At 46.1% G+C, this 288,358-nt stretch overlaps 1 protein-coding gene across 6 annotated transcripts; it reads left to right on the top strand.

Annotated features, from left to right (window-relative positions):
- The first annotated feature begins 71,351 nt into the window (after positions 1-71,351).
- Positions 71,352-286,951, top strand: SFMBT2 (Scm like with four mbt domains 2). Of its 6 annotated transcripts, XR_012903105.2 has the most exons (22): positions 71,352-71,741; positions 102,136-102,292; positions 121,231-121,325; positions 126,171-126,411; positions 164,280-164,368; positions 168,460-168,706; positions 180,778-180,875; positions 201,935-202,036; positions 204,063-204,210; positions 211,879-211,961; positions 218,511-218,637; positions 231,375-231,488; positions 234,419-234,461; positions 236,424-236,494; positions 238,554-238,693; positions 253,654-253,763; positions 271,145-271,320; positions 272,074-272,246; positions 276,707-276,955; positions 277,122-277,250; positions 280,070-280,627; positions 280,709-286,948. XR_012903105.2 is itself a non-coding variant. In XM_075925987.2 (21 exons), exons 2-21 carry the CDS (start codon positions 102,187-102,189, stop codon positions 280,208-280,210), a joined length of 2,682 nt encoding a protein of 893 aa, XP_075782102.2. In that variant the 5' UTR covers positions 71,352-71,741; positions 102,136-102,186; the 3' UTR covers positions 280,211-286,948. The 6 variants fall into 6 exon arrangements, 5 of the variants coding, with proteins under 5 accessions (XP_075782102.2, XP_075782104.2, XP_075782103.2 ...); XM_075925987.2 differs by having other exon boundaries at positions 280,070-286,948; XM_075925989.2 differs by lacking the exon at positions 71,352-71,741 and adding an exon at positions 91,089-91,166 and having other exon boundaries at positions 280,070-286,948.
- The last annotated feature ends 1,407 nt before the right edge of the window (positions 286,952-288,358 follow it).

Genomic DNA, 288,358 nt, shown 5'->3' with positions numbered 1-288,358 from the left:
ACTCTAATAAGCTCTCATGCAGCAGACAATACCCATCTGTAAATGTCTATTATCCAGGGAAATATTTTTCCTCGGGTTTGTGTGTGTAACAGTGAAAATGACATTTATGAATAAAACTTCCAAGTCTATTTATAATGAACCCCAATCTCGCAGTAGCTCAAACACCACACAAGAGCAAGGAAGAACCAGACCCCGTTTACATTCCTAATCTCTTTCTAAGAGGTGCATTAGTGTGAGGATTTTTGCAGCATGTCTCAACATACACTAACGTTAAGGTGGAATTCGACTTCATTTATAACCCCTCTTTCATAGGCTCATAACTTGGGCACAGTGTGCCTCTGGCCCACGAAAGCTCAGCACCTATTAAACCATCTTGTTAGTCTTTAAAGTGCTACATAGTCCTGTTTTTTGTTTGGAGCCCACGTCTGTAATGCCACAGATAAGTTATTTGGAAGATCAATAAAAAACCGGTCCAGCAGTTTGGAGTTCTGAAAATATAAGCACATGCACACACCGTCTGGAACCCCACGAGAAGAAACTGTATGCTACTCAACCACTGAGCCAAACCTAGTGAATATGGGCTAGTGCAGTGAAGGGAAACCGAGGCTAGCCAGTGGGCCACGTGAGTGGCCCTCCATCTTAGTGGGCCACAAGACTGTCGTAACCAAGACGGTCTCCTGGGACAGGGTAGTTTTGCTCACCGGGCTTGCATATCTAGGATTTGCAGGATGTGCTGACTGCACTGTAGCAGTGCTTGGATTGGATGCAGAGGGAGCACACAGCTCTCACAGTGCATGCCCTTGCTTTAAGTATGTATCACTTTAATAATACTAGTAGGAAACACCTGGTGGATAGAAACCTCCAAAATCTATCCACCCTGTGCATAGGCAATGGTAAACAAAACATCTCACGGGCCACACATAGAACCCTGATGAGCCTCATGTAGCCCTCAGGCTGCAGGTTGCCCACAACAGGGTGTGACAAAGTCCCTTGTTAGCTCCCCATGGGTTCTGCGCTTCTTGATGGTTTCTTTTGTGCCTCAGAGACTCACAGTGACCCCTTTGTTGCCTTGGGACTTCCCCAGCAGCAAGGGTCCCTGCTTACCAAGTCATTGTCATCACAAGCAAGTCCTGAGTCATGGGGGGAGACAAACCCCCTTTTCCTGGCCTTTGGTCTGTTCCCATCTCCCTGGCAGGGTAATCCTCCAAGAGAAAGGGGGTGGGAGTCCAGGCCCGCCCACTCCACTGGACTCCAGCCCAGGGGCCCTACAGGAGGGGTAGCTGGCAGGGCTTTTTGCCCCACCCTAATACAGCTACCTCTCCTCTGGGCCACTTCACCCACCTTTTCCTTCTATTATCTTCCACCTTTTACCTTGGGGTTCCGCACTTCCCTGCTCTACACCTGTGACGGACCGGGCCGTGTCTGGGCACAGCTGAGGGCATCCGCTCAGGGCGAATTGCTCAAATCCGGGGCTCCCTACAGCCCCCCTGACTGGTGACCTCTCCAAATAGGCCACAAACCAGTCTCACAGAGCGCTTCAGCAGCCTGCCTGAAGCCTCACAAGCAAAACCCCTCCGACACCCCAGCAATATCTGTGCCCCAGATGGCCCCGGGCCTCATACACAGGTGGGGGGTCCTAGCACCCAATCCCACCTACCCCGAACAAGTTCTGTCCGGTTCCAAGAAACCAGCCACAGATCCCTGGTCAATTTACCCTCTGGACCTTACCCACAAATCACACTGGGCCAATCCTTTAGAATCTATATCTAAAGGTTTATTATCACAATAAAGAAAGGCATGAGAGTAAGGTTATTAAAGTACAGTACGTTACATGCACCGAATCTCCCAGTTCTCAATGCAGGCTCTAGCAGAGATGTTACAGCTGCTGGTTTAAAAGTTCTTATTGCACATCCTACGATCAGGATGGGTCCACAGGTCTTCCAGGCTCTTCGATCCCTGCAATGCTGCCTCTGGGATGAAGTGCTGAGCTGAGAACAAAATGGCATCGACCACATGGCCTCTTTATACCCCCTTCCTGGCCTCTTCTGGTCTCAGCTGGTCACCTGGTCCTCAGCCTCTCTCTGCTGGCAGCTCTTAGGTCTCCACCCTCATGCTTTAGGTGTGTCTTTGGCCCATCAAGTGCCATTGTTCTACAGGGCTTTGCTACTCAGCCTTTCCATAGCAATGCTTAACCCATTCCAAGAAATATTCAGCTTCCACACAGATTCCTATCCACACACACAGACATTATATATTCACATAAACAGTGTACACAGGATCAACAAACAATAAGCTCCCATTCAATACCCCACATGGCTCCCTTTTATACCAATTTCTGGGGCCAACACCCCCACCTAGGGGTGCAGCAGTAATCTGGCTACTTCTCTCCAATTCAGTAATGTGACAACACCTCTCAAAACTCTCCCCCCTGCTGCCTGGGAGGAAGCCTTTTATAGGGACCCAGAGGCCTTAACTAGCAACAGGTGCTTAATTAACCCCCTCTTGCAGGCTGACTCCTAATTAGGCCTCCATTGTCTGCTCTGATTGCAGAGCTGTGTTCAGGTGAGACTAACTGGGAAACAAGAAAGCATTAACCCACCTCCCAATATAGCTGCCTTCTAGAAGATATTTGTAGTTCACAGGCTGTGGTCTGCCACGAGGGCTAGTCCCTTCATTTATTGTGTGGACAGGCTCTTAATACGTTTAAAAGGCAGAACTGCAGCGGGGTCAGCTCCCGAGCTGGGAACTAACCCTGCCGTGGTGCCCCCACTTATTGACTAATCGATGGAAAATCCATTGACTAATCTATTAGTTGACTAGACTAAATTTAACATCCCTAGCTCACAAACTGGCTTACTGGTGTTCAGCCTGGATCCTTCCCTTCAGCGACTTGTGCTCCTCCCTCTAAGTTCCATGCAGGTTACTACGACCTCAGTTCCATCATCAAAAGTGTGGTACAAAGTACTCAAGCATGATCCTTAACTAGTATCTGCATTACCTGCAGTCAGGTAGCTGTATAAACAGCGTGTTAACACTTTGCACCAGAAACTCTTAAATCTATGCTTTTCAGGGAGTGGGTTGGGGAAGAGTAGTCATGTACACAAGTGTATTTCATGAGGTCATTTGCTTACAGCTGGGGAAGTCACCATAACGCCTGTGCCTTATTTTGTCCAGTGGTAAAACTAAAACAACTTGCCCCAGCTATAGGACTCATCAACCCATGTTTGTAGCTCGAGATGCAAGTTGCCATTTGTCTGGGACCATAACGTAGTACAGCAGTTGTTGAAGCACCACTATTCTGTAGTTGCATCTGCTTTTCTCCTTTCAGAAGGCTACAGGCGACCTTTGCCTAGGTCGCTGTTAATTTAGGGAGGCTAAGGAACCTAATCAGTGAACAGCCCTCTTTCCTGCACAGCTGCAGAGAGAAACAGGTTTACCTAAAGCATGACTGAACCATATCAGATAAACTGCAGCACTACTAAAGCCACATTAATTATGTACACTCTGCTTTGGTTTTACTGAGCTGACTTCTAGCTGAGCAGTAAACAGCTCCACATTCCTCCAATCTAAAAACTGGATCATCTTCACATGAAGAAAGAGCCACCTGTTTCAAGTGCTGAACTGCTGATTCTTGCATCCAGAGATGCAACTATAACTGCATTAATGATTAGAGGATGTGCGTGTTTAGATAATTACGCTGCCTGTCTACTTTGGGAATCTGATTGGCGCAGCTATAATGGATAATTATTCTTCCATAGCTATCCTTATAACACTCCCCCCTCTGGACATGGTTCAGCAATCATCACTTTGCCTTCAAAATGCAGGCGACCTAAAGTGAGCTCAGGAACAAAGTGTACAGAATAGAATGAGCTCCGATCTTATGAAGAGGGGTATTAGATATTCATTTAATGGTTTTGTAACCGCATCAAATATTAGCAGTTACACAATTATTCAACAGTCCTTGGCCATCCCACGCTGCTGCCTCAGATACAGAGGCAGCAGCGTGAGGTGGCAGCAGCCTCTGTCTGTGGGGGAGCCTGAGCTCCCCAGAGATGGAGGCTGCGCAGGCATCCCATGAAGCAGCCTTTGTGGGCGAGAGGGGGCAGGCAGCTCATGGAGAGCTGGCTTTTCAAACCGCCCCCGCCCCCCAGGCACCAGCTCCTGCCTCCCTCCCCGCCTTCCGCTGTATCTGTGGGAGGCAGCTGGGGGGGGAGGGGCAGGCTGCTCTGGGGAGCCAGCATGTGCTGAGAGCTGGCTTAAAAGCCGGCTCCCCACACTTATCGGCTCCTGCTTGTCCCTTCCCCCACCCCTTGCACTGATGCCTGAGAGAGGCAGCAGCACAGAGGGCAAGCAGCTCCATGGGAGCCAATACGTACGGGCAGCCAGCTTCAAAGCCGGCTCCCTGCATGTACCAGCTCCCACCTGCTGCCCTCATCCTCCTGCTGGTGTCCAGGCTTATCAGTTAATTGTGTAATCGACTAAGCGTTGACATTCCAAATCAAGGTGTAGGTTTTATTCACACTGTCTTTTCTGCCAAACAGTGGCCACTTAACCGGGTGATGGCCCATTTGATTTTGCTAACAATTGTCTGAGGTGTCAACTAGCATCCCCCCGCCCCCCCCGGAGAATTGGTTTATGACTGCTCCTCCAGACTTGGAACATGACTTAGTAATACCATACAGAGAAATCTTATAACTTAACATGATGTGTTGCCACACACATTTTACCAGGACAATAATGATCAGCAAATTATGAGTTTTCAAATGATACCTCACAGGGCATATTTCTGTACAGAATTTATCCTGTCAAAGATGTGAACATAAGAGTACAGACTATGATGCCAGGTCCTCAGCAAGACGACAGAGACAGCACTGCTGGAGTGATCTGGTGGATGAGACACAAAGCTGAGGTCCTGATCACTTGCCCTGGAAATTCTCATGATACTTTACTTAAGAGTAGGGGTGTTAGACCTAGTTCCATAGGGGAATTCAAAGTTAGGGAGGCAGACATACTTCTCCAAACAGCCCCTAAAATTTTAATAGAGGATGGGATCTTGTCATGGGATGCTCCACTCGTTGCTGGACTGCCATCTACTCCTAACCACTCTGGGGATTAGCTTCTGAGGCCATACGCCCCTTGGATTAACGCACCGGCACTCTGACTTTGGTCTGCAGCTCCTTTTGCTCCAGGACCTGCAGACAGTTTTTGGCCTTGGAGGTTTTTTGCCTTCCTCTGTAGCATGGGGTACAGATCACAGCTGGAGGATTCTCTGCATCTTGGGGTCTTCAAACTATTTGAAGGCTTCAATATCTGAGATATAGGTGAGAGGATTATTCTAGGAGGGGTGGGTGAGATTCTGTGGCCTGTGCTGTGCAGGAGATCAGACTAGATGATCATAATGGTCCCTGCTGACCTTAAAGTCTATGAGTCCTCTCTATGACTTAGCCTTGTCCAGCTTTGTCATTCAGCAGTCCCTTTTTTGGGGTTCAAGTCCCCAGGCCAGAGGTCTCCAATATTTTTAAGCACAAGATCACTTTTTGAGTTTAGGTTTGTCCAGGATCTACTCCAAACCCAAATACTCCTGCGCTATCCCCTCTCCGAGGCCCTGCTCCACCCCATCCCCAAGGCCCTGCCCTCCTCACTCTGAAGATGGGGTACAGGGGAGGGGGACAGAGTGACATCAGCGCCCCCTGCCTCTGTCTCCCCTACTCTTCACAACAAGCAGGAGGCTCCCAGGGGGCAGCTCTGGGCAGGAGCAGCAGGGCAGCAGGGAGGGGGAGTCAGCTGAAATGCAAGCACTTGATAGCCTCCCAGCCAAACCAGTCAGGATCACCTGTCAGAGGCTCCAAGATCTACCAGTGGATCCCAATCTACTGGTTGGTGACCACTGCCCTAGGCAGGTCTTCCCATTCACTGCTTCAGACCCACTCCCACAGTAGTTGGAAGGGGAAGCCAGGCTGTCCATAGGCATACACAACATACAAAGCTGTATAGAGCACCACGAGATTTGGAGCATCACGTCCAGGACAGGACAGCAAGCAGGTCAGAGCAGGGCCAGGGCATAAAATCATGGCATGGTTTGTCCACCATGGATCTAAAATGCTACCAAATCAGAATAAGACTTCACATCCATTCTGGACTTGTGTAATGACTAGACAAAGTTCTAGCCCGTGAATAACGATGAGCCATACAACATCTAGCTACTAACAAAAAAGAAATTGATGTGTGGTTCTGTTTAACAAATACATCTTTCACGGGAGCATTAAGTAAGAGAACTCAACATCTCACCTGATGAAGTAGGTCTTACCCACGAAAGCTCATCTCTCTCTATATAAAAAAAAGTTTTTCCCTGTGGGATGACAGTGACATCACCATATCACTCTGTGTCCCGCCCACCTCCTCCCTCTCGCAGCTCCAGACTGACCTCGCTGCTTCCCCTCGCCACTTGGAATAGCTATTTTAAACTCCCCTTCTGCCACCCCCACCCCACAGGGCTTTTCAACACCAAGGAACATGGCACAGTAGCCAGCGGGCCCCACATCGCAGCCGTGACAGCCAAGAGGTGGGGAAGAGGGGGTGTGGTGCTTGCGACAGGAGCTAGGAGCCAGGCTCCCGCCTAGGCTTACGTACCAGAAGCAAGCTTTTGGGAGCTCCCCCCACCTGGCTCTTGGGGAGCTGGAGCGTGGTGCCCGACTGCCTGGAGTCCAGCTGCCCGTGCGGAGTCTTGCCCCTCTCCAGCAGCTGCACTTCCCGCAGCTGCTGGAACACCCCAAGCCACCTCGGGAGGCACCGCACCAACCTGTCTGCTCCTTCCCTTCCATTCCCAGTAGGCGGACGGGCAGCCCTGGGCTCTGCAAGCAGGGCTGGAGCAGCGCAGGCAGAACCTCATGGGAAAGTGGTCAGGACAGTGCCTACCCATGCTGCTGCTTTCCCCACCCTCAGCAGGCTGCAGTGCCTCAGAGCAGCATGTGCACACGGCACCACCTGCGCCTCACTGCACTTCATGTGGGGTAGGCAGGCACCCCCACGTTTCCCCGGCCACCGGGGTCAGAGCCAGGCCTGATATGCACTATGGCCAGGAAGGGCGGGGTAGAGGTGGGGGAGGGAAGAGAAGGGACAGGTCCCTGGCTCATGGGGAGGACGGGGAGAAGGGGCCCATGCGGGCGTGGCTGCAGCCCAGACCTCCCCGGTTGGTCGGGAGGAGATCTGGGGTTGCCTACCCTCTGACAGAGAGGGGTTGGTAAGCACAGAGAGCAGAGGATGCAGTAGCAGTCATATATATTTGTCAGTCTCCAAGGTGCCACAGGGCTACTCATTGTTTACAAACAGCAATTTTCCTTTTTTTGGTATTCATACCTTCTCATCAACTGTTTGGAATGGGCCCACAGATAGTTAGCACTGGGCCTCTGCATAGCAATGTGTACATGTTATTTATTTTATATTAAATAAACACACACACCCATATCTGCCAAACTGAAATTTCCACTTTGTGCACCTGACAAAGTGGGTGCCAGCCCACAAAAGGCTATGCTCCAATACATTTTTCATCTTTAAGCGTACGTCTAGACTACATCTGTTTGTTGGAAAAAGCTACGCAAACTGAGGTCCACATTTTGTGTAGCTTTTTCCGATCCTTTTGTCAGAAGAAGCTTTTCCGATATTTGGCCCATCTAGACTGGGCCAAATATTGGGGAAAAAAAAACCCTCTTTCAAAAGTCCCCTTCCTTGTGTAACGAGGAATACAGGGGCTTCCAAAAGAGCACATTTGCTCTTCCGCTTTTGTTTGCAGAAGAGCAACTCCTTGGACTTGGAGTTGAACCTCCCCGTCCCAGTCTAGTCATGCCCTAAGATGCCACAAAACTCCCCATTATTTTTGCTGGCACAGACTTAAAACAAGACTCCCCTCTGAAACTTGCCAAAAAGCTTCCTTTGTTATACAAACATTTTCAAAGGCACCTTAAACACTATGGTTCTAAGCGTGTGAACACCGCTGCTCGATGCTGTTCTCCGAACACACTTTCAGAATCTACTGCCAGCACCTCTATGCTGCACCTCTATCAGGGCAATGCACCTTGCTGTGAATGACCAGCAGAAAGTATTCTGACCCACAGGTGCCCAATACACCACACTTGTTCTTGACTTGTATCCTATTGACAACGCAGCTAAATGCCAGGCTGCAACTACAGATGGTCCCAAACAATCCTTGACACTAACTATTCAGCCACTTCCCCAATTAGAGTAGATACAGGGTGTTCCATTTGGATAGATGTGCTCCATTTCGGTTGACCACTTTTAGTTTATCCACCTGCTTCTTTATGTACCCGAAGCGACTCGCCTCTCTTCCCTGGGAATCCTTCCCAGGTTGTTGCCATTAGCAAACTGGCAAGTTCAAAAGAAATTTCACGCTATTTGTTCTTTGCTGCTAATAGGCCAGAGGGATGTAACAGTTGATCTAAAGTGCAGGATTTGTGAAAAGCGTTCATAAAAGCACCCCACACTAAAGAGTTTTAGTGAAAGCTCTAACTGTAACAGATTTGAACCTAGGCAAGCATCTCCCTACACAGTTTACAAAAACCAACAGGGTGAATTGTGAGTTTATTTTCATTGTCCAAATGCAGCCAAATACAGACAGTAAAAAAAGAAATTTTCCAGCTTGAATAATTCAATGAAGTTAGTAACCCAGGTAAGGAATTTCCTAGGTTTTAATAAAATTATTTTTATCCTGAAAACCTCAGGGCCAGAGTAACTTTCCATGGGTCGGGCTCCAAACATATTTGTGGTCCACTATGGGGGCAAAGCAAAATGGCGCTGGGAGGCCAGTTCTTGGAGCAAGGGGCTGACCAGGGCACAGGGGCATGGCACAGTGGGGGCTACCCCATTTTGCCCAGTGCAAGAACACGGTTTACAAACCGGCAGCTCTGTGCTGCCAGTGTGCCCCTTCTCCATGCCACGCAACCCCCACCCAGGCCCCCCATAAATGCACGGTGCTCTGAACTGTGACGCCCCCACCCTGAGCCCCACCACAATTGCCCAATACCCCACACAGCCACCCCCACCACTGCCTAGCCTCCCAAAATACACAAACCTCCCCCACTGCTCAGCATCTCCCACTCACTCATATCCCAGCATCACCCCCACAAAGCCACTTCCCCACATGCTACTCCTGGCCCAGCCCTGCTGAGCCAGCACACAGCAAGGAGCCCCCTCCACCATCACAGTGTGGGGGAGGGGAAGGAGGCAAAAGCTCCGGAGCACAGAGCAACCCCATCCCCTGGAGCCCCACTCAACCCTTCCGGCCTGGTGCTGATGGTGCCTGCAGTGGAAAAGACATTTCCTTGCATGGGCTGGTGGGAGGACGCAGCTTCCAACTTCCCCAGTTCGTTGCTTCTGCAGAACCACAGAGAGGGGCAGGTCCCCCACCCTGGGAGCTTGAGAGGAACAGCTCTGCCAGCGCCAGGGTCAAAGAGGAACCCCCAGACAGCAGTGAAGCAGGGTGGGGGAGAGGTCTGGGGGTGAGGGGAAGCTGGCAGAAGGTGCCAGGAGCATTGAGAAGGCCTGGACAGTGGAGAGGAACAAGCGGTGTGGGGATGGGGAGGAGCCAGATGCTCCGGGCAAGTGGAGAGGGCCGGGCCAAGTTGGGCCCTGGGCCATGACACCATTGTAAAACTGGTACTGGGAAAATTTTAAGGTTGCAACCATCCTGCCCTGACTTTGAAACTAGTCTCTTCAAAAGGTTGAGAGAGACAAATATGCCTCAGAAAGTTTGGACGCTTCTCCAGATCTCACTTTCCCATCTCCACCACGGTTCCCACAATAACTGGCTTAAGAGGTCTCATTCTATCCCTGGCTGGCTGCCTAACTCTGGGCAAGCCGTTTAACAGCCCCAGGCCTCAGGGTATCCATCCCAAATGACGGATGACAATGCAAACCTGCCTCATGAGGACATATGAAGTTTGGTTAGACAAGTGAAATATTAGAGTACAGTAGACTTCCGATAATCCGGAACCTTTGGGACCGATTATCAGATATGCCAGACTATCAGGAGGTACTATAAGATGGTTTTATATATATATATATATATATATATATATACACACACACACACACAGAGAGAGAGAGAGTATATAACGTGATTTTAACCCTTTTTATTGTAGCACAAGCACTATCCAGCGTCACACAATGCCAGTGGCAGATTTTGCTCGGTTCAGCTGCTTCCACTGCTGCCTTGTGACTCATTTTTTGCCGAAGCTCACTCACTAGACTCTTGCCATATTAATGGCAGACTATCAGGAGTGCCGTACAATTGGATGCCGGACTATTGGGCTTCGTCTAGACTGTCAAGTTTTTCCACAAAAGTGGCCACTTTCGCGGAAAAACTTGCCAGCTGTCTACACTGGCTGCTTGAATTTGCACAAGAACACTGATGATCTAATGTAAGATTGTCAGTGTTCTTGCGTAAATGCTATGATGCTCCCGCTCAGGGATAAGCCCTCTTGCACAAATGCTTTTGCGCAAGAGGGCCAATGTAAACAAGTAAAAACTGTTTTGCGCAAAAAAGCCCTGATGGCGAAAATGGCGATCAGGGCTTTTTTATGCAAAAACGTGTCTAGATTGGCACGGACACTTTTCTGCAAAAAGTGCTTTTGCGCAAAAGCATCCGTGCCAATCTAGACGCTCTTTTCCACAAATGCTTTTAACGGAAAAACTTTTCCGTTAAAAACATTTGCGGAAAGTTATGCCAATCTAGGCACAGCCTTGGAATTTTACTGTAATACTATATAACCATTCACTGAGCCTCATTGTACCCCAAGGAAGCATTCACATAGCTCTTTTACAAATAAGGAAACTGAGGCACTGAAAGCTCAAAGGACTTATCTAAGGAAGTCTGTGGCAGAGTCACGAGAAGAACCCAGAAGATTTCCTGCTCTACTCACAGGCACGTAGATATACAGGCAGTCCCCGGGTTACATGGATCCGACTTACATCGGATCCCTACTTACAAACGGGGTGAGGCAACCCCGCACTAGCTGCTTCCCCCCAGCAGACCAGGGAGTCGCGAAGCGGCTTTTCTCAGCAGACACCTCAGCTTGAGAATAAAGGACTGAGGGAAGTGAGGTGTGGGAGAATAAAACTGAGCTCTGGAGAAATGTTTGGCTAGAGTTTCCCCTACAATCTGTACCAGTTCCGACTTACATACAAATTCAACTTAATCATAGAATCATAGAATAATAGGACTGGAAGGGACCTCAAGAGGTCATCGAGTCCAGCCCCCCGCCCTCAAGGCAGGACCAAGCTCCACCTACACCATCCCTGACAGATGTCTATCTAACCTGTTCTTAAATATCTCCAGAGAGGGAGATTCCACCACCTCCCTTGGCAATTTATTCCAATATTTGACCACCCTGACACTTAGGAATTTTTTCCTAATGTCCAATCTAAACCTCCCCTGCTGCACTTTAAGCCCATTACTCCTTGTCCTGTCCTCAGAAACCAAGAGGAACAAATTTTCTCCTTCCTCCTTGTGACACCCTTTTAGATATTTGAAAACTGCTATCATGTCCCCCCTTAATCTTCTTTTTTCCAAACTAAACAAGCCCAGTTCATGAAGCCTGGCTTCATAGGTCATGTTCTCTAGACCTTTAATCATTCTTGTCGCTCTTCTCTGTACCCTTTCCAATTTCTCCACATCTTTCTTGAAATGTGGCGCCCAGAACTGGACACAGTACTCCAGCTGAGGCCTAACTAGTGCAGAGTAGAGCGGCAGAATGACTTCACGAGTTTTGCTTACAACACACCTGTTGATACAACCTAGAATCATATTTGCTTTTTTTGCAACAGCATCACACTGATGACTCATATTCAACTTGTGGTCCACTATGACCCCTAGATCCCTTTCCGCCATGCTCCTTCCTAGACAGTCGCTTCCCATCTTGTATGTATGGAACTGATTGTTCCTTCCTAAGTGGAGCACTTTGCATTTCTCTTTATTAAACCTCATCCTCTTTACCTCTGACCATTTCTCTAACTTGCTAAGGTCATTTTGAATTATGTCCCTATCCTCCAAAGAAGTCGCAACCCCACCCAGTTTAGTATCATCTGCAAACTTAATAAGCGTACTCTCTATCCCAATATCTACATCATGGATGAAGATATTGAACAGTACGGGTCCCAAAACAGACCCTTGAGGAACTCCACTTGTTATCCCTTTCCAGAAGGATTTAGAACCGTTAACAACAACTCTCTGACTACGGTTATCCAGCCAATTATTCACCCACCTTATCGTGGCCCTATCTAAGTTATATTTGCCTAGTTTATCAATAAGAATATCATGCGAGACCGTATCAAATGCCTTACTAAAGTCTAGGTATATGACATCCACCGCTTCTCCCTTATCCACAAGGCTCGTTATCTTATCAAAGAAAGCTATCAGATTAGTTTGGCATGACTTGTTCTTCACAAACCCATGCTGGCTATTCCCTATCACTTTATTACCTTCCAAGTGTTTGCATATGATTTCCTTAATTACCTGCTCCATTATCTTCCCTGGGACAGACGTTAAACTGACCGGTCTATAGTTTCCTGGGTTGTTCTTATTCCCCTTTTTATAGATGGGCACAATATTTGCCCTTTTCCAGTCTTCTGGAATCTCCCCTGTCTGCCATGATTTTTCAAAGATCATAGCTAAAGGCTCAGATACCTCCTCTATCAGCTCCTTGAGTATCCTGGGATGCATTTCATCAGGACCTGGTGACTTGCTGACATCTAACTTTCCTAAGTGACTTTTAACTTGTTCTTTGTGTATCCTATCTTCTAAACTTACCCTCTCTCTGCTTGTATTCACTACGTTAAGAACAAACCTACAGTCCCTATCTTGTACGTAACCCGGGGACTGCCTGTATTTCAAGATATTTGGAGGATAGGCACTACAGACTGCAAGTTTGTCTCCTATTTGCCTCACTCATCCCAGCATAGCTCCTAAGACTACACTATCCACTTCAATATTTTTACTTCCCTCTTCCCCACCCCTTTCAACTACTCTGTAGTTTGTGTAAACCAGTGGTGCGGAACCTAAGGCCCAGCGGCCAGATACGGCCCCTCTGAAGGCCAGGTCTCCCCCCACACCCAGCATTGGGAAGCCTGCGCTGGTGTCCCAGCCCCCATGCAATTCCCCATGGGGCTGGAGCACACAAAAACCTACTAGCCTGGGTGCCCCAAGACTCAGGTGTGCAAGGGGAATGTGGGAAGTGTCTGTCATTCAGGGACCACGTCAGTGAGGGTTTGTGTGTGTGTGTGGGGGGGGGGGTTCTGGCTTCTCACTTGTGTGTAGCCCCCAACTGTGGGTCAGCAACAGCCCCTGACCCAAAAAAGGTTCCTCACCTCTGTCCTAAACGAATGTTATATTCGGTGGTTTCTCAGAGTCAGATGTGCTCAGAAAGCTTCTCTACAACTGGAGCTGGCACTGTCTGGATACATTTGATGAAAGAAGTTTGGTTCTCAGATTTTAGAGAGGTTTCAGGTGCCAAGTTCTCCCCCACCCCGTGGTGTTAGATTACTGTAATTTGTAAAGGCCATACTCAAGGTCAGGACTTTATTATGCTGGGCATCCTATCACATTGTAACAAAGGGCCCCTATGCCAAAGAGATTACACTGTAAATAGCTAAACCAGAGGGGAACCAGAAGCACAGAAAGGTGGAGTGACTTAGCAAATGATTCTGGTCTGATTCCTATTCCACTGGCCTTATTCAGACCACCCCCTCACTCTTGTTCATTAGCACCTTCCACCAATAAGCCATCAGTCATATTAATCATGTGCCTCAAAATAAACCTAGCTCACTTGAAAGTTAAATAGCATATACAGTGCACTGAATTCTGGCCTCATCCGCCACTAATACCAGGCTCTTGTTTCGCCATTGTTCGCAATAATTTCCACTTCGTAACCTCTATTCTGGGGTTTTAAATCTCCAGTCGTTTTGCGGCTTAAGTCATCTTTGGTATCAGAGCAAATGTGGAAAACATACAATTCCAGTGAAGAACACTATTTGCTGCCAGTCCATTCTGTTCTGTTTGTTTTATCTTCTCATTAGTCTAAACCAACAATAAATTGCCTTTTCCTCACCATTAGAGTTTTATAAATGATTACTCGTTCACTGTAGCACAGCCAATCTTAACAGAGTAGATCCATGATGCTGTGTTTAATTGAGAACAAATTAAGAGCTAAGGGTTTGTCTACACTTCTAAAATTAAAAAGCAGCCACGGCAGCACTTTAAAGTGAAAGTGAGATCACAGCAAGAGTCCTGGGAGAGAGCTCTCCCAGCGCTTTACGTAAACCATCTCTGCAAGGGGAGTAGCTAACAGCACTTGGAGCCTGTTTACACTGGTGCTTTGCAGCACTAACTTGCTGCGTTCTGGGTGCAGATGTGTGTTTTTCACATACCCGGAGCCAGAAAGTTGCAGTGACGTAAAATGGCAGCATAGATTTAGCCTAAGGCTAAGTTCAGATGTCAGGTACTTTAATCCTCCATGCTATAGATTTAACATGTATTTACCCAGGGACTATTTCAGCCACCTTAACAATGTACGTATTATGAATTTGTGTGTGGAGTTTTTAAAAAAATGAAGCTGAGGGGAAAAAAACCCAGTGCAAACAAAACAGGAAATTCCATCTTTAGGCTCCCAAATCAAATCTATTGTATAGGGCATGGGTGGGCAAGTGGCGGTTTTCCAGGATTAGCGCTGGGTGGGCCACTGCCACTATATTTACTAGCGGCTTGTCCAGGTCAGGTCTTTGTTTAAACCTCTATTCAAGGTGTCAAACTTGTAAATGAAACCAAGTTCTGAAGCTTCCCTTTCAAGCTGGCTTTTGAAATTGCTTTGAAATAATACAGACATTTTTAGATCCATTAGGGAGTGCCCAGGCAAGTTGAAATGCTCCCCAACAGATTTCTAGGTTACCATTTTGAATATCTGATTTGTGTCCATGAATCCTTTGTTGAGGAGACTGTCCAGTTTGGCTGGTACACATGGCAAAGGGGCATTGCTGGCACTTGATGGCGTAGATCACATTGGTGGATGTGAGGTTAGATGAACCTCTGATGTAGTGGCTTATGTGGCTAGGTCCTGTGTTGATGTCACTTGTTGTCGATGTGTGGACAGAGTTAGCACCAGAGTTGATCGCGGGGTGGGTTGCTGGAGGAGTTTGATGGAGGTGTGCTGTATGGTTGCTGGAAAGAATTGGTTTGAGGTTAGTGGGTTGTCTGTAGGGGAGGACTGGCCTGTCCCTGAAGGTCTAGGAGAGTGAGGGGTTATTTCCCAGGATAGGTTGTAGATTGTTAATGATCCACGGGGGGGAGGAGGGGTTAAGTTGGGGGCTATAGGTGATGACCAGTGGTGTTCTGTTTTCTTTATTGGGCCTGTCTTGAAGAATCTGATGCCTGGGTACTCATCTGACTCTGTCGATCTGTTTTTTCACTTCTCTGGGTGGGTATTTCAGTTGTACGGATGCCTGATAGGGATAAACACCTATAGGATCTCTGTCTGTGGGATTGGAGCAAATCCGGTTGTATCTTAGAGCCTGGCTGAAAACAATTGACTGTGAAGTGTGTCTGGGATAGAAACTAGAGGCATGCAGGTAAGTGTAACAGTTGGTAGGTTTCTGGTATAGGTGGTAGAAATGTGGCTGTTGTGTAATTGTATTGTAGTGTCAAGGAAGTGGCTCTCTTGTGTGAACTGGTCTAGGCTGAGGTTGAAGGTGGGGTGGAAGTTGTTGAAATCCCTGTGGAATTCCTAAAGGGTCCCCTTCCTGTGGGTCCATATGATGAAAATGTCATTGATGCAGCTCAAGTAAAGGCGCTGGGGGACGAGAGCTGAGGAAACATCGTTCAAGGTCAGCCATAAAGATATTGGCATATTGTGGGGCCATGCAGGTGCCCAGCACTTTGCCGCTGACTTGAAGATATAAATTATCCCCAAATTGGAAACAGTTATGGGTGAGGACAAAGTCACAGAGCTCTGTAACCAGGTGTGCAGTGATTCGTGTTCCTGACAACCTGTAATCCATCATCGTATGGAATGTTGGTGTAAAGAGTTTCTACATCCCTGGTGACCAGGATGGTGTCTTCAGGAAGATTACTGATATCTGCAGTTTCCTCAGAAAATTGGTGGTGTCTCGAAGATAGCTAGGAGTGCTGGTAGCATAGGGTCTGAGGGGAGAGTCAATATAACCACATACTCCTGCTGTAAGAGTGCCAGTGCCTGAGATGATGGATCATCTGGGATTTCTAGTTTTGTGAATTTGGGGTAGCAGATAGAAAACTCCTGGTTGGGGATGGGCGGGGGGGAAGGGAAGGGGAGTGTGTGTGTGTGTGTGTGTGTGTAGGTGTAGATTTCATGGAGGTTAGGTTAGGTCCAGTCCATAAAAGGCTATTAGCCAGGGGATAAAATGGTGTCCTTGGCCTCTGTTTGTCAGAGGCTGGAGAGGGATGACAGGAGACACATCGCTTGATCACTGTCTTCGGTCCACCCTCTCTGGGGCACCTGGTGCTGGCCACTGTTGGCAGACAGGATACTGGGCTAGATGGACCTTTGGTCTGACCCAGTACGGCCGTTCTAAAAAAATCTAAATTTGGTTCAGAGTTGTAGCAGGAAGTTTCACGAGCAGGTGATTTAGGAGTTTTTTGTATTCTTAATGGGATCAGAGGAGAGAAGCCTGCAGAATCTGGTGTTGGTAAGTTATCTGGCAGCCTCCTGTTCGTAATCTGTTCTGTTCATGATGCCAGCAGCACCCCCTTTGTCTGCCTCTTTGATGATAATGTTAGAACTGTTTTTGAAGCGGTGTACAGCATTGCATTCTGCATGGCTGAGTTTGTGTGTTACATGTTGTTGTTTGCTGATAATGTCAGACCATGCACATTTGCAGAAGCAATCGATGTAGAAGTCAAGACTCTAGTTACAGCCATCAGGAGGGGTGGGATAGCTGTGTAAGTCTGTAACTAAAACTTAAAAAAACAGTCCTGCAGCACCTCAGAGTAACAAAAAATGTAGATGGTATCATGAGCTTTCATAGGCACAACCCACTTCTTCAGATGAATGGAATTAAGGAGTCCAGGGTCTAAATAAATAGCAGAAAAAGAGGGAATAGGGAGGAAAAGAGAAAGGCGGGGGGAAATGGAGAAAAAAAATATTGTCAATTAGTGTCCATGCTTAGTCTCTAAGGTGCTGCAGGACTATTCGCTGTTTAAGGGGTGTTCTTGAACAAACAGACAGACGAATACACTCTCTCAAATATATAGTAGATTATATGTAATTTACCACTATGCAATTGGGTACAGGATGCTACTTTCTCAGTGGTAATTACACAAGGTGTAAAGCTTAGGGATTTGACGGGGGTGGTGGTGGTGTATGTGTTGATTTGCTCTGGAGTTGTAGCAGGAAGTTTCATGAGCAGGTGGTTTAGGGGGTTTGAGAAAGGTCTTTGGGCAATATCCTGATGAAGATAAAAAGACTGGGCTTTGGCTACACGTGCCATTAACATGTTTTAATATTACAGTAAAACTCCAATTGTCCGGCATCCAGTGGTCTGGCACTCCCGATAGTCCGGCACCAACTGGAACCCAGAAGTGCTCCGGCCAGCCAGACAATTGGAGCTTCTCCGCACTGCTTCCCCAAGTCCGTTGCTGCCATTGCTGAAACTGACCAGCAGCTGACTTGGGAAGCGGCGCGGAGCAAAGCAGGTGGGGTGCTGCCCGGCTGGTCCCACAGTGCTGCCCCTTGCATAAGAATATAACATAAGAACATAAGAAATGGCCGACAGTGGCCAGCACCAGGTGCCCCAGAGAGGGTGGACCGAAGACAATGATCAAGAGATTTGTCTCCTGCCATCCTTCTCCAGTCTCTGACAGACAGATGACAGGGACACCAATTCTATCCCCTGGCTAATAGCCTTTTATGGACCTAACCTCCATGAAATTATCTAGCTTCCCTTTAAACTCTGTTATAGTCCTAGCCTTCACAGCCTCCTCTGGCAAGGAGTTCCACAGGTTGACTACACGCTGTGTGAAGAAGAACTTTCTTTTATTAGTTTTAAACCTCTGCTCAGTGCCCGGCAGCACCCCAGCTGCTCTGCTCCGTGCCACTTCCTCAAGTCCGCCGCTGCTGAAACTGACGAGCAGCAGACTTGGGGAAGCCGCAGGCAGAGCAGCTGGGGTGCTGCCGGGTTGGTCCCGTAGCACTGCACAGGTGAGGGGCAGCGTTGCAGGACCAACTCGGCAGCACCCCAGCTGCTCTGCCCTGCCGCTTCCCCAAGTTGCCTCTGCCACTTGCAGCCCCTGTCACCGGTGGCTGCGCGGGGCTTCCCCCGCCTCCCTGCAAAACAGCAGAGGGTTCGCCCCACGCGCGCCTTTCCCTGCTGACTTTCCCCCCTCCCCCCAAGACCCGTCACGGCCCCCCTGCTGGAGTACCTCCTGACACTCCAGCATATTTGATAATCCGGCACCCCCTGAGTCCCAAAACTGCCGGATTATTGGAAGTTTACTATATTTGTCTTAGGGAGGCACACAGTTTTAGCATTCCCAACAGCACTGCTCAACCCAAGACCATTAGAAGACAGAGGCAAAAGTAACTTAATTTTTTCCACCACCCTGACACTCCAATATGTACTATAGAAGATTGTGGAGGCCTTTGAACACTGAAATTTTAGGTGTGTTAAAGGGATCGTATGTAAAGTAACAACTATTAGGAATAAACACAAAGGATTTTACCTTCAATTAAGTTTTCTTAACTTCCACGCCCATCACACATCTTTTACAACACATCTTTGCAAAAGGGCAAATGAAAATAGCTTTTAAAGACACTTTAAATGTGGGCAACCCAAAAAGTTGCAGCTCTGCTTTTTAGTCAAAGTCTCTCCTGGACTTCATACACAGATGAGGAACTGATTCTCATCACTGTCCAACCAGAAGAGTGAGAGGCATTATAAAAATAGACTGGCCTTTTATCTTTACTCCGCCTGTGTTAGCAGCAATCCAAAATAGTCACATGCCACAAACCATGGAAGGAAACAAATATCCACTATCAGTCTCCCTTTCAAAAAGCATGCTCATTCTTACCTAGGTAGAGCCTGGCATCTCACAGCCTAACACAGAAGTCTTCCCAAAATATAGAAAGCCAACATTACAAACATTTATAGTAGTTTGAAAAAAAAACCATAAACACCAAAACTCTATTTGTACATTCCAAACATGCAAACACAAGACATGGAATGGGGAGAACACGGGAGTTGGGCACAATAATATATCTTTCCTGTACCAAAAACATGGGGGCAGGAAGCTGCCCTAGAACACATATCAGGAACATGTTAACATGTGACCTTTGCTAAATTTTTAAAACACTTCACTGAAAGCAGGCTTAGGAGGATTTGACTTCCCCCCCCAGTAAATATTGATTTCACCATATTCATATAAACCAACAATATCCCTTGCTGATCATTAACATTCGCAAGGAGGCAAAGCAAGAAAAATACTGCTAGAGAACTTAAAGTGTGACTTAAGGTTATTTAAATGATATATTTTGACATGTGGACTATTGACCATTCCTCTTACAAAGCTTTAACTTTAAAAAAATCTTAGCATCTGCTGCCACAGTTTACTTGAGACTTCCAGCATGTGCCACATGCAACCCTTTAAAGTTAAACAGCAAGGAAGAGGGTTTTTTAAAATCTTTAATTCAAAGAGATCTGTTTACAACTGGTTAGGTCTAAACTACAGGCAGTCCCGGGTTACGTACAAGATAGGGACTGTAGGTTTGTTCTTAAGTTGAATTTGTATGCAAGTCGGAACTGGTACATATTGTAGGGGAAACTCTAGCCAAACATTTCTCCAGAGCTCAGTTTTATTCTCCCACACCTCACTTCCCTCAGTCCTTTATTCTCAAGCTGAGGTGTCTGCTGAGAAAAGCCGCTTCGCGTCTCCCTGGTCAGCTGGGGGGGGGGCGCTAGCTTTGCGTCTCCCTGGTCTGCTGGGGGGAGGGGGGCGCTAGCTTCGTGTCTCCCTGGTCTGCTGGGGGGAGGGGGGCGCTAGCTTCGCGTCTCCCTGGTCTGCTGGGGGGAAGCAGCTAGTGCGGGGTTGCCTCACCCCGTTTGTAAGTAGGGATCCGATGTAAGTCGGATCCATGTAACCCAGGGACTGCCTGTACTCTCTTTTATCGGAAAGAGCTACGCAAATTGTGCTCTGCAATTTGTATCGATTTTTCCCATCACTTTTCTGCCTTTTTGCCCCACCTAGAGGTATACAGGGTGCAGCAAAGGGGGGCAGATGCCCCCGTCTAGAGGTTTAGCCCCATAGAACGAGGTATACAGGGCTCCCCGAAAGAGTGTTTGCTCTTCCACAAAAAAGCGGAAGAACAAATGCATTCCTTGGATATGGCGGAGTTTTTTTTAGATGTACCCTCTCTCCTACAGAGACAGTTGCTAGAGTTAAGGGTCATGGAACCTCATAGAATCATAGAACTGGAAGAGACCTCAGAAGGTCATCAAGTCCTGCCCCCTGCTCTAGGCAGGACCAATTCCAACTAAATCAACCCGGCCAGGGCTTTGTCAAGCCGAGACTTAAACACCTCTAGGGATGGAGACTCCACTACTTCCCTAGGTAACCCATTCCAGTGCTTCACCACCCTCCTAGGGAAATAGTTTTTCCTAATATCCAACCTGGACCTCTCCCACCACAACTTGAGCCCATTGCTCCATGTTCTGCCATCTGTCACTACTGAGAACAGCCTCTCTCCATCCTCTTTGGAACCTCCCTTCAGGAAGTTGAAGGCTGCTATCAAATCCCCCCTCACTCTTCGCTTCTGCAGACTAAACAGACCCAAGTCCCTCAGCCTCTCCTCATAAGTCATATGTTCCAGCCCCCTAATCATTTTGGTTGCCCTCCGCTGGACCCTCTCCAATGCGTCCACATCCTTTTTGTAGTGGGGGGCCCAGAACTGGACACAATACTCCAGATGCGGCCTCACCAAAGCCGAATAAAGGGGAATGATGACATCTCTGGATCTGCTGGCAATGCTCCTCTTAATGCAACCTAATATGCCATTAGCCTTCTTGGCTACAAGGGCACACTGTTGACTCATATCTAGCTTCTCATCCACTGTAACCCCCAGGTCCTTTTCTGCAGAACTACTACTTAACCGGTTGGTCCCCAGCTTGTAACAATGCTTGGGATTCTTCCGTCCCAAGTGCAGGACTCTACACTTGTCCTTGTTGAACCTCATCAGATTTCTTGTGGCCCAATCCTCCAATTTGTCTAAGTCATTCTGTACCCTATCTCTGCCCTTAAGCATATCTACCTCTCCCCCCAGCTTACTGTCATCCACACACTTGCTGAGGGTGCAATCCATCCCCTCATCCAGATCATTAATAAAGATATTGAACAAAACCGGTCCTAGAACCGAACCTTGGGGCACTCCGCTAGAAACCGACCGCCATCCTGAATTTGAGGTGCTGGGGCTGTTGCCACACTCCCTGGGTTAGGGTTACCAGATGGCTTCAAAAAAAAAAAAAAAACAGACACACTTGATCTCAGATGGGGGGAGAGGGGCTGGCTGGGAGGAGGGGTATTTTCTCAATTTGTTTCCCAGACAGAACCCTCAAATAGCGGACTGCCCGGTTCAAAACTAGACACCTGGCAACCCGCTCCCTGGTTTCAGGAAAACAACAAATGGTCTGGTAGCACTTCATAGACTAAGGAAACATGTAGATGGTATCATGAGCTTTTGTGGGCACAGCCCACTTCTTCAGATAACGAGAAACTACATGTTTGTTAGTCTATCAAGTGCTACCAAACCATTTGTTGTTTTTTTCTGTAGCAGACTAACTCGCGATCCCCTGAAGCTCCTGGTTTGAAGTGGTTTCCGTAGGGTTTGCAGTTTGGTTCAAGGATTCTCAGCAGGGGCGGATATAGGGCAGGGCGAGTGGGGCGGCTGCCCCAGGCCCCGTGCTTCAAGAAGCCCCACGCATGTGCCATGTCAAAGGGGGGCCCCCGCGAAATTGTGCTGCCCTGGACCCCGCAAAATCGTCATTTCCCCCTGATTCTCAGCACCCGCAGGGGGGCTGATAGACTTGCCGGCCTGAGGGCAGAGTGAGGAGGAAGAAGGGGTGGGGCTGAGGGCAGCCTGCCCTCAGTGCAGTACAAAGCGCACTGTGTGGTCCCCACCCTCCAGACTGCCCTCAGAGCCACCGGGAGCGGGCTATGCAGAACTCCGCCAGCAATTTAAATGGCCCAGTGCTCCAGCCACTCATCACTGCCCCTCCTGTTAAATCTCTAGGCCCAGGGGCACCGGCCCCCTTTGCTGCGCCTGCCCCCTGTGCGCCTTGTTCCGGTACCCTGCCTGTGACTGTACATGCCCGACACCCCCTGCGAAGTGTGCACCCCAAACCGGAGAACAGCCAGGCTGGGCGCTGCAGGAAGGACCGAGGCGCTGGCTTCTCCGCTCCCAGCCCACGTGCAGCCGGCTCGGGGCGGGGACTCACCCATCAGCGTGCTGAGCGCCGCCGTGGCCAGCAGGGCTTGGACCAGCACCCCGAGCCGGCCCAGCAGCGCCCCGCGGTCGCAGCCGTGCGGCTGCAGTTTCATGGGCAGCGCTGGGCTCGCGGCGGGGGGAGGCATCCCAACTCCACGCAGCCCCTGCCCGCGGGCGGAGGTAGCTTGCCCAGGACCGGGCTCCATGGGCGGACACGCCCTGCCCCTCCCCGCTGCAGCTGCGGGAGAGGTAGCCCGCCCGGGAGGAGGGGGCCGGTTCTGTTGGGGAGGGGGCTCTGGGTGGGGAAGAGGGCCAGGATGGGGGAAGGGCAGGCCATTCTGGAGCAGGGCAGCTGGGGGAGGAGGGATAATCTGGAGCGAGTCAGGTTGGGGAGGGGTGGCCATTCTAGAGCTAGGGGAAGGACAGGGCCAAACTAGGTAATCTGGTCGTTTTGGGGGCAGGAGCTGGGGCTGTATAATGGCCCCTCTACCAGGCTGGTGCATGATGAAGGGAGACACCCTCCCACACCCCAGTGATACCCCTGCGTGTCTCTCAGTTGTGTCATCTGGAACCCTACTGGGGACAACTGCACCCTATTTATATTAAAGAAAGCTCTTAAACAGAGAGAAAATTCCTTAACTTCACACCACACACAGCAAATTTGCCTTTAGGTAGATGGAGAAAAGAAGGGGGCTTGTTCTCCGGTCCTGTCTACTACCCAGCACCGGGGTTAGGATGTTGCTACGGGCAAGACAGTTCTGGCATAATTAAGCTACCGAATGGGGGCAGCAAACGGGAGGCAGGACCTTACTATACCAGGTTCCTGCTACCTCCTGGGGGCCGGAAAGGGGGTGGGGAGCTTAGACTTTTCTATACCCTAATAAGCACAGGAAATTATTGGCAGGTGCCACAAATTACAGTCAATGAGTTGGCTCTGTGTCTAAACTGGTGCAGGGTGGGATGCCAGGGACAAAATGTAATCTACTCTGATTTCAATTAAACTAAACACTTCACATAGATCCCATTTACATCCTCTTCACCACCCTGGCTTTCCAAAACCATGCGACTGGCTTTAAAATTGTGATAAAACATATGCGTGGGTTTTGTTTTATTTGTCTTTGGGTTTCTACAGGGTTCACTAAGGTTACATTGAGCTTTTCTCAATGGGATACAGATGTATGGGGATTTTTTTAAAGGAAAGCTGATAATGAACTGCTCATCCAGATCCAAATCCATATACAGTCAACAGTACACCGATCAAACTGTCTGATTTGAGAAATGCTGTGCAAAATAAAATCTGACCTGAAAAGAGCCTAGTATTAAATGAGGAGGCTAATACTCCCTCCAGTCATTAAAAAGGAGTTATCTTGTCAGATTTCATTCTAATATTGGTTCTAACACTCATCCAAGTGGGAAATATAGTTTGTGGTATTTCAGCTTCAGAATCTAACTGGCACTTTTGACGAATTCATGAAATTGACCCCCTTTTGCACTTAAAAATCACAGGACTCCCGGAGCTGTCGCTTCCAGAAAAAATTACCACTATTGCAGGATTCACAAGGAAATCACAGGAGTTGGCAGTCAGTTCAGTCCAATCCAATTCAGTCCAATCCATGCTGCCAGAGTGATTTTTGTTTTAACTGTCCTGTTGGACAGAGGTCATTAATACAGTATAAGGGAAAACTAAATCTAAGATGTTAGAATTAGGACTTTTTTTTTCTTTTTCTGTACCAGTTTCTCTTTGCTGAGAGCAGCTCCTGATGTTCCTTTGAAGAATTCAGAGCTAGGAGCAATGCTGCTGATTCTGCACGGGGGCCCTGTGCCTTTAAAATATGTCCACAAGCTGTACTCTTCAAAGAGAAACCAGCTCTCAGACACAAGTTGTCTGCTAGGCCTACCAAAAGTTCTGCTGTTTCCTACTGACAGGTATTTTGGCAGAGTGCATTCACATCTGTCGGCTTTTGCAGTGGCAATGTACCCTCACAGCATCAGCTTGCCTCGGCCAAACATGTACAGCCCTGTGAGCAGGCAACCCAGGGTCCCCTCGCCATCATCTGGCACGCTGCCCCTGGGAAATGTTTGCAGTGGATTGTGGGGCTGCTGCTGTGTATTATGGGAGACCACTCTCCAAGAACTGTAGGAGTTTGGGGTCAAATGCCCACAAATCCCAGTTCCAGCCCGTAATCTGCTCTTTTGCCATCCTCCGCCATCCAAACCTTAGCAATTGTTTGTATTGCGATAGCTGAGCTAGGTGCACCCATCATAGACCAGGCCCCCAGCGTGTAAGGCATTGCACAATCAGGACGAAAAGGATAGAGCTGACTATTTAAGTGTAAGACAAGACAATAGATGGGCAGGGCTGGCAACAGACTTTGCTGGGCCCTGAGCAATGGGGGGGATTGGCTCTGCCCCCCGCAGAAAGGGGTAGGCCCTTGGGCAAAAGGGGCGGGGCTAAGAGCAGGCAGCCGTCAGCGCCGCCCGAACTGTGCCATACCTCCCCCAGCCATCAGGGCTCCGGCAGCGATTTAAAGGATCAGAGCCCCGGGCCCTTTTAAATCGCCCGGCCCTGTGGCAACGGCCCCATTTTCTTCCCCCTGTTGGTGGCCCTGCAGACAGGAGGACATGGAAACTACAAGTCAATAGTGCTCAGCATCATCAGCAGGCATCTCAGCACAGCTTCTGCCTACCCATTGTCACAGGTCATCAGAGGTCTCTTGCTCATGTGAAGGACAGGGCCTGCGGTCTATACATAGCCTCAGAGTCCTCGAGCCTCCAAGGCTTTTCATTAGGCTAGGAAGTGTGGCCGAGGGGTTAGAGCGCATGACCGAGTGACAGGATTCCTATTTGCTTTCAATTTCCTTTCCTGTTTGTTTCTTTTAAACATCTGTGCTTAATAATGTCAGCAGCACCATCCTCTCCATTGCTCAAACTGTGTTCTGGGGGTATGTCTCACACTTCCCTTTCCTTCACCCAACACACCCAGGCTATCTCCAAAGCCTGCTCCTTCATCCATCACTATATATATTAGGTCTCTTCTCTTTCCATCCCACCCTTTAGTACCCTCACTCAGACATATCCCAACTGAGCCACTGCAGTAGCCTCCTGACTAGCTGCCCTGCCCATGCAGAAACAAGCAACCAAGATCATCTTCCTTGCTCGCCATGTTGAATATAACAACATGTAATAGAGTACTGCTACCTAGCTTGTACACAGTAGCTTTTCATCAGGAGATCTCACAGCACTTTACAAAAGAAGTTTGTAAGTCCCCACTTCACAGGTGGAAAAACTGAGGCACAGAGAGGGGACGTGACTTGCCCAATGTTAGCCAGCAGGCTCGAGCTAGAAATAAAACTTAGGTCTCCTGACTTGCACCCCACACTCTATCCACTATACCATGCTGTCTCCATATGTTGCCACCTCTTTGAATTTCTCTTCTTCCTCCCCTTCCTCCACTAATTCAGATTCAAGCTGCCCTGTAATGGCTCAAGAGCATGAGTATTAATCTCAGGGCAGGCTGTTAAGAACTGGTTGTGAGCACTATCCTGAGATCTCACCAACCGATTATCAAGTATAAATTGCTCAGGCACTAAAACAACCTTAAGTCAGAGAGTCCCCTGTATTTTCTGTCTTGCCACCGACAACAGTCTCCCTTTATGACCGATGGTTCCTTATTCCAAGTATCACAACAGTATTCTGGAATAGTAATAGAAATGTAGCCGTGTTAGTCTGGTGTAGCTGAAGCAAAATACAAGACTATGTAGCACTTTAAAGACTAACAAGATGGTTTATTAGATGATGAGCTTTCGTGGGCCAGACCCACTTCCTCAGATCAAATAGTGGAAGAAAATAGTCACAACCATATATACCAAAGGATACAATAAAAAAAAAAAAGAACACATATGAAAAGGACAAATCAAATTTCAGAACAGAAGGAGGATGCGGGGGATGGTGGGAAGGTAAATGTCTGTGGGCTAATGATATTAGAGGTGATAATTGGGGAAGCTATCTTTGTAATGGGTAAGATAACTAAAGTGTTTGTTGAGACCCACGCGTAAAGTGTCGAATTTTAGCATGAATGACAGTTCAGAGGATTCCCTTTCAAGTGCAGATTTAAAAGGTCTTTGAAGCAGGATGCAGGTAATTAAGTCGTTGAGACAATGTCCTTTCTGGTTGAAATGGCAAGAAACTGTTTTTTCTTTGTGATCCTGTCTAATATTTGTTTTGTGGGCATTGATCCTTTGGCGAAGTGTCTGAAACCTTTGTCCAATGTACATAGCAGACGGACACTTTCGGCACATGATAGCATAAATTATATTTCTGGATGCGCAGGAATATGTATTCTTGATCTTATAACTCACTTGGTTAGGTCCAATAATGGTATCAGCAGAGTGAATATGTGGACAAAGCTGGCAACGGGTTGTGACTATTTTCTTCCACTATTTGATCTGAGGAAGTGGGTCTGGCCCACGAAAGCTCATCATCTAATAAACCATCTTGTTAGTCTTTAAAGTGCTACATAGTCCTGTATTCTGGTTACTCTCAGTCCCAAAAGACTGACCCTAGAGCCATTGCTCATCAGATCTCACACCAAAGACAGCTTGTAGCCAAGCCTATAATAAACTATCTGAAGATTTATTATATAGGAAAAGAAAACAAGTTTACAATGTGAAAGCAGGATAACACCCACAGGAGTTCCAATCTTCAATTTCAAAAAGTTATAGAAGCTTCTATAACAAATAAGCTCTATCTGTCCTTTAGCCTAAGCACTGATAATCTTTGCCTTACGCCTAGTCCTCCCCGCTCCAAGCAACATAAAAGATACAATTCTTCCTTGTTAGGGGATTTTTTATTTCTTTTCCAATTTCTGTTTTGAGATGCAGACTCAGCAGATGGGAGGGATTCAGTTGCAGGATTTGTCTTCTTGGGGAGGGGAGAGTAAACCACAAGGTCGTTTATCATCTTTAATGTTGCACTCTAGTGTTAATGGGCCCTCCTTGCCGGGCAGGATGTAACACCTTCCGTTGGAAACCAGCAGGTCACACTGTGTAATGTCTCTCCTATTTGGTGAGTTACGCAGTTGCGAGGCTTACAATGCAAATGCTCAGATATTGCCTTCTGATGTGGGAGACAGATGCTGTGAGCGAGATTCGTGCTGACACCCACTCACAAGCACACAATAAAGTTTAACGCTAAACACATCCTGTAGTTCTCATACTTTTTTTCCTAACAGTGCTAACACCCAGACTGATTTCTGTGATGTACTTCACTAAGGCCTGGGAACGTGAGCCCGAACCGGGCTGTCAGCGGCACACGACTTTCCTGTCATTGCCTCCAAAATTCTACCCCTCTCGATCCACCCTTGTCTAGCCTTGCTTTATGTTCCTTTCCCACAGTGTTGCCAACGTGGGGAGCCCATATGTCGCTTTCTCGCATGATCTTCATGATTCCAGAGATGACCCAGGCCTGCTGACAGCGGGGTAGGGCACAATCCTAGGACAGTTTGAGTCATGCCACCTCCAGGCAGCCCCCCACCATCCCAGAGTGCTAGGGTGCTTCCATGCAGCTCCCAGCTGTTCCTCCTGTGTCCGCCTCTCCCTGCCCAGTGCAGCTCAGAGCACCCCACAGGGAGGAGTCCTGGCTGAACCATGTGACTGACCAATCAGGGGAGGGGCATATGACATCACATGCATATGCCCCGCCCCCACACACTCATTTTACCTCTGTCCGCAACACACCAACAAGTAGGAGCATTGCCAGCCAATGGGAACTGATTATTCTGCATTATTCAGCGTGGGTGAGCCCACATCTGGAGTATTGCATCCAGTTCTGCCCCCTCCCCATTATAGAAAGGACATGGACACATTGGAGGACAAAAAAAAATGATTAGGGGGCTGAATCACATGACTTATGAGGAGAGGCTGAGGGATTTGGGCTTATTTAGTCTACAGAAGGGAAGTGAGGGGGGATTTGATGGCAGCCTTCAACTTTATGAAGGGGGGTTCCAAAGAGGCTGTTTTCAGTGGGGACAGATGGCAGAACGAGGAGCAATGGTCTCAAGTTACAGTGGGAGAGGTCTAGGTAGGATATTAGGAAAAACTATTTCACCAGGAGGGTGGGGAAGCACTGGAATGGGTGACCTAGGGAGGAGGTGGAATCTCCATCCCTAGAGGTTTTTACATCCTGGCTTGACAAAGTCCTGGCTGGGATGATTTAGTTGAGATTGGCCCTGCTTTTAGCAGGGGATTGGACTCGATGACCTCCTGAGGTCTCTTCCATCAATATGATTCTATGGTTTTAAAGCCCCACTCTGCATTGAAGTCTTTCCTGGAGATGCACATGGGCACGGATGCCTAGGGAGGACTCAGTTGACAAATAACTAATATCAGTAAAAAGTGATTTTTGTAGCAAGTTCACCTCAGTTGTCAAGAGGGGGCCAAGCTCCACTTGGGGCACTTGCGTATGTGTTGTACCTTTTCCTTCAAGGCTACGTCTACACTGGCATGATTTTCCAAAAATGCTTTTAACGGAAAAGTTTTCCATTAAAAGAATTTTCGGAAAAGCGCGTCTAGATTGGCAGGATGCTTTTCCGCAAAAGGCCTTTTTGTGGAAAAACATCAGTGGCCAATCTAGATTTTCGCGATCGGGGCTTTTTTGCGGAAAACAGTACTGTGCTGTCTACACTGGCCCTTTTGCGCAAAAATCTTTTGGAAAAAGACTTTTGCCCGAACAGGAGCAGCATAGTATTTCCGGAAAAGCACTGACGATCTTACATGATCATCAGTGCTTTTGCGGAAATTCAAGCGGGCAGTGTAGACAGCTGGCAAGTTTTTCCGCAAAATCAGATTATTTTGCAGAAAAACTTGCCAGTCTAGACACAGCCCCTAGTGTTTGTCCATCAGTCTGTCTTTACAGTGGGAACTCTTGAATAAGGATGGTGGCGTTTTAGCTTGGAAAACATTTAGCCCATTGCAGGGGTTTCCAAAAGCAAATGACAAATGATCTCCACCACACGCCTCACTGGAGTGAACGGGCTCCTGGAGGAATGAGTCCCAAGTTAGCGGGATACCATTTTCTGCCAGGCTGAATGAAGAGGGCAGCAGCTGAGCTGTCTGCATTGTGAGGGCAATTTCGCTTGCAACAGACAAAGAGAAAGATGTAAAAGTGACCAGCAAAAGGTTGGTATCTGTCCTGGGAGTGATCAGGAATTAGGGTTTGTAGTGCCTACGGTCTGTAGCCAAGATTAGGGTCCCATTATGCTTGGTGCAGGATACGTAGTAGCAGACCATCCCTACCCAGGGAATTGATGGTCTAAGGCCTTGATCCTGTCAGGAACCAGGGCCTGCTGCCTAGCCCGCCACCAGCTATTTGACCTGCTGCTGAACCCCTAAGTGACTGGTGTTCTGGTTCCTGAGAGATCCTGCAAATATGAATGCTTATATTTTCTGTCCCTGCTGAGACCAATTAGAATTAGGATTATCCCGCACCTCTGAAAATCTGGCCACTTATTTAATATCCTGAATATGTTGCTTTAGGCACCCATAGTTAAAAGTAATGCTCCTAGAAAGAAGTACTGCAGAAAAGGATCTAGGGGTCATAGTGGACCACAAGCTAAACAGGAGTCAACAGTATGACACTGTTGCAAAGAAGCCAACATGATTCTGGGATACATTAACAGGAATGTTGTGAGCAAGACATGAGAAGTCATTCTTCCACTCTACTCTGCGCTGATTAGGCCTCAACTGGAGTATTGTGTCCAGTTCTGGGCACCACATTTCAAGAAAGACATGGAGAAATTAGAGAGGGTCCAGAGAAGAACAACAAAAATGATTAAAGGTCTAGAAAATATGAGCTATGGGGGAAGGCTGACAGAAATAGGCTTGTTTAGTTTGGAAAAGCGAAGACAAAGGGGACATGATAGTAGTGTTCAGGTATCTAAAAGGATGGCACAGAGAGGAGGGAGGAAAATTGTTCTCCTTGACCTCTGATGATAGGACAAGAAGCAATGGGCTTACACTGCAACAAGAGAGGTTAAGGTTGGACATAAGGAAAAACTTCCTAACTGTCAGGGTGTTTAAGCACTGAAATAAATTGCCTAGGGAGGCTGTTGAATCTCCAGCACTGGAGATAATTAAGAACAGGTAAGACAGACATCTAACAGGGATGATCTAGATCAGTGTTTCTCAACCAGTAGTACGAGTACCCTTAGGGGTACTCGAGAGAAGTCAGGAGGGTACATCAACACAACTGAAATTTTACAGTGCTTTATTATTTTTGTACTTTTTACCCCCCAAAATTTCATCGCCTGCCCTGCTACGATTAAGTTGTTTAAACAACTGTGTTGCAATGGTAGAAAAAAATGTTGTGTGTCTCAAAGCTATAGGTACTGGGGGTACTTATAGTTTTTGTTTGTTTGTTTGGGGTTTTTTTGAAAAAGGGGTACTTTATAAAAAAAGGTTGAGGAACACTGATCTAGACGGTACTTGGTCCTGCTGTGAGGGCAGGGGACTGGACTTGACCTCTCGAGATCCCTTCCAGTTCTAGTGGACTATGAGTCTATGATTCTATGTGCCTCAGTTTCCCCACCAGGCATGTGGGGGGGCATGATACACACTGACCTTGCACATGCATTTGAAGGACCTGGGCAATGCCAGGTAAGTCTTCTATTTTTCCTATATGCACTTATCCTGTGTTCCATGCAATGGCTCATCCAATCATTACTGCATGGATCCAATCCTACATCCTCGCTCACACCCCCAGCAGGAACGTTGTCTGAGTAGCAGCAGGGAAAAGAATAATACTCAGCACTAGGGTTGCATCTACACAGCACCTGAAACTCGAAATAAGATCCACAATTTGTGCTATGCAAATTGCATAGCTTATTTTGAGTCTATTTCGAAATAGAATATTTCGAGCCATCCCTTACTCCTGGTAGAATGAGGTTTACAGGGATGGCAAAATAGTGCATCCGCCATATTTCGAAAGACGCGGGGTAGCTATTTTGGTATCCTGAAATAGCATTGCAGTGTAGACATGCCCTAAGATAGGGCCAAAGGTTTAGACTTTCCTGGATCTGATCTCAAATAGCAGCAGTAGTTGTTGGAGGCATGCATGCATAAGAATGTAAGAGAATAAGAACGGCCACACGGGGTCATACTAAAGGTCCATCTAGCCTAGTATCCTGTCTGCCGACAGTGGCCAATACCAGATGCCCCAAAGGGAGGGAACACAACAGGTAATCTTCATGTGATCTCTCCCCTGTCACCCATGCAAAATAAAGGCAGGGTACTGTGACTGAGCAATGAGTTCTCAGTGATCCTGTCCCATGATATATTTTGCTGTTCTGACCCCAGGTTAGTTTTCTTCCAAAACTTCCGTACCTATCTTTCCCAACAAAGGGTTTCTCCATATTCTTGGAGTCTAATAAGCAGCAAGTCTAATAAACAGCAAGCAATTTCAAAATCCACCACTTTTGTAAATCATTCTTAGAGCACTTAGAAAGCTACAGTGGCCACAGGTAGTTAATGACAACTCCCTACGCATTGCCTCTTTTCACACAGCAGATTGCACTAATACGGCCTGACTTTCCTGCTGACATCTCACGCCTTCGTTCAGACCAACCGTCCGGGTTACCTGCTCGCTAGCTCATAGTTCAAAACAATCACATCAGAGACCGGTGTTCCACAGGATTTCCTCAGTTCAAGGCACATAATTCTGAGAATTTTTTTGGTTCTGTCAGACAGGATATTTGTAGCCTCACTGGGGGCTTTAAATTTACAATCACCATCCCTATCACAAAAGCCAAGAAAGCTCCCTTAGTGAAGCATATGGTTTTTTGGGGTTTTTTGGAACAGACTAACATCCTCCCTTTTTCATCCATTTAAAAGCCCTCAGTACTTATTGTTTATTATCTCTTAGTTGTTTTATGGTTGAGTCTAGGGACCCCAGTCATGGACAAAAGATTTTTCTTCATGCAGCACACAATGAATCTGTGGAACTCTTTGCCAGAGGATGTTGTGAATGCTAGGTCATTAACAGGGCTCAAAAAAAGAACTCTAAATGCTGCTTGTGGGTTCAAAAAAGAACAAGATAAATATATGGAGGTTAGGTTATTTTGGAATAACTATGCTGGAAATATCCCCTAACTAGACAAGCCCTAGGTAGAGATTTCTCATTGTGTTTATGAATATATGAAGATCACCGAGTTTGTGTCTATTTAGCTAATAATAGAGCTGGCTGCAAATTTTCAAAGTTAGCAATTTTGGTTAATTTCTTTTGTGAAATTTCAAATATTGTCCAATAATCAATGAGAAATGTTTATAAAGTTTCACTATGTTTTTTCATCTCCTGAGCTGGAACAACTGCATCCACACTTTGGAGAAGTTGCTTTCAGATTCATGGTTTGGGTCTGTCTCTGCAAAAATCAAAACAGTATATCAAAATTTCATCAAACTTGAGAGAAGTTTGGAAATGGTTCGGAACTTCATAGCTCAGCTTTGTTGCTATCAGCTATTGGAGGAGAAGCCTCTGTTGGGGGGCAAATAACATTAGTGAAACAGTATTATGGATTTTATATAATTAGTACTCTAGACTTTTTCCTTTTAAGCTCTGCGTTCAAATCCTGTCTTAAAACACTAGTGGCTCATTAAGCACTCCCCACCCCAAACAGACATTGGTGCATATCATAAAAACCACTGTTTCGTTCTCTGTTGAGAACAAAGACCAGAAGTAGAATAATTCCAGATGAGGACTGAACTGTACTGCCAGCACTTAGCTGTCAACACTGCCCCTCCTCCTTCAGTTTCATGAAGCTCAGACTCACAAGTCACACACACACACAAAGAATAAAGGAAAAGCCAAAGAAGTGCAGTCTGGCACTTCTGAACCACTAGCTAATACAAGGTTCCCTGAATCCTTGGGAATCTATGTAGGTTCCTGGCTCTTTGATGAGTCTCATCACACCCCTGTTGAACACTGTTCGATGCCACTGTAAGTATTTATGGAAAAGGGTAATTAGAAAATGGCAATGACACAGCTGGGAAATGGTACCCATGATCAAAGTGCGTGTCATCTGAACAAGAGAGGAGACTGATTTTTTTTCTATGTTCTGCCTCTTGTTGGGAGTCTGGAAATAAAATGCTAGTGACATGAAGAATTCTACTGCTATTCTATTCTATTGCTATTCTATTCTATTGCTATTCTATCCTATTGCTCCTAACACTCTCTTCCCTTGGAGTATGTAAATGGCTTCACAACCAGTCCTTGATGTTCTATAAACGCTAGGGCTCTGATCTCTTTTAGATCCTTCAATGGTTTTTTCTTATAGCTACAGCAGACAAGCCAGTTGGATTCAAACTATGAGGAGACAAGCCCTCCAATGTATCTCCTGGGATACTTTCAAGCAGCAACATTACTCAGTGTGAATGGCAAGGCCTTTCTCAAGGTCACACTCAGGCTTGATTTAGGGCCGGGGCCGGGGCCGGGGCCGGGGCCGGGGCCAGGCCTTCCCCCACTCCCACCCTTACCCCCACCCCCACCCTCCTTTTAAAGATCTCTCAGGATTTTTATAAGGGTGGGGGAAGCTTGTCAGCTGTTTCCCCTCTCAGCTGCTCTGTATCAAGAGTCAGCTGCTTCTAAGGCAAGGCTGCTTTCCTCCTTTTTGCTATCCCCTTCCTGTGACCTGCTCTCCTTTTTAATCCTACTTCTTCCAGCTGGCACAAACTCTGCTCATGTGTCAGTTTGGCCAGGACTGAGCCCAGAGGAGCTCATTAGTCATCTCCTGATCGGCTTGGTTTAGTTTTCTGGTCGTTGTGGATCTAATTTCAAGATTTCTTTCAGCCAGTTCCAAGGAACAGAACCCTCTGTTTATAGAATCATAGAAATGTAGGACTGCAGGGGGCCTCAAGAGGTCATTTAGTTCATTCCCCTGCACTGAGGTAGCACCAAATATTATCTAAACCAGGGATGGGCAACGAACCACACACAGCTCACGAGGGTTAGCCCCTAGCGGGCCGCTGATGCTTTATTTACTCCATATGGCAGCTTGAAGCTCCTATTTGCCGCAGATCACCCTTCCTGGCCAATGGGAGCTGCAGGAAGTGATGTGGACTAAATAACCGCACAGAACGCTGAAAGCCAGGATGGGTGTCTGTAAACAAACTTTATTGAACCGCAAGAAACTTGGCCACACCCATGATAAGTGGACATTCGGCTAACTAAAGTCATGCTGGACCACAAATGTTGCCAGACCAGAGAGTGCCAGACTAGAGAAGTTCAACCCATAGTACAGCACTTTGCTTTCCTCTCAAAATCTTTGTCAAATCCCAGCCCCTAGACATGATGCTGAGCTGTTGCTTTCATCTGTTCAATGCCTAAAATGACTTTTATGCAGAGCTTTCAAAACCTGAGGGATTTCGGAATGATCATTTGCATTCCTCACAAGATCCAGTTGTGATTCATAGATCACTCATTTTGATGTGACACTAATTGTGTAAACTGGGGCTTCTTTGGATCCAGGGCCGTACCTTGTAGTACCATTCACTTCCCAAGCAAAAGCACGTCATCCTTAGTAGCGTCTTTTTTGAGGTCTCTGTTAGCGACAAGTAACCCATCCATCACATTGAGATAAAACAATTCTTCTGCAGTTCCTTTGGTTTTGACAGCCCATCAGCTTTTCTGTGCTGAGTCCCTTTGCAGAACTAAATAGCATAGCAATGAGCTGAAAGTAGCAACACCCATGTTCCATACGAGCCGCAGCCAATGGTGGAATTCCACATTTCGCTCCAAAAATGGAAAGTAATAGGCAATGATCCATCAGCAAGGCAAAATATTTACCTTACAAATAGGTGTGGAACCTCCAAATTCTGAAGATAATTCTGAGAGCATCTTACTCTATTTGCACATTGTTCTTCCAAGGAGAAGTGGGTGTTCATGAAGGTAATTATGTTCTTCATACTTTTAGGAGTGGAGTGACCCACTCCATATCGGGAGGCATCACAAGCCAATTGCAATGGTAGCAAAGCATATAAAAACTTAGACTGACATCAGCAGTTTCTTTGCTACTTTAAATGCACATTCACACTCTTAAGTCCCTTTCCGTTTTTTTATTTATTTGCAACAGTTCACGTAAAGATGCCAATATTATTGCCAGATTAGGCAGAAAAAATACCATAGTAGTGAAGCACTCCTGGCTATGTTTACACTGCGGGGGTTTTTTCAGCAGAAGATATGAAAATTGCACTCTCATTTGCATATCTTCTGCTGATCCTTTTTACGGAAAAGGGATTTGGGGCCATTTGTTGGAGGAAAACCCTTTTGCGTAAGAGCCTGTAAACCTCATTTTTTGAGGAATAAGTGATCTTGTGCAAAAGGTTTTTTTTCCAACAAATGGCCCCACTTACACAGGGCTTTTTAGCGGCAAAACCTCTTCCACAAAAAGGATCGGCAGAGGATACGCAAATGAGAGCACAATTTGCATATCTTCTGCTGAAAAAAACTGGCAGTGTAGATGTAGCCAGAATGAACATAACTGTGATACATTTTCTAGCAGGGCACTTCAAGAGCCACCTTCTTTTTCTCTGGTACTTTTCTTAAGCTTGTGGCATCCATTACATGTTCAGCTGAAGGTGTGAGCAACTCACATTTGTCTCCAATTTGTCTCCATCTCCTTTCTGTCTATGGGCTTTCAAAGACTGCATCCAAATTTTGAAGATGATTCTCTTGATACTTTCCTGTAACAAGTAGGTTGTCCAAATAATACCAGAGTTGTTGACTTGAGTCCCACGACTTGAACTCAAGTCCGACTTAAGTCACCTACGTGACTCAACTTGAGACTCAGCTTGTGTTCGTTGTTTGTGACTTGAGACTTGCTAATTTTGTTAAATCAACTTGGTGAAAAAATTGTCCGAAAATGCCGATACTGATGGCTTGTACAAAAGTGACTTGACATTTTTTAAATTGAGACTTGAGACTCGACTTGGGACTTGACTCGAAAGTGACTTTAGGGACTCGAAACTCGATTTGAGACTTGAACTGTAGTAACTTGAGACTCGACTTGGACTTGACAATGACAACTTGAAGACAACACTGAATAATACTAAACCTCATTCAGTTCCTTCAGAATCTCATCCATGGCTTTTTGGAACAAGGCAGGTGCTGATGTGAAAGGCAACCTGTTGTAACAAAATAAGCGATGTTGTGTGTTGATTGTGAGATGTCAGATCATTCTCCACTTGGAGGTATGTATTGGGCAAATGCAATTTACTGAAACCATGAGCACCACTAATGGTAGCAAACAAATCTTCAGTATGAGGTAGTGGTTACCAATCTGCATGTAAAACTGGATTCAATGTTACTTTGACATCTCCATGAATTTGGACTAAGTCATCCTTTTTTTTTATCATTAATGGGTATAGCCCACTCCCTGTCTGAATCAGGAACAGGATTCCAGTGTTCATATGGTCCAAATCAGCTTATACCAGAGTGTTAACGCATAAGGCACAATTCTGGACTTGGAATATTTTGGTTAGCTGTCAGATTTACCAGTGAGCTTCTTTGACACATTGCTCATCTGTCCAATGGCTGTTTCAAAAACTTTGAAGTGTCTGTCTAGTATTTCCTGAAGATTTTGAGGACAGAAACAGCCATCTGCTGCATTGGCTTTGTTGTTCTTGTACCAAAAGACAAGCCTACACAAAAGTAAGGCTTTGCACCGGGAGAAGGGAGTGCTCAAACATTTAAAGGGACAGGATATCACCGTAAACATGAAGGCTGCTTTGAGGCCTTCTTGGAAGTTGAGTCCCTGGGGCTAGATTTTCAAAAGTGCTCAGCTGTCACAGTGACACATGTGGCAAGATTGTCAAGATTTTAGCACCCAACAAAATAATCTCTTTTGAAAATCTAGCTGCTAATTTTGGTGCCTAAATAGAAGATGAGCTTTGCCAAAAATTGAATGTCCACCCACAGTGAACAGATATGTAGCTCCTTTAGATGAACTGCTTTTTCAGAACATGTTTAATTCAAGGACAAATTCAGTGCTGTCTTAAACACTGAGCTAATCATACTTCATTCCTACTCTATGTCAGAATTGATCTGTTAGTCTCTCGGTGAAACAAAATATCCATTTAACAGTTTTACACTGATAGCACTGGCATTCAGGTGAACTAAATAACTCCAGAGCTTAGCTGACTGACCAGTGCCTAATCCTAAATTGTATTTCTCTGTTCAGCTATCAAGAACTGAAATGTTTTAATGAAAAGACCATGGGACTTGTCATCAGCTGTTTATGGAATATAACTCCCTGGGATGCTACGTTTCTTTCATGACTCATAAATTTAAGAGTTTCACGCCCTGAAATGGTAGAGGAGAAATAATTTGAATTAGCAGGAGCAGCAACAGCTGCTATGTTTGAGGCTGACAAACTTTTCCCATTCTAAGCCCCTGTTTTTGCTTGTCCCAAATTGGTGGAAATCTTCCACATTTGGTGTCTGACTAGACATGTTTTTAAAGTGTGAGCAAAGCTAACTCAGTCATCTCTTAGTTGGAGGAGGATGGTGGAAAAACGTTTCCCATTACGAAAACATTCTCCCTTTTGTTTTATGTTTCCAAAAGCTCAGGATGTGACCTTTCTCCAGAAGTCTGCTAGACTGGAGCTCTCCCTTGCAGAATACATACAGCTGGTGAATGTTCTGCTTGAGTCTAGTCAGAAATTTCTTCAGGATAGCATTACTTTTGTTCTCCTGGGTTTTTTGCTTAAAACGCACTCATACACATAGACCAGTGAATTCCATTACAATGCTACTTTAAGAGAATGTAGTTAATATGTACAAGATGTCAGAGTTGTGGTGGTATGGCTTTTGACCAATTAAAGCTGTGCAACCTTGTAGTGGGGCGGAGGGATCACCCCCAACCTGAAGTCAGAGGAACCCCTCCGGCAGCCATTTTGGGCTGAGACTGACCCCTTCCTGTCACCTGACTGGAAGCCAGGGGGCGTGGCCAGGGCTATAAAAGCTCAGCCTTCTGGCTCAGCTGGGGCCCAGCCTCTGGAGGAGCCAGAGGGTCTGCTCAGTGCTTCCTGCCTGGGAGGCCGAGCCTTGTCCGGGACCTCAAGTCTGGCCTAGCCTGGAGGAGCGGTCTGAACTCTTGACCCAGCCCGAACCCAAGGAGGGGCTGGAGCCACCAGAATTGCAATGACCTGAGGCGTGGCCTGGACCCCCAACGGCATCGGACCCAGAGGACCAGACTAAGGGGACACATGGGTCAAAGGGCTGGTAACGGGGGAGAGAGTATTTTGCCTGTAGGTTATAAGTTGAGTGCCAGAGACTCTGATCCTGAAAATGTTATGAATGTGGTTAAATTTACCATAGTGAGTGGTACTGATGACATCAATGGGTCTGCTCGTGGCAGTACGTTTAAGCCTGGGTGTAAGAGTTAGCAGAATCAAGGTTGTCAGTTGTGACTGAAAGTTGTGACCATCTGAAGATGCTTCTGTGGCCTTTGTGAAACAGGTGAAATCTTGATGCCCTCCTCACCAAAGCCACCACTCTGTCTAGCACTGGCTGTCCTGCATGATTAGGAGCTGCATGAGAGCTGCCTCGCAGATTAAAATTTAGGTGTTTTAATCCTAGACCATTAGAGTAAATAGGAGCTTTGCCATTGACTTCAAGGCAACCATGTCCAAGTCCTGGCGTAGGACCCATGTTGCTCTTTGGCATCTGTGAAGCACCTACTACACTTCTGAGCACAGCAAAATAATATGAGGCCCAGGAGTGACTGGAGATAACATAAGAACATAAGAATGGCCGTACTGGGTCAGACCAAAGGTCCTTCTAGCCCAGCATCCTGTTTGCCGACAGTGGCCAGCACCAGGTGCCCCAGAGAGGGTGGACCGAAGACAATGATCAAGCGATTTGTCTCCTGCCATCTCTCTCCAGCCTCTGACAAACAGAGGCCAAGGACACCATTTTATCCCCTGGCTAATAGCCTTTTATGGACCTAACCCCCATGAAATTATCTAGCATCTCTTTAAACTCTATTATAGTCCCAGCCTTCACAGCCTCCTCTGGCAAGGAGTTCCACAGATTGACTACACACTGTGTGAAGAAGAACTTTCTTTTATTAGTTTTAAACCTGGTACGCATGGGCGGTGAATCTCAGTGATGAGTCTTCCATTAAAGGAAAACCTAGCTCTTCCTCCAACATTGAGCTTTCACAGGTAAGCACTGAAAAGTCAGGCAATGCTGCATGGTCCATGGACCTGAACCACATCATTTAGATAGGCCGTGCTGTTTACTTGTATGATTATTTATGGTAACTGCAGTGACCCCCGGAGGCCCTGGTTGAAATCAGGATCCCATTGTGCTAGTTGCTGTATGGACACCACGTAAGAGACAGTTCCTGAAACTAAGAGATTGCAATCTGAATGGACAACCTGCGCAAAGGGAAAGAGAAGCACAGAGATGCAGGGCGATTTACCTGAAGTCACGCAACAGGTTAAGGGTAGAGTTTGGACTAGATCACAGGTTTGCTGAATGTGGTGCTCTAGCCACTGGACTACCCTGCCTCTCCCACTGTGAACATAACATAAGAATGGCCATACTGGGTCAGATCAAAGGTCCAGCTAGTCTAATATCCTGTCTTCTGACAGTTGCCAATACCAGATGCCTCAGAGAGAGGGAATGAACAGAACAGGGAATCATCACATGATCCCTCCCCTCTCACCCATTCCCAGCTTCTGACAAACAGAGGCTAGGGACCCCATTCCTACCTATTCTGTCTAATAAGCAGGGCTCGCCAAACCACATGGCGAGTAGATTGTATAATTTGTTGAGCCCTGCTAATAAGTATCGATGGACCTAACCTTCATGAATTTATCTAGTCCTTTTTTGAACTTTGTTAAAGTCCTCGTCTTCACAACATCTTCTGGCAAGGAGTTCCATGGGTTGACTGTGTGTTGTATGAGGAACTACTTCTTTTTGTTTCTTTTAAACTTGCTACCTATTAGTTTCATTGGGTGACCCCTAGTTCTTGTGTCATGGGAACAAGTAAATAGTTTTTTCCTTATTTCCTTTCTCCACATCAGCCGTGTTATGAACTATGTGAAATGCTGACTTTAGCACACAGGTCACAAAGCATCCTCAATATTTTTTGTAATGGGGAAGAATCTTTTTCACTCTTCTCTCATTCAAAACTAAGTTGACTGTTACTGTTAAGAACAGAGGCATGTAGATTAGACTACCCGGCATAGGAAAATGAAGCGGCTATTTAAATAATCGCCGCTTCATTTAAATTTACATGGCTGCTGCGCTGAGCCGATCAGCTGTTTGTTGGCTCAGCGCAATAGTCTGGATGCGCGGGGGTCGACATTAAAGGCATTTGTCAACCACCCAGGTATGCCTCCTAGGATGACTTCTTTGTTTCCGTCTTCACCAAGAAGTCTGGAGGTGTGCCTAACGTAGTGAATACAAGCAGAGAGAGGGTAAGTTTAGAAGATAGGATACACAAAGAACAAGTTAAAAATCACTTAGGAAAGTTAGATGTCAGCAAGTCACCAGGTCCTGATGAAATGCATCCCAGGATACTTAAGGAGCTGATAGAGGAGGTATCTGAACCTTTAGCTATGATCTTTGAAAAATCATGGAAGACAGGGGAGATTCCAGAAGACTGGAAAAGGGCAAATATTGTGCCCATCTATAAAAAGGGGAATAAGAACAACCCAGGAAACTACAGACCGGTCAGTTTAACATCTGTCCCAGGGAAGATAATGGAGCAGGTAATTAAGGAAATCATATGCAAACACTTGGAAGGTCATAAAGTGATAGGGAATAGCCAGCATGGGTTTGTGAAGAACAAATCATGCCTAACTCATCTGATAGCTTTCTTTGATAGGATAACGAGCCTTGTGGATAAGGGAGAAGCGGTGGATGTCATATACCTAGACTTTAGTAAGGCATTTGATACGGTCTCGCATGATATTCTTATTGATAAACTAGGCAAATATAACTTAGATAGGGCCACGATAAGGTGGGTGCATAATTGGCTGGATAACCGCAGTCAGAGAGTTGTTGTTAACGGTGCTAAATCCTGCTGGAAAGGGATAACAAGTGGAGTTCCGCAAGGGTCTGTTTTGGGACCCATACTGTTCAATATCTTCATCAATGACGTAGATATTGGGATAGAGAGTACGCTTATTAAGTTTGCAGATGATACCAAACTGGGTGGGGTTGCAACTTCTTTGGAGGATAGGGACATAATTCAAAATGACCTTAGCAAGTTAGAGAAATGGTCAGAGGTAAACAGGATGAAGTTTAATAAAGAGAAATGCAAAGTGCTCCACTTAGGAAGGAACAATCAGTTCCATACATACAAGATGGGAAGCGACTGTCTAGGAAGGAGCATGGCGGAAAGGGATCTAGGGGTCATAGTGGACCACAAGTTGAATATGAGTCAACAGTGTGATGCTGTTGCAAAAAAAGCAAATATGATTCTAGGTTGTATCAACAGGTGTGTTGTAAGCAAAACTCGTGAAGTCATTCTGCCACTCTACTCTGCACTAGTTAGGCCTCAGCTGGAGTACTGTGTCCAGTTCTGGGTGCCACATTTCAAGAAAGATGTGGAGAAATTGGAAAGGGTACAGAGAAGAGCGACAAGAATGATTAAAGGTCTAGAGAACGTGACCTATGAAGCCAGGCTTCATGAACTGGGCTTGATAAGTTTGGAAAAAAGAAGATTAAGGGGGGACATGATAGCGGTTTTCAAATATCTAAAAGGGTGTCACAAGGAGGAAGGAGAAAATTTGTTCCTCTTGGTTTCTGAGGACAGGACAAGGAGTAATGGGCTTAAAGTGCAGCAGGGGAGGTTTAGATTGGACATTAGGAAAAAATTCCTAACTGTCAGGGTGGTCAAATATTGGAATAAATTGCCAAGGGAGGTGGTGGAATCTCCCTCTCTGGAGATATTTAAGAACAGGTTAGATAGACATCTGTCAGGGATGGTGTAGACGGAGCGTGGTCCTGCCTTGAGGGCGGGGGGCTGGACTCCATGACCTCTGGAGGTCCCTTCCAGTCCTATAATTCTATGATTCTATGATTCTGTGATCGGCTCAGCACGGCAGCCATGTAAATTTAAATGAAGCGGCGATTATTTAAATCGCCGCTTCATTTTCCTATGCCGGGTAGTCTAATCTACATGCCTCTATCACCAGAGGCATGTAGTCTAGACGTACCCATAGGCTTTGTCTACACTCCAGGGTTATTGCGCAAGAAGCTTTTTGTGGGAGAGATTTTCCGCAAAAACGTCTTGCGTAAAAGCGTGTCCACACTTCAAAAGCGCATTGCAGAAGCGATGTGCTTTTGCGCAAAAGAGCGTCCATACTGCATGGACGCTCTTGCACAAGAAAGTTCTGATTGCCAGTCACAGAATGGCCATCAGAGCACCTGTGCTTTTTCTGATAGGCTCTTTTTGCACAAGAAACCCCTGCGGAGTGTCCACACATGCCTTTTTGCACAAGCGCTGTAGTGCAAAAAGGAGTTATTCCTCGTGGGGAGAGGAATAACTCTACCAGTAAAAGCCCTGTGTCCTGTTGATTTACTGTATTTTTTGTGTGAAAAAACATGCTTGAGGTGTGGACTCGCTGCCGGTTTTTGTGCAAAAACAGCGGTTTCGTGCAAAAATGTTGTAGTGTAGCCATAGCCATAGTGCCTAGAGATGTACATAGCTTCCTAGAATAGCTAGATCATCCAGGCTACCTGGGCTGGATAAAATCCTGTAATGCACAGCATCTTTCCCCCCTCAATGTAAGAGAAGAAAAATCTCTCCCTAAACAAAAAGGAGTATTTATTTGTACAATCTGAGAGGCCTGCACTGAACACAAATAGGGGCTTTGTTTTTCTGGGCAGTGAAGGAAGTTGTAACTTGCAATGCTCCTTAATGCTCCAGCAGGTCCTCCGGGGAACTGTGTGCAAAGACAACCACATGGTAGGTGAACAAGTTTGTATCCATGCTCACAAGATCCCAGCAAATGGGGTCGCGCTTTGCCAATTTGTGGCAAACATGCATTGATTTTTCTGATGTGCTGTTCAGTCTGTGGGGAGCTGAGCTGAGATAAATAGTCATTCGGTTTAGGGATTGACTTGGCATGTGGAGCCGGGGGAGGGGGTGCGGGGGGCTGAAGAGCAACAAAACTGCAGGTAAAAGGGGGCTCTTTGCAGAACAAATCATGCAGAAGTGCAATTAAGCGAACAGACACGTACATTCAATGCCTTTTTATAAACCCCGAAAGTAGGATTTACCCTGGGGTTTTCCTGCCATTTACCCAGAAGGAAAACATAATGTGCTTCTCACCAGCAAGAAGGTGTAGAAAATTGGCATTCATCAGCCTGATTTACAAGTCTTGAGTAGATACGTGTGTCTGAAGCTAGCTTTGCACTTAAAAGCCTCATAGCTATGTCAGTTAGGGGAGTGATTTTTTTCAACATATCAGCAAAATCACTAATGTAGTTACCATTGTGTTGGCAGAAAAAAAAAGGGCTTTTGCTGAGAGAGATGATTTCACCCACCAAACAGCAATAAGCATCACCATCAGACGTGCTTGTGTGGGTATGGATTAGGCAGGGGAGTATTTTGGTGATCAGTAGAGCTAAGTGAAAATTTTCTTTTCAAAACATTTTTTTTCAATGGGAAATGTCTTTTCTTTTCTCCCTGCAATGCAAAAATGTTCCACCAATATTCATGTCTTTCAAACATTTTTTTCTTTAAACTAGGAAACAAACCCAAACCCAACATGGACGGATCCTTCTCTCTCATCTCTGTGTCTCTCTTTTTCTATTTTGCCATGTGAAAAGAGGCGAACTTGAAAAAAAAAAATAATAACTAGGGGAATCAAAAACAGAGAGAAGAATCCATTTTTGGTTATTTGGGGGTTAGAGGGTTAATTTCAAAAAATGAAATAATTCCCAGGAAATCGAGGACATTTTTTTGTTTGCTTTACATTTCTAATGGGAAAACCAGCTGACATTTTCCCATAATCTCTAGTTCTGACATGAAAAAGAAGTAGAGGAAACAGAGGAGGCAAGTGTCTTCAAGTTGTCAGGACAGAGATTGGGGAACTTGGTCATTTTCTGTCTAATGTTTCTATAAAGGGCCCAGTTAGTTCCTGGAGTGTTCAAGGGCCACCTACAAGTTCAAGTACTGCAAATAATTTCTGTGCAATTTCTTCCACTGCCTTAACTAGTCTGTGGATTTTCTGTAGTGCTTGAGGGGATGATGGATGGATGCTGATCAAAGTCTTGGCTAACACACCAGAGACTGAACTGGAGACCCAAAGCTTGAGCTAAAGAGCTTCTTAGCTGGGGCTGCAGCAGACTCTTTCCTTTGGACTGAGCATGGAGAAGGACCCGGCAGGTCACACATGCATATCACCTTGACACCCTTGAGCCTGCCCCATATTCTCCCCATTGGAGAACTAGGGTTGCCAGATGGTTTCCCCAAAAATACTGGACACGTGCTAAAAAGGGTGTTGAGAAAAAAAACCCACCACAACTATGCTTAACACTGAATGGGAACTTTATTATAAACAATCAACAGACTACATCAGATATTTTGACTACATGAACCTCTCAGCATTGATCCCAGCCCCGCCTCCCCAGCCACTCCCCCTACCCCCGCCAGGCTTCTGTCAGGCGCTAATCTGGAAAAGCAGAAAATACCGGACATTGCACATGTCCAGTATTTTCTGATTTTTTTTACTGGACAGAGGGCGCAAAAACCGGACTGTCCGGTTGAATATTGGACACATGGCAACCCTAGAGAACCTTGCTTCATGGAGAGGGAGAGAGGGTGACATGGAGGCAGTTAACCTTCCTCCATTATGTGCAGGAGTGGGGGAACGTATTTGGAGGGGACTCTGTGTGACTCCTGGGGCACCATTCCCCACTGCCCTAGTGCTGTAAGGGCTCGTGGGGCTGTGCAAGAGGTGACAGCACAAAGAAACCCAGAACTGTACTTTATAGCCCTGTAATGGGACAAAACAAACCTAGGATCTGATCCCTCCTGAAACAGGGGGTTCGGCCTGTGGACCTGAAGGCAAACAAATTTTGAGAAGTAACGCTGGAATCATGTTTATAGTGGGAGTGCTGAACGCTGCTGAACAAAACTGTAACACCTGTGTGTGATGGAAACCACCTCAAAGAGGAGGTGCTACTACCCCCCAGCACCTCTACTTCCACATCCCCGAGTTGGGATGTCTGGATTTGGTACTCTGATTCAGCCATTAGGTGTTGACTGGAGCTGTGAGCTTTGATCCTGTTGTGGATGAAGCCTTTTTGTGTAACTTGCCCCGAGCTAGTAAGAAACTCTCAGTCGGGAAAGCTCAGAACGGCTCAGGACGGTGCCCTACAGGACTGACAAATGGTGCGGTGACAGCTGGAGTGTGTCACAGAACGGGTGTGGTTTCAGAAATGTTTTGAAAGAGGAAACTGAGGAAAAGTAGAATAATAAAATCCTAGGGCTGGAAGAGACCTCAGGAGGTCATCGAGTCCAGCCCCCTGCCCACTTGTAACCCACCTGCCCTGTGTGTTAGGTCCCCGTCTGTGCGTGCTTGAGAGGCAGCAGGTCTGTGGTAACTGCTTCAGATCTCGACTCTTTTGTTCAAGCAGAAGCAGCTTATATTTTCAGCTCTATAGGGCCCTCGTCAAGTACCCAGTGTGGGTCTGTCCACCAAGATGGCGGTGGTCACACAAGTATGACTTGGGTGGCTAGGCCAAGAAGAAAGGGTGATGTGAAAGGAGTGATGTCCGAAGGAAGCAGAGCACAAGGAACAGAACATGTGTAGGAACAGAAAGGTGAGCTCTGAAAAGGAGGAATGTAAACTTTGTTTCAGCTTGTGCCGGCACACCCAAGAATGTTGTGCTTTGGGTCATCTCTCATAGGGCCTGTTGTTGTGTCTCACTAAATAAATATCTCACAGCATTTGGCTCTTGTGAGTTTTAGGAAATTTTCCATTTCTTGGGAAGGAATTTCTTTGATATGAGTTATTAAATGCATTAATTTATTTACCCCAAAAAATCTGTTCCCTGCCTGGGCCAATTCCCATATTCCCTCTATGCCCCCATCCGTTACTTTTAGTGCTCAGTGTAAATGCAGACTCTTTCAGTGATGTCTCTTTTACAGCACACAATAAAATTAATGTATTGCTCATTTCCCCCCTCTTATCTTTCATTTGCCCCAGCTTCTGATACTGGCTGCTTAAAGTGGACATTAGCCCTCAGTTTCCAATGCATCACCCTAGCACAATTCATGATAACACTTAACTGAGAGACCACTTTTCCTCTTGATGCCCTGGATCTTCCATCACATTTATTCTTTTATTTCATTACACTCTGCGTTCACCCAGTGATCACGATGCATTCGAGGAAGTTCACCATATCCAGAGACCTTTATTCCCATACAGTAAAAAAACAAAACAAAAAAAAAAGCCTAATCTGTAGATAACTCAGCTAGTTTCAAACAGGACTATAGGCAGGGCTACATTTAAAATGATGCATCAGTGCAACTGTGCCACTGTAGTAAACATAAGAATGGCCATACTGGGTCAAACCAAAGGTCCATCCAGCCTAGTACCCTGTCTGCCAACAATGGCTAATGCCAAGTGTCCCAGAGGGAGTGAATCAAACAGTTAATGATCAAGCGATCTCTCCCCTGCCATCCATCTCCACCCTCTGACAAATGGAGGCTAGGAACACCATTCCTTACCCATACTGGCTAATAGCCATTAATGGACTTAACCTCCATGAATTTCTCTAGTTCTCTTTCAAACCCTGTTATAGTCCTAGCCTTCACAACCTCCTCAGGCAAGGAGTTCCACAGATTGACTATGCACTCTGTGAAGAAGAACTTCCTTTTATTTGTTTTAAACCTGCTGCCCATTAGTTTCATTTGATGGCCCCTAGTTCTTATATTATGGGAACAAGTAAATAACTTTTCCTTATTCACTTTCTCCACACCACCCATGATTTTATAGACCTCTATCATATCCCCCCTTAGTTGCCTCTTTTCCAAGAGGAGGCACAAAGATCACCTTTAAAAATCCCGGCCCTGGCTGTTCGGAAAGGAGGCAAAGGGTGCTCAAGTGAAGACGCTCTTATGCCAACAGACGAGCCTTCTCCCATTGGCATAGTTAATCCTTCTCCCTGAGAAGCAGTAGCTATGTTGACAAGAGAAGCTTTCCCAGTGATATAGCCAGAGGAGACAACAGCCATGCTGGGCCCCTGGGCAAGTGGGGGATGGGCGCTGCACTCCAGGAAGGGGCGGGGCCTCAAGTAGAAGGGGCGGGATTGTTCTAAATCTTCATATCTATCTTATTGTCTTTAAAATACAACTTATAGAGTTTCTTCAAGTCCATTAGTCCCCTCCCATTGACTGTAAAGATGCATTAAGCAGGTTAGCCACTGGATCGTTTTAATGCTACATAGCGAAAATGAGGATGTGATAGTGGAGGCAGTGTGGTCTAATGGCTAGACTGGGATTTCAGGAGACCTGGGCTCTATTCCTAGCTTTGCCAATAACCCACTGAGGTGACCCTGGGGGAGTTCATTCATCTCTCTTTCTCCAACTGTAAAATGGGGATGATGTGACTGGCCCATCTTCTAAAGAGATCTACTGTGGAAAGTGCAATATGAGATTAATTATTGGCACAAAGATCACCTTTAAAAATCCCAGCCCCGGCTGTTCTGAAAGGAGGCAAAGGGTGCTCATCAGACCAAAACTCCCATTAGATCCTTTGAAAATCATTCTCTGCATGTACAAATTATTTTATATTATCTCATTATGGCTGGCTACTTTTTTTTTCCTGCCATGTCTGCATTGACTGGCTTTTTGCCGTCTTTCATATTGTATTGTTTAGAGCTGGTCAGAGAAATTTTGAAGGAATCACATTCTGTCAGAATATGCATGTCAGTCAAAATTGAAATGCTTTGTGAAGCAGGATCAATTTTGCTAGAATTATGGTTTGGAAAAACACGGGTGGGGAAAATGCAAGTTCCAACCATGCTGAAATGCCTGTTTCCACATTTTAGAAATGACAGCTTTTGAGATTTAAATTTTTTAATTTTTGTATTATAGGGTATATACACACACACACACACACACACAAAAAAGACCCTGAAATTGACAAAACTGTTTTGGTTGTTGTCAAAATGAAACATTTCAAATGACCCCACATTCATTTTTTCCCTTCGATTTTCCTTTGCAGAGAATTTTGCCATTTTTGATTTTTTCCCCCGACCTATTTGAAATGAAGCCAAGTTTTGAAATCTGGAAGTCATTTGTAAAATGGTACTCCCACCTTCCACATGGCTGTAGTATTTTTTTCTAGTCAGGAGAGGCAGGATAAACCATTAGAAACTGGATCTTATTCCTGTTAAAGTTATTATCAGAACTTCCATGGGACCAGGACTGGGCCAACACGGCTAGCAGAATTTGGCTCTCCCTCCCATGCCCCAAAGTATTCGCCCTTTATGGCCTACATTCTGCCTATGTGCTATGGTGTTGTGAATGAGAATTGCATGCACCGATTCATAGACTCCAAAGAATGGGGCCCATTGTTATCACTGCTCTAAACTCCTGCATAACTTTTCCTTAAATCATAGAATACTAGACCTGGCAGAACCCTGTCCTCATGGCAGAACCAAGCACCATCTAGATCATCACAGAGAGATGTCTGTCTAACCTGCTGTTAAATATCTCCAGTGCTGGGGTTTCCACAACCGCCATATGCAATTTTTTCCAGTGCTTAACCACCCTGACAGTTAGGAAAGTTTTCCTAATGTCCAACCAAAACCTCCCTTGCTGCCATTTAAGCCCATTGCTTTTTGTCCCATCATCAGAGGTCAAAGAGAACAATTTTTCTCCCTCCTCCTTATAATGCCCTTTTAGGTACTTGAAAGCTGGTATCATGTCCCCTCTTGGTCTTCTCTTTTTCATACTAAACAAACACAGATATTTCAGTCTTCCATCATAGGCCATGTTTTCTAGACCTTTAATCATTTTTTGTTGCTCTTCTCTGGACCCTCTCCAATTTCTCCACATCTTTCTTGAAATGTGATGCCCAGAACTAGACACAATACTTCAACTGAGGCCTAATAAATGCATTAATTCCTGTTTGAACTAGAGCAAATCTAACAGAAAAACATCCAGCCTTCATTTGAACATTTCTGAGAGCTGAACTGAGACCCCCAGTGAAGCTGCACTGGTGGGCATATCTACATTGCCACCCTAGTTCGGGATTTAAATATCCTGGGCTTCATTTGCATCTTGCCGGGCGCCGACATTTTTAAATCCCCCTTAGTGCGGACTCCGTGCCCGCGACTACACGCGGCACAGAGTAGGTAGTTCGAATTAGGCTCTCTAATTCAAACTACCGTTACTCCTCGTGGAACAAGGTGTACCAGTAGTTCGAATTAGAGAGCCTAATTTGAACTACCTACTCCGTGCCACGTGTAGCCACGGGCACGGAGTCCGCACTAAGGGGGATTTAAAAATGGCGGCGCCCGGCAAGCTGCAAATGAAGCCCAGGATATTTAAATCCCGGGCTTCATTTGCAACTTCGAATGTCTACATTAGCCACCCTAGTTCGAACTAGGGTGGCAGTGTAGACATACCCTAGGACTGCAGCTCACTATTAACATGTGACCATGAGGGAGAGGGGCACTGTGGGGCGTGTGCAGCCCCTTATCTCAGCAGGGACCACACCAGGGAGAAGGTGAAGGGGCCAGGCAGGTGTAACAGACAGTTTCCATCCACATCCTTCTCCTCAGCAGCCTGCTGAATGCCTTGGGCTTGTCACTTGGCAGCCTGCCCCTGTCACTCAGCCAGCACCCTGACATGTCTCCAGGCACCTGCTACCCAGCAACAAGGAAAGGGCTGTGAGGCAGCCGGGGCTGGGAAGAGCCAGGTGCTTAGTTTAGGCCCAAAAGTTACCTACGATGTCCTAAACGTGTTGTCCAGGGAGACACAGCTACACCACCAGCCCTAGGTCCATGGAGGGGCTGTGGGGCTTCTATTCCATGGGCTTCCATCCCAGGTGTGATGGCTCAGAGTGGGAACAACCGTGAACCTTCCAGCTGCCTCAAGCTGCCACCACTGGGGGCTGGCCCCTTCTCCCCACCCACCCGCCAGCAGCTCCACTTTGCCCTCTGTGGGCATTGGGCTCTTCCAGCCCGGGGCAGAAGCTATCCTTGGTCACCTTCCAACAAATGCATCGTTTGTGAGGGCAACGCTCCCTCAAGTTCACCGCCAGGGGCTGTGTCATGGCCCACAGCTTGGGAACCCCTGGCTTAGTACATCAACGCTTAGTGTTCCTAGGGCTGTCCCCTGAAAAGAGGCATCTCTGTGGGCTAAGTTCATTTTCATGCCTAGGGGACAGGGTGGCTGACAACTTCTGCGGGCCTCTGGGCAAAGTGGAGGGGGAGGGCCTGTCTCCGTGCCCCCAGAAGGGGCGGGGGCTCAGGTGGAAAGGCAGAAGGGCTGGGGCCATCACAAACTCAAAGAGGGCCTCCTGGCTTGTCAGACGGACAGAAGCCCAGGGGAAGGGCAGGGACTGATTTTTATTTTGTTTTGTTTGGACAGTGCTTAGCACAACGGGTCCTGATCCATGACTGGGACTGCTAAGCACCACGACAGTACAATCAATGGCCGCCTGTACGTAGGGCCAGAGCCTTTGTGTTTCTCAGGGCTACCTAACTTAGCGCTGGATTAAAGAACTGTAGGCCTGTGCGCTATGGAAACGGCACGCCCGGCACTTAAATTTGGCCCTGCCGCTTCCCCTTCAGGACAGAGAGGCAGCCAGGCTAAATCTGGGTGGTGCTGTGACCTTGTGTGCCAGCTCACAGCCCAGTGGGAGAGACTCAACGAGATGACCACTGGACCCAGGCTGAGGGCTTTGGCTTTGTGCCACCCTGTCCCAGCCCACTCGCCCACCCCAGATGTGCCCTCCAGACCCACGGCTTCAGCTGAGGCCGGAGCCAGAGCCTGTGCCCCACTACTGTGAAGCTATCAATCCCCACTATGGGGCTCCACTGTCATTTCTTCACCCAGGGATTTCCCTACACCCCCCCATGGGGGTGTATGCCCTCCCTGAATTTCCTCAACACCCCCCCAGTTTTGTGAACTATGGTGCCATACAGCCCACCTTCACCGTCACAGTCTCACCCCTCATCAGCCCTGACATTCCCCCTTGTAAATTCGAACACCCCTCCTAATTTCAATTCCTGGGGAGGCTACTGCCTTCACCCCAACCCCAACCTTCTCCCCCTGTTATTTTCAGTAAAAAGTCAGGACAGATCAGGGCTCCCATGAATGTGTGTTTATCGCCTGCAAGCTGTCTGGGGCGTCTACTAAAATTAACAGTGACAAAATCACCATCCGTGATGCTTTGCAGGAAAGGGGTCTGCTGCTAATGAAGCAAACTGTCAATCTCGAACTTTGCAGGAGCCTTATGTACTGCAGGGTCTGTTTGCCCATCTGTGCAAACCTGCCAATGGGCAACCTTGCACTGTCATGATAATGTGTCAGTGACATTACACTTGTCAGTCTACTAGGAGCTATAACATTAGCTCCCATCCTCAATACTTTCAACTTCTCACTTTCCAACAGCAAATGCTTATCCTGGGGGGGAGGGAGGGAAGGGACAGAGGCTTGTTTACATCTCTTCCCAAGTACCACTGGCTTTTCAGCCTGCTTTGCTCTCTGTTTATTCTAATGTCATAAGCTGTCTCCAGGGAGTCCTGGCTAAGCAGAATATTTAACAGCAACACAATCAATTAATATTACACCATCAGGTATGACTTATTTACGGAAATGCTCCTTGAAGTGCTTTCCACCAAGTACTTTACTTTTGACAGTATCTGCAAATGTTCCTCAGAGGCGCATTACACGGAACAGATGCACATTAAGACGTCAGTGAAGAGGATCTGTCAGGAGACTTCAACCTTCACCGTGTAAAACCATCTTGAGTTTTACAGCCTTAAACCAGTCTGCAACCTTGGAATGCAAATTGAAGTGGAGGCGTTAAGCAAAGAGAAAGCTGCCGCCCCCAGGAGGAACCCCCCTCTGCATTCATTGGGCAGCCAGATCTTGATTGAAAAACCAGCCCTGATTTGAAATATCGTGCCAGGGATTGACGGTTTTATAGGAGGAGGGATACTTGATACTTGTAACAAGCGCTGGACGAAAAGCGTGCGAGGGTTTTTTGTTATTTTTTTCCCCTCACAAAAAATGTCCCACCTGTCCTACAATATTACATTTACTATTGGTCTGGATTCTAGCTCAAATCATGCAGTCTGATTTTCCTAACAGAAGGAATAATCTATTCTGGGGCCTTTGTGCAAGGGTCATTGTGGGGTCTAGAGAAAGAGCAACAATAAATATGCTGGACATAACTCTTCGTCCCATTGGGTCCATGTTTTCCCAAAGAGGGGGCTGTGTCCCATACGGAGAGCACAAGCGCCTGCCACTGTGGAGTACTAGGGGTGTGTGTGCCCGGACAGACCCCTCTACAGAGTCCCAGTGTTCCCTTCTTTTTAAAACAATGAGCTGATGTGACAAAGTCAGGTCAGATGGCTGCTTTCTAGGAGTATGTCTACACTAGCCCCCTAGTTCGAACTAGGGAGGCTATGTAGGCATTCAAAGTTGCAAATGAAGCCCGGGATTTAAATATCTTCAAATGCCTACATTAGCCTCCCTAGTTCAAACTAGGGGGCTAGCGTAGACATACCCTCGAAGTGTTCATAGAATACTAGAACAGGAAGGGACCTTGAGAGGTCAAGTCCAGTCCTCTGCCTTCATGGCAGGACCAAGCATGGTCTATATCATCCCTGATAGATGTCTGTCTAACCTGCTCTTATATAACTCCAGTGATGGAGATTCCACAACCTCCCTAGGCAATTTATTCCAATGTTTAACCACCCTGAAGGTTAGGAATTTTTCCCTAATCTCCAACCTAAACCTCTGCAATTTAAGCCCATTGCTTCTTATCCTATCATCAGAGGCCAAGGAGAACAAAATTTTCCCCCTCCTCCCCGTGACACCTTTTAGATACCTGAAAACTGCTATCATGTCCCCTCTCAGTCTTCTCTTTTCCAAATGAAAGAAACCCAATTCCTTCAGCCTTTCCTCATAGCTCATGTCTTCTAGACCTTTCATCATGTTTGTTGCTCTTCTCTTGACTTTCTCCAGTTTCTCCACAACTTTTTTGAAATGTGGTGCCCAGAACTGGTCATAATACTCCAATTGAGGCCTAATTAGCACAGAGTAGAGCAGAAGAATGACTTCTCGTGTCTTGCTCACAACACTCTTGTTAATGCATCCCTTGTCATGGCCAGAGTCATTCATGTTGCAGTCATGGAGAAGTGAGCTAATGAGAGTTTTAGCTGTGTGGATGGATAGAAAAGGCCATATTTTAGAGTTGTTATGCAGAGAGAATTGAGCAGGTAGTTGGATGCGGCACAAGTATAACAATGTCAGCCTGAATTTGCAGAGAGCCTGAAACAATAGCTTGGAGGCATTAATTGCCTAAGTCATTCCAAACAGTGTTATATCCTATAGCAAACCTTAATCTTTAAATGTCAACATTAGTAACTATTCACCCATCTGGGTAAGAAAGCAGAGGAGGTATCATGTTGGGAACATCTACGTTGGCTTTTAGGATGAAATTTACTCTTTCGCAGGGGGCCAAAACTAAGACTAGGCTTCACTCAAGTGTTATAGGGGGATTTATGTGAGACTGAAGTGGTGCATAGGACCCCTGTATGGGGAAGAATTTCACCCTGGTATTAGCTTCTGGGCAGTATTTCAGGACTGTCAGATTTGGGGCGATGCATTTTCACCTTTTGGATAACTTCCTTTCCCATCCTCCAGCTACGTGTGGTGGTAGCTAAATTTTTTTGCCTTAATTTTTATTTTTGGATTGTGACTTTGTGGCAGGTGTAGTAGCTGAAGTTGTAGGCATGATTTATGACCCAATATGAATTTAAAATATGCCACATACCTCTTACTTGACCAAATCTTTATTGCTGCTCTATAAACCTCAGCTCAGCATGGCCTTGGACTTACCCAAACATGCCCTTGACATGTTTATTGAGAGTCAGTAAACTGAACAAAAATATGCATGTAATGTTAAAGGTAGGGACTTTTAAAGGAGAAAGATGTTTTGTGGTGAAGGCATTTGCATGGCTCACAAAAGATCTGGGGTCAATATCTAGTCCTGCTACAAATTTCCTGTGTAATCACAGACAAATACAGCAACTCCCCAACTTATGAACACACTGACTTACGACCATCTGTACTTATGACCAACCTCCCATTAACCCCATTATAATATTTTTGAGTTGAGAACCATGTATGCCAAGTTTTTCGAACAGCGCAGGCAACGCGTTTAAATGTATTTCCGACTTATGACTAAATCGAGTTACGACCAGGTGTTCAGAATGTAACCCATTTGTAAGTTGGGGACTGCCTGTAAGGGTATGTCTACACTACAGCGCTAATTCGAACTAACTTAGTTCGAATTAGTTAATTCGAACTAAGCTAATTTGAACTAACGCAACCAGACTAAAAAACTAGTTGGAATTAGCGTTTTGCTAATTTGAACTAGCATGTCCACACACAGTGGACCCTGAACCGGGGTTAAGGATGGCCGGAAGCAGTGCCGGCAGGGCATCAGAGGAGGACTTAGAGCGTGGAGCTGCTGTCTCAGACTAGCCGAGGGCTGTGCTTAAAGGGACCCAACCCCCACCCCGGACAGACAGTTCTCAGAGGTGCCCCACTTGCAAAGCAGTCCTGGCTTGGATTGCCCGGAGTACCCATACTGGGCACATCACAGCACTCGGCCATCAGACCGGCTGCACTTGACACAGGCTGCCATCTGGGGAGAGGGGGCAATTGGGGGCTGCAGGAGAGGTTCCACCCCCAGAAGCCCACAGAGCCAGCCCAGTCCTCCCCAACGGGGGCTCGTACCCCATTCCTCCCTCACCTCCTTCCACTTACCCCTCCCTAGCCCCCCTTCCTGATGTACAAAATAAAGGACACGTGTGTTCAAAAATAGAATCTCTCTTTATTGAACAAAAGTGGGGGAGACTGGGAAAAGGAGGTGGGAGAGGGGAAGAGAGAGGGTGGGAGAGGGGAGGGCAACTACAATGATGAGGGGTTTGGAACAGGTCGCATATGAAGAGAGGCTAAAGAGACTGGGACTTTTCAGCTTAGAAAAGACGAGATGGAGGGGGGATATGATAGAGGTCTATAAAAGCATGAGTGGGGTGGAGAGGGTGCATACAGAAAAGTTCTTCATTAGTTCCCATAATAGAAGGACTAGAGGACACCAAAGGAAAGGAATGGGTAGCAGGCTTCAAACTAATAACAGAAAGTTCTTCTTCACAAAGCAAAAAGTCAACCTGTGGAACTCCTTGCTGCAGGAGGCTATGAGGGCTAGAACTAGAACAGAGTTTAAAGGGAAGTGAGATAAAGTCGTGGAGGTTGGGTCCATGGAGTGGTATTAGCCAGGGGGTAGAAATGGTGTCCCTGCCCGAAGTTTGTGGAACGCTGGAGAGGGATGGCATGAGACAAATGGCTTGGCCATTGTCTTCGGTCCATCCCCTCCAGGGTACCTAGGGTTGGCCGCTGTCGGCAGACAGGTTACTGGGCTAAATGGACCTTTGGTCTGACCCAGTACGGCCATTCTAAGCTCAGGGCTCAGGGTCAGGGGTCTCAGTGGACCACCTTGATTTTCATGCAAACCTGCTCCTGGGTGGCCAGGCTGGCAGCTATCCTGCCCTAGACGGCCACTTTCCTGTGCCTAGTGTGGAAGTCATGGATGAGGTCGACGATGTCTGCACTAGACCAGGCGGGCGCCCGCCTCTTGCAGACCTGGGCAGGCTCCCGGGAGCCGCCAGCCTGGTCCCAGGAAGAGGCGGAGGTCTGGGTGGCAGCGGGTGGCTGGCTTGTGCCGTGCCAGGTGCAGGGTCTGCTTGCTGGGTGCTGGCAGGCTTGCACCTGGCACGGGCACCGTAGCCAGCCCATGCCCCTTTATGGGCTCCGGGGCTGGGAGGGGGGCAGAAGAGTTTCCCTGTTGGTGCCCAGAGTGGCCACGAGGGAAAGCTGGGGAGGGCTAGCCTCCCACTAGTTCGAATTAAGTGGCTACACAGCCCTTATTTCGAACTAGTTAATTCGAACTAGGCGTTAGTCCTCATGGAATGAGGTTTTCCTAGTTCGAATTAAGCGCTCCGCTAGTTCGAATTAAGTTCGAACTAACGGTTCGCGTGTGTAGCGCCTATCAAAGTTAATTCGAACTAACGTCTGTTAGTTCGAATTAACTCTGTAGTGTAGACATACCCTTAGCTCCCATGGTATTTTCCTAGCAAAAACCCAGCTTCAATTAGGTCCCTGTAACCTCAAAACTAAAAACTTTTAAAAGATGCTTTGTGATCTGAATTATGTTGGGAAATCAATTGGAAACGTGCACATAGTGATTATTAGTAACTCTAAGGGTGCATTTAACGGTGATATATATTCTAGGAATGGATTGTGCTGTACACAACTCAGTGATTTCTTTTGGACAAGGCTGTCTGAAACTGACCGTCGTGATTGTGGAAAGGCAAGAATTGGGAACGTGGAGTATGTTTAGGTGTAACATTACCACTGTGGTTAGTAATACACATTTTTGAAGCTACTTCAATGTCTTTCAAGCTGGCAAGTCCCATCTCTGCTCACCCACAAGAATAAGGCTTGAGCCTGCTTTTTTAGAAGACAACACCAATGTTGCTGTTGGCAGCAAGTGGAAGGGCTGGACTGTTAGTGCCCTTAGGGAAGCTAAGATCACACTGCACTTTATCTACCTGTAATGTGATGGCAGCCCTTTGCTCAGTATGTTCGAGGGGTGGAGGAAGGGGCAGCTGTGTTTGAGTGTGCTCCACATTCCCTGTGTAGCTAAGCCAGGCAGCGGAACAAGGGGTTAATGCACACTGTGATTCCACGGGAATCCTCCAGAGAGATCTTCAGGACACTTTTCCTGCAGGTATTTGCCAGTCCTCTGCTGAAGGCTCCTTGGCAGACAAGCTTTGTTCCTTCTTCCATTGTATAGAGATGTAAGTGAGGGACTAGTCCCTTCCCTCCCCCTTGCTGCCTCTATCAGAGGCAGCAAGGTGTGGGAACAGGAGTGTAACAGGGCAGCTGCCCTGTACTGGCCCTTTAAGAGCCAAATCCCAGCCTGGAGCAGGCCCGGGGAGTTCAGCCCAGCTGGGCGGTGTTGGCCAATTAAGGCCCAGCTGGGAGCCATAAAAGGGAAGGGCTGCTTCAGAGAAGGCAGTGTGAGCCTGGCTGCTGAGGGAGCAGGATGCTCTCTGGAGCTAGGGCAGGGCTAGAGAGTCAGGCTGGGCCAGGGTGCTCGGACAGCCAGCCAGCCAGCCAACCGGCCGGCCGGCCGGCCTGCGGCAAGGCCTGCTGGAGAGACACCAAACCCCCGGAAGGGGGGCTCAGAGCAAGTGACTTGGGCACTGCCGGAAGGCAGTGTGGCGAAGAGAACGACGTGACCGGAGGAGTCCAGAGGGGAAACGCCACGTGAGCGGAGGCCCAGGCGGGTGGAATGGACTGATTCTGGGGACAGACGATGGACCCCTGCTATGGTGGTGAGTGACCCCCCTCACAAGGAGCCAGTGCTGGGGGGAGCCAGCTTAAAAGCTGGTTCCCCCCAGCACTGTCTCTATGGGGGGCAGGGGAGACAGAAGGATTGAGGGGACCAGGCGCGAGCCGGGAATCAGCTGTCCCAGCTCCCGCCGGGCCTTCCCCCACTGTGCACCAGCCTTTTAAATGTATTAAGAGCCTGCTGGCTTTTACTGAGAAACAGATGTCCCAGCTCATGCCGGGTTCCCCACCCTGCTCTTCAGCTTTTTAAATGTATTACGAGCCTGCTGGCTTGTAATACATTTAAAAGGTAGAGCCACAGCAAGGTTAGCTCTCAGGGCCAGGAGCTAACCCCACTGCGGCTCCCCCGCTTATCAACTAGTCCATGGAAATTCCATCAATTAGTTGATTAAACTAAATTTAACAGGGATGGTACTTGGTCCTGCTGTGAAGGCAGGGGACTGGACTCGATGACCTCTCAAGGTCCCTTCCAGCTCTATGAGATGGTGTATCTACCATTGTAGAAACCTTTCCTGCATCACTCAGCCACCACTTGGGCAGGGACCAAAGTGGAAGACAGGTGAGCAGCAGAGGGATCTGAAGCCACTTGCACGCAGGAGATGCACCCTTGATTCCTTCGGGAGTGAGATCAGCTTCAGTGACTCAGCCTTATGGGAAATGGGGACAGAATTTATAATATTGTCCCTAGTCACTTGGTATGATCCCCTTCAAAGCCACTTAGGCCCTTTGACACGTCTTGAATGCCTAACCCTGCCTTAGGCCAAACTCCCCATGTTCTGGGTGTTCGCCGAGATATGTGCTTGTGAAGGGGCATTGGCAGAGTGACCGGTATGTACCGAGAGGTGAATTTTACTATAATGGTTCGGTGCTGTGCATAAGCGGACAGTCAGGCTTCTTCTGTTCATGGTTGCTTGAGCTTCTGCAGAGGTGGCCTTCAGGGGATCCTGCTTCACATCAGTGGAGCGCCTCCCCCAGCTAAGGAAGCAACCAAGGCAGAGCCAGGAGGACGTACTTGGAGAGATGCTCCAATCCTGGGACTGCAAAAAGAGAACTCAGGGCGTGAAGGAAGTCCCCGAAGGACGAATTTAAAACAGAAAGACAGGCCACAAAGGAGAGCAAAGATCACCTTATCAAGGGCCAAAAGCCGATGATACAAGTGATGCAGGAGCAAACAGAGATGCTGAAGTCAAACACTCCAGGCAGAATATAGGTGGTCTCCCGCCGCCTCCCACCCTCACAGCTAATACAGAATAGCTTTTCATGCCCTCCCTAAACACCTCCCACATTCCTTGCCACGGGCTAGAATGTCTCAATATCCCATTCACTCCATCCCCTGAGACAGCTTCCAAAAATGATAGCTGAACTTACACACAGCTATAAGAGCCTACACTACCCTTCCCACTAAGCCTTTTGCGTCTGTTGCTCATTAGTATGTAATACGAACAAACTCTGTGAAAGAGAACCAATCTTTGCTTGTCTCCTGCATGTGATTGTTGCTGCTGTTAGTAACACAATAGGGTATGTCTTCACTTGTAGCCTCTTTCAAATGAAGACATACAAAATTGCAAATGAAGCCAGGATTTAACTATCCCACGCTTCATTTGCATATTCACGTTATGGCGCTATTTCGAAATAGTGCTTAAGATGTGGTTATTTTGAGAGAGAACCCTTCTCTCGAAATAACTCTTATTCCTCATACAATGGAATCTATCCACTAGGCAAGGTTGTCTCTCATAATTTAGACTGTTTCCTAATAGTGAAAAGGATTTTTGCTATAAAGGGACTTCTTTTTCTTGACCAGGGAGGTACAATGCCTTAAAATGCTGCACATGATACATCTACTTGTCAGGTCAAACCAATCCAAAAATACCAAAAAATGGGCTTTATTTTCAAATGTGTTCTCAAAAAATTTGTTCTTTATTTATTAACCCAACAACTTTTTTAACTTGATAGAATCCTAATAAAGAAACTGTTTATATATCCTCCCTTTTGATCCCTTGCCCTGGGATAGTTTATCAGTTCTGAGCTCATTACAGCCTTAAATATGTTACCTATTACATTTAATAGCATATCGTGGGCTCATCCACTAGTAACTCATAAGCATTCTTACTAAAAGTGCTTAGCAACCTGGCACTGGAGCAATGCAAATGTCAGCCTCTTCGCAGGAAAACAAAAATCAATTATACTTTTAAGGGCAGACAGAGATTAAGCTGCATACAATGCACATTTACAGTATTGTGGAAGCCAAAGCCTTTAGGTACAATTAGTGGCATTTTATTTTTAATACAGCAGGAGCCATTAAAACAATGGAAAGTAAATCCACATGCCTGTTTCATAGGCTCCTTTAGAGAGATTCCATAAACTGCTTTATTTGATTCTTTAGCAGATCAAAAGAATTAAATATAAGCAACCAGGTTATGATTATTATTTGGGGATGGGGGAATAGGAGTCCAAACTGTTGGAAGAGTTACAGTTAAGGGTAAGGAGAGAAATGTAAAAGAATTATTTTTCAAGGCTTTCATTAAATTGGTATAGGGGGGTTATACTTTTCCCTCCAGATTTTTGACTAGATCCTTGAAAAAGAACAAAGAGAGACTGCCCCGGAAAACCAGACTCAAGTCCATTGCTAGGAGAGAGCTTTCAGAATTCAGTGTGGGGTAAGAACTCTTAGGGTATGTCTACACTGCAAAGTTAATTCGAAATAACAGCCGTTATTTCAAATTAACTTTAATAGCGTCTATACATGCAAACCGCTATTTCGAAATTAATTAGAAATAGTGGAGCACTTAATTTGAATTTGGTAAACCTCATTCTACGAGAAGTAAAGCCAAATTTGAAATAGCTATTTCAAATTAAGTGCTGTGTAGACACTTAATTCAAAATAAGGGGCCTCCAGCCCTTCCCAGGGAGCCCTGGTGGCCCCTCTGGGCACAACCAGGAAAACTTACTCTCCTCTCCTCCAGCCCCGGAGCCATTAAAGGGGTAGACCCTGGCCACAGTGCCTGTGCCAGCTCCAAGCCTGCCAGCCCGGAGCCAGCAGTGGCCACTGGGGCACCTGACTCAGTGGCCCCAAAACATGAGCCAGCAAGCCACTGGCAGCCAGCACTCCACTGCTCCCCAGGAGTAGACTGCCAACTCACAGGAGCCTGACAGGGGCTGGAGAAAGCAGGCGCCTTCCTGGTCCAGGGTAGAGATCATCGACCTTATTCAGGTTTGGGGGGGATGCCCCCAACGTCCACGATCTCCACACTAGAAGGAGGAATGCGGCCGTCTATGGCAGGATAGCTGCCAGCCTGGCCACCAAAGGCCACATGTGAACCCAGAAGCAGGTTTGCATGAAAATCAAGTTGGTCCGGCGAGACCCCCAACCCAGGGCCCTGAGCTTCCCCTCCCCCTTCTTCCCCTTGCTTCCTCCCCCTTCCAGCTCCCTCCTCGCAGGTTTCCCCCTCCCCTCTGCCTTCCCCTCTCCCACCTCCTTTTCCAAGTCTCCCCAGAGGTTCATCTCCCCCCCCCCAGTTTTAGTCAATAAACCCAGTTTCTGGTTTTGAACATACGTGTCTTTTGTTTGACATCAGGAAGGGGGGCTAGGGAGGGGTAAGTGGAAGGACGTGAGGGAGGAATGGAGTACAAGCCCCCGGTGGGAAGGACCGTGGTGGCTCTGCGAGTTCCTCGGGGTGGACGCTCTCCTGCAGGGCCTCCTGGATCCTGACAGCCCCCCGATGGACCCCCCCAGATGTCAGCCTTCAGCAAGTGCAGCTGGGCTGATGGCAATGACCCCACGAGATGCACTGGCATGCCCAGGGGCAGCTCTGGATCCATGTAGCTGAGTGCTGTGGTGTTCCGAGTGCGGGCACTCAGGGCACTCCAAGACAGGACTGCTTTGCTGTCCCTCATTGAGGTAGACAAACAAGTGGGGAACCCTGAATACTGCCTGTCTGGGGTGGGAGTAGGGTCACTTTAAGCACGGAGCTCAGTTAGCCTCAGGCAGCAGCCCCACACACTAAGTCCTAATCTGATGCCCTGCCGGCACTGGTTCTGGCCAGTCTTAACTTCAGTCCAGGGTCCACTCAGTGTGGATGCGCTATTTCGAAATTAAGTTAACTCAAATTAACATTGTAATGTAGACGTACCCTCTGAGAGCAATGCGCCACTTTGTAGACACCCCACACAATGCTTATTATTTGTAAGGCTGAAGTCAGGGTCTTTTTGTGCTAGGTGCTGTCCAACATGTAAAAAGACGCCATCCTTGCCCAGAAGAGCTTATAATCCAAATAGATGTGAGAGATGAAGGGGAAAGAGGAAGGGGACATGACTTGCCAAACTTCACATAGTAGTTCAGCTAGTGGAGGAGGAAGTAGTACTATGGTTTTCTCAGCCTTGTTCTGGTGCTCTAACAACTAGACAATGTTGTCTTCTTTTCATAGGGGATCCAGAAGAAAACATAAAATTATCACAAATAAAGGTTTCAGGCGACACCAAGATTGGGGCCATGGTAAATACTGTAATGAAAAAGTCAGGTCCCTGATTCTAAGCAATATGGATCACTTCTTAATAAACCAGGCACAAGCCAATGGTATGTATTTTAATACTGCTAAATGTATATGTATGCATCTAGCCACAAAGAATGTAGGTCATCCATAGCAAATAGCGGACTTTATCATGAGAAGCAGTGACTCAGAAAAAGATTTTGCGGTCATGGTGGATAATCAGTTGAAGGTGGATTCCCAGTGTGATCCTATGTCCGAAAGAGCTAATGGAACTTGGGATGTATAAACAGGGAAATCACAAGTGGGAGCAGAGACTTTGTTTTACGTCTGTATTTAGAACCAGCCGTTGAAATACTACATCCAGTTCTGGTGTCCACAATTCAAGAAGGACGTGATGTATTGGCCAGAGTTTGCAGAATTCTCTCTGGCTAATGGATTTGGAGCCTGTGCTAGAAGGAAGTGCTCAATATGATGCAAGAATGCACAGAAATGTGATACAGCCTGTTACCTGTGGGAGGGGGAATCTTGGCATGCGGGGGGAGGGCGGGAGAATGTATGTCCTTCTGGATCCACCCATTTTCCACATGCTCCCTGCATTTCCTGTCAAGTGGCAAGCTCCCATGCAGGCCTGGGAGCGTTACTTGCACAGCTTTCTCTGCCATTCACACGCACTAGGGACACGCACCTTACCAATTCCTAGGGCTCAAGGTGCAACCCTGTTAATTTAAACAGCCACCCGAACCCAGTTCCTAGGGCTCAGGGCATAACTTCCTGTGGGTCTGTGGGATCTTTTACCACTCAAAGAGCCTTGCACAGTAATATCCTTATTTTCTGTGTATTGGCAATTACCAAGCAAACAAAATACAAATGCTAAGCACACAATGTCCTGCTTACCAAGCCTGAGGAAGGCAGGCAGACTTCCCCTGTTGCCCAGGTAAGGTCAGTCTTTCTGGATCCTACCTGCTGCACGTCACAGTCGGTCGTGCACAGGAATTCTGGTAGCTTTGTTCTTAGGCTGGGTCTTGGAGATGAGTTCTTCTTCCAGGTCTCTCCTTTCCTTTCCTTTCCTTTCCTTTCCTTTCCTTTCCTTTCCTTTCCTTTCCTTTCCTGCTGGTTTCCTTCTTGGGCCCCAGTTTATATAATGAAACTTGAGTCCTGCTTAGCTATTCCTTAACCAATTATTTTAGTATAATTTTACTAACCAACCATAACAGACTTAACAGAATTACCTAACCAGTCATACCCAGCCACCTTAATTGATTTACATCTAGCAAAACTAATTATTCAGCAGATAGAAACAATTTAAAACCAGACAGAGATCACACAGAGAAACAATAGGAAAGTGAGGACCATAATCATAGTATGAGGAGTCCACAACCTCAACTATTGATAAACAGTTTCTTGCCAAATGAAATGCTGTTAAACTCAGTTTTCTTTACCCATCTTGAGATCTGTTTCTTTATCTGGTGACAGTGGGTGCCATTAGGATGGGGTCTCCTTCTTAACAGCCAGGTGTGACACTATTTTAATGCAATTTAGATGGAATGTGAGTAGGTGGACTTCAAGCTTTACAGCTATTGGCTGCTGCTCTTCAATCTGGCTGCAGAGTAAGGCTTAAGGCCTTCCAGTATGGTTACAGGCCTTTGAATATAATATGGCTATAGAAAAACCATATTGTTACAGGAGGGAGGAAACTGTTGTGAATATGGGTGGCCTGGCTGCCCCGGGCTTTAGGAAAGAAGGGATGGGACTTAGTAAGGGCAAGATCCTAGGGTGGAATGTGGATGGGGTCACAGCCTGGGTTTTAGCCTCCGCTGGCTCCTTTTACCTGCCATCCATAGGTATGGAGGTAGCTGAATCTCTTTTCTACATGGATGGAGCCCAGCAAGAAACCTCTGCACGTGGTTCTCAGGAACATGATTGGTTCATAAATAAGGATTTGGCCTCCTACAGAATAGAATTTTCATTATAATAATCAATTGTAACCCCTAGCTCTTATGTAGCCCTTGTTATTGTAGATCTCAGAGTTGTACAAAGAAGACCAGTGTTATCCCCATGCTACAGATGGGGTGGGAGGAAATGAAGCCCAGAGAAGTAAAGTGACTTGCCCACGGTCACTCAGCAGGTCAGTGGCAAAGCTGAGAGTAGAAATCTTGTCTCCTCAGTTCCAGTGCAGTGCTCTAGCCTATGTATTTGTTCTCCTACTGTGAATTTATGGACTTCTAAAGCATATATGTTGTTACGTATCTTTGTCACTTCTTTAGATTACACCCGAAGCACCTATCTTCAAAGAAAGCCGGACATTGCACAGAATCCAACTGAGTTGACTGAAAATGCCATGTGATAATGAGGTTTCTCTCCAATAGATGGTGCTGTGAATCAAGCCTTTAAACATCCCACTGTTACATGCTCTGCAATTTAACTTCTTGCCATCGTTATGGTTACTTTAGGTTAATAACAATGAAGAGGATATCATTTAAAAATGAGTGCCTGGATCTTCAGCAACTTAGTAGCTTTTCCTTATACAGCCAATTGACTTCTGCCCCTTTGGCCATTCATGCTCACTGACTAACAAACTGGAGCATGTTACATACCTTGGCTGCTTACAACTTTTTGCCAATGTGACCTGCTGTCTATGTTTTGAGTTACATCCTTTTAAAGCAGGTATACATTTAGCTCCTTACAGATAGTTTGGTCCTGATCCTATAGCATTTTTGGGCAACACTGCAGAAGCTGGCCCTTTAAGGCTACATCTTATGTGATAGATACCATAATGTAAAGCAGAGGATCTGACAATTTGCTTATGGTTATGTACATATGTATAATTATGTACAAATATAGCCTAAATTCAGCAATGTATTTTTAGCTTGTGCCTAAAATGTCCTTGTGCATTCAACATGAGTAGCCCCTTAGACTTAAGTGGAACTTGTTCATATATTTAAAGTACCTAGAATTGCGGCTGTTATCAGTATATACGCCAATATAATACATCCCTGATCTGCGCAATGATAGTATCTTCCTAACCTAGGGGAAGAAAGATAACTTATAACCATAAGTAAGCTTTCTTGATCTCTTCTCCAGAGTGATGGTTAATTTCATAGAGAATCAGCCATTGTGTATTTTCTGTATATATTTTCCTTCTGTTTTCCTCCGAAACAGAAACTGTTGAAAATGACAGCATGGAGAATTGGATTATTTGGTAATCTAAGATAATGGGCACTGCTAGAGTCGCTGGGAAGCTACTATCTCACTGCAGTAAAATAGCAGTGGTTAGATTAGGATTAGGAACTGACATAGTGAAAGGTACAAAGGGCAGCTAGTTGCCCAATTCCCCTTTAAAATCAATGGAAATGAGGCACCAACCTCCTCTTTGTACCTTTGAAAATCTCCTCCTCTATACATGTATTTGCATTTAACTACTCAACATTAATTTGGGACGTGAAACATTTCTTCCCAGTTTGAAACTCAAGGTCAGACATTTGGCCAACATCATACATGAGGATTTACCAACATTAGGGGCAGTAAAGCAAAACTAAATTTCCTTCCATTGCCCTGCAGCTGAATTTCTTGATGTATAAATTGTAATGCTTCCTTTCTGGAAATTAGCATCATTGTGATTTGTTTTCAGTAATGGTTAAGTCCATGGCAATGCTGGTTTAATATCTATTTTTTAAAAATATTATAATGACAGCATTCTGCGTATTCTGAGTTCATTTTTTATTGCTCCTTTAAAATACCATGAAGCCTTTCAAAGATGACCCCCTGGAAAGATATTGTCACTAAACTAGCTTATATACTAAGGGTTTGATACAAAATCCATTAAAGCCAATGGGAACCTTTTCACTGACATCTGTGAACCTGGGATCTGTGTCTGGACCCTTTTGTCAGTATCTGAACTTACAAAGGCAATAGCCACTCTGAGATGTTCCAGAGGATTTTTTTTTGTATTCTTGGCTAGCTTCCAAAGAGCTAAGGTAAATTGTAAAATCTTTGGGACAAATAACATGGATGCTTTTCTTTATGTCTATATGTAGAGGGCCAACCCACCTCACCATAACTCAATAGAAGATAAAACAGTAAGGCTACGTCTACACTGGCCGCCTATTACGGAATAGGGATGCAAATGTAGAACTTTGGAAGAGGCAAATGCGCGGGGGATTTAAATATCCCCCGCGGCATTTGCATTTTCATGGCCGCCGCTTTTTTCCGGCTTGGAGATAAGCCGGAGAAAAGCGTCCAGACTGGCACGATCCTCCGGAATAAAGCCCTATTCCGGAGATCTCTTATTCCTACTTGCAAGGATCTCTTATTCCTACTTGTAGCCTTGCAAGTAGGAATAAGAGATCCTCCGGAATAGGGCTTTATTCCGGAGGATCGCGCCAGTCTGGACGCTTTTCTCCGGCTTATCTCCAAGCCGGAAAAAAGTGGCGGCCATGAAAATGCAAATGCTACGGGGGATATTTAAATCCCCCGCGCATTTGCCTCTTCCAAAGTTCTACATTTGCATCCCTATTCCGTAATAGGCAGCCAGTGTAGACACAGCCTAAGGGTATGTCTACACTTGCATCCTAGTTTGAACTAGGGATGCAAATGCAGGCATTCAAAATAGTCAATGAAACGGGGATTTAAATATCCCACGCTTCATTAGCATGATCGTGCCGGCACGTTACTCTGAACGCCAGCTGTTTTGAAAGTGAAAGTGCGCGCCCTGACGCGTTAGTTCGAACCAAACCCTTAGTTTGAACTAACGTTACTCCTCAAAAAATGAGGAGTAACATGGTTTGAACTAATGCGTCCTGGCATGCACTTTCACGTTCAAAACAGCTGGCATTTGGAGCAATGCGCCAGCGAGATCATGCTAATGAAATGTGGGATCTTTAAATCCCCGCTTCATTGACTATTTCGAATGCCTGCATTTGCATCCCTAGTTCAAACTAGGGTGCAAGTGTAGACGTACCCTAATTGAATAACAAAAGACTGCAGGGTAAGATCAAGAGTAAAGAGGGAGTTCCAAGGCGCTGGGAAGCATACAAGATCCCTGTCAACAGGGCAAGTGTGAAGAAAAGAACATATAAAAGCATCTGTGTATTACATAGAGAAACTATCTGCTACATTCAAGGTACAAATCATTGCTACTTCCCCACCTTGAAATATTATGGTATACCAGGATTCATTATGTACACTTCCTTACAGGGTGTATTTCTCTCCATTGATGTTTTCTTGGCATCCTCATGCCATTCATAATGAGGAAAACTGCAAAGACTTGAGCTCTTGAGTTGAACAAAAAAGGGGGAATTTTGTGATTTCTTTTCAAAATGTCTACTCCCCCACCACACAGAATTTTGAAAATCTGAAATGTCATAAGTCTGATCATCTTGAGCAGCTTTATAGATACTTGAAAAACAGAGGTGAAGAACCATGAACAATTCATTCACACTGTCCTTGTATCTTTTTAATTTTAATGGTTTGTCAAAAACCTTGGGAAATTGCTGCTGCCTTATTTGCATTTGCATCTACTTGTTCTCACAATTTTTCTCCTCTGGCTTGAGAAAAGAAGATTGCTAGTGGTCAGGCACCTGATACCATTAGAAAGATGTTGTCACTAACCTACCTTATATACTATCTTTACGTATTTGATAACTGCTGATCTGTTACTCCTCTTGTTCAGTGAAGGTAAGAGAAGTTGTGATGGGCTTAATCTGCAGCAAGAGAGGTCTAGGGTGGATGTTAGGAAAAATGTTCTAATCCTCTGGGCCGTGTCCAGACTCAGGGGTTTTTTCGGGAAAAGTAGCCTTTTCCCGAAAAAACTTCCCCTGCGTCCAGACTCAAGCCACGTTCTTTCGAAATTATTTCGAAAGAACGCGGCTTTTCTTTCGATGGCGGTAAACCTCGTTTCACGAGGAAGAACGCCTTCTTTCGAAAGTTCTTCTTTCGAAAGAAGGCGTTCTACAATGTAAAGAGGCCGTCTTCGAAAGAGAGCATCCAGACTCGCTGGGTGCTCTCTTTCGAAAAAGCGGATTTCCTCTATCGAAAGATCCGCCTGCAGTCTAGACGCGATCTTTCGAAAGAGGCTCTTTCGAAAGATGCTTTCGAAAGAGCCTCTTTCGAAAGAAGCCTGCAGTCTAGACATAGCCCTGAAGAGTTAAGCTCTGGAAAAGTTTACCAATAGCCTTGAGAAATCCCCATCACTGGAAGTAGGGTAAGATAAGGTGTCCCTAGCTTCTGTTTGTCAGAGGGTGAAAATGGATGGCAGGAGAGAGATGGCTTGATCATTACCTGTTCTGTTCATTCCCTCTGGGGCACCTGGTATTGGCCACCGTCGGCAGACAGGATACTGGGCTGGATGGACCTTTGGTCTGACCCAGTAGAGCCATTCTTATGTTCTTATGAAGTTTTTATGAATAGTTTAGAAATGTAGATAAACATCTTTAGGGATAGTGTAGGTGTGCTGTGTTCTGGCTCATGGCAAAGGAGCTAGATTTCTTGACTAATGCTAAAGAGATGCCTCAGTAGGGTGCTGATGTAGCAATATAAACATTACATCACCAGGTATAGATCAGTCATAAAAACGGCCACAAGTCAGACCAAAAATCCATCTAGTCTACTGTCCTGTCTGCTGACAGTGGCCAATGCCAGGTGCAGCAGGAGGAATGAACAGAACAGTAATGATCAGGTGAGCCATCCTCTGCTGTCCAGCTTCTGAAAAACAGAGACTAGGGTCACCATCCCTGTGCATCCTTTCTAATAGCCATTGATGAACCTATCTTCCAATCCGCATCCCCAGGGCACACTAGGGATACTAGCAATATTCATGCTCCATTGCAAGATTTTCCCCCTAATATGATTAATGATACAAACGTGTGCAGAGTGGGCAAGCTCCCTTCTCCACAGCCAGTGCCCGGGTTAGCTAGGCATCTAGGAGGGATAATGTAGAAGGTGCTTGGTTTGCCATAGGGAAGTGGACTGGACTTGTTCACTCCTCAAGGCCCTTCCAGTTCTAGCGATCTGTGATTCATGCTGGTGGCAAAGCCTTCACAAGAGCCAGCACGGAGGCGCTCACATCAAGAACAGGTGGCATGCCCTGGGGCGGTCAGTCCCGCTGCTTTTCCAGGCCAGTTCAGCGCGGTGGAGATGGGAGCGAGCGGAGAGCAGGGCGAGCACTAGCAGTCCAGGGCTGCCGCTTTGCGCTTTGGTGTTCTCCGTCCCCTCGCAGCCCGCGGGCTGGGCGAAGCAGGAGAACAGCGGCTCAAACCGCAGGCCCGGGGTGTGGTCACTGGTGAGTTTAGGCGGATCCTTCCTGGCTGTAAGACACCGATCGGTACAGCCCGGAAGCAGCTGGCGTTGTTTTGCTGACAAGCCCCGTTGTCATTTGGAGGGGAAGCCATGTGATGAGCGAGGGGGCGGCTGCTGGGAACCGGGTATAACATTCTGGCGCAGACGCCAGATGACTCGGCCGCCACCTTTTGCTTTTCCTCTCGGCGTGTGCAGCGCCAGACACCCTGGCGGCGAGAAGTTCGTGACTTGTTGAATGCGCAAGGCAATTTCCCGCCCCTCTCGCCGGGGGTCTGATAAACGCTGTTCCTCCAGCCAGCACTAAGCCGTCGGCACTAGGGTGCGGGGGGTCTCAGCACAGCAAGGAGACCAGCTCTCAGGGCTCGTGGGATGTGAGAGGGTCTCGCTCCGCTTCTGAAGAGCGAGCCGCTTCCAAAACGAATCAAACCACCGCTTCGGTGTATGTTCTGCCCTCCCAGGGATAAATCGCAGCTTCCTATTGCACTTTTTGCCTATACCCCAAGGGAACTCGATGCGGCCGTCTGCACTTCTCCGCTGTCTTCCTTCAGACTCCTAGATCTCATTGTGCAACGCTGGGGAAGTCCAGCCGGTGGGCGCACAACGCCTCTTGGTTTCCTCCGAATGGTCGGGATCCGTCCACCCCCCAAAGCGGTGCTGCTCCAGAATCCCCGGCCACTCTTTCCCCCCTACCCACCTGATGACCCATCTCGTAGTGAAGAATCAACGAAGTTAAACGAGACGGGCCAAAAGGGGTCGCCAGGGCAGTTGAGGAACGGCGCGCGGCTTTTCTTTCCATCCCCACTTTGGGGGCTGCAGACGTTGTTACCCTCCCCACCCCCCTTCCCTAAATCCTGCCCCCTTCCCTCTTCCAAGCGAGGCTTAATGACCGCTCGGTGCGATTGATGCGCCGCGGAACCGACTCAGGGAAAGTCCACTCCTGGTTGCAACACAACGTTCCAAAGTGCACAGGAGTGAAAGTGGTGCGCGCGGAGAGGGGGCTGGCCGCCGCCTGTCGCCTTCTCTAAGGAAGGTTTCGGTACTCATCGCCTGCTGTTTTTGCAACGGGTAATACATAGGCTCACGCCAAAGCGAGGGAGACACGTGGATCCGCGGCGATCTGATTAAAGCCCTGCTCCCCCCCATGTCCCCTTGTGAAGCTGGGCACGCAGCAAGCATCTATCTTGGTGCAAGTCGCATTGCGAGGAGTAGTGGAACTTCCCTAAAAAAAACGGGGCAAGGATGGGAAAAGAAGCGGCAGGGGAAGAGAGATCTAGTTAATTTGCTGTCATGACAGTGCCCTGCACACAATCCATCCTGCGCAGCACAGCCCACTCCAGTGGCAGACAAGTGTGCAATAATCTGAACTAAGCAGGACACAGCAGGGGGGGAGGGCGGAGTAGGAAAAGCTAGTTAATTTCTTCACGTGTCAATTGCCCCTCGTGTAGAGTTTCTCTTAGCCTAGCCCCCACCCCGGCTAATTAAGCTTCCTACGTACCAATATTACAGCCATGGCGGGGTAGGGGGATTGCAACGAACTACAATTGGCCAAGAACATTTTGCAACTGCTGGAAAAGGTCATTGAAGGAGTTGGCTGCAAAAATATAATCTAAAAAGAGTGGCAGGCATGCGCAGTGCGAGGATGCCATATTGGAATGAGTCTGTAGTAAGTGAGCGAGCGAGAGAGGGAGACGGATCGCCGCTTCCTAACTGAGCTGAAGGGTCTTTGCCATTTTAGACGCTGGGGGCGGGGGGCGAAAACTTCACCCAGGTAAGAGAGTGCGCCAGGCGTTTTTTCTGAAGTGCCCGGAGCCTTGATCTGCTAAGGCGACCGTGTTTTCACCGCTGGGGTGGACAGGGGAGCTTTTTCAGGTTTATTAAAAGGCGGGGGGTGGAAGCTTGGACAGTGGGGGGGGGGGGGGGGGAGGGAAGCGGGTGTGTTTTTCTTCCAAATGCAAGCGAGCAAGTTGTTGCGAAGTGGCCGACTCTGCGTATCTCTTGCAGCGCTTGCACGTACAGCTCTGTAGACTCGCTTCTAGATACCTGTACTCGGGGTGGCTTTTTAAAAATAGTGCGATTGCTTTTCTTTTGCAAGGCGTCTGAGAGTTGTCATGGGCAGGGGTTTGCAATACATGTGCCATTAATCGCATGCAGGTTTTCTTTTGGAGGCGGGAGGTTGCGGGTGATTTTTCCCACTCTTGGACCGTGCCATGTTTTAGATACAGGCACACCTTTTCACTCTTTTTAAAGTAATATCCTGTCATTTCGTGCTTTCCTGTTATAAGCTCATGTGACCTCCTTTCGAATTTACTAGACTGCTGTTTCTCTTGAGAGAGTTATTTTGTGTGTAGTGGGTGTGTTTAAATCTGCAGAAAATTGAAAGTGTTTTTTAAAAGCTTGAAAGACGACGTTGTGCCAAATTTCCCAGCCCTGATCCATACGTAGTTATTTTTTTACAGAGCTAGAGAACTGCGGTAAATGAATATTTATAGAGCTTGTCAGTTTCAACATGGCGGGTTAAGGTGCCTTTAAAAACTGAAAATATTTTGAGATTGGGGGGAAAAATAAGACTTGGAGTGTCGCATGTTTGGTTCAACTCTGTTTTGTTGTCCATGGAGGTGCTTTGGCGAATTACCTGGGAAATAAAAGAGATGGGGTCATGCCCCGGGGTTTTTTGTGTGTGTCCACTGAAGACTTAGTGGTGTGAAAAGTACATCACAGTGTGATGTATACAAGGCAAAGCAACCAAAGTGTGTACTTATGTGACAGAGAGAGTCACGGGAGGAACCTTCAAAAGGGGGACCTGGCACCAAACGATGTTGCTTTAAATGCCAAAACCGCAGACGTGCCTTGAAAAATAAATGCGGGGAGACACAACAATTATTTATTTTGACAATAAAACTAGGCGAGTCCGAGGGTGAGACATTCATTCTTTCGGAGCTCCTGGCATCTCTGCTGCCAAGCCTTCTCTGATCAGTTGGATGCAGTGAACCGGCGAGGTGCCTTTTCTGTTGTTTTTGATACAAAAAAAAGAGAGGGGGGAAGCTCTCTTCAATCTAGACGCGTGGGTATTCGTGCCGCAAAACATGCGGTTTCATTTTATGTCATGAGAGAACGAGGCACGTTGCAAAAAAATAAAAATAAAAATCCATGTTGCCAGAAGAACCTTTAAAAAGCGAGGATCAAAACGTGAACCTGCTGTCTGCAGAGCATGCCAATAAGCGACTTCGGAGGAAGGAGTTGTCCGTTTACTCTTTCCTAGTCCCGAATTTGAAATGCCTTTTTCAGGAGAGGAGGAGGCAGGTTGAAATACCAGAGAGACTTCCTTGGTTCAGTCCCGGGAACGTGGCTTGGGTGGCTGTCGGATGGTGTGACCCTGGTGCCCAGATGTGAACTTTTTTTCAACCCACACCCTCTGCGGCGTGTTGAGGCCACTGGGGATCAGGGGAAGGGGGACCACTAGGAGCCACCTCCCTCTGAGTAGGGAACATCTTTTTTCAGAAAGGAGGCGCGTGTGTGGGGAGGAGAGATCTGGGGGGCTAATTTTGCTTGGGGATGCGATTTGCAAACCACCCTGCTTGGGAGCCGGAGAGCGCCGGGTTTAATCGGACCCTGTGTGCGACGCCAATAGAGGTCGCCTCTTACAACCGCGTCCACACGCGTTGTGCTGCTCTGGCAGCCGGAAGGTGCCAGTCGCGCCGCTGGGGACTTGGCAAAGAGGGGGGCTTCCATCCCCGCCGGACTGGCGAGCTCCTGCAAACTTCAGTGGCGCGGCGCGGCGGGCAGCGGTCAAACCCGGCAGCCTTGGCTTCGCGCTGCGAGTGTTGCGGACCGCGGGAAACGCGCCCGCCCCGCTGCGAGTGGGATGGTGGGGACGGAGATCGAGGCATTACACACCCCTCCCAGCCCGATGCTGCGGCTTTGGCGGTCTCTGGCTTCCCCACGCCGCGTTGCATCCGTGGGGCACCCGCCTGGGAGCGGCCCCAGCTGACAGCTCGGCAGAAAAGCAACTTCGCCCGCCTGGAGTGTGTGTGTGAGTCTGTGTGTGTGTGTGTGTGTGTGGTGTGCGTGTGTGTGTGTGTGTGTGAGTCTGTGTGTGTGTGTATGTGTGTGTCTGTGTGTGGAGTGCGTGTGTGTATGTGTGTGAGTCTGTGTGTGTGTGTGTGTGTCTGTGTGTGGTGTGCGTGTGTGTATGTGTGTGAGTCTCTGTGTGTGTGCATGTGTGTGTGTGTGTGTGTCTGTGTGGAGGAGAGATCGGGGCACAGAGAAGGCAGCTACGTACCTGTCATGGCACTGCAAGACTATGCTGTGCCCTAGAAACAGCTGGCAACAGGCCCAGCTCCTGCGTTGGGTGGGGGTAGAGAGTGCACAGGGCAGTGCCCCTGCCCAAACACTAGTTCTGCACTCCCATTGGCTGGGAATCAGCTGCTTCTGGGGCACAATATGGTCTGTGGTGCCAGGAGAAGCAGGAAGCTGTCTAAGCACCCCCATTGTTCACTTGGGAACCACTCAAGGTAAGCCCCTCCTGCCCCAGCCCTGACCCCCCGCAGTAGATGGTAACTGTAAAACATGTTGTCAGGGGCATGTTTTCTTGATCTAGTCTGAGTGTTGTTTGACAGTCTCACGAATTTCTTCTTGGCAGGTACCCTGTGGCATGGATAGACCCAGAGACACAGGGACTACTTGCTAAGATAAAATTCCCATTGAGTTGTTTGGGAGTTTAGTCAAAATAGAGGGCTTCACTATGGCATCATGGTGTGATAGGATATTCGATCCTTTCCACATGAACACACATACACCCCACTCAACCCCCTATTGCGAGTTTGTTTCCTCCCAGGCCTTTCAGTTTTCTAGCTTTGGATGTGAAGTTTATTAGGTCTGTGTCCATCATGCCCTACTATGACAGAGAGTTGTGCTTCTATTTCTCCCCTCCTGCCCCTTGTCAGGGTCTTGGCACACCACACCACAAATGTCGGTATGGAGATTGTCAGGCTGCAGGTGGCTTTTCAGGAGGTTTACTGCAAAGAGTAGCAAAATGAAATGTAGAGCCGAAACAAAGGCAAAGTAATGGTGGCACTAGCAAGCATTAATGTAAAGCTGATCTCCCTTCACCCAAAGAAGGCAGAACACTGATCCCAACTGCATTCAGTAGCAAAGAGGAAAGATAAATAGATTATAGGGTGACTTTTTTAAGCAGCTGTGGACATCTGTGTAATGTGATGGTTATTAACTAGCCCATTTTTATGGCGCAGAAGCTACCATAAGGTGAACAAATAGAAGGAAGTCGCATTTTTGTCCTATCTTGGTACCGTAATTGTCACATCTGCATTAGGCAAAGAGAGCTTGAATATAAAGATAGAAAAGATAGAAAATATGGCAAAAATATAGATAGGAAAGATAGAAAATATGGTAAAAGACCAGCTTGGCTTAACAAGGAGATCTTGCATGATCTCAAAATAAAAAAGGAGTCCTATAAAAAATGGAAACTAGGACAAATAACAAAGGATGAATATAGGCAAGCAACACGGGAATGTAGGGGCAAGATTAGAAAGGCAAAGGCACAAAATGAGATCAAACTAGCTACAGGCATAAAGGGAAACAAGAAGACCTTTTATAAATACATTAGAAGCAAGAGGAAGACCAAGGACAGGGTAGGCCCACTGCTCAGTGAGGAGGGAGAAGCAGTAACAGGAAACTTGGAAATGGCGGAGATGCTCAATGACTTCTTTGTTTCGGTCTTCACCGAGAAGTCTGGAGGTCTGCCTAATGTAGTGAATACAAGCAGAGAGAGGGTAAGTTTAGAAGATAGGATACACAAAGAACAAGTTAAAAATCACTTAGGAAAGTTAGATGTCAGCAAGTCACCAGGTCCTGATGAAATTCATCCCAGGATACTCAAGGAGCTGATAGAGGCGGTATCTGAGCCTTTAGCTATGATCTTTGAAAAATCATGGCAGACAGGGGAGATTCCAGAACACTGGAAAAGGGCAAATATTGTGCCCATCTATAAAAAGGGAAATAAGAACAACCCAGGAAACTACAGACCGGTCAGTTTAACGTCTGTCCCAGGGAAGATAATGGAGCAGGTAATTAAGGAAATCATATGCAAACACTTGGAAGGTAATACAGTGATAGGGAATAACCAGCATGGGTTTGTGAAGAACAAGTCATGCCAAACTAATCTGATAGCTTTCTTTGATAGGATAACGAGCCTTGTGAATAAGGGAGAAGCAGTGGATGTCATATACCTAGACTTTAGTAAGGCATTTGATACGGTCTCGTATGATATTCTTCTTGATAAACTAGGCAAATATAACTTAGATAGGGCCACGATAAGGTGGGTGCATAATTGGCTGGATAACCGTAGTCAGAGAGTTGTTGTTAACAGTGCTAAATCCTGCTGGAAAGGGATAACAAGTGGAGTTCCGCAAGGGTCTGTTTTGGGACCCATACTGTTCAATATCTTCATCAATGACATAGATATTGGGATAGAGAGTACGCTTATTAAGTTTGCAGATGATACCAAACTGGGTGGGGTTGCAACTTCTTTGGAGGATAGGGACATAATTCAAAATGACCTTAGCAAGTTAGAGAAATGGTCAGAGGTAAACAGGATGAAGTTTAATAAAGAGAAATGCAAAGTGCTCCACTTAGGAAGGAACAATCAGTTCCATACATACAAGATGGGAAGCGACTGTCTAGGAAGGAGCATGGCGGAAAGGGATCTAGAGGTCATAGTGGACCACAAGTTGAATATGAGTCAACAGTGTGATGCTGTTGCAAAAAAAGCAAATATGATTCTAGGTTGTATCAACAGGTGTGTTGTAAGCAAAACTCGTGAAGTCATTCTGCCGCTCTACTCTGCACTAGTTAGGCCTCAGCTGGAGTACTGTGTCCAGTTCTGGGCCCCACATTTCAAGAAAGAAGTGGAGAAATTGGAAAGGGTACAGAGAAGAGCGACAAGAATGATTAAAGGTCTAGAGAACATGACCTATGAAGCCAGGCTTCATGAACTGGGCTTGTTTAGTTTGGAAAAAAGAAGACTAAGGGGGGACATGATAGCGGTTTTCAAATATCTAAAAGGGTGTCACAAGGAGGAAGGAGAAAATGTGTTCCTCTTGGTTTCTGAGGACAGGACAAGGAGTAATGGGCTTAAAGTGCAGCAAGGGAGGTTTAGATTGGACATTAGGAAAAAATTCCTAACTGTCAGGGTGGTCAAATATTGGAATAAATTGCCAAGGGAGGTGGTGGAATCTCCCTCTCTGGAGATATTTAAGAACAGGTTAGATAGACATCTGTCAGGGATGGTGTAGACGGAGCTCGGTCCTGCCTTGAGGGCGGGGGGCTGGACTCGATGACCTCTTGAGGTCCCTTCCAGTCCTATGATTCTATGATTCTATAATAATGATAGAGATGCAGCCGTGTTAGTCTGGTTGAGCTGAAACAAAAGACAGAACTATGTAGCACTTTAAAGACTAACAAGATGGTTTAATAGGTGATGAGCTTTTGTGGGCCAGACCCACTTCCTCAGATCAATATGTGGAAGAAAATCGGCACAATATGGTTGTGCTGATTTTCTTCCACATATTGATCTGAGGAATGGGTCTGGCCCACGAAAGCTCATCACTTAATAAACCATCTTGTTAGTTTTTAAAGTGCTACATAGTTCTGTCTTTTGAATATAATAAGTTAGAGAAACCTTCCCTGTTTCAGGTGAATGATTTGGGATCCTCCTCCAACAAACAGGGATGGAGTTAGTTATAAGTCAGAGATGCCAAGAGTTGGCTGTCCTTAAAAGTGCAATTTATAGCTTCCAAGAGTGAGATTCAAGGCCAAAGAATGAGACTTCCCAGGTGGTGTTTTAGGTCATTGCTTAAGACAGAGATTCTCCTCTTTGTTCTTTGGTAACATCCAATAGCCCAGGTTTTTAATCCCACTAGCATTTACTAGTTTGTCGTAAAATGAACACTGCTTAATATTGCATATGAAACACTTAAATATCCTGATTCATACTAAAGTTTAAGGCACGTGAGAATTCGTAATTCAATGCAAATCAGTGGATTTTAATAAAAACAATTATTTGCTAGTTAGAACAAAAAATCTGGATGTTTGGAAGTCCCTGAGGAATAAGCATTAATAACTTCTGGTTGAGTGAGTGGACAGGACAAGTGAAATATTAAAAAATAAACTTTATATATAAACCTAACAAAAAAAGAAAAATGTGTTTTATCAATATAAAAATGTTTGTTTTGCATATCACCTTGTCATAGTGATCATCCATTTGAGAAATAACTTACAGTACTACTATTTGATTTGTGTATTCTTGCTCATATTACACTTACAGCTCATTAAAATAAATGCAAACTATATTAATTAAAATAACATAATTAAAATAAATCAACCAAATATATCCAATGAATGTAAAAAATAAAATAATTATGTTAAATATAATGAATTAGAAGCTAACAAAGCATAGATAAAAGATTCAAAGTCCACATTTTTTTAAATATCTAATTTGATGTCACATTTTATTCATATGGTTTGCTATATTGCCAAGTGGTCCCTTTGCTGTTTTTATAACTTCTTTTGGTGGCTAAGACTTGAAACACGGATTTGCCAGCTTCAGCTGGATATTAGAGAGCAGTGTTCTGTCTAGTCCGAGGCTTGGTCTGAATGGTGTCTTATTTTTTTTAACAAGACTGAATGTTCTCTTCTCCTGCATTTGAGCTGAGTAAAACTAAGCCAAGCCTGGCAACCCTCGAGTAAGGGGAATGTAAGAAGACCACTAGGGCTTTTGATGCTGGTCAGACATGCTCGCACAACAGAGTTCATCCTGTATTGCTCAGTAGTGTTATCCATGTCAGTCTGCAAGGCTGTCTCTTACCATACCTACCTGATTTCTGCATCAGCTGGTAATTCACAAACACCTGTTATAACTATCCCAGGAAGAGAGAGTCTATTGGCAGCTATCAGCACATGTACAAAGTGCTCAGCCTATTCCAAAGTACGGATTCCCTACTGTCAAAGTTCACAAATGCTGCCGCTTTTAACCTTTCATCATGCCAAGGGCACCTCAATGGCTGTGCAAAAGAACTTCTATTTTGCAAGAGGACTAGTATCCCCTCTTCCAACTTCTCCACAACCTGTTTTGCGATCAGCTTTACACACAATGCTTTTCTCTCTCAGCACCTAAGTAAAAATGTTTAAAATCTTTAGATATTTACTCTAAATGCATGAGGTACATTTAGGAATGTGTGTAAGAGTGAGATTGCATGCTAATGAGTGAATCTCATTCCCAATGAGTGAGACTTGACATGTCTGAAGAGACTTTCTTTATTGATCATGTACCCTGTATTGAAGGAGGTGGAGTGAATGTTCTAACAAATCTAATCTTTCTTATGCTAATCAGAGTGTAGGTCTAATAACTTTTATGATAAGATGGATTCTCAGTGTGAACACTTAGTAAATGAAATTAGAAAATGCATTTCAATAGATTGGAACACGTGGTGTCTAGAGGCAAATTTGTCATAAACAAGAAAATATTCATTTAATGTTTTGTAGTGGGTACATTTGATACTAGAGTAAATAAACCACCGATGAACATACTTATTACTAAGAATACATTTATAAATGATAGATGTTATAAACATATTGCACGCATGAATGGAATGTGTTATAGGTGAATGCAAGAACATCTGTAGAAGGCATTATAAATGGTTATATAGGCAGGCTGTGGTTGTAAGCAACTATTGATCTGTTAGACTAACAGCTTTTTATTACAATATCATTTATTAAACCTTTAAAGTACTCTTACTTAAAATTGTACCAATAGTATGTATGACTGCTGTACTATAAATAATAATAAAATCATAGGACAATAGTATTTCATGTCACTTTACAAGCCTTTATTGACTGTATATTGTGTTAGCACCTGCAAAAGGATAGAGAGTAGTGATATCTGTGTGTTTTGTATGAAAATAAAATGCCTGCAGAGATGGGGGAGGAAGAAAGTAATAACAACCCATTGTTATCTAATCAGATGTAATTGAGTCTAGGAAGAGTTCTGCATCATAGCAGATCAATGTTGCTAACTACTGAAAGGACAGAGATTTCACGAGTTTGTGGGGGACTGAGCTGTATCTTTTACATTCAGTCACTTCCTATAGAGGAAAATGCAAATTAGGAGGATTCTTTTGTTCACATATCTATTTCCAGAGGAATCATATAATATTTTTCTTCTTTAAAGCTTGATGCAAAGTACCTAAAAGGATGTTACAAAGAGGAGGGATAAAAATTGTTCTCCTTGACCTCTGATGATAGGTCAAGAAGCAATGGGCTTAAATTGCAGCAAGGGATATTTAGGTTGGACATTAAGAAAAACTTCCTAACTGTCAGGGGGGTTAAACACTGCAATAAATTGCTTAGGGAGGTTGTGGAATCTCCATCAGTGGAGATCTTTAAGAGCACGATAGATAAACATCTCTCAAGGATGACCTAGAAGGCATTTAGTCCTGCAATGAATGCAGGGGATTGGACTTGATGACCTCTGGAGGTCCCTTCCAGTTCTAGTATTCTGTGATTCTATGAAAAGAGGAGGCATTAACGATGACACAGTAATCTCATTTTACCCACGCTGCATCAGTACTAAGCACTAGGTCCAATACCACTGAAAGGATAATATCAATCTAAAGCTAAGATATTCCTTATTTTAGCCTCCCATCTCCTTCCTTCATTTGGTGACACTGCAGGCTCTTCAGACCCTGGGCAGTTTTCATTCTGCGGCTTGCATAGTGTTAAGTGCAGCGTTGGCACTCAAAGTAATGTTTTAGACATCCTGGTCCTTGTCTTCATGATCATCATCATCATCAACAACCATTGGCTCAGCGCCCGTTGGTGTCCGATGCCTCCCTCACAATTTCCTTCCATCTTTCCCTGTCCAGTGTGGAGTGGTTTAGTTTCTGTAGATGAGCTCCGCACCAATCTACTTCTCTGGGGGGTCTGCCTCTCCTATTTGGACCATCCATTATGCCAGATACCAGAGTCTTAACTTTTCGCTCATTGTTCATTCTGCAGATGTGCCTGAATAGCTGTCACTTTATTGTATAACCTTCTGCAGTAGGTTCTCTTTTGGCTGTATCTTCCTATATAATTCCTCGTTGATGACCTTCTGCATCCATCCTATTCTCAGGATCTTTCAATAACAGCTCCTCTCGAATGCCAATATCCTTCTCTTCTAATCTTTTCTTTTATCACCCATGTCTCACTTGTTCCTAGTTAATGGAATACCTTTGGGCACTTGGATAAAATGTTCACAGGCTACATGAGTATCTAGGTAATCAAAACTCTCATTAGTATTATATCTTTCAGTTGGTCAGCCTGAAACTATGCTGGGTACCTCCGTAAGCAGAAAGCAATCATGATCTTTGCCCTGAAAGCTTACAAACTAACATTACACACAGTGTTTTGAGAAGGAAGCTGTAGCAGAGAGGGAGGGATCGAGGATGGAAAATAAGTAACATAACTAGAATGATGTGGTTAGTTAGTGCAGATGAGTGAATGACATGATATACAGGTTGTCCTTCCAAAAACTGGCACTTTCTGCTCCGGCAACATCCGTCATCCATCAGGACCAATGCTCCTGGGATGCTCCTGGACCAGAGAGCCTGGGAGCCTAAGGGCAGGAGGGCCAGCTGGACCAGGGCAATAGGGTCGGCAGCCTGGCTGGAGACAGCTCAAGGCTGGGACTGGAGCCCTGCGGCAGCCTCCAGCAACCTGTGGAAGTGCAGGGCCAGGCCAGAGTCTGCCGGCAGCACAGGCTGGTGCTTGTCTGGAGTCCCGCAGCAGCATGGGGCTGGAGTCCCCCAGCAGCTTTGTGGAGTATGGGGCCAGGACACTGCAGCAGCCCCTGGGAGCATGGGGCTGGAGTTGAGCAACCTGGTAGCCTTTGCTGCCCAGGAAGCCAGCAGCAGCTAGGCAAGCAGCCCAGCCAGGTTGGGAGTGGGGGAGCATGAGGCAGGATGCCTGCTGGGGCAACCTGCGGGCAGCAGGTGATGGGTTTGGGAGCAGGAGACCTCTCCTGGTCTGGCAAATTCTCTTGTTTGGGACAGTCAGGTCCCGATGGTTAATTTCATGTAGGTGTCACAGCAGAAGTGAATGTTAATCAGGAATTGAAATTAGAGAGGGTCTTTATACCAGCTGAGGAAGGCAGGTGCAGACTGGTGTTCAAAAATATTAGTAAGAGAGGCAGATGAATGAGACATTGAGGCTGGCATTGCCGGTGTGGCAGTGCATTGGGGAGGACGTGAGAAATGACAAAGGCAGGGTTTGAAGAGGAGGATAAGCATCTGCAACTTGATGTAGTGGAGAAGGAGGGAGATGGGGAGGGATTCAAACAGTGGAGATTGTCAAAAATGACAGACAGGGAAGGTGATCTCAAAAGCTGTGTTCTCGATGAAGGGAAGAGATGGGGATGCGTGTGTCAGAGCCATTTTTAAAAATACAGTGTTTGTTATTCGTGTTACCCTTTAAAACAAAAACTGACACTGATGTAGCTAGGGCCTAAATGCTGCATCTTACTGATATTGGCAACTTCTGTAGTACATGATCCATTGCTGTGATGTATTGTAGCATTTCTCAGGGTAAAATTCTGTACATTATTATTTAATTATTTTAAATATCTCCCTCAAGTTTCTGCACTTAAGACTGTGTGTTGACTCTTAGCACTTTACTCAACTTGGGCAATGCAAATAGTCTAGTCAATTTCACTTTTCGCTGCAGAAGATTTGTCGTCAATTTCATTTTCCAGGTCCTATGTATTACTGGTTGAATGTTATAGGTGTTTGGGTGGCAGACCGTAGAGCTGGAGTGAGGCATAAGATGATTAAACAACTAGTTAGAGCTCTGTGTGGCCTAAGTCTCTTCTCTGCCCCAATTACTTACTATTATTTTTATTGTGTGTGTGTGTGTGTGTGAACAAATATTTCTGCTTAAAGCCCCAAATGGGCTAGCGCTGGTTCAGACATCCCCTGCAGGAGAATGTAGACATGCAAACAAAAGACTCTTTCACTGATATCTAAAACAGTCACAAATATTTCTTTTGCCAAACCCAGATTTAGGATGTAAACAAAATATCCCTTCAAGGACCATTCTGAAGAGTGCATTTATACTTATCCCCTATTTGTATTAATAAAAATGAAATCTATTCAATTAAACAGTAAAAAAAGATATTAGACTGAATTTGAAGCCACTAAGGCTGTGTCCAGACTCAGGGGTTTTTTCGGGAAAAGTAGCCTTTTTCCGAAAAAACTTCACCTGCGTCTAGACTGCAGCCGCGTTCTTTCAAAATTAAATCGAAAGAACGCGGCTTTTCTTTCGACGGCGGTAAACCTCATTGCACGAGGAAGAACGCCTTCTTTCGAAAGTGCTTCTTTCGAAAGAAGGCGTTCTTGAATGTAAATAGGGCTTCTTCGAAAGAGAGCATCCAGACTCACTGGGTGCTTTCTTTCGAAAAAGCGGCTTGCTCTTTCGAAAGTTCCGCGTGCAGTCTAGACGCTCTCTTTCGAAAGAGGCTCTTTCGAAAGTATCTTTCGAAAGAGCCTCTTTCGAAAGAGGCTTGCAGTCTAGACATAGCCTAAGAATGAGCCAAGAGCCCCATCCTTGCAGTCCTTACTCAGACAGTAATCTTTTGTCACATGATTAATCCCAATAGTATCAATGGAGCGACTGGCATAGGGAAGGAAAAAGAACATGAGTAAAAGTTGTAAGATCTAGTTCAACCACATGTTATTGGTTTTAATAGCGTATATTTACTCAGCAGGGAAGAAGAATTTCCTGCAGTGGAAATCACTGGGTAAAATTCTCTGGCTTGGTTAATGCAGGAGGTCAGACAAGACCATCTTGACTCTTCTAGGCTGTGAATCCAGCTTCAGTTTGTTTCAGTGCAAAAAGACTAGCAATAATTTCCCTCAAAGCATTAAAATATCCCAGACAATAACCCGTGTAGATGAAAGTGCTATTTAATTTTTTTCATCCAGGAAAGTGTTTTGATGAGTTAACAATTTAATTCTTAATTGAAGGGGACAGCATTTGGGAATGCTGCTTCCTGAATGTCGGCCAGGCAGATGCTAGTGTTGAGTCCACAATATGTGAGTATGCAGGGTATGATGCCACATTAATTTTGCATGATCTGGAGTAGTTTGGCTGTTCCAATATTACATCTTTAGAGGCCATTTGCAGAATGAAATGGAATCCAATTTGTTTTCTGTGAGAGGAAAGGGGTGGAACTAAAATGTACAGTAAATATCGATTCTGAATAGCCAGCATGTACACCACAAACTACACTTGCTTTTAGAAATGCTTTTTTACTTGCCTTTGTATTGTTTGGAGGCATAGTAGCAAATAACGGCAACTATGACAAGGGACAAGATCTTGATGCTTCTTCCCATGTATAGTCCCTTGCAGACAATGGGACTATTCACAAATGTAAAGTTAGGAGAAGTGTCTAAGAGTTGTGGGAGCAGAGAAATGCTGATCAGCTGGAAAGAGTAAAATCAACTGAATGGGCACTGCCAAGACCCAGAATGTGATCTTCCTAAAAAATATTAACGATCTAGAATCCAGGAAACATCTGCCATTAATTTACTTCTCTTTTTGGAAAGCCTCTCTGATTACAGAGAAATTCAACAATATAAAAGCCAAAATTAATTATCCTGATCAATAGAAGTTTTGGCTGATTAAGCAGTTCTGGTTGGTCTCTGTATTAGAGGCACAAAACCAGCGTTTTGTGTTCCCTTTGGTGATGCCTAGCATTTAACTAATCAGCCCTGTTCAGAGGGTATGGTTGACTTCAGTCAATGTGACTGATGCCAAATAAGATGTTTTGGGTCTGATAAACAGCTGTGTGTGTTACATTAACAAGGCTTTTTCATTGATGTTTTTCAACTCCATTCAAAACACTAGTGTGGATTCGAAGCACCCATGTGATCCTGTTGCTATAACTCTTGTGTTCCTTTACCTCATGAAGAAAATCCTGTGGTTTTTTTCCCTCTGTATTTGTTTGCTTCCTGTACTGCTTAAATTACAAGATCTTTGGAGCCTGATAGTGCTTTTCTTCCTGAGGAAGAAAAATACTATAGTGCATTAAGCACCGGATAATCCCACCCCGTTCAGCAAAACCCTTAGGGCTAGATTCTCACAAGGGGGAGGTAGGGCACCTCTGTGCTAGGGATGTTAAAGTTTAACTGGGAAGCCATATGCCTGACCAGCATGCTAACTGGTTCACTGGAGCCCCACCCCACAGCAGCCCAGCCAACAGCACTCTGGCGGTGGTGGGCAGTGGGGCCAAACATCGGGGCTAGAGCAGCCCCTGCTGGAGATGGTTAACTGGTTAAACGATTTCTTTAACTATTCTGGGTGTTTTTCTGCGAACAAGTGGGGTTCCGCAGCAGTGAGTCTCGGAGCCCGCAGTTACAGACTTGGGCTGATGCGGTGGTAATGAAAAGAATGTGTAGACTTTCAGGCCCAGGCCTAGGGCAGGGGATCTCAAACGTCATTGTTGTGTGACCCCCTGCTGACAGCCACAATTATTACATCACCTCAGGATGGGGACTGAAGCCTGAGCCCTCTTGAAACCTGCCACCCTGGTTGGAGGGGCGAAAGCCTGAGCCAGACTGTCTCAGGACGCTGGTCTGTAACCCGAGTGGAAACCCTCAGGCTTTAGCTTGGGCCCCTGGTGGTAGGTCCTGGGCCCTAGCACGTCTAAGCCAGCCTGGCAACCCAATTAAAATGGGGTCCCAGAACAGGTAGCCTAGGGGAATGGCCTCCAAAGCTGAGCTGCAGCCCGAGCCCAAATGTCTACTTGGCTGTTTTTAGCACCCTACTGTGCGCCTGCGTCTGTAGCGCCAGGCTCTGAGACTCACCACGGCCGGATCCTGGGTGCTGTGTGGACATGTGCCTATATCCAAAATTTAGATCCCCAGCAATCCTGCGCAACTGCTGCCTAACCCTGTAAGTGCCTAAATCCCCTTGGCACTCAATTCCACTCTGAAATCTTGCTCAGTCTCTCCTGCTGAAGCTGCTCTACTTGGTATAAATACATTTTAATTGGAGCCAGGACAGTAGCCTAGGTACCCCCGGGTGGGTGGATTAGCTACCAGGCTGTAGAGTCATTATTTTGCTAATCCAGGGAATTTTACATATTCATAGGCGATAAACCATTTTAACAGGAGTGACTGGAAGTGACCCTCCTGTGGATCCTATGTAGCCCAGGAGTTAGGCCACTCTCCTAGGAGTTAGGAAAGCTGGGGTCAAGCGTCTGCTCTAAATCAGGAAGAGTAGGAATTTGAACTAGGGTCTCCGAAATTGTAGGTGAATGTGCCAAGCACTGGGCTACTAAGTGGAAATGGGGTACGCAGCCCTTCTTCCTCCCCGCTGTTTTGTGAGCAAAGATTGATCTGGCTTGGGCACCTAACTCCAGGAGAGGGTTTGTGGCTGTGAATCCTCAGCAGAGATAGACACTTAACTTAGGGCTAGAGTTCCTGCCAAGGAGTGGGGTTGGGATGGCCTTACTGGGAGGAGCCAGTCCAACTCTGGGGCAGAGTGGGGCGCAGGTGCAGATAACCCCCGACCCCCATTTCTGTCCCAGTTCCCCCACTCAGTACACTGCCCTGCCAGCCCCGGTGCTCTGGGTAGTTTGGTCAAGGGGCAGGGAACGGGGAGTTTAGATATGGGGTGGAAGGTCCCCACTGCACTTTCAAAGTCGTTCCTTGCCCTTAATAAAATCTTGCAGCGTGTTCACTGTTGCAAGGAAACAGTCGCCGGATATAAGCGAGAACAGTTGTGGAAGGGCTCTGCTTGCAGAACCTTTGACAGAAATGCTGAAGAGATATTTAAGAGCAGGTTAGATAAACATCTGTCAAGGAGGATCTAAACCAGTGGTTCTCAACCTTTTTTATACCAGGGATCGGCAAACCCATTCACAAGCATTTGGCAGACTGGTAACATGTTATCTGCATATTCAGTATGCAAATATGAAAATGCAAAGAAAATGTTACTGGTCCGCCAAAAACCCCAGCCCCCAGTACCCAATATTGGCCCCTTCCCCAAAAACCCCCAGTGCCAACCCTGCCCCCAAAGGCCCCCCCACTAATAACTCCACCCCCAGTGCTCCGTTTCAGTCCCCCACTTCTTAGAACCCCCCATCACAAGCCCCCCCAGCTCTAGCCCTGCTCCTGAAGCCCCCAGTTCCTGCCCCACCCCCCCAATGTAGCCCTGTGCTGCCTCTCAGCTGCCAGCTGAGCGCTGCCACCTGGGTCGTGGCTGCTGTAAAGCTGCCATGCCGGGCTTTGCGCAACCCTCCCACAGCACAGCAAAGCGTTCTTCCGAGGCTGGGAAGAGACTCCGTCCCTGCTTGGAGCTGGTTGGCTGAGAGGCAGGGCAGGACAAGCCTCTCCCAACAGCCACGGCGGGAGAGGAGTACCCCAGCCCCGGCCCCCAGAGCCACCACGGCCTGGCAACAAGCAGTCTGCAGTTTGGCAGTGGGCCATAGCCCGGTGGTTACCGCTGATCTAGATGGTGCTTGGTCCTGCCGTGAGGGCAGGGGATTGAACTTGATGGCCTCTGGAGGTCCCTTCCACTTCTAGGATTCTAGGTGGGGAGGATGTTTGATAAGACTTTCCTTTTATATATACATGGTTGCTGCATTGGGGTTAAAAGAAGGATCACGCCCAGATTCTGGGTATGTCTACACTGCACTCTAAGCCCAGGTGTGTGGGACTTGGGCTTGCTGACTTGGTGCTTGAGCATCTTTACTGCATTTTAAACCCGCACTTACAATCGCTGGACCCCGGGCTCACAGCTGTACTAACGTGTCCATATTGGGCAGACTGAGGTCTGTGGCCGATCTACAGCAAGACTCAAACTCTGAGCTACCCTCCGACCTGGGATCTGGGTGCTTGCTGACCCAAGTTGGTCTGATTTGTTTGTGCACAGAGGTGGGGCTTAACCCTGAATCAGAATCTGGGCTCAGTGTGCAGTGGAGACATTCACTTGGAAACTGCAAAGGGAACACTGGTCCCTTTACACAAGCCGGTGGAGGGGGAAGTTAGGTATTATTATGGTATCTTGCTGAGGCTTTTGGTTTAATCAAGTTGATTCCCAGAGGCAAGCATCTGTAACTGGAGTGTGGCATTGATTCTTTCTGAGCCATGCTGCTGGACTCCTGTCTCTAGCTCTGTGACAGACCAGGCCGGGTCTGGGCACTGCTGAGGGCGTCCGCTCAGGGCGAATTGCTCAAACTCAGGGTCCTTACAGCCCCTGATTGGAGACCGGTCATGAATAGGCCACAAACCAGTCACACCGAGTGCTTCAGCTGCCAGTCCGGCCAGCAGGAAGCCTCACAAGCAAAACTCCTCTGACACCCCAGTTCTCCCTGTGCCACAATCAGCCCCGGGCCTGCACACAGATGAGGGGTTGTAGAACCTAATCTCACGTACCCCGAACGGGTCTTTCTGGTCCCAAAGAACCAGCCACAAATCCCCAATCAATTTACACTTTGGATCTTACCCACAAGAGCACGGTTGGCCAGTCCTTTAGAATCTAAAATCTAAACTTTTATTAATAAAAGAAAGAAAAGCATGAGAGAAAGGTTGTTAAGGAGAAGACATTACATGTATTGATCACCAAGTCCTGGATGCAGGCTCTCAGCAGAGATGTTATAAACTGCTATCTAAAAAGTCTCTGGTATACATCCTGTGTCAGGATGGGCCAGCGATTCTTCCCGGCTCGCTGTTCCTCGCAAGGCTGCATCTGGAATCAGGAGCAGAATTGAAGACAAGATGGAGTTTGCCTCATGGCATATGATTCTGAGATGCATTAATAGGTGTGTTGTGAGTCAGGAATGAGAAGTCATTCTTCTGCTCTACTCTGCGCTAGTTAGGCCTCAGTTCGGGTATGTCTACACTAGCCCCCTGGTTCGAACTAGGGAGGCTAATGTAGGCGTTCGAAGTTGCAAATGAAGCCCGGGATTTAAATATCCCAGGCTTTATTTGCATCTTCCCGTCCGGGCGCCATTTTTAAATCTCCTTAGTCCGAACTAACTGCCTGCGGCTACACGCGGCAGTCCAACGTTAACTCGAGCTAAGTCCTTAGTTCAAGTTAACATTTGATTGCAGCATGTAGCCGTGGGCAATTAGTTCGGACTAAGGGGATTTAAAAATGACGCACGGATGGGAAGATGCAAATAAAGCCCGGGATATTTAAATCCCGGGCTTCATTTGCAACTTCGAACGCCTACATTAGCCTCCCTAGTTCGAACCAGGGGGCTAGTGTAGACATACCCTTGGAGTATAGTATCCAGTTCTGGGCACCGCATTTCAAGAAGGATGTGGAGAAATTGGAAAGGGTTCAGAGAACAGCACCAAGAATGATTAAAGGTCTAGAGAACATGACCTATGAAGGAAGGCTGAAAGAATTGGATTTGTTTAGTTTAGAAAAGAGAAGATTGAGGGGGGGACATGATAGCAGTTTTCAGGTATCTAAAAGGGTGTCATAAGGAGGAGGGAGAAAACTTGTTCATCTTGGCCTCTGAGGATAGAACAAGAAGCAATGGGCTTAAACTGCAGCAAGGGAGGTTTAGGTTGGACATTAGGAAAAAGTTCCTAACTGTCAGGGTAGTCAAACACTGGAATAAATTGCCCAGGGAGGTTGTGGAATCCCCATCTCTGGAGATATTTAAGATTAGGTTAGATAAATGTCTATCAGGGATCATCTAGACAGTATTTAGGCCTTCCATGGGGGCAGGGGACTGGACTTGATGACCTCTTGAGGTCCCTTCCAGTCCTAATATTCTATGATTTTATTATTTTATATCCATCCCTGGTATCTTCCAAGCTGGAGCAGGTCACATCGCCACGTGAGCAACCCCTGTGTCCCATGTCAGCAGCCATGATATTGGCTGGTTTGCACGTTCCAGACGCTTTCCTCAGGTGTGCATTGGGCACCTTGAGAGCCATTTTTCCTGGAGCCTCACTAATTAGCATAGTCACTTCCTAATAGCAGGCAGTTCAGGCTCACTGCTCTGTCTTAGGCAGAGAACGCTCGCATTATCAGCACAGAGTCCATACTCATAACTCCATATACAGATATCACACACGGGGCCGAACTAAGGGGTGGGCTAGCCAGGCAGCTGCCCAGGGTGCCAACCTATGGGGGGCGCCCGCTCCCGGCAGGCTGTAGCAGCTGCTCGGGGTGGGGCTGTGTTAACCCCCGCAGCGTCGGCCAGTAGCGTCCTTCCCCCCACGGCCGCAGGGCCCTGCACAGCCAGGCACAGCCCGCCCCGGGTGGCCCCAGGCTGCGCGCCATCGGCAGTGGACTGGCTGACTCGGCAGCGTACATGCCATGCATCCGCCCACGTGCCCCTGATCACACAAATACATAGAATCAGTAGAACATAAGCTTTCATTTGACACCTCGTACGGCCCCCTTTGTACAGACTTTGGGGCAAACACTCCCCCGTGGGCGCAGCAACGATCTGGCTGCTCCCTTTAAACTCCAGTAACGTGACAAGCTCTCCTAAAAATTCCCTCCCATGCAGGAGGCTCCGGCAGGCTTGTTCCTAGTCGAAGTCTGCCCCTGTCATGTAATCCTTGGGCTCTAAAGCTGGTACAGCTGGGGCTGAGCCTCTGCCCACTGTGAACGGGCCAACTTATCCTGTGACACTACCCAAGAGTGTTCAGAGCCGTTCCTGTCCTGCTGTCAAACCCCAGTATTCTCCATCTCATCACAGCCACCAGGGAGGTTTAATTTATACAACTTGTACTCTTTTTGGGACATAAAATCTTTCAGGGTAACTACTTTGCACTCCCATCCCTTTCCCTTTGTTGATGCTGAATGGCTTCATAAAAATGGGGGAGAATACCATTATCCCCATGCTACAGATGAGGAAACTGAGGCACACAGTGGTACAGTCAGGATTTAAACCCTATTCCACAAGTGTGCTTAGACTGCTCAACCACAGCTGTCCCCATCGTGCCTATGGCTAAAAAACCCTGCCGTGTGTAGTATGGAGTCCCTCCAGGCTAGTGGAATAGAGGAGTGAGGTCAGTGGTAGCTGTGATGTCACAGAAAGATGTATTCTAGAGTGGCAGCAGAGCGAGTCAGCTGGCGTGACCTGACCAGCTCTACAAAGGTATATAAAAAGGTATGTCTGCAGGTCCTACTCTGCTGGATGGCCTGGTCTGCCTCGTTAACCCTTCGACGGCTGCCACACTTTATTTCCCAGTTCAGTGTTTGGCCAACTAGCCCAGTGTCGTTTTCTTTATCGCTTTGCGAACAGGGGTAGCTAACAGGGTGAGGGTGTTTCGAAAGGAAGTTGTAAGGGTGCAAGGCATACTTGCCATTCTTTTAAACTTTTGAACTATACTAAAACCAAAACGACCTGATTTAAATAAAAACCCTATCAATAACCTAATTAGCTGCAGGAACAAATGCAGGCAGAAGCCCAGCAGCAGAGTGGGGGCTATCCTGTTTATTGCACCCAATGTAGCATATATGATTACTTGCCCTATGGACGGGTGGTGTATGTGTGCATTCGGTGTAAGGAGCTCGTGGCCCTCAGAGACCATGTACGGGCCTTGGAAGCCAGGGTGGCTGAATTGGAGGAGCTAAGGGAGGCTGAAAGGTACATAGATGAGCCTTTCCAGGACATTGTAGAATTGTCCCACGTCCCATCAGACAGTCCCTGTGCTGTTAAGGAGGAAGAAAGGCTCAGGGAAGGAGAACAGTCAACTGGAGCAGAGGGAAATGACCCCATAATTGGGATCCTCCTTCCAGAGGATGTTATGGTATCCTCTTGCACTGAGGATACATCTCCGGGGGAGGGAACTCCAGTCGTTAGGAAAAGCCAGGTATTAGTAATGGGGGATTCGATCATTAGAAACATAGAGAGTTGGGTTTGCAATGAGTGGGAGAACCGTATGGTGACTTCCCTGCCTGGTCCGAAGGCTGCGGCTCTCTCGACATCTAGATAGACTTATGTGTAGTGCTGGGGAGGAGCTGGTGGTCATGGTACATGTAGGTACCAATGACATAGGGAAGAGTAGGAGAGAGGTTCTGGAGGCCAAATTTAGGCTGCTAGGAAGGAGATTGAAATCCAAGATCTCTTTGGTAGCGTTCTTTGAAATGCTTCCAGTTCCACGTGCAGGGTCAGGTAGGCAGGCAGAGCTTCAGAGTTTCAATGCATGGATGAAATGATGGTGTAGAGAGGAGGGATTTAGATTTATTAGGAACTGGGGACACTTTTGGGAGAGGGGTAACCTATAAAGGAAGGATGGACTCCACCTAAACCAAAGTGGAACCAGACTGCTGGCACTTAACATTAAAAAGATTGTAGAGCAGTTTTTAAACTAAGGGCTGGGGAAAAGCTGATGAGTGCGGAGGAGCACATGGATCAGACAGACACATCTCTAAGGGGAGGGTCTATTAATAGAGATGTTCTATGTTCTAGTCAGGAGGAGAGGATGGAAGTATGGGTCGGAGCAGATGAGACAATCAAATAAAAAGTCTAATACATCAGGAAATGGCAGACAGATAAATAGTGACAAATTTTTAAAGTGCTTATACACAAATGCTAGAAGTCTAAATAATAAAATGCGTGAACTAGAGTGCCTAGTTTTAAAGGAGGATATTGATATAATAGGCATCACAGAAACTTGATGGAATGAGGACAATCAATGAGACATAGTCATACTAGGGTACAAAATATATTGGAAGGATAGAACAATATATAGGTGGGGGAGTGGCACTATAAGTGAAAATGTAGAATCAAATGAAGTAAAAATCGTAAATGAGCCAAAATGTTCCACAGAAACTCTATGGATAGTAATTCCATGCTCCAGTAATGAGAATATAGCAGTAGAGATATATTATTGACCACCTGATCAGGACAGTGATAGTGACTATAAAATGCTAAAGGAGATTAGAGAGGCTATCAAAATAAAAAACTCAATAATAGTGGAGGATTTCAACTATCCCCATATTGACTGGGTACACGTCACCTCAGGACGGGATGCAGAGATAAAATTTCTTGATACCTTAAATGACTGCTTCTTGGAGCAGCTCGTTCTGGAACCCACAAGGGCAGAGGCAATTCTTGATTTAGTCCTAAGTGGAGTGCAGGATCTGGTTCAAGAGGTAAATATAATTGGACTGCTTGTAAATAGTGACCATAATGTAATAAAATTTGCCTCCCTCTGGGGCACCTCATATTAGCCACTGGTGGCAGACAGGATACTGGGCTGGATGGACTGTTGGTCTGACCTAGTATGGCTGTTCTTATGTTCTTATGTTCTTTGAAATGAAGCTTTGTCACAGGGACTTCAGAATATTTAAAGGCAGTCAAGCTTACATGTAAATGTTGCAAACTATACATCGCAGCATAAGATATGGGCTTAGACCTGAATTACATCCATCTTCCCCAATGAAGTTTGGTGGATCCAATTTTGTTTTCTGCATGGTAGGTGGTACCATTTCCCTCCCTGCTCCCAAAAAACATTCTGGGATTAAAAATCCAAGCATTTGAACCTCAAATTACTTGGCTCGCACATTTGAGGCAAAGATGGGTGTAGCAAGGAGAGTTGAAAAGGTGGCCTTATGTTGCCTTTGCGCTCCCTGTAATGTATGTACCATTTTCTCTACCCCTCAACTCAGAGAACAGCCATTAGGCTGTGTGCTCTGTCCAGGCCTCTGATCCATCCCCGATTCACTCTCTACCTCTCCAGGCATGTCCCCCATCAGCCCTCTATGCCAGGAGCAAAGCTGGCTTAGAATTTCAACATTGGCTGGGGTCCCCCCTGCACTAAGATTTTATTGGGGATGCTGGTTCTATCCCCTCTATGGTCCCTTTCTGTTGCTAGGGTAACCAGGTTCTTGTGAAGTCACTGTGTACGGGGCCTCGCAAGCTGCCCCAGGCCCATTTAAGGGGTACAGTGGGGTGACAACGTCCCACAGGGACGATTCTTGCAGGAAGCTTGCCATGCTGTAGGGCTCTTTCTGTGACCTCAGCCCTGCATTTCTGAGGTAAATACTTTTCAAGGATCAAGGGCGGGGGTCACCAAAGGTCTGAGGGGGACCTGGTGTGAGAGAAGTTGTGTTGGGGATATTTGAGAGGAAAATCCTACTCTATACGGATTATAAAAAAGCTGGAGCTGACAAGAGAGGAGGAATTTAAAATGGCTGAACACTAGAGGTTGTTCTGTTTGATGCAGAGAGACAATATCGATAGAGATCACAACGCAGGAAGTTACAGACAGAAGTGCAGTGGTGGGTCTTCATTAGGAAGAAACAACCAAGAATTTTTTTATTAGATTTCTTTTGGTGCCTGTGAATGGGATTAGCTGCCAAAGTAATCATGGGTGGGTGTTTGCTAGTAAGGGAAGCATCTCATTGACTCAGAACTGTAGAAGAATCAGTATTGCTAACAGCACTGTCCAAAAATGAGGCATGAGACCCTCCAAAATCACCAGATTGGCTTAAAAATTTGAGTTTTAAAAAATCTGTTGTATGTTTTCTTTTCTTTCCCTTCTGGGATTTGAATTTTTATAGGGTTCCGGAATCACATTTTCTCTGCAACTTTTCTTTTTCTTTAAATGAAAGCTGAGATTTTCACTTATTCACTTTGGTCCAGGAGCTGGGGCATGCATCATAAAGCCAAGGATTGCGAGAGCTGGGAACGCTGACAGATCTGGGGATGGTCAGACTCTAATTAAATCCTGTGGGTCTGACCATGTCTTTCACTTGTGGGTTTCTGCCTCCCCATGGGGCAGGGGACAGCTAGTCACCTCCACCGCAGTATTCCTTATTTCCTAAACCACAGGTCCCACAGTGGGCCCTCTAAGTGGGGAGATGGAACAGGCTAGCTCAGCAGCTATTAGCAGTTTCATTACCTATCTGATGCAGACCCCACTCCTTGGAGGGGAATCTCCCTTTTAATTGAATCTCTGGTAATGGCAGGACCATATTAATACAAGACGGATTTTGCAAGCATTTGGGGATCCTGACAGTGCATGTCACTTTGCAGGATCAGGGCTTTAAATTGTAAACTCCTTCAGGGCAGGGCTCCTGGTTTTTTATCTCTTTCGTCCAGGATCTTGTGAGCTGGAAAAATAGCAAGTGTTAATCTGCTATATATTTTAGAGAGTTTGTCTATCTGTTTGATCAGGGACTCCTCCTAAACGGTAAGAGCGAGGACCGCCAAATTCAGTATACAGTTTCCTTTTATCATAACTTGAAACAAGGGTTTGGTTGTGCCAGGAAAAAGGGATGTGCCTGCAATGGGATGGCTTCTCATAAAAACAAACAGAAATACGACAGGCTCACTAAAACACGTAGAGTTCTCAAAATTTGCTTAACGGAGAGAATGTAGAAAGAGACTGAACCAAGATGAGCCAGAAAAATAGGACGAACCTGAAATAGGATTGCTTAGAACATGAGAACATAAGAACGGCCATACTGGGTCAAACTCAGACCAAAGGTCCATCCAGCTCAGTATCCTGTCTGCTGACAGTGGCCAATACTAGATGCCCCAAAAGGAGGGAACACAACAGGTAATCCTCACGTGATCCCTCCCCTGTCATCCATTTCCAGACAAACAGAGGCTAGGGACACCATTCCTACCCCTCCTGGCTAATAGCCATTGATGGATCTAACCTCCGTGAATCTATCTAGCTCTTTTTTGCTTCTAAATAAACCTTACAGAAAAGAGATCAAGCGGAGAAATTTGGAGCAGTGCTTTGACAGCTAAATCAATGCTTAAGGTTTGAAAAAGAGAAGAAAATGTTATTGGAAACCAAATTGACTATAACCCTTTTTTGTTAAAACATAGCAAATGGTAAGAGTTTATCAGGATGAAGAAACAAAATACACTTGATGGAGTTCCTGAATTATGGACCAGAGCAACGTCAGGCAAATCTGCGAGTAAACTAATAACAACAGCAATCATAGTGAGGCTGTTTGGGCCGTATATAGGCACTGGACTAGGGCAATCTGAATTCTGACCCACGGTGTGACATCGGGCAAGTTTCTGTGCCTATTTTACCCATTTAAGCCTTTCGTAGGTATATCTATGCAGCAAAACCTGTGGCTGTCCCGTGCCTCTCACTTTGGGCTTGCGGGGCTCGGTCTGCAAGACTGTTTCATTGCTTGTAGACTTCTGAGTTGCAGCCTCAACTCTGGGAGCCTAGACACTCAGCCCAAGTCAGCTAGCATGGCCCATCCACAGTTGTCTAATTACTAGGGATGTAAGAGTGTAACTGTTTAAACAGGTAATCGATACTGGTTGCCCAAATAGTTACACGTAGCTCCTGGTCTGGCTCCCGGGGAGCCAGCTGCCACCCCATGCTGCTGTCTCTGCTTCAAAGGGTGTGTCTATACGGCACCGTTTTTCAGGATTAATGTCTGTTATTCTGGAAGAACCGTCCACACAGCAATTGCGTTATTTCGACAGAAAGTCGAAATAACAGATGGCTTTTTCTGACGGCGGTAAAGCTCATTACTCCAGGAATAAGTCCCTTTCTGAAAAAGCTATTTCGGAAGAGGGAGTGTGTAGATGTTCCACTGCTGCTATGTTGGAATAGCTTCTCATCCGGGCCATTCTAAAGTTATTCCTCCCTAGTGCCTCCTGGGGCTCTAAGTCGAGATAGTGCATCCACATTAGAGTGTCCACACTACAGGGATGTGCTAATGTGGATGTGCTATTTCGAAATAAGCTTTTCTGGAAAATATCTTCCAGAAAAGTTTATTCCGAAAGAAACTTGCAGTGTAGATGTACCCAGCGGCAGCAGCACAGGGTGGCAGGCAGGAGCTCGTACATGTGGGGAGCCGGTTTAAAAGCCAGTTTCTGGCACGCATTGGCTCCCGGGGAGCTGGCTGCCTCCCCGCTTGTAACCATGTAACTGCTGAAATGTTCAGTGGTTACATGGTTAGCCATTAATATGCATATTAACATACCTATTAGTTACTGTGTAGGCAATACCTGGTTTGTCTTATCTGTCTAGACTGTAGAGCGTTAGGGAAGGTACTATGCTTTTTTTTTAGTACCATTATATAGAGTGCATTGAATCGTTGCTCTTGATTGGAGCCGGTAGGTCAGTGGTGGGCAACCTGCGGCCCTTCATTCTGTGTGTGGTCCACAAGACATTTTGCTTACCATTGCTCACGTGCCGGGTTGTCAGATTCCACTAGTTTCTATCCATGTCATTTTCTTTCCTACCGGTATGACTAGAGTGACATGCATGTAAAGCCAGGGCACGTGAAGGGAGGTGAATGCTGATTGCACACAACAATGACTGTGAGAACCATGTGCTCCTCTGCATCCAGTCAAAGTGCTGCTAAGGTTCAATCGGTACATTCTGCGATTTCTCGGCATGCAAGCACAATTAGCAAAACTACCCTATCCTGGGAGACTGCTGTGGTTACGATAATTGTGCAGCCCACTGAGATGAAGGGGAACCACTCATGTGGCCCACTCGCTAGCCTAGGTTGCTTATCTCACCTCTACATGCTACTGTGATACAACATTTTTCTCTGAGGCTGCTGATTAATAAATAATAATCAGATGGCTTTCACTGAAAGCCAGTTATGTCAACCCATATGCTCTGAGCAATACCTGTGCATCTTTGGTTTGCTGACGAGGAAGTTTTACCAAGTCTGGGCTTATTTTCAGATGATACCGGGAAAATAATTAAATAATTATTTTGTAACCATTCCCAACAAGAGAATATTGGACGGAGACTATTACCAGGTCATACTTTACAAGAATTTTCTTGCAAGTGCATGCACCATATCTTTTGTTTCTTTTAAACAGTGTTCCTTAGTAATATAAAAATACGGAAGGCATGTGCTTAAACCACAACCCTGTGAATTTCCCTTGACTATTTATACGTGTTAACCTGATAATCATGAAGCAAAAATGCTGTGTCCAGCTCTCCGGAATTTAGGAAAGTTCAGGTCCAGATTCAGACATTGCTGCCTGTGCTTGTTTACTTTGCCTCTGTTAATTTCACTTCTCTTGGATGATGAAAATGCACTAGTTAGTTTCATGGAAGTTACATTTCTTATTTCTTGAACCTTCTCCAAAGCGCATGAAATGGAAAGTCTCCCACTCATTTCAGTGGGCATTGGACCAGATTTCTTATGGTCACTGCTGCAGTATTTGGGTTGCAACTGCAGTTTAAACCCAGCTCAAGACTGTTTTCGCTGACATGTTGTTTAAAAAAGATTAGTGAAAACATTTCTCTTCTGCTGCTTTGTTCAAAATCTCTTTTATAAATAAGCTTCAGCCCCAATTCTGCAATCCTATCCATTGGGACAGAACTCTGTTGCCTTGAAACTTCATTAACAACATCCCTTTTAAAATAAATGGTTATTTACTATGTGCCAGTACAAACACTACCCCTGTCCGAGCAGACATATTCAACTTCTCATTAGCTCATATCTTTGTCCTGTCAAAATAATGGGAGCTGCTCAAGATTTAACAATGCTACTGAGTAACTTATCTTTCTGCTTCGTATTTATATTGTTACCCTTGAGTTCTATTTCACATGACTGATGTGGCATATTTAAATTGATCTCTTTTACAATCCCAGATTACCTTCCCTTCTTGTCAGGTTAGGGTGAATATAAAAAATGTCTGAACATACCAAGGGAAAAAGAAAAGCTATAGCTACCATTTTCCCCTCCCCTGGAAATAAAGTTCATCCCAAAAGCTGATACTTAAACCACTTTATTATTAATGATATTTACGGAAATAATCCAACGCTTCTCTGCTGAAGGCTGAGTGGGGTTTTTTTTTTACTTCCGATGGACTGACTGCTCCTGGTTTCATAGATAATTGAAAGATAATGCACACTGGGGATGGCAGATATACACATTCCGAGGTTAGCTGAGTTTGAAATAGTCATGGTATATAATGCAGCGCATTCATTAACAAAGTTGCATGTCAGGACAAATAAAGATGAAGTGGAGCAATGATCATTATTTATATAGTGCCTGAAGTGTACTAGGCGCTTTCTAGACAAAGCGGACAACAAGGACATTTCCCTGAAGGGTTTACAATCTATTATTATTTGCTGTTTGCCTTCCAGGGATGCCCAAAAATTCAGATCAGGATCAAAGCCCCATTCTGCGGGGCTCCGTACACACTTATAATTCGGAGAGTCCTCAGCTGTAGGGCATGCCTCCAGGCATAGGTGACTGCTCCCCCTATGCTCCTTCCAAAATTCTGATTGCCAAATGGGGTGCTCAATCATGCCCCCTCCCTGTTCCTCTGCATGGCCTTCCCTGCATCCCCTGCCCTCACAGGCACCAGTCACCTATGCTTCTAGGGAGGCATGGAGGAACGTCCAGAGAGATCCCCTCATTGGCTCCTGCCTTGCCCCCCTCACTCCTGTTTGTATCCTCCGTGCTGGGGTTGCCAGGTGTCCGGTATTCTACTGGACAGTCCGTTTTTTGCGCCCTCTATCTGGTAAAAAAATTCAGAAAATACCAGACGTGTGCAATGTCCTGTATTTTCTGTTTTTCTGGCTGGGTGCCGGACGGAAGCCTGGTGGGAGCATGGGGGTAGCTGGGAGGTGGGGCCGTGATCGGCGCTGGGAGCCTGTGGTTGCGTGCAGACGCCGGGCTGGGGGAGTGGCTGGGAGTCCCAGCCACTTCCCGCACCCCCGCCAGGCTTTTGCATGCTACCACAGGCTCCCAGCGCCGATCACGGCCCCACCTCCCAGCTTCCCCCATGCTCCCACCAGGCTTCCGTCCGGCACCCAGCCAGAAAAACAGAAAATACAGGACATTGCACATGTCTGGTATTTTCCCCAGGAGTCCCAGCCACTCTCCCCGCCCCTGCCAGGCTTCTGCACGCAACCAGAGGGAGTCCCAGGCTAGGAGGTGGGGCCATGATCGGCTCTGGGAGCCTCTGGTTGTGTGCAGATGCCGGGCGGGGGCAGGGGGAGTGGCTGCGGGGCGGGGCGCAATCAGCGCTGGGAGCCCTCAGCTGATTGCGTCGGAGGAAGAGTGACGCTTTGGGGAGGAGGAGAAGCCCCGTCCCTGCTCCTAAGCGCTGCTCAAGCACGTTGCGGCGCCGTAGTCCAGGAGAGAAGCCCACAGGTGCTTTGTCGTTGCGTTAGGCGCCTCTCAGCCAAAACTGACTGGGGTGGAATTTCTGCTTCTTTCCACTGGGACACCCAAAGACCTGGTTATGGGGGAGTCACCTTCCTACCCATGGTCGCCCCCCCCCCCCCGCCCTGCCATTGTGTTGCCCCGGGGTCTGCCTCTCTCTGCTTTGGGTAGCAGGCGGCTGCTTTGCAGAGCAGGCTCTGCTGCCTCCCCCTTTGTTCCCAGCTTGGTGGCTCTTGGTAGTCGCCACACAGGATGTGTGTTCGGTGTGGGTGTGGGTTTTTTTTTGTGCTCGACAAATTTTTAGCCGTGTGTTCGGTATTTTTTGGGAGACCATCTGGCAACCCTACTCCCCACTTCTGTATGTGCGCCGTTGAAAGAACAGTAGGTTCTTTTGGCTTGGACTGTCTAATAAATGTGTAGAAGTGGATTATGTGCATGGCCCTCCAAAGTTTGGGGCCTGCTGCTGTAGTTAGACAGCATCTGCCACAAACAGCTTGCTGTCTCAGTCAGGAGTCAGGAATCATTTTGGGGGTAATGTCCGCTGACCCACAGAAAAATCAGCTGTGGGCCACACACGTGAGAAACCATAAAAAACAAACAAAAACAAACAAAACAGACAAAACAAACCCTCACTGACGTGGGTCCTGACTGAGAAGGAGAAAGACACGTCCCACATGCCTCTTGCACACCAGTGGCTAGCAGTCCAGGCTAGTACATTTTGGCTGTGTCTAGACTACATGCCTCTGTCGGCAGAGGCATGTAGATTTGTTTGTTCAGCAAAGGCAAATGAAGCCGCGATTTAAATGATCGCGGCTTCATTTACATTTACACGGCTGCCGCGCTGAGCCGACAAACAGCTGATCAGCTGTTTGTCGGCTCGCCGCTAGTCTGGACGTTCCCCCTGTCGACATCAAAGCCCTTTGTCGGCAGCCCCGTTATTCCTCGTGGAATGAGGTTTACCGGGGCTGCCGACAAAGGGCTTTGATGTCGACAGGGGGAACGTCCAGACTAGCGGCGAGCCGACAAACAGCTGATCAGCTGTTTGTCGGCTCAGCACGGCAGCCATGTAAATGTAAATGAAGCCGCGATCATTTAAATCGCGGCTTCATTTACCTTTGCTGAACAAACAAATCTACATGCCTCTGCCGACAGAGGCATGTAGTTTAGACGTACCCTGAGTGTGCTTCATCCCCGCAGTGTGCAGCTTGCGTTCCAGCAGTCTCTCCAATGCTGGGAGGGAGACCTGAGCCTTGGGGGCTGGATCCAGGCAAGCCAGGAGCCACATTCGGCCCCTGGAGGTTCCCCACCCCTGATCTAAGTACTGGGCTGTACCTGTAAGGCACAGCCCTGAGCAGAGGGTGATGTGTAAGAGGCATCATCCTTGGTAGGCTCCGTGACTCAGAGAAGCCCCTCTGTGTCACAAAATCCTTCCCTGTGTTCTGCTTGCTGTAGTGATTTATCACAGGCCTCGTGGCTGAGCTCCGCTGGATGGTGCATTGTGAGGAGACAGAGCCATGGGTCAGCCTCATGGGGCAGTTGGGTTTAAAAGCACCCACGTGTCCGGATTTACAGCTCATTACTCTCACATGTACAGAAGAACTTCAGGAACACATTAGATACATTGTACTACCTTCTAGAGAAGGTACTGTACTAAGTCCAATTCCTAATTCAGCCATAGGTGCCCTATATTACTTTGAACCAGTCCCCAATAGACTGAGGAAAAGCCCTTTGAAATCCATGGAAGAATTCAATTTATTTCAATGGATTTTGATGTTAGTTTCTCCTACTCATCTGTAAATAGAGAAATATTATCATCCCCACCTCAACGGATAAATTCATTAATGCTCAGGTATTGTAAAGATAAAAGCCACAGACGTACATCGACGAACTACAATAATCAAAATGCAGGATGACTCAAAAGAGTATCTGTCAGAAGAGCTGGGGAAATGTGTTTACTTGGTCAAAATAGGCTGCTCATTCATTCTATTCTGATGTCCCTGCAGGAAATTCTGTGACACAATGAATTAGGAAAGGAAGAAATCGTACTGCGAGCAATGGAAACTAGGATGTCTTTGATTTCCGCCATGCAAGAGACTCAACATCTATCCCAGGAGAAGGGTCAAAGTCCAGCCAATGGGAACAGAGAACAGTTTGATTCAGGTGAGCTCTTGTTCTCCCAGTCAGTTTCACATTTACGTACATAAAGGATTTTCTCATGCAAGTTGGAATTTTTTAAAATTCAACATTTGGGAAAAATTGGCAAAACTTTTGACAAAATGTGAAATGTTTTTCCTTTTGTAGTTAAATCCTTTGAAAATCTGGGGGGGAAGAAAAGCAAAATTTTAAAAATATGTTCAGAAGTTTTCCCTTTATTTGGATCCGCTGGATCGATCAACGTTTTTTAGATTTTTCTATGTCCTGTGTATTCATTGAGAATTTTTTTCCCCATGAAAAACATGCCTGGTACTGTATTTTTTAAATATGGTGCTAATGGGCACATCTCCACCGCACATGCTTCTCTCCTTGGGAAGAGAAGAGAATAAACATGGGGCCAATAGGTAATCATGTTGCTTAATGCATTGCTAGAAAGGGCTCAGACTAGATTGATGAGTACAGCCTAAGGATTTGCAGATAAAGTTAAGATTTTGTCATGGTTATTTTTTTAGGAAAAGTTAGGGACAAGTCTTGGGCAACAACAAAAATTTGCAGAAGCCTCTGACCTGTCCCTGGCCTCTACTAAAAATAATTGTGAGAAGATAGGGCTGATGCGGGGATGAGAAGTCATTCTTCCACTCTACTCTGCGCTGGTTAGGCCTCAGTTGGAGTATTGTGTCCGGTTCTGGGCACTGCATTTCAAGAAAGATGTGGAGAAATTGGAGAGGGTCCAGAGAAGAGCACCAAGAATGATTAAAGGACTAGAGAACATGACCTATGAGGGAAGGCTGAAAGAACTGGGTTTGTTTAGTTTAGAAAAGAGAAGATTGAGGGGGGACATGATAGCAGTTTTCAGGTATCGAAAAGGGTGTCATAAGCAGGAGGGAGAAAACTTGTTCATCTTGGCCTCTGAGGATAGAACAAGAAGCAATGGGCTTAAACTGCAGCAAGGGAGGTTTAGGTTGGACATTAGGAAAAAGTTCCTAACTGTCAGGGTGGTCAAACACTGGAATAAATTGCCCAGGGAGGTTGTGGAATCTCCATCTCTGGAGATAGTTAAGAGTAGGTTAGATAAATGTCTATCAGGGATTGTCTAGACCAGTGGTTCTCAATGTGGGCCATACGGCTCCCCAGGGGGCCACGCCTTACATCTAGGGGACCACATGGAAAAAAACGGAACATTAGGGGTCCACAGTAAGTTTCTCAGGGGGCCACCCAAACTTAACTGCCAGACGTATGATGATGAGGCTCAGAAGGGGGTCTTGAGCAAAAAAAGGTTGCGAAACACTGGTCTAGACAGTACTTGGTCCTGCCAGGAGGGCAGGGGACTGGACTCGATGACCTCTCGAGGTCCCTTCTAGTCCTAGTATTCTATGATTCTATGAGAACCTGAGACCTGCCACTGGAGGGGTGGGAGTGGGGGCACCAGCTGCTATGGCTGTCTATTCCAGGCGACCCTCTGTTGCCTTTGGCAGCTTGGTGATCCGAGGTCCTGCCTCAGCTGGGGACTGCATGGTCCCCTCACTGCTGCTGGGAGCTCTGGGGCTAGCGGCTGCGAGGGGCCCTTACGTCCACAGCGCCTGGAAGCTCGGTGTCCCTCCATAGCAACTAAGAGCTGTGGGGCCCCTGCTGTCTGCGGTGGCTTGGAGCTTCAGCTCACCTGCCCCCCAGCCTGGGGGGAGGGCTTGGAGCTCCAGGACCCCGTGCTGGTTTACAGCTCCAGACCTGCTGCCCTGGAGCTGAAGCAGAAAATGCCACGGCGGTTTCTGGAAGTCACAGAATCCATGACTTTTCTGACCCGTGTGACGTACTCTTAGCCTGACTTACGGAGAATTAAACTGAGTGTGTATCTTTCATAAAGCTTGGCAAAGTGAGCTCGGACTCCGTGACTACAGCTTCAGGGACAGGGACGAATGCATCTCAGCTGTATGCAGACCACCAGCTTGCGGCCTGTGGACCATGTCAGTCCCACCTAACTACCAGCGTCCCGGTAGCTTCCACTGAGAACCTTGAGGCTTCTTGTCACGGGCGTTGGGTGCCAAGAATCTGCAGATCTGTCTGCCGTTGTTTAATGGTTCCGTACTCCCCTTGCGCTCTTGGAGAATAAAATGACCATTCCCCATGGCTGCTCTTGGAGATGGGGAACCTTTTTTGGGTTGGTGGGTCTGGGAGGGTGGAGGGTGCAGGAGCAGGCTGAGGGTGGGAGGTCTAGGCAGGAGGGGGTGAAAGGAGCATGGTGGCGGTGGGAGTCTGGGTAGGAAGGGATGCAGGAGCAGGCTGGGGGTGGGAGGGCTAGGTGGGAGGTAGGTTGCAAGAGTGGGCTGGGAGATCTGGGCAGGAGGGGGCGCTTACCTGGCGCAGCTCCCCGGGGACGCACATGGCTCTGAGATCCCTGTCACTCCCAGGCACTGCTTCCTGCTGCTCCCATTGGCTGTGATTATAGCCAATCAGAGTGTTGGGGGAAAAGCCTCTAGGCAGCACTTTGCTGCACTGCCGTTTCCCTGGAAAGGGGAGTGGCAGCACGCAAAGTCGCTTCCTTCCCCCACCAGGTGGAGCCCGTGAGTTGGGTTCGGCCGCAGCTAGTCTGACTCCAGCCTGTGATACCCAGGGCTCCCTCTCCCCACAGCAGGGAGCTGGTGCTCCATCCCCATGGAGTAGGGGCAGATTCAGTCCCCGGGCCTTAGGTTTCGCACCACAGCTGTACACTGTAAGAATTATAGGAGGGTTTTCTGACAGGCTTAGCATTGGCCTAAATCTTTTTTCATTGAAGCCAAAGGACATTTAACCATTGATCCCATACATAAGAACGTAAGAATGGCCGTACTGGGTCAGACCAAAAGTCCATCTAGCCCAGTATTCTGTCTTCCAACAATGGCCAATGCCAGATGCTCCAGAAAAATTGAACAGAACAGGTAATCTTTACATGATCCCTCTCCTATCACCCATTTCCAGCCTATGGCAAACAGAAACACCATTTTTACCAATCCTGGCTAATAGCCATTGATGGACCTAACCTCCATGAATTTATCTAGTTCTTTTTTGAACCCTGTTAAAGTCCTGGTCTTCACAACATCCTCTGGCAAGGAGTTCCACAGGTTGATTGTGCATTGCACGAAGAAAAAAAGTCAGTGATTAAAATCCCATTGGCTTTGAGAATAGGCCAGTGGTGAATGCTTTTAAAATCCCCTTTGGCATGTTTTCAGGACTAATTGGTTCTCTTCTTTCAGACCGCTGTTGGTGTTCTGTTGTTCACCTTCCCAATAAAGCTCTTGAAGGGAAGAATGGACAGCTATGCATTATATTTGAAAGGAACTCAAACAGAATTGCCAATCAGAGCTTTATATTTTTAATCTCACCTGAAAAAAACCGTGAAAGCCTTTTTTTTCTACAGCCATCCTGTGTTTAAAAGTGAAAGCCTCACTGTTTTCTCAGCATTGATGTTGCAGTGGGTGGGTGACTTCACTAGATTTTGAACTCATCCAGCTCACACATCTTTGCATATCATCTCCAACACATCTGGCTTCTACTACAAAGCTTGCTTCAAAGATAAGCTCATGGAGAGTTTCAGTCTGCCAGGGGCTACTCCCCTCCACTGCCTCTAGTAGAGGGTATACAGCACCCTGGAGAATAAGATTCTACAGGCGTGATGCTGTGAGCTCCGGGCATGGCACAGCACCTTGCAGGCGGTTCTGGGTATCTGGCAGGATTGGGCCCCTGAATTCTTGGAGGGCTACTAAACAGTTTCAAACTGCTTTGCCTTGAGTTTCAAATTCAACCTGTTGCTCCCCTCCAGTGGTTTATTTGGTCCTTCCTTTGCCTCTTTTCAGGCTGTCCCTGATCTCATTCACAGCACCCTAGGAATTCTGTCACTCAAGATTTCTGCCTCCTGACCATCAACCATTTGCTTACTTCAGTCATTTTTCTACTTCTGTCAGCAGCAGGATTTTCCCCTTCTCTTAAAAAGCTGATAATGAGGCCCTTGCTTTGGGGGGGCTTTTTTGGTATTTCACCTCCTTAGCTTTCATGGCAGGAAAAGAATCCAAGGCCCCAGTAAATGGGCAGTGACATCTGAACTGAATAGATTTGTCACCCAGGGGTCTTTCTGCTTCCTGCCTCTTTTCCATGACCCAGAAAATCTCATCTGATACCTTGTAAAGGGAAGAGAATTAATGGTTCATCATGAAGGGCGCCAGGCCATTAGCCCCAGAAACAGACGTTCTCGGCTTATTCACAGAACATAGGTTGCGGCAGCACAAGCATTGTCCGTTGGGTAGCACACCCAGTCCTTAGAAACTGTGAGTCCTGTCTCCATGTATAGAGTCTGGCTCTGTAACTCACTCTCATGTTTATCACTCTGGTGGTCTCCAGTTTTGGCTAAGTTAGTGGTGGTTGCGTACGTGGCGGCTTGTTTGAGATCTGAAGTGCTGCAGGCCTCAGCGATTTGGGATGTGCTTCTGCTCAGAAGAGATTTATATTCCCACACTTCAGTACGTGTTATGTGTCTCCCTGCTTCCGATGCCCACTCTGCAGAGGATATGGGTCTTAGGGTATGGCTACACTACAACGTTAGTTCAAACTAACTTTCATAGGCGCTACACTAGCGCTCCGTTAGTTCTAATTTAATTCGAACTAACGGAGCGCTTAGTTCGAACTAGGAAAACCTCATTTTACGAGGATTAAGCCTAGTTCGAACTAGCTAGTTCGAATTAAGGGGTGTGTAGCCCCTTAATTCGAACTAGTGGGAGGCTAGCCCTCCCCAGGTTTCCCTTGTGGCCACTCTGGCCAACACCAGGGAAATTCTTCTGCCCCCCTCCCGGCCCCGGAGCCCTTAAAGGGTCACGGGCTGGCTACAGTGCCTGTGCCAGATGCAAGCCTGCCAGCACCCAGCCAGCAGACTCTGCACCTGGCACGGCTCGAGCCACCCACCCGATGTCCGCCAGCCCTCCCCCTCTTCCCGGGACCAGGCTGGCGGCTCCCGGGAGCTTGCCCGGGACCGCAAGAGGCGGGCACACGCCTGGGCTAGTGCAGACATCATGGACCTCATCCACAATCTCCACACTAGGCACAGGAAAGTGGCCGTCTAGGGCAGGAGAGCTGCCAGCCTGGCCACCCAGGAGCAGGTGTGCAAGAGAATCAAGGGGGTCCACTAAGACCCCCGACCCTGAGCCCTGAGCTTACAATGGCTGTCCTGGGTCAGACCAAAGGTCCATCTAGCCCAGTAGCCTGTCTGCCGACAGCGGCCAACCCTAGGGACCCTGGAGGGGATGGACCGAAGACAGTGACCAAGCCATTTGTCTCGTGCCATCCCTCTCCAGCCTTCCACAGACCTTGGGCAGGGACACCACTCCTACTCCCTGGCTAATACCACTCCATGGACCCAGCCTCCATGACTTGATCTCACTTCCCTTTCAACTCTGTTCTAGTTGTAGCCTTCACAGCCTCCTGCAGCAAGGAGTTCCACAGGTTGACTCTTTGCTTTGTGAAGAAGAACTTTCTGTTACTAGTTTGAAGCCTGCTACCCATTCCTTTCCTTTGGTGTCCTCTAGTCCTTCTTTATGGGAACTAATGAAGAACTTTTCTTTATGCACCCTCTCCACCCCACTCATTCTTTTAGAGACCTCTATCCTGTCCCCCCTCCGTCTCCTCTTTTCTAAGCTGTCTTTTCTAAGCAGTCTCCCCCAGTTTTGTTCAATAAAGACAGATTCCATTTTGGAAGACACGTTATCTTTATTTTGTACATCAAGAAGAGGGGCTAGGGAAGGGTAAGTGGAAGGAGGTGAGGGAGGAATGGGGCACGAGCCCCCAATGGGGAGGACTGAGCTGGCTCTGCGGGCTTCTGGGGGTGGAAGCTCTCCTGCAGCCCCCCAATTGCTCCCTCTCCCCAGATGGCAGCCTGCGGCAAGTGCAGCCGGTCTGATGGCCGAGTGCTGTGATGTGCCCAGGGGAGTCCGGGCACTCCAAGCCAGGACTGCTTTGCAAGCGGGGCACCTAGAGAACTGTCTGGCCGGGGTGGGGGTCGGGACCCTTTAAGCACAGCCCTTGGCTAGCCTGAGACAGCAGTTCCACGCTCTAAGTCCTCCTCTGATGCCCTGCTGGCACTGCTTCCGGCCATCCTTAACCCCGGTTCAGGGTCCACTTAATGTCTGGATCCGTTAGTTCGAATTAGCTTAGTTCGAATTAACTAATTCTAACTAAGTTAGGTCGAATTAACGTTGTAGTGTAGACGTACCCTGAGAGACTTAAGCTTTTGAGACTTAAGCCTTTGAGCTCCCTGGTGTGGCCTTTGGTCACTGTGCCCCATCCTCACTCTGCAGGGGGAGAAGGGACTGCATAGAACACTCTTTCTAGGATTGCAGTTATGAAGGAGGCTTCTGTGGACACCTGACTCCCAAATAGCAGTCGGTTGATATAAATAATATATTTTGATCACTATGAATTGTGCCAGATCTGGGGTGGACACTGAGTGGGGTTGGCTCCTTGTGATGGCAGCAGTCACTCCAGCATGCTCTCTTCTGGGGCATGTGGGGGTGGCTATGCCTTCCCCTTGGTCCTCTCTTCCTGTTGTCCACCTCTGTCTGGGCATGTCTAAACTACATGGCTCTGTCGACGGAGCCATGTAGATTTGTTTGTTTGGCAAAGGGAAATGAAGCCGCGATTTAAATAATTGCGGCTTCATTTAAATTTAAATGGCTGCTGCGCTGAGCCGACAAACAGCTGATTAGCTGTTTGTCGGCTCAGCGCGCTAGTCTGCACGCTCCCGTGCTGCCGACATGAAAGCCCTTTATCGACCTCCCCGGTAAACCTCATCCTACGAGGCATAACGGGGAGGTCGATAAAGGGCTTTCAGGTCGGCGCGGGAGCGTCCAGAGTAGCGCGCTGAGCCGACAAACAGCTGATTAGCTGTTTGTCGGGTCAGCGTGGCAGCCATTTAAATTTAAATGAAGCCGCGATTATTTAAATCGTGGCTTCATTTCCCTTTGCCGATCAGCCTAATCTACATGGCTCCATCGATGGAGCCATGTAGTTTAGACACACCCTCTATGACCTAGCCCTCCGGCCCAGTCATTTAAAAGTTCAGTTGAATTCTGGCTATAAATGGTTGGGCCCCAAGCTGTCCACTTTAAAGTTCCTTCACTTGGCTTCCCCAAGGCTAGCAGCAAAGTCCTTCCGATTCACCATGGGAGTGACTAAAAAAAAATCACTCTTCTCTCCAGAGTATCAGGTCCTAGGGTTTCTCCCTGGCCCTTCAGGAGAGCTCAAAATGATTAACAAAATCAAGCCCTTAATTAGTATTGCTAACGAGGCAGGGGGTTGGGGTGTGAGGTCTGGGAGGGAGTTTGGCTGCAGGAGAGGACATAAGGCTGGGACAGAGAGCTGGGTCACCAGAGGGGGTTTGGGCTCTGAGAAGTAGTTTGGGTCTGGGAGGGGCTCAGGTCTAGGGTAGGGATTTGGGGTGTTGGAGAAGGCTCCAGCCAGGCGGTGCTTACCTTGGGTGGCTCCCCAACGTGGCCAGCATGTCCAGCAGTGACTTCTAGGTTCAAAGGCAGCCAGGTGGCTGTGTGTGCTGCTCCTGCCTACAGGCACTGCTCCAGCAGCTGCTATTGGCTGCAGTTCCCCATTCCCGGCCAATGGGAATGCAGAGTTAGAGTACAGGGTTAGGGCAGCGCGAGGAGAAAAAAATTGTTTCTGTGCTCGTTTTGTTTCAATTAACAGTATTTTTTCCTATGAACAGTAAAGTTTCAGAGCTATGTTAGGTCAATGTTTGTACACTTTTGAAAAAACCATAAAGTTTTGCTTAGCATTATGAACCACCTCCATTTCCGCGGTGTTTGTAACTCTGAGGTTGTACTGTAGCTATTAACAGTTTGCTGCCAAACAGGGAGGATCCATCTAGTTGGGTTCCACAGGGGTCAGTCCTGGGTCTGGTACTGTTTGATATTTTCATTAACAATTTGGATAATGGAGAAAAGAGTTTATGAAATTTGTGGAGGATACCACGCTGGTAACAGGCATTTCAGAAGGCAGGATTAAAATTCGAAGCAACCTTGACAAATCGAAGAATTAGTCTGAAATCAACAAGATGAAATTCAGTAAAGACAAGTGCAAAGTACTGCCCTTAAGAAGGACTAATCAAGTATGCAACAACAAAATGGGGAATGACTGGCTAGTCAGGAATATTGCAGAGAAGGTTATAATGCATACCAAACTGAATATGAGCCAATGATACAATGGAGTTGTAAAAAAGCTAATAAGCTGGGATGTATAAACTGGAGTGTCGCATGTCAAAACACAGTCAGTAATTATTCTAGTCTGCTTGACACTGCTGAGGTCTCAGCTGTATTACTGAATGTGTCTAGACTACACCTCTCTGTCGACAGAGACATGTAGATTAGGCATGTCGAAAATGCAAATGAAGCCAGGATTTAAATATCCAGCTCTTCATTTGCATAAACATGGCTGCCGCTTTTTTTCGAAATGGAGCTTTTTTGAAAAAAAATGGCAGTCTAGACGTGGAGCTTTCGAAAAATAAACCCTTTTTCGAAAGATCCTGTAAACTTCATTTTATGAGGGATAAGGGATCTTTCGAAAAAGGTTTATTTTTCGAAAGATCTGCATCTAGACTGCTGTTTTTTTCTGAAAAAGCTCTGTTTCAGAAAAAAGCGGAAGCCATGTTTATGCAAATGAAGTGCGGGATATTTAAATCTCAGCTTCATTTGCACTTTCGATGTGCTTAATCTACATCTCTCTGTTGACAGAGAGGTGTAGTCTACACGTACCCACTGTGTTCAGTTAAGGGCACGACACATTAAGAAAGATGTGGGCTAATTGGAGAAAAGCAATAAAAGAGCAATACAAATGATAAAAGATCTGATCTGTACGGAAGGGTGAAGAACATAAGTACTGCCGTACTGGGTCAGACCAAAAGTCCACCTAGACCAGTATCCTGTCTGCCGACAGTGGCCAACGCCAGTCCCTTCAGAGGTATTGAATAAAGCAGGGAATCATCAAGTGGTCGATCCCTTGCCACTCATCCCTAGCTTCTGGCAAACAGAGGCCAAGGACACTTGAGAGCATGGTTTTGCATGCCTGCCCGTTGATGGACCTGTCCTCCATGAACTTATCACGTTCTTTTTTGAACCTACTTATCATCTTGGCCTTTACAACATCCTCTGGCAAAGAGGTCCACAGGTTGGTGGTGTGTTGTCTGAAGAAAGTACTTCCTTTTGTTTGTTTTAAACCTGATCCCTGTTAGTTTCATTTGGTGGCCCCTAGTTCTAATGTGATGAGGAGTAAATAACACTTCCTTATTCACTTTCTCCATACCAGTCATGATTTTATAGATGTCTATCATATGCTTAGTTTAAAAACTGGGCATGTTAGTCTTCAGAAAAGAAAAGTGAGGGGGGACCTGAAAAGCCTTCAAATTAAGGGCTGCTATAAAGAGGATGATGCTCAGTTATTTTCCATGTTCACTGCAGGTAGGACAAGAAGTAATGGGTCTAATCTGAAGGAGGGAAAAATCAGATCAGATATCAAGAAAACTTTCTAACTCTGAAGATGGTTAAGCACTGAAGTTGTTCGCCAAGAGTAGGTGTGGAATCCCCAGAACTGGAGGTTGTAAGAACAGATTGGACAAACACTGATGAAGGATGGTGTAGGTTCATTTGTACAGCCTCAGTGGGAGAATGGACTAGATGATTGCTCAGGCTCTACATTTGTATGATTCTTCTCTGTTGGATCCTTTCCTGTGGAGCAAGCAGGCTTTACGATAAGTATTTCCAATCCTCCTGCAGTCACTGACCCTGCTTTTAGCTGAGTCTGTTGTGACAACACTCCAGAAAGGAGAGGAAAAACAGTCTTGTTTTGCTCTCGTTCTCTGCCCTTGCCTCAGTCTCTCTTGGGGAGAAACAGGCCTCGCATTTTGAGAAACACTGGCGCAGACATCAGAGAAATCAGCTTTCAGTGATGAGCTGCCAAGAGTTTAAGAAGCAGCTCTCACTATGTCCTCTTGTTTTGCCCCTGAGAAATCCCGCATGCTCAGAGGGAGGAAGGCTCTGGGGACAGGAGTTCATTGCTATCCCTGCTTGCGCTAAAGGGATTTCCCAGAACTGCAACCATGGGGAAGGCAGCACAGCTTGTTAAGTACACATTGCTGGGAAAGTTTACAGTGTGCTGTTAGCAAGGGGGCAGTGATTTAGCTGCCCTTCCCATTTTACTAAACGGGAGGTGTTGGCAGTGATTGATGAAGGGGCTAGATGGGACCGGAGGTAGAGCAGAGAGAGGTAGAGAAGAGTCAAGTGGTGAGCGCTGGGCAGGTGAATATACCTAATACATTTGCATTGTGGAGCTGCTCTTGGACTCAACAGAAGTTTTATTTCTCAGCTTGTGGCTGTTGTGAAGTTCCAAACACCCATACTGAGCTGGGTCAGGCTGATTGAAGTGTCGAGCAACCGTGGGCCCTGTTGTTGTGGTTGTACACATCATCGCTAATCAGTGAATTGTGTGGGATTCTGACGCACTGTTTTCAACTGTGGCGATGTGAACTGATGACAGGGGGTCATGATCACGCTGCCCTTCCTGTATTGCTCATGCGGAGGTTACGGTCATGGTGGGGTCAGGAAGATCCTGGCTAGTTGGGACCAGGCATGTTAAATATTGGTTAATTGAATAGTTGGTTAGCCTCGTGAATTCTTATTGGTTACTTGACTATTCTATAGTCCCTGGCTGGCAGCCAGTGTGCTCTGGCCCCACTCCGGAGGAGCCTCCTGCCACCCTGCACTGCTGCCTCTGTATCAGAGGCAGCAGTGTGGGATGCCAGGCGGGAGCCAGTTTATACACCAGCTCCCCTCATTGACTGACTGCCTGTTTCCCAGCGCTGTTGCTTCTGATGCAGAGGCAGCAGCGTGGGGTGGTAGCAGTCCCAGTCCAGTATGGGTGGGGGGCTGCTGAGCTTCCAGACTCAGTGTGAGCTGGAACTGAGCCAGGCAGCATGCCCGCTTGTCTCCTAATACCCTTTAAATGCAGAGCCGCAGCAGCGGTAGGTCCCAGACCTGGCACGAGCCAGGACTGACTGGACTGCTGGCCGGCCTACTAAAAAAGTTTACTGGCGGGTGGGGCAGGGGAGGGAAATGCGTGCAGTCTATGGCATTAACCTTTAAGCTTTTGCTTATCGATTAATCAGTTAATTGACTACACTATTGCAGTCCTAGTTGGGACTGGAATAGAGGGGAGGAATGTAGCAAGGAGTCCTGATATAGAACCACTGTTCTTAAGTATGTACACAGAAAGCCTATGCAATGCACAGAAATATCACCTGCCCTGCCTTGTTCTTGTAAGGATAGGTAGGAGATTACAGGAAGGGAGGTACTAAATGATATGTGTGTTAAATTCTCTAAGCTGAACTAGTGATTTCCAGAAACCTGAACAGTCAGTTTCAGCTCAGTGCTTCTGGAGATAATCAAAGTGCTGTCTCTTCTCACCAGTCAATCTGGCTTCTGAGTGCTCACTGGATATCATACCCAAAATCATCACAAACGATTAAGTTCAGATCACTTTACAGATGAGGAACCGGGTTATCTGTCTAACTAAAGTACGCACATGGCTCCGATCATCATAGGGTCTGAATGCCTCATTACCTTTAATGCATCTGTCCTCGCGACACCCTTGTGACGTACTGCTAGCCCATGCTACAGATGAGGAACTGAGGCCCAGTGACTTTTCCAAGGTCACACAAGAAGTCTGGCAGAGGAGGGGCTTGAAGCAAGGTCTCTCAGTTCCTAAACTAGTGCCTGAAAGGCTGGCACATCCTTCCCTCAGTTTTCTGTTTTCGGATTGGAACTCCAGACAAAGCTTTTAAGTCTGAGCAGAATACAGAGAGCTACAAAGGGATCTCACAAAACGGGGTGTCTGGCAACAAAATGGGCAGATGAAATTTCATGTTGATAAATGAAAGGTAAAGCATATTGGAAATAGGAATTTAAAATACTGTTTAATCTGTCAATGGGATAAACGTAATGTTTAAACAGTTAATTGATTAAATGGGGGGTGGGTGGGAGGGTTGTTCCAGTCCAATTGGGCTAGGGCATCCTACCACCACCATAGGCTGGGGCTGCTCTGGGTGGGCTGGAGAATTCTCTGCCTGCTCAGGACCTCACATGGCTGGAGCAGCCCCCTGCCTGCGTCGAGTGGGGGGCTGCTCCAGCCCCCGCTAGTTAACCATAACCGGTAAGTGCTGGTTAACTGGTTAACTGTTCACATTCCTAATTGGAAAACATAAACCTAACTATACTTATAAGATGATGGGGGTCTGAATTAGCTGCTACCACTCAAGAGAGAGATCTTGGAGTCATTGTAGGTAGCTCTCTGAAAACACCCACTCAATGTTCAGCGACAGTCAAAAAAGAGAACAGAATGTTGGGAATCGTTAAAAGGGGATAGAAAACAAGACAGGAAATATCATGTTGCCTGTGTATAAATCCATGGCACACCCCATCTTGAATTCAGTGCATAGATATTGGTTGCCCCATCTCAAAAAAGCTATATTAGATTGGAAAGGTTTAGAAAAGGGCCACAAAAGCGATTGGGTGTGTGGAACAGCTTCCATATGAAGAGAGAGCAATACAACTGGGACTTTTCAGCCTGGAAAAGAGAAGACTAACGGGGTGTGTCTAGACTACAGGGTTTTGTCAACAAAAGTTACCTTTTGTCAACAGAACTATACCTGCGTCTACACTACTGCTGCGTTCTGTCGACAGTAAGTCAACAGAATGCGGCAGTTTTGTCGACGGCGGTAAACCTCGTTTTACAAGGAATAACGCCTTTTTTCGAAAGCACTCTTGAAAAAAGGTGCTCTTGCCTGCAAACTGTACTTTTTCGAAGGAGAGCATCTACACTCTCTTTCAAAAAAACGGCTTGCTTTTTCGACAGAACTAGTTGTAGTCTAGATGCTCTTTTTCGACAGTATCTGTCGACAAAGCCTCTGTCGAAAAAGGCGTGCAGTCTAGACATAGCCGGGGAGGATGTGACTGAGAGCTATACAATCGTGGGCAGGGATCGGGCCCTAGTCTCTGTTTGCCAGAGGCTGGGAGCGAGCAGCAGGGGATGGATTGCTGGACGATTGTCTGTTTTGTTCATTCCATCTGGGGCTCCTGCCCCAACTGCTGTCAGAAGGCAAGACACTGAGGCCATGATAAATGGATTCCCTGATGGTATTTTACAGACAGCTAACAATCACAGCCTGATAAAGTCTGTGGAGAAATCAGCCTAGTGCTGTGTCGGAATGAAATGGAACAACCAGGAGTGAAGGCCTAAGGGCTCTGCAGCAGGACGGATGCTGCGGAGGCTCTCCATCTCCATGGGGTGGGCTATACAAACCCAGTCTGGCTCCCAAGGGGCATAAAAGACAATACTGAGCACAGTTAGCCCCCCCAGTTTCTGGGCCAGCTAAGCCTGCTCCAGCTGGAGGAGCAGGTGAAATGAAGGGCAGGAGCCCAGGCTGCAGGAGGGAGAAATCCTTCTGTGGGAAGCCAGTCAGAAGACTACGCCTGAGAGAGGACCATGGAGCAGGCGCGGCCCACAGTCAGAGCCTTCCCTGGCCTTGAGAACCAGCAGCGCCCTGCCCCTTTGGCACCTTTTGTTTTCTAAAGCAATGGGTTGTTTGGATTATAGGGGCTGAGCCCCAAACTGAAGGGATCTACAGGTAGGAAGTGGCCCAGGACAGCAGATTCTGACTATATCTTCACCTCTCCACTAGTAAAGGCCTGGTAAATCGAATACGGAGGGCGCCACCCTTGGTGCTGGTACTCCTATTCTTTGCGAGGAGTATGGGAAGCCCATGGGCGTGTGTCTCCCATTGACTTCCCTCTGTGAGGACAGCGCCGAAGCTCGTCTTATAGTACGTTGACTCCAGTTACATTTTTTATGTAGCTGGAATTACGTACTTTACGCCGACCTTCCCCCCATAGTGTGGACCTGGTCTTAGACTCTCCAGGGAGGACTTCGCTGGTGTTGCTTCCCACAGGACTCTGGGCTTGGATCTGGTGGCAAAGAAGGACCTGGGTTTCTCTACCACAGCTCCACTAGAGCTGTTGCCCCTATTTACATGAAGGCCAGAAGATTCTTGGCTTAGGGTCAAGAACCAAGACCCTCTACTACCCTGATAGAGGCAAGTGGTCAGAGTTCTAGCTCAATAAGGGTACGTCTATACACCAACATTATTTCAAAATAACTTAGTCTGCGTCTACAGAGCAGGCATTTATTTTGACATCATGTTGAAATACTGTCAAGCTGGAGGACTTCTTACTCCTACTCCTGTAACCCACATTGTATGAGGAGTAAGGGAAGTCGGAGGACGAGTGCTCTATTTCGAAATAAGTGCTGTATAGATGCTCCCAGTTTCGAAATAAGCTATTTTGAAATAAGCTATGCAATTGATGTAGCTCAATTTGCATAGGTTATTTCAAGTTAAGCCCTGCTGTGCAGATATACCTTAATTTCTAGGTTGCCTGGTCCTCCCAGCAGCTATCCAACTCACACCCTTTTTCATTTTTGGTTTTTTAAAAGACTTTTTTGTGTGTTTCACTGTGCTGCACCCATCTCACCACAGAATGCAAACAGAGCCTGATTAGTTCAATCTAGGGAGGTCTAGGTTATGGGAGAGCTGGGTTAAATTCCTGGCTCTGTCACCAGCATGTGTGACCTTGAGCACTGTAGATTTATAGCCCAGCTTGCCCTGCATCAAATGTTTGTGTAGACATGACCATAGGGCTTATTTCGAAATAACGCGCCTACACACAAAATACGTTTCAAAATAGCTTTTTGCTATTTCAAAATAGCATGTCCACATTGAGTGGACGCTGAATCGCATTTAAGGTCGGTCGGAACCAGGTCCAGCAGGGCATCAGGTCAGGAGTTACTTTGTGTGGCTGCTGCCTGAGGCTATCTGAGGCCTGTGCTTAAAGGGACCCCGCCTGGACAGCCAGTTCTCAGGTTTCCCTGCTTGCTTGCCCACCTCGATGAGAGACAGCAAAGCATTTTGTTTCTGCTTGCTCTGGTTGCCCTCACTCGGGACACCATAGCACTTGGCAACATGGAGCTAAAGCTGCCCCATGGCACTCTGGTGCTTCTCTTGGATGCGTTGCTGTGAGCCGGGCTGAACTTTCTGCAGGCTACCATCTGGGAGTCCATTGGGGGGGCTGTCAGTGTCCAGGAGGCCCTGTGGGAGAGCTTCCACCCTGGTCTGCCCCACTGGGGTCTTTGTGCCTCATTCCTCCCTCACATCCTTCCACTTACCCCTCTCTAACTCCCCTTCCTGATATCAAATAAAATACATGTATTTTCATGAACACAAACTCTATTTATTTAACAAAACTCGGGGGGGGGGGGAGCGGAATGAAACTCTGGTGAGACTGGGGAAAGGAGGCGGGAGAGGGGAGGAGAAAGAGTGGGAGAGGGGAGAGGGAAACCTGGGAGGAGGGAGCTGGAAGGGGGAAGAAAGGGGAAGAAGGGGGAGGGCAAGCTCAGGGCTCAGGGTTGGGAGTCTTGCTGGACCAACTTGATTTTCATGCAAACCTTCTCCTGGTCTCGCATGAGGACTTTGGTGGCCAGGCTGGCAGCTATCCTGCCATAGATGGCCGCATTCCTCCGTTTAGTGTGGATATCATGGACGTTGGGGGCATCCCCCCCCAAACCTGAATAAGGTCCATGATCTCCACCCTGGACTAGGAAAGCGCCCGCCTTCTCCGGGCCCTGGCAGGCTCCTGGGAGCTGGCAGACTGCTCCTGGGGAGTGATAGAGGGCTGGCTGCCAGTGGCTTGCCGGCTCATGTTTTGGAGCCACTGCGTCAGGGGCAGTGACTGCTGGCTCTGGGCTAGCAGGCTTGGAGCTGGCACAGGCACTGTGGCCAGAGTCTACCCCTTTAAGGGCTCCGGGGTGTGGGGAGAGAGAGGAGTGTTCTTGGTTGAGGCTGGAGTGGCCACCAGGGCACCCTGGGAAGGCTGGAGGCCCCCTATTTAGAAATAAGTGTGTACACAGCACTTATTTCAAAATAGCTATTTCGAATTTGGCGTTATTCCTCGTAGAATGAGGTTTACCAAATTCGAAATAAGCGCTCCGCTATTTTGAATTAATTTTGAAATAGCGGTTCAGCTGTGTAGACGCTAGTAAAGTTATTTCGAAATAACTTTGCTGTGTAGACATACCCATAGATCTTAAGGCTAGTAGAGACCAATGGCACCATCCCAGCCTGACTTCCTACATTGTACAGGTGATGTGGTGGAATTTCACCTGGTCATCTCTGCCTCCAGCCCATCACATGTGTTGTGTCTATAATATCTCTTTTAGACATCCAGTTTTGAGTGATGGAGATTCCCTGTGTTCTTGGATAAGTTGTTCCAATGCTCCGTTAACCTCCAGTGTGGAAAAAAAGTGTGCACTTTACTTTTTTGTCTGAATTTGTCTAGCTTCTGGCCATTCGTGCCTCTTCTGCTAGATTGAAGGGCCACCTGCAATCAGAAATCTCTTCGGCTGGGGTAGCTACACCAGGTTAAAGCAGTGCAGGTGAGGGGAAAAATCAGTCTCTTGGTCTTCAGAATCCAACATTTTCTTCTTCACACAGCATGTAGTCAACCTGTGGAACTCCTTGCCAGAGGAGGCTGTGAAGGCTAGGACTATAATAGAGTTTAAAGAGAAGCTAGATAATTTCATGGAGGTTAGGTCCATAAAAGGCTATTAGCCAGGGGATAAAATGGTGTCCTTGGCCTTTGTTTGTCAGAGGCTGGAGAGGGATGGCAGGAGACAAATCGCTTGATCATTGTCTTCGGTTCACCCTCTCTGGGGCACCTGGTGCTGGCCACTGTCAGCAGACAGGATATTGGGCTAGATGGACCTTTGGTCTGACCCAGTACGGCCGTTCTTATGTTCTAACATTGAAAAGAAGCGCTAGTGTGTTTGACAGCAAGGAGAGCTGTAGTTTGTTCTCAGAGCCCCTTTCCCATGCAGGCTATGTTTAGAAAACCCAGCTCTGCTGTCATTTTGTTTTCCCCCCAAACCAGTCTCTGGCTACATTGGCAGCAAATGTAAGCTATTCCTTTTCCTTTTAATAATGAGAGAGTCGTGTTACATGATCTAACTTGTGAGTCTTGAAAATGGGAGACCTGTACAAAAATTGCAATAAATTAACTGCTGTTTTCTTCATAAAACCATCTGGGAAGGTTTCTTGCCTTGGGTCAGGTTAATTTCATCATTAGCATCCTGATGAATGCTTTGGTCAGAAAGGGTCTCTCAGAGTTTGCCTGATAAATGCATATTGCTGGGCCTCACTATTAGACTGTAAATATTTGCTCTGAGTTGTTCATCCAAGATTGTCTGGGAACATTATTTTAAAGTAAAATAAAAGCGATCCTATTTGGCTGACTTTCTGTAAGTGAAAGAAGAGTTGTTTGTATTTCAGCAGCACTTGGAGACCTTAGTGCCTTCGTGCTAGGTGCTGTGCAGACATAGCAAAAACTGTAAATAATTATGGATCTTTCGCTGTGGGAGGAAGTATAGTCTGGGGTTAATTTACAGAGCTCTGAGAGTCAGAAGATCTAGGTTCTTTTCTTAAATCTGCCAATGATTTTCTGTGTGATCTCAGGCTAGACACAAAAAATGGTCTGTGCCTCAGTTTCCCCATCTGTAACATGGCAGTGGCATTACATCTCTCACAGGGTCTTTTGAGAATCAATTCATTGTTCATACAGGGTATGTCTAGACTGCATCCCTCTGTCGGCAGAGGGATGCCGATTAGGCAGGTTGACGTTGCAAATGAGGCAGGGATTTAAATATCCTGTGCCTATTTGCATAAAAATGGCCACCATGTTTTGCCGACTCAGCACTTTGTCTGCAAAAAGTGGCAGTCTAGAGGGGGAACTGTCGAGAAAGCAAGCCTTTTTCGACAGATCTTGTAAACGTCCTTGCAGGAGGCATAAGGGATCTGTCGAAAAAGACTTGCTTTTTCGACAGATCCCCCTCTAGACTGCTGCTTTTTGCGGACAAAGTACTGAGTTGGCAAAACGCGGCAGCCATTTTCATGCAAATTAATCACGGGATATTTAAATCCCTGCCTCATTTGCAATGTCGACCTGCCTAATCTGCATCCCTCTGCCGACAGAGGGATGCAGTCTAGACATACCCACAGCGTTTTGAGGTCTTCACAGGGAAGTTGTTATAGAAAAGCAGAAAAATATAAGTAGTTCTAATGGGAAACAACACCTAGATTCCATCGTCTGTCTCTTCCCAGCCACAGCAGGACTCCTGCTTTCAAAGTTCAGCTTCCTACTAATTAAATTAAATAAAAGAGGCTATTCTCCAAGCTGTTAGCCTTATAAGGCATACTATACACAGTTGAGTAGGTCTGATTCCATCCAGCAAAAGGCAGTGTTGCACATTGGCACTATTCACAATAGAGGGGCAGACCATAAGGTGATGTAAATCTCTATTCCTCTGTTGGTTTGAGTGGCAGTACCGTAACTTACAGCAGCTAAGGATCTGGCTTAGGTTGCTTTGGAACACAGACTTTATTATTAGTTTGCCACATTTATCCACTGTACCGCACAATGTGTATTCAGGATGACTGGTGAATGAGAAGTGAAAAGTCAAAGTGAAATAGTGAGTGCTCTCTTGCACTGTAGTGTACAATGGGTTCTGTTCAGATACCCAACGGACTACAAAAGCAGAGCCCTTGAATCACTGGAGGCAGAACTGTTAATACAAACACACCACATAATGTCCTGGAAACGCAGTACAATCCAAGGAATCCAAGCTAAGCACAACTATTAAACCTGTTTTTTTTAATCCGTGTGTGGAGGTTTTACTGTCTGCCAATTTCCCGCTCTTGGCTGACACCATTTATTGCCTGCAGTAGACACGTTGTAATTTTATATTGCTTTTTTTTTTCTTTTCACCAGACGACGGTTCCAGCGCGGAGGAAACCGACTTTAACTGGGATGAGTACTTGGAAGAAACGGGAGCAAGTGCTGCTCCCCACACCTCGTTCAGACACGTACGTAGTTTGCCTTGAGAAAGTTCTGTCCCCTTCCCTCTTTGCATTCTGATTGGAGAGGATCATCCTGGAAAATGTAAAGACATGGCTGACGGCTCTTGGGGAAACAATACCAAACTTTTCTCTCTGCTTCTCAGATTTCTTCCTCCCAATCCAAAATGCTGGAATCTTTTCCTTCTCCTTCTAAAATCCTCTTCCTTTTCCTGCTCAATGCTTGTTCTCATGCCTTTCTTTGGGTCCACTTGTTTCTCACTCTACTTCACATTCAAGTTCTCATCCTTATGTCTTCTCCAGGCTCCATACAGCTTTCCTCTGGCCTACATTCAGCTCTCATTTCCTCCTTCCCCCCCATCCTGCATCGTTTGCTTCTCCTGTCTCCTCGCTCCCTGTCCTTTCTTCCATGCCACCCCACCACGCAAAAACTGAGCTCAGATTGTTCTCTCAAAATCCTCCTTAAAACAGGCTTCTTCTGAGAAGCCTGCCAGTGCTGAATTGCCTGGGTAACATGCAATGCCTCTTTTCAGTGCCAAAATAAGTGTCACCTTCATTTCAGAGAAACTCTCTGGGAGTGGAGATGACCTCTTGGGACGCCTGAAGCCATACCATTGACATAGGCCTGGGGGCAGGATACCTTCCCTCCTGTGAAGTGGGTTTGTTCACCCAACAGAATTCCGGAAGTATTGAGGTAAAAAACCCACCGGCTGCAGCTCTGACTCCCTGCCTTTCTTGGCTTGTGGAAGGGTGTTGAGACTCGCCACTGAGTGGGATTGTTGGCACTTCCTTTGAGAAAGGAAATCGATTGCTGGCCCAGAGCACATCATAATGCATCCAGTGCTTAAGAAACCATCGCTTGATGTGACCAACCACTCGGGCTGCTGCTACCCTTTAGCTAACCTCTAGTTCCTTAAGCAAACTAACTGGGAAGCTCCAGGCATCCTAGATGCTGCCAATATCCAGGAGCCCTCCCACGCAGGCTGCAGGTCAGGATGTGGAACAGAGGGATGGTCTCTTCTTGGCTATGGATAAGGCTGAATGCTCATGTTCTTTATTGCTAGACTTTGCCATAGACTCTTAGTCGACTATAAAATTGGGCCATCCCACCTCACAGTCATGGTGGGCTTGCTCGGAGGTGAGTTCAGCTGCCCCTCCTGGGCCATTCCCTGAGCTGTGAGGGTATCTGTTCCTCTATGTCTGGAGCATTCACCTATGGAGCCCCACAGCATTCCTGTCTCACCCCATCCCATTGAACACAGATGGAACCAGTGCTGCTACTACATCTTCTCCTTAGATACATACTGCACCATCTCCCAGCTCCCTGTACAGGGCCCTGGAAGAGGCTGGCTGTTGGATGAATCTGATCCCTTGAAACAATGAATCAATTTTGGAGGGGAGAAACATGCTCTTTGGAGAATTGTCAGTGTGCGTGTCTACTTGGCCTCTGAAAACTCGAAGAGTCATGGTTTCAAAATGCTCCCAATTCCACCTACATGATGCACAGAAATTGTGGCCCCACCAATCCAATTCCAACTTTGCCTCAGTGATCCACGCTCTCCAACTGCTTGGCTGGATTATGATCATTCTCCATCCAAGATGTGAAACTATAGTTGGTTCAGAGCACAACAGCTCTCTGAATGAGCATCTCACTCATTCCCACACTGTGCTTGGTACACTGGCTCCAGCTGGTGTTTTCAAGCCCCGTCTTCAGAGCCGTCTGCGGCACTGACTTGAGCGACCTAGGGGCCCTGCCTCGTCCTTCGCAATTGCAACTCCCTGTGATGTTATTGTATTCTGCTATGAACACGCAAAATATTGTTGCCAATCACGGTTATGTGTTTGCACCAAGTCTGGTACAAAGTGAGCCACGTGAAGTGTCTATAGACAGCTGACAATTTGCTAATTCTGTTTATGCTGCTCAGATGCATGAATCATCTTTGTATTTGAAGTTGTGGGTGTTGGCTCTGTACTTGTATTTCAAATGTTTGCTTCTGGGAGATAATCAACAGGCTTCACCCACCTATTGTGAAAGGATGGCCAGTCTAGTGAATAGCAGTACTTCACTGACAACGGACCTTTAGTGGTGCCAATCCACATGTGAGGAACTTTGCTGTGAACGTTCAGTCCAGCAGGTAAGCCATGGCAGCTAAGGACGGAGTTGTGCATGAACAGGAGAGACTTGCTTATGTGACAAACTCCACCTTGGGAGGTACTTTCACACAGCAAGAACAATGGAACTCCCGCCACATGAGCACGGTTATAAAAAGAGCCCTAGAAGTTCCTCCGTTTGTCTTCACTCCGGCCCAGAAGGCCTGGTGACCCATCCTGACAAAGTATGTATTCCAGAGACTTATAAGAAAGCAGATTATTCCATCTCTGCTAGAAGTCTGCATGAGGAACTTTGTAATTGATATATGCAGTTCGTTTCCTTTAACAATTTTAGTTTCAATGGCTTGCTTTCTTTTATGAATAGACCTTTAGATTTTAGATTCCAAAGGATTGGCGCTGTGTGCTCTTTTGGATAAGATCTGAGGTGTAAATTGACCTAGGAATGTGGCTGGTCCTTTGGGATCGGAAGAACCTGTTCAGATTTGGTGGGATTGGTTTGCATAACCTCTCACCTGTGTAAGGAGTGGTGCTGGCTGTGGTAGAGGAGAAGCTGGAGTGTCTAGGGGATTGATTGCTTGTGTGATTTTTTGCTGGCCAGTGTGGCAAATGAAAGTGCTCTGTGTGACTGGTTGATGACTTATAGAGGAGGACCGCCAGTCCCAGGCTGTAAGTAGCTGTGTCTTTAAGCAATTTGCCCTGATTTGATCTTCTCAGCAGTGCTCCCGAAGCCTGTTATATGACAGTGGCCTATTTGTGCTAGGATCCACAGAACCAGGTCAGTTAACTGTCGATCAGAACCCCACGCTCTTCAAAATTTGAATGTGGGGAAGAGTTTGGTTGGTTAAAGAGCAGTTGCAGCGAGTCAGCAATGATATGAGGGTCTTAGTAAAAGATCCCTGGAAGATTAGTGCTTTAAAAAAGGAATTACCTTTAAGAAGAAAACTCCCAATCAAGAACTGAGATCTTTGTTGCGGACGAGATACTGCAGAAGCAATTAGAGTGCGGGAGACATTGAAGAAACTTCATCTTGAGTATGAACTGAGACTTACTGAGGCTTCCAAGCAAGATGGAGCAAGTTGCCGAATTTAAACTCCAGATTGAGAAAGAAAGGGAAGAACAGAAGTCTGTATTCCCCTGGAAGTCCACTTGATAACAGTGCTGGTATGTGGTCTGATAGTAATAGGGCAGATATGTTTAATGAGGGTAATGTCATAACCCAGCCCTAAAGCAAGCGTGAATGTAACTCTTCACATGAAGTGGGTGGGTGTGACAGTGCAGTTGTCTGTGTGAGATCAATTTTACCCCAGTGCTACCACCTTTTATGTGAATGCTGTTCCTGTGGGATCAGATGAAGGCTAGGTATGGGAGCAGTAATGGAAAATTCATGGAGAGTGTAAGAGCCAATGATAAAAGCAGTTGAGGGCAAATTACAGCCTCTAACATCACTCTTGTTCAAGCAGATCTTGTCAGAGAGGAAGATTACCTACAAAATCAGTGTGAGAATATTGTAATTGTAACATAAGAACTAGGGGTCACCAAATGAATTTAATACGTAGCAGGTTTAAAACAAACAAAAGGAAGTTTTTCTTCACACAGCACACAGTCAACCTGTGGAACTCCTTGCCAGAGGATGTTGTGAAGACCAGGACTTTAACAAGATTCAAAAAAGAACTCGATACATTCATAGAGGTTATGTCAATCCATGGCTATTAGCCAGGATGGGTAGGAATGGTGTCCCCACCCTCTTTTTGTCAGAGACTGGAAATGGATGACAGGAGAGGGATCACCTGATGATTACCTGTTCTGCTCGCTCCCTCTGGGGCATCAGCATTGGCCACAGTCGGAAGATAGGATACTGGGCTTGATGGACCTTTGGGCTGACCCAGTATGGCCATTTTTATGTTCTAATGAGTTTACTGCGAGTGGGCCTTTAGCTAGGATTCACCTTGGATGCAATGGTGCTAAACATGAAGCTATAGCTGGCGTAAGGAAATTATTGCCTCTGGGTATCTTTGGATTGGGAATGATACTAAAGCTTTGTTCAGTCAAGTTACTGTCCCGAATGAAGTGTAGGAAAGAAATAATCCTAAACCTTTGCCTACAGGGGCAATGACTTTCCCAGGAAAGGTTTCTCTAGATGTTTGCCTAAGGAGGCTGTTTGCCTGGGCAGGAAAGCCGTGTGTCTGGGAATGAGGTTTCTGAATGCCTGCTTAATGTCTAGGAAGTGAATCTGGAATGCAATCGAGCACAGAAAGAACTCCATGACCAGGAAAATGTTTCTCTGAAGCAGATTGAAGTTGATGGTCAGTTTGAAACCCTAATTGTTTGTGTGGCTGGAGAATTGCTGGGTAGTGAAGCTTGTGAAAGTGACCCTGAACAAGATGAAAATGCCTTGTTTAAGGTAGCTCAGGAAGATCAGCCACTGTGTGTGGACACTAACAGTTTATTTCCTAAGAGTGGCAATTTGTCTGTGAAGGAGGCTATCTCAGTTTCCTGGCGTGGGTCTGAAATCAGTCATGGGCACTGGAACAAAGGAGAGAATGTCTCCAGTTGCTTGTCTGTGTTGAGCAGCAGAAGTGTGTCTGTGGCGAAAACGTTTCTTTCCAATTCTTTGTGTGCGAAAGGTGCGCCTCAGCCTGTGTAGAGGATAATGCAGCTCATAAGACTGCTAGCTGTGGGAGAGCGTGCCTTATTTTCTTTCTGTTATTTGGAAAAAATAATCCCTGTTTCTAATTTTGCAAGGTTGAAATCAGCCTTCAGAGCAGTTTCCAGCCAGGGATGAAGTTGGAAGTGGCCAACAAGAACAGTCCGGACACCTACTGGGTGGCTACAATCATTACAACTTGTGGGCAGCTCTTATTGCTACGTTATTGTGGCTATGGAGAGGATCGCAGGGCAGATTTCTGGTGTGATGTGATGACAGCCGACCTTCATCCAGTGGGCTGGTGTACACAGAATAACAAGGTGCTGATGCCTCCAGATGGTGAGTTCTGTGTTTTCTGGCGGGGTCATGGTCTAGTAAAGGGTTGGATTCCAAGCCTGCAATTAACCTGATCCAGGTCCTCAACTGTTGTTAACCTATGCACCTCTACTGAAGTCACTTTATACTGAGCGAGATGTTGGCCCCTAGGCTTCACTGTTGGATCCTGCTTGCCAAGAACTTGTGGGATCAGATCTTTGGAAAGGGATTGTTCAACCAATTGTAATAATAATAAATATAACAGTTTTGTAGGTGAAAGTGTGAGGAAGGGAATTTGTCCCTATATCACAAAACCACTGTACCCTGTTGGGAAAAATGTGCTTTGTACTTCTAGCAAGTACAAATTCTGATCTCACTTACACTCAGCCTGCATGGGGACTGCAGTAACTGAGGTCAGAATTTGGCCCTCATTCTACAAAACCTTTCAGGCCCTTTGTCGCCATGTTACAATCCTGACAGGCTTTGCGTTGGAAAGATCAGAAATCTTTCAGGGCAATGGGAACATTGAGTGAGTAAGGACAGCAAAATCTGGGCTTTCTCCATTAAGACCAGGTCTACGCTACGTGAGAAAGTCGACCTAAGATACTCAGTTCCAGTTACAAGAATAGGGTAGCTGGAGTTGTACTTATTGAATTTTTGCTGAGGAATTTCTTCTGGGAGAAACTCTCCCATTGACTCCCCTTACTCCTTGCGACCCTGTGGAGTGCTAGGGTTGATGGAGGCACCATCAGTGGTCGATTTATCCGGTCCTTACTAGACCCCCTAAATCGAACCCTGGAAAATCAATCTCTGGAGCATCAATCTTAGGGTAAGTGTAGACCTGGCCTAAGAGGTTACTCCACCTCCCTGGCTGTGGAGATCGCAAGATTCTGACCCATGATGGCTGTGATTTGTCTGTGCAGGTGAGACATTTGACTCAGTGGAACTCCATATTCCCTGCTTGTGGAGAACAGTATATGTGAACAGTGGTCCAAGGCAACAGTATTGTAAGGAAAGTAGTAAGCATGGCCAGTGGCTCTATGACATAGGTTGGCCATGCTCTTTCATGGAGAGTGCATAGTGTTCTGCAACAGCCCGTAGGCTATAGTTGCTTCCATGGAAACAGCTACCCATCTACTCTAGTTGGACAGAATACGTTGTTCTCACCACCCATCCATTTATGTTCACTGCACCATTCCAGTTCACTCAGTCATTGTGGGATGAAGGTTCCTATTTATAATGGCTACTCAGAAAGCTGATGCCTTATTTGCGGGTTGGGCATTTATTATGAGTGAGATATGGCATCCAATTGACCTGCAGCATCTCTTCAATGAGAGCTCTGCACTCTTGGGGTATGTCTACACTAGAGTATGTCTACACTACCCCGCTAGTTCGAACTAGCGGGGTAATGTAGGCATACCGCACTTGCAAATGAAGCCCGGGATTTGAATTTCCCGGGCTTCATTTGCATAAGCGGGACGCCGCCATTTTTAAAACCCCGCTTGTTTGAACCCCGTGCAGCACGGCTACACGGGGCACGAACTAGGTAGTTTGAACTAGGCTTCCTAGTTCGAACTACCGTTACTCCTCTACCCCTACAGAGTTAGTTCGAACTAATGGATGTTAGTTCGAACTAACTTTCATAGGCACTACACTAGCACTCCGCTAGTTCGAACTTAATTCGAATTAGCGGAGCGCTTAGTTCGAACTAGGTAATCCTCATTTTACGAGGATTAAGCCTAGTTCGAACTAGCTAGTTCGAATTAAGGGGTGTGTAGTCCCTTAATTCGAACTAGTGGGAGGGTAGCCCTCCCCAGGTTTCCCTGGTGGCCCCTCTGGCCAACACCAGGGAAACTCTATTGCCCCCCTCCCGGCCCCGGCCCCCTTAAAGGGGCACGGGCTGGCTACGGTGCCCATGCCAGGTGCAAGCCTGCCAGCACCCAGCCAGCAGACCCTGCACCTGGCACGGCTCGAGACAGCCACCCGATGCCCCCCAGCCCTCCTCCTCTTCCCGGGACCAGGCTGGCGGCTCCCGGGAGCTTGCCCGGGACCGCAAGAGGCGGGCACCCGCCTGGGCTAGTGCGGACATCGTGGACTTTGTTCACGATCTCCGCACTAGGCACAGGAAAGTGGCCGTCTAGGGCAGGAGAGCTGCCAGCCTGGCCACCCAGGAGCAGATGTGCATGAAAATCAAGGTGGTCCACTGAGACCCCCGACCCTGAGCCCTGAGCTTACAATGGCCATCCTGGGTCAGACCAAATGTCCATCTAGCCCAGTAGCCTGTCTTCCAACAGCGGCCAACCCTGGGGACCTTGGAGGGGATGGACCAAAGACAGTGACCAAGCCATTTGTCTCGTGCCATCCCACTCCAGCCTTCCACAAACCTTGGGCAGGGACACCGCTCCTACCCCCTGGCTATTAGCACTCCATGGACCCAACCTCCATGACTTGATCTCACGTCCCTTTAAGCTCTGTTCCAGTTCTAGCCTTCACATCCTCCTGCAGCAAGGAGTTCCACAGGTTGACTCTTTGCTTTGTGAAGGAGAACTTTCTGTTACTAGTTTGAAGCCTGCTACCCATTCCTTTCCTTTGGTGTCCTCTAGTCCTTCTTTATGGGAACTAATGAAGAACTTTTCTGTATGCACCCTCTCCACCCCATTCCTGCTTTTAGAGACCTCTATCCTGTCCCCCCTCCGTCTCCTCTTTTCTAAGCTGAAAAGTCCCAGTCTCTTTAGCCTCTCTTCATATGGGACCTGTTCCCAACCCCTGATCATTGTAGTTGCCCTCCCCTCTCCCACCCTCTCTCTTCCCCTCTCTCACCTCCTTTTCCCAGTCTCCCCCAGTTTTGTTCAATAAAGAGAGATTCCATTTTTGAACACAATTGTCCTTTATTTTGTACATCAAGAAGAGGGGCTAGGGAAGGGTAAGTGGAAGGAGGTGAGGGAGGAATGGGGTACGAGCCCCCGATGGGGAGGACTGGGCTGGCTCTGCAGGCTTCTGGGGGTGGAAGCTCTCCTGCAGCCCCCCAATTGCCCCCTCTCCCCAGATGGCAGCCTGTGGCAAGTGCAGCCGGTCTGATGGCCGAGTGCTGTGATGTGCCCAGGGTGGGCACTCTGGGCACTCCAAGCCAGCACTGGTTTGCAAGCGGGGCACCCCTGAGAACTGTCTGTCCGGGGTGGGGGTCCGGTCCCTTTAAGCGCAGCCCTCAGCTAGCCTGAGACAGCATCTCCACGCTCTAAGTCCTCTTCTGATGCCCTGCCGGCACTGCTTCCAGCCATCCTTAAGCCCGATTCAGGGTCCACTTAATGTGGACATGCTAGTTCGAATTAGCAAAACGCTAATTCGAACTAGTTTTTAGTTCTAGACGCGTTAGTTCGAATTAGCTTAGTTCGAATTAACTAATTCGAACTAAGTTAGTTCAAATTAGCGCTGTAGTGTAGACATACCCTTGAGCTCAGGATGAATTTGGCCTATTTCCTAGCACATTCAGAGGGCTGATCTGATTTGTAGCCCTCTTTGGACCCAATCTGACCTGACTGTGCCCCTTGAATAAAAAAAGAATTGATTGATAAAAACAAAAATAGAGCTCAATACTGGAACACAAATGTGATTGAAAGGTTTGTTAGCCAAGCAGTAATCAATCAGGCTGACTTGAAAGGAGCGAGATTTTTATTGGTCTCCTAATTTTTTATGTGGCTTTAAAAAAACCCCTCCTTTTTATTATGTGGCTTATAATCAATGTTGCAAGAATATATACAGTGCTGAAATGTAAATCATGAAATGCCACGGTTAAGGGGTAAGAGGATTTATCGACTGCTATAATAGAAAATAATGATTGTTTTATAACTGCAGGCACTTGCTCTTCAAGGAAGCATTAGCATCTATTTCTGGTCTTGGCTAGTTTCGCATGCACTGCTTAACTTGGGTGGCCAAATTCTGTGCTGATGTGGATACCCATGGATATAAAGAAGATGTCTGTGGATTCACAGGTCTCTAGTCATGTACCCCCTTTATACTTTCTGCAGGGCCAGGAAATGATTGAGGTTGTTTAGGGTGTAAATCAGGGCAGGTGCTGAATTCAGGCTGCTTGCTTGATAAAGTGCAATGAAAACTTTTGTTTCCATTGAATAAACAAACTTTAATGCACAGATGCTGAATAGCAACGTTGCAAAGTCTTATTTCCTTGGAATTTAGAAATGTAAATATTTTAGAGGAACTGGGCATTAGTAACTTAGGGTTAGCTGTACAATGGGACGTGGCTATTTTGCAGTGCTACGGGATTCAACACCTAACTCTTACATGTCCTGCTGCCCCGGCTCTCTATAAGAACAGGATTCTGCAAAGTCAGCAAGTAGCCAGGAGATAACGCTAAGGAGAGGGGTGGGCTTAGGACCTATATTCTCAAAGGTTCTTAGGTGCCAGAAGAGATGTAGAGACAGTCCCAGAACACCCAGTAAGCTGGACGTCAGGACACTGAGTTGGGAGGTGCAAGACTGGGAGCAAGTTCCTGCTTCAAATAAGTCATGGTGAGGATGCAAACCTGGGTCTCCCATGTGATTCTCCTCACCGTGAGGCTATTGGGGAGAATCACACTCACATCAACCATTCAGCCACCCAAAACCCCAGCTCTGTGCAGCCCCAGTTGTCTTGAGCATGACATTTACAAATTCCTTGTCAGATCAGGCTTTGGGAGTGATCTGAGTGGAGAATGTCCAATCGGTCAGGACTGAAGATTGAACTAGGGGGCTGAGCAGCTCCTCAAGAGCAGGACATGGGCAGGTTTGCACACATCCACTGGCAGAAACGTAGGCACCTCAGGCACCTTATTGGTGGAAATTTAGGCATCTAGGGACTTTAGGTGCTAGCAAATGAGAGCGTGGCTGAGGACCTAGGGTCATTTAGATTAGTTAGGTAGGCACCTAAGAAAAAGAGGCATGGTGCCTTTGTGGAGCTAGCCTTCAGGAGCCTAAGTCTTGTTAAAAGTGGTTGGACTGTAGGCTGCTAAGTGTCTAAGTCACTTAGGACTCAGGCTCCTAAATCACTTTAGTGTTTTGAAATTTTACCCGTTATCTATTGGGTTAAGTCCTGGGGCCATTACCTTTTATTTTTTTTAACTCCACCCTGATCTTAGAAGAACATAAAAGGCCAAGTTTTTCGAAGAGCTCAGTTCCCATTTAGGCACCTTAATGAAGTGGCCAGGATTTTTAAAAAAATAGGCAGCTCCTTCTTCGTCCCATCGAGAACACTGGGAGCTGCTGGGTGCAGAGCACTTTTGAAGATCTGACCAATAGTGTGTGCATAATTTTATGCATGTATTCCTGGGCCAAATCGTGCTTCTGCTTTAGCGCTTTGCTGGACCAGTGAGAGCATCTTCCTTACTTCATCAGTCTCCTATATAAGTGAGTGGGAGCTTTGGTTGGGTAAAGGCTGTAAGATAAGCCCATGTATTTGGTACAAGAGAAATTGCTGTTTTATATGATGTCCCTACAAATATTTTGTATTGTTAGCATCACACTCTGTTTCACCCTTGTGCCTTTACAAAAATTAAATAAAACTCCATATTTAATGAGAACAGCCATTATTTTAAGGGCCCATTCTGCACTCCTGGATCCTGCTACTTACGAAATGCAGGACCGGGCTGGCACTGGGAAGAGAAATGCAAACAGCAGGGCTGTGACCCAGCTATTTGCCATTAAGATTTGATTTCATTCAGCAGTCGATGGACTCTATTTAGTAAGCAAATCTGCAAAGATACACTTGTTAAACTGGCTGAACGACCGCACCGGGACTGCATTGTGTTCTGCTTACCAGATAGAACTGATCAGCGCACATCTCGCATGTAAAAGTAATGCCACCGCACAGCACCACAAAAGGCAAGAGGAGATTATGAATTCCATTAGAGGGGAAGAGAACGGGTTTGTTCAGCTTAGCAAATCAATAGGGCTTGATTTAATCTGCGGCACAGACAGTGCTTCCAAGGGGCAGCTGCCAAATAATGATGGTTTATGATCCCAATATAAGGAAGTAGTTTAATTTACCGACTGTTACATTATTACAGATTGGAGGTGTTAACTTTGCATCATAGTGCCCGGGAGTGTAATGTCAAGTCATGTTATGTCCTGCAGCGACATTACGAGGTGATGCGCTGGAACAGATTGTGTGGCAGAATGCCCCAGTTGGCAATAAAATGAGGTGACTTATGAACGGGAGGTTTGCACGTGTGCCTGACGTGTGCTGACTCGACTGGTTTTAGCACGCTCCCTGGAGCAATGGGGACGTAGCCGCAGGTGCAGTGACTTGGGCTAGCCATCCAAATGTGGGCTCAGGTGTTCTAGCAGGCTTGTGGTCTCTCCTGTATGCCCCATCCACAATGCTCTTTTTGGTGTGCAGGCTGGAGCAGAGCTAATGCGTTTCTATCTGCTTGGGTTGGGAGGCACGTACGTGTCCAGCTGCCATGTAGACAGAACCTGAGTGTCCCTTCTACCCTCCCTACTCCTTCCTGCAGAAAATCAAAGGAGTAAAATTATAGTTACTTCCACTCCTGCCATTAATTATATTTTTCTCATTACAAATTGGTGTGTAATTTGAATTGCAAACTCAACTATCCTGGCAGAATGGCTCTGTTTACCATTCAAATCAAAATGAAAATGAATTTAAATTAATTAATGTATAACTCATTTGAATGAACCGATGTTTATTCATGAACTTGTGGAAGAAAGTGTGAAGATGTCCTTATGGTCTATAGTTACAGTACTGATCGGCTCTAAAGTCCCATCCTGGGACAGATTGTTTGTTATTGCAATTGAACCACGGGTTTAAACGAATGCAGTTGAATGCAAGTAAATGTCACTGCTTGTGGTTTTTACCCCTCTGCAGAAAGCCTGAGGAAATATGATTTGCATAGGGAACAATTGAATGCCAATTGTAAACAATAGATTTTGACTTTAGTGGAGTTAGACCATACATGGGTGGCACAGAGCCTAATCCTCAAGTCATGGGCAGCACAGTCTGTTGGGTTGTTCTGCAGCTGCACTTCCAGTCTCCAGCTTGGACTGAGGCCAAACCTCTGCTGCGATTACATGCTAGCAGCTGTGTGTGGGCCAGAGTGTGGATCTGCTTGGGCAGCAGATGGTCCTTGGGCTGCGAGTTTGAGGCCCCCCGGTGTAAGTTTGGGCTCAAGCCTGAGTCAGAGCCTCGGCTTCCATTGCAGTGTAAACTTACCTCAAACCTCCATTTCACTTTGGCCTATGTGGAACTCCTCTTCCCTTCCTGGATGGCTCATGGGCCACCGTCCTTTCCGCTGCAGAGCTACCATGGGTTTTCCAAGAGCCTAAGGTGAATTTATGCCCTGCAATGTAATAGTTGAGAGCATATCCTGGAATGTTTTCTGTAAAGTGACCAAAGAATTTGTGGCTTGCTGAACTTTCATTATGAAGTCTTGACTCGTGAAAAGAAAACAGGCCTCATCTCTCTCCTAGCCAGTGATCTCTGTGTGCTGTTTTCCTCCCTTGAGGACAACAGTTGGGTTCCTGAGCACATTTATCGTCATTTAGAAGCAACTTGCGCAGAACTTGACAAAGTGTCGTGGCTGCATCGTGTATCATGAAACGTGCAGAGAGCAGCAACGTCTTTTGACTGAAACCTGTTTTTTGTACAGATTGCAGATTTATAGATGAGCCAACAGAGCAGTCTCCCCTCTGGCATTATCTTAATGCATTCTGGGATGCCTTGAAGACACTGGAGGACGAGATTATTGTGTACACTTGTAATTGCCAGTGTAGTTTTGCCTTACCATTATTGCCAGTAACTTAAGGAGGGCTGGAGTCTCCTTCCCTGGTGTAAATCCATGAAATGAGCTTGATTCTGTTCTCGGTTACAGCTGTGTACATTGGAAGTAACACCAGTGAAATCAGGACTTTTAGAGGCATACACGAGGAGAACCAGGCCTGTATTCTGATATTGCAAGATGTTGATATAGGGTTGCAAAACCTGAGAAATAATCTCCCCCCCCCCCATTATAGTACATGTTGTACCTCCAAAATCCAGGACACTCTGGTCCGGCAACATCTGTGGTCTGGCAGGACCCTGGATGCTCCTAGAGGAACAGCTGAGCAGGACATCAGTTGGCAGCCCACCTGGGAGCAGCGTTGAACTGGGGCCAGAAGCCTCCAGCAGTTCCCTGCGGCTTCCCCAGCTGTGTGGGGCTGCATGGGGACAGGGACAGAGCCCTGCAGCTTTCCCTGGCTGCCCAGAGCCAAGGCTGGGGTTGTGCGAGGACGGGGCCAGAGCCCTGCAACTTCCCCTAGCTGTGCAGGGCCAGAGCCCCGCGGCTTCTTCAGGCTGCGCGGGGATGCGAATGGAGCCCCCTGGCCTCCCCCGGCTGTGTGAGGCCAGGGCCGGAGCCCTGCGGTTTCCCCCGGGCTGCACAAGGACGGGTCTGGAACCCAGTGGCTTTCCCCAGCTGCTTGGGACCAGGGCTGGGGCTGCATGGGGTTTGGGGGCAGAGCCCTAGCCCCGTGGCTGCTCCCGGCTGCACAGGACTGGCGTCCCACTGCAGGAGCCGGGCCTGTGCCACCCAGGGAGCCATCTGTAATTGAGCAAGCAGCACTGCCAGGTTGAGGCCGGGGGAGAGCGAGGGAAGGTTGCCTGCTGGGGCAGCCTGCCAGCACTAGATGACAGGCTTGGGGGCCATCATCAGGAGACCTCCCCTGGTCTGGCAAATTCTCTTGTTTGGGACCAGTTAGGTCCCGATGATGCCGGACCGGAGAGGTCCAACCTGTAGAATCAGTGTGATCATGTTAACACAGATGCTTGTGCTTCTGAGTAGGTTCAGCAAGCAGACTTTTCTGGCAAGACCCACTGGTGTGGGTAGAGCTAAAACTCAAAGGGCCGATCCTGAATGGTGCTGAGCCTCCTCAAACCCCAAATACTTCAGCGGGGGGACAGCAGTGCAGTGAAGCCCTGATCTGGAGACTTTTCCCCTGCCAGTCCCATAGTGGCAGGGACAGTGCCTCAGAGTGATGGGAGGGTGGAGCCAGATAAATGCTCCACCCCATCCCTCTCACACCAACACTATATACCCTCCCTCTCTGCACCCCCACCCCCAGTGTACTCCTGCATGCTTCCTCCGAGACCCGGATCCCATTCCCCAGCATGCTCTTGCACTCTGCCCTCCTCCCACCGCCACCACCAGTGCCAATGGCCTGGAAAATTCCATAATCCGGCATAGCCGATTTCCCAAGGCTGCTGGATTAAAGAGGTTCGAGTGTATTGTATCTTGATGTGTACGGGAAGGATCATTGGCAGAGGCATATGTTGCATACCATCGTTTCTCCTTAGCAGCACCACATTCTAGTCAGTCATTATGGAGCGGCACGTGCCTGACTGTTGTCTGTACAGTGGGTTGGGGGATGGCCGGCTATGTAGCTGCCTCCTTGCCCATGTCAGTGAGATTAGTTCTACTCCTCAGGAAGAACCATGTGACCCTCTGAAATGAATGATTTCCTTGGTGGATTGCAGTGGTTCTGAGCCACCAAGCTCATTTCTCAGAAAGCATAATCCTGGATGTTTTAAACCACAAGCAAGCTCCCCTCCTAACCTGTAAGACATCCCCAAAGGAAATTAAACTTTAACTGTGTTTGCAAGTTCATGTTGATGATCTATAGAGATCAAGTGTTTAGGGAATTCTGCTCTTGGTTATGCTGGACTGGAATAATTTAATTGAGGCAACTTTGGATTTATGCTGGGATAATGGAAAGCAGAATTTGCCCCAGTTTTGCACGTGAATTCTTGTGCAAAGGTGCAATTACTTGCTGAGGTTGAGGGTCTAGATTCTTTTGGTGGTGCAAATCAACAGAGATTAAGGAAATCAATTCCAGTTTACACCAGCTGTTACCTGGGCCCTTGAACTGTAAAATGAAACACTTATTTTGGCAAATCACAGCACTCAGTACTGGGGCTAGTGTGAAAGAATTACACATCCTTTTATCTTCCCTTTTATCTTCCTAAATCCTTGTTGGCTTATCCTATTAAAGCTGATTTTAGATTCCCCTAATGTTAATAGATTCTAGGATTGCTTCTTTTAAACTCTGTAAATGGCTTTCTTAGTAAAATGTATTTAGATGTGGTCTTAGAGTTGATGTCAGCTGAGTATTAATTATGCAGGAATGATGTTAACATAACAGCTAGTCAGCAAATAAACACCAATTAAATATTCTATTAGCAGAGTAGGCAGCCTTATGCATTGGCACAGAATGATTAGCAGATTACTCTTAACGACCTTTTAAAAGGTAGCACTTTTCCCCTAAATGTGGTGCACTTGAAGTGAAGGAAAAAACCCCACTTTGCTGGAAAACACTGGGCTGAAAGTCACTGCAGTGTGAATTGTTTCAGTTGTTTATGGCCCCAGTGGTGCCATTCAGCAACTAGGGATTGCTGGAGCACATCACATGCCAGCTACTTGCCCATCCCAATTCCCAACATGTGTGCAGGGGGCACTCCAAAGGGACCTTTTACGTTGGAAGACACCAAATTTACATCCATTGTGTGGCACTGTGATATTGCTGATGTTGCATTGAAGGGCCTGGTCTAACATGGATACTATTACAATTATTTAGGATAGACTTAAGAACATAAGAATGGCCATACTGGGACAGACCAACGGTCCATCTAGCTAGTATCCTGTCTTTCAACAGTGTCCAATGCCAGATTCCCCAGAGGGAGTGAACAGAACAGGTGATCATCAGGTGATCCCACCCGTCACCCATTTCCAGCCTCTGACAAACAGAGACACGGGACACCTTCCTACCCATTCTGGCTAATAAGTATTGATGGACCTAACCTTCATGAATCTATCTAGTTCTTTTTTGAACCCTATTAAAGTCCTGTCTTCATAACATCCTCTGGCAAGGAGTTCCACAGGTTGATTGTGCACTGTGTGAAGAAATACTTCCTTTTGTTTGTTTTAAATCAGCGAGGGTATGTCTACACTACAGCACTAATTCGAACTAACTTAATTCGAATTAGTTAATTCGAACTAAGCTAATTCGAACTAGTGCATCTAGACCTAAAAACTAGTTCGAATTAGCATTTTGCTAATTCGAACTAGCATGTCCACATTGAGTGGACCCTGAACCGAGGTTAAGGATGGCCAGAAGCAGTGCCGGCAGGGCATCAGATTAGGACTTAGAGCGTGGAGCTGCTGTCTCAGCCTAGCCGAGGGCTGTACTTAAAGGGACCCGACCCCCACCCCGGACAGACAGTTCTCAGGGGTTCCCCGCTCGCTTGTCTAACTCGATAAGGGACAGCAAAGCAGTCCTGGCTTGGAGTTCCCTGAATGCCCACACTCAGCACATCACAGCACTCGGCCATCAGCTCGGCTGCACTTGCCGCAGGCTGCCATCCGGGGGGGGGAGGGTCAATCGGGGGGCTGCAGACAGCTTCCACCCCAAGGAGCCCGCAGAGCCACCCCAGTCCTCCCCGTCGGGGGCTCATACCCCATTCCTCCCTCACCTCCTTCTACTTACCCCTCCCTAGCCCCCCTTCCTGATGTAAAAAATAAAGGACACGTGTTCAAAAATAGAAACTCTCTTTATTTAACAAAACTGAGGTGGGTGGGATTAACCTCTGGGGAGACTGGGAAAAGGAGGTGGGAGAGGGGAAGAGAGGGTGGGAGAGGGGAAGGGGAAACCTGGGAGGAGGGAGCTGGAAGGGGGAAGCCAGGGGAAGAAGGAGGAGGGGAAGTATCAAACTATGGTACGCCATATCTTCAGTACTGTGTACAGATGTGGTCTCCTTACCCCAGAAAAGATGTTTTGGCCTTGGAAAAGGTTCAGAAAAGGGAAACTAAAATGATCAGGGGTTTGGAGCAGGTCCCATATGAAGAGAGGCTAAAGAGACAGGGACTTTTCAGCTTAGAAAAGATGAGACTGAGGGGGGATATGATAGAGGTGTATAAAATCATGAGTGGTGTGGCGAGGGTGCATAAAGAAAAGTTCTTCATTAGTTCCCATAATAGAAGGACTAAAGGACACCAAATGAAATGAATGGGTAGCAGGCTTCAAACTAATAACAGAAAGTTCTTCTTCACAAAGCAAAGAGTCAACCTGTGGAACTCCTTGCCGCAGGAGGCTGTGAAGGCTAGAACTATAACTGAGTTTAAAGAGAAGTTAGATAAAGTCATGGAGGTTGGGTCCATGGAGTGCTGTTAGCCAGGGGGTAGAAATGGTGTCCCTGGCCTCTGTTTGTGGAAGGCTGGAGATGGATGGCACGAGACAAATGGCTTGGTCATTGTCTTCGGTCCATCTCCTCCAGGGTACCTAGTGTGGGCCGCTGTCGGCAGACAGGCTACTGGGCTAGATGGACCTTTGGTCTGACCCAGTACAGCTGTTCTTATGTTTTTATGTTCTAAGCTCAGGGCTCAGTGTCAGGGGTCTCACTGGACCACCTTGATTTTCATGCAAACCTGCTCCTGGTCGTGGATGAGGTCCACGATGTCCGCACAAGACCAGGCGGGCGCTCGCCTCTTGCGGCCCTGGGCAGGCTCTTGGGAGCCGCCAGCCTGGTCCTGGGAAGAGGCGGAGGGCTGGGTGGCAGCGGGTGGTTGGCTCGTGCCGTGCCAGGTGCAGGGTCTGCTGGCTGGGTGCTGGCAGGCTTGCACCTGGCATGGGCACCGTAGCCAGACTGTGCCCCTTTAAGGGCTCCGGGGCCGGGAGGGGGGCAGACAAGTTTTCCTGGTGGTGCCCAGAGTGGCCACCAGGGCAAGCTGGGGAGGGCTAGCCTCCCACTAGTTCGAATTAAGTGGCTACACAGCCCTTAATTCGAACTAGTTAATTCGAACTAGGCGTTAGTCCTCGTAGAATGAGGTTTACCTAGTTCGAATTAAGTGCTCCGCTAGTTCAAATTAAGTTCGAACTAGCGGTTTGTATGTGTAGTGCCTATGAAAGTTAATTCGAACTAACTTCTGTTAGTTCGAATTAACTTTGTAGTGTAGACATACCCCTACTTATTCATTTAATTTGGTGACCTCCTAGGGTATGTCTACACTACCCTCCTAGTTCGAACTAGGAGGGTAATGTAGGCATACCGCACTTGCAAATGAAGCCCGGGATTTGAATTTCTCGGGCTTCATTTGCATAAACCGGGCGCCGCCATTTTTAAATCCCGGCTCATTCGAACCCCGTGCCGCGCGGCTACACGCGGCACGGACTAGGTAGTTCGGACTAGGCTTCCTAGTCCGAACTACCGTTACTCCTCGTGGAGTACTCCTCCTTCTTTATATCTGTCATGATTTTATTTTTGTAATTGTTTAAACTGCTTGACACGACCCCTAATATGGACACAGTTATACCTATGTAGTTAAAACAGTCTGTCTTCTGTAGGTACAGAAGGCCACAGTGTAAATGAGAAGCAGACACAGTGTGATAACCTGACAAGCATCAAGCCTCATATAAATAGCCTGGAGGAAGACAAAAAAATTGTGGTATATGACAAGTTATTAATATATAATGGTTGGATCCAATAGCGTGCACCTTTGAAAAAGATTTAATGAATAAATATTTCATGCCCACATGGTGCTTTTTCAGCAGAGCATGATTTAGGTAAAAAGCAATAAGCAAAGAACCTCCTTCAGGGTTTGTTTAGGATCTTAAATTAAACTAATTTAATCAACTTTTTCAGTCAAGCTTGATATTAGTTCATTTCTGTACACAGTGCTGTATTCTGATCTGGTTCTTTCTTTTCCCCCCTTGTTTGGAAGATTTCGGTAAAATTATTCATTTAATACAGTATAGTATGAGTCACTGTTTGATGAGACAGGTAACATGGGTCAGATTTTCCCTTCCCATACCACTCATGCTACGTCTACACTGGCAGCTTCTTGCGGAAGAACAGTTGTTCTTCCGCAAAAACTTGCTGGCTGTCTACACTGTATGAGCGTTCTTCCAGAAGTACATTTACAGTATAGCGTTGTAAAACAGGGCTTCTTCCAGAAGAGTTATTCCTCTCCCCATGAGGAATAAGCCCTCTTGTGCAAGAGCTCTTCCACAAGAGGGCAGTATAGACAGGCAACATGAATTTCTTGCACAAGAAGCCCCTATGGTTAAAATGGCCATCAAAGCTTTCTTGCAGAAGAGAGTATCTACACTGGCATGGATGCTCTTGCGCAAAAGCACATGGCAGTGTAGACGCTCTCTTGTGGAAGAGTTTTTGCACAAGAACTCTTCCGCAAAAGGGTTCTTGCACAAGAAGCTGCCAGTGTAGACGTAGAGTCTACCACAAGTTGGGCTAACCTCAAGACCATCTTTCCTCTGTTCATTTGTTAGGCTAATATTTATGGTATGTTGCTTTCAAAAGATTCTTAGGGAACTACAGATCATAGCGACACATTTCTCCGTTGTTCATCCACACTAAAGTTTCTCTTTTAAAAAAATAGTGTGTATATATTGTTTGTTGGGTGGTGTTTGACAGGAGGAAAGTCCCCTGCAACTGAATTGAATATGTTAATATCTGGGAATAGCACAGTTACTAAGAGTGGCCAGAAATGGACTTGTTGAAATTCCCAAGTCCTGTTGACTAAAGAACATCACTCAACAGAGAGTCCTTGACAAGACTCTAAGCTACGTCTACACTGGCAGCTTCTTGCTCAAGAACTCTTTTGTGGAAGAGTTCTTGTGCAAAAACTCTTCCAGAAGAGAGTGTCTACACTGGCATGTGCTTTTGCACAAGAGATGTGCTTTTGCGCAAGAGCATCCATGCCAGTGTAGACGCTCTCTTGCGCAAGAAAGCTCTGATGGCCATTTTAACCATAGGGCTTTCTTGTGCAAGAAATTCATGTTGCCTGTCTACACTGGCCTCTTGCACAAGAACAGTTGTGCAGAAGGGCTTATTCCTAAGTGGGAGCATCAGAGTTTCTGGCGCAAGAAGCCCTGATTTCATTTATTAGAACGTCAGTTTACTTGCGCAAGAACATGTGGCCAGTGTAGACAGGCAGCAAGTTTTTGCGCAAGAGCGGCCGCTTTTGCACAAGATCGCGCCAGTGTAGACACAGCCTAACTGTTTTCCAGGATGGAGTAACAGGGTTTAAAGTTAGCGGTTGAGACCCTGAAGTTTCAGCGTATGTTTCCAACAATGCTAGTCACAGTGAAGGGGATACTGGCAGTGGAATTAGTATGACTAGACAGTTTGTTCCCTAAATGAAAGATACAAGTTATATTATCTGCTGTATATTTTAGAGAGTTTGTCTTTCAAGAACTCCTTCTAAATGGTAAGAGCTAGGACCAGTAAATTCGGCATACAGTTTTCTCTTATCATAACTTAAAGCAAAGTAAGGGTTTGGTTGTATCAGGAAAATGGGATTGCGTCTCATAAAACCAAACAGAAAAGGTACAGAATCATCAGGCAGGTGAAAGGGGCTGTCTGGGGGCACCCCCCTCCATCTGGGACAGTCCCATTCCTGAAGCTTTCCCCCCCCCCCCAGGTGTTCTCCTCCCACATTCAGACTGGAGCATTGCTGTCTGATCCCTTCATCACTGTCAGGGAGTGAGGGGAAAGTGCACATAATCGAGTTAAGATTAGAGGATTGGGCCAAAAGAATCTGATGAGGTTCAACAAGGACAAGTGTAGAGTCTTGCACTTGGGATGGAAGAATCAAGGCTGGGGACCGACTGGCTAAATAGCAGTTCTGCAGAAAAGGACCTGGGGGTTACAGTGGATGAGAAGCTGGATATGAGTCAACAGTGTGCCCTTGTAGCCAAGAAGGCTAACGGCATATTAGGGTGCATTAGGAGGAGCATTGCCAGCAGATCCAGAGAAGTGATTATTCCCCTTTATTTGGCTCTGGTGAGGCCACATTTGGAGTATTGTGTCCAGTTCTGGGGCCCCCCACTATAGAAAGGATGTGGACGCACTGGAGAGGGTCCCGCGGTGGGCGACCAAAATGATTAGGGGGCTGGAGAGCATGACCTATGAGGAGAGATTAAGGGATTAAGACCTATGAGGAGAGATTAAGGAATTTGGGTTTGTTTAGTCTGCAGAATAGAAGAGTGAGGGGGGATTTGATAGCAGCCTTCAACTTCCTGAAGGGAGGTTCCAAAGAGGACTGAGAGAGGCTGTTCACAGTAGTGATGGATAGTAGAATAAGGAGCATTGGTCTCAAGTTACAGTGAGAGAGGTCTAGGTTGGATATTAGGAAAAACTATTTCACTAGAAGGGTGGTGAAGCACTGGAATGGATTACCTAGGGAGGTGGTGGATCTGCATCCCTAGTGGTTTTTAAGTCTCGGCTTGACAAAGCCCTGGCTGGGTTGATTTAGTTGGGATTGGTCCTGCCTTGGACAGGGGGCTGGACTTGATGACCTCCTGAGGTGTCTTCCAGCTCTATGATTCTATGACTTCTGTGACCCAAGCAACGCCAGGTAAATGTTCCAGTAGGAACATATGATAAGAATGCCTACTTCCAAACACGCAGAAGCTCTGTCCCTCCACATCAGGCATTCCTCTGTAGCAAGCAAGAGGGTCAGAGTCTCTTGCTCGCATGCCTGTCCCAACCCTGCCCCTCACTGACCTCTCCCTTACACATGCATGTCCAGTCTCTTCAACCCCACTGATTATTTATGTCTCCACAAGCTGCACTGAGCTGCCAAAGAGGGGTGACTAACCACTCTTGTGACTTCCCTTTGCTTCCCCTCTGAAGTCATTTTTCTGCGGGGAAGCAAAGAAATCTGTAGAGAACATGAATTCTGTGCTTGTGCAATGCATGGAATCCCCCCAGGAATATTATTTAGGTGCCTAGATATGTATTTGGGAGCTGAGCTTTAGACAGCTGTTTTTTCAACACATTGGTCTAGGTCTGTTTGTTTAAGTTGCCCTTTGACATCCTCCATGTATTCAGAGCAAAACAATAGTAAATAACAGGTAATGATGACAGTAATACCTTGCTCTTATATAGCACTTTTCATCTGGAGATCTCAAAATGAATACTGCATGTAGATGTGGTTGCCTCATCTCAAAAAGATATATTGGTATTGGAAAAGGTTCAGAAAAGGGCAACAAAAATGATTAGGGGTTTGGAATGGGTCCCATATAAAGAGAGATTAAAATGACTTGGACTTTTCAGCTTAGAAAAGAGGAGACTGGGGGGGGGGGGATATGATAGAGGTCTATAAAATAATGACTGGTGTGGAAAAAGTGAATAAGGAAAAGTTATTTACTTATTCCCACAATATAAGAACAAAAGGAAGTTTTCTTCACTCAGTGCACAGTCAACTTGTGGAACTCCTTGTCTGAGGATGTGGCGAAGGTTAGGACTTTAACAGAGTTCAAAAAAGAGCTAGATAGATTCATGGAGGTTAGATCCATCAATGGCTATTAGCCAGGATGAGTAGGAATGATGTCTCTAGCCTCTGTTTGTCAGGAAATGGGTGACAGGAGAGGGATCACATGAGGATTACATGTTGTGCTCCTTCCCTCTGGGGCATCTGGTATTGGCCACTGTTGGCAGATGGACCATTGGTCTGACCCAGTATGGCCATTCTTATGTTTTTATATTCTTATGTAAAGTGCTTTACAAAGAAGAATCAGTATCATTATCCATCTTCTAGAAATGGGGAAACTGAGGCAGAAAGGAGGCCTAAATTCGCTGAGCAGTTTTGTGGCAAAGTTGGGAATACAAGCCAGGTTTCAGGTTGTGTGTGGAAAATGTATTCTGTAGGCATGGAGCTGAGCTGTACATTTGGGGTCCCCAGGCGTACCTGAACTCTTCCAAAGTCTGGGAGTGATTTTTGATCCTGGGATTTATAGCTTAAGCCCATTTCTAGTGTCAAGAGCGGAAAATAAACATTGAGCTAGCACAAAAGGTGACTTGACAGGCTATATCTTTGGTGATATGATGATGATTGAGAATGTGTACCCTGCAAGTAGAATATAAGGTGTCTCCTGGGACCTGGCTGTGCCCTCAGTTTCAGAGAGGATGTGTGATAAATGGTCATAAGGCCTTCCAAGTTCTGATTTGTGTTGCTTACATCACACGGCCATGAGACACTAAAATGATTTAAAAGGGACTTGATCATTAGATACCAGGCTGTAGAATTCAGGTTAATCACAGACTATACTCCAAAATGAGGTTTTTCACATATTTCTAATTTTACAGAGGGTCAAGAAAAGGTAATGAAACCAGGCTTATTAGTTATTTGCTTAATGATGATGTGGAGAAGCCATAGTTTAGGATTAGATCATGGAATAGGAAGTAAAAGTTCAGCTCCTGGCTCTACTAGTGACTTACTGCATTAACTCTGTGAGGGAGCTAGTTTATATCATCTCTCTTTTACAGATGGGGAAACTGAGTCATGGAGCAGTTGAAACTTAATTTTTTCCAAAGAGTTTCCTCTAATTATGGGTTCCTCAGTTTTGGGGTGCCCAGTCTGAGGGTGCATCTACACTGTACCATTATTTCGATGATAATAATTAGCGTTATTTTGAAATAACAATGTGAGTGTCTACACAGCTATTCCATTATTTCGAAATAAATTTACTGAGCAGTTTAGTGGCAAAGTTGGGAATACAAACCAGGTCTCAGGTTATGTGTGGAAAACGTATTTTGTAGGCATGGAGCTGAGCTGTAAATTTGGGGTCCCCAGGCGTACCTGAATTCTTCCACAGTTTGGGAGTGATTTTTTTATCCCAATTATTTTGTAATTTCGAAATACCAGATGGCTTATTTTGAAATCTGTAAATCTCATTCTATGAAGAATAATGCATATTCCGAAATAGCTATTTTGAAATAAGGTGTGTGTAGATGCTCCACTGCTATTTTGAAATAGCTCCTCACAAGGGCCATTCTAAGGTATTCCTCCCCAGTGCCACCTGGGACTCTAAACTGAGATAGTGTGTCTACATTAGGGGATCCTGCCTTGGACTAATTTTGAGGCTTCCCTGCAGTGTACACATGCTATTTCAAAATAAGGTATTTTGGAATAACTATTCTGGAATAGCTTGTTTTTAAATAAGCGTGCAGGGTAGATGTACCCTGAGACACCAAGGAGGAAATTTTCAGAAACCAGAGCTGTGGGTGCTTTTATAACCCCTTGTGAGTGCATTACAAGTTCTGCCAGGGTATAAGTTGTTACAGCCCCCACCTACAGAGTTTTGAGTATAAGCCATTGCAATTTCTGGCTTTAACTCAGGAGATCCCATCTTCAGTCACTGACATGTCAGCCAGGAGGTTAAGCATCACATTTGCATCTCTGAAAGTTATGCTCTCGGTGTCTCAGATGAGGTACCTGAAGATCATGTGTGCTTTCATCTGGAGTGACTCGTGCCTTGGGTCACATAAGTCGGTAGCAGAACCAGAATCCTCTGCATTGAGTTGTGGTCCCGCTGTCATTCAAACCGGAATTTATGCAGGGAAGTCCTCTGGCCAGTGTCCTTCAGAAGGTCAGATTAATAGATCACAGCTGTCCCTTCTGGCTTTATAAGCGTGAAACTAGACTTGATGAACAAGTCAATGGCAAAACTCTTTCAATTCGGTGAAGCCATGATTTCACCATGTGACTGTAGATTTTACTATACTGTAACTACATTTACTTCACTGCATCCATGCGAGGTTCACACAGGTTGTAGCCAAGAGCAGAATCTGGCACTTGGGATTTTGTTTGAGCATGACAGGTTTCTTTCTCTTTTAGAGTGTGTGTGTTTGTGTGTATGTATGTGTACACTTGTACCACAATATCATCACATACACCCTAAACAGAAAACTCAGCTTGTATTTTTCATGGAGCAGCCTTATGTCTGCAAATACAAGAGAACAGGTAATCAACTAGAATATGACAGTATGTTCATGCCTTTGGAAGATCTTTTGTGTCACTGAGGAAAATGCCAAGAGGCAGCTCTCCTGAGTGCCCCAGGGCAGTATAATGGAGCTGTTGCTGTTATTTAATGTTACCTAATCTGTATGATGATGATTAAATATTGTCTGCCAAATGATGTTGTTGTAGCACCAGGCCCATGCTTCAGGCTCTTTCTTTCTCCTACAGATGAAATGAACATTGATGCACTGAGGGCAGGGCCAGATAGACAGTATCTTCTATAAAAGTCCAACACGGCCAGTGCATTAGGTGCTTCCTTTGGCAAGTGCTCTGAGGTTTTGAGGGCTCTCTGCTGACCGGTAGGGAGAGGCCGGTCATTTTCAGCAGGGACTTTCCTCTCTATTGATCATAACCAACCTACTTAAAATTGCAAGCCCGTCCCCAAACCAAAAAGGGGCTCAATGGTGTGCAAAATACATCAGTGTGATGAAGAGTCCTGTGGTTGTAGCACATAAAAGTTGGGTGAGTTTGTAAACACTGGAATTGGAAAAGGCTCATTAGGGGATCCTGCCCATGTCCCTGCAATTGCTACATTGTTCCCTACAGTATATTTTACCTGGGTTTTACCCATCTGATTTTAAAAGTTTCACTTAATGTAGCTTTTGCTGTCTCCCCTGGTGGAGACCAGTTTAAGTCTGATGACAGGCAGGCAATTGAAACAGGAAGGGGTGCTCTCACAGCAACAGGCAGAGAGGGGAGGGAGTTTTGGGGGAATGTTCTCCTGCAAGCTAGGGAGAACATCTGGAGGTCCTCCTCTAACTTTAGCTTCCCTGATTATTGCTTTCCTCTTTAACCTCGGAGGATGAGGACTGAGGTCTGGTGGATAGGCCAAGCATCAGTGGATCAGAGCTTTGTTCTCATGCTCAGCTTGCCCACTTGCAATCCACGCATGACGATTTCCACCTTGGGGATGCACAGTTGGAGCGATGGAGAAGTGATGCTGGGGAACATGCCCCAGTTAAGAATTCCTGTGCTGCTTTTCATACATCTGAGATGGAAAAACAATGAGCACTTTCCTATTGGTCATAACCAACATACTTTAAAAGTGCACACCTGGCTCGAAACTAGGAAATGGCTCAGTGGTATCAAAAATATATCCAGGGGATGGGGAGTTCTGTGGCAGTAGCACATAAAGGCAATCCTGGCTCTGTTGTACAAGGCACTGGACATACACATACACATAATAAGAGACTGTGATTGCCCAGAAGAGCTCACAGTTCTGACAGAGAAAGGGTGGATAAAACAAAGGATTATTAGCCGTGGGTAGGGCTGGCCTTACGATGAGGTGAACTGAGGTGGTCGCCTCAGGTGCCAGACTGTGTGGGGGTGCCACTAGGACCCAGAGTTTAGAAAATTGTGTCTGCTGCTGGTGCATATGTATTCTCCCAGCTCTAGATGTGCAGAGGTGGTGGAGTGCGGTGCTGGAGGAAGGAGGCCACAAGAGACATAACAGGCAGGCAGGAGAAAAGAGGACATGGGGGTGTCATTTGAGCTCCCCGCCTCAGGTGCCAAAATGTTGTGGGCCGGTCCGGGCCCTGGGATGAGGCCTGGTGAACTCATATCTTTCCAGGCCTAATTTAGGCCTTTATCCTTCTCCTTAGAACCAAAGGCATCATTGATGTGGCAGAGGTTTGGTCATAGCATCTTCCCTGTAGGCACTGACTAGCAGGCCTCAAAATGGCAGCTCCTTTAGGCCAGGGGTGGGCATGAGGCTTCCAGTGAGCTGGATCTACCCCACCAAGCCACTGGATCTGGCCTGGGGCCTCCTCTCCGGAACCCTTAGGCAGAGAACAGCTCACACTTTAACAAGGGGAGACATGATAGCGGTTTTCAGGTATCTAAAAGGGTGTCATAAGGAGGAGGGAGAAAACTTGTTCATCTTGGCCTCTGAGGATAGAACAAGAAGCAATGGGCTTAAAGTGCAGCAAGGGAGGTTTAGGTTGGACATTAGGAAAAAGTTCCTAGCTGTCAGGGTAGTCAAACACAGGAATAAATTGCCCAGGGAGGTTGTGGAATCCCCAGCTCTGGAGATATTTAAGAGTAGGTTAGATAAATGTCTATCAGGGATGGTCTAGACAGTATTTGGTCCTGCCATGAGGACAGGGGACTGGACTCGATGGCCTCTCGAGGTCCCTTCCAGTCCTAGTATTCTATGATTCTATGATAAGCCACCTGTTCTCCGTTCTGGATGACTGGGAAGGGAGGCGGGAGATGTCTCATGCTGCTCCTGACCCCAGCAAAATCTCTTAGCTCCCATTGGCCAATCTCTCAGTTTCCAGCCAGTAAGAGCTGAGAATTTTTGCAGGGGTCGGGAACAGCCTCCTCGACCCCCTTCTTCTCCCTCTCAGGCCTGGAGCAGAGCCATATGGAGCAGCCTGCAACAGACAGTCTGCCTCAGGTTTCTGCTGGTAAGTGCCTCCCAGCCAGAGCCTGCCTCTGGCACACCAGTCTTTCCCTTCCCCAACCCTCTGCCCCCCCCCCCACATACCCTTTGCCCCCTCCTGCACCCATACTCCCTCCCAGATCTGGCATCCCAGTCTCCTGCCCCAGATCACAATCCCCTCCTACCCTAGGTCACATCCTAAAATCCTGCATCCCAGTCCCCTGCCCTAGGTCACAACTGCCTCCTTCACCCAAACTCCCTCCCAGACCTCATTCTCCCTCCTGTACCACACTCCTTTGAGCTCCCTTCTGCACCCAACCTCCATCCCAGACCCCGGAATTCCTCCATTAATATCCTGGTAGAGTGTGGCCCTCAACCACTTTCCAAAATTTTGGAGTAGCCCCCCCACCCCAGTCAAAAATTATTGCCACAGTGGCCAGGGGTGCCCAGAATTGTGCAGCACCTTGCTACCCACTGCTCTTGTCATGAGGAACCTTCGCCTTGTCTGCTGTGCGTCAGCTCCCCAACAGCACCAGCCTCTTGCAACACAAGCATTGTTCTCCAGGCCTCTGCAGGCCTGGCTCTCTCTTTACAGGTTAGTGATATGCACTTATCCAGCCTGAGTCCTCCATGCATCTCCCGGGTATGCCCAGCTTCTGACAGAACTCCCTCCGCTCCCAAACGTGCACCTGGAGAACACTGCTCTGCTTTACACCCAGCACACGCCAGTTTAGGGACAGAGATGTAAGTCATAGCAAGCAAAAAGATTGGACAGAAAGGGTTACATATAAAATAAAATTGCAGCATGCACACCAAAGCCTAAACTTAAAATGGACAGGACATTGTTGTGTCCAACAGAGCAGAAATTCACCCTAAGCCTGTCCAGTGTATTACAGCCAGGCCTAGCTGTCATCTTCTGTTCATGGAGTAAGCCATCTGTTGGCTTACTCTGGGGTGAAAGATGAGGGTTGAAGCTCTGTGCCCCCAAACCTGTTGTCTTTGCTTGCAAACAGGGGACTCCCTGCTGCTTGTGGTGTTCTGTCTGCAGTCTCCCCTGGAGACTTTGCAATCGCTTGATTCGCATTTTGCTCAGACTGTAAATAGGCTTTCATTGGGAAGTATACAATGCTCAGTTTACAGGAGGACAGACTAATAGACATCTCGTCACTGAACGAAACCTGTTTCACACCTTTTGGTGACCAGCTACGAGCCACAGGTCATAAGAACATAATTTTCAGTATAGATCCAGACCTCTTTGCACATTCTGCGTCCATACATTGTCAGTGATTGAGGCCCAGTGACATTGGCTGTCAGTAAAGTCTCACATGACTGTCTTTGGCAACTAATATGTGCATACCAGACCCTGGGGATCCTTATGCACCCCTGTGACCTCTGCAGTTGGGAAAGTCACAGTGACTCCAGAGGCATTGTGCCTACACTTGTCTGCTCTGAGCTTCTCTGTATTCTCTGTACTATGACAGTCCAATCTAGCCACTACCTTTTATTTCAGTAAAATAGAGCAGTAGGTCACGGCTGTTTAAATCTTCTGGTTTCAACACTTCAGGTGTTTCACTTCAGTAATTCTTCAGCTGTCCAGCACCGCTGGCTACTGGGTGAAGTTGTACAGGCTCAGGGAAGGGACTGTGATAGATGTAAACAGAGCAGATGAATGTGTGCCCGTATTTTAGCTACATGATTTGATTGCAATGTAGATATAAGATAGCTTAGACAAAGCCCAGCTGAGTCCCATTGTGGAATTCTTCTTCTCTGCATGTGGTAGAAGCTCCTGCACTGAGTTCCTGAAGCCCCTGGTTCAATTCTGCCTGTGGGCGTTACACAGGAACAGTCATAGGAGACCTGTGCTACTCCCTCATTTTAGTGAGCTTGGCTAGCTCGATAGCGCATCAAACTTTTAATCTGAGGGCTCAGGGTTTAAATCCCGAGGGGGTCAGTCAAGGCAGCCTTTCTCTCTCTACTTCATGCCCTGAGGCTCTTTCAAGAAAGCCTTCTCTCTTTTGTATTTTATTTATTTACTTTCGATGAGGAAGTAGGATATGGACTTGAATGGAGGGGACATAATTTGATTCCAAACCATAGTTGGAAGGCAGACCACTTATTGTTGCTTGTGCTTCAGGAATTTCCGGGATGACTGGGATGGTTCCCACTCAGTCAATCAAGGCCTAGAGATACATGGGATTACAGCAGTACCAGGAATTTCCAAGCACAATTTCTATTCAAAACCTCCTGGATGTAAATAGAAAGCCATAGCAATAGCTGCTGAATAAGAGCCTGTGAGTTGAAAAGCTAGAGGAGCCAACAGTTGAGAAAGCAAACACTGCAGCGATATCGGACCATGACCTTTGTACAAGATGTTCCTTGTTAGATGAAGTGAGACCCTCTTGAGCATGCCACAGTGGTAGAGCATAGAGTTAATGGAGTAAATGTGCCACCAAGAGATGCATTTACACTGTGGAGAGACTCAATTAAGAATCAGAAGTGGTTGAACACTCAGAATCTCTAGCAGTCTTACAATCAAAATCACAATATTACTGAAGACAGGAGGAAGAGAAGTCTGAATTAAAGGGTGTTAAGAAAAAGGGTCTCTTGCAGACAATGGGCTAGATTCTCTTTTGTGATCCAGCTTCTTTGAGATTCAGTTTTGGCGTGGACAGAGAATTTGGCCAGATAGTTATTTGCCAGCTCTTGTGGTAAGACTGAGGGTAATATTGAAAGCATCTGAGAATTGTTAAGGTTGGAACAAGATGTGTCTGTTAATATAATTGCACATTATCACAATTACAGGGGACAGAATAAAATCTAACTGCCCAAAGGGGCTCTGTTACTAATTTATATAGTGTCCAAAATGTGTCGTTATAGTGGACCACAAGCTAAATGTGAGTCAACAGTGTGATGCTGTTGCAAAAAAAGCAAACATGATTCTGGGATGCATTAGTAGGTGTGTTGTGAGCAAGTCACGAGAAGTCACTCTTCCACTCTACTCTGCGCTGGTTAGACCTCAGTTGGAGTATTGTGTCCAGTTCTGGGCACTGCATTTGAAGAAAGATGTGGAGAAATTGGAGAGGGTCCAGAGAAGAGCAACAAGAATGATTAAAGGTCTAGAGAACATGACCTATGAGGGAAGGCTGAAAGAACTGGGTTTGTTTAGTTTAGAAAAGGGAAAATTGGGGGGGGGACATGATAGCAATTTTCAGGTATCTAAAAGGGTGTCATAAGGAGGAGGGAGAAAACTTGTCCATCTTGGCCTCTGATGATAGAAGAAGAAGCAATGGGCTTAAACTGCAGCAAGGGATGTTTAGGAAAAAGTTCCTAACTGTCAGGGTGGCTAAACACTGGAATAAATTGCCCAGGGAGGTTGTGGAATCTCCATCTCTGGAGATATTTAAGAGTAGGTTAGATAAATGTCTATCAGGGTTGGTCTAGACAGTACTTTGTCCTGCCATGAGGGCAGGGGACTGGACTCGATGGCCTCTTGAGGTCCCTTCCAGTCCTAGTATTCTATGATTCTATGATCTGTAGTGTGGTAGTGTCATGATTATGAGGGTTAGCAAGCAGTCTGAGGATTAAGGGGTTAACTACACCTAGCCAGGTGGCGTGACCAATAGGAATGTAGGTGGGACTTTTCAAACTGGGACAAAGCAATTTGGGTTTTTTTCCTTTCTCCTTTTGTCTCTCTGAGAGTTCTCTGCAGCTACAGAGAGGGACAAGCATGTCTCTCTCTCTCTCCAAGACACCATTCTTCATGTTCTGTAAGGGTATGTCTACACTACAAAGTTAGTTCGAACTAACGGACGTTAGTTCGAACTAACTTTAATAGGTGCTACACTAGCGCTCCGCTAGTTCGAATTTGAATCGAACTAGCAGAGCGCTTAGTTCGAACTAGGAAAACCTCATTTTACGAGGACTAACGCCTAGTTCGAACTAGCTAGTTCGAACTAAGGGCAGTGTAGCCCTTTAGTTCGAACTAGTGGGAGGCTAGCCCTCCCCAGGTTTCCCTGGTGGCCACTCTGGCCAACACCAGGGAAACTCTATGCCCCCCTCCCGGCCCCGGACCCCTTAAAGGGGCACGGGCTGGCTACGGTGCCCGTGCCAGGTGCAAGCCTGCCAGCACCCAGCTAGCAGACCCTGCACCTGGCACGGCACAGAGCCACCCACCCGATGCCCCCCAGCCCACCCCCTCTTGCCGGGACCAGGCTGGCGGCTCCCGGGAGCTTGCCCTGGACCGCAAGAGGCGGGCACCTTCCTGGGCTAGTGCGGACATCGTGGACCTTGTCCACGATCTCCGCACTAGGCACAGGAAAGTGGCCGTCTAGGGCAGGAGAGCTGCCAGCCTGGCCACCCAGGACCAGGTGTGCATGAAAATCAAGGGGGTCCACTGAGACCCCCGACACTGAGCCCTGAGCTTACAATGGCCGTACTGGGTCAGACCAAAGGTCCATCTAGCCCAGTAGCCTGTCTGCCGACAGAGGCCAACCCTAGGGACCCTGGAGGGGATGGACCGAAGACAATGACCAAGCCATTTGTCTCGTGCCATCCCTCTCCAGCCTTCCACAAACTTTGGGCAGGGACACCACTCCTACCCTCTGGCTAATAGGACTCCATGGACCCAACCTCCATCACTTTATCTCACTTCCCTTTAAACTCTGTTCTAGTTGTAGCCTTCACAGCCTCCTGCAGCAAGGAGTTCCACAGGTTAACTATTTGCTTTGTCAAGAAGAACAACTTTCTCTTACTACTTTGAAGCCTGATACCCATTCCTTTCCTTTGGTGTCCTCTAGTCCTTCTTTATGGGAACTCAGGAAGAACTTTTCTGAATGCACCCTCTCCACCCAACCCCTGCTTTTAGAGACCTCTATCCTGTCCCCCCTCCGTCTCCTCTTTTCTAAGCTGAACAGTCCCAGTCTCTGTAGCCTCTCTTCATCTGGGACCTGTTCCCAACCCCTGATCATGTTAGTTGCCCTCCCCTCTCCCAGCCTTTCTCTTCCCCTCTCCCACCTCCTTTTCCCAGTCTCCCCCAGTTTTTTTTCAATAAAGACAGAGTCAATGTTGGAAGAAACGTTATCTTTATTTTGTACATCAATAAGAAGGGGGGCTAAGGAAGGGTAAGTGGAAGGAGGTGAGGGAGGAATGGGGTATGAGCCCCCGATGGGGAGGACTGGGCTGGCTCTGCGGGCTTCTGGGGGTGGAAGCTCTCCTGCAGCCCCCCAATTACTCCCTCTCCCCAGATGGCAGCCTGCGGCAAGTGCAGCTGGGCTGATGGCCGAGTGGTGTGATGTGCCCAGTGTGGGCACTCAGGGCACTCCAAGCCAGAACTTCTTTGCAAGCGGGGCACCCCTTAGAACTGTGTGTCCGGGGTGGGGGTCGGGACCCTTTAAGCGCAGCCCTCGGCTAGCCTGAGACAGCATCTCCATGCTCTAAGTCCTCCTTTTATGCCCTGCCGGCACTGCTTCCGGCCATCCTTAAGCCCTGTTCAGAGTCCACTCAATGTGGACTTGCTAGTTCGAACTAGCAAAACGCTAGTTCGAACTAGTTTTTAGTTCTAGACGCGTTAGTTCGAACTAGCTTAGTTCGAATTAACTAATTCGAACTAAGTTAGTTCGAACTAACTTTGTAGTGTAGACATACCCCATGTAGGGTAAAGTTTAGGTAGTTTCGTTAGGTTTTATTGTTTTAAGGATTGGGTATGGGATCTGAGATCTGGCACTGCTTAAAAGATGTTTTGGCTTTTCTTTGTAACTAAGTTCTAGGCCCATGGAGTTTCTCCATGAGCATATTTTGTTACCTCCCTATCTAGTCATTATGTTTGCAACAGGAATATTGTTGTAATAATAAAAGTTCTTTCTTTTCTTTTTATTAACCTGGCATTGGTTAATGGTGTGCCCTGATTTTTATTTTAGGGGGAAGATTTCCCAAATGATCTTTCCCCTGGTTTCTTTAGCAACATTTGGGTGGTGGCAGCGGAAGTTTTATTCCCAAGATCTAGGTTTTTAAGATCTTGGGGGGAAGTTTTATACCAAAGCCTGGTAGATAAGGCTTTGGGGTACACTTGCTGGCCCCCACTTCTGCATTTATCATGCCAGAGTGGGGAAGGAGCCATGACAGGTGGATATATGAAGCTCTACATATAAAGCTTTGCAAGCAAGATTCTAGGCCTGGCTTGATAAGTATAAGAATTATAAGCTCCAGTTTAGGAAGCATCTTACACGAGTGCTGGAAGTCAGTCATGCGTAAGTGTTGTTGTGAATAGGATGGATTTAGGTATGTGCCTCGATGGTTTCCTGAATCAGGGCCTTTACTAGGGCTCTTGGAAGCTGTTCTGTGGGAAATTCTGAAATTCAAACCCAGAATTTGTTGTGTCTCGGAACCAAAACTCGCAATTTTGAAATTTCTCATGGAATGGGAGGTGTCTGAAAGATTTGTTTACAAACATTGAAATGACCTTAAATCCCCCCTCTCCTCCCAACAAAAATGAACAAGATTTCCTCAGCTGCCAGGGCTCCGACTATCAGTCTGGAAGCTGCCTTGAATCTGTGAACATCTATACAGGAAAAACACCCACTCTTCCCCAACAAATGCTCTCAGAGTCCAGGCTAGCAGCTCCAGGCTCATGCTCTTGTAGATGTTCCTACTGCTGGCTCTGAGACCCAGCTCCTCTACCAGGTTTCAGACCCCAAACAGGAATGTCTGCATGGTTGTATTTAACCCCGTATTATGAGCCCGACCCGTTGACCCAGGGTCTGAGACTTGCTGCCGAGTTTATTTTGTTTGTGGTTTAGATGTCCCTGGAGCAGTGTTTCTGAAAGTGTTCCTCCAAATCACTCTAAAAAACACATTAACTGGCTGCCCCGGTGTGTTTATTTACCGGCTCAGGCATGGAACCTCACATGGGCCGGGCCACCACTTCCTGTGGCTCCCTTTGGCTGCAAAGGACAAAAGGAAGACAATGGGAGCCACGAGGCTCCGTGGCCACTGCGCTGGTAAATAAACAAACCGGAGCGGGCAGTTAATGTGTTTCTCCGAGTGATTCCATGGAACACTTTCAGAAACACTGCCCTGGAGAACCAACCCCTGCTTGTCCAGGGCTCCTGGGTCTTTTAGAGCATGTGCACACTGCCTTATAAATCCAGTTTCAGTCTGAGAGTTGAGCTCCACTCCCACTACTGCCCAGATTCAGATCTTTCTGACTCAGGTCAGCAAGTGCTTAAGACCTGGGTCCCGCAATCGAACTGGGGAGGCGTGGGGTCCAAGCTAAGGATATCAAAAAGTCGTGTAATACGGTAACTGTGTAACCATGAAATATCCTGTTGATTACATGGTTAACCGTTACTTTTTCAAAGGGAATTTACTACAGCCCGCTGCAGGCTCTGCTGTAGGAGTCAGCAGGCTGAGTCCCGGCATGCGCCAAGTCCAGGCAGCTGCCCTCACTCCTAGGCTGTTTCCACTGCGGCTCTGCACTGTGAACCTCACAGTTCCTTGCTCCCAGCCAAGCTTTTTAAAATTCAGAGCAGCAGGGGGAGCAACCTGGGTGCGGGATAGGTGCTGGAAGGTGCCTTCCGGCTCCAGATTTACTTGCAAAGTTGCAATGGGGGAGGGGGACACTGTGGTTAACCAGTAACATTAATGGATAAGCATCGCTTATCCGTTAACCCGTTACTCTCTCATAGAATCATAGAACATTAGAGCTGGAAGGGACCTCCAGAGGTCATCGGATCCAGTCCCCTGCCTTCACAGCAGGACCAAGCACCATCTAGATCATTCCTGATAGGTATCTATCTAACCTGCTCTTAAATAGCTCTAAAATATCTCTTGTGACCATAGTCCAAGCCCAAGTTCCACTGTGACACTGTCATACTGCAGTGTGGACGCAGCTCATGATTCAGCCCTGAGTCTGAAAGTTTGTGTAGTGCAGTATGGATGCGTTAGCATGGTTTCAAGGTGCAAGCCCAGCAATTGTAAACCCAGGTTTACTATGCAAGGTGGATGTACAAGCACAGGGTTTGGAAACACCGACTCCACAAGCCTGGGTCCCACAAACTCATGTTTACAAGGAAGAGTAGATGTACCCCCACAATCCGGGTTCTGCAGCTGCCCGCAGGCTGGTAAGAAACCAGGCAGCTCTCAGCAAATGTGTCAATTTTGAATAATTTTTCAGTGGAAAAGTGTTCTGTTGGAAAATTGCCAACCCTGTAATCACTTTAAATGACAGCATGAATACTTCTTTCCCAAACCCCTTATCAGTGTGTCTTTGGTCGCCTAAAAGGTACAGATACAGCTGTCAATTTTGAAATCATGATAAAAAGGATACAATATATTTATAATATGACATGTTTTATTTTGGTGGTCTCAATAAAAGAAGAATCACTAGAGATTTATGTTGAATATTAAGGTTCCCTTTATAAAAGGTTAATTATTAATAGGCATTTTAATTAACGGATAATCAGTTGTTATAGATTATTATAGAGTCCAAAATTTCAGTAGAACCATGTACTCTAGCCACATCTCCTACTGATGCAGTTATAACTGTAACACACATTACTCACATTTATAATGTGCTTCTAACATTGATTATTAACTCTTTATGAATCATATATAATGAAACCTTAATGTAAAGTATGACCAAATCAGATATATATTTTTGAATGCGCACACAGTCTTTGATGTAAATTTATTTAAAATCTTTGGTTTCAGTGAAAGTACAGTGATTAATGTTTTTGTCAGGTGTTTTGCATTCTTCAGGCGATTTCTATAGAAAGAGCTGATTATATGATCCGAAGTTGATTTGCACACCTCTTTGTTTATGGCCCAGATCATGAAGCTGATTAAACAAGCAATCATGCTGGCTTTTTACAGCACGCTTTTGGAATTTTGTAACCTATTAGAAAAATACAAAACTGCTCAGTTCAAAACTTAATCTGTGGACTAACAGAGCCATTTTGGCTATTTTCAAGATGTTTATTTTAGCAATGCACATTTGGCTTTTTTCCAAGATTCCCACTGAAGAACCCACAGTGAACAAATCATTTTCATTTGCAGCATGCTACTAAACCTGTTATGTATACATTCATGTTTTCTAGTGGGCAAATTAGCATGTTAAACACAATTTTTTTACTATTACTTGTGTTGCAGTAGCACCTAAAGGCACTAGCCATTGCTAGTTCTAGGCATTGAATAAATATAATATCAGGCACATTCCCTGCCCTAAAGAGTTTACAGTCTAAAGAGACAAGCCAGACAAATTATTCCCTATTTTTCACCTGGAGAACTGAGTTCCTATTGAGACTAAGGGAAGTCTGTTATAGAACTGTGAATTGAATTTGCATCTTCCCAATCCAAATCTCAACCACAAAAACACCCTTTCTTCAAATCAAGCCGGTTTATAAAGTAATTAAAGCTGAGATGTAGAATTTTTTTAAATTTTAATTCACAAGGACATTCTTTCTAGAAGGGGTTGCAGGTTTTTCCAACACAGCAAGTTTTCTGAAAAACTCAGTTTCATCAAAATCCAAATGTTCTGTGGGAAGTTGTTGCATTTGACAACACTATCAACAGGGAAAAATGGAAACGAACCATTTTGATGAGGGAAAAGTGTACATTTGTTTGGATAACTTTCAAACATTTCATTATGACTTTATCTTTTAGAATTTATGTTAAAATATTAACTTTATTGTAGTAATTTACATAGAAATAAATATAATTTAAAAGTGGACACAAGATGCATCCAAATGCCAAGGATGAAATAAAAAGATTTGGAACATGTTTCCCCATCAAAATAAAATATCTCAGTAATCTGGAATAAAATCTATTTGAAATACTTTTTTTGTAGGAAACTTCAAAATATCATTTTTTTCATCTTGATTGAGCATACCACCCTTCCCCCCCTCCCCCACAAATGTCACCATTTTCCTGCAGAACAGAATTATCCAGTTTTCAACAGTTTGAATGATTTTGTTGTCTCCTTTGGTTCCCAGTTGACAGTTTTTAATACCAGCAGTTAACTGGAGAACCGAATACATTCTCGCTCAAAACAGTTCTTCCACAGGTTTCAAAACACTTTATAAAGGTGTTTTAATATTGTGATCAGTGGAAGATTGAGATACAAGGAGACTTTGGGCCTTGTGGTAACTCAGGCAGTGTGGACAACTTGATTAACATGTGAGCCAGAATACAATCCGGCGTGCTTGTCCATAGCTCTGCTAGTTTTCTCTGATGAGTGTGCTACTAGATACTAGAGTACCGGGACTATTGTTCTAATTTGATTCTGAATGACAATTCCTGTGTTCCCACTGATGTTGCGGATTAGACTATAGCTTTTCTGACCCTAACGCATACAAAGAGGCATAGAACAGACACGGAGACCAGGAATGATGAAAATGAAGGCACAGTTTCTTTTCCGGCTATTGCTGCACTTCTTTTGAAAGGCCATAAATCTGGTTCCATCAGAGAAATTTATGTAAAAATGGTGCTATATAAGGTGTGGGGAAGTTAGAGACTAGTTTAATCATTATTTTATACAAGCTAAAATATAGGGCTTTTAATTGCACGAATTTAAATCCATTTGGAGGCTCTTTGGCTCCATAAAACGGACTCGATCATTCAAATGCCATTAGAGAAGGGGCTTTTAAAGGAGCATAGGAGAGCACAGAGCCCCATCCATGTTGGCAGTCCTGAGTTCTGATCCTGTCTTTGTCACTGGCTGTGATTTCTAAAGGTCCGTAAGAGCCTAAAGGTGCCTAAGTCTGCCACAGAGACTTCACTGGTGTTTTTCAGTGCCCACAGACTTAAAAGTCTGTAGCCATAGTGCCACCCGATGATAAATGCCCAAAGCCTTGAGAAACGGGGCTCAGCCCTGGCCACAGTCCTGACTTCCCGAGCAGTACTTCTGCCCAGCTCACCCAAACTCATTAGTTAATCGACTCCTGTGGGTGTCAAAGGGCTTTGAATGAGGCTCCTTGGATAAATGCACCCTCTGGCTTTGGCTCTCCTCCAAGAGATGCCCTAGGCTTGATTTTTTTTTCCAGTGGTACTGAGCACCCCTGGCTGTCATTGACCTCCCTTGGCGTTATGGGTCCTGAGCACCGCTGGATATTGGGCTCAAGTGGGTCACTTGGAGCCTCGCTGCCCTCCTGTTTCCTGATGTGTAAGACATTGAGAATAAATGTTTTCTACCTCACAAGCATGGGGAGAGGAGTAGTTAGGTAAAAGTTTAGCCACCTTCGTTAAAAACAATACAGCACCTGGGGGTATTACTGTGGCTATGAAATACTGCTAGGTGTATCGCTGAGGGTAGAGATGCCACTGACCCTCAAGTCCTTGAAAACAGGTACTGATATAGGGCCAGCTTGTGAGTAGCCATAACACAACTGAACAATAAGCCCCTTTCCTAACCCATCATTCTAGAGCAGGGGTGAGCAATAAAACAGGGTTAGCCCCTGGTGGGTTGCTGCTGCTATATTTACCTGCACATCTACAGGTCTGGGTAAATGCAGCTCCCATTGGCCGGGAACAGTGATCCGGAGCCAATGGGAGCTGTGATCCCCTGTATCTGTGTAACCCACACATCTAGTGTAGTTTACTGTCCCATGCAGTGGCATGTAGACCACAGCAACAGATAAAACCAAGAGACTACAGGATGGGCTGGGAGCCAGCTGGCTTTTAGCTCAGGGGGTAGAGTCTTCTATACTAAGCTCCAGAGGTCCCAGGTTCAAATGCGCCTGGTGGTGATTACATCTGCAGAGGTGCAGGTAAATATAACAGAGGCTAAACCCTGGCAGACCAGATCCGGTCCATGGGCCAGTATTTGCCCACCCCTGTGCTAGACTTAGCCAGATCTTGGGCTCATGTCCTTCAAGGAGTGCAAAGGCTGAATTCTACCTGCTCCCTTTAGTCAGCAAGGGGATAGAGACTTGGTGGAGCCATTGGTCCTTGCCTCTTCTTCCCCAGTGCTTTGGCTAAGAGTTGGCAGGGCATGTGGGGACGGGGAGTAGTTTGCATTTTTGAAGGGCTGCATTAAATCACTTCCACCTCAAGAAGAGGCTAGTTTGAGGGTGCTGCAGCCTATAGAGAGTTGTACAAAAGGGCACAATTTAGCCCACAATCTTTGGATCTCTGGTGGAATTATTTCATCACTTTACACCTTTTAGGTCCAGTCAGCAGCATTCAACTCCAATGGGGGCTAGCTCAGGTCCTTACCGAGTGCAGCATTGTTGTGTGGGGTCTCAGAAATACTCAAGACTAACTCGGCTACCCCCTGAAGCTTCAAGATAAGCAGATTGTTTCAGTTCCTACCAAACATTAGAATTTATTCCTATATTTAAGTCTGGTGGTAGCCCTACAATTTTAGATGATGGGGCCATTTCACTGCTTTCTCAAGCCTCGTAACTTCTGGAGAAATGAGTAAGATGACAAATTAATGGCTCTGATCTACAAGTGCTGACGTTCCCTTGTGTGCTGAGCAGGGTGAGATGATGAGCTGGGATCTTATGGGGCTGTTTGAAGCTTGTGGGTCAGGAACCCAGCAGCCTAATAACAAAGACACAAATCCTTGTAGTTGAGAAAGGCCCAGAATGCAGCTGGCCCAAAGTGGTTTCCCCTGGGAGGGAGCAGGACATGGCAAATCTGCATAAACATTTTTTTTTCATGACGTCCATTGGGGATTGTGCTGCCTTTGTGGGTGAAAGCCCGTGAGTAAAGTTTAGGCCTAGTAACCCTCAAATTCTTGTTCTTGTTCAAAACAAATGGCATAACGTATCTCATAAGTTACAGCCTTCACTTTGGGGGGCAAGTCAAGACGAAGGCAGGGTCAGGCCAACTCCTGCCGCATCTGTAGTCTGCCCATTTTTTTGAGCCCAGTCAGTCGGGCTTCTGAGCTGGATATGATATGGAAACTGCCTTGATAGTTGGTAATTGCCTTCAGGCAGTGGAAGGAATTTGTACATCCAGACAAATAAGATTAAATCGATCCGCACCTTCAATACCCTGCATTATGCCTTGCTGTTGACTTTCCTGTGGAACCTGGCATCAAATTGTTTTCAGGAGACTTGGGGCGGGGGGGATGGAAAGACTGGTCCTCACTTGCAAGTTAATTTGGAGTAACAGTGAGCATGGATTTAAAGCACAACGGCTATCCCTAAGTAACTTCAGGTGCAGTCACTTCTTTCTGGAATGAATGCGGAGAGTCCTGCTAATCCATGCAGATCTGCTTTATCTCCGCAGCTCATTTTTATGAATACAGATGTGGCTGCGGATACAAGTGTTGTGTCTGCGCAGGGCTCTGTGCATGTGTCCTCGCCCTGCCCCCCATGCATCAATTCTGGAATATCTCGATGTGTAGACAAGCCTGAGGCCTCCTCAGGCACCGCCACTCGTGAGAGGATTCTGAGCGACTTCCATTCAGCCTTGGGGGCTGTGAGAGGGAAAGAAGAGCCGGACTGCAATGAACTCTAGACACACCCTGCTCCTAACATGCACACTGTGCTGGGACTGGGTGTGGGGCTGCACTAGCAGTTCTGCAGTGTGGAGCCTTCGAGACTGGGGGCGCGTCCCAGCAGGGCACTGCTGCCCTCTCAGGGTGTGTCTAGACTGCAGGCTTCTTTCGAAAGAGGCTCTTTCGAAAGCATCTTCCGAAAGAGCCTCTTTCGAAAGAGAGCGTCTAGACTGCACGGAGAAATTTCGAAAAAGCGGCTTGCTTTTTCGAAAGAAAGCATCCAGTGAGTCTGGATGCTCTCTTTCGAAGAAGCCCTATTTACATTGAAGAACGCCTTCTTTCGAAAGAGGAACTTTCGAAAGAAGGCGTTCTTCCTCGTGAAATGAGGTTTACCGCCATCGAAAGAAAAGCCGCGTTCTTTCGAATTAATTTCGAAAGAACGCGGCTTGAGTCTGGACGCAGGGGAAGTTTTTTCGAAAAAAGGCTACTTTTTTCGAAAAAAACCCTGAGTCTGGACACAGCCTCAGGGTATGTCTACCCTGCAGTCATAGGGTGTAATTGCAGCTTGTGCAGATGAACCCAAGCTATTTTTAACCTAGCCAGCGCAGGTATTAGAGCAATGAAGCTGCAGCAGCATGGGCTTCAGCACAGACTAGCCCACAAGTGGTTACCCAGGGTTCCAGGTGGGGCTATAGAGCTGCCACAGAAGGCCGGGTTGCTGCAGTTTTGCTGTTCGGGTATCTGAGCTGGCTAGACGAAAGCTGGTGTGGGTATGTCTCTGCAAGGTGCGCTTGTACCTCCCAACTGCAGCATAGACACACGCCTTAAAAGCCTTCTCTGCTATCAGAGCAGTGTAAACTGGCCAGAATGTAAGAGAAAATCAGTTCCCAAGAGGATGCTTTAAAGTTCCCAGTTATTTCTCCTACTGGATATGGAGTGGATTTACTGGGCACCCCTGGGCAAGTTGCGAAAGGATGCATGTTGAAAAGGGCTGAGGCTTGGTCTCCTCATCTCAGAGTGAAAATTGAGGCTGTAGCACTTGTGCTTGTGCTGTTGTGTTAGCACTGGACCTGCTGTGCAAATCTGAATTCTTGTCCCTAGCTAGCTGACCACAGGTGCAAATGCACCCACAGTATGTTTTGCTTGTACAAAAAAGTTTTGCAGGTGTCTATTTTACCTGCAAAAGAGCAGACATCTTGTCAGGAAACTTGGCATACAACCACTATGTGCCTCAGTTTTTCAGGACTAGACCCACCTCGCAAGTATGCTGTCTAATAAATATTTACAAAGTGCTTAGAAAATCCAATGTGGAAGGTGCTGTACAGAAATGCAAAGGAATATATGATTTCCAAGACCTACAATCAGGATTTTAAGCTCTTTCTTAACTAACCTGAAAGTTTCTCAAAACAGAGCAATTTCACACCTGCTGGGCCTGATTTTCCACTGGTGACGTCTGGCATAGCTTCACTGATTGAGTTGAGTGCCAGTTGTCACTCCTGTTAAAAGGAATTGGGCATCTAAATCCTATTGTGCTTTGTAAATTCCAGCCTTACAAAAATTAGTGAATGCTGAATGCTACAAAAGATTTGTGTTGTTTGGCTGGAAGAGAGTGGATCAGATATTGTGAAACTGAGTAGAAGTACCTAGGAATTTGGTTCAATCCTTCCTTAGCTCTTCACAAACAATAATTCACTGGCTAGTTAGTGATGCCGTAAGGGCTGCCTTGTTGGTCACCTGGCAAGAATGTTGTGGAGTCTCCACGTTACTGCCCTGTCAGTGGGTCCAATGTGATCGTGGCTTTTGTCTTTCTGGGGTGATTGTAAAACATTCACAAATACCTTTTATGACAAGGGGGATGGGGTGAGCCCAAAGCATGTGGTTGGGAAGATGCAGATCATCCCTTGCCACCTCATCTGGTGTAAATCATTGTCCTTGACTTCAGTGGAGTGACACCTACTTCCCCCAGCCGAGGATCTGACCATGTGTGTGTTGGGAGGGGGAAGTATGTATATGCATGGGGGGCGGGTATGTGTGTGCATGGAGCTGTCTGCATTTGCTTCTAAAACTATTAACTCCTGGCTCTGTTCTCTGTTGATACAGCAAAGTGCAGAGCTGATAAGCCCATGTGGGTCCTGCCCATGGAAAGTGGCTCTGTAATGTATGTAGAATCATCTGCAGTGCTAAATATTTCTTTTATTTTCCTTCCTCAGCTATCAAAGAGAAATACGCTGACTGGACGGCATTTCTTATACACGATTTGACAGGCTCCCGGACGGCACCTGCAAATTTACTGGAAGGCGTATGTATTAGATTGCAGTTTATATTTAATAGTATTGTATTATAGCAATGTTCAACCATTAAAATATGGGGCCATGTGCTTGCAATGTCTGTTTTCCCTATAAGGGGCGTTTATACTGCCTCTAGGAGGTATGATCTTAGTGTGGGTAGGCAGACGGGTGCCAGTTCCACTTACATTAGCATGCTAAAAATAGCAATGTGGATGTTGCGGTGAAGGCAGTGACTTGGGCTGACCATTACAGCTTGGACCTAGGGGGTCAGGCGGGCATGGACTTGTGCTGCTAGCTTGAGCTTCCGTTCCTGCCACAATATCCACATTGCTATTTTGTGTGTGCCAGTTTGAATGGAGCTAGCACCAGTTTGTCTACGATTGCTGGGAGTGGCACCTCCCAGCTGCAGTGTAGACATAACCCTGTGGGCCTGATTCAGGTCAAAGAAGTTTTCCTATTGGAATCCTGTCAGAGGGAGTTCATATCACAGGTAGGCCCAAGTAAGGGACAGGAAGCCTCAAAATTAGAAGAATCTAGGTCTCTCCATTGTGGAGTTTGAGGGAGAACTCTGGAGTGGTCTGCCCCGGGGAGCATTAGGTCTCTCTGGCCGGCCGGGGGTTAGACCAACAGACACGTGGGGTGGGGAGGGGGAGATTCAGTGAATCCGCTAGTCAACCCAAAGGTCGATGCTAGACAAAGCCTGGGGGGGGGGGCATACAGAGAGAATTCATTTTCCTACTGGATCTCCCTCCTGTAAAGTCCAGTTACCCACTGGGGGCAAGATTAGGCGATTAGTGCACAAAAGCTCACTAGGCTATAAGGAATCTCTCTCTGTTCTGCTTAGGTGAGGTGATGGGGACATGTTAAACACACTGCCAGATGCCTTGGTGCTCTAAGCACTGAGCATGGGTGCAGGGCGAAAGACATCCATGCCAAACTCCCCTGGCATCGGGCTCGCTTAAAAGCGCCAATTCCAGATCAGGTTCGTGGGAAGATGCACTGACGTGCATGGTCCCCTTTGAGTAAATATTGGGCCCATTGATGATGTCATCTGAAGTTGTGTGAAATTGGCAGCTTCTTTGCAGGGACTCTCCGTGCTCTTGGCTCAGTGCTGCATTGGGGCTTTGGAGAAAGCATTTTCCTGCAGGAGCCATCCCGTACAGCAACTGGGGTGATAGAGATACTTGCAATGTGCGCTATAGCATCACCTGGTGGCTCAGGAATGTAGAGCACAGGCTAGCCGGATCTGTAGTGCTGGGATATTCCCTGGATGAGACTGGTCCTCTGCCCTACCTGGTTAAATTATGAGTTAAAGCAAACATGGGTTTTACGTCTGTGTAAACTCTTGTTTACCTTTCAAAGACATGCATTTCAAGGTACTCCTGTCTTTGATAGCTTTAGTCCTGCCCACTCCTGTAAGTTACAAATATGCACACTCATTTTTTAACAAGTGTGTGTACTTGACTAGTTAGCCACCAGGGTTTTTAAGTCCACAAGGCCGAACATCCTATATGTTCAAAAGAAACATAGGACATGACTCCACTGGAGAGTTTACAGTGGGACCGCTGCACCAATACAACTGCACTGCTCTAAAATTTCTCAGGGACCCGCTCAAAGCCAGTGGGAAGGAACTCTCCTGTCGGCTTAACTAGTCCAGTCCCCGTGAGTGGCAGAAGCTATGTGAGTGCTGTCCACACTGGTGCTTATGTCAGGGTAACTTGTGTCACTCAAGAGGATAATTTATTTACACCCCTAAAGTGACATAAGTTATGTCGGCATAAGGTGTAATGTAGACACAGCCTTAGATGCTTGTGGCAGATGGGTCTATGGTCATGCTCTCTGCTAGAATATGTGGAGTCTTAGGGCTGGAGTCTTATTTCACACTGGCGCAAGTCTAGGTTAATGTGAATGAGATCAGAATAAGCCCCTATGTCACTTGTAGGCTATAACCTTCCCTCTGCTTAGATTGGTAGAAGAAACAGGCAGTTAGCAAGTGCAGAAGTAGCTTGGATAGAAACAGTAGCTTGGATGGAAACAGTGTGCAGTCTTGTTTTTAATGTTGTTATGCTCTGTTATGTGCGAGGTATGTGGGTAATACAGTACGTCATGCTGTGTGTGTAACCCACTAGAAAATGGAATTACTGTTAATCAGCACGTAAGCTCATTGTTAACATTGCATATTGATTTAACAAGGTAATTTTCTGTACTGGAGCTGTTCATAAAAGGGCTTTTGCTGTACTTTCAAAATTAATACTCAACACAATTCAAATATTAATTTTAGCATTTTGCTCTCATGGATAAGTGACAACTGATTGTTTGGCTTAGATTCGAGTGCGTAGATCAGAGAAGCAATATTAGCTTTCTAATGGCCAGGGATCTATTATAATAAATTAAGTCATTACAGGGTTACTATATCCTTTGATGTTAAAGAATGCTTTATTGCACAGAAGCAATTGTTGTATGGAAGAAAAATCACATTACATCAGCCTTCCATGATGTTATTATATTTAGAAACAGTATTTTGCCATGACATGATGCTTTATGAGATTGTATGGATGCATTTAAATAAGTACAGAAAGAAAGTGGCTAACACTGAAAGCAAATGTATTGCACTGAGATGTATCAACTGTTCACAGAGCTGGTTGAAATTTTTCATAATACAACATTTCAAATTTATTTTTTTTATTTTAAAAATAAAAGGGAACAAATTCCAAAAGAAATCTTTCAATTTGAACCCTGACCATTTCCATTTTATTGATAAACTCTAATGCTGGCAGAAGTTTGAATTTCAAACTTTTGCAAATTTTTGGAATGGAGAAAAAAGGGACGTCCCCCCGCTGCCAACCAGCCCTAGAATGAACCATTTTCAAACTATCTCTTATTTGCAATCCCTATAAAGGCTATTGGTTTTTACTGTCTTTTTCCTTCAGCAAGCTTGGTACACGAACAACTAACAATTTAGGCCACAATGCTTCAAACAGTTATGCATGTGCTTAATTTCATTGCTGTGGACATTTGAGACTGCTTGGAAAAGCAGATTACCAATTCTCCTGATTTTAGCATGAATCTCATGATTGTTTTAATATGTTTCTTAATTCCCCAACTCCTGGAATCCAAAGATTTGTGTGTGAGACTCTCAGCTTTCATTTTTAAAAAAGTATGTTTCTATCCCTCATGAATTTCAGAGAAAAGCTTGAAAATGAGAAGCAAGTGCCCTCTAACCAAAAGAGAAATAAAAAGAATCCAAAATGTATTATTTTGTGCAACCTCCCCCAACCTCATGATTTTTATTCTAATCACATGATTTTTGGAGCCTGACTCATGGTTTTGAATGCTTGAGGCTGGTGATACTGCAGTGTTAAAGCTGAGCATGTGCATAAGTGTTTGCAGAATCAGGGCCTTAGAAAGTCCTCTGTGTATAAGGAAACATGCATGGTCATTGGGACTTCTTGGTTTATTTTGCAGAATCAGCTAAGAGGGCCTGATCCAGAAAACTTCTGTCTTTTAGTGCCTGATCTCATGCACTTTGAAGCTCATGCATATTCCGTGGCCTTGGGATCAGGCCTTCAAATTCCCACTGGATGGCCCAATCTTCCGCCCACTGAAGTCGGTGGGAGGTTTGACATTGATGACAGTGGGAGCAGGATCAAGGCCATGGTGCATGAGAGCCCTGTGCACAGGGGGCTTTCAGGCCCATGCCCTGAGTAGCATTAATCTCCATTAATTTCCAGGCTCAGTCCTATGATGGGATATATACTCCAAACTCCAGTTAGAGCTAGTGGGGGTGAAATCCCTTTGTAGGACTGGACCCTGAGTCTGTAAGAAGAATGCTACTAGCTGGATTGCTAAGAATCCTAAAAGGCCCAACAGGAATATTATTTTATTTTTCTGCTGGTCGAGAAATTAGCACAACTGTTGTTTTTCTGTTTGCTTCTGAATTTGCGCTTGGAAGCCGTTGGGTAAAAGAGAAGGAGAACAGACTGTTTGCTGATAGCGTGGATGATGGTGTGAAAAACAAAAAATAATCTTCTGCTGTCGTCTGTTTCCTTGAGAAGTCTTCACATAAAATTTAAAATAAGGAGTTTTGCTTCTATTCAAACAGCCTCTGCGAGGAAAAAACCCTGTAGACCTCATTACAGTTGATTCCTTAATAGAGCTGCAGGATTCTCAGAACCCTTTTCAGTACTGGATAGTTAGTGTGGTTGAAAATGTTGGAGGAAGATTACGCCTTCGCTATGTGGGATTGGAGGAGACTGAATCCTATGACCAGTGGTTGTTTTACTTGGATTGCAGACTTCGACCAGTCGGTTGGTGTCAAGAGAATAAATACAGAATGGACCCACCTGCAGGTAAAAAGGCTGGCTAAAAATATGCTCTCCCACTTGCATTTGAAATCTGTTTGTTTATTTACTGAGCATGCCGGGGGATCTGCTGTTTGTTTCTTCTAGTTTATCAGTCATGTTTTTGAACATTGGTGTCTCACTTCAAACCCAACAGGCTGGTGCAATTGGTGAGGGCCCTGAGCATGGCCCTGTGGCTCAGACTCAATTCATGGCTCTACCACAAATTTTTCTATATAGCCTTAGGGCAAAACATTTAGCTGCTGTGCCCCTCGTCTGTGATACGGGGATAAAGTGGCTCCTTTTGGGCTTTATGGTAAGCAGGTGCACTGTAGATTGAGCACTTGTTTGCAATGCACTAACATGTTTTAGAGACCTACCCTCCGTCTGAATTGGCTACAAGTTGTAAGTTCTTCAGAGCAGTGACTATTTCTTACTATGCACAGCGCCTACTAAAACAGGGGGCTTCTAGGTGGTATTGTAATAATCACAATAATAATGAAAGTTTCCCGAGAATTGTGTTTTGGAGCGTAATGTCTCATGCTGGGGTCAACCAGAAATAACTCTAGTGAAGTTAATGGCACTACGGCAATGTAAAACTGGAGTGAAAAGACAGAAAACTAGACCCACAATGTAGTAACTTTATATAGGTAAGTAATTGAGTGGTGCCCTCTAATGGCTGGAGTCACAAAGAGGTGAAGGGACCTACTACTGCTGCTGGCATGGGGAGCTCTCTTTTAATGCCGATGGTAGAAGCCTGACTTTTTAGAGTTGAAAGACCACGATTATTCTCTCCAGTTCTTCTAAAGCATGTTTGTTTTTTATTAATTGTGTCTGCTGTTGCTATATTAGGGTGGGACCAAATTTAACTTCAGGGGATGTGCCTGAAGGATGAATTTTCCCCATCAGGTTGGACGGGAGTGGACAAATCTTGTCCGTTTCACTTTTGAAGGACTTTTTGTTTGATGCATTTCGTCTTGATTTAGAGCTAATTTTATGTGCACTCCGAGAGCCGCCCCAAGTTACGAATTCAGTTGAACCCAACAACTCAAAACGAAACTCGGGCAGTGGCACATTTTGCCTGGCATTGCAAAGCCAGCCCATTTTGCAGCATTACAGTTTCTACCACAAGTCATGAAGCAGCCTGAAGGTTTAGTTCCAGCTTGACTCAGCTGCATCAAAACATTTACCTCAAGTTATAGCTTATTGTGAACCCTCAGGTCAAGCAAATTTCCCCTTGAGGAGTAAGGATGATTTCTTGGCTAAGGGACAGGGGATCTGGCTTTTATTCTTAGCACTTCCTCTGTCCCGAGGGACAGGTCACTTAACCTCTCCGGGCTTCTGTTGTCTCCTGTAACCAAAGGAGTGTTTCTGTTGATTTCAACAGATGTTGTGTGTGGGAGAGTGGGAAATATCCATGGGAATGTACTTTTAATGCTGCTTCCCTTGTATATTGTGAATCTTGAGAGCAATTACTAGCGCGAACACATTAAAGCTTTGTCTACACTATGGCTTTTGCCAGAAGAGGCAATGCAAATGAAGTGCTGATTAGCATTTTGTCACACTTCATTTGCATAATCTAGTCCAAGCCGGTTTTGGACAAGGATTTTTGCGCAAAACCCCTTTTTGTGAAAAACGGACATGTTTTGCGCAAAAATGGCTCAGAATAGATTATTCAAATGAAGCGTGACAAAATGCTAATCAGCACTTCATTTGCATTGCCTCTTCTGGCAAAATCTCGTAGCTTAGACATAGCCTTAGGGAGATCAGTGTAGCTTTGTTGGTCAGAGGTATGAAAACACCCATACTCACAGTCGACATAGCTATACCAGAAACCACCTCCATCTCTTCCATGTAGATGTAGCCATGCTGACAGATGAGTGCTACTTTCAGGGCTATGGAGGGAATATTGCTATGCCAACAGAAAAACTCCTGTCAGCATATGCTACACCTGTAGTAGAGGACAGTGCTGGTGTAATGCTGATGGAGTGACTATATCAGCAGAGCTGGTATAGTGTAGATTAGCCCTGTTTTATATAGGAGTCTGTGAGTTACAAGCCCCCCACCTTTTTGTTTCTCATCCCTGATGACCTTGCTGACCAACATAATTATCAATAAATGCAATGCAGAAACATCTGTGGTTCTTTCTTTCTTTCTTTCTTTCTTTCTTTCTTTCTTTCTTTCTTTCTTTCTTTCTTTCTTTCTTTCTTTCTTTCTTTCTTTCTTTCTTTCTTTCTTTCTTTCTTTCTTTCTTTCTTTCTTTCTTTCTTTCTTTCTTTCTTTTCTCCCCATTATTTGGGCCATTTACACACTAATGCAAATCTGAAGTAACTATTAAAGTCAGCACGCTAGTTCTTCAGGATAGTTTCCAATAGCTTCAATGGAGGTACGTTGCTTCTCTCTGTTAAGCTAAGGATCTGTTCCAGTGGGGTTACATCAGACTACCAGAAGTATGAGAGGAAAGTTGCCCTTGCTTCTGCCCCAGTCACTCCATCCATCTCTTTCTTGATTAGTTCCCTCCTAACCTTCACTCTTCTCCAGGCATTTTGCTAGCTGTCTTGCTCTCCACTCTGTGGACAAGCCAAATGGCAATGTGAAATTGACTATGTTTCTAGTCTTAAAATTGTGGACCAGCCCTTTCATAGTCCCAAATTTTATGCTGTTTGCTCTGCTTCTGGAGCAGAGGAAAGACAAAAGTGCTGTTCGTCCCTCTTCATACTCAGGGCAGTTTGTTGGCCACTCAAGCTGTGTCTAGACTACACCTCTCTGTCAACAGAGAGATGTAGATTAGGCACATCAAAATTGCTAATGAAGCAGGGATTTAAATATCCCGTGCTTCATTAGCGTAAACGTGGCCGCTGCTTATTTTTTAAACAGAGCTTTTTCAGGAAAAAAAAAAAAAAAAAACAACGGCAATCTAGATGCGGATCTGTCGAAAAATAAACACTTTTTTGACAGATCCTGCATTCCTCAAAAAATGAGGTTTACAGGAGCTGTTGAAAAAGTGTTTATTTTTCGACAGATCCACATCTAGACTGCTGAGGGTTTTTTTTGGAAAAAGCTCCCATTTAGAAAAAAAGCAGCGGCCACGTTTACGCTAATGAAGCGCGGGATATTTAAATCCCTGCTTCATTAGCAATTTTGACATGCCTAATCTACATCTCTCTGTCGACAGAGAGGTGTAGTCTAGACGTACCCTTAATGTCCAGCGGTGAAACAAAGGATTAAGACTCATTAGAGATATTGTATGGTTAATAACTAGAATCCATTAACCTGAGAGAGAAAAATGGAGGCTGAAACAAATTGAGTTTAATTTCCAGTAAGTAATTCCTTATTAATCCATCCAGTGGCAGCATAATTTCCTTTTTGGCAAACATGTGATAGAAGTGGAGAATCAAAATCCCACATGTTAAATTATTTCCTAGATTGGAAATAAATTCCTTGCAAATAGTGCCCACACAATTTGATTTTGTACTTGCTCAGCATTGGCATTCAGCAGAGAAGAAAGTCGGTTCTAGGTGGGCACATATTTCCTGTGGATCCCTGCAATGGGGGCAGTGACCCACTACTCAACAAGTGGAGACTTTGGGCCTCAGCTGAAACTTCAAGCCTTCAGAATGAAATTCCATCAAGTCTAGAGGGTCAGCACAAAGTCTATGTCACCCTTTAGGGAATGTACGTTACTGGTACCCCATCTCTGCTGGTCCACAAGAGATAGAAGTCTTCTGCAGCTCCTGCTTTGGCTCAAGCATGGTAACTGGTGCATTTAGCTTTGGCAGTCCCCAGTTTAGCTCCCTTTAGCCAAGATGGCGGCGGTCCGACTTAAGCTACTGAAGTCCCAATTAGCACTCTCTATGCAGGGATACATGTCACCCATTGCATGATGGACATGTGCATTTTTCCAGGGTGCTAGGTTCCTAGGAGTTAGCATAAGAAGGGCCATCCTGGGTCAGACCAAAGGTGTCCATCTAGCCCAGTGTCTTGTCTACTGACAGTGGCCAATACCAGATGCCCCAGAGGGAGTGAACACAACAGTTAATCCTCACGTGATCCCTCCCTTGTCATCCATCCATTGCTCTCCTCGTGCACACCTCCTACGGCGTATGGTTTCAGAGCGTCTTTTCTTAGGATCTTCTAAGGCTACAGTGTCCAACATGCCAGCCACTAGCCATACGTGGCTATTTGGCCAGGTGAATGTGGCTAGTTGGCTCACAAAATTATTTACATTTTCAGAATAATGTGGCTAGTTCACTAGCAGTAGCCGCTCTAGGGCCTACTGCTTCAGAACTGGTTGGTCACCATGGTTCTAAGGGATTCCTCTCCTTGTCAACCTGCAGTCTTCAAGAGACCATCTCCCCTATGGCACCCCTTCGGCTAGAGGTAGGGAACCTTTTTTGGGTCACAGCCCACTCACCCGTAGAAAAATCAGTCGGGGGCCACACACAAGTGAAAAGCAAAAAAACCCAAAACAAAATAAAACAAAATGAAAAAACACCCCCCCCCCCCACTGATGTGCCCCCTGACTGAGAAGAAGAAGGTCACTCCCCACATTCCCCTCCCACACCAGAGCTTGTGGGGGGGCCCAGCCTAGTAGATTTTTGTGTGCTCCAGCCCTGTGGTACGGCAGTGGGGAGGCTGGAACTCCAGAGCGGGTTCCCTAATGTAGGGTGGGGGGGAGAGGGCCTGAGCCTTGAGGGCTGGATCCAGGCAAGCCAGGGGCCTGAGGTTCCTCACCCCTGCTTTAGGCATTTCAGTAAAGCCCTTGTCAAGCCATGGAAGGCAGCTAACTAATCTGAAGAACGTAGTGAAGTTGTAGGTGGAGTGAGGTGAGGATCTTGTTGGGAGATGGTGCCCCAGCCAGATCACTGCCAGGCACATACATCCCAATGGACGCTTTATTGTCGTTCTATTATTCCCTGGGCCCTTCACGTGGGATTCCATCTGTCCTTTGGGCATTTTGGACAGATGTCCTCCCAACTACCTTAGCCAACCTGTGTGTACTTATCCCTTTCTGGGCCTGGTCTGTGAGCTGCCAGCCACCCTGATCTCCCATGGTGAATGAAGGGTGCCTGTCACCTCACAGGGTCAGGCCCTTAGGTATAGGGCCTCAGTTGGTGTCAATCAAGGGTGCTCTACTGAGGCCAGTCCCTCCAGGCTATGAATTCCAGGGCTTGTGAGGGTGTCCTCAGAAGGCAGCCCTTATGGCTGTCTGCTACTAGGGTTGTCAACCCTGACTGACGCTATTCTGGGAGATTCTTTTTTCCCCATAAAATGATGGGAGATGATGTCATTTTCTTAAAATAGCCTATTCAAATCTCTAGGATTGCCTTCAACAGTCACCGGGCAATTGATGCCAATTCCGGGAGACTCCAGGACAACCCTGGAGGGTTGGCAACCCTATCTGCTACAGTGCCTGCACTAGGATGGTACCCTTCCTCAGCCAGAATTAGGAGTTTGAAGGCTTCCTTAAGCCCATCTGTGTGGCACAAAGGAGCTGGAGGGGGGAGTCAGGCTGTGACCCCAGAGGAGTTTGGATTCCTGGGATCAGATGCTCAGCTGAGATAAATTGCCACTGCGCCATTGAAAAGACACCAAATGCCCCAAATTTTAATCCAAAGTGGCATTGCCTCCCTCATTTTATGCAAAGTTCTAGTTACAAATGAATCGGCAGACATCTTAATTGCTTATTTCTTGTTGCCTTAAACACAAATTGACATAACACACTTTGTTCAATTGTCTGCAACACTATCACTTAAGGAAAATGCTTTATGCTCTTTTAATGCTGCAATTTAGTGTCCATAAACTTGTCAACACAACTTAACTGCCCCTGTCTAATGAAATGTGTCCATATTCTCACGCGCTAGTGTTTGCAACTGGTAGAGGTGCCTTTATCTTTTCAGGCTCATTGAATATGCACAAAAATATTGCAACTGATTTCCACCCGCTTAAGTGCAAGGCTAATATATGCACTTGCGTACTTCGCTTCTAGCTCTGTTGCAGTTACTGTAGGAGATATAAAACATTAGAGGCCACTAGTAAATATAAAACACAATAAAAAGCTAAGGAAACAGCAGGGGTCAGATCCTTAGCTGGTATAAAGGCTGGTGGAAATCTTTTACACCAGCTGAGATTCTGTCTTAGTATCTCCATGTGTGGACTGGAGTTTGGAGCAGTATTGCTTACCCCAAGTGTTTAAAAATCAGAGTGAGCCTCTCAAAAATCAAAATACTGGCCTAAAAACGGTTATTTAAACCATAACTCTTTGGCTTTTTGTATTTGTTTTTTTGATTTTGGGGTCCTTTAGAAGGCTCATTTTCCAGTCTTTCCCAGCAGCTACAGGAGCCGTAAATTAATTTTTTTTTTGCGTAATGAAAGCTGAAATTCACATGTAGTCAAATGCCTCCAGGAAGGGAAGAAATGTCGCAAGATTCAAGACAAATGTGAGATGGCAACACCTATTTTGTCCTGCAGTGGCCAGCCATGTGCAGCCAAAAGGCCACATGCGGCCCATCAGGGTTCTATGTGCAGTCCTCAAGACATTTTGTTTACCATTGCCCATGCGGGGTTTCTGTCCATATAGTCTTTTTCCTACCGGCATTACTAAAGTAATACACATCTAAAGCCAGGGCATGTGAAGTGAGGTACATACTGATTGCACACCACACTGACTGTGAGAGCCATGACCCTCGGCATCCAGTCACTTCTATGGTTCAGTCAGCACATTGCAAATTCTAGGTATGCAAGCGCAGTTAGTGGAACTACCCTATTCCAGGAGACCGTCTTGGTTATGACAATCTTGTGGCCCACAAAGATAAAGGAGGCTGCCCATGCGGCCCACTCACTCGCCTAGGTTGCCCCTCAATGATGTACTCTGTATCCCTCAAGAGGAAGAGCGCTAATGCAGGGGTCCAAAAATTCAGCACTCCGTGCCTGCTGGCCTTAGAAGGCTGATCACCGTGTCAATCTCCCATTCACCTGGGCCCCAGGAAGCTGAACTGGGTAGTGAGCAATCCCTGGGCTGACAGCTCTCTTGCCGACACATCAGCGGAGAGACCAGGTGAATCATCTTAGGCTGCAGCTTAGCACAAAGAAAATAAAACCAGATGGCTGAGAAGGAATAATGGAGAGGGATGACCCTACAGTCGCCAACCGTGGAGATGCCCTGAGAGTCTTGCTTTTTACAAACAAATTCCAGGCCAGAGTACAGGCCCATCAAGGCCCTTGTCCTCTCCCTGCTACCATCAGTTACTCAGTCTCAGAGATGCATTCGTTCCCACTGGCTCTGCGTCAGTGGGGAGGGGAGGGAAGGGCAGAAGGTTCAAGGTGCTGAGATGCTGCACATCTAGAGGCAAGAGGCTTCTATGTCTCTCCCCTGCACATGGCACATCTGCATGGGGGCAGACCACGATCCGGGCCCCGAATCCTCATGGGACTGCCCCTGCAAGAGGCTGAGTGCCTCTCGTACTGGGAGCCAAGTGCAGGGCGAAACTAAAGGAGACTCGCTGCCAGCGTTCCATCTAAGGTTTTCCATCCTTGTGTTACCTGTGCAAATTTCTCTATCCCTTCCACACTTTAGGGACACACACCTTTACCCAGTTCCTAAGGCTCAAGGTGCAACCCTGTTAATTTACACACCCACCGTTACCTAATTCCTACGGCTCAGGGTGTAACTTCCTGTGGGTTTTGCAGGATCTTTAGCCACTGAAAGAGCCTCATACAGTAATATTCTTATCCTCTCTTTATTGACAATTCCCAAACAAGCAGAATACACAGGCTAAGCACACAGTGTCATGCTCACCAATCCTGATAAAGGCAGGCAAACTTCCCCTGTTGGCCAAGCAAAATCAGTCTCTCTGGATCTTAGCTGCTGCACGTCACGGTTGTGCAGGAGAATCCTGGCAGCTTCTGGTCTTAGGCTGTGTCTCCGAGGTGAGTTCTTCTTCCAGGTCTTCCCCCTTCTTCTTGGTGTTTCTTGTCTCCCTTTGGTCTTCTTCCAGCCTTTTGCATCTTTCCTTCTGCTTCTGTTACTTCTGATCTTCTTCCTGGTTTCCTTCTTGGACCTCAGTTTATATAATGAAACCTGAGTCCTGCTTAGCTATTCCTTAACCAATTATTTTAGTATAATTTTACTAACCAATCATGACAAAATAACTTTACCAATCATATCCCACCACCTTAATTGATTGACACCTAGCAAAATTCATTATACAGCAGACAGAAACAGTTACAAACCAGACAGAGATCACACAGTCAAATAATAGGAAAGTGTAATGACAATGGTCATAGAAAGAGGATTCCACAACCTCAAGTATTGATAAGCAGTTTCTTGCCAGACAGATTGGCATTACTTAAGTTTTCTTTACCCACCTTGAGATCTGTTTCTTTATCTGGTGACAGTGGGGGAGCTATCAGGACAAAATCCCCTTGTCGCAGCTTGGTGTGACACTGTTTTAATACAATTTAGATGGAATGTGAGTATGTGACTCTACACCTTACAGCTAATGGCTGCTGCTCTTCAGTCTGGCTGCAGAAGAAGGCTTTGGCTGCCAATATGGCTTCAGGCCTTCCATCATGGTTACAGAAGAACCATATTGTTACACTTGGGAGGGTTGACTTTTCTTTTGGGCAGGTTGAAATTTCTTAGGTGCAACACCAATATTGAGGTAGTGTTTTAGATATCTGCAACACTCAAAAAAATCCAGTTAAAAGAATCTTTTTCTTTCTTACTGCAAGCCATTAACACAGGGGTAGGCGATCATTTTTTTTGGGGGGGGGGGGAATCCAAGAATTTGGTAAGTGGTCGAGGGCCACACTCTTCCATTATATAAATGGAGGAGATGCAGGGGTCTGGGATGGAGGTTGGGTTTAGAAGGGAACTTGGAGGTAAGAGATTGGGGTGTGGAATCTGGGAGGAAGTTTGGGTGAAGTAGGAGATCGTGACCTGGGGCGACTGACTGGGGTGAGGAGGGGGTGCAAGGCCTGGGAGGGGGTTGTGACCTGGGGCAGGAGTCCAGGAGGGGGTGCAGAGATTTGGACTGGGACCAGGGATAGCGGATTTGGGTGCTAGATCTGAGAGGGGGTTGTGACCCGAGGAGGGGTGTAGGAGGGAATGTATCTTGGGGAAGGTGTTTGGGGGCTGGAGCAGGGGTGCAGAAGGTTTGGGTTACATAGGGTAGGAGGGCAGAAGTGAGCAGAGGGCTGGGAGAGGGTGGTAGGAGATGGGGTGCTAGAGACAGGCTCTGGCTGGGAGACCTTGCCTGGCTCCCAGCCAGCAGCCCAGCAGGTTCCTTAGCTAGGGTCCCTGCCTTCCAGCCCCTGTAGGTGTATAGGGGAATTGCAGGAGCCATGTTTATTCTAAACTGAATGCTGTGAGCCCAGGGGATGAAGGAGGAGGGGAATGTCACATGCTGCCTGTCCTGCAAACAGGCAGCTGCTATTGTCCGAAACCGGCCAATGGGAGCAATTGGGGGTGGGGGCAGCATGAGAAGCCTGGCTCCCCTCCCTCCAGGGTTCACAAACACACACATAGCCCTGCACCTGGCTTCCCAGAGTGCTGAGTGCGAGCTGGCTGAGGCTCTTGCTGCCAATGATCAGCTTTTGCCCAGCCCTGGAGCAGAGGCTGGAGCCAGCTTCTTCATTTATAGCAGGCAGCAGCAGCTGCTGCTCTTCCTAGAGGGTGAGTGCCCCATCCTACTTCCCCAGCTGATCAGCTGAGCTCCCTCATGGCCCAGGCAGGATGCTACCCATAGACCAGGAGGCAGCCTGTGTGGGGCTGCTGTGTCCTCTCGCCAGCCACACTTATGATTGGGTGGGCAGAACCATGATTTAAGAATATTAAGGCCTACTCAACTAAACGATAAGCAGATGCTTATAAGATAGTCAGTTGACTAGTCGACCAGGCAGTAAAGGGGTGGGGAAGAAGGGGTACTTCAAAGTGGGAGTGCTGCACAGCTGAGTTGGGGATCAGCTGTGCGGAGCTGCCACTTTGAAACCCCAAGGTGGCATTTCAAAGGGGCAGCTGCTGCACAACTGATCCGCAACTTGGCTGTGCGTGACTGCCCCTTTAAAACACTGAAGCGCCGTGCAGCTGGGGTCAGCTGGGGAGTCCCCAGCTAACCCTGGGTTCCGAGTGGCATTTCCCCAGAACCCGGGGTCAGCTGGGGAGTTTCCAGCTGACCCTGGGCTCAGCATGGCATGCAGCGTAGCATGGAGTCCGGGGTCAGCAGGGGACTCAGAGTCTCCCCCAGGCTCCATGGCTTTGAAATGTACAAGAGCCCCTGCTGAGGACTCTTGTACATTTCAAAGCAGGCACACTCACATTCAGCCCAGAGTCAGCGGGACTTCCTGCTGGCCCCAGGCTGCACACAGAGTTCTGCATTTCTCCTTTGAAATGTACAAGAGCCCATCCATTGACTACTCGACTAGTCAATTAACCGATATTTAATATCCTTACCGTGATTCCACCCATCTCAGTGCACCACTAGCAGAGCTATGCCAGGGAAGTACATGGCACCAGGTATAGCTTTGGCACAGAATGAGATCTGGAGGCACATTGTGACTGTGAAACTCAGTCTGTTTTCTGGTCGGCTTCTTCTGGGACAGCGCAGTAGCAAACTGCCCTTTGCTTGTCTGAACCTCATGTGAGTACATCTTACCTGTGTGAGCTTTCCCCTTGGCAACAGAGCTGTTCATGCTAGGAAGGGGGGCGGGACTGGGTTGTTTTATTGACACAGCCAAGGGTGAGCGGTGCTACCAAAAGGCCAAAAGGAAAAGGACACCGAGTGACAAAAAGGTGCTCTTGGTACTCTGGCTGCAGTCCGTATTCTAAACAGAAGACCAAAATGTTTGTTCACGCTATAATCCAGACAGGCAAGGAATTAAAAATAGAGCCCTAAAAGGTTGACAAGTCCCTTTAAGTGCACTTAAATTCATATGCATACCCTGATGTCTGTTTGAACTTGGATAGTTTGATGCAGAGGATGTATAAATATCCAGTGAGTGATTCTGCAAATCCTGTTTTGATAAGGTCTTAAATCTGCTGAGATCAGAACATAAAACTCCCTTGTAGCTTCAGTGCTAGGTGAAAACTCTGCTTGCCAATTCATTCTTTTTTTTTATTTTCTCCTTCAGAATTGTAAGATGCAGCTGTAAATCTTGTGGCTGTTACAAGCATAGAATTTGAAATGAAAATGGAGCCAACCGTAGCATGGGTGTAAATAGCTGTGCTAGTGGCATTGCACTCTATTTATTCCTTATCTGGATTCAGGCCTATTATGTTCATTTCCATTTTAATAATTGTTGCACTCTGTCTGTCTATCATGTAACTTTAAGATCTTGAGATAAATGTTCTGCAATAACTTGTGCGCTGGATAACAATATGTTTCCAAGAACAGAAGTACAGCCAATATAAAACTCTCCATCAGTGTATTGTTCCTTCAGTAGATGATTCATAGGCATCTTACTGGAATGAACCACTAAAGGATTTGGTAATATAACTAATGATATTAAACCCATTTAAAGAAGCTGCTGTTAATATTTCAGTTTTAAATACTATTTGCTGGGTTGCTATTATGCTCTGATTGTTATATTGACAAAGTATGTCTGTATATGGAGCCGGTTGCAAATTTTTATTGCTTTTTATACAAAAATTGCCTTTTCAACTAACTGTGAAAACAGTGTTTCTGAGAATATTTTCCCCTTTTCTTTGTTAAAATGTTTCGGCTTTTGATTGAAAAACCTCAAGTAGCAAAAATACCAGTTTTTGACAGCCACACATCAGTTTGAGGCTTTTGAAAACAGAATTTGAGATTTAGTTTTTTGACAAAAAAAGATTACATTTCTTGTTTGGTTTTATTTTGTTTTTCTGCAGAAATAAAGTATATCACTCCCTGGCTCTGTGCATTAGCAGAGTCATTCTTCTTCGTTGGTTTGACCAGAACTGCTTAGAATAATAGTATAAGGCATAGAATGCATTGTTAGTTTTACTGGGACTGTATCGTCACATGCTGTATCAGTTTTACATGCTACTACAGGAGTGTTTGATCTTTAAACGATTATGTGATTTTTTGTTGTTGTTTTAGAAATCTATTCTCTGAAGAATATATCTGAGTGGAAATGCGCTCTGGAAAAATCCCTTAATGATGCAGCAAAGTTTCCTCTTCCAATGGAAGTATTCAAGGTAAAAGAGATGAATTTATTTCTTTAATTACAGAGCTACCATTGAATAAATACACCAGGGAGTGAATAAACTTCTCATGTTTACCTAATTTAGGAGGGGCACCATTCTAGTACGTCATGTGATGAAAAGTCAGATTTTTGCAGAAACTGGAATAGGAAAAGCAGCGAGGAGTCCTGTGGCACCTTCTAGACTAACTGAAGTGTAGGAGCATAAGCTTTCGTGGGCAAAGACTCACTTCGTCAGATGCATGTGGGTCTTTGCCCACGAAAGCTTATGCTCCTACACTTCAATTAGTCTATAAGGTGCCACAGGACTCCTCGCCGCTTTTGCAGATTCAGACTAACACAGCTACCCATCTGATACTGGAATAGGAAAGGCCATTTTTGTTGTTGATTTAGGCCATGTCTGCACTACGAAAGTATTTTGAAATTACTAAATTCAATTTAATAACTCCCGATTTAACAAATTCAAACTGGCATGTCCCCACTAGGGGAAACCTCAAAATTAGTCCAAGGCAGGCTCCGTTAATGTGGATGCATTACCTCAGACTTAGCGCTCCGGGAAGCACTGGGGAGTAGTTACTTCGAATTATTCTGGGGAGTAGTTATTTTGAAATAGTAGCACCGGAGCATCTACACTACAATTATTTCAAAATAACTATTTTGGAATTATCATTACTCCTGACGAAAAGCAGGAGTACAGATTTTGAATTCCTCAGCCTCTTATTTCGAAATAACTAACTTGATAGTGTGAAATTTTCACTTATAAATTTGACCCGGGGGAGGTTATTTCGAAATAAAGTCCTAGTGTAGACCAGGGCTTAGAAAATTGACTCCTTGTAGTCAGAGACTATAGGGGTATGTGGTGCATGACATTGATTTCTCCCACATCATTTTTAAAGCACATTGCTATGTAAAGTCTGTGCAAAAGACACCACTTACGACATCAGAATAGGGTTTAAATGGGACTTATGAACATAGGAATTTTCACACTTGATCAGACCCAATGTCCATCTAATCCAGTTTCCTATCTCTATCACCACATACTTCAAAGGAAGTTGAAAGAACCCTGAAGTAAGCAGATGTGGGTAATCTGTCCCCTTGTAGGTTTCATCTTGGTCTGTAGTACTTAGAGATCGGCTTCAGATCCCAAAGCACAAGATCTAACATCCCTCCTAAAAATTTTGTTGTCAGTGGATAGTTTTGATTGCCATATAAATATCCAATCTCTTACATTCTTGGCCTCAATTACTTCCTGTGGCAATGAGTTCCACCTTTTATCAGATCTGAATTTCCCTTTTTTTACATTCAGTGAAGAGCCCATTCTTCTTGTGCAACAAGACAGGAAAACAGAGCACCGAATCTACCTTCTGCAGATCATTCATAGTTATATATATATTTTATCATGTCCCCCCATAGAAAGGTATCCATTATCTTTCTAAGGCAGAATGTCCCCAGTCTATCAGCTTCTCTTCATAGCAGCTCAGGATCATTCTTGTCACATGTCTCTGAACTCCCTTGTTTTGCAATATTATTTGTTAGTTGTGTTGATCAGTGCTGCACACAGTAGGACCAGTGAGTCATAGTCTTTGGGATGGATTTCAGCTTATTGTTGGTAAAATCCTTTCTTGGAACTCTTACTTCTCTTAAGCCAGGTCTTCACTAAGGGGAAAGTTGACTTAAGAGACACAACTCCAACTATGTTAATTACCTAGCTGGAGTCAAAGTATCTTTAATCGCATTTTTACGCCATCCATACAGTGGGAGGTTGACGGAAGCACATGCTTCCATCAGCTTCCCTTACTCCTCATAAGGAGCAGGAGTACCAGTGCCAACAGGGGTGCTCTGAATTAGAGGGTCTTTACTAGACCTGCTAATTCAAACCCTAGAAGATCAACTGCAGCAACATCAGTCTTCTGCATAGTGTAGACATGGCCTTATTAGAGAAGAAACAGGCGACCCAGGAGCAGATGGGGTAAACTGAACTGCTTTATTGCCCACATACGTTTACCTCAGACATTCAACAAACGTCTGAGTGGCACCAATTTGGCACCAATTACATCCTTTTGTCTATTTTAGTATGTTAATTCACATGTCTATTACTACTTTCCCTAAAACCTTATTTAGTAATGTTAACTCCTGCACATTGAATGTTAATAAGCAGGTGAGGAATACAATTATACCTGCCCCTGTTTGTTGTTTACTGGTTTTAGTTGAATCAGAATTACCTACTGTCTTAATCAGCAGCTTATAAGGAGAGGGAAAGCATGTTGACCCTGAAAATGTTTTATGGAACAAGTGTAAAGACAAAACGAGATACTTTTCAGTGCAACCATCTTCCAAGGCTGCTACGACAAAGGGGAAAAACATGTTTAAAGGGCAATGACAATTTTGGCTAGACTCCTTAACCACTAATGTATAGCCATCCCAGACCCCTATTAATTTTTACATATCCCAATAGGCAGGGCTCACCAAGCAGCGGCGAGCCCTTCTCGCCAGCCGCACACTACCGCACACTGCACATGCACAAACCACGCTGCACAGCTGCGCTGGGCTAAAATCTATTACATTAATTGTCGAGCCCTGCCAATAAGCCTTACTGTGTTTATCCTAAGAAGCTGCACTAGACCACTGAGAGGAGATTATACTAACTGGTCATATGTGTCCTGCAAAGAATATTTGATGCTCATCTTCTCTTGAGTTAGCATTATTTTTTAGTGATCTACAATGGTGCCACTAGTGCCTTTATTGTAAAATTCTGGATTTCAAGAGTATCCTCCAATTGAATATCAAGAGGTAACACACAAACACTGAGGAGTTAAGCCTCACTGCACCTGTGTGAGGTAGGGAAACATTGTTATTCCCATGGCGTGGCTAGAAGAATTGGAACATAGAGAGAAAATGCTGTTCTAAGTCTGTGGAAGAGATATACCAGCAATGGATGTAATAGAAAGGCCTTAAAGATATAGGCTAGAGTCCAGATTGTTGATGGCTGCACCATATCCAGTCACCTCTCTCCTCAGTTTTGCCTTCCTTCAGCTAGTAACCTCATGGAGCCCGTTAGTAGGTGTGCACTGTGTCTCCCTGCAAATCTTCTGTATTTCTTCCTTCATCATTGCATAGTCCACTGCTTCCCTGCCTCCGCTGCTTATTTGCCAAGCATTTTAAATGTAGGTTTTGTTGTTACTGTCTGTGTATGTGAAATTCACCACTGTGTTGTGAATCACACAAGTCCCGTGGGGGTTACGTGAGCACTTAGCAATTATAGTGCTGGCTCCTTGCACAGGGATGGCTTTTACGCTGCTTTTGATGATGTTAGGAAGAACTTTCAGCCTATAAGGGCAGTTAAGGAGTAGAATTAGCTTCCCAGAAAGGTTGTGGAATCCCCATCATTGGAAGTTTTGAAAAACAGGTTTGACAGACACCTGTTAGGGATGGTCTAGGTTTACTTTGTCCTGCTTCAGCACAGATAGCTGGACTAGATAACCTCACCAGGTCCCTTCCAGTTCTTCATTTCTATAACTCTGTGCCCTTTAAAAAACCCTTGGCTTAAAATGTATTTGCTAGGAAAGAGAGCCACTTTATGGTTTTCTGCTAACGATAACTCCTCACTCTCAATATAGCACTTTTCATTGGTAGCTCCCCAGCCACTTTGCAAAGGAGGACAGTATCATATCCCCATTTTACAGATAGAAAGACTGAGGCAAAGAGTGGGTATGCAGTGTGCTAAAGATGTCACAGCAGGCTAGTGACAAAGTCAGGAACAGAAGCCAGTTCTCCTGAGTTGCAGTCCTAAGCTCTATCCACTAGACAACACTGCCTTTTCAATCACCCTTGCTTTATTTTCATGTTCCAAAGACAGGTGCAGCTAACTCCCCTTGAAGGGTTCAGGGTCCCGTGGTCCAGCTAAGAAGCATTTTAATTAGAACCGTTTTATTTAAAATGCTGGGTGAAAGTCTCATCTTGCACAGGGCTAATACAAAGCCAGTGCTCATTGCAGTTCCACTGATGCCCTATTTTGAAACTATTACCAGGACTTCAGTGATGTATAGCCCTCCCATTGGCTGTCTGCACAAAGGTGATACCCAGTCACTGTGCCCATATTTCTAGCAACTCTGACTTTGTAATTCATGTGTCTGTTTCAAGGTCAAAACACAGTGATTCTAAGATTAGCCCTCAGAGAATTTCTGTGGAAGAGTGCAAAATATCCCTGGCGAGGCACAACCCTCCCCTTTTTGAATTGACGTCCTCTGGCTGTTGGATCCTCTCTTCTCTGTGTGCAAACCTTTGTCTGCTTACTTGCATTATGGCATCAAGGCTGTGTTTGTAGATTCAGCGAGTCCCACTTTTGAAGTGTCTGGTGGTGGGATATTGCCAGAACTCTTATACGTTGGGAAGAACGAGCAGCACAAAGTGCCTGGAATGGACTGAGATGAGCGTTAGTTGGGTACTGAACACAAAGAAGAGCAAAAGCCACAGGTGCTTTTTGTTTTGCCAAACCACATCCAGGGCATGGTTCAACTCAGTCTTGATTCTGTACATACCTGGAGGGGGTGTTGGATAAATATTTCTGCTCTGGAACCATTTGTTGTTTCAACTGCAAATGAGTGAAGCACAGGGTGGCTTTGTTTTTGGTTTGAAAATGTCCCCCCTCAAGCAGAAATGTGCTTTACAAAACCAGAGAGGCTCATGTCTGGGTCTTCTTTCATGTCAGCCTCCAAAGTCAGGGATGTGGGGCAACATTGATTATATGGGCCAGGTTGGACTAGCTCTGTTGAAGTCACTTTTCTCAGTGAAGTTATTGGTGACCAACAGATGATGAGGCCAAGGTTCTGATTTGGGGTCATGAAAAGAACATAAGAACGGCCACACTGGGTGAGATCAAATGTCCAACTAGCCAGTGTCCTGTCTGCCGACAGTGGCCAATGCCAGATAGCCCAGAGGGAATGAACAGAACAGAGAATCATCACGTGATCCATCCCCTGTCACCAATTCCCAGCTTCTGACAAACAGAAGTTAGGGACACCATTTCTACCCATCCTGGCTAATAGCCATTGATGGGTTCATTTCTGCTTCCACGTGAGTCGCTTGCTTCCATTGATTTCAGCAGAAGCAGTATTTTGAAGTCTATTTGCCTATGGCCTTTATTTTTATTCCTAGTATAATTTTAAAATAATGGCAGAAATCCTTGCCCTTCTGAAGTCAATGGGGAGTTTTTCCAGTCACTTCATGGGCGCTGGGCTCTTATGTTGCATGGACATGACGACAAGATGAAAGTGGCAGACATTTACTCAGCCAATAGGTCCAGAACTCAAAACATACTGGCTGTGTCTAGACTGGCAAGTTTTTCCACAAAAGCAGCTGCTTTTGCGGAAAAACTTGCCGGCTGTCTACACTGGCCACTTTAATTTCCACAAGAACACTGACTTCCTACTGTCTGAAATCGGTGCTTCTTGCGGAAATACTATGCTGCTCCCGTTCAGGCAAAAGTCCTTTTGCGCAAAAGGGCCAGTGTAGACAGTGATAGAAATGTAGCCGTGTTAGTCTGGGGTTAGCTCAGATTTGTTTTGTGCAAAAAAGCCCCGATCGTGAAAATGGCAATCGGGGCTTTTTTGCGGAAAAGAGCATCTAGATTGGCACTGACGCTTTTCGCAAAAAGTGCTTTTGTGGAAAAGCGTCTGTGCCAATCTAGACGCTCTTTTCCGCAAATGCTTTTAACGGAAAACTTTTCCGTTAAAAGCATTTGCGGAAAATCATGCCACTCTAGACGTAGCCACTGAGCCTGATCTTCCTCTCTTAGGATACGTCTAGACTACACGCTTTTTTCGAAAGAGATTGTCTAGACAGCCACAACTTTTTTCAAAAAAGCGATCCCCCAGGCAAGCCCTGTTGGTGGTCAAGAATGCCTTTTTTCGAAATAGCTCTTTCCAAAAAAGGTGTTTTTCCTCATAAAATGAGGTTTACCGTTGTTGAAAAAACTGCCGTGTTCTTTCAATTTAATTTTGAAAGAACTCAGCGGCGATCTAAACACAGGTGAAGTTTTTTCGAAAAAAGGCCACTTTTTTTTTTCTTTGAAAATACCCTGTAGTCTAGACATAGCCTGACATTGCTTTCACGCTGGTTTAACTTCATCGGAGTTACTCCTAATTTGCACCCACAAAAGATGAGGAGGATCAGGTCCATTTTTGAAGGGTGAATTTACATAGCACCCATACCTTGAAATAATGTTGAATTAATGTTTACACAGCGCCAAATTTCAAAATAAAGCGCTATTCCAAAATGTCCCTTACCACGCGTGGAATGAGGTTTACAGGGATGTTGGAATAGCGAGCCCGTTATATTTCAAACGGGCGTGCTCAAAAGACGCGGAATAGCTTTTTCAGGATACTGGAAGTATCCCGAAATAGCGGTGCAGTGTAGAAATAGCCTAAATATCTGGTAGAAGAATCTTTTAATTAAGCAATAAGATCTCAGAGTTTGGGTGGTTTGAGAATACCATGCCACTGGTGAGGACTTGGGCATGAATTAAAAAAGCCTGCAGCTGTCCCATCTGAGGATGGGTTCATCTGCTCATGTGAGCACAGCAGTGCCTGATTTGGCTGTTCTTTAGATGAGAGACCTCCAAGGAAAACCATTGCTACTCAAGAATATGGTGGTGGAGATTCAGAAGGTGTCATTCTTCACGGAATATCAGAAGGGAACAGATTCCCCTGCATGGTGCAACAGGGCTGTGCGGTTCTAGAGCTGTCATCTGTTAAATGAACTGTAAAACAGAGATCTTGCCATTGTTAAAGACCCATGGGGTATTTTTACTGAAGTTGAAGTGTTTACTCTGGAGTATTCAGTCAATTCTGGTTTGGATAATTACCTTCTGTCCACTTTGATGAAGCAAAGTGGTTAAGCATGCCCTTAACTTTAACTACACAAGTAATCCAGTTGAAGTCAGTGCTTAAGTGTTTGGCAGGATCGGGTCTAAATTACCTTTTCAGTTTCAGTTGCACGCAGTATAGAGAGGAAGAAGAGAGCCATTGTTGACTTTGCAGCCTAATTCCAGAGCGATGCCTACCCTTCTGTGATTGGTAAAGTGACTCCTATATATATGGGTCTGATCATACTCCCATTACAATCAACAGCAAAACTTCTCCTATCTTCAGCAGGGTAGGATCCGGCTCTAACTGGGGCCTCACACTCCATTGACTTACCCATCCTTGCATACAAGTACAATAATATTACTAACTACTGTCTCTTATCCATCCCTGACAGCCTCCAACTGCTTTATAAAGGAGGGAGTGCCATTATCTCCATTTTACTCTTAGGGAAACTGAGGCACAGAATGGGGAAATGAGCTACCCAGGTCACCCGGAAGGCCTGAGGCAGAGCCAGTACCAAAACTCAGGAGCCCCCCATGAAGTACTTTAGCCACTGTACCTAAATGAGGAGGAGATTCTGGTTCATAGACGGCACTTTAATGTAGCAAACAAAGACAAGATCCAGAAGCTGGAAGCTGAAGCTAGACAAATTCATACAAGAAATAAGTGACATATTATTAACCGTGGCGCAGATTAGCCACTGCAACATTTTACCTTTGGGATATGCTGGGTTCTCCATCCCTTGAAGTCTTTGAGGGCAGATCCTTCACTGGTATAGTGTTGTCCTAGAACTACAATAGTTTCTACCAGTTTAGGATCTGTCCCTTTTTATCAAGGCGGGGTATCTTTAAAAAAAAATACAGATGCATTACAAGTTTCTGCAGGAATTACTGGGTGCAATTCTACTGACTGTGTTATGCAGAACAGGCTAGTTGCTCATAAAGGTCCCTTCTAGTCTTAAAAATCTGTGTATTTTTTTAGTGCTAAAAATAGAGCCCTTTTACAAGTTAACACCTAATCTGTATAGTTTGGATAAAACAATGGTAGAGCAGCAGATGCGAAGTACATTTAAACTCTGAGGAGAGAGTTTGGTGCTGGCTGCTGGCATTTATTTATTTAAAACTTTTATGTGATTTGGATTTATCCCATTATGCATGGAGCAAGACCACAGTAACTGGATCATTCCTGCTCCCCGGGGGTTTCTATCCGTTTCCTGCCAATTGTTAGTTATACTCACTTGTTGCATATTAAACTGCGTGTTTCCTGGGGAGATATCACCTCATCCTATGTGTCTGTGCAGTACCTAGCACAGTGGTCTCCAGGCATTACCACTGTCCCTGCAATGGTAATAATTAATACCTCGGGTAATGGGATGAACTTTTAAGAAAGGATCATTTAGGATTCAGGCTCTCCTTAGGCAAGCAGTGAAAGCGCTGTCCTTTGAGATGAGAGCTGTTTGAACACAATTCAGAATCTGAAATTTACAGCCACTTTGGGTGAGAATTTAAATATTTAAAACAGATAAAGGTTAATTAAAATGTTTTCCCCTTTTCCCAATATCATGATGGTGTTTTTCTTCCAGATTTTGATTTTTTTTTTAAAAGGTACAAAATTATCCCCAAAATGTTCATGATAATTTTAGTTTGTTTTTTGACCAGCTCTTCTTGAGAAATTAAAAATTAAGTGAGATCCAGTTTAGGGGAATATCCTGGAGGGGGACAATCCTGCATGGATGAAGATGGACTAGATTACCTCATAGGTTTTTCTTTCTCATGCTCCCAGAATAGATGGGCATGTGTTTGAAGTTGCTGGTAAAAGCAGACGTGCTTTGGTTTAACTTAGGAGCCAAACTTGAATGTAAGCGTTTCCCTGCCCCCCCGAGTGCTGATTGCTTGGCTGGTGTTTGTGATGCACGCTGTGCTTTAATAACCTGCTAGTCACCATTTTGCTGCAGCCTGCCAGGTTGTTTATACACCATCTGTTCCTTTGCATCCATAACTCTCATCAGCCTTCTGGTGGGATCCTTAACTTTTTGACTGCTATGCTGTACATAGTTTCTCCCCTCTGCTAATCCCTTACATTTGATCTGCTTCTGTCTCTGCTCCTTAAATCTCTTTACCTTTGTACATAATGTGGCTGATCACTTTCTAAAAGCACCTTATCAACTTGCATCCCTTCACCCTTCCAAGTGTAAGAATGGCTTTCTCTTAGCCTCTCTGTGGCTCACTTTTTACGGATGGAATAATAACACATCCCTGCCCAAATGCATTAATATTTGTGTGGCATGCAGGTGATAAACAGATAAAATGCAACCACTTCTGTGGTGGCCTGTGGCGTTGCACTGTAGCACTACATAACAGTCCAGGGTAAGCAGTGAAGAAAAATACAAGTGAAACTTTGGAGGGAATTCAGGAACAGCAGAATGTAAATCCCTGACTTGGAGTGAGATTATGCGCAATGACTGAACAGGTAGCCCTCCCACACATTTGCTTTTGAACGTTCACCTTTTTCTTTTACTAACCAATGTCAGTAATTGTTCAGCCAGCCAGAGGTTAGTAAAGTAGAGAAGCCTAACGTACAGTGAATAAAACTGGACCTGGGGAATTCCAGAGTCCAGTCTCTGACACTGACTTGCTGCATGTCCTTGGTCATGTCACTAGAAGACATGTTTTCTGACTAGGATGCTTAACAGTGAGCACTTAGAAGCAGATTTTTCTCCCAGTTACAGTAGTGCAAAGAAGGAATAAACCCATTGACTTCAGTTGAATTACTCTGATTTCTGAAATAAGTGAGAACAGAATCTGGCCCTTAACTATAGATGTAGTCATCTAAATAAGGTTGCCAATGATGCTGAATACCTGCAGTGCCCATAGAAGTTAGTGGGCCTATTCTGATCTCACTTATTCTGCTTATCCTGTTAACTTCCTCAGTGTTAGTCCTGATTTACACCTTTAGGAGAGAGAGGGAACTGGTAAAAAGAAGTAGCTGTGAGTGCTCAGTACATTTTAAAAGTCAAGTTATTTACCCAGGTACATAAATATAGGGTTTGGGGGCCTCATTTTAGGGACACAGGTCAGAAAATTTTGGCAGGCATTCGCCATGCATCATAACTTCCCCATCTGTATAATGGGGATAATACTTCTTGCACAGCAAAGATTCATTAATCTGGCTGTAAAGTGATGGGGTCGACTGAAGGGTCCTAACCCCTGTCCTTTTGCTGGAAGGCAGTAACATGTCCGTAGGTCGGGGTGGGCAAAAGCCGCTCAGCGGGCCGGATCCAGCCCGCCTAAGGCTTTGATCCAACCCACGTCACAGTTCCAGGCCCCGCTCCCTACCATGTTGCCTGGGAGCCGGAGATGCGGCAGCCCTTGTAACGGCTTCTGTTTAAAGGGCTCACGCCTTCCTTGTGCCTGTCGGGCAATGCGTTGCCTGGCAGCTGCGGGGAAGGCAAGAGCCCTTTAAATAGAGCTCGTGCATCCTGGATCCCTGGCAATGCGCTAGCGGCGTCAGAGCTGCAAGTCCTTTAAAGAGATGCAGTTAAAAGGGCTCACAGCTCCCGTCCCCTGCTAATGTGATGCCTGAGAGTCACAGGGGAGGCGCGAGCCCTGTCAACCCTTGCTATGTAAAGGCCCGCCCCTTCTGCCTGAGGCTCCACCCCTTCTACCTGAGGTCCCGCCCCTTCCGGGGCAGCCTGTGACCACTTCACAAATTTTTGAAGTGGCCCTTGTTCAAAAATTATTGCCCACCCTGCTGTAAGTGAACGTCTTTTTTAACCCTTGCCCTACTTCCTACATTTCCACCACCCAGAAGAATCTTAGAACCTGAGAGTGAGGGAAATATTTGCTCCGATGCATTTTATGCCATCGGTGGCTGGCAGAGGGATAAAGCAAAGGTACTCTGTGTTTTCAGAGTTAGAAGGGCTACTCTGCAATGTGGCTGTTTCTATGGTAACTATTTTTTATTGAATAGAAGAGGCCTAACATACCTAAGGCTAAATTCAGCCCTTAGATTTAGGCACAGGGCTTCCAGATTTCAAGTCACACATCAGAGGGCAGAATGGGGTTCAGATGGGCTAACAGTTACTTCTGCTGTTCTGGTGGTGGGGCATAATATTTCAAATAATTTCCCCCATCCATCTTAAATTTTAGTTTCTTCCTTGCACTGCCTGTCAAACTAGCATACTTCAGCTTCTTCTGTCTCTTCTCCCCTGCTGTGTTTGTGCTGGAATCTCTCCATGATTAGAAAAGGAAGTTGAATTGCAAACAAGCCCAATTCATGTGGAAATAAGGCAGGGGGCTGCGTTTGGGAGGGCTCTTTTTTGTCAATTAAAAAGGAACGTGTGATACCTATGGGTACAAATTAGAGATCCTTCTTATCACACACAGCTCCTTGTGTCCTGTACTGAACATCACACATGAACTGTATGGTTAAAATTAGACTGTTGGAAGCTCCCAATCCCCAGGGGGCATCCAATAGACCAATAGATTGGGAGGAGCATATTATTGAAAAGTAAGAAGAAAAAATAACATCTGTGATCAGAAAACATAGGGACCTGATTCTGCCCTCCCTTCAAGCAGCATAAACCAAGGCGAGGTTTTATTAAACACCTAAAAAAGTAGGTCAGCCTAGGCTACATTGCATTGGGGCGTGAAAAAGCCACACCCCTAAGTAACGGGATACACCAAATTAATAATGTATGTAGACAGAACTAGTTTGACAGAGGAATTTTTCTACTGACCTAATTATCTTCTTGTGAAGGGGAATTAGCCCCAACAGTGGCAGAACTCCTGCCATTGCTGTAGTGAGTGGCTACACTGAAGTGTTAGCTCTGGTCCCGTTGTAGCTACGCCGCTGTAGCAATGAAGTGTAGACATAGCCAAAGGCTCTAATGCTTTACACCAGTGCGGCTGGTGGAAGGGAGAGGAGAACCAGGCTCATCCCTTAGTTCCTCATTTGTGTTCAGTAAGGAAGTAATCCTGGATCTAGTCCCTTTGGAAATGGTTCAGCAGCCAGACCTTGTTCTGCAATTGGCCCCTATCTTTCTGCATCAAAGCCCTAGTTTGGAATAGGTCAGAACATGGGTGTATTTGAAATCAGAATCTGAAGTTTTCAACTTGAGCTCATTTCTAGCTTGCTGTATAAACTGCTGGATCCATTATTCCAAACACTAGGCCTAACCGTGGTCCTAGAATTGTACACAGAGCAGCAGCAGACGCGACTGAGTGTGGTTGCATGTATGCAAAATGGGTACACTCCCCAAAATGCGTGAGACTAGTTAGATCAGTCAGATCTTTAGGGTAACATTTTTCAACGTGCCTATCAGTCTTACCAGCTTAAGACCCATTTTCAAAAATGACTTAGGTTCTTAAGGCTTTCAACAAGAATTAGACACCCAAGTATGTAAGAGCTAGGTTTCCAAAGGTATTTAAGCATCTAAAGCTACTGATCGGTGCCTAGTAGGATTTACAAATGTGCCTATGTATTTAGGCTCTTGAAACCCTTTGAAAGTCACTGACTTTCAGTGAGAGTCAGGCACTTAGCATTTACAAAAGTTCTTTTGCAGGTTAAGTGCCAAACTCCCACTGGACAGTGACTTCCTGTGGGCATTAGGAGGTCTAACTCACATAGGCATGAGAAGAGCTCAAGATGCATACTTCAGATTCTGATTGTAAAGTAGGAGACTGGGCATTCGGACTCCTGGGTTCTGTTCCCAGGTCTGTCACTGACTTGGTGTGGGACAGGTGGTTGGTCACATCACCTGTCACAGCTTTGAGGCCTGCAGCTCTGTGGTCACATAAACCAGGGATTATAATGCGCAAGTCTGAGAAGAGATTCGGGCCAGATCTACACTAGGGGGCAGTGTTGAATTTACTGCTGCATCTCCACTGCAGGGGATCAATGAGAGAAACTCTTCTCAGTCCAGTGGATTACTGGAATCAATGTGAGTGTGTTCAGTGGTTGAGTTAGTGGGTCTTTACTAGACTTGCTAAATGCCCCCCCGGGAAATCGATCCCTACAGCACTGATCTCCCAGAAAGTGTAGACAAGGTCTTCATCATATATATAGTAGCCCAATGTCTGAGAGTCTGTAACGCTGAAATGCTGGCTGTTCCCTCTGAGCGGCACTGTTGCCTGAAATGCTGGCTGTTCCCTCTGGGCGGCCCGTGCTGCATGGGGAGTGCGGGGCCCAAACGGCCGCTAGCTCCCCCGCGGAGGCCTGGCTGAGCGGTGCAGAAGTCAGCCGAGCGCCATGGCGGGAGGGGAAGAGGGGCGGGGCGGTGACGTACATGGCCGGGGGCGGGGCCTGGCCGTGTATGTCACCGCCCCGCCCTCCTTCGCCTCCTGCCATGGCGCTCGGCTGACTTCTGCGCCACTCAGCTGGGCCGCCACGGGGGAGCCCAAACGGATGCTTGCTCCCCCATGGCGGCCCGGCTGAGCGGCGCAGAAGTCAGCCGAGTGCCACGGTGGGAGGCAAAAGAGGGGTGGGGCGGTGACGTGCAGCGTGACAGCGGCTCCAGGCCCCGCCCCCTGGCTGTGAACATCACCACCCTCCTTCGCCTCCCGCTGTGGCGCTCGGCTGACTTCTGCGCTGCTCAGCCAGGTCGCCATGTGGGAGCAAATGGCGCAAGCGACCGTTTGGGCTCCGTGCTCCCCATGCAGCACGGGGAGTGCATAGCCCAAACGGCCATTTGGGCTCCGCGGTCCCCCGAGTGAGAGGCAGGAGGGGGAGGAGAAGAGACAGAGAGAGAGGCAGGAGGTGGAGGAGAGCTGAGAGAGAGATGGAGGGAGGCAGTAGGAGGAGGAGAGAGAGAAAGAGAGAGAGACGGAGCGAGAAACCGGAGGCTCAGGAGAGAAGACCGACGTGGAGGAGAGACCTGAAAATCCCATCTTATGACGGGCTAATTGGCTAGTTAGCTAATGACTGTGAGGCTGTCTGAGATACTCAGCTGAGAGGCGGTACAGCAGCATGTTGCAGTAAGGGACAGCCCACTGTTACAATGATTTCTGAAATGTGGCTCTTGACAGCTATCTTTCCAGCAGCTCAAAGGGTCAGGGTCTTAACAAGTCAGAAGATTTGCAGAGGCATCTGCAGGTCTTGCCCTAGAAGCCAGCGAGAATGGGGTTCATTTTAGTTGCTTCTTGGTGAGTTTCATTATTGCTCTGGCTTCTTCCGATGTGGTTTGGAGTGTGACTGGCAGGTTTTCGGTCAGCAGAGGTTATGTAATTTGACATTCATAAGTCAGGACCCTGTTGTATGTCCCAGTCACTCACGTTAGAGATCCTTTGAATGAGCTACTGCTGGGCTTGTGCCATGTTAATTCTCTGCACTCAGGCTGCTGAGGAGAATTGGCGGGTGGCGGGAAGGAACTTTGCAGCATTTCAGGCCCTGTCTCTGCTAGGGATGTGAAATCCCGTTTAATTAGTTAGTCAGTTAAATGTTAAGTTTAACTGGTTAACTGATTGAACAGGGGCAGGCAGGGGGCTGTTCTGGGCCTCCCCCCGCACACCATGGCCAGCCTGGAGCAGCCCCCACACCGTGGGCAGGGCCTCCTCTAGCCTGTTTCTGACCCTGTGCTGGACTGCTGGCTCCCAGCCCGTGGGAGCTGGGGGTCAGCAGCCTTGCGCATGGCTGGAAGCGGCAGAGGGTGGGGAAGGACTGCTGACTCCCAGCTCGTGATCTTGCTCAGGGTAGGAGCCAGCAGCCTTGTCCCCTATACACATTGTTACTTAGAACATAAGAACGGCTATACTGGGTCAGACCAAAGGTCCATCCAGCCCAGTAGCCTGTCTGCTGACAGTGGCCAGTGCCAGGTGTCCCACAGGGAGTGAATCGAACAGGTACTGATCAAGTGATCTCTCCCCTGCCATCCATCTCCACCCTCCATCTCTGACAAACAGAGGCTGGGGACACCATTCCTTACCCACACTGGCTAATAGCCATGAATGAACATAACCTCCATGAATTTATCTAGTTCTCTTTTAAACCCTGTTATAGTCCTAGCCTTCATGTCCTCCTCAGGCAAGGACTTCCACAGGTTGACTATGCGCTCTGTGAAGAAGAACTTCCTTTTATTTGTTTTAAACCTGCTGCCCATTAGTTTTATTTCGTGGCCCCTAGTTCTTATATTATGGGAACAAGTAAATAACTTTTCCTTATCACTTTCTCCATACCACTCATGATTTTATATATCTCTATCATATGCCCCCTTGGTCTCCTCTTCTCCAACCTCTTTAATCTCTCCTCAAATGGGACCCGTTCCAAACCCCTAATCATTTTAGTTGCCCTTCTCTGAACCTTCCCTAATCATTTTAGTTGCTCTTCTCTGAACCTTCTGGCCTCTGCCCCTCCTTGGGCAAGACTGTTGATTCCCAGCCCTGGCAGGTTGGAGCCAGCAGCCCTGCAGGATTGGAGCAACCCTTCATTCATATCCCTAGTCTCCATTTACCAAGAGATTGATGTGGAGATCGATCTCCCGGAGGTTAATTTAGCATGTCTAGTAAGGACCCACTAAATCAACCGCTGACTGCACTCCCATCAATCTCAATATTCCATCAGGTTGCGAGAATTAAGCGAAGTTGACAGGTGAGTTTCTCCTGTCAACGCCCATAGTGGGGATTCTGCAGAAGTTCAAACTAAGGTACATTGTCTGCTGCTACAATATTCATGTAGCTGGAGTTGGGTATTTTAGTTGGACTTTACCCCCTACTGTAGACCCAAACTTAGTGGATTGGCAGTTCCAACCCACTTCTACTCTGGTTAATGCTGAGAGGGCATTTCATTCTAAACCCTAAGTACAGACCATATCACTTGGTGGGCCAAATCCTCATTTAACTATTACAGTTATAGTCTCCATTACAGTCTATGGGGTGTGCAGTCGCACAACAGCGGGAGTACATTTTCACAGTCTGTCTCATACATAAATGAGAGGAGTAAAATGTCTGGAACTGCTGAAGACATCTCCACCTCCCACATCCATGTTGGCCATGTTCTGATGGCTGGGCCTGCATTGAGTGGAGGTGATTTTGCTCCTCCGGATTGCTGTCAGCTTCCCTCACGCTTTAGCTCAAGCACATGCTATGGATTCTTAGCTGTGTGAACCTTGTGCAATAATAATAAAGGGCCAGATTCTGCCAGCCTTCATCGCTTTGGACTAGACTTTCACTGCTGGAGCTGGTCGCCTGGCCTGCCCTGGTGTGAACAAGGAGCCCTAGCTTTGCCCACACTCTGCTCACAGCCAGTTGCTGGCCGGACCTCCAGGGTTAAGCGGCTCCGCAAAAGCAGGCTGAGGTGACTTCCTCAAGAAATGGGGGAGCAAGGAAAGGATTCTGACTCTGACTCAGTTTCCAGTGTGCACCTGGGACAGCACAGCGATAGGCCAGTCCTCACTCAGACTCTAAAGATGAAGCCAGACAAAAGGTGGGAGAAGAAACAGATACATGAAGTTACTCACCCAAGGTCACCCAGCAGAGCCAGGAATTAAAACACAGTCTTATGAGTTGCAGCGTAATGCCCAATCTGCAAGCCCCCCACGGCCCTGCATTCGAGCCCTTTGTGCATTCAAAATCCCCATTGGAGAAGGTATACATTTGTGGGGAATAAGGAGCTCCTAATGAGGGTTTAAATATAAGAAAGATGCCTAAAAATGCTAGGGCATCCTTAGGGAAGGAAATCAACTGGGAGAGAGAACACAGTGTTAGGGTTGCCAGATGGTTTCAACAAAAATATCAGACACACTTGACATTACATCACAATTTTCATTACATCTTATTTAGAAAATCACGGACATTTACATTTTCTCAATTTGTTTCTCGAACAGAAAACTCAAATACTGGACTGTCCGGTTCAAAACCGGACACCTGGAAACCTTACAGAGTGTGGGATTGACTAGGAAAGTTTTTTTTCCTCCCTGATTAACATGGCATATCATGTACCAATGTGACTACGGGAATGAAAGAGCAGTTCATTATGCAGTGTATCAGTTTGAGACTAATACTAATTAAAAGCTTTCCTTTCACTCCAGTGAAACCTATTCTTAGAAATTATGTCAGTTAATTGGAGTTTTGAAGAGAAGCATATGCCGTATCCTAGCCAATTCCCAGTGGACTAAAGCAGTCAGATCCCTGGAATTGGAGGACTGTGTTTTGGGATCCTTCCTCATCCATTCTCCACTGCTGTGCTGGTGAAAGTGTGGTTTAAGACATTTTTCATAAATGTTGTTGGACAACAAGCTGTCAGGATTGCTCAGATGAATCTAGAGTCTAACTAGCGTTAGGGGCGATGCAAATGTAATGAGAAAAAGATTCCAAAATGACACACCCTTGTGCTCCTTCATTCTTATGCAACAATTGAAAACAAAAAACAAATCAGCCTCCTCCCATTCCCCACCTTTCCCGAATCCTTCTGCCCTATGCAGAATTTTGACCCCTGAAAGAAATGCCAAAGATTCCATAAGGTCCACTAGGGGCTTTATATGCAAGGTGCTCTGGGTATGTCTACACTAGCTCGTCAATTCGAGCTAGGTAGGCAAATGAGGCGACCGGAGTTGCAAATGAAACCCGGGATTTAAATATCCCGTGCTTTATTTGCATGTTCCCGTCCGGTCGCCATTTTGAAATTTCACTAGCCCGAACTCACGGCCACGCGGCTACACACGGCCATGAAATGTTAATTTGAACTAAGTCCTTAGTTCGAATTAACTGTTACTCCTCGCCTCATTTGCCTACCTAGCTCGAATTAACGAGCAAATGTAGACATACCCTCAGAGATTAGGATGATGACCTGCAAAATAAGCTCTGAAGGCAGACAGGAAGGGATAGGGATGTGTTTCTGAAATAAAATGCTACATATTGTTGGACTTTTTAAGAGTTGTTCTTTCACTTGAATTAATTTTGTCTTTAAAAAAGCAACACCAAAAGCTAGCTATAGAAAATCAATTGCATAAATGGGTTCCGATGAAAGTGATCTGCAATCTGTTCAAGGTATTTAGACTGCAATAAGCAAAATACTTCAGCATGGACTTCACTTTAAGCAAACGAGCAGTTGTGGTCAGCTAGACCACACACATGTTTGAAGTTAAGCATGTATTTAGGTGCTTTGCTGGATCTGGGCTTTTAAAACGCCTTGACACTTGAGAATAGACCATATCCCAGATCTGGGGGAAGATGCTGTAGTCCAAACCTAGTTCTCAAGAGGACATTTTGCAAACGACCCCTCGCTGTGTACTCTGAAGCAAATGGCTGGCGCATATGAAACATGGGACCAAACTTCATTGCCGGACCCTGTGTGTGTAACTGGGCAAATCAAAACCCTTGAAATTTAGGCTTTGGGTCTGAATTTTGCAGCCAAGCCCCCCTCTCTATCAAAACGTTCAGTGGCAAAGATGAAGATTTTGGTGGCGATGATGATGAAGCATCCATTATGCTCTCGATGCTAGGCCTGCCGACGGGCGGGGGAGCGGAGGAGGCAGACAAAGGGGGCAGTTGCTCCAGAGCCTGGTGATTCAAAGGGGCCCAAAACTCTGGCCACCACTGCCAAAGTAGCAGTGGCTGGAGTCCCAGGCCATTTAAATTGTTGCCTGAGTGCCGTGCTGCCAGTTAAGGGCTGGACAGTGGAGGGGGGACACACTCCAAGCAGCACTGAGGGCTGGCTGCTCTTAGCTCGACCCCTTCTCAGAATGTGGAGCCACTCCTCCCCCCACACTTTGCTGAGGGTCCTGCACAGGCTGTCAGCTCCGCTGCTTTAGACACAATTTACACTTGGCCTTCCCCTTTTTGAGTTGTCGCCTTAACCCGTGAACAATCCCATTGAATCCTCTAATAACTGCCTACGGGAAGGCTGCTGGAAATGGGACGTTGCCTTCTTGTGGGCCAGACGGTGCCATAATGCCTGAGCAGGACTGGGCCCCTGCCAGGGGAGATGATAACTCGCAAACACGAGACAGTGTCTCAAGTCGTGGCCTCTCTGTGCCTCGGTTTCTCCATCTGTAAAAGGCGGCTAGTAATACTGTCCTCTTTGTAAAGCATTTTGAGATCTACAGGTGAAAAGACTTATAGACCATTATGATTAATGGCTAAAATACAGAACTCGGTTCCTTTCCCTGCTGCTAATTTACTGCGTCACTTTGGGCAGTTAACTTAACCTGCTGCTGTTTCCCTTATCTGCAAAATGGAGAAAGTAATATCTCCCCAGCAGTAAGGATGCATTAACGGTTTTTCGAGTGCTTTGAGATCCTCAGAGGAAAGGTACCATAAAAATGCAAAGCAAAATTAAGACAATGATTCCTCCGTCTCTCCTTAAGTTTGCAAAACCCTTTCTTCAATGTCACTAGGAACACAAGCTCCCCAAAATAGAAACCGTTAAATCTGTAAGTAAAGACAGTTCTGTGGGTAAAAAATGACATATCACTTTGAATCAATATAAAACCACTTTAGGACAAGAATATAACATGTAGCGGGGAATGTAGAAGGGAATGGCATTGCCAAGTATATTAGATAGAAGTAGGTTTTCTCCATGCAATTTAGAGTTCTGCACATTTTTTTAAAGTGAAACACCACCACCTATCGCAGGAGATGTCCTGGCTAATGGATTGATGGTTCGGATATACTGTTTTACTACCGAGAGGCGATCACTCTTGAGCTAATAAAACTGAAACATGATCCTTAATTCAATCTGGTCCTGGAATGCCTTTTCTGAGGATATGGGTGTCTAAGTAATAGGGACATGACTTGCCTGTCTCTTGCAAAGGATAAACAGACACTAAGGTGTCTGTTTAGGGCCAGTTTCTGCTACTCATATCCCCATAGTAACTTATTGCAACTGAAATCTTGCAGCATAAGGTGCTGCTGAGTAAGATAATATTATCTGAGCACTTCTCAGACTTTATAACCCTCACAACTCTCCTGTGAAGTAGGGACAGACTAATAGTTCCATTTTACAGATGGAAGACGGAGGCACGGAGACATTAGGTGACTCCCCCAAGATCACATAACAAGCTTTGGCAAAGCTGGGATTAAATGTGGATCTCCCGTATCCCAGCCTAATGCCGTAGCTACTGGTACCATCCTTCCTCTTAGATGGGTAGACTCAGAGTCTGGCTAATTTGGCACCTGAGGCAAGACCGTCCTTGGTGGAGGTGGGGGTGCTGACATGGTGCGAGGCATGAGCGAAGACAGAATAGTAGCTGTCATTTCTGCGCCCCCTCAGCTATGCGCCTGAGGCAAGTGCCTCACTTGGCTTGCCCTTGTTACGGCACTGGGGAGACTCTGGCCTTTAGTTATGTAAGGGGATTTAGCGTTTGTCGAGGGCCCTGTCCTGGGGCCAGAAGTCCTTTACTTATGCATGGCTCTCATCTAGTGCTGTGCCTTGCCTCATCTGCTAGAGGGCCTGATTTTAGTCACTGGGCCTGATTTTGTGTTTCCAATGCTTGGGCAGAATCAGGGTTGGAGATAAGTTAAGGTCTCTTTAAGCTACATTTCTCCTGTCCATGTTCTTGTGTCTTGTAGAAACTGGTCTAGCTCACTGTGTAAATTTAGAGCAGCCTTTGGGCTGCTCTCATCTCTACACAGCTTCCAGACTCCCCCATTGGGCCTAGGGAAATGGAGAATAGCTATAGGGCAGTACATTCTAGCCACACCCCTGATATTCCCCAGATGCACCAGTTTGCCCCACATGCTCAGGGTGGGAACAGGGATGGCCTAGATCCTTACACCAGTTGAGGGATCCCATAAACAGGTATATATTCTAAGTCACCCATTTCTGTCCCAGGCAAGATCCCTTTATGCTGTCAGGTCAGCACAGAGGCACCTTCATGAAAATGAAAATCAAGCTGCCCACAGTTACTACCCACTGACATCCAATGAGAAATTGCAGGTGAAGTCAGTGGCCATTGTGGTTGTTGAAGGAAATATCCCTCCAATGGGATCCAAGCATTAGTAGGGGAGCCGTTCAGTCTCTCTCCTGTCCTAGACTGCCTTAAAAGTTTATACGTGGTTCCTTACTGTTCTTAGAAAAATTGTCCACCAAGAGAAAGCATTCAGAGCCACACAGCAACATGTTAATTAGGGCAGGCAGATTCATGACTTCAGGCAAATGTACCTCTTGTAAATGAAAATGCAGTTGCACTTGGTTCTCAAAAGTTTGTGGCTGGTATCGCTGACACACAAGGTCGCTTGTTTCCTGTATATATGCATAGGATCATGCTGATTTGAGGAGCCACTTCTTCACAGTGGGGATGAAGCTGGAGGCAGTGGACATGCAAGAGCCCTTTAATATCTGTCCTGCATCAGTGACTAAGGTGAGCTCTTGCCAGTGGGACCGAAAATACCATGCTGGCCCCAAATTGCAGGTTAATAACCACTCCTGGTTAATAATCCCATTTAAATAACTATCCAGTGGAATTTCATTAGCTGGAGGTCAGAGATCAGAATAATAAATGTGCATCAAACAATCCTTGCACTTCATCTTGCTCTCTCTCATAATGGACCACCATGTATTTTTATTGTGATGCTTGGCACAGGGTGATGTTTCCCATTTGATTTACACATGGAAGGGACCCCGTGTGCAGATCTCACACACACATACGGGCAGCCCAGTCCCCTCTTTCTTGTAACACCGTCTCTCCTTCCCTGGCCATACAGAAGGGATCTGCATATCAGGGAAACCACATCAGATGAGGGGCCAGTGAGACATGCGTGTTTTCACCCTCCTGCCCAATAGAGCTGATACGGAGCGGGTGGTAACACAGGCATAGGTGATTGGTGGTAGTATGTGGAAGTTGTACTGCCCCCCTCTGTGCTCCTGGCAAAATTTTAATTGCTAATTGGGGTGCCTGCACATATCCTCTCTGTTCCTCTGAGTGACCCTCCTGGCAGGCGCCAGTCACTTATGGACACACAGATTCCATAGGGAAAGGGAGTGGGAAGTGTAGGGGCTTGCTTCCCTAAATCACACTAAAACCTCTTTCCGTACCCCCTTGCCTCTGACCCTGAAAAAAGGGAGCACATCCTCATGCTTGCATTGAGTTCCTAAACAACAGATGGACGATTCGTTCTGCTGTCCTTTCTATCTCAGCAATTACTTGGCGCTTTTAAGGCCAACTTTTTGATCGGGCACTGGTCTGTTAAAATGGCACCTAATGCCTGCATTGCCTTTTCTGGTTAGGTAATGCCAACCTTTAGGTTCTCCGTGCCCACATTGGTAGCTGAGAATGCTGCACTACCCAGGAAGTGCCACAAGCAGCAGGCATGCCCACTGAGCATCTGTCTGGACTATCTAGCAGATGGCTCTTGCAGCAGGCAATAAGGCCACCTTTGCCTGTCATTATAGAAGGATTAGATCCTGATAGTCCACACACAAGCTGGGTTGGAGATGGAGTGTGCAGCGTAAGCAGCTGAGAGGAGCTGGCTTGGGAATTCACTACGCCTCCCTTAGCAGCGTTCTACTCTGTCTGTCCTTTGGTATAAAGGCCACACCCACAACCAAGCTGGACACGCCCTTCCAGCTGCTTTAGCCAGTTTACTCCTGTTGCGTCAACTGGGCTGGTGATCACGTGTTGCGGAGCCCCACTCCTGCGCCTTTGAAGTCAGTACTGTTGGTTTCAGTGGATGCAGAATCAAGCCAGGCACAGATCAAGCGGAAAGAGACTCCTGGCCCCTTTCAATCTCCAGCCCAGGATGAGCCAGGATTTATTCCTCACAAACTCAATGGATCAGCAGCCCCAGAATCTGAGATGGTGCCCCAGCATGCTTAGATGGCATGAAATCAATAGTTTCCATGCGACACATTAGCAAGTACGTTATCATCCCTCTTACCTGACTGGGTGAAAGTCATTGCCACAATGCTCAGGTGACACACTTCAGGCCAGGTTCCTTCCTCGGCGGCCCACACGTGACTCTCATGGAGGACCCAGTTCACCGGGTGTGGCCCTTGGTAGAGGTGACTGGACACAACAGGTGGAATTCACCCCTGTGCCAAAGGACAGCACAAGGCCCAGGGCCCTTTAAATACTGCCATTCCCCTGTTTGGAGTGGGAGGCAAGAAATGCCTGCTGTTTGCTGACTCCCTGCATACAGATGAGTCTCACCCACACTTCAGACATGATCAGTGCAACTCCTGGTTCCCTCCCTCGCTATGGCGTTTCACGAGCCCATGTGAATTTCATCTAGTTTGACTGTCTATGCTGATAAAGGAGCCCTCCTGGAAGATACCCACATAATAAGCTATGGAGAATTATACTGACAACCAGGCATGGATGCGTGTTTTTTATGCCAGTCTTGTGTGTGTTGCAGTAAATTAACAATGGCCTGCTTTCTTCCCTTCAGGTTTTTAACAATCATTATTTACAAGTGACCATTGATGACCTGAGACCTGAACCCAGCAAAATCTCAATGCTTTGCCATGCTGATTCCTTAGGGATCTTACCAGTACAATGGTGCCTTAAAAACGGAGTCAATCTCACACCTCCCAAGGGTCTGTATTATATGTTTTAAGGGCTGGTATTTTGTTGTTGCTTTTTTCCCTGCTAAAAGACAAACCGGTTCTCTTGATGCCTTAAAAAAACCCATGTTCCAATTTATATTGGAAGTGAGACAGCTAATTGTCTGAAAAAATTTCATGAAATGATATGGGCTAAATACACAGCTGGAGTGAATTCGAGGAGCTAAGGAGCTAGTCTTATATGTGGTTTTATTTGTGTATGATGTGCTGTGCTGCAGTTGATTAAAACACCTAATATCCTGGAACTGACACTGCTACCAAAACACAGAATATAAAGAATTCTTGTAATGTGGATGTTTATAAAACTCACCACCCTCCTGGTGCTGTTTGAACATTGAAGGCCATATTCTGATCCCTTCATTGCTATAGCCAGAGAGGAAGGATAGTCCAATAGCCTAGGATTTGGGAAATGTGGGTTCAAATCTTGCCTCTCTCGCATTTTTCCTGTTTGGAGTTGGGCAAGTCCTTTAAGATCTCTGAGGGTTATTTCCCCATCTGTAAAATGGGATAATAACTGCTCTGCTAGAGGTTGCATCTACACTACACCTTTATCTTGAAATAAACTACCCAACTGGAGCTACGCAAATTGTGTGGCTTATTTTGAGTGTATTTCAAAATAGCTTATTTTGTCATTTCGAAATAAATTCATATTCTGACATGTCCCTTAATCCCCATAGAACAAGGTTGACAGGGACCTCAGAATAGTGTGCCTCATTTTTCAAAAGATATTTCGAAATAACGGGTGTGCTGTCAAGATGCAGAATAGCTATTTCGGATACCGGAAGTATCCTGAAAAAGCGCTGTAGTGTAGACATACACTTAGATACATTAAACATTGTGAGGTGCTCAGATAATATAGCAAGTAGTCACAGGAGATGGAGCAGCCCAGAGCTAGTTTACATGAGTGGTCCACCGATTTCAAAGATTCTGGAGATGGGGTCCTAAGGCCCAAAGAACGCACAATATGCTGGTGGGAGAATTAGGGTTGGAACAACATTTGCAACAAAATCAGAGAGCTTCCGATGGGAGCGTTTTACATTTCACTTCAGTTCCGACAAATTGCTCCCATTTCAGAAATCCTTGAACAGGGCGTAATTTTTGAAACTCCAAAGTCCATCTATTTCAGTGCAAGCCAGCCATAACCCTGTCATTTTTGTTGTTCTTAAAATTGATAGTCTGGTGGCAGCAAAATCACTTGACTCAACATTGTAATTTTGCCATCATATTGCGGGGGGTGAGAGTTTGTTTAAATGTGAAATAAAAGGCCACTACCCACTAGCCTGTAAACTATTATTTCATTGTCACGCTAATACTGCCAGTGGGCTAAAACTCTGCTCCCAGTGGGCTCACCCATACAAGCTACTGAGCACAGATCTAGCAACACCCTTAAGCAAATGCTTAATCTGAAACCCACGCCTAAATCAGGAACAGCTGTCTACTCAGCTGTATCCCCTTTTATTTTTCTCGTTCTAGGAGAACGAATGTGGCCTCTTGACACTGACCCCAATACTGCTTAAAATCAATGTGCTTGCTTAAATGTTCACAAATGTTTGTTAGGAAAACTCTTTACAGTAGGAGTGGGCAAGATACCTCTCCCGGACCGGATTCGGTATGCCAAGTCACTGGATCTGGCCTGCAGACGCCCCTCCCGGGACCCTCAGGCATGCAGGCAGCGCAGTTTGAAATGCAGGGCTGCTCCGTGTGACTCTGTACTCCAGAAGTTGGAGGAAGCTTTACGTGATCTCCTGGCCCCCAGCCCAATCCTCAGCTCCTATTGGCCAGAAACAACCAGCCAATGGGAACTGCGAGACTGGCCTCGGGAATGGGGGCAGCGCAAGCCTTTCCCCCTCCTGGAGCTGAGCACCATGTGGAGGGTGCAGGCTGCATTTTCAATGCTCTGGAGCTGCAGCAGGCAGGGAGCCCAGCCTGCCTTGGGGGTGCTGCAGGCCGGGAGATGCTTATGTAAGCACCTTTCAGCCAAAGGCTGCCTCTGGCACTCCTGCACCCCAACTCCTTCCCCCGAGTCACCTTCCAAACCGTCTTCACCTCCCTGCCCCAGGTCACAACTCGATCCCAGACCCTGCACCCTCTCCTACACCTGTCCCCCAAGCCAGAATCCTCCTGTACCCCCCACTCCTTTCCTGATCCTATACCCCCATCTCCTGACCCAGGTCACAACACCCCCCTTCACCCAAACTCCCTCTTAGACCTCACACCGACTCCTGCTTCCCAGTCCCTTATCCCGTGCGCCCTTCTGCACCCAGCCTCCATCCTAGACCCCGCATCTCCACAGAAAAGTGCAGCCCTTGACCACTTTCCAAAATCTTGGAGTGGCCTCCCCACTAAAAATTATTGCCCATCCCTGCTTTATAGTCTAGTGAAGCCTCTTTTCTGTAGGGCCCGAGCCAAAGCCATTGTCTCTGTAGAGCTTGAGTTTAAGAACATAAGAACGGCCATATTGGGTCAGACCAAAGGTCCATCTAGTCCAGCATCCTGACCTCCTACAGTGGCCAATGCCAAGTGCCCTAGAGAGAATGAACAGAACAGGCAGTCATCGAGTGATCCTACTCCTGTCACTCATTCCCATCCTCTGACAAACAGAGACTAGGGACACCATTCCTCCCCAACCTGGCTAATAAGCATTGATGGACCTATCCTCCAAAAATTTATCTAGTTCTTTTCTGAACCCTGTTAAAGTCCTGGTCTTCATAACATCCTCTGGCAAGGAGTTCCACAGGTTGACTGTGCGCTGAATGAAGAAAAACTTATTTTGGTTTGTTTTAAATCTGCTACCTATTAATTTCATTTGGTGACCCCCAGTTCTTATGTTATGGGAACAAGTAAATAATTTTTCCTTTTTCACTTTCTCCATAACTTTCATGATTTTATAGATCTCTATCATATCCGCTTTTAATCTCCTCTTTTCTAAACTGAAAAGTCACAGTCTTTTTAATCTCTCTTCTTATGGCACCCATTCCAAACCCCTAATCATTTTTGTTGCCCTTTTCTGAACCTTTTCCAATGCCAATATATCTTTTTTGAGATGAAGTGATCACATCTGTATGCAGTATTCAAGATGTGGGTGTACCATAGTTTTATATAGAGGCAATAAGATATTCTCTATCCCTTTTTTACCATTTGCGTTACACTTCAGATATACATACACAGGCCTTCTTCCAAGTAGCCTAAAGTCTAATTAGATAAGATAAACCGGGGAAAACTGGGGCACAGAACAGTGAAGTAACTTGCTCAGGGACTCATACTAGGTCACTGGCAGAGCCAGGAGTAGAACCCAGCTCTCCTGATTCCACTGTGCCACAATTATCAGCATCACTGCTCATAAATGTTGGCATTTGCCTACAGCCACCCCATTCTTGACAAAGTAACCGCCATATTCAAAATCCATCTCATAGGGTACATCTACACAGCAAAGTTATTTCGGGATACCAGAGGTATCCTGAAATAGCGACCTCGCGTCCACTCTTTTGAAATACAGTGGACATGCTGTTTTTTCATCCCTGTAAACCTCATTCTACGACGAGTAAGGGATGGCTCGAAATAGCGCTTTATTTCAAAATGTATGCTGTGTAGACAGCACCAAATGACAAAATAAGCTATTTTGAAATAGACTCAAAATAAGCTACGCAATTTGCATAGCGCAAATTGCGTATCTTATTTCAAGTTTTGGGTGCTGTATAGACGCTCCCATAGAGGCCTGTTAATTAACTAAGAAGACACACCATCTCTTTCTCTCTACCGTGGTCTTTGTTTCATAATTTCCATATTACATATTTTCAGTTCAAGGTGATACAAAGGTTTTTGCCTACAGAATTTTATGATTCAGGTTACCTTGATTTCTGCATACAATGCCAAAATTTTTTGGCATGGCAGCAGCATAGCTGCTCCTCTCTTGACTACTGTACTTGTTTCTGTACCTGGGCCAGAAATGATTAAGGAGTAAATTAGATGCATCACCTCCCGTGATCTGGTTTCCCAGAGGTTCCTGAGAAATCATTAAAAATCCACCTGATTAAATCCCAGTAACAAATACACATGGAAACCATGCTAAATTAGCACAATGAAAATCTCTTGTCTGCTGGTGGGGGCTGTTGAATCCAGGCTCGTGACGGGGCTGTGTAAGAAATGACATGAGGAACTTGGGAGAAGCCCATACAGAGTATATTAATATATTACTTCTGGTGTGTGTGATGGCTCGATGCCCAAAATACATCTTAACACCCGGCGCGTCAAAAGCTTTTTCGTCTGACAAGCTCTCTGTCTGTCACTCAAATGTGATCAGAGAGCTGAGCGCTTATAAATGTCTGATTTAAAAGTACAGGGGAAAGAAAAATGGATCCAAACTGGCCAACAGTACTGAGGGACCTTATGTAAGTCCATATTTCTCTAGCGCTTTCTGAAAAGTACAGTGTCAACCTTGAGCATTAAAGAAACAAACAGGGTGAGTATAAAAGGGGTGGAGAGCTAGAGAAATTAGTTCTTTCCATAGAGACAACAATAGTGTGAACAGGACACTGATGAAATATACCATATCAGTAAAGATGTAAGAATAATATCATTCCTCACAAAATTCCTACCTGCTATGTAAATTGCAGGTGTCTAGTGCTTGAGCTACTTTCATTTGATCCCATGCTGCGAAGTTTCTGGCCACAATCTTTCCCATGTAGAAAAGACACTGAAGTTACTTGCTCGCAAAATGTTCATCTGTAGAAAAAATCCACAAACTCATATGCAGGAGGAGATAAGAAAGCAAAACCACAACAGAGAATTTCTTCTTTGTACAAGGAGTCTTTGCTCTTGTATATTGAGACTGTTCTCTGGATAACCTGTCGTGGAGATAAAGATCCGTGATGTTACCTTACTTTGATTGCCTGGGACCAGTGTTTGAAAGGAGATAGGAATAGTTTTTTCCACCAGGCATAGCGTGGCCATTTTAATTACTCAGCATCACCGAGTTTTTTATATCGAGAATATCCACCTTGTTTTCACACATACATCACTGGGTCTTTTGTAAAGCCACGCTTGACAAGAGGAAACGTACAGTAGATGAGTCATGTGCTGGAGTTGTAAACATACGTAGCTAGAAATAGAGTAGAATTTTTATATATAGTGCCAAACACGAATGCCCAGTTCCTACCTCTGTATAAACATTGGACAGGCACTGTTTATATGTATTAGAATTGAATTGATAGACCACTTCCCTTTAGAGTAACAGCCATTGTTTCTTTTTTATGAGTTAGTAAGAGAGGGAAGAACATTTTGGCAGAGCTACTATTTGTAAGGCTTACTAAAGGAACACTGCCTTTAAAACTTTCAGTACATTTGTATTGCTATATTCACTTCTGAGTAAGCTATAAGATACTAGCACATTCTTTTCCCCTCTCTTTCACAGGCAGTATGTCAAACACATTAGTACATTGAACCACAAGAGGATAAGAGTTTGCTAATGCAGCCTTCTAATGAAGTTACTCATTTAGCTCAAGCAAGTGAAGTCTGCAATGTGGATCAGAAGTTCTTAGGTCCAGACATGTTTTACAGGCAGAATTACTGAGTGCCCCCTCTTGCAGTAATCACCTTTCTGCTACTGAATCTCTATATTAGTGAATTGTGGCATACTCATTTGTAGCTCTTCTCCAAGGGCTAAATCCTAACACTCTTGAAGTCAGTACAGGTTGAACCTCTCTAATCTGGCACCCTCAGGACCTGACTGGTGCTGAACCAGAGAATTTGCCAGACCATGGGAGGTCAATATCGTCTAGCAGCATTACCAACACTTCCACTGCTTGCTGGGCTCTTAGAAGACATTTAGGGGTAAATTAGAGCTAAAGAACAGCACAGAACACTGAGAGCCAGGACTGGTAGCTGAAAACAAACTTTATGGAACCATGGGAAACTTGGCCACACCCATGATCAATGTACATCCAGCTAACTAAAATCATGCCAGACCACAGATGTTGCCGGACCAGACAGTGCTGGACTAGAGAAGTTCAACCTGTAGCAAAATTTCCACTAATTTCAATGGTTCAGGATCAGGCTGTAAAACAGTTGTGGAGTGACAGTTATATAGTCTTTTACACCTTCCCAGTGAATCCACTGCCATGTGCCTTTCCCATCTTTGCTGTAAAGCTTAAGTGTAACTCACAGAAAAAGATCCAAAAGCTGTCTGTTGCGTTTTAATTGGAGACAAGAGACCCTTGGAATGTATTCAGCTTTTTATTTCTTCTGACAGCAGTGCATTCTGACCGCTGGTGTCCAAAAGACCTGTCTTCACATATCATTTGCAACTGTCCCTGAGCCTTGTTAGAATTGTTTGGGAGCTGAAGTTAAACAGTTGTAGAGCTTAGGGCTGTAGGATGTTATCATTAAGACAAACACCTGAAGTTAACTAGACTTTTTGTTTTGTTTTCCATTTTGCTGTGTCACACAGAAGACTTACTTGGCTATCAAGATTTTTTTTCCTGGAGCTGGTTGATATATTTCATGTATGGATGTTTTTTGAAGAAAAATTGTTTTTCTTCAATGAAATTTTTGCAGAAAAATTTTGTTCTTGTAACTTTTCCTCATTATCTGTGAAGAACCAAGAAAAAATGAAAAAGAGGAAAAAATAAAAAAGAATTAAAAGGAACAGAAAACAAATGTTTTCTTTTCTCAGATCTGAGCATTTTTGTGATCCATTTTGTGTCACAAAGCCCCAAAATTGTCCACACAAAATTTACCAAAAAAAAAAAAAAAAAACCCACCAAAAAAAAAAAACCTTTCAATGAAAAACCATTCCTGGACCTTGATTGTTTCCTTGTGAATTTCCATTTTTTGAGATAACACTTCACAGGGGTGTTGTGAGGATCAGTACATTAAAGCATGTGAGGTACTCAGATTTTATGGGGATGGAGGCTCTGGAAATCCTTAAGCTTATCTAGAATTGGAATAGAGTAAAATTTAAAAATCCCATGGTGCTTCTTATTAAGATCAGAGGGCTTGCCCTGATGTATATGGCAGGAATTTCCTTTCCTCCAGTAGACTGCCATGTGCCACTGAGTGGCTGCCGTCCATCCAGAGGCAGCTGTGTTCCAGTGACATTGTGTTTGTATAGAATTTTGTAACCTAAACGTATTGGAAGTTCAGTGAAACAGGTGCCATCTTTTTGTCACAATCCCTGATGAGCACCTCTGGGCACCCCCACAGCAAATTCGAATAACTGAGTCATTTTGGATGACACACAGAATAGAGCAAATAAAACTAGTATTGAACAGAGCCATGTGAAACATTCATTGTCCTTTGAGTGCTGGACCTATCCCTTATGTACGATATTTCAGTTCTTAAATATTTACAGAGAAGCAAGAAGGATGATCTTGTGGGTTAAGTGTATAACTCAGTGCTGGGAGGTCATAAACTTTTAATCATAAACTCTGTGGGCCTCAGTTTCCCCATCTTTGAATTGGGATGACAATAATTGCCAGGCTCCCGCATGCATATGGTACTTAGTGTATGTAAAGTGCATTGAGACACTTGGATTGAGGAGGTGGCTTGGAAGTGCAAATTATAGTTCTGTTCATTTCTTTCTCTCTCCCCACCCCCAGTGTGAAATAATGACTTGCAGCATTTCCCTGTTTTCTTTCCCTACAGGTTACTCTGGCCAGGACTTTGACTGGGCAGATTATCAGAAGCAATGTGGAGCAGAGGCAGCGCCTCACTTTTGCTTTAGAAATGTAAGCTCTATTCTTTCTCCCTTTGTGGTGGTATTGTTGACCTAAGATGAACAAACCCACTTATTGTTCTGAACTACCAACCTGATCCAAAGCTTTCTGGGAGGAAGCATGTTCTTGTGGTTAAAGCACTGGACTAAGAGACAGGAGCCCTGGCTTCAGTCTTTAGCTCTGCCACAGGCTTTCTGTCTGAGCCTAAGCAACTCACGTAACCTCACTGTGCCTCAGTTTCCCCATCTACGAAATGGGTTCAGTAATACTTTGTCTGTCTTGCTTATTGAGATTGCATGCTCTTTGGGAATCTTATTATGTTTGCATAGCGCCCAGCACGATGGACCGTGATCTTGGCTGAGGACTGGAACTGCTACCGTGATTCAAACAATAATTCTGTCAAAGCTCATTAAGATCAATGGAAAGGTTCCCATTGACTTCATGAGACTGATTTGCTCATTGGAGTGTTTCTCTTGGTTCTGGGTTTTATTTTTAACCAGACCAGTGAACTAAAGGGTTAAGCCTTGTTTCCACTATGTAGCGGATCAATGCTGCAGTGCTCGATTTACCTTCGGTTGATTTATCGGGTCTGCTTAGACACAATAAATGGATCTCTGAGTACTCTCCTTTTGACTACGGTACTCTACCAGGATGAGAAGAGTAGCTGGAGTCGATAGGAGAGCAGCTCCCACCGACCTTACCATGTGGAAGACACTATGAAAAGTATGTCGACCTCAGTTCCACTATTTGCATAGCTGAAGTGGCGTAGGTTACATTGGCGGTGGGGGGGGAGGGGGTTAGTGCAGATAAGGCTTAAGAGATATCTTCGAGGTGTAAGTAGAACATTGATTGAGCCAGGTGGAAGCTCCATCATTTGGGAGAGTTTGAGGTTCCCTCAGACAGCAGGAGCTGCATGTGAGGGTGTGATCAGTCATTACATCTCAAGTTCATCAAAGCTTTAATGCTTTGGAAACGATGCTTAGCTGGGCAGGTGTTAGGCACAGGAATGGAGCTGTGCATGCATGAGCCTTTAATGGCATCAGAGTCTTGCACTCATTAAACAAAGCATTAACCTTCTGCCTTTTTCATGTTCAGCGCTCGTCTTGCATGGTGTCCCTATGAGGAGAAAAGTGCCTTCTTCACCTGCGCATGGAGCCCATCCACAATTCAGGCCCACAGGTCCTTGGAGTCTGTACAAAAGAGTACATTATTTCAATTAGGCAGGCAGCTGATTCCGCGTGGTCACTTTCTGGCAGTGGTTCGTGGGACTGAACTGCTCGATCGCTGCGCCGTTTGGCCCTGCTCATGCCTCGTTCTCTGCCCACGTGGGGTCAGGGGTGGCCTGCGCTTGTGCACTGCTTGAGTCAGTGGGCTCTGGGCCTGGGATGTTAGGGGAGATGAAGCGGTAGATTTTTCTTTGGGCAGCAGCTCCACTCCAGGGCATGGGCTCTGAAGAGCATTTGACACTGTGACACCTGTATGTGGTACTTAGGGCTGCGGATCTTTCTGGCAGGGGATGCATAGGCTATTCCCCCTCCCTCCGCCCCGCCCCCGTTCACTCCTCGGCACTGCTATGCTGGAGAGAATCATTGTGTAGCAAAGCACATGGTGAGCATGGGTTCCTCTGGGCAGCGTCTCTGCAGTCCCCTCTCCCCCCCACCATGGAACTGCTGTGACGCTTGGAACTGGGCCACAACACAAGTGTTTCACTGAAGAGCCTATAACGTGGCCAGGGTCCCCTTGGCCACCCCTGCTGGCTTGTGTTCTCCATCCTGCTTCTTTTCCCATGATCGGCATGGTGTGTGCTGGCAATGGGCACTGCTGGCCGTGGCACAGCGCATCCAGAGCAGCGTGAGGCTGCTTCTGTTTCATGCACATTGCGGCTTTCCCTGAGTTTGCACCGCAACTTCCGTCTCATTGAACGGCTGCTGTACGATCAGGCTCTGTAACCTTACGTCACCCTTTGCACAGGTAGCCTTTTCTGTGCCCGCAGCGTGGCTGAATTTAAAGGGCCTCTGATGTTCATGTTCGAATTCCCTCTAGGTGATCCATCCTTCTTTCTTTCTTATTATGGCAGAGCTCAGAGGTCCCAAAGCTAGATCCAAACCCCACAGAAGCCAATGGAAAGACATCAGGGGGCTTTGGATCATGTCTCACACCAGGAATTGGGAATCCACACCATGCCCTGCATTGTACCACCCTGTAAGGAAGAAAAGCCCTGCTTGGAAGAATTTATAAATAAAACTCAGGAACTAATGGAGAGTGGGAGACAGGGATATGATAACATTCAAATAAATGATCTTGGTGATGATTGTCACATTTCCTTTCTGCTTGCTTCTTTCTTTCCTTCCTTTTATTTGCCTTTCCTTTATTTTTTTCTTTTCATTAGGCACTGAAGCTGTGCTCACAATGCCAGCTGCCCCGAGATCGGCCTCCAAAGATTACATCTGTTCTAATAACTTTTTTTTTTTAGCATTCATTGTGCAAACGCGTGTCTGTTATTATTTGACACCTGATAAAACAGTTCTCCATAGAGAGCTGCCATCTCTCCATTGTCGTCTGCCTGACATCCCTACCAGGTCAAGCCATTCATTCCCATGCTAAGAGCAGCCCTTTGAGGGAATGTTTATTACGAACCTGTTGGCTTTTTTTAATCGCACATCTTCCACCTCGCACAAGGAGACATGGCTGGGAAGTGGATACATTGTAACCATTTCCCTTGGGGCTATTTAGCAAGGAGAGGCAGTGATGAAATGGATTGGCATAGCCAAATGCTTAGTAAAATAAACTCCCAGCAAACTGTTTTGCCATTGATTCCTTATGAATTAGCCTCTGGCGCTGCATCACAACAAATAGAACCTGAGTGGTGATAGATGCTGTTTCCTTGTTAGCTGGCATAAAAAGCATTTCCACAAACTCACTCTGACAACTCGTAAACCTGGACCATTCGCTGTGTTTAGAAGCAGGACGCTTGTCTGAATATGGGGTATGGCTTTGAATAGTCCAAGCAATAAGGATAGCATGGAAATAGCTCCTGTGTGCAATTGGTTTTTTTTCATTTTTGCAAGAAATCTTAATTAAATAAAGGCTGACTCATCCTGCAGTCTTTATCAGACGAGTAGCCCGAGGGAAATTAACACTGACCCTCATTGGCTCTGTCTTGTGAAGGAAAAGGGGTTGCCTTTATCTTGGGTGTCTTAGCACGTATTGGTTAAGCTTGATCAAACGGTGTCCAACTTTCCTAGACAAGATGGAAGTCATTAGCTTATGCTCATGTGTAAGAGGTGCCAGATTCTCTTGAATTAAGGACTGTTCTTATAATCATGGTGATGAGTAGGGACCAGCGAAGATCGAGGCGCCATGGTAGGAGATGCTATGTAAGCCCAGAATAGCAGCCAGTCTACATAGATAAGACAGATACATTATAGAGAAAAGGAGTATAACACATAAGTAGAGTGAACAGTGTGACAGAGGCAAACGGCAGGTTGATTCCATAGTTCGCTTGGAGGAAGTAGGGCCTAGTTAGGAGGGTGTCAGCTACATGGGGAAAAAAGTGAAGGGAAAGAGAACATTGGGGAGAAGGCAGGGGAGAAATTATATACATCAGCAGAAGAGACTAGGGAGGGGCATTTGGGAAGGGCTGACACGTGACTTTGGGGGCTGAGGAGGTTTTATAGGGTCCTGGGGCTTCTGTGGGAAAGTGGAAAACCTCTATGTTCTGTCAGTGAGTGGCTGTTTTGTTGTTGGGGTGGGGGGAGGGGATTGGTGAATGTATGTTGTTACAAACTGCGATTTTAATTTTCTGCCCACATGCCTGTCTCCCAAGCTAAGGTGTCATATGGCTCCCCACCGTTATGGTGTATGAGTGCCTCACAAAACCCTGAAGGACCAGCCCCTCAGCTGGTGTAAAGGGACGAATTTCCACTGAAGCAGACATCTATCACAGTGCTGAACTCTTTCACACCAGCTAAGGATCTGGCGCAAAGGGGGCACTCAGAAATTGGGGTGTGAGCTCCTTGATTCAGTATCTTTTATCTGTTGAAGTCAAAATTACACACAAACCCCTGGGTTAAAAAAAACACACATCAGGTTTCAATGTTAAGCACCCAAAAGTGAGGAAATGCCAGAATCCAGGTTGCCCAGGCAGCCTTAAGTCACCCCCTTGTGCGTATGGATGATATATTCTTTAATAACAGATCCTATTTCTTTCCATGGGACCCCTGTGTGGTCTAGCACACCAGATGGATGGTGATCATTTAATGAGCTACTATTTACCTATTGTTCAATGTGTTAGCCCCCATTTGTTATTTATTGCACACAATTTATGCCCAGATCTGAAGACAGAATGATTAATTTCCCCATGGTCTTTCTATTGTCTGCATCACTATAGTATATGAATGCTTCATTCTTGGATTTATTTTTATAATAACCCCATGAATGAGTGGGTATTATTCCCATTTTACAGATGGGAAAACATAGACACTAAAGTCAGCTCTACACTAGGGGGCTATGTCGATCTAAAGTATGCAACTCCAGCTATGTGAATAGAGTAGCTGGAGTGGATGTACCTTAGATTGAGTTTCCTCGGTATTTCTCCCCTTATCTTTCTTGATTCGGTGGAGTACTGGGGAGGATGAGAGCATGATCAGATACAGCAGGTCTTTACTAGATCTGATAAATCGACCCGGGGGAATCAATCTTCGTAGAGCCAATCTCTCAGTAAGTGTTGACAAGGCCTACGAGACAAAGGTCAAAATTGAGCATGTGCTCATTGTGGATTTTCAAAGGTTTATTAGTTGGCTAAATTGGGGCAAGTTTTTTACAGGGGTGGCAAAAGGCACATCCTTGATACAAAGGTGATCCACCTGCTAAATTTCAACTTCCTGCTCCAAATCATTGAGCAGCTGGTGTTTACCAAAGATGAAACCACCAGAATTTTTTAATATGGGCAAACCAACATTTTTTTCCCTAGCCTTGTTCTGAGAAACAAGAAACATTTTGGCTGAAATTTTCCAAACTCTTCAGCACGATGCAGAGACCCAATATGGAAAATTTCAGCCCAAGCAGTTAAAATCTGGCAAAGTTATAAACAACTTGAAAACAGAGTCCTCCAATGGAAGTGTTAATAATTAATAATCGGCAGGGCTGCCAGCCCCCAGCCCCATAATAAAGCACTGGACATGTAAAATAAAATCTTCAAATGTACTATATCCCTCTGGCTAAACGAACCCTTCATTATACACAAGGATCGATCTTGGTAGTAATTGACAAATACAAGCTTATTCTCGAAAGGCTGAAAAATGGCTAAGGGCCATATTCTCAGAGCTTTGTGCTATGGATGAGCCCTTACAGCTCGTGGCTAGATGCTTATCTGATGTACATCAGCAGAACTCCTCACTTTACATGAAGTCGACCTGTATTCAAGTTAAGGGAGCTACGTGCTTTTCTACCCACTGAGCATGTGGCCCTCTTTACTGACTAAGGGCTTGTCTGTGTAACCCACACACCTGCTGGATATCATTCACTGTCCCACTTAGTGACACTGAGACCACTTACAGCAAGAAAGTACAATGAGTCTGCTCTACAGCCTTAGTTACCATCCAGCTGGCTTTTAGCTCCTGCGGTAGAGGCTCATGCTCCAAGCTCCAGAAGTTCCAGGAACATCTACAAGAGGGTTGTGGCAAGTGTGTTGTGAATCTACCATGCAGTAGCCTATTGTGTATTAACTGTCCACATGGACCTGGCTGAAGCACATTAGCAGACTGCTAGTAGGCTTTGATCTCATCCTGTTTCAAACAGAAAGTGCAGTTACAAACTGTAGATCTAGGGCTGGATTACCCAACAGGCAGACTAAGTATGTGCTTAGGCACCAGCAAAGCAGGGGCACCAAAAAAAAAAAAAAAAAAAAAGAGAGAGAGATTTTACAGTATAGTATTGTTTTTATTTTGAATTACATATGGGGGGGGGGGGGAGGCACCATAATCTTTTCAGTGCTAAGGGCCTCTACAGGTCTTAATCCGGCCCTGTGTAGATTCACACAAATTGTTCTTGCTGACAAACTCACAGTCAAACTGGGGAATTCTGTCAGTAAATCGGCACACAATTATCCATTTTGTACACACAGATGGAAGGCTTGTTCTGGAAATTCGGCTCTGGGAACACAGGAGCTGCCAGACTGGATCAGACCCAAAGTCCCTCCAGTCCAATATACTGTCTCTGAGAGTGGCCAGCACTAGATGCTGGAGAGGAAAGTGTAGAGACCCTCAGTAGCTGGATGAGAGATAATTTGCCTCCGCCACCTACATCTCATCCTGGTCTCTGACAGTCAAACTTTGGCTGAAAGCCCTGAAGCTTGAATATCTCTTCCAGAATTGGTCATTTTGATAACTCTCGATATTCCTTATACCCATCTAAATACCCACACCCTTTTCGAATCTTGGTGAGTTCTTGGCCTAGGTGGTCCTAGACATCTCCTGTGTTCTCCATACAAGGGTGAGGAGAGTCTGTCTAAAGCTGTTTTGTGCTGCACCATGTTCAGTCTTGACTCTTGGCCTTTTTCAGACGTCCTTCAGCCGGGGTTTTACTAAGAACATGAAGCTGGAGGCTGTGAACCCCAGGAACCCTGCTGAAATATGTGTTGCTTCAATCACCTCAGTCAAAGGAAGGCTAATGTGGCTTCACCTGGAAGGTACGTTGAAATAACTGCAGTGCCATGGAGGCCTGTTGTCTTGGTGTTAGGGGGTAAAAGTGTATTCAGGCCCTTTACATTGCTGTCCCCCTCTCTGTGTGCCTCTCAGCACCCCCACTCCATAAGGACTAAATTATTCCATGTAGTCTTTTCACTTGCTCCTCTATGGACCTGACCACAGGGCTCCAGGATGCTGGGTCACAGGGTCCTCTTCACCCACATGTCTAGTACCAACAGATGTGATGGGGGAGAGGGGAGCTTCCAAGGTGGCCTATGACAGGTCTCCCTGCAGCTGTAGAAGCTGCCTTTAGATCCTTGACCTGGAATTCTGTCCCCTTCTAGTGGCAGCTAGAGATGGATAATCCTACTGCTGCTGTACATCTTTTAGCTGTGGCATCAAAGGCTCGTGATTGGGTGAATAAGGACTCCTTGAATGAGTACAGCTTTGCAGGGCTGATGTTCAGAAAACAGTGATCTTCTTCGTTATGCTGTTAAAATGTTTTTCAATGTGCCACAGAAACAAGGCAGCAGCTATTAAAAATGCCTTGATTAGTATTGAGATAATCCAGGTTTTCCGTTAGGCACTTGTAACATTTTATATCCTCTGCCCAAGGTGTTGGTTCAGTGATCATCTATAAATAGAAACATGCAGGCCAAAAATAGCAGCTGGAGGACAAAATAAAGGCAGTGGCTCTGTTTTTTCAGAGTGGGATACTAATTGGAGCACCAGTCGAGGAAATCTGTTAAAGCCACATGGGAAAGAAAGGGAAATGTTTAGCTAATCACAGTACATAGGGTCTAATGGCGCTGTGCTTTTGCTCTGGATAATGTATAGTGCTTTGTACTTCTATGTCACCTTTCTACTGAGGTATCTCAGTCAGAGGGCTTGACACAGATGGGCAGGACAGGGTGGAATATGGCAGCTGTTTGAGTGCATAGCAACCCTATCCAGTGGTGTAGAACAGGAAGTAAGGACAGAGAGATGTCATGGGCGGCCAGTATGGTAGCTAGGGAAAGGCACAACCTTCCCAACCCACAAGCCTGGCTCTACCCATGCTCTGGCCCCAGAATGCCTACTGTAGGCATTCCAGGGGCAGAGTGTTGCTACCTCCGGCGCCTGCTTTCCCAGTGCTCCTGGCCGGGGAGGCTGGGGATGCGTGCCCACCCACCCTTCCCATGTTCTGGGGCCAAGGAAGCTGGGGCGTGCGCACCCACGTATCCTCCTCCCCTTCCCATGGGGTGGGGAGGCGGCTTGGTTCCCATGGGAGGCGGGGCCTCAGCAGAAGGGGCAGGGCTGGAGGTGAGGCTGGGAACTTGCCTCCCCCCAGCCTTACCTTCAACGACCACCCATGCTAGACATGCATGAGGAAGGGAGTTGGACACCACATAATCACTTGGCTTCCAAGCTGGAGTGGAAGCAGAGGGCAAAGTGCTAGGAAAAATAGGACTGGTGTATGTTAGGGGTGTGGAAGTGTAACCATGTGCAAGGTTAACCAACGCGCCTGGGCTCTTCAGTTAGCCTTCAAAGTTACACGCAGGCTCCTGATACGTGCGGGGAGCCAATGGCTGCTGAGCTATTCATGTACATGTTTTGGATTAGGGCCCAGCACCCTCTGTCTCCATGCCCCAACCTCCTCCCTTCTGGAGTGTGCACCTGTCGAAAGGCAGCGGGCTAAGGGAGTTGTGCTCCGTGTCTTGCACTTTTCCTCACCATCCATGTTTGATGCCTTCCGTGTGCATGCTGCCTCTCAGCAGCTGTATCTCCTCACTGGACTCACTGGCACACCACACCCTCCTCTGCACACAACCACATAGGAACTGCCAGCCTGGATCCGGGATTCTGACTCTGACCTTTGGCCAATGCCAGATGTTTCAGAGGCAGGTGTAAGATCCCACAATATAATCTCCCCCTACTTGGGTCTCATCGTGATCTCTAAAAGAGATTTGTTTAAGCTATGAAGCATGCATGTAATATCCCTTCCAAACTGTTTATCGTCATAACTTTAGGTCATCTTTGATCCATATAAGTGTCCCATCCCTCCTTGAATTTTGCCTTGGGTCAAGCTCTTAGCTTGGAACTTGGCCCTCAGAAGCGTGTTATAGAGTCACTACTGACCACACAAAGCCAGGATCTTGGTTTTATGTCCTAGCTGTAAGGTGCCACTTCATGTAGTATCGAGTTCCCGTGCTGTTCAGCGTGTGTTTGTTCAGTACAGACAGATTGCCGTTCCTGAAATAAAAACCAGCCCTCGTTGGAGGTCTCTCATCTGGACACCATCTAAGCTCAGCCTACTGTAAGGGAAGGATCAGAATACAAGAACGTAAGAATGGTCATACCGAGTCAGACCAAAAGTCCATTTAGCCCAGTATCCTGGCGAATGCTAGATGCCCCAGAGGGAGTAAACAGAACAAGTAATCATCAATCGATCCCTTCCCTCTCTCCCATTCCCAGCTTCTCACAAACAGAGACCAGAGACACCATTCCTACCCATCCTGGATAATAAATATTGGTGGACCTATCCTCCATCAATTTACCTACTTCCTTTTTGAACTCTGTTAAAGTCCTAGTCTTCACAACATCCTCTGGCAAGGAGTTCTACAGGTTGACTGGGCACACCTATGCCTAGTGGTGTTTCATGGCAATGGGAGGAGAAAAGGCACTTTAAGAACTAATGTCACTGTCAGGTTTTGCTCTCAGAGTCATGTGCAGCCTCCACTGAAGGCAACCGGAATTGGGAGAGCGTATCTAAGGGTGGAATCTGTCCCTTTCTGAGAACCCTGAGGACATTTAAGGGATTTTTAATGGTTCATTGTCCTGCCTTCCCCAGCTCCTGGTAGATTTATGTTTCAGCAGCTACCCAGGGGCACATTCCAGGAGGCAGATATGTGGCCAGTGAGTTATGGTGCCCAAACTGAAATAATCAAATGGGCAGCATCTCGCTGCGCATACAAACTGAGTCCCATGATTCCCTAGCAATGATTTCTAAGGGGCTCTGATTTCAAAGCCCCCATTCAAAATTTGAAAGGTGCTGTACAATACACGGGAAAGGTAAGGGAACATTTGAAAGGTACTATACAGATACGCTCTCCCTATACAGTGCAACAGCAAATGAAATAGCAACAGCATTAGCATTCTGGCTTCCAGGTGCTCTGCTTGATATCCCTGGGGGATCTTGGTTCTGAGTGCTTTCAGGAACAACTCCTTGGTGTTCTGATTGTGTTGACACCACCTAGGCATGGCGTAGTGGTGAGGAGGCATCACTCAGCATGTGGAGGCATTAAGCAAATCCCAGAAGGACTTTATTATTGTACAACATCCCCAAACTGATAGCTAGAACCACAGATACTTGATACAGGCAAGCACAGGTTTATTATAGTGACCCTCAAGAATCCCACAGGCCTACTCACAGTTCGTAAGTTAAAAACCAAGGATGGCGACAGGTGCATCACAGGCACTCAGGGTCTTGGTGGTCCTGAGCTCCTCCTGTCCTAGCGGAAGGTGGGGTGGGGAGAAATGGACACAATCTCTGGCTGGGTTCCTGCACAGGGAAGCAGGGGGTATCTAGCAGAGATCAGGAGCAGCAGTTGGAACTTTCTGTTGCAGCGCTCGGGAACACCCGGGTCTGCTTCTCGTCTCCAGAGCCCATGGGCTGGGCTGGCGGAGAAACGGGAAGAGAGAAGGGAGAAATCTCACCTGCACCGGTGGGTCAATATCCTGGTGAGTGAGAGGAGTTGTGGCTTCTAAAATGCGGGCTACAGTGTCATGCAGGTGTGAGAACAGTAAAGGCGAGTCTGTGTTTGTGCTAGAGCTGTATGAATCTGGGCTCTTCTGGGTCTCATGGATTCTTGCAAGCTATGTTGGCCTATGTGGGTATGAGAGGGTAAAACAGCCAGGAAAGGGTTACAGGCTAGTGGCCTGTCACATGATTTGCAGAGGATTTAGGGGAAGCTGTATCCTCTTTTCTGGAGGCATGGGAAAAGCCTGTGGAGTCTACAGCTTTCAGAAAGAGGGTTCACTGTTCCTTTAAATCCCCAACGGGGTCAGATGTGACCCTGGCCGTTTGATCCTGTCACTGTGGGTTACCTGCCTCTGAGTTGCAAATGGCATCTGTCGTCCTAAGTGTCATGGCATCTCATGAGGTGTAGTGAGAAGTGTAGTGTAGTGGACCCCAAGTGAACAAAAGCTCTGCCACGTAACCCCCAGTGCCTATGTTGTTGCACTAGCAGCTCGCTGTCAAAGAGACCGTGAAGGCAAACACTAGGTGGAGTGTAGCTTCAGAAAGTTGCCTCACGCTATCATCATGCCTAAGTCCGTGTCTGCTGTAGCCTTCCCATTGCCAGTGTTTTATAACTCAGTTGCTAGCTAATGGAAACTCCCTTTGATCAGAACATTGGCAGGGAGGTTTTAGCTAGCAGTAAAATAGCACATGCCCTGTCCAGGATGCATCCCCTGCTTCCTGCCAGATACTGCTTAGTGTGTGAGAGCTGATGATGTCATGGATTCACGGTGTCCAGGTCAGAAACTGCAAGACACAGATGAGAGGCAATGGGGTTCACTAACTCAAATTAATTGATTTGCACTTAACTCATGGTAGCTAATATGATGCACGGGCTACTCTGGACACACCACAAACCTTCATTTCAAGTTTGTGGTAAAACAGTGGCACAGCCACAACATGGCTGTGTCTAGACTGGCCAGTTTTTCCGGAAAATCAGCCGCTTTTCCGGAAAAACTTGCCAGCTGTCTACACTGGCCGCTTGAATTTCCGCAAGAACACTGACGATATCATGTAAGATCGTCAGTGTTCTTGCGGAAATACTGTGCTGCTCCCGTTCGGGCAAAAGCCCTCTTGCGCAAATCATTTGCGCAAGAGGGCCAGTGTAAACAGCACAGTACTGTTTTCCGCAAAAAAGCCCCGATCGCGAAAATGGCGATCGGGGCTTTTTTGCGGAAAAGCACGTCTAGAGTGGCCATGGACGCTTTTCCGCAAAAAGTGCTTTTGCGGAAAAGCGTCCGTGCCAATCTAGATGCGCTTTTCCGAAAATGCTTTTAACAGAAAACTTTTCCGTTAAAAGCATTTCTGGAAAATCATGCCAGTTTAGACGTAGCCTAAGTGTGTTTTTTCACAAGAAAAGTTACAGTAGATCGTCAGAAGACAGGACTTTTTGTGCAAGAGTTATTCCTCTTTCTACGAGGAATAAGCCTTTTTGCATAAGAGCTCTTGCACAAAAAGGCATGTGTAGACGGACAACAGGGGTTTCTTGCGCAAGAAACCCCTATTGGAAAAAGCACAGGTGCTCTGATGGCCATTCTATGAATGGCCATCAGAACTTTCTTGTGCAAGAGCATCCATGCAGCATAGACTCTCTTGCACAAAAGCACATGGCAGTGTGGATGCACTCTTGCACAAGAACTTTTAGTGGAAGATCTCTTCCGCAAAAAGTTCTTGCACAGGAATCCTGCAGTGTAGACGTAGCCTTGGTATTTAAGATGACCAAACCCATAATGAAGGTATTTCAAGACACCAAAAAGTTCGGATGTTCCAGTGTATTCATAAAAAATATTCTCCATCAACCCAATGCATTTAGGGGTACATCTGCACTGGAACTGGAGGTGTAAATGGCAGTTCAAGGAGACATACCCATCTTAGCTCTAAGGGTATGTCTACACTGCCACCCTAGTTTGAACTAGGGTGGCTAATGTAGGCATTCGAAGTTGCAAATGAAGCCCAGGATTTAAATATCCCGGGCTTTATTTGCATCTTGCCGGGTGCCGCCATTTTTAAATCCCCCTTAGTGTGGACTCCGTGCCCGCGGCTACACGCGGCATGGAGTAGGTAGTTCGAATTAGGCTCTCTAATTCGAACTACCGTTACTCCTCGTTCCAACTACCTACTCCGTGCTGCTCGTAGCCGCGGGCACGGAGTCCGCACTAAGGGGGATTTAAAAATGGAGGAGCCCGGCAAGATGCAAATGAAGCCCGGGATATTTAAATCCCGGGCTTCATTTGCAACTTCAAATGCCTACATTAGCCACCCTAGTTCGAACTACGGTGGCAGTGTAGACATACCCTCACTGAGCTAGTAGGCTAAACACAGCAGTGGTCCATCAGTGCATTCTGGAGGGGCAAACCACCTGAAGGCCAAGCATCTCCAATGGGTATGCACTTGGCACATGCTTTGCATCTATGGTATGTACTCAGAGAGTGTCTAGAGTCTCCCATGGGCATGTACTCAGAGCATGTGTAGCCTCTCCCATGGGTACGTACACAGAGAGCGCCTAGTGTCTCCCATGGGTATGTATTCTGAGTGTGTGTAGTGTCTCCAATGGGCATGTCCTCAAAGCCTACCTAGTTCTCCCATGGGTATGTACTCAGAGAGTGCCTAGCATCTCCCATGGGTATGCAGTCGGAGAGTGCCTAGCCTCTCCCATGGGCCTGCACTTACGGCAGCTAACCCTTCCCACCACTACAGCCTGCATTCTATTTGTAGTGGGCTGGTTCAATCAGAACTAGTACAAAAATATGAGAATTATAGCGACAGCTCTAGTTCAGATGTATCCTGTGAGAGAATTCATTGAGCCGTGACATAGTGTAAGTCTCCCAGAGGTATGAAACTGAAGTAATGTGGTGGTGAATTGGGCCCTTAATAGAGGATATATAAAATCCCTTCACAGTATCCCTCCATTGGTATAATTCTGTGATGGAACAAGGAGGAGTGGGAGGAGTTCATGCTGGATAGTCTGCATAAGCCAGGGGAGCTGACAATGGGCAATAGAGAATTAAATGGCAGCGGTGAAGTCTTTGTGAGTAGGGCAGGGTGACACCCAATTTCCTGTCCCCTGAGAATTTTCTACGTTACAAAAAGTTTTCCCATCCCCAAAATGGGTCAAAAAGTTCACAACTTGAAAACATTTGCAAAAGAAAAATCAAAAAGAATTTTCAGTTTGGGTCAATCAAAATGCTTTGCTTTGATAATATTAACACATTTAATAAAGAGTTCAAATCTTTTTTCATTTTTTTAAAATCTTTTGAGTGTACATTTATTAAAATTTGGAAACAAAAAATCATCTCCATTTAAAGAACCGAAATGTTTCAGCTCAACAATCTTGAACCTTTTTCTACCCTGAAGTTTTTTAGTTGGGTGCTTTGTAAACCCTGATGCTGTTTTGCAAACAGGTTTGGTGTCTATAACTCATCATTTTTTGGTTTAAAAAAGAGTGTATAAAAAAATTCCAGACCAGCTCAAATTATGAGCAAGCTTGTGATATCCCCTCAGAAAGCACCTTTCACCCTGGATTGTCCCCCTGCAGCTTACGGTACTACTCATAGTAAACAGTGCTCTCACATTGTGGTCCTGTGACATTACTGTACTAAAGGAAGTTTTAGAAGAGTAATAACACTTCCTGCTAATCTAAATTGGTACATTTTAGGGTTTCGAATGTCTGGGCTCGGAGATAGGCTGTCAGGTCTAGTGGGTAGTGACTAGAGCAGTGTCAAAGTGACCAGAAATTAGGCAGAAGCCAGCTGAGCTAACTTAGATCAGGTGAGGCATAATTTGGATCACCAAATATTAGTCCAAGATCAGGATACAAGGCATAAGTCAGATCAGCTTCTGTAGGGCTGGGCGAGGGCTCCAAGCAGCAGGCATGTTGCATCCAGTTGTGCAGACAAGTGCTTCTGCCTCTCTTTGGGTTTCAATTGGAAGCCCTGACCAATCAGAGGAACCAGTGTTCCTCCAATCAGATCCCAAGAGAGGCCCCCTACTGTAGCTTCAGGTTTCATGGTCTCTGCACCTAGCTGACTAGTGGTGAGAATTTGGATGAGAGCAGGAGGGGCATCAACTGTCTGGCATGTCTTCCGCATACCTAGGTGGTGAACATGCCGGATAATGCAGGGACAGACTATCCCATATTTGCATACTGCAGGGTTCCCTGCGCCTTCTTCTGAATGGTCTGTTACTGGCCACTGTTAGAGACTGGACCACTGGTATCACCATGAGGCTATGTCTACACTACGCACTTATTTCAAAATAAGCTACTTCGGAATAATAAGTATTTCGAAATAGGTGTTATTCCTTGGGAAATGCGGGTTACTGATTTCAGAATAAGAAGCCCGTTATTTTGAAATACTTTCAAAATAAGGGCCTTGCTATGTAGACGCTCACCTCGTTATTTTGAAATAACGCAGTGTAGACGTGCCCAAAATGACCACATCCCTGGATCTCCAGATTTTATAGGGGTTAGGATTTTTTTGAAGTTGTAGTGTAGGATTTTCTTAAATGCTCAAAGTTGATCCGATTCTGCTGCCATGGTAGTCAATAAATAGCTCTGTTACTATAACTGGTTGACTCCAGATCCCTGAACGAGGCCTGGATGACTGGCAGGAGATAAATCCCTACATTCCTTCCCCCCTCTCCAATTTCTCCTTTTCCCTTCTTGACTTTTGCTTCCTTAATGTTGTTGTTTCATGTGTGCTGTAACACAAAAGAGCCCTGTGCTTGGAATACTGCAGCTTATATATGGGACCCCAAGCATTGTGTCAGTTGGACTTTTTGGATGTGCAGTATTTGGGACTTGTTTTGTTTGTTGGCACATAGAATTTGTTTGGTCTGTTATAAGAAACATTGATACATATAAATGAATATTAATAAACGAAACTCCAGGTAATTCTGCTTCCATTGACGTTAATGGTAAAACTCCCATAGACTTCAAATAGGAGCAGAGTTAGGCCAAGTCTGAGGGTATGTCTACACTACCCTCCTAGTTCGAACTAGGAGGGTAATGTATGCATACCGCACTTGCTAATGAAGCCCGGGATTTGAATTTCCCGGGCTTCATTAGCATAAGCGGGGAGCCGCCATTTTTAAATCCCCGCTGCTTCGAACCCCGTGCAGCGCGGCTACACGGGGCTCGAACTAGGTAGTTCGGACTAGGGTGCCTATTCCGAACTACCGGTACACCTCGTAGAGAATTTATAAAGAAAATGTAAACCGTGGCGTGGACCAGTGTTCCCTGTAAGCTGAGCTCTTGAGTACCCAGGAGAGGTTCAGGTGCCACCCATCTGATTAGCAGGGTGCCTACACCCCGCAAAGCTAGCAGTATGCGTTTCTATTGGTGGTGCACATTCACGCATGCCTTGGTGCACATAACACAAATATTGTGCACAGGGATGGGAAAAAAATTAGAGGGAACATTGGTGTGGACATGTGAAGGGTTCCATTTCTTCACCCTTAAGAGGTTATTGTGATGCCATGGCCCTTTAAAAGCTCCATCTACCAGTCTCTGGGCACCTGCTCTCTATGCATTGAGCTTCTATAGTAGCCTCCCCAAGGCCTGGCAATGCTGGCCTATGGGAGGCTGGCTTTTTCCTCCCACCTAAGTAGGGCAAGAGGAAGTAAATGACCCTTTTGCTTATTACTTAGCAGACCTACTGCCACTTCCTGTGGCAGACATCTGGGTCCAGTATTTGCCAGGCCACTGCTGAGGAACATGTTGGAATGTGTCTGCAGCCTCTCTGCCCTTTTATCCCAGCTGTTTGCTACCCAGCCCCTTAGTCACAGGTGGGGTAATAACTCTTCCATCCATTAAGCCCTCTGCAGCTGCTACACAGTGGGAACTCGTCTATACCCCATCACAGGACTCCAGTAACTCTCTGTTATTCTCACATTATTGTTTGTTTGCTGGTAGCACCTGCGGGTCCACATCACAACCAGAGCTCCTTTACCATTCACAGTGTAATATCTCCAATAAGGTTATTAAAATGCATTTATTAAAGTAAACATGTAACCGCTGAAAATTTCAGAGGCAACAGCAGGGTAGTGGGTCTTGGCTCCACAGGAACCGGCAGAATTGGGGAATCAGCTTAAGAGCTTAAAAGTTGGCTCTCCAGGCACACCAGCTCGCCTCTGCCTCCCGCATTGTTGCCTCTGATGCAGAGACAGCAGCATGATGTGTGTGCGTATAACTGTGAACGCAGGCTCATTGGTTAACCGTATAAATGGTTACACTTTCACATCCCTACTCTCCATTCATCATGGCTACTGGCCGAAACCTTCATAGGTACCATTCCAGTTTGGCAGTTTGGCAGCACAAACTGCGCTGGTAAAACAGGCTGCAATAGCTAAGCCATATCGAGTTAGACATGACAGCCCCTTGCTGAATAAATCATATTTCATGTAGTAGCAAAGTTCTGTAAACTTCCTGGTGAGCGTTTAATGAGTGACAGCGTGTCTCACCTGAAGTGGGAAAGATGCACAGGGCTGATATGAGGCTATGTGTGTATCCCATTGCTTTCTGCCAATTTATTACTCAGCATCTGCATTGTAAATTTTTACTAGTTCATTTTAGGCTTAAGCCAAACCTTTCTAGTTTGCATTTATATAAGTAATAATGTGTACCCTCTGCATAATATGTAAGGCGACACTAGGAATTTGGCGAAGTAGAAACCCTGCACTAGTCATTTTTCAGGGACAAATTGGGTTTATATTTTCAAGAATTGCTGCTGAAATTGCACAATAATGTAATATATTTAATGGGAGATGGAAATCTTCATTCTTCATGGCTTCTGTTGTATTACTAATCTCTCGATTTTTGTGGTCCTTTCTCGGGCTGTGAAGACAGGGGTGTAAAATTCATAAATCAAACAGAAATTACAAACCAGCAGTTTCCAGTTATACGGTTCAAGCGAAGGGTAGCAGTAAGATGTGGGAAGTGATTGGCGGGATTATCAAATGCTCACATAGAAAGCCATAACACATGAGCGTGGTTAGAGGTATGCATCTTAGGCTAGGTCTAAATTACAGTCCTTTGTAGGAAAAAGCTACACAAATTGCACTCCACAATTTGTGTAGCTTTTTCTGATCCCCCATTTAGACAGGGCCAAATGGTGGAAAAGCCTCCTCTTTCGGAGAAGTCCTTACTCCTTGTAGAATGAGGTATATGGGGCTCCCCCAAACAGTGTGTTTGCTCTTCTGAAGAAAAAAAAAAGCAGAAGAGCAAACGCATTCTCTGGATGCGGCGGAGTTTTTCCAGGATACCTCTGGTATCCTGGAATAACACGCCAGTCTAGACGTACCCTTAGTTATGTGTTGCAGGATGAGACAGTAGCCCATTCAGAGTGGCTGCAGTTGTAAACTTTTGGGGATCAAACCATAATGTTGCACCTTTTATTGTGAGCAGAAAAAAGAAAAGAATGATGGGTGAGAAGAGCAACAGTAATGAAAATAAAAGATATCCTGGGTTATTTCAGTCACTGTATTAGAACCTGCAGTGTTGCATTGTGGGCCCATGGGGGTTCTAGGCATCTGACATTTCCATACCACCACAGGAAGCTTATGCTGAGTGCCCATGGAAGGACCCTGTGAGGCTGGGCTCGGCAGGAAGTACCACCCAGCAGGACTTGAGTGGCGACCGCTTGCAGCCCACTGATTGGCCAGAACCAGTACTTAAATCAGAGCACTGTGAAGGGAAGCTATCTGCAGGGCTGGCTTTAGACTGATTCCCCTGAATTGAGCCCCATGTCTAAGAGGGCACAGCGCCATAAAGCCGTGTTCACCAACCGGTCGATCGCGATTGACTGGTTGATCGCGAGGCTTCGACCAGTCGATTGCAAGGCGTTCGGGCTCTTCCCCCCAACTGGAAGGGACCTCGAGAGGTCATCAAGTCCAGTCCCTTGCCCTCACAGCAGGACCAAGCACCATCTCTGATAGATGTCTAGACAACCTGCTCTTAAATATCTTCAGTGATGGAGATTCCACAACCTCCCCAGGCAATTTATTCCGGTGTTTAGCCACCTGACAGTTAGGACTTTTTTCCTAATGTCCAACCTAAATCTCCTTTGCTGCAATTTAAGCCCATTGCTGCTTGTCCTATGCTCAGAGGCCGAGGAGAACAATTTTTCTCCCTCCTTTTTGTAACATCCTTTTCGCTATTAGCGCTGCTTTAAGTGCTACAGGAGAGCAATCTCTACATCTACCAATCTTCATTAGGAGAGATTTCTCATGCTAGTGACATATGTACAAATGGAACAGGGTGGGAGTCAGTAAATGGGATCCAGCTGACCACACAAGCTCCAGAAGCCCTAAAAGCCAGAGGGGAATCTTTCCATGGGCATCGGATTAGAGCCACAACGGGGCGGTCTAAATTGAGACAGAATGTCTTTCAGAGAGAGGTGTTGCTGCTGGAATAGAAGTTATGGGCTTGAGGCAGAAATTTTGGGGTGAAAGTTCTTTAGCTTGTGCTGTGCAGGAAGTCAGATGAAATCTGTCTCTGTTTGTCTCCAAGGTTCATGATGCCGCCCATCACTGTACTTATCTGAGCTGCTCCCGTGTAAAATTGATAGCAATAGCAAAGTCCCTAATGGATTTCATAGAGGCTCTGGATGATCATAATAAGCCCTTGTATCTTTAAAATCAGTGAGTCTGTGAGCAACAGGTTTAATTCGTGGCACTCTGTAAGGTCAAAGGATGGGGAACCTTGCTGTTTTGCTGACTTTCAGTTGCTTAACCTTTCATCTAACAACATTTTTCTGTGGAATCACACTGTGCTTTAAATGTAACAGTCTTGTCTTTGCTCCCTGCATGAAACTGAAGATGAAATGATGCCTGATCTCGATGCAAGGGAGCAGATGTAATTTTGTGTGCTCCATCATTTCCTTTCCTGGGTTTGTCATGAATGTTGGAACTGCTCTGAGCTCAGTCATCCTGTGTTTGAACTGCATTATAAATTTGTGTTTATAGGATTACAGATGCCTGCTCCGGAGTATATAGTTGATGTAGAGTCGATGGACATTTTCCCAGTTGGCTGGTGTGAAGCAAATGCTTACAACCTCACGCCACCACACAAACCAGTTTGTAAGTACAGAAACCACCAGCTGAATTGATGCTATACCTGTGGATTTCTTAGGCCAGGTCTATGCTAACGGGGAAGGTCAAATTAAGATACACGACATATTTTGATTTGAGTTTCCCCGCCATCCTCACAGCAGGAGCCCGATGGAAGCAAACACTCCCATTGGCTTCCCTTCCTCCTCTCAGGAGCAGGAGTACTGTCCGCTGATGAGGGCATCCTCTGAGTTTGATTTAAAAGGTCTTTACTAGACCCACTAAATCAAACTGTGGAGTGAAGACATGGCCTTAGTCAGTGTGCCTCATGTATCTTATCTACTCCTGCTACCTACCAACCTGCCTAAATAGCAGTGAGATTCTGCAACCCTTGGAGTCAGTAGTTTGTACCCAATGAATCCCTTTACAAATGGGACTGTCTGCTTGAGTAAGCGCTACTCATGTGATTAATGTTTGCAGAATGTGGCCCTGGATATTTCTAACATGGCTGTAACAGTGATGCCTGGGTTTCTTCAAATTGAAATTAATTTCTCTACCTTGCCCTTAGGAATAAGTGACAAAGACTTTAAGGACACGTTGCAGTCACAGCTCATGTAGACATACCCAAGTTAGCTTTGATCTAGCGAGCAGTGGCGCCATAGTTGTGTGTTGGAATAATTACTCAGGATTCTGATCAGATGTGTGTAGCCTGCATCAAGCCACATGCTGCTGTGGCTTTGCCATCCTGGTATCGAGCTAGGTAGATCTGAGCTGGCCTGAGAATCTGGGCTCATGCAATGGTCATATCCCATGATTGCAGTGTAGACATACCATAAGTGAGAACTGTCATAGCAGGAGAGGACTGGAATTGGCCAGCACAGGGGACTGGTAATGAGATACAGCAAATGTTTTTCCAAAGGACCTAAGTGAGTTAGGTGCATAAGAGCTGCTGACTTTCAGTGGACCTTGTGTTCTAAATCACTTGGACACTTAGTGCTTTTACTCTCTAGATCAGGATTGAGGAACTTGAGTCGGGAAACCAGTATGACCATTGTCCGTGCGGTGTCCAGAGGCATATAAACCCAGGGCTTTGCTCTCCAGAGTTGTCAGCCTAACACTGTTCCCGAACACTTAAGGGCATGTCTACACTAGGAAACTATTTTGAAATAACAAAAACCAATTTAATAACTCCCAAAATAACAAAATCAAACTACCTCACTACAGGGAAGCCTCAAAATTAGTCTGAGGCAGGCTCTGTTATCGTGGATGTGCTGCTGGGACTTAGAGCCCCAGGAAGCACTGGGAAGTAATTAGTTTGAATTACTCTGGGGAGTAATTATTTTGAAATAGTGGCACCAGAGCGTCCACATTACCACTATTTCAAAATTAGAGTCTTATGTTGATCTGAAGTAGCCACGTATTAAAAAATGTAATTGCCCTGGAGATGTTATAGGACCAGATACTCTATTTCTTTACGCCAGAGAGAGGAGATGCTGTTTATGTTCAAGGGCCCAGATCCTGCAAGCTTTCCATTTGCTCAATCTCCATTGAGATCCTTATGCAGGAGCCGGTCCAAAATTCCTTAATCTCATGAGGAGATGGACCTAAGCCACCAGGATGGACTCCTGTGCTGGGAGCCTTCCAAAAGTTTGGATGAAATTGATCCTGGGGTTCAAGCCCAGGTCTTTCAAAGGGGAGATGCCAGGTATGAAGCTGAGGTCTGGATCTGAGCTTGAGGCCTAGATCTGAAGCTTGAGGCCTGGATCAGAGGGATCAGAGTAAAGGTGGAGGGTTTACTCCAGCCAATAGGAGTTGACCCCAGCCAATCTCTCATCTCCTATGGGCTGGAAACAACCAATCAATAGGAGCAGAGATTGGCCAGGAGGATGGAGCCACATCTGGATCTGAGTTTCCTCAGAGTAAAGGTGGGTTCCATTCAGGACCGTTTATACAGCCCCTGCTGCCCTTGTGGTGAATGTGGGCCCAGACAGAACCAGAGAAGTAAAACCCAAAGAAACTCCAAGCTGTGCCCTTCCCTCGTGGTTGGCCTGCAGAGAGAAACAGGTTGGGGGAAGGGTGTGAGTCCTGGAAGACCGAGGCGGAGGAGCAGCCGCGGCAGGAGGATGTGTTATCTTTTGCTGCCTCTTTCAGAAACACTCCCACCACTGGAGTGGAGAATCGCAGGCAGCTCTTTGGAAGGCTCTCCCCTCCTACCTCCTCCTGGTGACATGGGAAAGACATGTGATCAGTGGAGGAATCTGGGTGTTGAGGAGAAAAAAAGGAGGGTGAAAGCTGGGGGAAAGAGTTGAGAACAGTTAACACTATCAAAAGGGAAGGGGGCCATACACTTGCCCTCTTTGGGGGGCTGGTCATGACCCCCGATTGAGAACCCTAGAGTTGATGTCATCAAGCTGCTCATGAAGTATAATGAATACACATCTCCCATCTCCAGCTGGAATAATTATCATCTGTCTGTTTCTGTTCATTAACATTTGCAAGGCAAATTTTTTAAAAAAGCGTCACCCTTTTGGAAGAGTTTAAATATATCAGAGTTAAAAATCAGGCAGACAGACCTAATTTGGAAGATTAAGAATACTGCTATGGCAACATTGAGCAGCCTTATCGCTATTTACAGATGGGGCACAAGGAGGCTGGGGTAATCATGCTTGCAAAATGCAATCTTACCCATGTGTTTCTGCATGGAAAAATTGGTGTATTATTTTATTTGAATATTTGTTAAGCACAGGGTCCATAAAATCAATATCAGCTTTGCTGGAGCAAGATTAAATGTACAACACTCAGTTTTCAATGGCGTGGCAGCTTATTTACAAAAAAAAAAAAAAAATCCAGTAAGTGGGAGCTGAGCATAGAAGAGCCTTTCCTTGTGTTAAATGTTATTTTAAATCCCAGGCATTTATACAGCAGACGGTACATTTTCCTCTCCCTCTTTCATTTTGCAGTACGAAAGAAGAGGAAGATTGCAGTTGTGCAGCCAGAACAGCAGTAGGTTTCTGTTTAAAAGCCGTTTCAACGTGTAGATGAATGTGGTTCTCTGTGTGGAATGGGGGACAGCAGCTACTTCATATTGCAATAAAAGCTGTGTTATTTGGCCCTGTGCCAACCAGAAAGCTCTATAAACCGGCATTTCTAGTCTTCATAGAAAGTCGTGTTTATAGCCCAGTTGACATGGGGACAGCAGGCTCCTTGCCAGGCTCAGCATGACTCCCCAGAAGCGGCAACATGTCCCTGCTGCTCCTAGGTGGAGGAATGGCCACATGGGGTTCGGAGTGCATGAGGGGGTGTGGACCTGAATGTTTGGGATGCTGGAAAGGGTGCGGAGGGAGGAGCTTGAGGAAGGAGGTGGGAGCACATGGGCAGTTTTGGGGTGCTTGCTTCATGAGGTGGTCTCCTCGGGCATCTCCTCACAAGCAGCGACCACACGCCTCCTGGCAGAGGCGTGGCTGGGCAGGCCCATGTGCTACCCCTATTTTTCCCAGCTCACTGGCTCCCCTGCTCCTATTGGCCACCTGTCCCAACCAACAGGAGTCGCAGGGTCAGAGAAAGTGCACAGAGCCTCCTAGCTGCCCCTCTGAGAGAAGCAGGGATAAGTCACTGCTTGTGGGGAGCTGCCCGAGGTGAACACCACATGAATCCAGGACCCTGAAACCCTTCCTGCACCCCAACCCTCTGCCCTGAGCTCCTCCCCACACCCAAATTCCCTCCCTCCTAGTTAATCAGAATTTTTCACTGACTGGCACTTCCCTCTAATACGAGTCAGTGAATTCTGTGGCAGAAAGGCTGAATTCCAGAACAAGTTGGAAAAAAAATCCAGAATCCACAGTATCAAGCTGCCCCCCTGAGCTCTGACTGGAATCAGTGGGGTAGTTCATACATTTACAAGCTATTTCTGGCTTCCTGCAGACTCGGGCAGGCAATGCTGCATCAGTTACACTTGATGCATGTTTCAAAGATGATCTTTGTGTCCTTAAGCTAAACACTTATTTTTAAAAAATGAAGTTCAGATTCTGGTGCACAGTTTTTCAGCCAGGGGTGAATTTCAGTGAAACCCCCAAAATACATGGATCCCTGGCCATAAGCAATAACAGAATTCTAGTTGAAATAATGTTGTGTTTAAAGACCTACATCCTCAAAGGTATTTAGAAATCAAACACCCATTGATTTCAATAGGAACTAGGCATCTAAATCTAAATCCTTTGGAGGATATGGGCCAAAGTGGCATTGTTATAATGTTTGTGAAGATATCACAGTATAATCGTGGAAGATTAGAGATGGAAGAGACCTCAGGGGGTCATCTAGTCCAACCTTTTGCTAAATCATCCCAGCCAGGGCTTTGTCAAACCTGGCCTTAAAAACCTCTAAGAATGGAGATTCCACCATCTCCCTAGGCAACCCATTCCAGTGCTTCCCCACCCTCCTAAAGAAATAGTTTTTTTCTGACTATGTAACCTAGACCTCTCCCACTGCAACCTGAGCCCATTGCTTCTTGTTCTGTCGTCTGCCACCACTGAGAACAGCCTGGCACCATCCCCTTTGGTATCTGCCGTCAAAGAGTTGAAGGCTGCTATCAGTCCTCCTCCCCTTCTCTTCTGCAGACTACATAAGCCCAGTTCCCCCATCCTCTCCTCATAAATCATGTGTCCCAGCTCCCTAATAATTTTCATTGCCCTTTGCTGGACTGTCTGCCGTTTGTTCATATCCTTTCTATAGTGAGGGGTCCAAAACTGGATGCAATACTCCAGATGTGGCCTCCCCAATGCTAAACAGAGGGGAGTAACCACTTCCCTTGATCTGCTGGCAGTGTTCCTACTAATGCAGCCCAATATGCCATTCGGTACTAATTGATGATAATACTTTTGTAAGTCTCGAGCAAAATCCTGAGTTGCTCAGGTTGTGATCCGTCACCCAAACACCTGGGATTAAGTGCATCATATTGTCGTTAAACAGGTTGCCACCCACAGTGCCTGTTGAGAAAATACCTCATGACCTTTGCCCAGTTCCTCAGCCAGACACAACAGGTGAGTCTGTTCAGCGACCGGAAAGGCCCCTATCATTTCAGACTTCATCTGTCAAAAGAAATATGGAAAAGCCAAAGGTGAGAAGTGCGTGTTATATAGACACCTAGGCTACGTCTACACTGGCCCCAAATTCCTGAAAGTAGGAATAAGAGATCCTCCGGAAAAGGGCTTTATTCCGGAGGATCGCGCCAGTCTAGACGCTTTTTTCCGGCTTTTCCCCAAGCCGGAAAAAAAGCGGCGGACATGTTTATTTAAATCCGCGAGGGATATTTAAATCCCCCGCGGATTTCCCTATTCTGACTTACTTGCTTTGCATCCCTTTTCCGGAATTTGGGGCCAGTGTAGACATAGCCCTACAGAATACTCCTAGAATATTCAGCTGGTATTAAGTCAACATAGCTCCACTGAAGTCAATAACTTTTACTGATTTACACCAGCCAAGGACGTGTGAGCACATGTATGTGTCTGTCTGTCTCCTTCACTCTCTGTCTCAAGTTACCTGGGTTTTCAGAATCTGATCCCTGAAGAGCTCCATTCCAGACAGCGTCATGGCATCAGGCCAAATAAAGCCCTGGTTTAAATAGATAATGCTGTTTTCTATTGGCATCCGTTTAGTTAAATTTGCCTCTGTCTCTCTCCATGCCTATCTGTACAGTACATCAACCATTATCACAACTCCTTTATGGAAGGTAGGTTATTTTAGTGCAGAATATTTAGACAGTTCATTACACAGGAATGAAATAACGGAGATAATCCCTTTGTTTGAAAGCCATGTTTTTAAATTCGCTTTTGTCTTAGTTTCTTTCAAGTACAGATCACAGGGAGTTCATCAGTTTCTCTTTATGTGACTGATTCCTGAGGAACTGAATCATGGACTAAGTAACCTTCACACCATCCTATGTCAATGGTGCAGAAGGAAGCAAAATATTATTATTCACCTTTTTACAGGTGGGGGAACTGAGGCAAGTTTTATAGCTCGCAGAGGTGCAGCTACACTACACTCTTACCTCGAAATAAGCTACACAATTTGCACTACACAAATTGCATAGCTTATTTTGAGATAATTTCAAAATAAAGCACTATTCCAAAATGTCCCTTAACCCTCATGGAATGAGGGTTACAGAGATGCCGGAATAGCGCACCTGTGATTTCAAAATCTATTTTGAAATAACAGGCTGCTTTAAAGACACGGAATTGCTATTTCAGGGTACTATCCCGAAATAGCTCTGCTGTGTACACGCAAACAAAGGAAGGTGGTGTGAGAGACTCAATTAGAGCTTGAAATCAGTAGGCCCTGTTCTTCAACAGAGGTCTAGGGGAAAATACCACGAATGGTAAAAGGATCAGGAAAGCTCTATGGAAATCTGGGATTTGATTTACTGAAGAGAGGCGCTATGACTCAAATTAACAGGACGAGGGCTGCTCCATCCCTCCCAGAGCTGAGTGGCTACCCTTCCTAGGCAAAGCTATGGGGCACTTAAACTCTCTAGCACGCTGTTTTTGTTCAGGCCTGCAGTTCACCCATATTGTTTTAGGCCAGTACCACCCAGGCGCAGAAACCTCTGTCAGAAAATTAACTGTTTGTTTGTACAGCTCATAGAAGTGGGGATGGAGACCTAAGCACATATGCTGATTTGCAGTTGGGTATGTACAGGCTTTCTTGAGACAGAGGAAGGCTTCCCCAGTGTTTAATGCTAGTTTAGGATTCTCAGGACTGGAGTTCAGTTACTTGCTCAGCCAGCTCACTTGACCTCTCTAGGTCTCAGTTTTCCAGCTGTAAAATGGGAATAGTACTGCCTATCAACGAGCAGGGCTAGCAGTTATGTGACACTCAGATATTCTGGTTTTGTGGGCCATATAAGTACTACTGACGGTGTCATGAATGCGACCTTTCTAGATACTGAACTGTGCTCACCAGGGGCACAATCCGACTGCAAGGGGCTTCTATTCCTCCCTTCTCAGGGAGGAATTCTGGTAGTTTTGCAAGGATCTAGGAGGAAGAAGAGAGACTTTGGGTTTGCTGCAGAAAAACAATTACAATGTTGCTTTCTTCTTGCAGGTACCGTCAACGGGCGATACTGCTGCCCCCAGCTCTTCATCAATCACCGCTGTTTCTCAGGTCCATATTTAAACAAAGGGAGAATAGCAGAGCTACCTCAGTCGGTTGGGCCTGGCAAGTGCGTGCTCGTTCTTAAAGAGGTACGGTTCATCTGCCTGCACTGTGGGACTGAGAGTCCATGTAACGACATGAAAACCGGGGTTGAGGGGGATAAGCACCAGAATTTCACAGCAGGTACCTCACTTGCATTCAGATTTGGGGCAGACTCAAGTAACTATGTCCATGTCACCGAACCAAGAGCAGCATGAAGCAAGGCCCATTGGACTAAGCACTGTACAAATGCAGAATGGAAAAGATCCCTCTTCCAAAGAGCTCGCAATACAAGCACAGAACAAGAGATAACAGGTAGATTAGACAGACAGGGGAGCACAAGGAAACAACAAGACAATACTGGAGGATAAGCAGTGGTCTTGCACTGTCAGGAAAATCAGTTCCAAGTTGTCTCAAGTTGGGCACTACAGTTAGAGACATCCAAAACCACAGACCATGGTTGAAAATGTTAGCCTCAGTATGTTCTAGGGCAGGAGTGGGGAACCTTTTTTGGGCCAAGGGTTGTTGGCTCACAGAAAAATCAAATGAGACGCTTAAAAAAAGAAACCCAATCCCTCACTGGCGTGGCCCTTGACCCAGAAGGAGAAAGACACTCCCCACATTCCCCTCGCGCTCCAGAGCCTAAGGGGATCCAGGCTAGTAGATTTTGTGTGCGCTAGCCCCACAGGGGGCTGGAGCGCCAGTGAGGGGTTCCCCAATTCTGAGAGGAAGCCCTGAATCTCAGGGGCTGGATCCAGACAAGCCAGGGGCTGCATCTGACCCCTGGGCCTTAGGTTCTCCACCCTTGTTCTAGGGATTCACTTACCCCTTTAAAAATATCTCTCTAGCTGCTTGAAGTGCTACCACATTGTCTCGCAGTATGGGAGGCAGCGCTACAGAAAGCACCACGATCAAGCTGCTTTTCCAGGTGCGATAGTTTGATTTGAAATATAGGAACAGTCCTAACATAAAAGCAGGATAAGAGGTTTGCACAGCAAAGAGTGACAGTGCCAAATCTGAAAGCGAGGCCCAAACATTTTGCTAATGGTGGATCTGGCTTTCTTATGGTTCTCCCTGGGCAAAAGGAAAAGAGCATCCACTTCAGTTTCACAAGTGAAAGAGAAACATGAATTGCACCAAGCCTGTACTTATGCTAATGCCTCTTCCTCCTCCATCATTTTGTTTTTCAAAGCATAATGGATAGTTTGAAAGAGGCCGGATCCTTTTGGCACAGCTGCATTGACGTCAGGAGAGCTATAGTAGTGATTACACCAGTGGAGGATTTAGCCTCATAAAAGGAGACTATCCTGATCAATCCTCTAATATACTCATACAAGGCCTGATTTTTTCCATAGATTTGCACTTTATGTAGTTGTTGACATAATGCAGAGTGGAAGCACTGAATTAGAAGAGATGTGTGTTACACTAGCAGATGTGAAAGTCTTCAGAATTTGCAAACCAATGGAAAGCCAGTCCCCGAGAGTCTTAAGGGAAAGATCCATTTCTGTCTAAGCACTGGGGGTGTGAAACATCCATTCACAGCTGTCCAAAGAGATTTATTCCCTTAAAGAAATGGTCTTTTGTGGATTTGGCAGAGAAATGTGCAGGTGTGGAGATACCAGTTGACATGGTGTGGTCCTCAGAGCCCAAATCTATGTAGCAGAGAACTAAGGGGGAGAAAAACCATTTGCTGCCTTCTTGCTCTAGTTCATTCCCATACAGGAACCCGATTGGTATCCAAGAAAACTGTTGCTTGTCAGAGTCATATAACCCAAAACACGTTGAGTGAAACAGGAGATGTGGCCAGCTCCTCAGCTGATGTGAATCACAGTAGTTCTGGTGAAGTCAATGGTGCTCACGTGGATTTATTCCAGCTACAGAGCTGGCCTCGGGAAATTCATTGTATAATATATTGAAGATCGGCGTTTCCAATAATCAATCATTGATCAATAGCTGATAATATCATTTGAATGTATTAAGGAATTATGAAAGACCTCAGAGAAATCAGAGCGATTTAATTTAATAAAAGATTAGATATCAAAACAATGCCTGACAGAATTAGGTATCAGTCATAGTTATCACAATCCATAGAACTGACGACAAACTTATCCCAGTCTTGGTTTGGTTCTGATCATTGCTTATCCCTTGCTAATACTTATAGTAAGGTTGTTTACAATTCCATTATTTCCCCTTTCCATATCATAGATAAAAATACGCTTGTCTGGTACATAATAGGCTCCTGCTTGCTTACTCGCTATTTTATTATTTATTATGCTTATATGTATTCCAGTCGGTTGCAGTTGAAGACATTGCTTGCTCAAAAGACCAGCCAAAGGTCACTATATCTTTTTTAAGAAGTCCAGCCACCTTACATTTTCCTTTCTTAGTATTATCAAAGAGGATTATGGGAGTCTGGTTCATGAACTAGCTAAAGAATTTACAATACTCTGGTTAAGCCAGCCCAGCCCCGTCATTGTAAATTTAATTACAGTGACACTTATTTAAACAAAAAATTATGAGTGAGATATTCAGTAGCACTAACTTGTTTTCTCAGAGTTACAAGAGAATTGGCAAGTCACGTGTTTGTTTAAATATTTTTGCTCTATTTTTGTAAGTGGCAAAATAAAATTAACATAATGACGATGATAATTGTAACACAATCAAACCCTTGAAGGTTACTTCTATTTAAGTATGCGACAGCAGAATATTGAGATCCCCGTCATGAAATAACTGATTGAGATTGCTTTGCTTTTCCTATGCTGAGGCTAATTTGCATAACGTATTGTTCTGTTAAAAATCTTCATAGTCAAGGTTAGTGGGGTAAATGGATAGTATTGGCTCTATTTCATCCTGACAGTCACAGTCAACTATGTAGACACATTAAAAACTGGGCTGGGGATTATAATCTTTTGTCCAACCAAAATGTGTTTCTTTAGGATACGACACGATTTGAAATAGTGGTGTATAGGTTACCCTCTCCACTTCTCTGACTTCAGACTGTAGCAACTAATTTCCCAGTATTGTTCAACTGCTCTGTACCAGGAGGATTACAAACGGGAGAGCCAATGGCAAAGATGTCACACCTACACTTGCTGTCCCTTAACAAATGGTTCTCAGCCTTTCCAGACTACTGTACCCCTTTCAGGAGTCTGATTTGCCTTGCATACCACCAAGATTCACCTCACTGTGGCTATGTCTACACCGCAGGGTTTTATTGGAAAAAGGTATGCAAATTGTGAACTGCTATTTGTGAACCTTTTTCCAATTGTTCTTTCAGAAGAGGCTTTTCCGACATTTGGCCCGTCTGTACAGGACCAAATGTTGGAAAAACCTCCTCTTTCAAACGAGCCCTTATTCCTCATAAAATGAGGAATACAGAGCTTCTGAAAGAGCGCATCTGCTCTTCTGAAAAAAAATTTGGAAGAGCAAACACGTTCCCTGGATGTGGCGGAGTTTTTCCGGGATAATGGAGGTATCCCAGATAAACTCCGTAGTGTGGACATAGCCTGAAAAACAACTTGCTTTCAAAATCAGACCTAAATACACAAAACTGTTATAGCACACTCGTACTGAAAGATTGCTTCCTTTCTCATGTTTACCATATAATTATAAAATAAATCAAGTGGAATATCAATATCGTACTTACGCTTCAGTGTATAGTCTGTAGAGTAGTGTAAACAAGTCATTTTCTGTATGATATTTAGTTTGTACTGACTTCTAGTGCTTTTTATGTATGGAATATATCAAAGTATGTAAATATCTAGATGATCCTGGAAGACCTCTGCATACCCTGAGGGGCACTGCTGTACCCCTGGATGAGACCCACTACCTTAACAGAACAAATCATGTGCGGAGCCCTCAATGAGTGTGTGCTGTTTTGATATGCCACTAATTGTGGTGGGTCCAGGTGTTCCTGTAGGGGATGCCTTTTGGTTGTTAGCATGTTAAATACTACAGTGCCAGGTCTCATCTGAGTAAACACACTGTATGTCTGCGTACGAGAAGCTGATACTGTTTCATGACCTTTTAAAATAATACGAGCCTTGATTTTGATGTGCTGACACTGCCCCCAAGTTTCTAGTAGTGCAGAAGGGAACTTTCTTATGTGATTTGACAAAATGATTCCTTTTCTTGCCAAATTGAGAAATGGATCATGGACAGTATAATTTAAGGAGTTGTTTATCCTTAATATTGGGGAATTTTACCTTAGTTAGTATTTTTTAGGGTGCTACTAATATTGGTTAATATATAGCTCAGTGGCTCTGGCTGTGCCCGTGAGGTCTGCGTTTCTGGCCACCAGTGCTTTACCCTGACACTTAGTGGCTCCTGTAGTATCTGATGGATGCTCCTTGATCGTGGAGGTTGCACTCCTGAGTGCTCTTGAAGACAAGTTTGTCAAGCAAGTTGGTAACTGGGGTGGTTGACCCTCCGCAAGTACAGGCACCAGTTGTGTTTCCCCTTGCAGAGCCTTGGGACTTATCCTCTCCAGGTCTGTCACTTCAAGAGCAGGATGCATCTAGGGGGCATTTCACTGCTTCTTCATCATCCTGAGATGATTCAATGATGGCCTGGCTCTTCCTCCCCTCAGTGCCCAAGGAATTCATGTTCTTCCAGAACCTCTTGCAGCACAAAGTTGTTTTCCTGGACAGGCAGATGGAGTTCCTGCAGCAGAGTACCCATAAGAACATAAGAACGGCCATACTGGGACAGACCAAAGGTCCATCTAACCCAGTATCCTATATGCTGACAGTGACCAATACCAAATGCCCCAGAAAAAGGGAACACAACAGGTAATCCTCATGTGATCCCACCGCTGTCACCCATTTCCAGAAAAACAGAGGCTAGGGACACCTTTCTGGCTAATAGCTGTTGATGGACCTAACCTCCATGAATGTATCTAGCTCTTTTTTGAACCCTGTTAAAGTCCTAGCCTTCACCACATCCTCTGTCAAGCAGTTTCACAGGTTGACTGCACTGAGTGAAGAAAAGCTTCCTTTTGTTTGTTTTAAATCTGCTGCCTATTAATTTCATTTGGTGACCCTAGTTCTTATATTGTGGGAATAAGTAAATAACTTTTCCTTATTCACTTTTTCCATACCAGTTATGATTTTATCAACCTCTATCATATCTCCCTTAGTCTCCTCTTTTCTAAGCTGAAAAGTCCAAGTCTTTTTAGTTTTTCTTCATATGGGACCCATTCCAAACCCCTAATTATTTTTGTTGCCCTTTTCGGAACCTTTTCCAGTGCCAATATATCTTTTTTGAGAGATGAAGTGACCACATCTGACTGCAGTATTCAAGATATGTGCATACCATGATTTTATATAAAGGAAATAAGATATTTTCTGTCTTACTCTCTATCCCTTTTTTACCTGTAAACTGCTGGACATCCTGGAGCTATCTGCTCCTGGAAGAGTGGCGTTTCCCATTAACGATGTGCTCCCGGAGCTCACAGAGGTTCTTCAGAGCGGGCCGGCTTCAGTGCTGCCTACTGCAAAGCATTTAGATAAATGCTACTTTGTCCTGATGCAGGGATTCGAGGGGTTTTATGCCAAATGGGCCCCTAATTCCCTGGTTGTAAATGCCATGAACAAAAGAGCTCAGCAGGGCAGATATAAGTCCCCTCCCAAGGACAAGGTTTTTGAATGGAAGGACTTAATGGATAGAAAGATGTATACCTCCTCTTCACTACAAATGCAGATTGTGAAGCTTTGTTGTCCAAGTATGGCTTTGTACATGGGACAACTATGTCAACATTTACAGACCAACTGCCTGAAACCTCCAGGCTACGTCTACACAGACCCCTTCTTCGGAAGGGGCATGCTAATTTTGAAAGTGGGAATAGGGAAATCCGTGGGGGATTTAAATATCCCCCGCGGGATTTAAATAAACATGTCCGCCGCTTTTTTTGCGGCTTGGGGAAAAGCCGGAAAAAAGCGTCTAGACTGGCCCGATCCTCCGGAATAAAGCCCTATTCCGGAGGATCTCTTATTCCTACTTCAAAGGAATAAGAGCCGATCCTCCGGAATAGGGCTTTATTCCGGAGGATCGGGCCAGTCTAGACGCTTTTTTCCAGCTTTTCCCCAAGCCGCAAAAAAAGCGGCGGACATGTTTATTTAAATCCTGCGGGGGATATTTAAATCCCCTGCGGATTTCCCTATTCCCACTTTCAAAATTAGCATGCCCCTTCCGAAGAAGGGGCCAGTGTAGACGTAGCCCCAGGGAAGAATTTGGGGCATTTATGGCCAAGGGCTGCTTAGTGGCCTAGACCAGTGTTTCTCAACCAGTGCTGTGGTCATTATGAATAAGACCGACTAAAACCAGGAGGCAACCAGACAACTCACCAACACCACATTTTACAAACCTCTCTCCTCTGATCCCACCTCGGAATACCAAAAGAAACTAAACTGTCTCCTTAAAAGCCTCCCTACAGCTATTCAGGAACAAATCCACACAGAAACACCTTCTGAACCCGACCAGGATTGTTCTATCTGCTTCCCAAGATCCATAAACCTGGACACCCCGGACGTCCCATCATCTCTGGTATTGGCACACTCACTACTGGTCTATCCAGCTAAGTAGACTCTCTTCTCAAACCCTATGCAACCACCACCCCCAGCTATCTCCGAGACACTACTGACTTCGTAAGGAAACTACAAAACATCGATAACCTCCCCAATAACACCATCCTTGCCCTCATGGATGTAGAAGCACTATACACCAACATCCCACATGAAGACGGATTACAAGCAATTAGAAACACTATCCCAGAGGAAACCACTGCCAACCTGATAGCAGACCTATGTAACTTTATTCTCACCCACAATTATTTCCAGTTTGAGAACAACTTATACCTCCAGATCAGCGGCACAGCCATGGGTACACGCATGGCCCCACAGTATGCCAATATCTTTATGGCTGACCTAGAACAATGTTTCCTCAACTCCCGTCCCCTTTTACCCCTTCTCTATTTACGCTACATCAATGATATCTTTATGATCTGGACGCATGGCCAAGAAACACTGGAGACATTCCACAGAGATTTCAACAACCTTCACCCCACCATTAACCTCAGCCTGGACCATTCTATGCGAGAGATCCATTTCCTAGACACCACAGTACAAATCAACAATGGAAAATTAGACACCACCCTCTACAGAAAACCCACTGACTCATACAGTTACCTACATGCTTCCAGCTCCCATCCAGCACACACCATACGATCCATCATCTATAGCCAAGCCCTTCGCTACAACCGCATCTGCTCTAATCCCACTGACAGAGACCAGAAACTTCAGGATCTCTACCAAGCATTTATAAATCTCAACTACCCACCCAGAGAAATAAAAAAGCAAATTGAAAGAGCCAGACGAATACCTAGAAACCATCTACTTCAAGACAGACCCAAGAAAACCAACAATAGAACACCACTTGTCATCACCTAAATCCCCCAACTTAAACCTGTCCAACACATTATCAATAAACTACAGCCTATACTGGAACAGGATACTAAACTCCAAGAGGCTCTGGGAGACAGACCCATAGTCTCCTATAGACAACCACCTAACCTCAAGATGATTCTTACCAACCACCACAGGACATACCACACTAATACCAACCCTGGTACCTTCCCTTGCAACAAACCCCGTTGCCAGCTTTGTCCACATATTCACTCTGCTGATACCATTATTGGACCTAACCAAGTGAGTTATAAGATCAAGAATACATATTCCTGCGCATCGAGAAATATAATTTATGCTATCATGTGCCGGAAGTGTCTGTATGCTTTGTACATTGGACAAACGTCTCAGACACTTCGCCAAAGGATCAATGCCCACAAAACAGATATCAGACAGGATCACAAAGAAAAACCAGTTTCTTGCCATTTCAACCGGAAAGGACACTGTCTCAACGACTTAACTACCTGCATCCTGCTTCAAAAGCATTTTAAATCTGCACTTGAAAGGGAATCCTCTGAACTATCATTCATGCTAAAATTCGACACTCTATGTGTCGGTCTCAACAAAGGGGCCAATTATCTTACCCATTACAAAGCTAGCTTCCCCAATTATCACCTCTAATACCATTAGCTCACAGACACTTACCTCCCCCGCCCCCTCTGCATTCCCCTTCTGTTCTGAAATGTGATTTGTCCTTTTCATATGTGTTCATTTTTTAACTGTATCCTTTGGTATATATGGTTGTGACTATTTTCTTCCACCAATTGATCTGAGGAAGTGGGTCTGGCCCACGAAAGCTCATCATCTAATAAACCATCTTGTTAGTGCTACATAGTCCTGTATTTTGTTTCTCAACCAGTGGTACGAGTAGCCTTAGGGGTACTTAAGAGAAGTCTGGGGGGGGAGGGGGAGAACGTCAACACAACTGAAATATGGAGAAAACTGAATTTTTGTTTCAAGTTTTACAGTGCTTTATTATTTTTGCACTTTTAACACCCAAAAATTTCATCACTCGCCCGGCTACGATTAAATTGTTTAAACAAATGTGTTGCAATGGTAGAAAAAAATTGTGCGTCTGAAAACTGTAGGTCCTGGGGGTACTTATAATTTTTAAAGGGGTACTTAATAAAAAAAGATTGTGAAACACTGGCCTAGACATCTCTACAGTCTGTACTAGGCACTGCAGACACAATGTGACTTCCGCAGTGACCAAGAGAAGGCCCTCCCATCTGGAAAATTCAGACATTGCTCCAACCTTCTGCATAACACAGACCATAAAATTACGTCTTCTGATCCTTATACCTCATCCAACAGCTTGTGTTTGCACGACGGCATCTCGTTTCAAGAGACATCCAATTTCCTTTTACACTCTCCAAGTGATGGATAATGGACCATGTGCATTGATAGTCTGTCCCAGAGATGAATTACCCTCACCGTTAAAAGAATTAATGTATAGTTGGTTTTGGACTTTGATAGCAGGCAACTCTCCTCATCTGACACAAAAAAAGGGGAATAAGCCAGTACTTGAAAAACAGCAGAAAAAAAGTTAAACTATTGCACTCATATTTTAATTTAAAATTTAGGAGCATGAAAAAAGTTGTATAATTAGATCAGATATCTCTGTCTTGGTGCTTAGGGAATTAAGCAGCTTACACTGAATTTTAAACATATGATTGAATAAGGCTGATGGAATTATTATGAGCTATCTGGTACAATGTGTGTAAGATCTGTACCTTGTATAAGCTTTATGGTTCTGATGGCGTTCCCAGTGAAACTAATTTTTATCATTGACTTCAATGGGAACAAGTGCAGGCTAGATCCTCAGCTGATGTAAATCAGTGTGACCTGACTTCACCGAAGCTATTCCAGTTTACACCAGTGATTTATATTTTCATAGCATATCTATTTATGACATCATGGGTCAAAATCTGAATCCATCCTGACTGGCATTGGAAAGCACAGTGAAAGAGAAATACACATGGATTCAAGAAAGTAGTCCAGAATAAGGACATTTCTAGCTATGCTGAAACCAGTGGAAGGTGAATTGAATGAGATCAGGATTTGGGCCTGGACCCTATTGAAATTATGGGAGTTAGACATCTAAATACCTAGGGTCTTGTCTCTTTTATTTTGAGTGACTTGCCACCTCAGATAGAATTCAGACCATTTTTAAACCCCAGTTCCCTTCCCCTAAGAAGTTAAGTCCTATGATTTTCCATAGTGTTGGACTGTGTGAGAGATTAAGAGATAGTGTCATTGGAAGGGAACACTGTTCACATGCTAATGGAGTCCTGCTGCAAGGTAAGTGCCAAGCCAAGGGACTTATAGGAAATAAACATAGAGGCAAAGGGAAAGCTTCCCCCCAAAGGGAAATGATTATTCCGTCAAAACATTATTTTCTAATGTGAGTTTAGATTACTAAGAGATACTAAGAGTCACGTTGGAGACAAGCCAATTCAGAGAAAAACGCTGGTATTGTTAGTGTCTGTACAGAACTGGAATTGATTGGGTGCCCAGGGTAAAAACCTAGACGGTACTGAGCAGTGCAACCTTGTTCTGTCTGGAGAGAGAAGTTGTGCACATAATCTAATCCTCCCCTGACTGCACTTACAACAAATATCTCTTTAATAAGTGGCAAAAGCATTGGTGTCTAAGCCAATCAGTCAAACCACAACAGATGCCTGATTTTCTTTCTTTCTTTCTTTCTTTCTTTCTTTCTTTCTTTCTTTCTTTCTTTCTTTCTTTCTTTCTTTCTTTCTCTTTTGATTTACGTACGAAGCTTTTAACAGGTTTACAGAGCCACATACACATCAGAGACAAAACAATAATCAGTACAATGCGCTTTTGGACCAAAAAACATTATACCATAACATAATTGTCAGAGCTCTCTATGTAACTGTGTTACCACACTACAGTGGATAACAACTGGACGTGTTGTGTCTGGTGATCAAATACCTGATTTCTATTTCCATCTTTGCCACTGACAAGGTTGTGCAATCTGGGCAAGTTGCTTAGGAGCAAATTTTCAAAATAGCTGTTTCTGTTTAGACACCGAAAAGAATGGACAAATTTTCATGAGGTCGACGCATTGGGAGCTGGGTACTTTTGAAGATGTGGCCCATAAAGTCTCTGTTTCCATTTGCAAAATGGAGATAATGCAGCTGGGTATTGTGATGTTCAGTTGAAGTTTAGGTGCTGAGCTTTATTATATATTGTGGCAGATGCAGGGCAGCTGGCTACAGTAGCTTGGTGGAGGGCAAATATACAGGAAACCGGATTTCTTAGTATAGTTTTGTATTTCCTGAGTGAACTGGCCAGGCAGTGCTGCCATGTAGTCAAGGCAGGCAGGCATCTTGGGCCAATTAAGTGCTTGCCTGAAGCAGCAGGCAGGAGAAGCCAGTTAAGGCCTGCTGGAGCCAGTTTAAAAGGCTTCTTCTTTGGAAGGGCAGGGGAGAAGGCCAAGAGCTGAGTGGGAAGAGGTGCACTGAGAGCGCTAGGGGCTGGGAGTGTGGAAGCGGGCAGTGGAGGAGCAGAAAAGATTGCTCAGATACTAGGGGGAAGGTACTAGGAGGGATCATTTGGGGAAATGGCCCAGGGAAAGGCTGAAAAACCAGGAGTGGAGGAAATGCTACCAGTTGCCACTACCTTAGAGTCCCTGGCCTGGAACCCAGAGTAATGGGCGGGCCTGTTCCCCCCTCCTCCCCTAACCCTTCCCATGCCACTATAGAATCTGCCCCTGAGAAGGGGGACCAGGCTTACAAAGGGGTTTCACTCCATATGGTGAGAATGGCCCAGAAGGCTGTGACCCTTGTCTCCAGTAAAGGGGCAGAGACTGTGTGGAGGGTCACTGCAAGCCTCTGAGGCAAACAATAACCACCAGGAAGCACAGGACCCTTGGGACATGGCCGGAGATTTGCCACGATATGGATTAAATTAGCCATTTAAATAATGAGCTGTACCTCCCCTCACAACTGCTGAACAACAGAGATATGTTATTCACCTGCTCCATGGGCCTTGTGAACCATGGAGGAGAATGGAAGCAGGCCTGGGACCTGTATGACCGAGCTGTTCTTGATCTACGTTGAATTCTTTGCTATGTGGAATTCATGGATGGAGTAGTGTCTAGCTATGCCAAGAGAAGCAGGCTCTGGGTCCAAATGTAAACCAGCAATGTCAAGAGAGCTCCTGGGGGCACAATCAGACAAGAGATGAAATCTGAGGAGCAGACAGCTCCTCACGAAGCAAATGAGCGTGAAGTGCATGCAGAGGCAAAGACAATGGACTTCAGAAAAGGGCAGCACATGGTTGTTTCGCTTCCCTGTTACATTCGTCCGGCTTAGTTTTCAATATGTCAAACCATTTGCCTGCCACCACTTCCCTGGGGACACAGTTCTGCAATTCAGTCGCCCTCTGCATTAGGAAAGAAAGGAGGGCAGACCCAGACGGACCAAGCTCTAGCAGGCAATTGTTTATTCCCAGCCTGTGGAGGATTGAATAGGCCTGTTAATGAGAAGGGGATACGGGTGTCTTAGACACAGCCTGAGCAGGGTCCCAGTTCAACAATTCAGTAAGAGCTTAAGTGCTTTGCTGAATTGGAGCCTAGATGCCAAGGGTCAGGGAGCATCATTGGGTCATCCTGCTGCAGTTGTCCCAATTGGCTTTTCTCTGCCAATGGCCTTGCCTATAGTCTTTCAGGAAAGTCTGCCATTGCTCAGAACCATCAGTGAAGTTGTGCCAGAGGTCTCAATGATGGGAGTATCCGTGTGGACAAGCCACCAGTGTTCACACTGAAGATGAGGGAGCTTTCCTGGAGGAGACTAAGGGTATGTCTACACTACCACCCTAGTTCAAACTAGGGTGGTAGTGTAGACATACCCTAATATAGTAGACACAGCGATGCAGGCCAACAAAGGTGGGAGCAATTACAAGCCCATCCAGCTCCTATAGCTGTGAGGTGCACAGTTCAATGCCTATCTCAGTTCTGCAGTGGGTGATGGGAGGGAACAGCGCCGGGAGTTCGTTGGCTGAGAACATACGGAATTGTCCTTTTTTGGGGTAGGGGAGCAGTTTGGGCCTGCGGGTAAGAGATTAGATTTGGATTCAAGAGATGGGAGTGCTAGTCTTTGCTCTGCCACTAGCTGGCTGAGTGACTGTGAGCAAATGTGTGCCTCAGTTTCCCATCTGTAAAACACAGAGTGATTCCTCTCTTCCTTTGTCAAGTGCTTTGAGATCTGTAAGTGAAAAGCATGGTGCAAGGAGTTATTTAGAGTATCTCCAAGTTGATTTCTGTTAATGAGCAGTCTTGTGAAATCTATAAAAGTCTAATAACTTACTAGTCTTGTTTCCACTAGTAAGTAAACCAGCCAGCTTACTTTCAAATTGTGCCTGCTTTACGCTGTCATCTGCAGCATGACATGAAATTCATGAGTGAAAATTGTCCAACTTGGTTTCCAAAAATGTCCACAAACCCCGATGACAGGAAATGATGCAGGAGATAATCTCTACTGCATGCTACTATGATATAATCTATTTTGCAATAACATCTGGAGGTGTGGTGTGTGTGTGCGGGAGGGAGATATGCTTACAGTCATTTGCAAATCTCTGAAGGATCAAGAGTAGGTGTTTGTGTAGGGTGTTCACACACTTTCGAGAATTCTACATGTAATTGCGGTAGAATGTTAACATGCATATCGTCTGTTATAGTTGGCTAAAGTGGTTAGTTAAAACTGTATTGTTTTATTTTAAATCCATAGACTACTGCTTCAGCTACTAGCTGTTCAGTAGGACTTATGCACTCCAAAACAATGGGGCAAGTCCCTTTTTAACCACAGAAAGTGCTGAAATAAGTAGATTGGCACATTCATTTTTGTCATACAAAACAAACACATGTTGGGTCTAGGGATGTTAAGCCGTAAGCATCACCTTTACTGAGTGATGCTTACCAGCTACAGTTAACCAACATGAGTAGAGAAGCCCACCACGCCGAGGGTGGAGGGGCACTAACGCCTGGCCGGAGCAGCCCACACCCGTGGGGTAGGGGAGGGCCTGCTACCCCCACCCCCATTTAAGCGGTTAACTGGTTTAGTATAATGTTTAACTGGTTAACCGATTAAATGGGATTTTACATCCCTAGTTGGGCCTTGGGCACACCTCATGCCAACACTTTACTTAAAATGCTCTTCATTGTGTGACAGACAGGTGAGTGGTACAGCACTGGGGGGCAAAGGGGACAGTTGCCTCAGGGCCCGATAATTCCTAGGGCCCAGGGCTCCCGGTCAACGCTGGCAGCAGTAGTGGCTGAAGCCCCGGTCTCTTTTCAATCACCTCCATGCAGCACTAAGGGCTGGAGAGCTAGCATCACACTCAGGGCTGACGGTGGGCTGGCGTGGTGCACTTCGGGTGCTGAGAGGTGGTTGCCCTGGCCCCACCCCTTCCACCCAAGGCCCTACCCCTTGGAGTGCAGAGCTGCCCATCCCCCCACCTTGCGTGGGGGCCTGGGAAGTCTGTTGGCACCTCTGTACAGCAGTAAGGGCTCCAGGAAACAAGGTGGTGAGAGCTTGGGCCTTAAGTATGTTCTTCACATGAAGCACATGCGTTGTCCCATGGACTTGGATGCTTAAAATGACATGTGCTCAAGGGCTTTTCTAGCTCTGGCAGAGTTCTCAGCACTTTGCAGGATCTAGTCCCAGTATACTCTTTCATCATGGTTAATTGGGCCCATATCTCCTTCAGTGGAGAAGGGAACAGGAAGTCTTGTCTTGAGTACCTTTGAGGTAATAGATCATCTCAAATCAGGACACAAAAGGAGACTTATCGGAAAGGTTTTTACTGTCAGGGGAGATCTCTTTAGGCTTGATAAGAGCATTGCGGCTGTGAAATGAGGGTAAATTAGTGACATCCCAGGCATTGGCAATAACTGCTTTATATTTAAAGCACTACTTAGTTCAGAGATGGGCAGCCTGTAGCCAGAGAGCTGAATGTGGCTCGTTGGAGTTCTGTGCATGGCCCACAAGACATTTTGTTTATTGTTGCCCACACATGCACAGGGTTGCCAGATTCTGCTGGTTTTCGTATGCATAGGGGTTGGTTTTTTCCTACCAGTATTACCTACCATTATTCCTACTAGTATTAAAGCCAGGGCACGTGAATTGAGGTGCGTGCTGATTGCACACAACACAGAGTGAGAGAGCCGTGCGCTCCCTCTGCATCCAATCAAAATGCTGATACAGTTTAGTCCACACACCCCACAAATTCTAGGCACGCAAGTGCAGTTAGCAAAACTACCCTATCTGGGGAGACTGTCTTGGTTGTAACAATTTTGCGACCTACTGAAATGATGGAGGACCACTTATACGGCCCAGTTGCTATCTTAGACACCCCCCACTGACTTAGACGGTAATCTCTATGGGCATCTGTCATTACAGTGCCTAGCACAATGGGGCCCCTGAGTCAAAAGGTGCCTCCAGATGCTATTCCAGTGCACATTTCATGATAGTGACTCTGGGGTTATGCCAGTAAAGCTTTCTGTGTTTACTTTTGTCTTTCATTAGGTTCTTAGCATGGTAATCAACGCGGCTTACAAGCCAGGGAGCGTTCTCCGAGAACTGCAGCTAGTAGAAGACCCACAGTGGAATTTTCAGGAGGAAACACTCAAGGCAAAGTCAGTATTTCCTTGTGTTACCTGCTCATTCATTTACTTTCCATTTTGAATAAGTGGGGCTGGTTGGCATGTGGGGGGTGGTGGGAACAGACATTTTCATGACATTTTTCATTTAGAGATCTCCCTCCAATCTTTTTTAAAAATTCTCATTAGTTCTGTAGCTGTTTAAACATTGAAACAACATTTTCTTGAACATTTTGTTTCAGGCTGGTTTTGTTGGGAGCTGGGCAGATTTTGATAAAGTCATAATTTCCAATTTTGATACTTTTCAACCAGTTCTTTCTTAGACATACACTTGTCAGGGATGGTCTAGGTCAGGGGTGGGCAAAAGGGCCTTCACGGGCCACATCTGGTCCGTCAAGCAGAATGATCTGACCCACGGAGGTCCTGCCACTTCTCCACCTCCAGGACTATTAGGCTCTGGGGAGTGAAGGGAAATGCATTTTCTCTGCACTGCCAGGAGTGCTAGAAGCGCCGAGTGCTCCTGGTAGGACGGGAGGAGGCTTCACGCGCTCCCCCGCCTCCAAGCCCTGATTGGCCTGGGGGCAGAAAGGGAAGTGTGCACACTCTCCTGCCACTACCAGGTGTATGGGCACTTAGGGGATACCTCGGGGGGGACGGGACTTCACGTGCTCCCCACCTCCAGACCAATCATGGTTTGTGGGTAGGGAAGCATGCTGGCCCCTCCCCTTCCGGAATGGCCCCGGGGCCACTTCAAAAATTTCTGAAGTGGCCCTCCGGCAAAAAATTATTGCCCACCCCTGGTCTAGATAATACCTAGTCCTGCCATGAGGGCAGGAGACTGACTTGATGAGCTGTCAAGGTCCCTTCCAGTTCTGTGTTTCTACAATTCTAAATTCTGATTGGAAATCAGACACATTTTTAACAGCTAGTGTGATAAGCCATTGGAGTAAACTACAAAGAGAAATGATGGGTTCTCCATTTCTCTAAGTCTCTAAACTAGGTATGTTTCTGGAAAATGATCTTTATCCAAACATATGTTGGATCTTTATCCAAACATATCCAAACATAGGGCTCAATAACAACTGGGTGAAATTCCAAGGCCCGTGTTTTACAAGAGCTCAGACTAGATGATTCTTCATCGAGTAGTGTCCCCGAGGGTGCTCCACTCGAGGTGCTGGGTCCGTCCCGGCGCCGCAAAACGGAGAAACTTCCTCAGCAGTAGCCCTGCCGGACCGCGCATGCGCTCCTGTTGCCTCGCGCCGTTACAGCTGAGCGCGGGCTGGCTCGTCAGTTTCCTTCAACCGGCCGCAGACGGACCTAGGACGCGTTCCCTCTCCGGTCTGAGGAGAAAAGGGAATTTAATTTAGAAAATTGTTTGCTCCTTGGCAGTTTATAGTTAGTATAGTTCTTAGTAGTTTAGTTAGTTAGTTGTTAGTTAGTCTCAAGTTCCTTGTTCCGTCCTAGTTTATTTTTGCAGTAGCCTTTCAAAAAAAAAAAAAAAAAAAAAAAAAAAAAGAAGACAGAGAAAAGAATAGACAAAATGCCTGGGTTCAAGAAATGTTCCCAGTGCCAGGAGGCCATGCCGGACTCAGATGGGCATTCGCGCTGTGTTAAATGCCTAGGGGACGGGCACATTCCTATGAAGTGCCCTCATTGTATGAAACTGACAGCCCGCGCTCGGCGCGATAGAGAAATGAGGCTGAGGGTGATTTTATTCAACAAAGCCCTCCAGTCTGATGCGACCACGTCTACTCCCACTACCTCGGGAGTCCACTTGTCCCGGTCACCTCAGAGGGACCTCAACACCGCCGAGCCACAATCCAGGACCGTGCGGGACAGACCGGGTACCTCTGGCTCTTTGCCGAGGCACCCGACAGAGAAGCCAGGCAAGAGCCGCAGTGCCTCAGCTCCGACCTTGGTCGGATCAAAAGGCCCGATGCGGGCTCCCTGTAAGGGACCGCGGGCAGACTCGGCACCGACAAAGGCTCCAACGGCCGAACCGCAAACAGCAATGGCGGCTCCGGCACCGGCTGATACTGCGCATGCGCAGTCAGTGACAATTCCACCGGCACCCGTGCCCGTGCCAGCTGATCAGACCTTGCTCCCTGCGGTGCCGCAAGCAACGGCACCCACTCAGGCACCGCAGGCGCCCAGCAGCACCGTACAGCACTCTGCACCGCAGCCTCCTCCGGCATCGGCACAGCTATTAACTTCCGCGGCACCACTGATACAACCCCAGGGCAGCCATATGACTACACCACTTCAGACGGCACCGTCTTCACCTCCAGATTGTTCAGTGTTGAATGAGGTGCCCTTTAAGTCGAGACGCGTGCGGACCCCTTCACTCACGCCTGAAAGGGCACGGTTCTCTCCAGGACCATGGTCACCAGCTTCACTCTGCTCTGGGAATCACCGTGCTTCTCGTTATATTTCCACTAGAGATCGATATCATAGATCGCCACAGCGATCACCATCGTACCGGTACTACCGCTACCACGACCGGCGACGCTACTCTTATTATTCTCGTTCACCATCTCGTTTTTCCGACAGATCTATATCACCGAGGTCTTCCAGACATTCGAGATATTCACATCGATGCGAGGAGTCTAGAGCCTATACTCCTAGACGATCCCTGACTCACGGTCGGAGATATGACCGTCATTATGATGACCCTCGGTGTTCTCACAATATGCGATATCCACGATCACGATCTCCGCAAGCCACACACCCAGCGTCTCCACCTCGTGCGCCTTCACCGGCGATCCCATCAGTGCCTGTGGAAGGCACGATGCCGGTTCCTAGTCAGGACACGTATGACAACAACTACACTCCAACTAGGGAACCACAGACCCCTGACTCTCCGGCCAACCAGTCATCTCCAGACGATACTGTCTTTCTTGGGGATCAACCCCCCACGGAGGATCACAAACAGTTCCAGGAGCTCTTTGCCAGAGTGGCACAATCTCAGGGTATTCACATTACGGACGTACAGCAAAAGCAACATCCCTTGCTGAAGAACTTGCAGTCCTCACAAAAATCAAAGATGGCGCTATCCTTCGATGAGGCTATACTGGAAATCGCCAATGATATATGGCAGACCCCCGCCACTTCTTTACCGACTAACAAGAGAGCGGACAAGAAATATTTTATAAATCAAAAAGGGATGGACTTTTTGTTTACCCATCCCCAACCAAATTCCCTGGTTATGGACGCCGCTCAACAAAGATCAAAGACGGCCCAAAATAAAAATACGGCAAGTGATAAGGAGGCTAAACGGCTGGACGTTTTGGGTAGAAAGGTATATTCGTCCGCCACTTCAGTTCTCCGGATGTGCAATTACGCCGCCCCACTTGCCAATCATGACTTTGATAACTACTCTAAGTTAGTCCCTCTTCTAGAACACCTACCAGACTCAAAACGCCAGATCTTGAGGGCAGTAATACAAGAGGGCTACACAACAGCCAGAACAGCGCTTCAGATCGCCCTAGACACGGCTGATGCAGCAGCTAGAGCCACGGCTACTGCAGTAGTTATGCGTCGTGGATCGTGGCTACACCAAGCGGCTGCCCCGAGAGAGTTGTTAAGCAAAGTGGAGGACTTGCCTTTCGATCGTCAGTCTCTCTTCGCCCAGTCCACTGATCAGGTGTTCCACTCAGGCAAGGACTCCCGTACAACTCTTAAAACGCTTGGCATGTACACGCCTCCGTATAAACGTAAGAGGTATACGCCCTACAACAAACAGAGATCCTTCTCATACGCAACGTTCCGTCCCAAGTCATATGAACAACAGAGACCAAGACAACGCCAACAAAAGCGAAGACAGCAACCAGGCAAGGCTTCCGGTCAACAGCAGGGCCGGCAGCAGGTTTGATGGGTCAGTCGAGGGACTGCGTGCAACTTCTCTGTCGGGAGCGTCACACAATCAGGTAGCCTTATTCCATCATCGACTGAGGCCTTACCAACACCGCTGGTCTCTGATTTCCACCGATCGATGGGTCAACGACATAGTTGTTTCAGGATATGCCATCCCTTTCAACTCCATTCCCCCCCACTTCCCACCCTCCCCGTCCCTTTTCAGGGACCCCTCTCACGAGACGCTGCTACAGCAAGAGGTGTCCCGACTACTTACTATAGGAGCCGTGGAGAAGGTCCCCATTCAATTTCGGGGGAGAGGTTTCTATTCCACGTACTTCCTCACCCAGAAGAAATCAGGGGGTTGGAGGCCTATCCTGGACCTGCGTCGACTCAACCGCTACCTGAGAAAACAAAAATTCAAAATGGTCACTTTAGCGTCTATCATCCCGGCTCTCCACAAAGGGGATTGGTTTGCGTCCCTCGACTTACAGGACGCCTATTTCCACATAGCTATTCATCCGGCCCACAGACGATTCCTTCGTTTCGTGGTGGGCACGGAACACTACCAATACCGAGTGTTACCCTTCGGTCTGTCAGCAGCACCACGGGTGTTTTCCAAAACTCTGGCAGTGGTAGCTGCCTACCTTCGACGCCTCAATATCGCGATTTTCCCGTATCTCGACGATTGCCTATTGAAGGCCCCGACTCGCGAGGAGGCTACGCGGGCAGTGACCACCACCACAGCCGTATTCGAGGCTCTGGGCCTCATAATCAATATCGGCAAATCGTCCTTGGTACCAAGTCAAGACTTGGAATTTATCGGCGCGAGACTCGATGCACTGAGTGCAAGAGTATACTTACCTGCAACAAGATTCCAGATGATTCGGGACTTGGTGTGCGCGGTCTCAATTGCTCCCAGATCCAGCATACTGACTTACCTGAAACTGCTCGGACATATGGCTGCCACCACGTATGTGGTGGCACATGCGAGACTTCACCTACGCACTCTCCAGCATTGGCTGTTCAAAGTCTACACACCGGTAGAGCAAGTGAGCAAGCGGTACACGCTGTGAGCAAGACTGTGTCCATTCCCAGACAGGTCAGAGATTCACTAATGTGGTGGGACAACCCGCAAAATTTGTTATCAGGGGTCCCTTTCCACGCACAAAGACCCACAGGACAGATCACAGCAGATGCTTCTCTGATCGGTTGGGGCGCACATCTGCAGCAACATCGAGCTCAGGGACTCTGGTCGGCACAGGAGTCGCTCCTACACATAAATCTCCTCGAGCTCCGAGCGGTATCCAATGCATGCAGGCACTTCCTTCAGAGGATCCAAGGTCATGCGGTCCACATCCTCACCGACAATATATGCACGGTGTACTATATCAACAGACAAGGCGGGGCCCGCTCACGATCCCTTTGCGCAGAGGCGATACGACTGTGGAACTGGGCGATCTACCACAATATAACCCTTACCGCATCGTACCTCCCAGGCAAGGACAATACCATCGCCGATGCCCTGAGCAGACACTTCCTTCCGCAGCACGAGTGGGAATTACACAACGAGGTGGTCCACGGTCTCTTCCGTCTTTGGGGGTTCCCGAGTATAGACCTCTTTGCCACTCGTCACAACAAGAAGTGTCATCATTACTGCTCACGGGCAGGCACTGGCAAGAATTCCCTGGGGGACGCTCTTCTGCTCAATTGGGGATCTCACCAGCTCCTCTACGCGTTTCCGCCTCTTCCTCTCATTCCGAGGGCACTGGAGAAGATAGCGACAGAGGGTGCAACAGTGATTTTCATAGCACCCTTTTGGCCTCGGCAGACCTGGCTGACACAATTGTCCAGAATGTCGGTCGCTCAGCCACAACGACTTCCGCTGAGGCCCAACTTACTGTCTCAACAGCACGGGTCGATGTTGCATCCGAGCATCGATCGCATGCATCTTACGGCATGGCTCCTAACTGGTTTCAGCCACCGGAAATGACTTGCTCTCAGCAAGTGAAACATGTGCTTATGAATAGCAGACGCCATAGCACTCGCAAGGCCTACACCTACAAATGGCACCGGTTCCAAGCGTGGTGTCTGGAAAGGGACTTCGACCTTCTTTCTTTACCGGTGCAGCATATCTTGGACTACATCTTCCACCTGAAGATGGAGGGCTTGGCGAATGCTTCGTTGAAAGTGCACTTGGCAGCAATCTCGGCCTTCCGCCCGCACATCGATGGACGTTCGCTATTCGCTCACCCGCTAGTTAAGAGGTTCCTAAAGGGACTTGATAACCTATATCCACCCTTCACATCCCCTCCGGAACCGTGGGACTTATCTTTGGTCCTCGATGCATTAACTCGTCCCCCCTTTGAACCATTAGCAACTTGCGACCTGCGCATGCTCACAATGAAAGTGTCATTCCTTCTAGCAATCACGTCAGCACGTCGGGTTAGTGAGCTGGCAGCCCTTTCAGCTGATCCACCATACACTTTATTTTCGGAGCAAGGGGTTCTGCTTCGCGTTCACCCTCCCTTCCTTCCGAAGATAAATTCTCCCTTCCATGTAAACGAGCCCATAATTCTGCCGACATTCTATCCGAAACCTCATTCCTCGCCAGAAGACTTACGTCTACATACCCTCGATGTGAGACGAGCACTGGCCTTCTACCTGCATAGAACACGCGCCTTCAGAAAGTCTCGGCGCCTTTTCATAGCTACGGCGGAACGCTCCAAAGGTCGACAGCTCTCTGCACAGCGTATCTCCAATCTGATCACCTCCTGTATCTCGCGTTGTTATGCCCTACGACAGAAACCCTTACCAGGAAGACCTCGCGCCCATTCCACCAGAGGCATGGCCGCTTCTACTGCATACCTTAGAGGGGTACCATTACAGGACATATGCCGTGCAGCAACCTGGTCATCCTCGCTCACATTTGCCAAGCACTATGCTCTTGCGAATATATTGAGGAATGATTCAACGGTGGCGCAAGCAGTCTTGGCCACAGCACAGAGACCATAAGTCCGAAGCACACCGATAGTGCTTGACCACTGCTCTGTACTCACCTCGAGTGGAGCACCCTCGGGGACACTACTCGACGAAGAAGAGAGAGTTACTCACCCTGTGCAGTAACGTCTGTTCTTCGAGATGTGTGTCCCCGTGGGTGCTCCACGACCCACCCTCCTCCCTGCTTCGGAGCTTCTGTTTATCTCTTTCAGATGCTTCCGGTTGGGAGGAAACTGACGAGCCGGCCCGCGCTCAGCTGTAACGGCACGAGGCAACAGGAGCGCATGCGCGGGCCGGCAGAGCTACTGCTGAGGAAGTTTCTCCGTTTTGCGGCGCCGGGACGGACCCAGCACCTCGAGTGGAGCACCCACGGGGGCACACATCTCGAAGAACAGACGTTACTGCACAGGGTGAGTAACTCTCTCTTACATCATCTCTCATTTATTCCTGCTTTCTGTAATGGAATCACAGAATAACAGAACTGGAAGGGACCTTGAGAGGTTATCAAGTCCAGTCCCTTGAACTCATGACAGTACCAAACACCATCTAGATGGCAGTGGTGTCTAGTATGCCCATCATATACAGACCATACAGAATGTTATGGTACAGATCCCATAAAAACAGCTGTTAGATTAAAACCCCAAGTGCTTGCAAACTAAGGACTAGTCTACCCTACTGCATTAGATCAGAACAGCTTCCCTGACACAGTTACACTGCTGTTGCTGGTCTGGTGAAGACACTGTATGACAGGAGAGTGCTCTTCCATCAGCATAATTACCCCTCCTGAACAAGAGCTGGAAGCTACATGGGTGAGAGAGCTATGTCAGTAGAAGAGCATCTGGAGAGCGCCTTAAGTTAATATAGCTTGCGCCACTCAGGGGGGTAGATTTTTCACTCTCCTGCATGACATAAGTTCCATCAAATTAAGCAGTCATGTAGACAAGCCCTAAGACTGCTTGGATTTTGGTGTTGTATTTTGGGTTTGCTTGGGCTTCTGCCATTCGAAACCTGGCCTTGTTTCTGCGGAATCTGGCTGAAGAGAATCAAAACCAGTCTCACGAAATCCAACGCCACAGAATCCTGAAGGCGACGCGCTGCGTGAGGTACGACAGCCAGGGCCACTTGTGAATCTTAAAGAGCCCCTCACAGCGAGAATACGTGCCTTTCAACCACGTTTGAAGTACGCTGGGCTACAATGGCATTTTCTAGCAGGCTGCTAATGATGACAGCTCTGCAGCCAGCTGGAATATTCCCGCTCTAGCGTGACACGTCCCGTCACCACCTTCCTTCTGATCTTAAGTGACAAGTCCTTAGATCTTGGCGGTGTTGCTATTTGTCTTAGGGGAGAGGGAGGGGGAGGGAAGGATGTGCCTTGCCACCAGCCTGAAAGCTGAAAGGCTGGTCGCCAGGAATACATTAGCTCAGTGGCAAGGCAACCTGCGTTCAGTTTACTCTGCTGTCAGCAGCCACCATCACAGAATGAGTTACAGGAGCCTTGCAAAGAAACGGAGAATGTAGTGTCCTAGAGGAGGCATGCACACAGTGAGATCACAGCCTCTCCCCCTCATCAGTATTCCCCCACAACAGCATGACAAGCTAGAAATGTCGGGCCTGATCCCCTGAGCTGTCCATGCTCAGAGTCCCTGCTGGGGTCACCGGGAGCGCTCAGTCACCCTCATAATCAGGGACACTTATTTCAGTGCCTCAGTCTAGATTGATGTGCTTGGCTTTCGGCCCCCAGACGTGAAAGATGGAACCTGCCCAGCACCCGAAGTTTCTACTGCTGTAAAATAGGGCTAATCATGCTTATCTGCTGTCAGACCGTGCTTTGAGATCTGGGGGCGAGAAACGCACAGGTAGGTGCATGGCAGTCAGGTCTAGGGCTTATTTAAACTAGGAACTCAGGAGTGTGGATGCTGGTGAATCAACCCCAGAGGAAAGATGTGCCGTGCATAGCTCTAGCAGCCCATCGCAGCTGTAGCAGGCTGTTAATCTGTCCCCAGTTGGTATCTGTGGCTCATTTATGCCACACCACTAGGCTGTGTTGAGTTCCAACGAGAAAGCTTGGTTAACAATCGGCCGTGCATGTTCCACACTTACTCCCAGTCTCTCAATACAAAGAGCTCCACTGTGGAGTCACGGGGGGAAAGTGAGAAAAGGGAAATACTTTTTCTGCGCTGTACAGGCTCTTTTCACATGCACTGAAGTTCAAAGACAGCAGCGTAAGGCTGAAACGTTACTATGTGTGGGACTGCAGCATTGCAAGCATCCCAAAAATCCAGTCCCCGCGAGACTATATTCTTGCCAGGTGGGAAGAGCAGGGCCAGGAGATGAAGCTGGGATCCTCCTGGCACTTGAATCCTGCTGCACTCGACTTTCCTCTCTCTCAACTACTTCTCTTCAGCCACTTTGATTCCCTGGCTCCTCGCTTGTGGTGTCACTGTGAAAGTTGTTAAGTTCATACAAAGTATCAGAGGGGTAACTGTGTTATTCTGAATCAGCAAAAACAACGAGAAGTCCTGTGGCACTTTATAGACTAACAGATATATAGGAGCATAAGCTTTTGTGGGCAAAGACCCACTTCGTCAGATGCATGTCGAAGTGGGTCTTTGCCCTCAAAAGCTTATGCTCCTATAAATCTGTTTATATGGTGCCACAGGACTTCTTGTTGTTTTTGCAAGTTCTTACAAAGGTCATTGAACCTAAGCCTGAGTCAGCTCAGTACCTTGGAGCTTTGTAGTAGCCAGTTGAATATCAGGAAGAACTTTTGAGTTACCTGAGCAGAGAAGAATAATGATCTTGTGTTTATGAGGCTTGGCAGAGATGCAGAGAAGCTGAGTTCAGTTCTGCCTCTGCTATAGACTTCCTCAGGTGACCTTAGTCTAGCCACTTAGGGTACATCTAAACTACATGGCTCCGTCGACGAAGCCATGTAGATTTGTTGTTTTGGAAAAGTCAAATGAAGCCGCGATTTAAATGATCATGGTTTCATTTAAATTTACACAGCTGCCGCGCTGAGCCGACAAAGAGCTGATCAGCTGTTTGTCCGCTCAGCGCGCTAGTCTGGACGCTCCCCTGCCGACATCAAAGCCCTTTGTCGGCAGCCCCGGTAAACCTCATCCCACGAGGAATAACAGCCCGACAAAGGGCTTTGATGTCGGCAGGGGAGCGTCCAGACTAGCGCGCTGAGCGGACAAACAGCTGATCAGCTGTTTGTCGGCTCAGCGCGGCAGCCATGTAAATTTAAATGAAGCCGCAATCATTTAAATCGGCTTCATTTGACTTTGCCTATGTGTCTAATCTACATGCCTCTGACAACAGAGGCATGTAGTCTAGACACAGCCTTAGTCTCTCCTTTTGTCAGTTCCCCATCTGTGAAACAAAAGCAATAATCCTTCATCTGTCTCTTCTATGTAGATTGTCAATTCTTCACATCAGGGACTATTTTTCTCAATGTGCATGGAGAGCAACTAGCATGGTGGGTGGGTCTTAATCTCCACTGGAGCATCTAGGTATGATTAATATACAATAATAAACATATCAACTGGAATTGTCACCTGAGGAATGTAGTGGAAGCACCATGACATGGTAGAATTAAATCCAGAGGAGAACGACCATTAGTAAATTCACAAGAGGCAACAATCCTGTCTGGGCACTAGAAAGATCTAGTAGATGATAGTAGAAGTAGTTTCTGCACTAATTAGGCCTCAAGTGGAGAACTGTGTCCAGTTCTGGGCACCACATTTCGGGAAAGATGTGGACAAATTTGGAGAAGGTCCAGAGAAGAGCAATAAAAATGATTAAAGGTTGAGAAAACATGAGCTATGAGGGAAGACTGAAAGAATAGGGCTTGTTTAGTCTGGAAAAGAGAAGACTGAGAGGGGACAAACAGTTTTCAAGTACCTACAACAGGCCCGTATGCAGGAATTTGTGTGTGTGGGGAGGGGAGGGGGCTTTTTATGTAAAAATGGATCCAGGCTTTGCTCCAGGATGTGGGGATAGAAATCAGCCCTAGCCTCCCCCCGGCTGGCTAGAGCATGGGGGAGGGAGGGTTGGGTTGTGCAATGCTCCTGCTTTCCCCAGGCTGGCCCGGAGCATGCTTATTTAGCAGACAATAGGGGAGGTTGCTTTCGCACCCTTCATATACACACCTGGCCTTCATGTATCGGCCTATAAAGAGTTTCTGGAAGTAAACTCCAGGCTTTTGTGTCTGATGATCATCATCACACAGTGTAAGACAGCACAATTAAATAAATTAATACCTTCTATTTGTACAGAACTTCTCATGCCACAACAGCTCAATGCACTATACGGAATACAGGAAAAATATTCTAACCTTGTTCACATCCACATACATCCCATTAAAGCCAATAAATGTACTGCCTGGAGCCAACCATATTTATATAGATGGAGCCTTCTGGGCTTGATCCAGCTGACAATATCCACAGCCTCCTGCGCCAGGCATGTTTCATACACTCGGGATGTGTCTAGACTACAGGGTTTTGTCGACAAAAGTGGACTTTTGTCGACAAAACTATACCTGCGCCTACACTACCGCTGAGTCTACACTGCGTCTACACTACATAACGTTGACAGAACTCAGCAGTTTTGTCGACGCTGGTAAACCTCATTTTACGAGGCATAATGCCTTTTGTCGACAGAGTTCTGTCGACAGAAGGTGTTATTGCATGTAGGGTTGTGTCTAGACTACAGGGTTTTGTCGACAAAGTAGCTTGCTTTGTCGACAGAACTGAATGTAGTCTAGATGCTCTTTGTCGACAGAAGTTGTGTCGACAGATACTGTCGACAAAACGTCTGTTGACAAAAGCCTGTAGTCTAGACGTACCCTCAGAGATTCTGACTTCTAGCAGGAAACTCTCTCCTGGAGGGGAGGCAGGGGATGGGAGGAGGGGTTAGCTCAGCATGGGGGAGGGAGGTTCTGGCAATGCGCCGCTCCTGCCTTCCCCCAGCTGGAATCAACCTCTTGGGGGATCACAGAGGTGCATTTGCACCCTTCTCACCCCCCTTGTGTATGTGCCTGTAAAAGGTTGTTACAGTGAGGAGAGAGAAAAATTGTTCTTAACCTCTGATGATAGGACAAGAAGCAATGGGCTTAAACTGCAGATAGGGAGGCTTAGGTTGGACATTAGGAAAAACTTCCTAACTGTCAGGATGGTTAAACACTGGAATAAATTGCCTAGGGAGGTTGTGGAATCTCCATCACTGGAGATATTTAACAGCAGGTTAACCAAACATCTGCCAGGGATGAACTAGACCAGTGTTTCTGAAAGTGTGCCTCAAAATCACTTTGAGATACACATTAACTGGCCACCCAAGTTTGTTTATCTACAGGCACTCCGGTCACAGAGCCTCGCGGCTCTCATTGGCTCCGATTCGTCCTTTGCAGCCAAGGGGAACCGCAGGAAGTGGTGGCCGTGACTCCAAGGGGAGCCGCTTTTCCGGAATAAGCTGCGAGCTGTCTACACTGGCCCTTGAATTTCCGGAAAAGCAACGACGCTCTACTGTACAAAATCAGCCGCTATTCTGGAAAAACTATTCTGCTCCCGCTCGGGCATAAGTCCTTATTCCAGAACACTGTTCCGGAAAAGGGCCAGTGTAGACAGCCCAGTAGTCTTTTCCGGAAAAAAGCCCCGATCGCGAAAATGGTGATCGGGGCTCTTTTCCGGAAAAGCGCGTCTACATTGGCCACAGACGCTTTTCCGGAAAAAGGGCTTTTCCGGAAAAGCAGCCTGCCAATGTAGACGCTCCTTTTCCGGAAAAACTGAAAACGGAATAGTATTCCGTTTTAAGCATTTCCGGAAATTCATGCCAGTGTAGACACAGCCTATGTGTTTGTGCTATTTTCTGGGAGTCTCCAACTATCTGGCAAATATGTGGGGATTACCCTGGGCTAGAATTTTCCTCCCAAGCTGCCCTGGTGACCCTGCCAGGAAGGAGTGAGGGGGGTGGAGGCACCGCCAAATAAATCCATCAGAAAAAATAAAGTTGAGTGGGTGGCGGGATCCAGAAGAACCCAGACCTATCCATCAAAACCTGTAAGGAGATTGGCTTTAAAGAAGGTAACCAGGTGGAAAGGGGGCGCTACAAATGTATCACTCTCGAAGTCAATGGTAGCCTCCTATCTGGGGATGCGCTACTTTGACCTACTTCAAATAGCGTCAAATTCTCTTGCAAAGTGGGGACATGCGCCTTCCTCTTAACAAAATTGGGTGCTAAAACATCAATCGACCTTAATAAATTCAATCTAATCTCATAGTGTAGACATGGCCTCAGAGCCAGTTTCAAGCTACACCGTCTGCCTCTCTGAGGCCCCATCTGTGTGTCAGTAACATTGTTCACTCATCTGAGGCTGCAAATAGATGAAGTTGGGCTGGCACAGAAGAGTAACCTCTCTCCATAACCATGACGTTGTCACCTCAGGAGTGTTTTTAATGTGAATGCCAAGGCCCAGACTGAATCCAGATTAAGAGGAGTCTAAAATGTTGGTGGAAGATTAGATAGAGCTCAAGTAAGGCCACTGCCACATTTTCACTGATTTTGTCTACAGACGAGAGGCAGTAATTTGTGAGAACATTGGTATCCAGAATTATTTATTTTTGGAGAATTTGCAAGGAAAAAAACCACATGCTTCAAAGAGTCAGGAACTCCGAAACATTAAGCATTTATATCTGTAGAGGTCCCAGTCTGCACTCGATTTCAATGACCATGAAGAGCAGAGTCCAGCTCATATTTAGTGACACCGATGCACTTCAGAGTGTCTAGTACTGAGAGTTCTTTTAAGGATGGAGGGGTGGTTTTGTTGGGTACTTTGTGTCTGCAAGACACTCCTTCATAGTCAATTGATTTTTTTTTCCAGTGAGGTAAGCAGGGAAAGAGGTTGGACCCAAAAACTATTGAAGGGAATTCAGTGTTTGTGAGTCAGTTGTCTATTCAGAATAGCTCCAGTCACCTATTGGCTGAATTCTGAAATGGTTAAGCACTTGGGCTGTGTCTACACTGGCATGAATTTCCGGAAATGCTTAAAACGGAATACTATTCCGTTTTCAGTTTTTCCGGAAAAGGAGCGTCTACATTGGCAGGCTGCTTTTCCGGAAAAGCCCTTTTTCCGGAAAAGCGTCTGTGGCCAATGTAGACGCGCTTTTCCGGAAAAGAGCCCCGATCGCCATTTTCGCGATCGGGGCTTTTTTCCGGAAAAGACTACTGGGCTGTCTACACTGGCCCTTTTCCGGAACAGTGTTCTGGAATAAGGACTTATGCCCGAGCGGGAGCAGAATAGTTTTTCCGGAATAGCGGCTGATTTTGTACAGTAGAGCGTCGTTGCTTTTCCGGAAATTCAAGGGCCAGTGTAGACAGCTCGCAGCTTATTCCGGAAAAGCGGCTGATTTTCCGGAATAAGTGGCCCAGTGTAGACACAGCTTTTGGAGTACTATTCAGAGCTTTTGCTATATGAAATATCTATTTAGCACAAACTTTTAATGTCTTGGAAGATGCCTAAGCTGGTTTCTCCTTGTAAATTCTCCTATATGGGTCATTACTGTAGGGATCTTTGAAGATTCTTTTTCCTTTGGCTTTAGACGTAAAACATGTAATTAGAAAAGCAAGATTGTTCAACTAAGCTTCATTCAACACTTTATACTGTTGAACTTTCAAGTCTTACAGTACACCCAGGTTATTAGTGCAGGATGCGTGAAAGTAGCTGGCAAAATGAGTCTTCTCACAGTGGAAAATATATCAATAACAATGATCTTTTTAGTGACACTAATGGAAAAATGGTTTTCTAATTGTAGTTACCATAGGTCTTTTCCTGAGGCTGTCAGAGGGTAGTTCAGATTTCATTAATGACTTCAGTGTTAAAAGATTTAAAAAGTGGGATGCATGGAAAATATTAGTAAATCATGTTTTACAGCTTAGAGAGAGACTGCAGAGACCAAAATCGTGATTGAAACTCTACTTTATACCTGTAGCCACTAATGACAACTGGCATCAAGACAAAAATATAAAAATCCCATTTGTATTCCATATTGTTTCTTCATTCTTTGTATCTCACCTGGACAATGAAATGAGATTGGTCTGCTTATTTTTTCGTTCTTGTGAGTTCCAGCTTTTTGCAGGCCCTGTAGTACAATGTTGTGTTCTTTAGGACCACAGCGCCACAAGGATAGTACACGTTTAAGGACGAGATTCTGCCGTGAAGTACTGAAAGCTCCGACTGTTTAGTGGGTAGGAAAGAAGACAGAGTAGTGGTGTTGCAATAGCAAAAGAAGTGGGTGAAATAACCTCAACTCCGTATTCGTTCAGTGAGAAATGGGTTAACTCCATTTATCTGATGTTTATGCTGGTTTACTGTACTGATCAAGAGATGACTTCAGTTAGGCTGCATCTACACTGGCATGATTTTGCGCAAATACTTTTAATGGAAGAGTTTTTCCGTTAAAAGTATTTGCGCAAGAGAGCGTCTACTGGCATGTGCCTTTGCGCAAAAGATTTGCTTTTGCGCAAAAGCATCCGTGCCAGTGTAGACGCTCTCTTGCGCAAGAAAGCTCCGATGGCCATTGTAGCCATCAGGCTTTCTTGCGCAAAAAATTGATGTTACCTGTCTACACTGGCCTCTTGCACAAGAACACTTGCACAAAAGGACTTATCCCTGAGCGGGAGCATAAGAGTATTTGCGCAAGAAGCACTGATTTTGTACATTACAACGTCTGTGTTCTTGCGCAAATACTCTCAGCCAGTGTAGACAGGCGGCAAGATTTTGCGCAAAATCTTGCCAATATAGACATAGCCTTAAGGAATAGAAGTACCTTCAGGAGGAGAAACTACCAGATGCTAAAGGGCTATTTAACCCAATGATAAAAAATACAACAAGAACCAATGGCTAGAATTTAAATCCAACTATAAGAACTTAACAACAGCCATACTGGGTCAGACCAAAGATCCATCTAGCCCAGTAACCTGTCTGCTGACAATGGCCAATGCCAGATGCCCCAGATTGAGGGAACACAACAGACAATCCTCATGTGATCCCTCTCCTGTCACCTATTTCCAAACAAACAGAGGCCAGGAACACCACTATATTCCACAACTATGAAATAAGGACACCTTTAAAGAGGGTTATTAACCATTGGAGCAAAATGCTAAGAGAAATGGTAGAGTCTCCATCTCTTGGTGTCTTCAGATTACCTCTGGATGTCTTTCCGGAAGCTTTGCTTTCTCAGCACATTTTATTGTGGCTCAGTGCAGATGTAACTGGATGAAACTCTCCCGCCTGTGTTATACAGGAAATAGACTCGATGATCTGCTTGTCCCTTCTGGCCTTAAAGTCTATGCCTCTATGAAATCAAGGGAGGGATTTACCCTCTAGGAAAGACTGGTTTCTTGTTCCTATTTCCCATAGGAATGATTTCTGTTCACATTAGCTTTTGTGAAATCCATTTTAACCATGACTTCCTCAGCTCCAGGACAGTCATGACATCTCTGCAATGGGACAGTAAGGTTCTCTCCCCTCTTAGGAGGGGAAAGGGATCATTTCTTCCATGCTGTACAGCACACCCATTGGAGTCTCTTGAGCCTCACAGACAATCAGATTACTGGAAACCCATGAGAGGACTTTGTAAATGTTTTTAGGCACTAACTCCCATTGAATTCATTGGGAATTAAGCACCTAAATTCAGTGATTGTAAAGCAGGATGTCATTCTAATTACACCCCAGCACTGTTTGCAGTTATCATAGAAATAGTAGTGCCATTTGCACCTTGCTGACTCTTGATCACTTATGGTTTAGTAAAAACTAAGTTCAAACAATATTTAGTTTTCCTCCTAAATTGCCATTGAATAAAGGATTGCAATGCAATCCAGTATCACCATTGACAGCTCCCACAGTTGGGACCTTGTTGTCATCTTTGACTCTCTGCTCTCTCGTCTTCTTCCCGAGTAGCCAATCTCCAGTTGCCCTTTCCTTACTAAACCCACAGCTCAATACCTTGTCTGTAACATCACCTGGCACCTTAATTGCACCCTGCCTTTCCCCATTTTGGTCTACAGGTTGAACCTCTCTAATACGGCACCCTCAGGACCTGACTAGTGCAAAACCAGAGAATTTGCCAAACCATAGAAGGTCAATATTATCTAGCAGCATTACCAACCCTTCCACTGCTTACTGGACTCTTAGAAGACATTTAAGGTTAAATTAGAGCTAAATAACAGCACAGAACACCGAGATCCAGGACTGGTGGCTGTAAACCAGCTTTATGGGACCATGGGAAACTTAGCCAACCCATTATAACTAGACATCGGGCTAACTACATTCATGCTGGATGATGGATTTTGCCAGATCAGAGAGTGCTGGACTAGAGAGGTTCAACCTGTATTTGAAATACAGTTGTTACAGCCAGTATGTCTTAACTCTGGCCTTCAGTACATTGGTCCCACTCCCCTTGGAGTCACTGAGAGGAGAATCTGCTTACTAGAGAAGGCAGGATTGGGTGTATAGCATTCGAAGTTCTCACTCCATTAGTTATGTGTGATCTTGCAATACTCTTTTCTAGATACAGAGGGAAAACATACAGGGCAACAGTCAAGATTGTGCGAACGTCTGATCAAGTGGCAGATTTCTGCAGAAGAGTCTGTGCAAAACTGGAGTGCTGTCCAAATTTGTTTAGCCCTGTGCTGGTCTCTGAAGTCTGTCCCGAGAACTGCTCCATTCATACCAAAACAAAATACAGTGAGTACCAGATAAAATAATGCCCTGTTGCTGTAAAAGAATCAGAGCATTGGGAGGAGGTTCATGGTATAGTCTTAAAACACATTTTCTTTTCTTTTCTTTTCTTTTCTTTTCTTTTCTTTTCTTTTCTTTTCTTTTCTTTTCTTTTCTTTTCTTTTCTTTTCTTTTCTTTTCTTGATTTTCGGATGTTCTGAATATTTCCAATGATATTCAGAAGAGCTGAGTGCTAATAGCTCCTACTGAAGCTGATGGCAGCTGCATCTTTGAAATTTAGGCCTGTTATGCTCTGAACTTCAGGATATGGTCTAATTGGAGCCTCGGCTGCCCAGCTGTAAAACCAGGGCAATGCCATACATTTTGACAGACACCCCAGATTTATAGTAGTGTCACACACAGATCAGAATCCTTATTCAGTTCTTATTCAGGCAAAATTACCAGCCAAAATTAACAGCAAACATTTTGGCTAAGTAAGTATTAAGTAAAGACTTCAGGATTTAAACGGTAATGAATAAACATGTATCGTTAGCTATTTAAATTGTAATAGTTTTTCCCATTTTGTGACAATAGGCCAAGATGGTATCGGGTATTTGATTCTTCATTCAGACATTGTCTGACAATCATGATGTCCTTAAAGTTCCCCACAAAAGCTGCTGTGCAGGAGAGATGTATTACAATGTATCAATAGCATAAAGCAAACAAAAGCTTAATTTTCTTTGTGGTTACATTATGTTTTTACTATATGTTTTGCTCCAGCCTATTATTATGGGAAGAGGAAAAAAATCATCAAGCCTCCAATTGGGGAAAATAACAACATGAAAAGTGGGCACATCAAACCAGCAAGACGCAGAAAGCGGCGGAAATCCATTTTTGTGCAGAAGAAAAGGAAGCCATCTGCTGTCGAGTTTAACGCTGTGGAATCTGCAGAGGTACAAGTCGGATTATGCTCATTCGCCTTGTTATCAAACCCTGCTCCGCACATTACATTGCTTTTCAGAAATGCTTTTTCACCAGTGCTCTGCCCTCTGCCTTTGGGAGGAACTCCCCATAAAATATCCCGAAAACCACCTCCTTGTCCCCCTTCACATCTCTCCTTGCAGCTCTGCTTTGTTGTGATGCCTACCAAACTTTGGCAATAGTTAGGAAGCTAACATGCTCATTGTTTCCCCGTGCTCCTCAGTCTGTCTTTCTGTCTGCATCCATCAATTGTCTCTTGTCTCCTGCTTAAATTGTGAACTCGCTGGAGGAATGGCTGGGTTTTTATTTGTGTTTGTACGGCACCTAACACAGTGGGTTCATGGCTAAGGCTCTGAGATACTATTGCAATACAAATGCTAAATGGAGAAAGGAACTGTGTAAGGACACTTGCATCAGCACAGGTTCCAGTGTTCCTTTAATTCCTGGTTGCTTAATATTTTAAGATCACAACACTTAAAAATTGGTCTAGGTGCTTTGCAGAACAAATGAAAGACAAGATTGTCCTAAAGACTCTATAATCTAATCCTGCAAAGATGCAGCAGGCCTTGTCTACACACCTGCATGAACTGGTATTGTTAACCTGGTCCCATTTGGACACTCTTATTTCTGTTTAAAAGTGGCTTATTTTGGTTTAGCTTAAGCCTGTGCCTAATCAACCTAACCTAAACCTAAATAAACTATTCTTGAATAGAAATAAGTACCTCCCAAGTCTCTGCAGCTGATTTAGCTAAGTTGGTTTGAAATAGCATCTGAAATTAACCCAGTGCAAGTCTTTATTCACATGCGTAACTTTCCACACACGAGTTGACTATGCGAAACCAATGGCATGGCTTGTGGCTAAAGCTAAGCACCTACTGAGGCCTGGTCTCAACAAAAAAGCTTTGCTGATATAGCTATGTTGATTAGGAGTGTGAAAAAAATCCCTCTTCTATTGACACAGCTTTGCTGGCCAAATCCCTAGCGTAGATGCAGTTATACTGCCAAAAGAGTCCTTTTGCTTATTTCATTCAGGTAACTGATACAGGCTATAGTAAAACGCGAGCGTTACAAACACCTCAGGAAGGGAGGTTGTTCGTAACTCTGAACAAACCATTATGGTTCTTTTAATAGTGTACAACTAATCATTGTAAAGTGAAAGTTTACTATTCAGAAGAAAAAAGCTACTTTTGATCATCTTGATTTAAATGGAGCGAGCACAGAAACAGTTTTGTTACTTTGCCAAATCCTTTTTATATACTTTCCCTTTATTTTTTAGTAGTACTGTACTGTATTTTTTTCTCACTGTTGCCTGATTGCACACTTCCAATTCCAAATGAGCTGTGTGATTGACGGATCTGTTCACAATTTTGAGGTTCTACTATAGATCTGCAAAAGTACTCTTTTTGGTACTAACTTTAAGGGGGCTTGCCACCATAGCTGTTCCAGTCGAGTTATAGCTAAAAACCCTACCAGTGTAGACAAGAAGCAAATGTTTGTAGGACTTGGGCCCAAGTCATACACACATCAGAACCAGGTGAAGTCAGTGAGCCTTTCCACTATCTCCAGTGACCTTGGGATCACACACTAAACAAGTGAGACAAATGGAAGTAAAACGAAGTGTTGAGACTTGGTGATGTTTAGGGTTTGTCTACACAGCAAAGGCTGTACAAAGGGTAACCTGCCTGAGCTAGTTTAAATCCAGCTACCATAAGTAGTGATAGAAAAGAAGACGGTAAAGTGTGAGCTTCAGAGTCTGCTAGTGAGCCAAGTATATGCTGAAGGTACATGCCAAGGTTATAGAACATGCACTTGAAACTCATGCTGCTCTGCCTTCACCAATATTGTCCCCATGTTTGCTAGACTCTGTCTAGCTCAGGTCAGCTAGCCCAAGCGCAGTTTTTCCTGTATAATAGGGTTTCCCAACCTATGGGTCGGGACCCAAATATGGGTCGCCATCACATTTCAAAAGGGTCGCCAAGTGTCTCCCCAGGTGGCTCTGCCCTCCCTCCTCCCCCCTGTTTTTGAATTGCCCTGTGTCACCAAGTCTTCCTGAATTGTCAAAATGGGTCCCCATATGGAAAAGGTTGGGAACCTCTGCTGTATACATTTATTCGTAGGCCAGGTCTCCATTTTCTCCGAGATAAATGTTCCAGAGATCGATCTTTCAGGATTCAATTTAGCAGGTCTAAATCCCCCTACATCGACTGCTGGTGCTGCCCTGTCGACCCCGGTACTCCACGGGGTCATGAGGAGTAAGGGGAGTCGGTGGGAGAGTTTTTCCCATCAACCTCTTGCAGTGGGGAGGCCACAGAAATTCAGCTTAAGGTACATTGACAGTAGCAATGCTATTCTTGTAGCTGCGTATCTTAGGTCAACTTTTTCACGTAGTGTAGACCTGGCTTTAGAGTGGTAAGATTTGTGTGCCCCTGAACGGTCATTATTAACTCACTTCACATATGTGATATGATTTCTGGTAACAGACAAAGTCATCAATTACAAGACAAGAGAAAATGGGTTGCCTTAATATCCACTCAAGCCTTTCTGAGTTAATGGGTTTGAATGTTTGAAAATGATGGCAGAATTAAAGTATGGTCATCCTAGGTCAAATTCTGATTTCTCATTCAGAAAACCTAAATGTGGGCAAAACTATGCACTGCCACTAAACTGAAGATCACATTCTGAGCAGCATCTGTTGTGAGCATTTACGTATATATGTTCAGTGTCCAGTATTTTTTTGTTTATGAGGGTCATTGTAGAGATACAGCTTTGAAAATACTATGCTTATTAAAACAGTCAAGGAGGTGGATTTCCTATTTTAAGGAAAAAAAATGTTTTCCATTCCAAAATGGAATGAAAAACAGAACATTTCAATTTCCCACTAAATGAAATTATGAAAAAATTCTGTCAGGTCAATCAAAATGTTTCCTTTTGGTAAAATCACAACATTTCTTTCCAATTTTTCACTTTTAAAATCTTTTAAAACAGTTTTTGCATGAAAACAATGGATATCCCTTGGAAAAGTCATTTTGAAATGAAAAATCTAAATATTCCACTTGGAAAATACGAAGAGGTACATTTTAACATTATGAAAAAGCCTTGTTTCAGTTTTTATTTCTCAACAAAATTTCATCAAAATTGACACATTTTTTCTAAATATTTCAGTGAATATAGTATTTTCCAGCAAAAGAAACCTTTTAAACAAAACATTTTTCACTAGCTCTAGTGTTTCTTTTTAACAGTCATGGGAATTAGAGTAGATTATCAAAGGATATGGTACATTTTTTCATCATTTTGAGACATTCAAAGGAGAATACTTTAAAATCTTGATTGCTGTATATCTTCTTTCATCTTGAAAAAAAGACTCGTCAGTTTCATTTCCCAGTTCTCAAGCCTTAGCACAAGATTTCAATGTTATAGCTGCAAAGCACTACAGAGGAATATTCACATGTAAAAGAAAAACTTGTTTTCACTGACATTTTAAAAAGGTAGGAATATAAATTTGTTTTAACACCAGGTGTACTTCTAGGCTGTGTCTACATTGGCATCCCTTTCCGGAAAAGGGATGCTAATGAGACACATCGCAATTTGCAAATCCGCGGGGGATTTAAATATCTCCCGCGGCATTTGCATTTACATGGCTGCCGCTTTTTTCCGGCTTGGGGATAAGCCGGAGAAAAGCGCCAGTCTAGATGTGATTCTCCGGAAAATAAGCCCTTTTCCGGAGGATCTTTTGAAAGTAGGAATAAAAGATCCTCCGGAAAAGGGCTTATTTTCCAGAGAATCACATCTAGACTGGCGCTTTTCTCCGGCTTATCCCCAAGCCGGAAAAAAGCAGCAGCCATGTAAATGCAAATGCCGCGGGAGATATTTAAATCCCCCGCGGATTTGCAAATGCGATGTGTCTCATTAGCGTCCCTTTTCCGGAAAGGGATGCCAATGTAGACACAGTCCTAGACTGCAAGGCTGTTTTGCGGTACTGGAGATATCCCAGGATAGCTACCCTGCGTCCAACGAACCCGTCTGCTATTTCAAAATAATTTTCGAAATAACGGACGCGTTATTTCGGCATCCCTCTAAACCTCATTCTATGAGGAATAAGGGATGTCTCAAAATAGTCCTTTATTTCAAAATTTGGCACTGTGTAGACGCGCCAATTTTTGAAATAGCCTATTTCAAAATAAAATCGAAATAAGATACACAATTTGCTTAGCGCAAATTGCATATCTTATTTCGATTTTAGAGTGCAGTTTAGACGTACCCTAAGTTTTGTTATCCGTTCTTAACTAGGAGTCCTAAATGGCATGACACTGTGGCATCTGTGGGAGTATAATTCAGATAATGTCAGTGGTGGATTGACACTAGTCAATAAGAATAAGGTTTGACCTCATGTTCAACCTTATGTCATGATGTTTCCATAACGATCTCGCTATAGGAAAGTGAAGAGGAGGAGCCAGATGCTGTGGAAGATGAGACAGGAAGTGAAGAAACCAGCTCAGAGCTACGCGATGACCAGACTGACACCTCCTCCGCTGAGGTACCTTCAGCCCGGCCAAGAAGAGCAGTGACATTACGAAGCAGCACAGAGTCAGACAGACCTCCTCCCACTGAGAGAGCTAGAAGGGGCCGCAAAACACAGTCTCTGTCATACACTGAAGGAGAGAAGTGCACTCAACTCAAGGAAGTGAGTATATCAGTGGACAGCATAGCTCTCAATTACTGGCACTATTTCTTCCATTGATGTAACCTTCTGTATCAAGTGTTAACAGTCTGCAGAGAGCGCCACATTCTCTACTGATGAATAATTCTGGGCACTGTAACATTCTTTTCAAGTGTTTTGACTCTTGCAGGAAATAAAGCAAGAAGAGGAAGAGAAACTCGTCCTCGACAGCAATCCATTGGAGTGGACAGTGACTGACGTTGTGAGGTTTATTAAACTGACAGACTGCGCTCCCCTTGCCAAAATATTTCAGGAACAGGTACGCAGCCTCATCTTACCTCTCATTGGTGCAGATGCTGAATTAAGGGTGTGTATTCACAGCAACTGAGCTTTTATGAAGGATAGCTCTTTCTTGTTCATTTAGGGTACGTCTAGACTACATAGCTCTGTCGACAGAGCCATGTAAACTAATTTACCCGGCATAGTCAATGAAGTGGGGATTTAAATAATCCCCGCTTCATTAAAATAAAAATGGTCGCCGCGCTGTGCCGACGATCAGCTGATCCGGCACAGCGCGGCAGTCTAGACTGTTCGTTCTGACCTTTACTGTGTTATCTATGTTGCAAAGCTCATTGCACTTTGACTCCTTGGTTTTTCTCCTCCCATGGTCATATATTCAGATTCTGTTTGTTGGCTTTTAAAGACCTGAACTCTTCATTTAACCAGCCGAACCAAGGAGGAAACCAGCAGAGGATGGTTCTAAAATCTCTTTCATCTGGGGCATTGGGCAGCTAAGGCAACTAGTGAAGAAGATAGAAATCATAGAATCATTGAACTGAAAGGGACCTCGAGAGATCATCAAGCCCAGTCCCCTGCCCTCACGGCAGGACCAAGCACTGTCTAGATCATCTCTGACAGGTGTCTGCCTAACCTGCTCTTAAATAACTCCAGTGATGGAGATTCCACAACCCCCTTATTTATTCCAGTGTTTAACCACCCGGATAGGCAAGAAATTTTTCCTAAGATCCAAGCTAAATGCCCCTTGCTGCAGTTTAAGCCCATTGCTTCTTATTCTATCATCAGAGGGCAAGGAGAACAATTTCCTCCCCTCCTCCCTATATACAGTAAACTTCCGATAATCTGGCACCTTTAGGACCCAGGGGATGCCGGATTATCAGCTATGCCGGACTATCAGAAGGGGGGGCTATGAGGGGTCTGGAGTGGGGTGGGAGGGGATGCCACCCCAGACCTCTCATAGCCCCCCCTTACGATAGTCTGGCTCTGCCCCAGGCATCCCTGATTCAGCCGCTGCTGGTCAGTTTCAGCAGCAGCTGAATCGGGGATGCCTGCAATAGAGCAGCTGGGGTGCTGCCGGGTTGGTCCCGCAGCGCCGAGGGGCGGCGCTACAGCACCAACCCAGCAGCACTCCAGCTGCTCTTGGGGACACCTGGGACAGAGCAGCTAGGGTACTGCCCAGTTGGTCCCGTAGCACTGCCCCTCAGGGCTGCGGGACCAACCCGGCAGCACCCCAGCTGCTCTTGGGGACGTCCTTTGGTGCTGCGGGACCAACCCGGCAGCACTCCAGCTGCTCTGCTCCAGGCGTCCCCAAGAGCAGCTGGGGTGCTGCCGGGTTGGTCCCGCAGCCCCGAGGGGCAGCGCTACGAGATCAACCCGGCAACACCCCAGCTGCTCTGCTCCCGGCTTCCCCGATTCAGCTGCTGGTCAGTTTCAGCAGCAGCTGAATGGGGGAAGCCTGTCCGGCTGCCCCAGCACCGGGTTCCTGATGGTACCGGACCATCAGGAGTCCCGGAGCATTGGATGCCGGACTAATGGAGTTTTACTGTAACACCCTTTTAGATACTTGAAAACCGCTATCATGTCCCCTCTCAGTCTTCTCTTTTCCAAACTAAACAAGCCCAATTCCTTCAGCCTTGCCTCATAGCTCATGTTTTCTAGACTATTTTTGTTGCTCTTCTCTGGACTTTCTCCAGTTTCTCCACATCTTTCTTGAAATGTGGTGCCCAGAACTGGACACAATACTCTAACTGAGGCCTAATCAGCTCAGAGTAAAGCGAAAGAATGATTTCTCATGTCTTGCTCATAACACTCCAGTTAATGCATCCCAGAATCATGCAAATCTTCCACTTGCAATTCAAAGCCAAACCCCACTGATTGTGTCTGAAAATGTGTCTGAGATTGTAGTGATCAGATAAACAGTTGTATCGGCGCCCTGTGACTTCATTCAGTATCCCGGGGCCATGTTGCCACCCTAGAATTAGCACTGTTGTTAGTAGCAGGGGAAGCCAAAGACTGACTGTGGCGTGCTTTGAACCACCCTCTACAGCCTAGAGATTTTCCTTCCAGGTCAGTGGCCAATGCAGCATAGAGAGGAAGGATGGTCTTGTGGTTAAGGCACTGGAATAGGACTCAGAAATTCTACAGTCAACTTCCTGCTCTGTCCTCCATTTCCTGTCTGATCTAAGGCCTCTCTCCGGACCTGCTTCCCCACCCGTGCAATGGGAAGAGTAGTACCTCTGATTTCTGTGTCTATTTAGAGCAAGGGTGGGGAACCTTTTTTCGGTTAGGGTCCACTGACCCACAGAAAAATCAGTCAGGAGCTGCACATAAGTGAGAAGCACAAAACAAAAACAAAACACGCCCTCCCTGACTGACATGGCCCCTGACTGAGAAGCAAAAAGACACTCCCCACATTCCCCTTGCACACCAAAGCCTGGGGGACCCAGGCTAGTAGATTTTGTGTGCTCCAGCCCCATGGTGAGGCATCAGAGGGGCTTGAGCATCAGTTCAGACTCAACAGTGCTAGGGGTGGGGGTTCCTGAGAGTCCAGGGCTAGATCTAGGCAAGCCAGGGGCTACATCCGGCCCCTAGGCCTGAGGTTCCCCACCCCTGATTTAGAGTGTGAGCTGTTTGGGTCTGGGACTGTTCCTGTAGCACCTAACTCCGTGGGTTTTGGATCTCAGGTGTAAGAGATCATACATGCTAATATGTGCCTGCCATGTGGCTAGACTCCATCCTCCCCCAGGTTGTCAGTCCAGCTTTTACAAGCCCTAAACCTACTGTTCTGCAGTTTCATGTTCTGCATAGTAGTCTACAATTTCTTGTCTCTTCTTTCCCTAGGACATTGATGGCCAAGCACTTCTGCTACTGACACTCCCAACTGTGCAAGAATGCATGGAGCTGAAACTTGGCCCAGCCATCAAGTTGTGTCACCAGATCGAGCGAGTAAAAGTTGCTTTCTATGCACAATACGCCAACTGACTCTGCTGCTCCTTGAATTTCCTTCTCCTCTCTCTCTCTTTTATTTTTAACGTCACAACTCCTTTGGGGTCCCCCCCCAATACATGGAATTAGAAGCTCCGACACACCTCCTGTTTAAAAAACAAAAACTCAAAAAATAATCCGAGCGGAATGGATATTTCCATATTTGTAAAGCACATTGAAGTATTGCTGCCATCTCTTCTTGAGAACCTTCCCAAAAGTGTTACATTGTGGGGAGCAAGGCCGTAACAGAGCAGAAGGTTTTATCATTAAAAAAAAACGTTTTCCTACCAACAGCAAACACATTCCATAGGGACAATGTTCAAGCCTTTATAGCTGATTGTGGTGTCTTGAGCTCAATTGCTGGACATATACGATCCCTTCAGTGATGCCAACACACTTCTTTCATATTGAAATGTGAGTGATCATTATTAAAGTGACCCATGCCTTCCTGCAACTTTGATCCTAATGATCAATGTGCTTTTTTTCTCTTTTCAGTCTTGCCAAGAAAGAGAGATCACAGTGAGGCAAGAAGGCACACACTGTCGAGGGATTTTTAAAAGGGAAATCCAAACCACGCTCTCTGTTGTATCAGTTACAAATACAATGATTGACAATATGTGCATCAAAGCACATCAAAGCAAGTACCCAGGAACTTGTCCCAAGCCCAGTATAGCTGTGTACAGTAAGCTGATGTTCTTTGTGGTTGGATCTGTACAGAACTTCCTTCATTCTTGCCGTCGCGCCTGCATGAAGTATTTTATATTAAAGCCCATTAAGTTGTAGCCATTTAATATTTGAGGGCTGAGTTTGATCCCCCGGAAGACAAGGAAATTCAGCTTTGAGGATGAGGTTTTGGAGCCAAGTCTGATTTCAATTTCACCTGCCTAATCTGTTGAGGCAGGGGTGAGCAAAAAGCGGCCTTCAGGCCGGAGGCAATTTGCCAGGGTTAGTCGGATGCTTTTGTTACCTACGTGTCTGCGCCTAAGGCCTCTCTCAACTCCCGTTGGCCACGTCTTACTGTTCCCAGCCACTGGGAACTGCGGAAAGTGGCATGGGCCAGGCTATCTCTTTCCACAGCTCCCGTAGTCTGAGAACAGTGAACTGCAGCCAGCGGGAGCTGCAGGAGGCTAAGTGCAGGTAAATAAAGCATCCAGCAGCCCACCGGGTCTAGTGAACCATGTTCAGCCCAGACACTACTTATTGCCCACCCCTTTGTTGAGGTCAGCAGAATCACCTGGATTTATGCTGGGGTACATGAGATTGGAATTTCAGCCTAATTTCAGCTGTGAGGGGTGTGAATTTACACTAGTTGAGGATCTGGCCCAACCTATCCTTTTGTACCTATGTCTAGCAAGGTCCAGACACACTCATATGCACCAGCTGTTCTGTGTTTCTCCAGTCAGTGCAACTAGTGCAAAATAACTGGACAGTTCCAGAGAACCTGGCCCAGGGCATCCGTGTGGTGAGGATAAAGAGTTGAATAAAACACCAGGAGTTTGGGCCAGGATTTTTCCTTTTCTCATGTGCTCCCACCACCCCCTGCCTCATTGGGCCTGGTATGACTCCGGACTAACTCCACTGAGGTCAGTACCTTTGTGAAACTGCCGAAAGCAGGATTAGAATCAAGACCAAGATTGTGTGAGGGGGTTTCTTTGGTTTTAAAGTTCAGAGGAATTGCCCCCAAAAAGTAAAACTCAGTCCAAACCATCAAGTTTACCCCAGCTTCCAGAGAAACAATAGACTTCCTGTGAAGCCACAAACAACCCATTGTACACAACGGTCAGGGAGCTCTGCCCAAGTCTTGAGTTTGTGATAAACATTTTACTCAGGGCTGTTAGGATATTGCCATGTGAAATCTTGTGGCAAGAGAATTGTTAATCTTTGTCTTCATTCTGAATGCCAGAGTGTTTGCCCTCTTGGCCCAGATCTTGAACGTTGTCACTTTACCAGAGAGTTTTGGTTTCAGTTCTCTTTAGGTTTTCCTTTAAAGCTGTTTTCTTATTTACACTGGCCCACTGCAGCTGTCTTGGGTCTGATTGAGAAGCCCACTGATAATCTATAGCCATTGGGTTCTACCATCCAAATTCCTTCTTGAGGACTCTTTAAATTCTATGGATTATTGTTGCAGTGTAATGACTCCGAAATGTCCATTATGTACTGTATCAAAACCTGCTTAGGGGCATGTTTTATGCAAGGACTATTGACTCAGGAGGCCCTGTCGATTCTCAACGAGTCTTTCTTGTTAGCCTTTTGGTGCTGTTGTTTCTGCTCTTCATTAATTTCATTCTTTGTGGAGTTTGGCTACAAAGAAATTGCGGCAAATGGGGCTGGATCCTGCCAGATACCTATTGATTTTGACAGACATTTCATCCCTGGGGGACTGAAAGAATCAGAACCAGACTCAGCTGCTTTGTGCTGCAGATCCTGGTATTAAAGTTGAAAGGATCATTATTTAAAGGAAGAGGAGAAAGTAGCTGCTCCTATTCTGAGACTTTTGGTTTGATTGCCAAATGAATTTACCCTTAAATTGCCCTACAAGGCATTACAAAGTGGGGTTTAAAATGGAAATTCCACTAGACATCTAGCAGACTCCCATGTCATTATAATTTTTTTTGGTAATTGCTTTTGATCCCTTGATAACACTCTAATTTTTTCAATGCCTACCATCTCTTGGGAAATGTCCTGTGAACATTTTAAAGAACTATTCTCTTCTCTGCCTAGCTGGCATAGGGGACAACTGAAAGGGGCGTCAGGGAGCCTGTTCTAGCTTCCTGTGCAGCTCAGATCATTCTCCACCCTGGCACAAGTTAGAGCATCCTTGAGGCTGCTCTAAACTCTGCCAGCTGGCAGTAGTGCCAAGAGACGATAGCTAACACATGAAAGCCAGCGTGCACATGCACTTGTATCAGGCTGGGGAGTGTGGCATAGGATCACAGCATTCCTGAGCTACCCTAGGTAAGGGCTACCTGGTACCACTGAATTTTCAGCCCCTTTGCCGTACTGTGAAGCTCACCAGAGAATCCGGCCCATGGATGAGTTTAACATGTTCAAGCTCCTTGGTGCCTATGACAGGAATGTAGGATCACTCGCAGTGCTGATAAAGGGAAATCCATCAAAGTATAGCTATTGCTGGAGCAGCAACATGGAAGAATGAACAGCATAAGGATTGCTGCACATGTTGCACACAGCATAATGTCCAGTCTTGAGATCATTAGGAATGGGCAGATGTGGGGTGGTGGCATAGGCGCTGACTGTGGGTGCTCCAGGGCTCTTGCACCCGCTGAAAAAATAGGAGGTGCTTAGCACCTGTAGGGCTGGATTCATCTTTTGTGGGTCCCAGTGCCTGGACCCTGCTTTCCTCTATGCTCTTTCTCAAGGTCCCTTCCCACTCCGCCTCTTGCACCTACCCCTCACCCCTACTTAGCCTTTTCCTTCCCCTCTCTTCCCGAGGCCTGCCAGAGAGGGAGGAGGCACAGAGGAGCATCACCCAGCAAAATCAAAAATCTGTACCTATGGGAGGCGATATGACATGCAGTCTCATGAAAGTAACAAGGGGAGCTGTTGCTGCTTGTTGGTTCTTTATGTGCACAAGAATCAGTGAGATTTAAATCACATCTATCAAAAAAGCAGCCCATTTTAGCCCACATGGGCTGTATATTTCTACTCCCTCCCCACCGCACCCTGAACTTGTTTCTCTGAATCCTCCTCGCTGATTTTCTCTCTTCCTTTTGGAGACAGCAGATAGCTGTGGCCTGAAGTCCTTAGTCATTCTGAAATTACCTTAAACCGGTGCTGTGTGGCTCTGTTATATTGACACCTACAACAGTGAGTGGGAAGGTATCAGACAGACATAGTCTGTTGTTATATTTGCCTTTGCACAGAAGTAGAGCTGAATTTCTGAACCCATGTTTATGTATGTAACAGAAAACCCATCCCAAACATGGTTTAATTGTACATGGCGCTCAGATGGTCACATCAAGATCTGAGCAGATATCAGAAGTGGTGCACGACTCTTCCCTGCATGGAATTCAAGTTCCCAAAAAATGAGCAAGGTTTTAGAATAGTGTGTTGCCAGGGTGGTAGTTGGAATGAATATTGCTTTAGGATAAAGGGCACATCATTTGGGGAGTGAAATATTAATCAAACAAAGCGTTTTCACCTAACATGTGTTGGATCAAATTCAGAATGGGTGTAATCAAGTGCAGATTCTCTTGATGAAGCTGCATCTTGTTGCCCCAGTTCTAAATTGGGCTCTTAGACTGGGGACTGAGGTTTGAAGGGCGTATTTTATCTCTGGCCAGGTCGACACTAGACGCCCCGGAGTCCAGTCCTGGGGACTCTGAGAGCACTTCAACGCCCAATGGAAACTTCCAGTGATGCGCCTTGCAGACTGGGCCCTTACTAAGAGGAGTGATACATTGCTGTCTACACTACTGCCTGGCTATCTGTGTACACAGCACCTAGGTTCCTAAAGGTGCCTCATATTGTTTACAAAGCTCCCCAGGAGGTTAGGTGCCTGACTCCCATTGAAAATGGACCAGTGAGGTGCCTAAATCCCTGTAAATCTGGCCTGTCTCCACTTGAATATAATCTGAACCCCTTTTTGGTTGAAAGTCATTGAATTCCTTCAGCACATCTTTCAAATCCTGCTGGCCACGGCCAGGCCCCAACATCTAGATTTGCCCACTTCAAAAGCAGTTTCCGGAGCCTTTTCATTGACTTCAGTGGGAGCGGCAGGGGCTCGGTGTCTCTGTGGATCGAGCCAGTTCCCACGACCGTTCAGAAATGTCAGGCCATTTTGAACTTTCTTTTTCTGATGCAAATGTATTCCTGGCAGCTAAAAACTCATGTGCCAATAGAGACAAACATGGCAGTCAATAGAAATACATGCAATGTCTATAGTTTTCAGAAAGGCAGGAAGTTAATTTTTGCCAGGGCTGCAGAGGGCACTTGTGGGGCAGAGGGAAGCAGGATGTGGGGTTCCATTTCCTGTGGACCCCCTGAGTTTCTGGGTTCAGCAGCCTACCTCTCTCTGGCAAACTCATTCCATCTGAGGTAGGGATCTACCGTGTTAACTGGTTAACCAGTAAGAATTAATCTTTCCAGTTAACCTGCCTTAATTATTAACACCCCGGCTGGCCAGCCAGCCCCACACTGGCCAAAGTGAGCCCAACCACACTGCTTGGTTAGAGTAGCTCTAGCCCCACTGCCTGGAGCAGCTCTGGCCCTAACACACCAGACAGACTGCTTAATCGGTAGCCATTTAAATGAAATATTGTTGTTTAAACAATTGACTTTTCTTAAATGGTATTTACAGCCCTAATGTGAGGAGATGTGTCCCAGGAGAGGAAGATCACAGTATTTTGGGGGTGGGGAGATCTGGTACCAGGCGAGAACTTCTGAGTTTGGGCCCCTGCCTCAATAATGTTAGGTGATTTCAAAGCGAGCTAGGTGCCTCGATACCTTTGTGTATCCTTCTTTAGGTCCTGGTCTAATTTCCATTGAAGAGACAGACTTGGTGAGGTAACTAGGCATTGGATCAGGCCCGCCTAAAACATAACATAAACTTTACACATGTGAGCAGTTGCCGGGAAACCAAAGCGACGGCTCCTCTGCTTAGTGATAAGCAGATGCTTCCGTGTTTTGCTGGATTGGACCTTTGGTGAATATTAATGGATGTAAACCAGTTCTCTTCTTGTACAGACCTCTTTGCAGGCAAAATGCTTGTGTGGATATTTAAGAACTGCTACCTACCATTTAGACAATGGGCAGGATTAGTAACCCTTCCAGACATTGGATTGTGTTACTGATAAAACTGTTCAACAATAGCAAGAAATGTCTGTATTGTCTAGGTCAGTAAATTCAGAATGAAAACAAGATTAGCAATTACACCCGATCGTCCCACCAAATAACGGTGGGGAAGAGAATGGTGACCAGCAGCATAACCCATTTGTTAGTGGTGTCCGTGAGAAGTCCTTTGGCTGTTTTGCATTCCAGTTTGTATCGCAGATTTGATTTTGATTGTATGTATATAGCCCTGTTGGTGTGTGACAAAATAACCCCCAAACCTGCTGGTGTTTTTACTTTTCCAAATTCAACAGGGCGAAGGGCATGTGGTTAGTTTGCTGTAAGATTGTATTCTGTATATATGTTTTCATGTAAATAAATGAAAATCTATATTCAGAGTTATATTTTAATTTTTATTCAAAATGAAAGAAATCCCCTTTTTACTTGAAGAATTGTAAGCCGCGTTGTTAATAAAGTCATAATAAATTACACCAGGGGTGTTCTTTGGTCTGTGCCTGAGGGAGTGTACTTTCAGATAGTTTGTTGTTTCTGGGGGAGGTAATACTAAAAGGGATTGGATCGGATCCTCTGTTGCTGTAAAGTGGCTTAACTCCATTCCAGTTTACACAGCCCATTATTATTTCGGCCCAGGCCCTAGAAGCTGCAGTGCTCTGAAGAGACAAGGCGACCCAGTCTAAAGCCTGTGCATTCGAAGGCCCTGCTCTTGTAACAGCTTGGTGAAGAGTCTTTGGCAGGGCATTGAATACAGGGCGACAGCGTAGAAAAAGGGCAAGGAGTGGAATAGGGATGTTAAATTTAGTTTTCAATTAATTGACTCGTCAATGGATTTTCCATCGATAAGCGGGGGAGCCGCAGCGGGGTGAGCGCCTGGCCCAGGAACTAACCCTGCTGTGGCTCTGCCTTTCAAATTTATTAAAAGCCTGTCAGCACAGTGTGTGTAGGAGGTGGTTGGAGGGGGGGGGGGACACAGCGTGAGCCAGGAATCAGCTGTCCTAGCTCACGCCGGGTCCTCCCTGCTGCACTTCTGATTTTTAAATGTATTAAGAGCCAGCAGGCTCTTAATACATTTAAAAAGCAGAGGCACAGAAGCTGGGACTGGACACCAGCCAGGAACAACTGGCTCCCTCCAACACTGGCTCCTGCTCCCCTACCCTTGCTTCCCTCTCTAAGGGTACGTCTACACTACAGCGCTAATTCGAACTAACTAATTCGAACTAAGCTAATTTGAACTAATGGATCCAGACTAAAAAACTAGTTCAAATTAGAGTTTTGCTAATTCGAACTAGCATGTCCACATTAAGTGGACCCTAAACCGGGCTTAAGGATGGCCGGAAGCAGTGCCGGCAGGGCATCAGAGGAGGACTTAGAGCGTGGAGCTGCTGTCTCAGGCTAGCCGAGGGCTGTGCTTAAAGGGACCCGACCCCCACCCCGGACAGACAGTTCTCAGGAGTGCCTCGCTTGCAAAGCAGTCCTGGCTTGGAGTGCCCGGAGTACCCACACTGGGCACATCACAGCACTCGGCCATCAGCCCGGCTGCACTTGCCGCAGGCTGCCATCTGGGGAGAGGGGACAATTGGGGGGCTGCAGGAGAGGTTCCACCCCCAGAAGCCCACAGAGCCAGCCCAGTCCTCCCCATCGGGGGCTCGTACTCCATTCCTCCCTCACCTCCTTCCACTTACCCTTCCCTAGCCCCCCTTCCTGATGTACAAAATAAAGAAAACATGTGGTCAAAAATAGAATCTTTATTGAACAAAACTCAGGGAGACTTGGAAAAGGATGTGGGAGAGGGGAAGAGAGAGGGTGGGAGAGGGGAGGACAACTAAAATGATCAGAGGTTTGGAACAGGTCCCATATGAAGAGAGGCTAAAGAGACTGGGACTTTTCAGTTTAGAAAAGAGGAGACTGAGGGGGGATAGGATAGAGGTCTATAAAAGCATGAGTGGGGTGGAGAGGGTGCATCAAGAAAAGTTCTTCATTAGTTCCCATAATAGAAGGACTAGAGGACACCAAAGGAAAGGAATGGATAGCAGGCTTCAAACTAGTAACAGAAAGTTGTTCTTCACAAAGCAAAGAGTCAACCTGTGGAACTCCTTGCTGCAGGAGGCTGTGAAGGGTAGAACTAGAACAGCGTTTAAAGAGAAGTGAGATAAAGTGATGGAGGTTGGGTCCATGGAGTGGTACTAGCCAGGGGGTAGGAATGGTGTCCCTGCCCAAAGTTTGTGGAAGGCTGGAGAGGGATGGCACGAGACAAATGGCTTGGTCACTGTCTTCGGTCCATCCCCTCCAGGGTTCCTAGGGTTGGCCGCTGTTGGCAGACAGGCTACTGGGCTAGATGGA

The sequence above is a fragment of the Pelodiscus sinensis genome, chromosome 1 (assembly GCF_052426305.1).
Source record: "Pelodiscus sinensis isolate ZL-2025 chromosome 1, ASM5242630v1, whole genome shotgun sequence".
NCBI classification, from domain to species: Eukaryota; Metazoa; Chordata; order Testudines; family Trionychidae; genus Pelodiscus; species Pelodiscus sinensis.
This window is presented reverse-complemented; position numbering and strand designations above follow the sequence as displayed.

Bases quoted from the DNA above. Each gene is read 5' to 3' on its own strand.
- SFMBT2 (XM_075925987.2), top strand. From the start codon at position 102,187: ATGGAAACTAGGATGTCTTTGATTTCCGCCATGCAAGAGACTCAACAT. The intron at 168,707-180,777 runs GTAAAAAGGCTG...TTGTTGTTTTAG, and splicing joins CAGAATGGACCCACCTGCAG to AAATCTATTCTCTGAAGAAT. The intron at 180,876-201,934 runs GTAAAAGAGATG...ATATATGCATAG, and splicing joins TTCCAATGGAAGTATTCAAG to GATCATGCTGATTTGAGGAG.